Genomic DNA, 249,222 nt, shown 5'->3' with positions numbered 1-249,222 from the left:
TGCCTGACATATAGTAATAACTCAGTAAATATTGACTATTATTCTCAATTAGAAACTGTTGGGACTGTACCCGAATCCACAGCATCCCAGTATATCTCTATAGGAGAAAAGCTTATTGTTGTCATTTTAAGACCAGGTCCTGGACATTCGATCAGGGTTAGGGGTAGCAAATGAGACAACCAAAAAAGCAACGAGAAAGGAAGTGTATTTAACAGAAGGGGAGAGAGAGGGAAAGGAAGAGAAATAGAGATGTTACATAAAATGAAGAAGCCCAAATTCCCAAAGACATGTAGAAATCTAATGGTAGGAAAGACAACAAGCAAAACCAACCATTGGAACAGGAAATTAGTTCAGAGGAAATTAATTTTGTAAAACAGCCTCTCCAAGACTTCAATAAAATAATAGTAATGATAATGATTGTTGCCATCCTCTTCTTCCCCCTCATCAAATGAATAAAAAATGGAGAATAAAGGGGGTCCCTAGGGGTGCAGTTGGTTGAGGGTCAGACCCTTGGTTTTGGCCCAGGTCATGATCTCAGAGTCGTGAGACTGAGCCCCGCATCAGCCTCCGTGCTCAATGGAGTATGTTGGAGATTCTCTGCCCCTTTCCCTCTGCCACTTCGGCTGACCCCCTCAAATAAATAAACCTTTAAAACTGATTATGTAGCTATAAAGAAGAGTTATTCAAGTAACTTTTAAACATAATATTCTAAGTGTGTACCTTTAATGGGATATCTCCTAAGGATAAAAAGACCTGCAAAGAAGTCTTGAAATTTATCTAATGAGTTTGTTATGGGTAGTGTTATTGAGGAGGTAGTTATGAAACCATTGCGTATGTTGTAGTAAATATACTGTTTTTCAGCAAACAGGATTGTTACCATGGAAGAAGGGAGATGCAAATATGGAATGGGAGCCCATGATGTTTAAATTTTAATTAATTTTATATAAATTAAGACTTCATGATTTAAAGTATTTCTGTCCATTGAAGATGCCCAAAAACCAATGAGCACACCTGAAGCATACCATTTACACTCCGCTCTTTTTTTAAAAAAAGATTTTATTTATTTATTTGAGAGAGAGTGTGTGTGCAAGCACAAATGCGGGGATGGGCATTTTTTTTTAATGTTGAAATCATACTTATATTATTTTACACTACTTTCCCTCATTACATCCATGTCTTTGGCTCTCCAGGCCTTATGTGTCCATGAAATGGAAGCTTTTGCTTCCTTAAGAATGTCTTGTCTGTCCTGCTAATGTGATTATCTCTGAAAGTCTTCTCAGGCTATGTAATATCCATGCCACTTCTTTGCAGATGCTTGGGAAGTGGTGGTGGATCTAAAAACATTCAGTTAAGAATCAAGAAAAACATAAGGCTTCAGCCATGCAAGTTCTCTGACTCTTCTCCACGTTTCTGTTACCATCACAAAGTTAATTAGATGATTCTTTAATGCTCTATAGATACATTTTATTGCTAAAACGTAATTCTACCATTGCAATTTAAGTTTAAAAAAGTTACTTTTAAGCTAGAGGGCTCTGGGGGGTGGGGGATAGTGGCGTCAAGATTGCCTTGATTCGAAACTGAGATTAGCCATTCTCCAGTTATGCGTCCTGGTGAGTTTCATCATTGCCGGATGCAATATGGGGCTGGATCATGACCTGAGCCAGTACAAAGAGTTGGATGATCATCTGACTGAGCCACACAGGCATCCCTATAACCCACTCTTTTAAAAAAGGAAAAAAAAAAAAAAGGCCTTCTTGAAGAAATGGCAGATTTCTGGTCATAAATGATTGGGAATAGAAAGAGTACAAGAGGGCGCCTGGGTGGCTCAGTGGGTTAGGCCTCTGCCTTCCGCTCAGGTCATGATCTCAGGGTCCTGGGATCGAGTCCCGCATCGGGCTCGCTGCTCAGCAGGGAGCCTGCTTCCTCCTGTCTCTCTGCCTGCCTCTCTGCCTACTTGTGATCTCTGTCTGTCAAATAAATAAAATCTTAAAAAAAAAAAAAAGAAAGAAAGAGTACAAGATAGGTCCCTATACTTTTGTGCCAAAAACAGAAACGTGCTCAAAAACCCAATGGGTATACACTAAAAAGGCAGAAGACCCAGATGAAAGGGATCTCCCATTGGTCAAATGAGCAACATTTTGGACATCAAAAAGAATGACAATAATAATTTAAGATCCATTGAATAAAAATTAAAGAAGAAAAAGAAAGGAACCCATGGCCCCAAACTGGAACTTAAAAATGGTAGTGGTACACCTGGGCTGCTCATTCAGTTGAGCGTCTGCCTTCAGCTCAGGTCATAATCCCAGGGTCCTGGGATGGAGTCCCATGTCAGGCTCCTGCTTGGCGGGAAGCCTGCTGCTCCCTCTCCCACTGCCTCTCTCCCTGGCTTATACTCACTCTCTCTCATATAAATAAATAACATCTTTTTTAAAAATAATAAAGATAAATTAATAAATGCTTGGTAGTTATAGTGGGGGAGGAGGGATTCCACTTTAAAAGATGCCAGCTAATAATAGAGAAGGAATGACAGAATTGCAACTATAGATGAAATAACTGTTGCAGGCAAGAAGCACCAATGATACTGACATGGCCTGAAGCATCACCACACGTATTATGCATTAAGTTACAATAGGAGAAAAGCTCTTTTACAACAGAGAGATCTGATGAATACCCCCTTCACCAAGCTATCAAGCGTAAAATCACCAATAACAGAACTGACGGATATTATATGTTTCCTGATGATGCAATGGAAGACATGCTTCCCCATGCAGTATTTTTGCCCACTACGTTTAATTTAAATCTAAAATGAGGAAGCGATCAGTCAAATCCAGATTATAGGACAGTCGACATGACCACTAAAGACGAAAATGGTGGGTGGGCTATCTTAGATGAAAGGAGAACGCAATGGATCATCTTTGATCGGATCTTAGGTGGGCTGAAGAATAGCTAGAAAGGAAATTTTAGCTAGAAAGAAAATTTCAAGGACACTTGGGGAAATTTGACCACAGGCTATGTGTTAATGATAATATTGTATCAATATTACGTTCCTTGAGTATAATAAGGTTATAAGAATTCTCCTGGAACACTTAAAGTCCATAATATAAGTGTGAACTTACTATGGAATGATTCAGATCTCTGTGCATGCGTCTGAATATGGATTGAGAGAGACAGAGTATGAGATGAGCACAAACATGGCAAAAGGTTTAGCAAATTGGAGAATGTAGGTTGAAGAATAATGGGCTCTCATTGCACTATTCTTTTAACTTTTCTATAGGTCTGGTATTTTTTCAAAATAAAATGTTAGGAGAGAAATCAAGATTCACCAGTTATCAAAAGACACCATTAGGTGAGTAAAAAATGGCAATCTCAGAGTACAAAAAGATACATATCACCCATAAAATCAACAAAGTATTCATATCCAAAATATATAATAATCCCCTGCAAATCAAAGAAAAATGGGTAAGAGACTTAAAGGAATTTATAAAAGAGTATATGAAAATGGCTCATAAACACATTTAAAGGTTTGTCTCAATCTAACTAGGAATTAGGGAAGTAAAAATTAAAACCACAGAAGTATATTGCAACACAACCACCAGAATGGCTTAAACTTAAAAGGTTTACAATAACTAGTGTGGAAATGATGTGGAACAGTGGGGATTTTCATATACTAATGGGATATAAAAGAATAGAGCCGCTTTGGGAGACAATTTGGTATTATCTACCAGAATGCTTAAGATATGCTGAGCTGTTTCCCAGGTAAACACCTAACGGAATGCACGCTTACTTATGATAATAGACATGTGCATGAATGTTCACAGTGTCATTATTCATAATAGCCCTAAACTGCAACTCCTATGTCCAATATCACCATAATGGAGAAATTGTTATTATTCATATAATAGTCATATTGTGGAATACTATATAGCAATGAAAATAAACAAACTATAATGTCCTGCAACAATAGGGATAAATCTAACAGATATGAAATAAGTGAAAGATGCCAGAGACAAAATAATAGATATTTCATGATTATATTTATTTTTTTTAAACCCTCAAAAATAAGCAAATATGAACTACTGTGCTCAGGGATTCAAACTTAGGTAGTAAAAGTTTCAAGAAAAGCAAGAATATGATTTTTATTTAAAAAATGTTTTTGGGGGGATGCCTGGGAGGCTCAGTGGGTTAAAGCCTCTGCCTTCAGCTCAGGTCATGATCTCAGGGTCCTAGGATGGAGCCCCACATCGGGCTCTCTGCTCAGCGGGGAGCCTGCTTCCCGCCCTGCCCCCCCGCCTCTGCCTGCCTCTCTGCCTACTTGTGATCTCTGTCTGTCAAATAAATAAATAAATCTATAAAAAAATTAAAAATAGAAATGAAAAATGGTTTTTTTACTTATATGTGGAATCTAAAAAACAAAATAAATGAACAAATAGAAACATACTTATAAATACAGAGAGCAAACCAGTGGTTGCTAGAGGAGAGGGGTGTAGGGGACAGATAGGTGAAGTAGGTGAAGGGGATTGAGAGGTACAAACTTCCAGTTTTAAAATAAACAAGTCACAGATATGAAAAGACAGCATAAAGAATATAGTCAATAATATTGTAATAATGCTGTATGGTGACAGATGGTAACTACACTTACTGGAGTGAGCATTGTATAATGTATAAAATTGTCAAATCACTCTGTTCTGCACCTGAAACTAATATAACATTATATGTCAACTATAATTCAAAAATAAATATTTTTTAAATCAGTGGTTATCTTGAGTGGGAGTAATGACTAGGAAGGATCACAACAGGGACAGCTGGATGGTGGTGACACAAATATTTGCTTTGTGGTACATCATTGAGGTCTACATACTTGTTGATGCACTTCTCTGTGTGTGTTTAACAAAACAGATGTTTTTAAGGTTAAAAATAGAAAAAAATAGGAACTATAAGACAAATATAGGATTTTATGTAAAAGAAACAAGAAATACTATTTTTAGGGCACCTGGGTGGCTCAGTTGTTAAGCGTCTCCCTTCAGCTCAGGTCATGATTCCAGGGTCCTGGGATCAAGCCCTGCTTTGGGCTCTCGCTCAGTGGGAAGCCTGCTTCTCCCTCTCCCACTCCCCCTGCTTGTGTTCCCTCTCTCACGGTATCTTTCTCTGTCAAATATACAAATAAAAAATCTTGAAAATAGAAGAAGCTATATTTTTAAAAGATAATACAGAAAACAAAATTAGAAATTGAACAACTCAATAGATAGGTTTCAGAGTAGACTAGATGCTGCTGAAGAATGAATCAGTGAATTGGAGGACATACTGGCAAAAGTGACCCAGAATCTAGCACAGACACATGGAGAAGAAAATAAAAGAGAGACATTTAGAGACATGGATGAAAACCTCCAACATATGCTTAATGGGAATGCCAAAGGAATGTAGTGAATGGGCAAAAGGTCATAGTTGAAGTGATAGTGGCTGCAGATCTTTCAGAATTAAAGTGAACATGAATGCTCAGATTGGAAAAGTACACCAAGTCTTTCACAGGATAAAGAAAATCAATCCATTTCTAGATACACTGGAATAAAATAAAAGACCAAAGAAAACAAGAGAACTCTAAATCACTCAGAGAAAAAAAGATTACCTGCAAGAAAAAGACCACCAGACCAACAGCAGACTTGCCATCAGCAACAGTAGAGAAGACAATGCAATAATAGCTTGAAGTTTTGAAAGAAAGTAACTATCCGTCTAGAACTTTATACCCAGCTCCATTATTCAAGAGTAGAGTTGGGTCGCCTGGGTGGGTCAGTGGGTTAAGCCTCTGTCTTTGGCTCAGGTCATGATCTCAGGATCCTGGGATCGAGCCCCGCATCGGGTTCTCTGCTCCGCAGGTAGCCTGCTTCTTCCCGTCTCTCTGCCTACTTGTGATCTCTCTCTAAGTGTCAAATAAATAAAATCCTTTTTTTAAAAAAAGAGTGAGAGCAAAATGAAGACATTCCAGATAAGCTAAGAAATTTATTATTCATAAGCCCCCACTGAAATAAATACAATAATCTTCCTTCTTTCAGCAAGGAATGAAATAAACCCGGAAAGGAGGAGAAGAATGCAAGAAATGTATTAATCATGTACTCAGAATTAGTAAAACACTTGGTATCCTGAGTATCTTCTGTTGGCTCTCCAGATGCTCCCTACCTTCTTCTTCATTCTGTTAAATGTTTTGGAGGTCCAATAAACCCCCTTGTCCTATGGCTCGCAGTTGGGTTTTGCCAATGGGGAGCCCCGATAGGAAGCTGCAGAAAGAAAGGATGGTCAGGTCACAGTATATATTCTCCTGGTTCCTCCTGGCCGTGTGATTCTTGGCTGGGTGCATACCTTGAGGTCACTGCTTCTCTCAAGATAGTCCTGCATGCACAACGTTCTTTTCAGCTTTTCACAACTTCTCCCTCCCCACATCCTTTCAGGCCTAGGGGTGACTCAACTCTGGCTGTTACTGGCTCCAGCATATTTACTATTTCTTGTGGGTTTCTTAATCTCTACTCACAAATACTCATCCGAAGTAGTTGCTTTAAATCTGTTAAACTCTCCTCAAATATTCCTAATTTGAATGTGTAATTTGTTTTCTGGTAGGTGCCTGGGAAGGTGGTAAGTTTAAGGGAGTGTTGTCGGTGATAATAATCACCACTAAATCGAGGGAGTTAAAGCCCTGATGGAATGAGACCGTTAGACAGCACAGCACAAAAGATGAGCAGGCTGAGGTTGAAGGGCGGGGATGGAGTTTGATATCGTTATTTTCCTTAGAAGGAATATAGAGAATCGGTGCACTTTAAACTTTATTTTTTAGAAAAATAAAGAGGATAAATGCTTATTATTTTTAGAGTAAAAAAGTCTCTCCAGGTGTTGAGTTGTAGAACCTTATTCAATATTTTAGACTTCTTCATTTCTTATACTACTTAAATTCAATACATCCAACATTGAATATACTATTTTCTCTCCTTCCCTAAATTAATCCCTAAATCTGGACAGTTCTTGAGTCTTGGTCATCTTTGACTTCTCTCTCACGCCACCCACAGCCCTGCCAGGACAGAGGGTTTTACTTATTCAAGGTCCCTTGAACCCTACCCTTTGCTACCCTTATACAGCCACGGCTCGACTTCATTTCTCATGTTCAGACTCACCTCCTTTTTAGGCCTGACCCTGCTCCAGTCCCTGTTTCTGTCCTTCTCACCCACACCAGACAAACGACAGCACTACAAGGAAGAGGCTGAGATGACACAGAGGTAACGCCTCCTGGGAATACAACCCAACTATTGAGAAATAATCATATCTTAGCAACCAAACTGAGAATGCTTACATTAGAACTAACCCACCAGCTCCTTAATTCTAAAGAACCTAAGGTGGAATAGAGCTTCCCCTTCCCCAAAGACAACTCCTGGAGAGAAGTGGCTTTATTACAACTTCTTCTTTAAAATACCTGCTGCAGGGGCGCCTGGGTGGCTCAGTGGGTTAAGCCTCAGTATTTGGCTCCGGTCATAATCCCAGAGTCTTAGGATCGAGTCCCGCATTGAGCTCTCTGCTCAGCGGGAAGCCTGCTTCACTCTCTCTCTCTGCTTCTCTGCCTACTTGTGATCTCTGTCTGTCAAATAAATAAAATCTTTAAAAAATAAAAATAAAATACCTGCTGCAGAGTAGCTATTCAACAAATGTGTTGAGAAAATAAATGAGTGAATGAGTTATATTTTTTAAACTTGTTATGTTGACGCAAAGGTGCGCACAGGGTTTATATATAAATAAATTTACCATGGCATTATTTATCTATAAGTAAAAATTCAAAATTCTCTTGACACTCAACAATACACAGATACTTACATTACAGTTCATACATAAGTGCAGTTAAAATTAATTTTGTAAAATATTTAATGACATGACAAAATGTTCACATAGATTAAATTAAAAAAAGACAAGTTATAAAGTGTGTATAATACTGTTTTATATATATCCAACTATATATTTTATATATATACATATAACCAGACTATTCACACATGTCTATATACACACACACATACGAATGCACAGAAAAAACTGGAAGAACATACATCGAAGTGGTAACATATCCAGATGGTAGATTTATAAGGAATTTTTATTTTCTTCTAAGGACTTCTCTATAAGTTCCATGCAGTTTAAAATAAACATATGTTACTTTCGTCATCCAAAAAGTGTTACTTTTAAGTATGTTCTTTTAAAAATGTAATCTGATGATTCAGAAAATGGTTTATTAAAAGCAAGGAGGTTTATAGAAAAAAGCCTAATTCAAGTGACGTCATCAAAATTATTTTTAGCTTTGTCTATATGATGGGTGTTGTGAGGGTATTCGAGATAAAGGTAACATGATTGCTGACCTCAAAGAACTTAGAGTGAGAGTAAAGAACATATGACAGTTGTAAGATAAGACAATACACACAATATTATAGGCATGTACAATGTTCTAAAAACAGAGATGAGAGTATATAATTAAGTCTGTAAGAGAGAAGGTTTCTGAGAGAATGGGCTGATGAGTGTGGCTTTTCAGGATGAAAAAGGGTAGAGGGCATGATGTGGAGGGAGAAGGAACCTCTCAAACAAAGAAACAGGATATACAAAAAGCACTCAGCCATGAGACAAGGCATGAGACATCATGTCAAGGGATGTACACACAGAACCAGTCAAATAATGTAGTGATTTCAAATGACGGAAGTGTCATGTAGCTGCTAAAATTAAGATTTTTTTTTAAAGATTTTATTTATTTATGTGACAGACATCCCAAGTAGGCAGAGAAGCAGGCAGAGAGAGAGGAGGAAGCAGGCTGAGCAGAGAGCCCAATGTGGGGCTCGATCCCAGGACTCCGGGATCATGACCTGAGGTGAAGGCAGAGGCTTAACCCACTGAGCCACCCAGGTGCCCCTAAAATTAAGTGCACTTGTGAGTTCAATATTTGGTAGAAGTGTACAGAATGCAAATGAGGAAGAGAGGCCTTGTCACCATGCTGAGGCAACAGGGAGTCCTTGAAAGGCTTACATATCAGAGGGTCTGGGATCTGTGATTTAGAGGAACCACTCTGTTTGTAATGCAGAAGATGAGCCTGAGGAGGACAAGACTGCAGGCAGGGGGGAGAAATGATAGTTACCTGACCTGAGGTAGTAGCACAGGAGATGAAGAGACAAGAACAGATCACAAAGATACTCTGGAGGTTAAAATAGGCAGAACTTGGCAATGGATTAGAAGAGGTGAGAGAAGACACCAAGGAAAAGCAGGCACGTGGGATCTCTCCCGGGTTCAGAATTGAATACGGTAAATGGAAGAAACATTCGATATTGAAAATACAGAAAGAGGAACCCATGTGAGAGGACAGGGGATAATGGGAAGTTTTAAGAACATGATGGGTTTGAGATTTCTCTAGATATCCAAGGGTAAAACTTGGAAGCATTCGGATACACTCGAGTTTAAGGGGAACTGGAGATCTAGATTTTGTAGCTCAGAGGTGATGGTCAAAGCCATTCTTTTGCCTCAGAAGAGAAGAACAAGTGCAAATGGCCAAGAATCCTGAAGAAGATAAACATTTAACAAAATGAGCAGAAGAAGGTGAGAATATAGAGGAGGAGACCGAGTGAAAATAATGAAGTGGAAGGGTATGCTATAGAGCTAGCAAAGTGATTGAGAGCTTGGTCTTTGGACGATTATCATACGATCTCACTGATGTATCGAATTTAAGAAACAAGGCAGAGGATCATAGGGGAAGGGAGGGAAAAAGCGAAACAAGACAAAACCAGAGAGGGAGACAAACCATAAGAGACTCTTAATCTTGGGAAACAAACTGAGGGTTGCTGGAGGGGCGGGGGTGAGGAGATGGGGTGGCTGGGAGATGGACATGGGGAGGGTCCATGATGTGGGGAGCACTGGGTGTTGCACAAGATCAATGAGTCACAGACCTATACCCCTGAAACAGTTTCCTTATTCATGAAACTGGATACAGATAACATCTACGCATTTGTGAAAAAAAAAATCCTCAACAAGCTAGCAATAGGAAGTTACTTCCTCAATATGCTAAAAAGCATCTGTGAAACCTACAGCTAGAGTATTTAATAGTGAAAGACCAAGAGTTTTCCCCCTAAGATTGGGAGGAAGGCAAGGATATACATGCTCACCATCCCTATTCAACAACGTACTAACTATTCTAGCCAGGATAAGTAGGCAACAAAGGTATAAAAGGCATCCAGATTGGAAAGGAAGAAATAAACTATCTTATCCACAAATGACATGATCTTGTATACAGAAAATCTGAAGAAATCCACTAAAAAAAAAAAGCTAGAATTAATGAAGGAGTTCAGGAAATTCACAAAATCAATATCTGAAAATCAGCTGTACTTCTATACGCTAGCAATGAGCAATACAAAAATGAAATTTAAAAAATTATCACATTCACAATAAGATCAAAAAGTAAAATACTTAGGCATAAACTGAACGAAATGGGCGTAAGAGTTTTACAATGAAAACTATAAAACATTGCTAAAAGAAATTAAACAAGACTTAAACAAATAAAAAGACATTCCAGGTTCACAGATGAGAAGACTAAACATAATTAAGATGGACAGTCTCCCCTAATTGGTCTACAGATTCAACACAATCACTATCAAATTCCCTTCTGCCTTTTTTGTGGAAATTGGAAAGTTAATTGTAAAAGTTATATGGAAATGCAAAGAATCGCAAAATAATTCTAAAAAAGAAAGGATGGAGGACCTATACTTCCTGATTTCATAACTTACTACAAAGATAATCAAGACAGTGTAGTACTGTCATTAAGACAGACATACAGGTTGATGGAATATAATTGAAAGTCCACTAATAAACACTCACATTTATAGTCAATGGATTTCCTACAAAAGTACCAAGAAAATCCAGTGGGAAAGAGATTGTCTTTTCAAAAAATGGTGTTGGGGCAATTTGGATAACCCAAAGGACAAAAAAATTAATTTGGGCCCCTACCTCAGACCATACAAAAATTAGCTCAAACAGATCACTAACCTAAATGTTAGAACAAAAACTTAGGAGAAAATCTAAGAGTAAATTTTTGTGGTCTTACGTTGGGCAAAAAGCAAAAGCACAGGGAGAAATCAAAATGGCGAATTTAAAACTTCAGCACTTCAAAAGACACAATCAAGATAATGAAAAGATAAACATAGAAGAGAAGAATATATTTACAAGTCATAGAGATATATGCGACTTACCTCTTACAATTTAGTAAAAAGCACAAATAACTCAATTTAAAAATGGGCAAAGGAGGGGCGCCTGGGTGGCTCAGTGGGTTAAAGCCTCTGCCTTCAGCTCAGGTCGTGACCTCAGGGTCCTGGGATCGAGCCCCAAGTCAGGCTCTCTGCTCGGCAGGGAGCCTGCTTCTCTCTCTGCCTGGCTCTCTGCCTACTTATGATCTCTGTTTGTCAAATAAATAAAGAAAATCTTAAAAAAAAAAATGGGCAAAGGATCTGAACACACATTTCTCCAAAGAAGATATATTAATGACCAATAAGCACATAAAAAGGTATTCAACATCATTTGTCACCAGAAAATGTAAATCAAAACCACAATGAACTACTACTTCATATCCCCTAGAATAACTACAGTCAATAAGACAATTAACAAGTGTTGGTGAGGATGTGGGAAAATCCTCATACATTGCTGGTGGAAATGTAAAATGGTACGACCACTTTTTTTGAAAATAATATGACAGTTTCTTAAAAGGTTAAATATAGAATTACCATAAACCCAGAAATTTTACTTTGGTTATCTGCCAAGGGGAAATGAAAACATGGGTCTTCACAAAGATTTATACATAAATGTTCATAAAAGCACTATCCACAAGAGCTAAAAGGTGATAATAATTCAAATGCCCATCACCTGATGAATGGATAAACCAAGTGGTATTTCTATGCAATGTTAGAGTATCCAACAATACCAAAGAAGGAAGTACTGAGACATGCTGTCGTAAGCTCTATGAAAGAAGTAAAACACAAGAACACACATTGCATGATTCCATTTTTAACAAATGTCCAAGATAGGCAGATACATAGAGAAAGAAAGTAGGTTAGTGGCTGCCTAGGGCTGGGGGTGAGAATGAGGAGGGACTCCAGTAAGCATGAAGTTCTTTTGGGGTGATAGAAATGTTCTAAAATTAGATTTTGGTGGTGGTTGCAAAATTCTGTAAATATGCTAAAAATCATTGAATTGTACGCTTAAAATTGGTGAATTTTATGGTATTTAAATAATACTTTGATAAAGCTATTAATTTTTTAAAGTATTCCTTTAAGATTTTATTTATTTATTTGTGAGAGAGAGAGGGTGAGCTTGAATGGGGGGAGGGGCAGAAGGAGAAGAACAAGCAGACTCCTTGTTGAGCAGGGAGACCGATACAGGATACCCTTCCAGTTGATCAAAGGGTGCTAACATTCCCCCGCCAAAAAAACCCCAAAAAACCTCTAATCTGAATCCGATCAAGCCTCCAGAACGAACTAGTAATTTACAGTAAATACAAAGAACAGAGGAACATGTTAAACAATTCATGAGGCTATAGTTAGCAAAACCCAAAATGTGGGAAAACAGCCTTGTTCCTTCAATAAATAAATCTCAAGAGAGAAAAAAGAGAAGAAAGGGGAAATCAAAGGTCAAAAAAACTAAGAGACAAATCAAACAGTCATAAAGTAGGACTTCACTTGGATCTTGGTCCAAACAAACACACTGTAAAAAGAAAATATGAAATAACTGTAAATTTCAAGATAGCAATATTTGATGATATTGAAGAATAATTGTGTGGGTAGTTAGTGTGATAATGGTATCTGCTTATGTTCTTTTAAAGAGATCATATCTTTTACAGATATATACTGAATATTTATGGATGAAATTATATGTCTGGGATTTGCTTCAAAATAGTAAGGGATGGGGAGAAACGGTGGGAGTAGATGTGAAACAAGATTGGCTTTGAGTTAATAAATAGTTAATAAATAGTGCATTTGGAGATGGTACAGGAAAGCTCATTGTGCTATTTTCTTGACCTCTGCATATGATTAAAATTTTTTGCAATAGAAACTAAACTCTCCCAGGCACCCTCTATTATATTCCATTTCCCCTTCTTCATAGCACTTCTTACTCTCTGAAATTATCTTATTTGTTTATTGTCTGTTTCCTCCCCGCAAACAGGTAAGCTCCGTGAGATGAGGAAACTTGCTCATCTCGCTCATTTCTGTATTTCTGGTCTAGATTAGGTCCCCAGTCCCCACGTCTTAAACAAAATGAACAAATGAAGGAGTTGCCCTCTTTGCTCTGGGCTTCCTTCCCCGAACTACCCTTCTGCCTCTGCCCCTTCCAGCTTCTCCCCGAAGCCTTCAGAAAAGCCTCTGCACTGCAAAAACTTCCCTCCATTCTCAACTCTTCATTGACTGCCCGTTTCCTCGGTGGAAATGCGACACCGTGGTTTCTCCTGTGTACTCTGCCGTGCAGCCTGCTTGTTTCCTCCTGTGCTGCGTGACTCAGGGTCAGGCCCCGCACAGCCTTGTTTAAGCACTTTCTCCCCATCTCCAGCCCCACTGCCACCCACTCCCGCTGCAGGCAAGCCTCTACTCATCCAGCTGACCCTTAGTGTCATTGCTCTGGGAAATGTCCTTTGGGCCTCTGGCCATACTGCCGCTGTCCAGGGCGTAGGTGCCACCCCACTGAACGTCCTCACCTGTGAGAGCATTTTTCACACTACATCGCAGCTATCAGCTTCAGTTACATGTCTCATCCTTCATCCCCATGCCCGCCCCGGCCATAAGCTCTGTGGGTGAAGGAACTTCTCACAGTGCCTGCACATAATGGGCTGTCCGTAGACATGTATTAAATGAAGGAAGTCAGGAGACTCCAACAGTGAGAGAGACTAAACATGGAGAGACCCAACAGGAAGTCTCTGTCACAGAACCAGTGGGAAGTGGTAAGAGTCTAGATGGGGGGAGTATGGCAGAACCAGATGGAGACCTGGACACGATGCCGCATACTTAACGATAACACAATCTTTCTTGCCAGATCACCGCTCCTCCCTTCCGTTCACCTCATTGGCGCCACCAGCCCCCACCCCCACCACTGGAGACAGAAACCTGGGACACTTCTGCCCTCATCCCACTCCATCTAATCAGAGACCAAACCTCATATCCAACCTTCCTTCCTACCCCCACTGCTTCCGCTTTCGTTCAGACCGCCATCATCTCACATTCTGCTTGTTTCAAGTAAATCTTATGGGGCCATCCATCTTTAGGTCTGCCCGTCCTATATTGCTATGCCATCTTGCCTCCGCACGGCTAGAAGAGTGAACTTTAAAGTGCCAATCTGTGTGTTATTCCCATAACTGAACCCCTATGATGGCTCCTCATTGCCTTCATGGCTTTAGCCCAGGCTCCTCAGCATGGCGGCCAAGGATCGCACTCCGTGATCCATCAGCTTCCTGAGGCTCTTGCCCTGCCCCTTCTCTAGGGACACTTCCCTTACCCATAGTGTGTGCCATGCTCATCCTGGTGTCCCTCCCTGGGATGTGTTTTCTATCTGTGTACACTGCAAAAAAAAAACCCATCATCTTTCTTTTTTGGTTTTGTCTTATTTTGTTTTGACAGGAAGTAGGATTTATTGGTGAGCATGAATGGGAAGGGTGCAGTGCCGAGGTTCTCACGAGTGCAGAGCCTGCCATTTGTCCTAGGGACCATGATTTGGTGGGGGGGGGTGGGGGGATGCACAGAAGTCTCTCTTTAAAGAGTTTTATTTATTTATTTATTTATTTGTCGGAGATCACAAGTAGGCAGAGAGAGAGAGGGAGAAGCAAGCTCCCTGCTGAGCAGAGAGCCTGATGCAGGACTCAATCCCAGGGCCCGGAGATCATGACCTGAGCAGAAGGCAGAGGCTTAACCCACTGAGCCACCCAGGCGCCCCCCAAGGGACCATGATTAGGGACATATCTGACCAACAGCCATCTGTTATGAGCCACTTTTCAGCTCCCATGTCTTCAAATTCCTCCCCATTAAACTTAGTAAGGCCACTTCCTGGAAATGTGGATCTTCTGGAGGCCAGGGAACTTGACCTTGGCCCTGCATGGGGCCTCAATCCTATGCTCCTTGTTCTGCAGCTTGGTATGGATGGACACGGTGACTTGGCCAGTATGGACCCTGACCACTGTGCCCTGGGGCTTTCCAAAGGCACCCCACATACCTATCTGGAGCCTAGATTAGAGATAATATGAGGTCAGACATCAATGGCCACTGGGAAGGGCTGTCTCCAAGGTTCCTTAGGGCAATCCTTAGGGCAACAGGCTGCATATACTACCAAGGAGGTTCCTGTTTGCAGCCATTGTGCACTGGGCCCCCATGGGGAAAGAGCACAATCAGCTTAACTGGCTGCAGACTCATCATCTTTCAAGATCCAGTTCAAGCCTCTTCTACTTTTTTTTTTTTTTTTAAGATTTTATTTATTTATTTGACAGAGAGACAGCTAGAGAGGGAACACCAGCAGGGGGAGGGGGAGAGAGAGGGAGAAGCAGGCTCCCTGCTGAGAGCCCGACTCTCAATGGGACTCAATCCCAGGACCCTAGGACCATGACCTGAGCTGAATGCAGACACTGAACAACTGAGCCACCCAGGCGCTCCTTATGAGGTGCTTTTTAATGCCCCTATTGTCCCCACCACCCCTCAAGACACAGCAGTCCCCCAAGGAGCCTTCTGCCTTAGCACCTCACCCCATTTGGCACTGTACGCGTTTCCAAGGCTGTCTCACTCAGTTAAAGCTTGGGGTCCTCCAGAGCAGGGACCATATCTCAGTCAGTTTTGCAATCCCAGTGCCCAGCACAGAGCCTGGCACATAGGAGGCACTCAGTAACCAAGGAAAACTGACTGGAATCCTAGAAGCTCAAAGGGTACACCTGAGTGGTGGGGGGAATGATCCGCTGCCCTCTACTGGCAACATGAGGCATTGTCCTAACCACAGGCACCACCCCTAGGAGGAAGGGGAAGCTGCAAAAAAGGAGGATGGAGAATGGACTGGATTGAGGTCTTGGGGGGACACCTTTATCAGCTCCCACACAGTTCCCAAGACCATGAAAGCTAGGATGTAGAAGCCAAGTCAGTGCATCCAAAGGATGGCATATCCTTAGAGTGGGTCTGTCCCCCACACTAACTATAAATTCCCCAAATTATACCATATTTGTCTCCCACTCTGTCCTGTTGTCCTTGTGGTTGTTCCTATTCCTGCTGCTTTCATTCACTTTAGCAGGCGATCACTAATTTCTTCCTCCAACGTTATAACAGCGTGGTTTTTTTTTTTTTTTCTCTTGTGCACGGAAAGGCTGAATTTGACCACTAGTTTCTCTTGATTTTAACTCAGCTTCCCACTGGTAGGAGGTGGTCTCTAGTGTTCTGGGTGTCTCAGCTTTCTGCCAAAATCCAACCACCAGCTGGGATCCCACAGCCCTCACTCCCTCCACAGCTTCAATAAGCCATGTGACATCATGGCAGGGGAGGGTGGTTCTTGGCAAGGAGAATCATTACCTCACTCCTTTGGGGGCTGCAGGCTTATTGTCTGTATTTTGACATGTGGAAAACTGCCTAACACCTAACATGAGAAATGGACTTGGGAAGGAGCTTGGGGCTGGAGAGAGAAGTTTGAGAGTGACATGCCCCCAGGTAGGTAAAAACTCAGAGCAGCTAAGATAGTCCACCTGCAGAGAAAGTTCACCTATTACTTATTTAGAGGCCTTAACCTTTATTGTACAGGATACTCACTAAACATCTACTGTCTATTGAGCTATTGAGAGTACACACACACACACACACACACACACACAAAGAAAAAAGGGACTAGGGTCCAGAAGCCCAATTTTTGACAGTGAAAAATACTAGGGCTGCCTGAGAGGTTTGCCCTAAATTTAGAAATTCATACCACTAGAAAGGAAATGCCTTCTTCACTAAACAAATATTTTACTGCATACCCACTGGAATGGTTAGATCAATCAGTGTGGCACGGATGCAGAGCCGATGTAACTCTCCACATTGCTGGTGGAGATACAAATTGCTATACCCAGGGGCGCCTGGGTGGCCCAGTCATTAAACATCTGCCTTGGGCTCAGGTCATGATCCCAGGATTCTGCGATCAAGCCCTGCATCAGGCTCCCTGCTCAGCAGGAAGCCTGCTTCTCCCTCTCCCCCTGCTGGTGCTCCCTCTCTTGCAGTCTCTCTGTCAAATAAATAAATAGAATCTTTAAATATAAATAAATAAATTGGCATAGGCAATTTAGAAAACAGGTTAGCAGTTCTTTATAGTCAAACATATATAAGCCATCTAGCTAGCAGTCCTGCTCCTGGGTATATATACAAGAGAAATGAAAAAATATTTCCAAACAAAGAGCTGTACAAGAACATCCCAGCAACTTCATTCCTAGTAGCCACGAACTGGCAACAACCTAAATGTTCCTCAACCAGTGAACAGATCAACTGTGGTATACACGGAATACCATTTAGTAATTTTTGTTAAAAAAAAGAACAGATCACGATACATACAACAGCACAGGTAAATCTCAAAAGCATTATGCTAAGAGACAGAAGCCAGACATAAAAGACACCTACTGGGGTCACCTGGGTGGCTCAGTGGGTTAAAGCCTCTGCCTTGGGCTCAGGTCATGATCTTAGGGTCCTGGGATTGAGCCCTGCATTGGGCTCTCTGCTCAGCAGGGAGCCTGCTTCCTCCTCTCTCTCTGCCTGCCTCTGCATACTTGTGATCTCTGTCAAATAAATAAATAAAATCTTTATAAAAAAAAAAGATACCTACTGTATAATTCCTTTTTGTGAAATTCTTAAAAAGGCAAAACTATTGTCAGAGAAGGCAGATTAGTGGATGCTGAGAGCCTAGGAGGAGGACTGCTCGGGGCTCCCTCTAGAGGGGTATAAGTGAACTTTTGGGGATGATGGAAATATTCTATGTCTTGTCAGCCCAGCTGACACCTTCATTGTCGCATGGAGATGTATATTTATCAAACTTATTAAACTATGCACTTTAAATTGGTGAATTCAAGCACAAGTAAATTATACTTCAATAGAAGCCAGGGGTCCCTGGGGTGCTCAGTCAGTTAAGCAGCTGCCTTCAGCTCATGATCCCAGGACCCCGGGATTGAGCTCCACATCAGACTCCCTGTTCCAGTGGGAGTCTGCTTCTTCTCCTTCCTCTGACCTCCCCTCTACTCGTGCTTTCTCTCTCTCCACAATAAATAAAATCTTTTTAAAAATAGGACTGATATTGGGGCGCCTGGGTGGCTCAGTTGGTTAAGCGTTTGCCTTCAGCTCAGGTCATGATCTCAGGGTCCTGGGATCGAGCCTCACATCGGGCTCTCTGCTGAGCAGGGAGCCTGGTTCTCCCTCTCCCTCTGCCTGCTGCTCTGCCTACTTGTGCCCTCTCTCTACCTCTCTGAAATAAAATAAAAAGTCTTAAAAAAATAAAACTGATTTTAAAAATCAGTTGCATGGAAATAAAACCAGTTGCATGAGAGAAAGAAAAACAGAATAGAAATGGAGAAAACTTAAGTGTTTTCAAGCAGCTGCTGAGTGAACCAGGGAAAGGCACACCATCGAGGAGGACCTGGTGTTGGGGTTGGAAGAACCCACCAACAAGGAAGAGTGGGTTTGTTTGCCTTGATGTTCAGAAAGGGAAGGTGACAGATGTTAGAGACGTACTTCTTTGTTTCATGAGTAAGAAACAGAAAAGAAATAAAAAGCTAAGAACTGAGCAGAGAAGCAACTAAAAGAATACAAGTGTCTAAAAGACTGACAGAGGGGCACCTGGGTAGCTCAGTTGTTAAGCATCTGCCTTGGGCTCCGGTCATGATCCCATCATGATCCCAGGGTCCTGGGATCAAGCCCCACATCAGGCTCCCTGCTTGCTGCGAAAGCTGCTTCACCCTCTCTCCCTCCCCCTGCTTGTGTTTTCTCTCTCGCTGTGTCTCCCTCTGTCAAATGAATAAATAAAATATTTTTAAATTTTTTAAAAAGTAAATTTAAAAATAAAATAAAATAAAATACTGACAGAGTCCAGGAGCAGATAAGACATCTATCTACAGGAACTCTTCAAACATTACCTGCAAGGAGAGATGAAGCTCCAGCCATTCTTTCAAACCTCTCAGACACCTGCATTGTGAGAAGGGAGTAGATGGCCAGAAAGCAGATGAGCGGCTGCCAGGGGCTGGGGCTGGGGGCTGGGGAGCGTTGGGAAGTGATAGCTAGAGGGTACACGGTGTCTTTATTGGGGGGGATGAAAATGTTCTAAAATTGGTTGTACTGATGGTTGCACAACACTGTGAATATACTAAAAGCCTCTGAATTTGAGCACTTTAAAATGGTGAATTACATGGTGTTTGAATATTATCTCAATAGAGTTGTTACCAGAAGAAATCAATTGTATGTTTACAATGTGAATGTATTTAACACCCCTTATGCCATACACCTAAAAATGGTTAAAATTATAAATTTTGTTATCTATATTTTACAACAATTAAAATACATACAAACCAAAAAAAAAAATATATTGCATTAGAAATACAACAAACGATTAGAAAGTAAGCCTTTTTTTTTTTTAAGATTTTATTTATTTGACAGACAGAGATCACAAGTAGGCAGAGAGGCAGGCAGAGAGAGAGGAGGAAGTAGCCTCCCTGCTGAGCAGAGAGCCCGATGCGGGACTCCATCCCAGGACCCTGAGATCAGGACCTGAGCCAAAGGCAGAGGCTCAAACCACTGAGCCACCCAGGCGCCCTGAAAGTAAGCCTATAAAAATGGCATTTGCAACAGAACCAAAACCCAAAAAATGCCTAGGAATAAATCTAATAAAAGAAGTACAAGACCACTACACTGAAAATGTGGAACACAATACATTGCTGAAAAGATTAAAGAATATCCCCCCAAATGGCAGAATATATCATGTTCATGGATGAACAATTCAGTATTGGAAGATGTCAGTTCTCCCTAATCTGACTTTTTAAAAAAGATTTTATTTATTTATTTGACAGACAGAGATCACGGTAGGCAGAGAGAGAGGGGGAAGCAGGCTCCCTGCTGAGCAGAGAGCCCAATGCGGGGCTCCATCCCAGGACCCTGGGATCATGACCTGAGCCGAAGGCAGAGGCTTTAACCCACTGAGCCACCAGGCGCCCTCCCTAATCTGATTTATAAATTCAGGTGAATCTCAACGAAAATCTCAGCATTTTTTAAAGATATTGACAAGGTGATTATAAAATACATATGAAAAAAAAATAAAATACATATAAAAAAAATCAAAGAATGGAAAAACCAAGGCAATCAAAAAACAAGAATAAAACTGGGGGGGGTACTTTTGCTACCAGATATCAAAACTTATTTCAGAGTCAGAGTGACGAAGACAGGAAGGTATTGGCACAAGGATAGATTGACAGACCAAGGGAACAAAATAGAGTCCACAGACATCTACATATGGTCCTATGGGACAGGTGACAAAGGAGCTAGGAAGCTGCAGCAGTAATCAGGGCAGTGCGATATTAACAAAGGAATAAACAAATAGATCAATGAAAAACAGCAGGGAGCCCAGAAACAGATCCAAGGGAGTACAGCTGATCTTTCACAAAGGAGCAAAGTTGATACAATACAGCAAAGACAGGCTTTCGGCAAATGGTGCTAGAAGAACTGGACCCACGGGGGCACCTGGGTAGCTCAGTGGGTTAAAGCCTCTGCCTTCGGCTCAGGTCATGATCCCAGGGTCCTAGGATCGAGCCCCGCATCAGGCTCTCTGCTTAGCAGGGAGCCTGCTTCCTCCTCTCTCTCTCTGCCTGCTTCTCTGCCTACTTGTGATCTCTGTCAAATAAATAAATGAAATCTTTAAAAAAAAAAAAAAAAAAGAACTGGACCCACGTGCAAAAACATGAAAGCCAGACACAGACCTTCACCCCTTCACCAAACTAACTCGAACCAGATCACAGACCTTAATGAAAAGGCAGAACTACAAAACTCCTAGACGGTAACACAGGAGAAAACCTAGAAGACCTTGGGTATGGTGATGAGTTTTTGTACAACACCAAAGGCACAACCCATGAAAGAGACAATGGATAAACTGGACGTCATTACAATTAGAAACTTCCGCTCTGCAAAAATCTGTGTCAAGAGAATGGAAAGACAAATCACAGGCTGGGAGAAAAATATTTGCAAAACATACATCTGATACTGGACTGTTGTCCAAAATATGCAAAGAATTCTTAAGACTCAACAATAAGGGGCATCTAAGTGGCTCAGTCGGTTAAGCGTCTGCCTTTGGCTCAGGTCCTGATCTCAGGGTCCTGGGATCGAGCCCCATATCAGGCTCCCTATTCAGCGGGGCCCTCTCCCCAAACTTGTGCTCTCTCACTCTCTTTCAAATAAATAAATAAAATCTTAAAAAAAAAAATGACTCAACAATAAGGAAACAAATCTGATTTTAAAATGAGCCAAAAACCTGACAGACACCTAAGATACACAGATGGCAAATTAGCATATGAAAAGATGCTCCACATCCTAAGTCACAGGGAAAAGAAAATTAAAACAGCAAGATAGCACTACATACCTACTAGGATGGCCAAAACTCAGAACGCTGACAAAACCAGATGCTGATTCGGATATGGAGCAATAGGAAGAGAATTCCTATTTGTCGCTGGGGGGAATGCAAAACACCCACTTCGAAATTTAGTTTGGCAGTTTCTTACAAAACTAAACATACTCTTATCATACAGCAATGTACCCCAAGGAGTTTAAAACTGATGTCCATACAAAAACCTGCACATGGATGTTTATAACAGCTTTATTCCGTATTCAATAAATTGCATACTGTTATCCAATAACAATATCGTTGCCAAAACTTGGAAGCAGCCAAGAAGTCCTTCAAGAGTGAACAGATCAACAAGCTGTAGTACATCCATAGAAGGCAAAATTATTCAATACTAAAAAGAAATGAGCTGTCAGCCATGAAAAGACACGGAAGAAACTTAAATGCATATTACTGAGTGAAAGAAGCCAGTCTGAAAAGGCTACTGTATGATCCCAACTATATGACATTCTGGAAAAGGCAAAACTACAGAGACAGAAAAAAGATCAGTGCTTGCCAGGGGTTACCAGGGTAGAGAGGGATGGACAGGCAGAGCACAGAGGATTTTTAGGGCAGTAAAACTACCTGTAGGTTACTGTAATGGTGAATACACATCATTACAAATTTGTCCAAACCTGTGGAATGTACGAGTCCAAGAGTGAACCCTAGTGTAAACTATGAACTTGGATTGATAGTGACCTGTTGATGCAGGTTCATTGATTATAACAGATGTAGTCCTTTGGTGAGGGGTGTTGATAATGGAGAGAGGCTACAATAATGGGTGTGAAGGTGCGGGGTCTATGCAAAACCTCTGTGCCTTCTGCTCAGTTTTGCTTTGAACCTAAAGCCACCCTAAAAAGTAAAGTTTATTAAAGAAAATCACTAACCATAAAAAATACACTAATAGGGACGCCTGGGTGGCTCAGTGGGTTAAGCCGCTGCCTTCGGCTCAGGTCATGATCTCGGGGTCCTGGGATCGAGTCCCGCATCAGGCTCTCTGCTCAGCGGGGAGCCTGCTTCCCTCTCTCTCTCTGCCTGCCTCTCCATCTACTTGTGATTTCTCTCTGTCAAATAAATACATAAAATCTTTAAAAAAAATACACTAGTAAATTGAACTCCATTAAAATTAAAATGTTCACCAAAACATACCATTATGTGAGAGAAAAGGCATGCTACAGACCAAAAGAGTATTGTGATATCTGTCAAAGCAAATCTTACCTAGAATATAGAAAAGATACTCCAAAATTAATAGCAAAAAGATAGACAATGTAATCTCTTTAAATGAGCCAAAGATAAGAATAGATAAAATTTGAATGAGTTATCCTGATGGCCAAGAAGTATATGAAAAGTATTTGACTTCATTAATTACTAAGGGAACAAATTCCATAGCACTACACCCCCCAGATAAGCTAAATTTAAAAGGACTGATATACCATGTTTTGGCAGGAATGTGCTGGAAGTGGAATTCTCAGACACTACTGGTGGGAGTGTAACTTGATACCACGATTTCAGAAAATTGGCAGCATTACCAAAGCTAAGTATAAGAAAAACCCATGACCCAGCAATTCCATTTCTTAGGTACATATCCAACTGAAATGAGACTTGTGTCTCTAAAAGTCATGTATAAGAATGTTCATAGAACGGGGCACTTGGGTGGCTCAGTTAGTTTGACATCTGCCTCCGGCTTAGGTCATGATCCCAGGGTCCTGGGATGGAGTCCAGAGTCAGGTTCCCTGCTGACACCTTCTCTCTCTCCCTCTACCTGCCACTCCCCCTGCTTATGCCCTCTCTCAAATAAATTTTTTAAAAATCTTAAAAAAAAAAAAAGAATAGTCATAGGAGCTTTGTAATAATAGCTGAAACCTGGAAACAACCCCTGTATCATCAACAATGGAATGGATAAGAAAATTGTGATATAGCTATACAATCAAATATTATTTAACAATGAAAGTTAATGAACTCCTCCTACATACAATAAAATGGATTAATTTCTCAGACATAATGTGGAATGAAGGAAGTCAATCCAAAAAAAGTACATGCTATAGGATTTGTTTTGAATGATGTTCAAACACAGAGGGAAATAATTTATTGTGATAGAAGTCAGAGGAGTGGTTACTCCTGGAGATAATTATTGCCCCAGCAGGGGACATGAGGGAGGCTGGTGGGGTGCTGAAGTGTTCTACCTTGATGTGATAGCTAGTACATACATATACATGTAAGAATTCATTAAGGTATATATTTATAAGTAAATACATATTATTATCCATCTTTCGGAATGTCTGAGTGGCTCAGTCAGTTAAACACCTGCCTTCAGTTCAAGTTTATAATCCCAGGGTCTCGGGATGGAGTCCCACGTCAGGCTCCCTGTTCAGCGTGGAGCCTGCTTCTCCCTCTGCCCCTCCCCCTGCTTATGCGTGTGCGTGCTCTCTCTCTCTCTCTCTCTTTTTCTCGGAAAATAAATAAATAAAATCCTTTAAAAATAAATAAATATTATTATCCATCTTTCAAGATCTTTCTCAAGTTCTAGTTCATTCTGAGGACTGCCCAGCATACCCTACCCCTTAGCAGATCTGGGCATTTTGTACTCTGAATCAGTGCCACACTGGTCATCCCTTGGTGTTGTTCTAACTTCTCTGTGTAAGCACCTCAAGCGTAAGATAATTCTGTTGTAGACTCTAGGCACCCCGTAATCCCTACTGCTGAACTTGGAACCCAATGCGTTCTCAGGAAATCTCTTTACACCAACTGGCCATTTCGAGGAAGCTGTGGTGGCAAACATTAGTGGGAATCAGTGGGCTGAGGGATGTTCTCCATAACCCTATCTTTCTTTCCCATGGGAAAGAGGCTAGCTGGGATGTCAAGTAATTGATCAACAAAGGAGCAAACCAAGAACCCCTTTACAAAAGGACACCCTTCTCCCCAAAGGTGTATGAGGCTCTCTCTGTCTGGTCTACCCTAGACACTGTGTGAGTATTCCCACCCCTGGCTAAGGCTCCATGAGAAAATAACACCTGAGGTAGTAAGCCTGAGGAAACACCAGATAGTTCTCCAGCAGGTGGCTAGCTGGGGAGAGGGTAAAGGTCATCAAGTGCAAGGTTAAAGACAGAGACGCTCTGAGTACACATTTTGGATAACTGTTGAAGGAATAAATACTAAAGTCAGTATTTGACTAAACTAAAGCTATTACCAACATAGAATGAACTTCTGGAATAGAAGAATAAATCCAAACTCTCATACAAACTTTTTATTATTACAACTTAAACATTTAAAAATATTAGCAGACCCATTATAGAAGTATGACCCTGTACTGAACAAAAAATTATTTAATTTATCAGTAATGACAGCTGCTGCATTGCTCCTGTGGTCATTAGGTGCACATTTACAATCTTAAATATACATCTACTTTCAACCAAGGACCATGGAGGGCAAGATTTTATTTTTCTCAAACAACAATCCTCATTCTAGTTATGTAAATTAGACAGAATGACAACCTTCACAAACACCTAATCTTTAATCGCACTCAAGTTTGAGAAACTAGAAATAATGCCAAAGTAAGTATTTGGCTATATGATCCCCTGAAAAACAAGGCCAAAGCCATATTTCAGTGCATCCCTAGACAGAGAAGGATAAAGACTGGCTGCTTTTGGTCACCCTAGGAACAAAACAAAAAATATATATATTTATCTGTGGTGGGAAATTGGACTTTTCTTTTTAAAGATTTTATTTATTTGACAGAGATCACAAGTAGGCAGAGAGGCAGGCGGGCAGTGGGGCAAGGGGAGCAGGCTCCCTGCTAAGCAGAGAGCCTGGTGCAGGGCTTGATCCTGGGACCCTGAGATCGTGACCTGAGCCGAAGGCAGAGGCTTAAGCCACTGAGCCACCCAGGTGCCCCAGGAAATGAGACTTTGTTTCAAAAGAACAACTCTTTCACTTAGCAGGACAACCAATAAATATTCTGTCCTCCTGTCCCCAGAGAGATCAGATAATGGTGGAGCCCACAGAAACATGAAGACCAAATTCTTACCTTCACAGGGCTCCCAGGCTTTCTGGAATGACAAAATGTCAGCACACAAAGATACTGTGAGGTATAATAGACAGTCAGATTCATCATTGAGTGTTAAAGAGCAAAAAAATGTACAGATGTGATTTAACATCAGGAAAGATGCACTCCCCTCGAAATGACACCCCAAACCCTTGTCTAGACCAGCAGCTCTCCACTGAAGGGCCAAAGACAGGGTCCTCCGGGGCTTTTATTCCATATTCCAGCAATCAATGGGCTGAATAAATAAAACGTGGTACCCAGAGTAATTATCACTTACCTACTTACTATGTGCCATGCCCTGCTTTAAGTACTTCACACCTAATCATTCATATAATCCTCCAAGAAAACCCCTCTAAGGTAGGTGTAGCATAATTCCCATTTTTAGAGCTCAGGAAAACTTGCCCAAGGGCCCACAGAGTGTTCAACGCTGAAACTGAGAAATGTGAACCCAAGCCGGAGCTCAAGAGCTTAGCCTTTACACTATGCACTCCTGCATGCAAACCTCCCAAAAGTCTACTATTTTCAAGTGTATGAAAATGGACTGGGGGCACCTGGGTAGCTCAGAGGGTTAAGCGTCCAACTCTTGATCTCAGCTCAGGTCTTGAGCTCAGGGTCGTGAGTTCAAGTCCTGCGTTGGGCTCCGTATTAGGTGTGGAGTCTACCTAGAATAAAAACATAATAAAAATGGCTAGTAACTGCTAAAATAAGTAAGTAAATAAATGTATGTTTCAGGAACTATGCAGTACTTGTTTTAGTCAGTAGTATAGTTTGCATTTTCTCAGTCAAAAGACACCAAAAGTAGAAAGAAATTATGTAAGTGTCCTTAACACTTTTGGTATTACATTTTTAAAAATTTCAGTTTAGTTTCTGTAGTAGTTTTATACTAGTTTCAAGTGTACAGTATAATGATTCCATAATTCTCTGCATTACTCAGTGTTTATTAAGTGCCCTCTTAATCCTCTCCACCTAGTTCATCCATTCCTCATCCATCTCCCCTCTGGTAAGCATCAGTTCGTTCTCTAGAGTTAAGAGTCTTATTTTCTTTGTTTTGTTTTGTTTTGTTTTGCCTTTCTCTGACTGACTTACCTCACTTAGCATTACACTCTCTAGATCCATCCATGTTGTTGAAAATGACAAGATTTTGTTTTTTAATGGCTGAGTAATATTCTATTGTATAAATACACCACATCTTTATCCGTTCATCTATCAATGGACCCTTGGGGTACTTCCATAATTTAGCTATTGAAAATAATGCTGTGGGGCACCTTGGTGGCTCAGTTGATTGGGTGTCTGCCTTCAGCTCAGGTTATGATCCCAGGGTCCTGAGATCGAGACCCACGCCAGGCTTCCTCTCCCTCTGCTACTCCCCTGGCTTATGCTCTCCTGCTCTGTCAAATAAATAAAATCTTAAAATAAATAAATTAAATTAGATAAAAATTAAAATAAAATCTTTTAAAAAAAAGAAAAAGAAAATAATGCTGTAATAAATATACAGGTGCATATATCTTTATGAATTAGTGTTTTACTATTCTTTAAGCAAAACCCAGCAGGGTTTGCTATTACATTTTTGACACAATTCATAGCAGTAATGTTGTGATCCTTGGGCTAGGCGGCATATCCCAAGGTTCATCATGTAGGTATGTTACATACTGTGTGTATGTCCACATTTACAAGCACACACACATACTCATTCCAAATACTTTTTTAAATTTTTTATTTATTTTTTTAACCTTTCAGTGTTCCAGAATTCATTGTTTATGCACCACACCCAGTGCTCCATGCAATGCGTGCCCTCCACAACACCCACCACCAGGATCACCCAGCTCCCCCCACCCTCCCCCAAATACCTTTGAATGATTCAAATATATCTATTTTTTAAATGTTTAAGAGCATGGGTAGTCAAAGAAGCTCAAAACAACAACTTTAAAAGACAGGAGGGTCTTCATGTCTGAAGGATGGGCCCAGCATTAGGGGGATGAAGTAGATGAGCTCAAGAAGGCGAATTTTAGCAATAATAAAGCTTCTGACCACAGCATGAGTCATCTACAGAATAAGGGGATTAAAAAAAAAAAAGTTATATTCTCTTCTTGTAGCAAAAAGGAAAAAATAAATGGAAGGATTTTGAATGAGTGGAAATTAATACCAGTGGAAATAACTACAGTGTTAAACATCTTTTTTTTTTTTAAAAGATTTTATTTATTTATTTGACAGAGAGAGATCACAAGTAGGCAGAGAGGCAGGCAGAGAGAGAGAGAGAGAGAGGAGGAAGCAGGCTCCCTGCTGAGCAGAGAGCCCGATGTGGGACTCGATCCCAGGACTCTGAGATCATGACCTGAGCCGAGGGCAGCGGCTTAACCCACTGAGCCACCCAGACGCCCTAAACATCTTTAATGGGAATACTAATTTAAATAGCAAGGAACGGGTTCAATCAAGGGAGGGAAAGAACAAAATATCTGGGAACTTTCTGCATTAAGTATGTGTAAGTTTTACAATCAGAAAAATATAATGTAAAGAATGGGGGAGGGGAATCTAGAAACAAGGTTCTGGTCTGGGAATTCAAGAATCCAGTGCCTACTGCCCCTTCCCCCTCCCTTCCACCTCCCAGCCCCTCCTGTATTCATCCACTGAACCTGGTCAAAACTTTTTCACTGGAAACCTTTTCCTCCTGTCCTTCTTCTTTCCCTCCCGCCCTATCCTTCCCCACTCTAATAGACTTCTGTGTTCCTGGCACTCTGCCCCCACCTCCACCACATTAGAATAAGGATCATCGTTCAGTAACCACCAGCTTGAAAGCGGGTACTGTGCTAGATACCTGTGTTCCGTTCCTCTTTCCCCGCCATCACACCTCCTCTCATTGACAAATGTTACTAACTCCAGAACCTGCTCCAGATCAAAAGGTACCAGGGTGACCCAACTCGCAGTGGCACGTGGGACCGAGCTAAGGGTCACTAAAAGATGGAGACTTACGCTATTTGCTTCCAATAAAGAAAAAGACATAGAAAAGCAGTCCTCTCTAATGGTGAACTTTTCTTTTCCATCCCAACTCATTCCTCCAGATAATACCCAATGACCCTAGCATCAAAAGAAACTAACACATAGGCGCCTGGGTGGCTCAGTCGGTAAAGGGTTTGACTCTCGGGTTTCGGCTCAGGTCACCTTGAGATTCTCCCCCTTAAAATAAGTCAAGAAATAAAACCCAAGAAACCAACCAACCAACCAACCAACCAGCACACGCTGGGTTAGGGCCAAGTGCACAAAAATCAACAGCAAGGTAACTGAAGACCCATTCAGCCAGCACCTTATCCACCAGCCATCTCCTGGAGTTTTGGAAAACCTCCACATTGTTACTTCTTACTCTACCAAGGGATGCATGGAAAAGAAATGGGTTTATCCCTCCATACCCTCTGGGATATCCCCAGTCATCTAATGAGACGTGTGTTAGTTACGACTAATGTCATTTGCTGTAAATTGCTGGAGGAAATGGTTTTATTTCTTCCGCATCCCTTCCCATTAGGCTCCATCAGAAAGCACTATAATGAATGATCCAATTACATTAGGGTATTGCAATTCATTTATAATAGGGTAAATTATGTACCTAAACCGTACAGCTTGCGTACAACAGCAGCACAGTGCCAGGCACGTAGCGAGGACTCAAAATAAAAAATTACTGAAATACAAATTAATGCAGCCAGTAAGTATTTGATGCCACTCACCAGGCACTGTGTTAAACCGCGGGTTAAGCGCTGAGCAAAATCAATTCTCTAGATGGTTCTTTTTCGTCAAAGGCTATTTGTTTAGGTAACCAGGTGCTGCAGAGCCGACTTGCTGCCCAGATCCCCCGCACGCCACAGGCAGTCGAGAAACACTTGAGAACCAAATACTCCTTCCCGTGGGGTCTTTGGTAAAATGGGATGACTTTTCTCGTGACTTGAAACCATTTTACTCTTTAATATTAATCTAAACTGGTCGATTTATTACTGCCGGAGAAGGTCCCTTTAATATGCGCCCCATTTAAAGAGTCCTTAGCTCAGCGGGTCATTTCTTGCAAACCGGCTGCCTCTAGCATTTTAAAGAGCTAAAGGTGGCACGTGTTCCCGGCTCTGGGGAAATCAAGGTTGTTTCCCCCGATTCTGTGCATTACCGCTTTTCACTCATTTTCTCCCCACCTGACTCCCCTTCCCTCTCTCTCCCCAATTCGTTAAGTATATATACGCCAAGTACAGACGGGGAGGCCATGCGGTCTGCGCTTACGACCGGCTTTTATAAAAATGTGCGTCTCGGGTGCGGGGAGACGGACGCGCGGCCACTCACATCCGGCTAAGCAAACCACGCTGCAGCCTGCAATGTATAGGGCGGATCTGGGGCGGCTGGCCGGCTCGGTATTGGAGTGATGTAGGGGGATGGAGAAGGATCTGGAAGAATCCGGTTAGACCGGGCAACGGGCGGGGGAGGGCCCGGGAAGGGCCCCGGGGTGGCGGGGGGGGGGGGGCGGTGAGCAGGGGAAATCCCCAGAGTCCGAGGGTCCCAGGAGTAGGGGGAGGGAGGCCAGGCAGCCAGAAGGGGTAAGAACCCCCCAAAAAACAAAACAAACCAAAACACACACACACGTTCACAGAAGCACCCTTAGCACTAAAGCCCGAACGGGCTTAGCGGCCGCCGTCTCTAGAAAGTTCTCCGCCCCCTCCCCCTCCGTCCCTCGCTGCCGCTCCAGCTCCTCCCAGCCCCTCCCTCCGCGGCGGGGTGGGACCAATCGCTCCCCGCGGCCGCTCATTACCCACCTCCTGCCGCTCCCGCGCCCCATCGGCCGCGGGCTGCGAGCGCGCTGGGCGCCAGAGGTGTGCTCGAGCCTTCGACCGGTTCACAGCTGGGCGGCCGCCCCAGTGCCCTCCCGCCCGCACAGCCGTGCAGAGAGGCCCGGCCGAGAGGGCTTGGCTCGCGCCCAGTGCCTGGCTCCCGGAGTAAACGGCGCACCGAGCGGCGATGACCGCCGAGGAGATGAAGGCGGCCGAGAGCGGGGCGCAGTCGGCGCCGCTGCCCCTCGAGGGGGTGGACATCAGCCCCAAGCAAGACGAAGGCGTGCTGAAGGTAAGGGCGGCGGCGCAGGCGGCCGGCGGCCGGTTGCATCGTCCTCCTGGACCCGGCTGCGTCGTTCGGGGGTGGAAGGGCCGCCACACTTTCGCAGGGGGCGGCCTGGGTGCGCGGGCCTCCCCGCGGGCATTCTCCGGCCCCCTGGGGCACCCGCGGTCCGGCGGAGGCCCCGGCCCCCTAGCCCCTGCGGCGCCCGGGCCGGGGACTGCGGCGCCAACACCGGCGTGCGCGGTGCAGCGCGGAGGGAGGGGCGGGGCCGCGCCGCAGCACGCGAGCTGCAGCTAGGGGGCCCGGGCGGCGTGCACCCGGGCTGGAGCCGGCAGGGGCCCACTCCCGCCCCGACGCCGCCCCTCCCTCACGTCACCTCTCCCCGACCCCGCGACCCGGGACGGGCCGCCAGCGCCTTCCCCGCGGGCCGCAGCCGGGAAGTCCCTGGCGGCCTTCGCCGGCGGTGCGGCGAGCACTCGGCTTCCCCGGGCGGTTAAACATTAGCTAGGACCTGAAGCGGGCCACCAGTGATTTCCTGGCTCAGAGGCCTTTGTACGACTTGGCGCCCGGGGCCGGGACGCGAGAGAGGTTCTGGTGCCCTCCGTCCCCTTGGTGACCCTCTTCCTAAAGGCCGGGTGGACCCAGCTAGGTCACCCGCTCAGCCATGCTGGCCCCCCTTTCCCCGCCCCGGGAAAACCAGGGAGCGGTGCATGCCGGGACTTGTAGTTCCCCCTCCCCCTCATGAGTTGGGGCAAAGGGGTGTGGGGCCGGGAGGAGGTATTTTGCTGGGAGCCTCGCAAAAGCGAAGCGAAGGGGCAGGGCGTCTTGACCTGGTCGGGACGACTGATGGTGCTTCCGAGCAGGTTCTGCAGAGTGCAGGATGGCGAAATCCTAGGCTGGATTTCATGCCTCTTCCTCATCCAGTGTTCTTTCTACCCTGGCTCCCACTCCGTTCCACACGTGTGTGTGTGTGTGTGTGTGTGTGTGTGTGTGTGTGTGTGTGTGAGGCCTGGGCAGAGCTAGAGACCTCGGGGAGCCCATATCTGGTCCAGAAACCATCCTGGTTTTGTCCCAGATCTTAGCGTCTTTAGCTGTTCTTCAGGGGGCATGTGGCTTCTCCTAATCTCTCCAGCTCCCTGGAGATTTCTACAAGGTTATTATTCCCAGAAGGGTCCTTTCTTCTTTTATCTTCCACTCCTTCCCTTTTGCCTTTCTACTCCTCGAGTCCTCTGTTCATTCTGTCATGTAGGCTTTCCCTCAGAAGGTAACCACATATCTACCAGTTGACCCACAGAGTCTCCTTGTCACCTTTTATAAAGTTCAGAAGAGAAGCAGAGCTTGTTGAAATTCCTGAGAAATGCTCCAGCCCTCAAATAAAAGACTTCAGTAGCCTCCCAGTCAGAAATGTTCATGCCCCAAGCCAGAGTTTTAGGGCCTGAGTGAGCTCCCCTATGCTCATCAGTGACCTGGTACTTTCTGAACCTCTTTTGGGCTGTTGCTATTTCTGTTTTGTTACTCATATTCTTAATTCTTTTCTTATCCACAAACCAGATCCAGACCTAATGACCACCAGCATTTAGGAAGAATGAGGAAACTTAACATAACTGCTTCCCCCTTTGCTGCTGATGATAATCATCTTCAGCTTTCTGCCAATTTAATTCTCCAACCCTGATAGAGGTTATTATTACTGGTTTACAAATACAGTCTAGAGAGCTTGACTTGTGCGAGAACATACAGCAAAAACTTGAGCTTGGGTCTTTCGTCTCTAGCTTTTAAACCAAGTCCTGTTGCACCTCAAGAAAGATGGAAGAGAGCAGTCAGTGGGGGTGTCTGTTGGCATCTAGCCAAACCTCACATCGGAATCATTTTGAGGCTTGGTCCTTTTACTTCCAAGGAGGCAGAAGAGTCCCCCTGTTTCCATCAGAGATGTGCAAACAGCTTCGGGGCCTCTTTCTGCCCCCACACCTGGGTACCCTCATCTTCTCTGCCTTCCTCCCAGGTGATCAAGCGAGAGGGCACCGGCACAGAGACGCCCATGATTGGGGACCGTGTCTTTGTCCACTACACTGGCTGGCTGTTAGACGGCACCAAGTTTGACTCCAGTCTGGACCGCAAGGACAAATTCTCCTTTGACCTGGGCAAAGGTAGGTGCACTGTTAGTGGATTGGTAGCATCAGTCCTGAGGAGGGTGTAAGCCGTCACAAGCAGAAACCGTACTCTCAGAAGCGTGAGGAGCAGTCTGTTAGAATCCGTGAATTAACCCTCCGTTAGCTTTTTTTTCTTTTCCTTTTTGGAACCATAGTGATCTCTATCTCACCTTCCCTGATCACCTCTGAACACCTCAAATCTTCTTCGGGGGTGGATTATCTTGTTCCTAGAACTCCTGTGTTCCACGGTTGAGTCTTTTATAAAGAGGTCTGAGACCTGACAGTGCTTACTGCAACCAGGTCCTCTACCTCCCTGGTCTTGTTTCCTAAGAGTATGTAGCTTCCCCGTGAGTGTGGTCTGATGAAGGTCCCTGGATCTGCTCTCTGAGCCCAGGGTCTGATTGCTGTCAAGCAGGACTGGTTTGCTTTCTGTACCTACAGGGGAGGTCATCAAGGCTTGGGATATTGCTGTAGCAACCATGAAGGTGGGAGAGGTGTGCCACATCACCTGCAAACCAGAGTATGCCTACGGTTCGGCAGGCAGCCCTCCAAAAATCCCCCCCAATGCCACGCTTGTGTTTGAGGTGAGTGTCCAGGCACAGAGAGCAAGGCAAAGAGCCAGGCTGATCTCAGCCTGGGGCCTGGCTGCCCTCCAGCACTTCCTGCTGCTTAGAGACAATGTAGCCAAGGCTAAGGGCCTGGCCTTAGGGGAGGAAGGGACCTGGAGAGGGCAGCTGGCTCTGCTGTGCACAGAGCCTGCTGCTGCCAGAAAGCGGCTGCTGGCGGAGATTTCAGGGGAAAAGAGGTGGCCACAAACCCTTCCCCAGACTTGAAGCGGGGTAAGGGTTGAGGCCTGTTCTATTTCAAGAACTGCCCGGAGATGGGTTATAATTTTGACTGAGAGGAGTCAGAAGGTCAGAATCTGTATGGTTATAAATGACAGTATAGAACGTCAGTGCTTCAGCGATCGAAGGAGGAAAAAGAATGCCCCCCATGGGTTGAGTGGGTGAGGAAAGCCTTCACTGAGAGGGGGAACTTGACACCATTCAGGATCAGAGTGTCTGAGTCCTCCTGTAGTGGATGCTTGGAGAATATTGAAAGTTGCTGGGTCATTTCCACCGCCTACCAGATTGGCCTTGTGAGACGGCTGGGTTAGGCCTGGCTGGAGCATGTCCTTCCTGGGGGAGCAGGTAGTAAGAAGATTGATCTCCCGAGGTCAGCAGACTCTGTGACCTGCCCGCTGCTACCAAAGTTGAGACTAGAGCTCCCAGAACTTACCAGAAGTGCCACTTTGTCCAGTCTTGGTTTTGGCTGCCCTTGTGCTCAGGCCTGGTCTGGCGGTGACCAGGGACTCTTTGGCTGATGGGGTAATGCTGAAAGGCATCGTGTCATCTTGCGTCTCGTCCCACAGGTGGAGTTGTTTGAGTTTAGAGGAGAGGACCTGACAGAAGAAGAAGATGGGGGGATCATCCGGAGAATACGGACTCGGGGCGAAGGTTATGCCAGGCCCAACGAGGGTGCCATCGTGGAGGGTGAGACAGCACAGTTTGTTCTGATTCCGATTCTGGTACTTAGTCCCTTGGTGGCTTTGGGCAGATCACTTCCTTTTCTGACCTGAGTAGCTCATCTGAGAACTGAGGGATGGGACCGTACCTTCCTAACATGCCTCTAGTTCTGATAATACAACAAGGGCACCTCGGGCATGCAGTGATGAGGTCATGGAGGGAGGCTGCAATGGCCTCCTTCCTCAGCCCCTTGCCTACTCACATCCCTGGCATACTGCCTCCTTCTCGTGCCAGTTGCACTGGAAGGGTACTACAAGGACCAGATGTTTGACCGGCGGGAGCTCCGCTTTGAGGTTGGCGAGGGGGAGAGCCTGGACCTGCCTTGTGGGCTGGAGAAAGCCATTCAGCGCATGGAAAAAGGAGAACATTCCGTTGTGTACCTCAAGCCCAGGTAAGGAGTGGACACTTTGTAGAGCAGGTGGGTGACGCAAGGTCAGAGATCTACATGTCCACAGTGAGTTGTGTAACTAGGCACTTGACTCTGTTCCTCTGTGTGCGCTCACCCACCCCCACAGCCTCAGTGGCAGTCCCTGTGAGTCTGGCACACACGTGATCTCTGTGTTTGGGATGTGGTCACAACTGGCCACATCTGGAATCATAGCCTCATTTTTTCAGTTCTGGCCACTCCGGGTCTCCTCCTCTACCAGTGTCAAAATTGTTGTCTCCTACTAAACCTACTCCGTCATTCATGACATTGATTGAAACCCATCTGTTATGTGCCAGACGTGGGGCTGGAAATTCCGAGGTATTCAAAAGACATTATTCCCGCCTTCCAGGGACTTCAGTAATTAGTAAATTAGTCATCATTCCAGTGTTAGTATGAGTTAGAAGGATATGGAAGATGCTAAGAGACCAACTAATTGTGTGAAGAGGTCAGGGAAGATTTTGCCAAACAGGAAATATTTGAACCAAATCTCAGGGGATAGGGAGGTGCCTTGCAGGAAAAGGACAGGAAGACTTTTCAGCGTGGAGCAGGTTAAGCGTGGCCACAATGACCTAGTTTTGTGGGGTTTTTGTTTTGTTTTTTGCCCCCATAGCTATGCTTTTGGCAACGTGGGGAAGGAAAAGTTCCAGATCCCGCCGAATGCTGAGCTGAAATACGAAGTACACCTCAAGAGTTTCGAGAAGGTGAGTTTGCTCAAGGTCCTCGCCGTCCTGAAGTCAGGTCCCAGGACATAGCTCGGGGTAGCTGATGACTTTGTTTCTCCCTTGGGGTACGGCAGGCCAAGGAGTCTTGGGAGATGAACTCCGAGGAGAAGCTGGAGCAGAGCACCATAGTGAAAGAGCGGGGCACCGTGTACTTCAAGGTGAGCCGGCATCGGGGTCCTGAGGACACTCCCCAGGACAGCACGGGAAGCACCTACAGTCTTCACCCAGCATATGGGAGCTGGCTGGTCCTACCAGTGGTGGTGTGCAGGGGAGGCAGGCCTCCCTCACGCCCACGTGTCCCTGATAGCTACCGAGGATGACAGCCCAGTGCCTGAGCCTCCCTCCCTTTTAGGAAGGCAAGTACAAGCAAGCTTTACTGCAGTACAAGAAGATTGTCTCCTGGCTGGAATACGAGTCCAGTTTCTCTAACGAGGACGCCCAGAAGGCCCAGGCCCTTCGGCTGGCCTCCCACCTCAACCTGGCCATGTGTCACCTGAAACTACAGGCCTTCTCCGCGGCCATTGAGAGCTGTAACAAGGTGAGGCCCTTCCCAAGAGGGTTGGGGAGCAACATTCACAGGCTCGGCTGGGTAAGCTGCTGGCGGGTCTGAAACGGCCTGGGTGACTCAGTAGGGATAGGGTAGCAAGTGGGACCGGTGGGCCTGGAGGTGAAGGGCCCCAGAGGGAGGGGCTTCAAGAAGCCAGCACCTTGGCTTTCATGGTAGAAGGCAGCTGACATAGAGGTCGAGGAGCCACAGGCAGGGAAGAACAGCTACAGCAATTCCTTTGGTTCCTAGCCGGGCTCTCCTGAGTACCTGCTTTATTCTGGAGAGAATGGAAATGTTGTATTGGGTCTTCTTTTTCATCAAAAGCCCAGGACGAACAGTTCCTTCCTAGACCTTGGTCTTTTCCATGTCATGCCCCAAGACCCCTTCCTGAGGTGGAGCCGGCGGTGTGTGTTCTGCCTGATGCTCTGAGGACTGCCTCTGGAACCCTGTCTTGGCCAGAGAGGCCGCAGGGGCTCAGGTCTCTCTGTTGCTTCCTCTCTGTGTCCTTAGGCCCTGGAACTGGACAGCAACAACGAGAAGGGCCTTTTCCGCCGCGGAGAGGCCCACCTGGCGGTGAATGACTTTGACTTGGCACGGGCTGACTTCCAGAAGGTCCTGCAGCTCTACCCCAGCAACAAAGCTGCCAAGGCCCAGCTGGCCATCTGCCAGCAGCGGATCCGCAAGCAGCTTGCGCGGGAGAAGAAGCTCTATGCCAACATGTTTGAGAGGCTGGCCGAGGAGGAGAGCAAGGTAAGGCTCCAGAGGGGGACAGTAGGGACAGACTGGAGAAAAGGCGCTGCCTTGTCCCGGTGCCTGACCCAGCTGTTGTGGCTCCTCGCCTCCGGTTGTGCATGCCACATCTGGACACCCGGTGCTGCCCTTGTCCCTGGAGCAGTGACATGTATGTCCTGTTGGCAGAAACCGCCATGGTGTTGGGGGTGGGACACCCCCCTCGAGAGCCCTACAGGTGAGGAGTTCGTTGTGCTGAGTGTGCCTCCCAAACTCTGTTCTGTGTGCCTGTTCAAAACCCAAGTCTTTAAAAAAAAAATTCAGGTTTTATTTATTTTTATTTTTATTTATTTATTTATTTTTAAAGATTTTATTTGTTAATTTGACAGACAGAGATCACAAGCAGGCAGACAGGCAGGCAGAGAGAGGGAGAGGAGGAAGCAGGCTCCCTGCAGAGCAGAGAGCCCAATGCGGGACTCGATCCCAGGACCCTGAGATCATGACCTGAGCCGAAGGCAGCGGCTTAACCCACTGAGCCACCCAGGTGCCCCAAAAAATGCAGGTTTTAAAAGCCTATGTTTAAATAGGTAATACAATTACATCATACTGTTGAAACCTCAACAAAAGAATATGTAATAAGAAGCCTCTCTCCCACCACCCAGAAGTGGTTGGCTGTGTCCGGTGTTCAGATGATTCCAGTAAACGACGCACATGCACAAGTAGACAGTCTTCTTCCTCTTCCTTAATAAAAGGCAACATGTCCTGCCAGTTCTGTACATTATACTTTTTTTTCATATCATTCCTGCAAGAATGTCTTCCATCGACAGCTCTCAGTTCTTCACTGTGCTGCTGGAGTCCCATAGTAAAGCACATGGCCTACTGTATCCCAGCCCCTGTTAGTCTCCAGTGTTCAAGACCAGCACTGTTGAATAGAAACAACGCAAACTGTACAGTGATTTTCAGTTTTCTGAGTATCTGTGCTAAAACAACTAAGTGAACAAGTGAGGTTAATTTTAATACTTAGTTGATCCAAGGTGTCTAAATACTGCAACATGTAATGTTTTCAGATTGTTCCTCATCTTTCAGACCTAAGTTGGTCTCCAGAATTCTACCGTATTACTTTGTACTTAGAAAACATCTGTTTGGCCTAATTGTTAAGTGCTCAGGAGTCACATGTGGTCCTCGCTACCATGTTGGACGAGTGCGGTTCTAAGTAGAATCGCACTAAGGGATAGTGTAAGTGTCTCCTTGTGTGTGTGTGTCTTTAGGACACACCTGGAGAGGGAGTTGGCTGTGTCGGCGTTCCAGTGCGTATCTTTTCTTCAGGGGATGAGTGTGTGTGGTCCGGAGTTGACGTGGTATCCGCGTGGTACATGCACGCGGCTCGTCACCACCTTGGCTCTGTGCTGCCAAGTGGGAGTGGGGACGTGGAGCGAAAGTCCCCTTTCTCCTCAGAGACCTGGGCCAGATGAGACTGGAACTGAGCCCCTTCCTCTCCCTTCTCCCAGGCCAAGGCAGCAGAAGCCGCAGGAGACCATCCTGCTGATGCAGAGATGAAGGAGGAGCAGAAGAACGAAGTGGCGGGGAGCCAGCCTCAGGTGGAGACAGAAGCATAGCCTCTGCCCAGCCCTTCTGCCGCTGCTGCCTGCCTCCCTTGCTCCCTCCCCTCCTCCACCCTGTTAGTTTTGTAAAAACTGAAGAATTTTGAGTGAATTAGACCTTTATTTTTCTACCTGGTTAGACGGTGGCTTTGGGGGAAGGGGGAAAGGAGTAGGCTGGGGGATCGTTTTAGGTGGTGTCACCCCCTCGTCCCTTCCCCCATCCTCCATTACATGTGAACAAATGTCCATCCACACGCACACTCGTCAGAACGTTAATTTATTTTGCTGCTTCTGTTCGCTGTGTCTATTTTTCAAATGGTAGAAGGGAGTGAGTGGTAGGGATGCTACGTGGGCTCCGATGTGAAACCAGGGTGGAGAGGGTGATTCCCGGGCAGCCATTTCCTCATCCTTCCCTCCTGCCGGTCCGTTCCCAAACACGAGGCCTCCATGTGGGTGCTAGGGGCATGGGAAAAACCACTGCTGTGCCCGTTACTGCTCTCTGTTCCCATCCTCACCCTCGATGGTATAGCTGAGCTGTCTTCTGGTGTCCTGATGACCACCCCCTGTCCCCGCCCCCCACCAGTATTTCCCTTTGGATCAGTTTCCCTTCTCAGCCAGGTCGTGTCCCCAAACCCCTCAGCCTCTTCTCTGCACGTTGCTGAAGGTCCAGGCTTACCTCAAGTTCTGTGCTTGAGCAATAAAGTGGAACTCAAACCTGGGTATCAGGTAGCCCTTTCTGTTTGGCCTCGAGGGTGGGCATGGTGGCTTACACGTGGGGGACAAAACTGAGGGAGTGGCCTCCCCTCCTCCCCAGCCTTGGCTGGAGCGTGGTGGCTGATGAAGCCTGTGAGCTTGGCCAGCATGCAACACCCCCCCCCCCCCCCCCCGTGCCACACAGGCCTCAGCAGGGCGATGCCTTCAGCCTCCCACAGGTTCCCAGTGCCCCTCTGCAGCCAGGCAGCTTTTCATAGCTTTCCTTTTCTTCCTAAGACCAAGGAAGCGGCAAACACAAACATGTAAAATACTGGGACCACTTGTCTTTGGGATAGATTGGTCAACCACCTAAGACCACCTAACTGATCGAGTAGAGGCATGTAATCTAGCCAAAAGCATGAGCTTTCTTGGTTTCTTAAGGTAAAAATCCCCATGAGCAATCCTCCAGTTAGACACCTTTCACACAGTTACAGAAGAACCACCTCCAGGCCAGGGAACTCTGGCACTCACTCAGGCCTGCTTTTCAGCTTGCCTCAAGGCCTTCCTAGGGAAGAGCTTGTACTTCTGTGTGTTGACCTTTGGCTCCTATAGGCACTTCAGGGCCCTGGGAGAAGCCAAGGAGGTACAAGTCTCAAGTCTAGTGTTTTCTCTGGATGGTCAGAGCCGTAGGCCAGAGGCTCGCTCTGGGGCCTCCGCCGTCTTCCCTCCTGTGAAAGCTGTCCTTTCTTCCTGGTGGAAGAGGTAGTCTGCCAGCCCACGTCTCTGTACAGTTCCAGAAGACTTTTCTCCAGGCTTTTGCTGAGGAAGATGAATTTGTGTCAGAGTTGCACCTCGTCCTACAGCATGGCTGGTGCGTGAACCAGAACTAAGATTTGGTTCAGTCCATTGCCCACTCAGGCTCTTGAGCTCACACAGTCCTGCACATCTGGGTCTTGCTCGTACTTCAAAGATCTGCCTTGCCCCTGCAGCCAACGACAGCTGCTTACCTAGGATGTGAGCCTGGGATTCAACCAAGAGCCTTGTGTGAATTAACCTTAATACTTGGAACCGTCCTATGAAGGAGTTAACACCCCTACTTCGCAGATGAGTAGAACAAGGCTCAAGTTAAAGAGGGGTCTGCCTGGAATATGAGCAAGCTGGAACAAATCTAAACTTGCTGGGAGGCTCATGTGACCTTGGGCAAGCTGAGCATATTTCCTTAGCTGCAAGAACAGGGGAGCGGACAAAACACACTTCTAAGGTTCCTTCCAGCTTCTGTGGGATTCCAGGAATTTAAAACACACACTTCCATAGAATCCTGGAGCTGGATAAGCCTTGGTTGGTGTAACATTAAAGCCATACCGTCAAGATGTTTTATTTAAGGGGCCAGAAGTCTTCAGGATTAAAACCAGACATGTCACGTACTTCACTCTGCTCTGGACCATGCTCAAGTTCATAGCCTCGTCAGTTGAACATTTCCTCACCAACACTCAAAATCCTCCCGGGTTGAGAGAATGTGCTTGGATAAGGGAAACGGGTAGCAACCAATACACTGCTAGCTGTTACTGCAGATTTGGACATTTTCAGATTGGGTTCATCTTGTCCTAGTGCTGATCCTCATGACAAGTTCTATAAATTCCATCTCCCATCTCCGTTCTAGCAGCCCCTCCCCAAACATCACCAGATGCCTCCAGCCCGGTCTCCTGTCCAACGGCTTAAAACCCATTGATGACTTCCCATCCCAGAACCCATACTGAGGTCCACAAGACCCTGCGGGGCCGGGCCCTGCCTGCCTTCCACCAGCAGTGAAGGACTTGACCCCTCTCTGTACCAGCCACAATCATCAAGTTGGGGTGGGTGGCGGGGAGTGTGCATCTCCCTTCATTTAAGAGTGGAATCCCTCTTCTGTCTGCTGTGTTTCTTCCCTTTCCAAATATAGGGCATCTCAGAGCCTTAGGACATACTGAAGTTGAAATGAAAAGGGGTTAAGGGCAGTGCTGAATAAAGCCAAAGTCAAGAGATTCTACGTAAAAGAACTTGTCCTCTTTCTGGAAATCATTATTGCTGTTTTCTGGCTGTAGTTCCTCAGCTGCTTGCCAACCTCAGATAACTTGAACGCACTACCACTGACCTCAATCAAAATCTCACGATCATAATAAACCCTCGCTTAGCATGTAGTGAACAATACTAAGGATCCCAATTTGGGAGGCAAAGTAAGAATGAGTCACAAAGTGGTTCTGAGGAGGGACAATGAAGAAAAAACTCCTCTGGCTAGATGAGGGCGCTGGTCCTATCCTGTGCCCCGGCCCGCAAAGCTGTAGGTTCCAACTGTCATTAGTGCTTCACACATAAAATCATTTGTATTTTTTTAATTGAGGTGGAATTCGCATAAAATTAACCATTTTAATATGAACGACGCAGCAGGATTTAGTCCCATTATGTTGTCGTACGACCACCACCTCTATCGAGTTCTGAGCCATTTTCATCGTCCTTTGTTCCTCATGTTTGGACACCGGAGACAGTGGAGGACTAGCCTTCCCCTTCAGTTAACGAGCCAGTAAACAGCCAGCCATCCCGGGGCGCCTGGCTGCCTCAGTCAGTACAGCATGTGACTTGATCTCCGGGTTGTTGAGTTCAGCCCCAAGCTGGGTGTAGAGATTACTTAAAATCTTTTAAAACAAAAGAAAGCCAGATTAACAACCCGGACAGGCTCTAGGATCAAAGCTTCCCAGAGTGGGTAGTGCTTTGTGACATAGCCAGACGTGTGAGGAAGCCAGTGGGCCTCAAAAGGAGTGCTCTGAATAACAGCATTTCACTCAGAGCAGGGCTGCCCACAGTGTCATTCTGCCTAATTCCTGGGTTAAGGAAGTCTTAGAAACAAACAGGTTTCTGTACTTGGAGACTTCGTGGGACCTTTAGTATGCTAAGGTACACTGTAGCTTAGAGAGGAAAGGGGAATGAGGAAGTCTCAAACAACCCATTAGGAAGCTAGGCCCTGCACCGAAGATGGTGAGTGGCTCTGGGTCCCAGGTGTAGAAAGTCTTAAAGCTCTTGTTTCTTGCCTAGCCATCCTAGGCAGACAGAACTTGGACCCCTCTATCTACTCTTGGAGGAAGAAATGGACAAAGAATCTCCCTGGAAATGCTTCCCACTTAACACCTCCCTCCCTTTCCATAGCAGGTTTCAAATGAAGCTGTTGTTTGGCTGGTCTGTAAAGAATATGCCACCCAGGGGCGCCTGGGTGGCTCAGTGGGTTGAGCCTCTGCCTTTGGCTCAGGTCATGATCTCGGGGTCCTGGGATCGAGCACTGCATGGGGCTCTCTGCTCGGCAGGGAGCCTGCTTCCCCCTCTCTCTGCCTCCCTACTTGTGATCTCTCTCTCTGTGTGTGAAATAAATAAAATCTTTAAAAAAAAAAAAGAATCTGCGACTCACACAACTTTACCCATGTCATTTAACGAAGAAGATGGCCTGATGAGGCTGTTTTGGAGACTAAGCCAACACCCATGTTCAAAGAGTGCTTGGCTTAAAAAAGACAAGCTCTAGAGATGGTGTCAGTGGAGACCCACCAACCATTCCATTAGGAAGGGCCAAAAACAAGAGTGTTCTTGTGGAGCCTGGCATCTGTCCACACAGCTCTGGGATGCCTAGTGTGTTCCACTTACGAAGAATGTAACATAACACATAATGCAGTTAAAGTTAATTGATGCAAGGTGGGAAGAATAGAAAGATTGGATTCCTGTCGTATTTTTTGGCGCTCCCTTTCAAAATTTATTGGGTTCTCTTGACAAAACCCAAAAGGCATGGTATCCAAATTGTCATATGACATTATGTCATCATGACAGGACCTAGAGGACAAACATTAACAGGCAACCCCTGGCCCAGAAGAGTCAAGTACAAGAAACGCAACCACTGAAGAAGATCAAACTAAGGCACTGAAATTCTGGGCCAGGGTATGAGTTTAGAGAACTGGATCAGGTCAGGACACTTAGTGGCAGAAGACGGGTGGTCCTCGTCTATTTTGTCCTGGGTTATTTATGAATTCACTTATTTATTTTATAATTTCATTCAAAATGCTGGAAAAAGAGAAAACAACAGAGAAATAACATTGAAAAGAAACAGAATTCAGTAACAATTTGACTTTATATTTAAAGTATACATTTTTTTAAATATATTTATTTTTTTTGGCAGAGAGAGACATAGTGAGAGAGGGAACACAAGCAGGGGGAGTGGGAAAGGGAGATGTAGGCTTCCTTGCTGAGCAGGGAGCCTGATGCAGGGGCTCGATCCCAGGACCCTGGGACCACGACCCAAGCCAAAGGTAGATGCCTAATGACTAAGCCACACAGGTGTCTCTAGAGGTAAACATTTTTAAGTTGGCTTTTTTGTCTCCATCCCTTATTTGTGTCTCCATCCCTTAAAACCTATGCTGAAGCTCAAAGTGTGAGCTAGAATAGAGGACAAAAATGTGGTAGAGCAGGATAAGGTTGCATGCAACCCCTCCATGAGATCAGAGATAGAAAGCACCAGTATACCCGTATGACACTGAGCCTCTGAATAGGCCTGGCCTGGCCCACAGTATGCCACCAAAACCAGAAACTTGAGCGAACCCCAATATTTGTCTGGACAGCTTCCTGTTTACTGTTCTGTTTGCTGTTCCTTGTTCTCATCTTACCTGGCTGTCAGGTCCACTGGGACCTCTGGGATAAAATGTGCCCCCCACCACCCAACCCCCAAGCAAAAAGGTCCCAGCCTCCAGTGCCTTCTCCCATGTTCAGACAGAGAAAGCAGGACCCTTCCCTAGTCCAGCCTCCCCCGGGGGAGAGGTGGATATCCTTATTTTCACAATATGAACTCCTGAAAAACTGTGCATAAACTGGCCTCGACCTGCAGACCTAAACTTTAAAATGTATTGAACACGTAAAAAATTTTACAACTCTTCTGATGCCCTGATTGATGAGGCACCCCAAAGAAAGACTGGACTTGATTCAGTACGAAAAGTTTTCCTAAGAGGCCAACCACGAATGAGGGTGATGTCCCATTTATACTACAGAGTAAGGCCACTGAGGCAAGGAGGCAACGGCTTTGTCTGGAGTAGGAGGGCACAGGGCAGAGCAGATCCAAAATTTCAGCAACCCTGACCTCCAGCCTGAGGACTTTCCTAGGAACTGTGGCATAAATGGTAGAAAGGAGCTGGGGTTTTGGATCAAACAATCTTGGTTTGCGCCCCACCTCTACAAATTTCTATTTTGTTACTTAATCTTGCTGAACCTGTTTTTCTCATCCAAAACCCTTAATAATAATACAAGCACCCAGGGTTGTGCTGATTACATGAAATAGTATATACGAAATGTGCTTCGCTGCCAGTGGTTTTCAAACTACTGACCACAAAAGCCTACGCACACCATTTAAAAATCCTTTTTCACATAAGTCAGTATATAAAATATACATATACAAATATACACAATTGAAACAAAGATTTCACAGAAAGAATATTTACTACTCGAGAGTCACTTGATATTTTCTATTCATTCTAATTTGTTCTTCTAAATACCGGTTCAATTCACTATATTGTTTCCAGGTTTCCTAACCACTAACTATATCATTAAAAAACAAACAAACAAACAACAACAACAACAACAAAAACTGTTGGAAAGCATACAGTTGTCCGTAATTACGATTACTATGATTCTCTGGTTTAGTCTGATGGCTGGGAATCTTCATCGCTAGGGCAATAAAAGAAGAGGTCAAGGTTATCGGGTCAAGCCCGGGAGAGCCCGTTGCCTGGGGAACAGATCTGCCCCCGTCGGGGTAGGTCTACCCCTGCCCTGTGGAGCTCTGGAGGACAGGAGTGGCCCAGGCCCCTGTCACTCACAGCCGTAGCTGGGTAAGCCCGATCCCACGCCCAGAGGGCTCAGAAGACCCACCTCCTCTTTAAGATTAAGCGACGAAGGCCGCTATTGGAGGCTCGGGCGGTGACGTAACTTTCCGCGTTGGCCGGCCTTCCGCGCGGGCGGCTCTCGGAAGGGGTTCGGGGAACATTTAGCGGGGTTCCCCGGTCCCTCGGCCCTTGGAAGCGCGATGAGGTCGGTTAGCTACGTGCAGCGCGTCGCTCTGGAATTTAGTGGGAGCCTCTTCCCGCACGCGATCTGCCTCGGAGACGTCGATAACGACACGGTCAGTGCATGCGCACTGCGAGACGCGGCCGGGCTCTGCAGCTCCGTTCCGGGTGGGGCGGGCCAGGGAAGTAGAGGAGCCGCCCTGGGCGTGCGCGTGGCGCCTGCGCGGTGGGGCTGGGGCGGTGGAAGTCGGGGGCTAGGGGCGAGCTTCGGAGGGGGTTTCCTGCTGAACGTCGGGACCGAATTGCCCAGGTTCCCTGGTCTGGTGTTCTTTTAGGGGCATACATAACTGATGCTTTGCCTAAGCTAGTAACTTGTTCACAGTGGGAGCCTGGTAAGCTGGTGGCCAGAGGTCCTGGTTCATTGCTTCTGTCGTGATGCCTTCTCCAGGGACATCACCTCTCAAGTCATTTTACCTTCCGAAGCCTCAAAAATGAGCTTGCAGCGTGCCTTTTTCTGCTCTGACACGTGCCCCTTAGGCTGGGTTCCACAGTTGTGCTGTACTTTTCTGTCTCTGCGGGCCCCAGCCTGGCAGGGTTTCTCTAGCCTGCTCCGTAGAACACAAGGGCCTGGCAACTTGAAGGCGCTGCACCTTGGTTGAATTACAAAAGCAGTTTACATCTACTGTTTCGTCTCTCCCCAATCGATATTTTCCTCCTTGTTTAAGTGAGTTAATGCAGAAACGCAGCTTTTAGCGTTGTTAATATTTGCGTGTTTTTCCACAAATACTTATTCAGCTACCCATCGTGTGCCAAGGGCTGTGCTATATTCTGGGAATTCCAAAATGAACTAGACGGTCCCAGCCCTTAGGTGGGGTGATGGTCACAAGAATAACAAAATGTAAGGAGGGGCAGTGATTAAAAGATGTAGAGTTTTGGGGTGGAGCATCAAAGGAGTTGTTGCTGGTGTGAGACACTCTTTTTAACAGACTATGTTTTCATTCATTTTTTCATGTTTTTTTAAAATTTTATGTCTTTATTTGATAGAGAAATATCACGAGCAGGCCCTTCCCCGAGCAGAGAGCCCAGCTCGGGGCTCCATCCCAGGACCCCAAGACGAGGACCCGAACCGAAAGCAGAGACTCAACCCACTGAGCCACCCAGGCGCCCCCATTATTTCATACTTTTAATGCAAAGCACCGTATTGCCATCCTGTCCTATCCTCTGATCCATCTCCCTATTCTGCCTCCTTACTTATTCTCACCCCCCTAACTGTTCTGTGCTCTCTTTGGAAAAAAAAACAAGGCCTAAAACATGCGCCCCCCTTTGTGTTTTGATAGAGAAGATATTTTATGAGGCCTCTTTTGGCTCTCTTCCCTGGAGGAAGGAGTTATTCTCATAAATTTATATTGTTTTCTGGGCTTTCACATTTCTTCATATGCCAGGCATTACAATTTTATGAGAAAATCAAGAGAGACATTTTCAAATAATAAATTAACAGAGTGACTTTAGATGTGCATTATTTTCTGTGTTATCTGATTTTCCTCTTTGTTTAAAAGGGAAAAATACATGCCTTTTTTCATAGCTTCACAACATCAGCTTTTTTTGGAAATTGAACTTTTCTAAGTGGATTGCACTAATACACTTAGTTATGCAATATTAGATATATTGTACTACCGTTTTTTTGTGTTTTTGTTTTTTTTTTTAATCTGAGTTGTTAGCTTCATAAGGATAGGAGATTTTTTTTTTAACATATAATGTATTGTTTGCCCCAGGGGTACAAGTCTGGGAAACATCAGGTTTACACATTTCACAGCACTCACCATAGCACCTTCCCTCCCCAATGTCCATCCCCCAGCCACCCTAGGATGGGAAATTTTTTTTTCACTGCTATATTCCCAACACTTAGAATAGTGCCTGGCACATAGTAGGCACTCATCAAATGTTTGTTGAATAAATGAAGGCAGTTATGGAAAGCAAATGTGATTATGTCTCTGGAAGCAGTTTGAAGGGTTTTGCCGGTTATTGATAAATATAACTGAAAGAAGGGCAATAGTTGAGATAGTTGCCTAGTGATTGTATGTGGTACATTCAGCCTGCATGAGTGTGGATAGAAATTCTGTTACTGGTTCCCCAGGCTACCATTCGGAGATCTGGGGCAGGAAAACGACTTATTTCATCCTGATAAATCAATAGCCTAAAGTTCTTTGAAAACTAATTTATTTCCTGGTAAGTTGCGGGGAGGGGAAGGCAGAAATAGAATGCACACCCTCTTGGACTGCCCACAAAAGCCTGGCTACTGGAAGGCTGCAGGAGATCAAAGACCTTGCCGCCTCTCTCCTTGAGTATTTCTGGCGACGGCCCTCTTCATCTGGGGCGCGTTAGTGTCAGTAAGTGATCTCCAGAAGCCAGAGCCAGGATCAGCCACAGACAAGAGGAACTGCTGGGAAGCATTATAGCTCCGGGAAAGCAGATGGGCCACTTTAGAAATGTCCCCTTCCAGGAGACCAGCCATTACCTCATTGTCATTGCCTGTCATTGCCTGGCTGGGTCACATCTGTTTGCTCCCTCTACCTACTGCACCGCGTTGTAATTTTATTTCTGAGTCTGCCCTTGTGAAACGGTGAGGTGCGACAGGGAGTCTGCAGCATTTACCTTTGTACCCCTAACTCATTGTCTAGCTTTACCTGCGAACTCAAGGACTGGCTGAGCATTCTCTTTCATCCTGATTTTTCTTTGTTTCTTAAAAAAAAAACTTCTAAAAATTTATTTAGTTATTTATTTATTTTTAAAGATTTTATTTATTTATTTGAGAGAGAGAGAGTGAGCATGAGCTGGGGGCAGGGGGCAGGTGGCAGGGGAAGAAACAGACTTCCTACTGAGCAGTACAGATTCAATCCCAGGATCTACCATCCCACCCACCCCCGGCCCAGGGATCATGACTCAAGCCAAAGGCAGATGCTTAACCAACTGAGCCACCCAGGCACCTCCTCCAAAACCTTTTTTTTTTTAATTAGTCCATTAAGTAAACCTTTATTGAGGCCCTCTTACGGACGACAGCATTTGCTGCATGAATGAATTAAAAAGAATGGATTGTAGGGTCCCTGGCCTTGGAGGGATTTAACTAGAGGCTGAAAACCACCTGGTGTTAGTGCTCACACTATGCTAGTCACTGTTGTAAAGGCCTTGTGCTGTTAGCTCGATTCTCGCAACAACCTTATGCGGTAGATAGCCTTATGATCCTTGTTTTATAGATGAGAAACTTTAAGCATAGGCAGCGGGATTCAAATCCAGGTAGCCACACTGAGCCTCTGTGCCACGCAGCTGCTGTCCTGTGTGTCTGCGCCAAGTCCTCTGGGGCAGACGTAATGGAAACATGCGGTGGAGAGAGTTTAATGTAAAAAACACTTACTTTAGGGCGCCTGGGTGGCTCAGTGGGTTAAAGCCTCTGCCTTCAGCTCAGGTCATGATCTCAAGGTCCTGGGATCCAGTCCCGCATCGGGCTCTCTGCTCAGCAGGGAGCTTGCTTCCTCCTCTCTCTGCCTACTTGTGATCTGTCTCTGTCAAAGAAATAAATAAAATTAAAAAAAAAAAAACAAAAAAAACGCTTCTGTGATCATATGTTCCCACCAGAAACTCCCGTAACTATTAAAAAAAAAAAAATCAAAGATTCAAATCAAGTAAATCATTATTAATAAACACCAGTTCATTTTCAACTTTTCCTTACTGTTGATCTGTTATCTCTGTGTTGCCTTTAGAATGAAGCTCTTGAGAGTTTAAGGTTCACTCTGTTTTGAGAATAGGAAAGAGGCGTTGGCTGGCCCCGCCCCCCCCAAGGGAAAATCAGGAAGCTATTTGTGAAAAAGGGCTTTGGTGCTACCTTGCTCTCACTGATAGCCCCTCAAAAGGTAGCCAGCCTTCTGGCAACCTCTGGGAAAACTGAGTACCCAGATACAAATAGAGAAGAGGCTTGGTACCCGGCGCCCCCTCCTAAGTGCTCGGCTACCACTTGAGGGCGCCAGAGGCCCAGAGCGTGGAGGCTGAGGCCTGCAAACCCCTCAAGCTGTCCCCTCCAGCACTTCCACCCGCTCCACCTGCGCTCATACACACTGTGATCAGAAAGTCTTGCAAGAAGGAGGACCCCCAGAGCTGACCTTGTCGTCTCTTTTGGCGTGCGATTAAATACGTGGTCTGAAGTTCAGTTTTCCAAGAGTTAAATATCTTGGGTTGTTTTCGAAACATGTCCCATTGACAGTCAGGCACGCAGCCCCTGGGGCTGTTCTGTTGTCAGACTTCTGGATAGGAAGGGTCATAGATATCTTTCTCTCTCTCTTTTTTAAGATTTTATTTATTTATTTGACACAGAGATTACAAGTAGGTAGACAGGCAGACAGAGAGAAAGAGAGAGAAGCAGGCTCCCTGCTGAGCAGAGAGCCCAATGCGGGGCTCGATCCCAGGACCCTGAGATCATGACCTGAGCCAAAGACAGAGGCTTAACCCACTGAGCCACCCAGGTGCCCCAGGGTCATAGATTTCTATATTGCCCCATTCTGCTAACTTCCCCTGACACGCACCCACCCCTACAGGGAATTAAAGAAACTCTGGGAAACTGTGCTGTTGTTGGTTGCAGAGGACTTTTTTTTTTTTTTTAACTAAAAAGTTAGTGAAGATATAAATTGAGATCTTGTGACGTCCCTAGGAAGGGCCCCATAGAGAAAAGTTTGAAGTGGTTCCCTAAGATCCCATCCTAACTAACCCTGTCTTCTCTCCCTGTTTGAAGTTAAATGAGCTAGTGGTGGGGGACACCAGCGGGAAGCTGTTCGTGTATAAGAATGACGACAGCCGGCCGTGGCTCACCTGCTCCTGCCAGGGCATGGTCAGTGTTCAACTCCCTGGGGCTCGAGGGGCAGAGGGATCCTTCCTGTCAATGCTAAGCCCCACAGGAGTCCACCAGTGTGTCCCCAGTTCACCATCTCCTCAGCCCAGCTGCTCTTTCGGGGTTCATTCGATTCAGGGAGGGGAGCCACCAGGCGACACGCTCCCAGCTTCTGGGCTGGTTTTTATTTTCTGTCGTGGAGTTGCTTCCTTAGTACTCCAAAGCTGCCGAGGTCATCTGAGCTTATATAGTAGAAAACGGGGGGTAAGACTTTGAAGAAATCTAGAAATAAACTGGCTATCCTGATGTGAAGCTTCTGTTCAGCCCAGACCATCTTTACCACTTTAGGTCTTCCTGTTGGTGTCTGGGGTAGAACCAAACCCTTCGCGTAAGAACTCCCTTAGCGTGAGCGATCAGTGTAGGTCACTTGGCACAAGTTTTCAGCGAACACTGGGAGCAAACCTCTCCTTGTTTCCTGGAGTTTAAGGAGTACTGGCCTCCCTCAGTGTGTCTCCCCTTTTCTTTGCAGCTGACTTGCGTTGGGGTCGGAGATGTGTGTAATAAAGGAAAGGTAAGGACCCTAGGGGACGTTGGGACTTCGGTAGAACTCCAAGGCTTTACCTAGATTGACCCCCATCTCCTGGTGGAAACCAGTCGAGAGTTAAAGGCTTCAGCCCTCTCACTTCTGTGCTTTAGTGATGAGGCTCATGCCCCAACGTCCCTCCCCAGTTCATCCCTCCCGTGCCTCTGCTTCTCCCAGAACCTGGTAGTGGCGGTGAGTGCAGAAGGATGGTTTCACCTGTGTGACCTGACGCCTGCCAAGGCCCTGGATGCTTCTGGGCACCACGAGAGCCTGACAGCAGAGGAGCAACATCCAGTGTTCAAACAGCATATCCCTGCCAACACCAAGGTCATGCTGATCAGCGACATCGGTGGGCATGGCCGTCTGCAAGCAGCTGGGGGAATAGGAGTCAATGGGTAGTAGAGCCGATCTCAACGGATTCGGGGAGGTAGTTAGTGTTCATGTGTGCAGTTATTATGCATTTTATGTTGAGTTACTGAGCTCCCATTATAAACTAGGTGTTGTTCTAGGCAGTGGGACTGCAGCAGTGAAAAGAACAGACAGAAGTCACTGCCTTCTTGGACCCTTACTGGGAAAGGGTACAAGAGAAACAGTATAGAACATTGTAAGAAAATGAAGTCCAATATGAGAAGGTCGGATGTGCCGTGGAGAAAAGAAACCATGTAAGGGGGCTAGCAAGTGTCAGGGCAGAGAAGTGGAGGTACCAATTCTAAATGGAGCTGGTGGGGAAGCCATTGCTGGGAAGGTGGCATTTGGCCAGACACTGAAGGTGGCAAGGGAGTGAGCCCTACAGATATAGGGTTTGAGGTCCTGGCCGGAAGCTGCCCGGAAGGCCGTGGGAGGTACATGGCGTGATTCGGGACACTCGGGTTGTGTATCTGACAGAAGCAGCAGGAGGGAAGCCGTGATAGGACCCGTGGAGCAGTTGGGTCGGGGGGGTTAGTGTTCCATGCAAAAGGCAGGCAGGGGAGCAGGTGCAGACGCAGTGCTTGCGGGTTCACCTCGGGTATGGGGTTGTGGTGGGTGAAAGTGCCAATAGCAGTGGTGGCAGCGGAGGAGCAGGGAGGACCCGTGTGAAGGACGCGAGCTCGTGACTACACATTCAGCTCCAAACGCATCTGTCTTTCTGGATCTGCAGATGGAGACGGGTGTTGTGAGCTGGTGGTAGGTTACACAGACCGCGTGGTCCGGGCTTTCCGCTGGGAAGATCTGGGCGAGGGCACTGAGCATCCCATGGGACAGCTGGTGTCCCTCAAGAAATGGACGCTGGAGGGTCAGGTGAGAGGCTGAGTGTGGGGCTCAGGGGCCTCAGGGGGCAGGGAGGAGGCCCCCTCCAGGAAAGGGAGCACAGTCATGGGCCTGGGTTTAGGGTGGGAGAAAGAGAACATGTCCTTGTTGAGAGAAATCCGAAGAAGAGAGTTTCAGATCAGGGTGTGAGGGGCAAGTGACTAACCATTGGCAGAGACGGGGGAGCACTGGGTAACAAGGGTGCAGGTGGTGTGATGTGCTCTACGGCACGGCCGTACGACATATGCCCGTGGAGAGCAGGTGGGTTGTATGGAGAGAATGGAACCGAGCAGGAGCCCCGTGAACTTGCATTCTTCCTCCTGCTCCTGCCCTTGAAGCCCGGGGCAGTGTTTCCAGGGCCCCTACCCCACGCTCTCCCCTGTTCTCTGCAGGGTCCCACTTCTGCCCCAGCCCTCTGTCAGCCCCTGTTCCCTGGTGCAGGTGGACAGTCTCTCGGTGACTCCCGGGCCCCTGGGTGTGCCAGAACTGATGGTATCTCAGCCGGGCTGTGCTTACGCCATTCTGCTGTGTACCTGGAACAAGGACACCGGGCCCCCCCCAACCTCAGAGGGAGCCCTGGAGGGCAGTAGGTAAGGGTGCAGGCCTGTGGACGGCATGGGGTGCATGGAATCCAGAGGGGCTCCCGGATTCCCATGGCAGCAGATGGGTCTGTAGTTGACAGAGCTGCTTCAGCTGGGTCCCAGCAGGGCACCTCTTCCCCACTACAGAAGATTATTTGGGGACCCAGAGAATCCCAGGCTTTCACCTTGTAGCACCTGGAGGAGATTCCAAGATTCTAACTTGGCAGTTCTGTCTCTCTCTTTTCTTCTACTTGCCACACGGGCCAGACAAGGCTCAGCGATCGGTGTCCAGGCTGATTCACATCCTGGGAGCCTGTACAGAGATCGGGGCTAGAAAAGTACTGGAGAACTAGGCTCTCCTGATCCCCACTTAGTATCCCCCTCCACCCCACACAGGGACACCCTGGCTGCCCGAGATGTCATGTTGCACCAGACTTCTGGCCGCATCCACAACAAGAACGTCTCCACCCACCTCGTTGGCAACATCAAACGAGGTGAAGGTGGGCTGGGGGCTGGGGGCATGAGAGGGAGCCGAGGGGAGGGGCCAGCATCAGTCCTGGGAGAAGGGGGCTGCAGGGCCCTCCCTTTCTGCCTGCCTTGGACCGCCCCTCCCTCTGTACCCTCTGACCTTGCCTTGCCCTTCACCTTTTCTTCTTCCCGTCCTTCTGTCGCACCCACAGGCCACACCGCTGAGAGGGCTGGCTCTGGCCTCTTTGCCCTCTGCACTCTGGATGGTGAGTTCCTGCTTGGGTCGGGGGCTGCGTGCATGTGGGGTCTGCTCAGGGGTCCTTCATGCCCACCCTGGCCTGCCTGTCCTCCCCTCCTCCCCCCGCAGGGACCCTGAAGCTGATGGAGGAAGCAGACAAGCTGCTGTGGTCGGTGCAGGTGGATCACCAGCTCTTCGCCCTGGAGAAACTGGATGTCACGGTGAGAGGAGCAGCCTTACCTCCCTGACACGGAGAGATGAGATTTAAGCGAGACATCCTCCCTTCACAATTCCCCCTCCGTCTCTTCAGACGGACTCTAACTGCGTCTCCAGTGCATCTGTCTGCCCGTATCCCTCGACGCTCAGCCCCGTTCCCTTCCCGGCAGCACAGTGCCTGCACCAGTGGTTTGGCAGCAATAATGGGTCTAACGAGAAATAAGTTACTAGGGTCCAGAAGGGAGTTCTTCGCCCCCCACTCCTTCTATCATTTTTTTCTCATCTGTGTCTGAGCCCCTCTTTACTAGGGCTGCGGCCCCTGCAGCCTGCATACGGGGCCAGACTTGTGCACATGTGATGGTTAGGGGGAGAGGCCCAAGGCTTTAAAGCCGGGAGACCAGGCCGGGTTTGAGCCCTGATTCCATGCTGTCTCCCTTCCCTGCTGCATGACCTCGTGTGAGTGGCTTCACTTCCATCGACTGAAGCTTCCTCCGTAGGAGACTGGGAATACTGTTGCCCCCGTCGGCTGTGTGGCCATAGATGGGAGGAGCGAGGTCAGTAAGAAACTTAGGCTCGTTTTCTTCCCAGCTGGCTGTTCAGCACACAGGGCCAGGTGCGCTGCTCCTTCATTTTTCACCCAGGCCCCATCACGAGGGCTCTTGGCACAGCAGCTGCTGGTCACCCCTACAGCCTGGTCTCTGGCCTTTTGCAGGGCAATGGGCATGAGGAGGTGGTGGCCTGTGCCTGGGATGGACAGACATATATCATTGATCACAACCGCACCGTTGTCCGCTTCCAGGTGGACGAGAACATCCGAGCCTTCTGTGCAGGTGGGACCCTGGCCCATGGCCCCTCTCTTACCACACTTGTCCACCCTTGTGTCCACTGTCTCCGCTTCCCCTAACTTGAGTCTTCATAAACAGATGAGTTCTTTGGCACTTGTGTTAGAGGGTGACGGTGGGTACTAGGTTGCCATCTGTACAGGTTTTTTGTTTTGGGTTTTTTTTTTTTTTTAAGCGCAAGCAGAGTGGGGGCAGAGGGAGAAGCAGGCACCCCGCTGAGCGAGGAGCCCAATGCAGGACTCGATACTAGGACCCTGAGATTATGACCTGAGTCAAAGGCAGACGCTGAACCCACTGAGCCACCCAAGTACCCTTTACAGTTTTAAATAAGGAGTAAAGGAGAGTGACAGACCCATCTCTGATTATCTTCACGAATGTGCTGAGTTTGGAGCATCTGGGTGGCTCAGTCAGTTAAGCGTCTGCCTTATACTCAGGTCATGATCCCAGGGTCTTGAGATTGAGTCCCACGTTGGCTCCTTGTTCAGCAGGAAGTCTATTTTCTCTCTGCCTGCCACTCCCTGACTCATTCTCTCTTTCTCTTTCTCTCTCTCTCTCTCTCTCTCTCTCTCGTCAAATAAATAAAACTTTAAAAAAAAAGAAGGGCTAATTTAAAAAAGAATGGGCTGAGTTCTTATCTCTCTCTCTCTGTCAAATAAATAAAACCTTAAAAAAAAAAGAGAGACTAATTTAAAAAAGAATGGGCTGAGTTCTTATCACCTCTCCATCTGGGATGTGTGAACACACTGGAAAGTTCTTTCCCATCTGAGCGTGTCAGAACTTGGTAAGGAACTTTCTAGAGCATTGGTTCCAAATCAGAGACTTGAAAAGCAGTGCTGGCTCTTGCAGGGAACATGGGGATACCTTTGGTTGCTGAGGTGCTAAGAATTACACAGTGCTCTGGGGTTCATTCTCCAATGTCCTGAAAGGTTAAAATGCCTTTGAAGAAGGAACTGTGGCCATCTAAGAGAAGCCTGAGTTTCTGACTGTTTTTTGCTCATCTACCCCTTGGACTACCAAGACTCCCCTTCATTCCTCCAGGGCCATCACTCAGATGAGGACATCAGCAGCCATCACTTTTAGGGTGCTATTCTGCCTGGTGTTTTTCCATGTCTGAAATAGGCCACATATTTTACGTGGGTTTTTTTTGTTAAGATTTTATTTGTTTGACAGAGAGAGACACAGCGAGAGAGAGCACACAAGCAGGGGGAGAGGGAGAAGCAGGCTTCTCACTGAGCAGGGAACCCGATTCGGGGCTTGATCCCAGGACTCTGGGATCATGACCTGAACCGAAGGCAGCCGCTTAACTATTGAGCCACTCAGGTGCCCCCTATTTTACCTATTTTTCTGAGTTCCCACTACAGACAGAATAGAAAGAGGGCCTTCAGTTTTTGGCCTGCCGTCTATGGGAGGGTGGGAATGGCTGACTCCAAGGTCTGCGTGTCATAGGCTCTGCCCTTCCCCACTGGGACTGGAACCCCCTGACCTCCGTCCCACCCCCCACACCCCTCAGGCCTCTATGCCTGCAAGGAGGGCCGCAACAGCCCCTGCCTCGTGTACGTCACGTTCAACCAGAAGATCTACGTCTACTGGGAGGTGCAGCTTGAGCGGATGGAATCGACCAATCTGCTGAAACTGCTGGAGGCTGAGCCAGAGTTCCAGAGCCTCCTGCAGGAGCTGGGCGTGGGTGAGTCCCAGGAGGGCTCGCAGCTGGGGCAGCCCTATGCCAGGTGCCCAGGAGATCCCCAACCTCTGACCCACCCCTTTCCTATCCTCAGATCCTGACGATGTCCCAGCCGTCCGTGCCCTGCTTCACCAGACCCTCTACCATCCGGACCAGCCACCCCAGTGTGCTCCTGCAAGCTTCCACGATCCCACCTAGCCGGACTTGCCCTCTTAGCTGAAAAAGGAGCCTCCAGAAACCCCCCCCCCAGGTATCCATGGCGCTGGCAGAATAGGAAGCAAACATCACAGAGGGACATGGAAGGATGGCAGCCATCCTAGGGGGGCTGTGAACTGTAGCCTTCTTGGTCTTCTCAGTGAAAGAAGAGACGAGTTGGCCTTCTGTTCGTTTCTTCGTGTACCTTACCCATCACATCGGCAGGATTGTAGGAGCCCAACCTCATTCCACATATGAGGGACCTCCCCCTCCCCCCTGGAGCTCCCCATTCTCCTTGTGTGGCAAACAAGCATGTTTGTGAGCCAGGAGCACAGGTCTTTTACATGGCTCCAACGCTTGTAACGAAAGCAGGCTTTTGGGCCAGTGGAGCAATGAGTTAAGGGCCCTCCCCGTTCCAGGCTCCAACTCCCCTGGCACAGCTCTAAGTCATTGGTATCCATGGTGATTACAGGAATGGCCCAGTGTTTTGCTTTTGAAGACAGTCTTTCCAGACATTTTACACTCTGGTCTTCACTGTTCCCACAACCCTGAGATGATTTTCTTCTGTTTATCAAAGAAGCCAGGTTAGCACTTCCTCATTTTGCCATGTTCTTTAAGTATTGTGTGGTTTCGTAGGCCTTGGTCCCTTTTTCCCCCAAAATACTTTTGTCTATGAGACAACAGACATTCGAAATCTGGTGCAAGTTTAGGAGCCAGACCACAACCAGAATTGTATCTTGGGCCAATTTTACCCCTTCTGCTCTCGATTCTGCACACTCCCAAGCCGGTGTTTTTTCACATTACAGGTTGCCGTCCTGTGGTGGGTTGTGGTCAGCATTTTTTGGCTGAACGAAATAGGATAGAATAAAGTAGTGTGAGAAATGTCTGAGTATATTGCTCGCAGTAGGAGAAGTATTGTTTTGTTACAATTGTGTGTGTGCTCTGAGTACAATGTAAAATGCATTTCTGGCCATGAGTTGTGCCCCAAGGAGTTTGCAAGACCTTGCTCTCAATTATCTCCACCCCAGCCAGATGGATCGAGCTGGGGAAAGGCCCACATTCACATTGCCTTTCTCTAAGGAAATCAGGGCAGAGTTACCAGTGCAGACTCTGATCAATATGGAGGAAGTGCAGAGAAGGAGACCGGCATAGAGAAACAGGTGTTTATTCAAATGGACAAGCAGCTGAGCTGAAGGCCAGCCCCTGGGTCCGGGGTCTGCAATTATAGAAGCAGCAAGAGGCAGAAGGGAAAAAGCAGCGCCAGGAAAGCAGAGGTGATGGGGCGAGGCAGGAGGCACGAGGGGATCCTTATCACACATGTGCCCCCTCTGCTGCTTCTGAGGGCAGGGGACGTAGCTGGGAGAGGCAAGACCGGAGGTCAGAAGGCAGCTGGGTGGTAGCCTGCTTCTCTGATCTACCCCGGGCTCCAGATTGCGTTTCCACTCCAAGGACCCTGGTTTCCCAGCTGAGGTTAGTTAGACCACTCTCTTCCTCTACCCTGAATCCATGACCCGAGAGACGGAAACGAGCCCGAAAGGCACTCAGGGGTCTGGCTTCTTAAGGTCTGAGTTCCTCTCTTCACACTGAAAACCAAAAGCCTCCTTGTCTTTTCCCTTTGGGTCACAGCCTGGTGGTGGATAGAAAGCCACTGGTTCCAAAATCGGACAAGCTCAAGCCCAGGAGGCAGAGATGAGGGGAAGGGAGGTCTAATGAGGTGAACAGTTCCAGAAACAAGAAGGAATCCTGGTTAGGTGGAGGCTGAGGACTGAGCACCTGCCCTCCTTTCCACCTTGTGGGGCAGTTCCTGACAGGGCCCCTCCGCCCCACCCCCCAGAGTTCAGGGTCCCGAGGTGTAAAAAAGCGAGGGGAGGAGGAGAGCTGCCGGGGGAAGTAGTGGAGGTCCATCTGAGGTCTGGCACGGGGCGATTACTGACTTCAGACGTTGGCAACCCCAGAAAAGGTAACTAAGGAAGCCCGCAGCCTGGCCGTCCTCACCTGTGTACCGGAGTACTCACTGTGAGCAGTCATGTGCGGAATCTGAAAGGTGGGCGTCAGCAGGGACAGGGCCCCGGGTGAGGTGCGGCAATCTAGCTGGGAGAGTTAACGAGCCCCTGAAGCCGAGGTGGGCAGGATGCAGGAGTGAAGGCCACTGAGGGGTGGGAAGCGTGGACGGCGAGGGACAGGGGAAGGGTGGTGCAGGCCGCGGCCTTTGACTCGGGCCAGTTCCCACCACGCCACGCTTAACGTCCTTTTCTGTAGTCCTGACTTGGAGGAGAACAGGGAGAGAGAAGCCAGGCCCCTGAGCTCACAGGCCCTCTCTCTGGAAGACTCCTGGAGGATTGGGCAGAGGCTGAGAAGCAGAGAGGAATGTGGTTGGCGCAGCAGGGGGCAGAGTGGCGACAGGAGGGACAGACTCAGTTGTCCCCAGCTACTTGGCTGTAGTGATGCCCCATTCCTCCGTCCAGCAATTCCCCAAGGCAAGGTCCTTCCCCTTGGGGACAGACTGGTTCAGCAGTCACTGGCCAGGCTCTTGGTACAGAGGCAGGAAGGGCAGCTCTGGGAAGGGGGCTCTCAGACGTAGTACTCCACGATCCAGGTCTATGCAGCACTGTGGGGACAGGGAGGGGACACAAGCGTCTCGGGGCCCTCCCACTTCCCACAGCCTCCCCCTACTCCTTGCTCTTCCCCCTGGCTTCCTTTCACCTGGAGCCCTGGGCTGGGGGTGGGGGTTGGGTGGACAGTGGGATCTGGTTCTTATTTTTTGCTTGTGGGCAAATGAGAAACCTCTAAGGAAGCAAAGGTGAAATCACGACATCTCCAGGTCTTCCTTATCAGAAGCTGACCACACCTGTGCCTTTTAACCTCCTTTTCCCAGCCCTCTGGATCAGGCCCCCAAGTGCGGGTCAAGCGCTAGCATCCTCCTTACCTTGAGAGAAAGTAGAGTCTGTAGTCCAAGACAGAACTCGGGACTCTCCACGTCTGCCGGAATCGTTTAAAAACAGAAGAGGCTGGAGGGGCCCCCAGCGGTCCCGGTGCCCGCCTGTCAATGCTCCCTGCTTGCCTGCCCTCCCCCTCCCGCAGGTCTGAGGATCCAGACCCAGGGACTGGGGACACCCCGTAGGGTGCCAGCCTTTGCCCCAGCCAGGAGAGAAAGGTGGGAGAGGACGAAGAGGGCTGGGAATGAAGGGAGGACTCACCCACCACCTGGGCCGAGCAGGCCACTGTCTCCTGGCCCAGCTGTAGCTCTAGCTGCTCCACCTGGGTGGGGGGCCCAGGTGCCAGGCCCCCACCCGGGGCTTTGAGGACCTTCTTCCCTAACCTGTGATTAGGAAGAAAGTTTATGGCCCCCACAGCCCCCAGCCCCAGCCCGAGCTCCAGCCCCTTAGTCAGCTGATACCCCTCCCCACCACACTTGGGTTCTCATCCAATAACCTGGCCCCATGTGGGGTCGAAATCCTTGTCTTTGCTATCAGAGCCCCCCTCATTTTTTAACTACAGCTTTCTTGATACATACTAGATACACCCTAAAAGTCACACTTTCATAAATGCAGTGGGTTTTAGTGTATCATAGAGTCATATAACTACTACTATGTAATTTCAGAATATTTTCTGAATTTTTTCCGCCATCCATTCTTTCGGGCTGGGCCCTTACCCCAGGCGGCTGAGGCATCCAGCAGAGATCTGGTTGTGGTGGGTGCCTGTGTCCACGGCCACCCGAAGCTCCTGGTCTCGGCACTGAGAAAGAGGGTCATGGGAGACTCCGTGAGCCCCCCGGGAAAATGGATCGGGCTTGGACCCTTCACCTTTCCCAGCCTTGGATGATTCCCTCTCCGAAACGAGTGAAAGGAAAGAACCGAATCTTTCCAAGTGATTTCTATGGCACTTGTCCAGTTGAGGCCACACAAGCTCTTAGAGGAAGGAATCAAAAAAGGAAGTAGAGCTGCCCGTGGTGAGTCCATACTCTTGGGAATGACTTGGCCAGAAGTGGAGATCTGCTTGTGGAGAGGAATTCTTGGGAAGCTGAGGGCCTGGCTTAGAGAGGTCTGGATGAGGCATAGAGGAGGGGGTGAGACCAGGCCGCCGTGCGGGGAACTTCAGATGTGGGTAAGCGCCAAGCTCACCACGGAAATGAAGACTGGTTCGCTTTCTTCTGGAATATACAGACCTATTGGGTGACGACTGGATACCCCAAATGCACGTAATTTTCTCATCCCAGACGTCTGTTGAGCACCTGCTGTGTGTGAGATTTGTGGCTGGGAGGCACAGGGGTAAGTGCTGAGCTTGCGCGTAAGGGAAGTGTCAGTAACTAGTGCACACTAGCAAGTGTTAAGATCTATGAAAGGACTGGGTGTGAAGTGCCCTAGACAAGAGGGAGGAGAGGCTGTTTCCTCCTGGGGAAGTCAGAGAGGGTTTCAAGGAGGAGGGACCATATGAGGCTGTCACCTTGGAACACACGAGCTTTTTCTGAGTGTGTATGTTGGGGGTGGGTTTGCAGGCTGCCTACATGCACGGTGGTCCATGGACGTACAAGACATTGAAGAGCATTTACACATTCACATTCGAAGATTATATTTGATAAAGGGAAGGAGGAATGACCATGACAGGTGGAACAGCACGGAGAGAAGAGGCAGAGAGTAAAGAATCTACAGGATTCCATTTTTTGGTCCAAGCCGCGGGGAGAGGTGCCTTTTCTCCCTCCCTCCTTCTCCCACCGCCCAGGGGAGAAAGGGGGCTGGCAGAAGTGAGCCAGTCACAGGCAGGACTGTTCATGAAAGCCTGTGCCATGGTGGGTTGGGGGGGCCTTCTCACCTTGCAGTTGACCAGAAGAGCCGGAGTCTCTGTCTTGCTGGTCTTCCTCCTGCTCTCCTGGCCGTGAATCTGGGCCTGCACCAGGGGAGACTCCCCCTGAAGCCGACTCTGATTTCCTTCCACCAGGCGTCTCTGGATCACGCTATGCGGCTGCTGTCTCCGTCCCAAAATAAAGAAGGCAGATGGGTCTAAACCCGAGTATCCAGGCCACTCAGTTCTCCCACCTGGGAGTCATCACACAATGTCCCCCCTCCCAAGCCCACCCCAGTCCTGCATCTCACTAGAGTAAGGAACCGGCAGGAGCATACCCAAGGATCCCAGCAGTCAGAGCGTTATAGCAGACTCAACCCCAAGATCACATCATGCCAGTTTCAGGGGACCCCAGGGGATGACTCAGCAATGAAGAAATGGGGACAGGAGAACAGTCCATTTTAGATTAGACTGACCTATAGGTGACAGGACGTCTCAGAAACTACTGTGATTGGGGAGCTTTTATCGCTGGTCTAGAACACATTATTTTTTACTTTTTTTCTGTTACCCCTTTGACCTCACCCTTCCGTGTACAGCAGATCCCAGAGTTGGTGATGTGATGAAAAAAAATTCAGTAACAACAACAGAAAACAAAAGAAGTCACATCCTCAAAACTAGGATGCTTGAACTCTCCCCCACCTGAAACCACCTTTACTCTGTCTGGTCACCTCACTTTTTAAGTTCCAATAGCTTTGTCTTCTGTATTTATCCAGTCCACCCCTGCTTTGTCTTACTGGTTTTGTTCAAGCCTCACCCCAGCTGTCTGGGTCACCAGACCGCCTTCCCTAAATTCCCAAGAAACTGCCTCCAGTACTGTTTCCTCCCACATACACCTGCTCAAGGCCAGTGATGAATCTAAAACCCTCACGATTCAGAGTGTGGTTCTCAGATCGGTAGCCTTAATGTCCCTTGGAAGCGAGACCTACTGAATCAGAAGCTTCCTTTTAACAAGATGCCCTGATGATTTGTGCATATAAGTCGAAGTCTGAGGAGCTGCAAAGTGAAACAAAACTAACTCTGTTACTCCTGTTTAAAATCGATCAAAGCACAGCCACGTCTCGTCGTTTACGTGATAAAGCCCAAACTTTCTTTTTTTCTTTTTTAAAGATTTTATTTATTTGACAGAGATCACAAGTAGGCAGAGAGGCAGGCAGAGAGAGAGAGAGGGAAGCAGGCTCCCTGCTGAGCAGAGAGCCCGACGTGGGGCTCGATCCCAGGACCCTGAGATCATGACCTGAGCCGAAGGCAGAGGCTTAACCACTGAGCCACCCAGGCGCCCCAAGCCCAAACTTTCTAAGGTGATGCACAGCCCAGGGGACCTGGCCACTGCTTGGTCTTTAGCCTCATCCCCCACTCGGCACATCTGCTGCCCCCATGCCCCTGTTTGTACTGCTCACAGCATGCTGCTGTTTGCCTCCACACCTTGGCTCCTGCTCAGCACCCCCACACCCTGAGACTCCTCTTTGTCCTCTTTTTCTAAGCCAGCCTGGATAACTGGTTCCACATACTTTTTCAGAACTACTCTTTATTTGAGAGAGAGGTTTGTATCTAAGTCTGAAATTTCATACATATCCTGTAATTAATGTGCAGTTTGCCTCCTCCAGGAAGCCCTCTCTGACTTCTTTGTACTCTTTCTTTTTTTTTTTTTTTTAAAGATTTTATATATTTATTTGGCAGACAGAGAGTACAGGTAGGCAGAGAAGCAGGCAGAGAAAGAGGAAGCAGGCTCCCTGCCGAGCAGAGAGCCTGATGCTTTGCGGGGCTCCATCCCATGACCCTGGGATCATGACCTGAGCGGAAGGCAGAGGCTTTAACCCACTGAGCCACCCAGGCCCCCTTCTTTGAACTCTTCATTCTGCACACCGGACTCAGCCCAGCACCCCTTCTCTTAGCTCCCTTTGTCATGCTTCTCACAGATGGAATTTGTGGATTTTAATTCCCCCATTAGCCTGGAGAGCCTGTGAGGTCAGGTCTTTGTATCCCAAGGCTTAGCTTTACATATAGTAGACACTCAGTAAATGTTTGTTGAAGAATTACTGTTTCTGTCCAGACTGCACACGTGCTTCTCCACCTGCCCTCACTTCTTGGGAACCTGGGACTGTTTCTCTGCCCTTGGTTTAATGAGCCCCTTGAGGCCAGCTGCTCCTGCCAACAAGGCTGCCAGCAGGAGACCCAGCTCTGGGAAAAGGGCAGTGAACCCTGGGACTGGCCAGAAAGAGCAGCCTTGCCGTTCCCAGCTCTCCTCCCGCCTTTCCCACTAGGAGTACAGGCTTCAGGCTCCCCAGTGCTGTGCAGTTTGCTCCAGAGTTATCCTAGGGAGGGAGACCGTGGGGTCCTCCCAGGCTGCCATGTCTTCACTCCCAAAGCCACACAACGAAACTGCTTGAGATCAATCCGGGAGGTCCTGAGGCAGATCTCAGGACCCAGCCATTCTGGGATGGTAGTGTTAATAAAGCCTCTTCTCCAGGGCCAGAAATTTGTAGGATGGTCTCCAAACCATAGAGACTTTGAGGTCCTAGCCACCGGGAGCCAAAGGACCAGCTCCCACTTTGCCCTCTTTCTCCCTATTTCTCAGCTGTGCTCGCCATGTCCACGAGGAGGGAGCAGCTCTGAAGTTCCTGAACTGAGATCTTGGTCTGGTCACCTTTCCTCTCTGGGAGCTGCTGGGAATCACCTGGGAATCGGTTGGCCTCTCGGCTGGGTTCCTGGAGGGGGAACATTCGTCTAGGAGGAATCTGGTAGGGCTAGGTCAGGAAAGGGAGTGAGGGGCTACGTTAGCCTCCTGGCTAACGCTGGGCTGAGACCCCTGGGGTTGACTTTGTGCTCTCAGGTTGTAGGACTGGCCTCCTTTCAGATCCTCTGACGAGGAATTGGGTGAGGGTACAAGGGCTTGGAAGCCTTCCTTTCTTTGAGCTTATTTTCTCTCTCGAGCTAAATGGAGTAGGAGCTGGAGGAACAATACAAATTAGACCTTTGATAGCAATTTCTATTCTCCAGGCACTCTTCGAAGCTCGTTATATGCGACTCCCACAGCAACCCAATGAGGGAGATACTACTAATTTGGTTCTCATTTAGCAGATGAAGCAGCAAGCTCAGAGCCATTAAGCAACCTATCCAAAGTAGGAAGTGGTAGAGCCAGGATCTGAACCTGAGCAGCCTGCCTGGCTCCAAAGCCCACGGTCTTCACCACTGTCCCAGAGGGACATGAGTGTAGGCAGCTGTCCCCTGGCCCACTCACCTCCTCATTGTTACACACACACCCTCCACACGCCCCCTCCCCTCTGAAGGCCATAACTGCTGCATGGAGATGGAAGGAAAAGAGCCTGGAAGGGCCTGTTTCCCTACAAGGGAGTGAGGGGGTACTCAGGAGGCCAGTGGCCCAGCCAAGAGCCATACAAAACCCTGGGGCTTAGGAAAGGACAGAGGCCCTTACTGCTTCCATTGTGCAGGGAAAAGCCCAGTGAATGGCCAGAGCTGGTAGGAGAGAATCTGTTGTTTCGGGATAGGACAGAAACCACAGCCCTGAACCAGCCAGGCCTCCAGGCCTTTCCAGCAGCAAGTGAGTGCTCCAGAAGGCTCCTGTGTCCTTGCAAGCCTCTTTTCCTAAATAGCACAGCTCCTCATCACCCCAGGATAAATCTTGGACTATTTGGGAGAAGCTGAGCAATGCCAGCAGGGTCTCCCGGAGCCCCCAAGCCGTGGGAACATCCCCAGTGAAGAGTCTGAGAACGGTCAGAGTGGAGCCCCTCTAGCTGGGACTAGCTCTGCCCCATTCTCAGCAAGGGAGAGGGAATCTGAAGGCTTAGGGACTGTCCTTTCCAGCCCTCCACCCCCTTGCCCAGGACAGAGGGAGATGAAGAGGAAGGGTCGGGGGAGAGGGCTGCCTCACCAAGTCCTTGGAAGTGCCAAGCCTCTTGAGGCTGTCCAGGGGGAGCAGGTCGGCAGAGTCCTTGTGCAGGAACTGGGTGGCCTGTCTGAGCCGGCGCTGCTGGCTCAGGGGGGCTCGGTCCCCCAGCGCTGCCTCCTGTCCTCTCCTCCTGGAGTCTCCCTCCTCTCTCCTGGCCTCCTGCCTGGTGCTTATGGCCCCTGCGGGGCTCGGCGAGCTTGATGAGCAGGGTGGGGGCTGCTGAACCGTCCTTCCCTCCATCCCCTCTGCCTCCTGTGGCCCAGCCTCGCTTCCCGCCTGCCCCGGCTCCCGGGGCAGCAGCTCTCCTGAGAGGAGGGTCTCCCGGGGGCAGAGGAAATCAATAAATAATGGGCAGGAGCGGCGGCGCCAGACACCAATTTCCAGAGATTGCAGTAGAGGGAGTGAGGCTCCGGCTGGAAAAACCCAGCGCTCCCAGAGATGGGGGGGGGGGGGAGGTTTTGGCAGGGCCTGCAGGTGGCAGGCTCCACAGCACAGCCAACTCTGGGGTCCTGATGGAGTGTGTTTGTGTGTGTGTGTGCGCGCGCGTTCCTGCAAGCGCGAGGGGGTGTAAGAGTGTTGTAAACTGTCAGGGTGTCCGTGCCAGCTTGTCTGAAAACCAGTGCATGTGGGTGTGTGTGTGGGGGGGGGTCAGCCTGCATGCTTGGTGCGTGCGTGGGATGGAGGCACATGTGCCCACGTGCATGTGCCCTCCCCTCTCCTGGGGCTGCCCCACTGCTTTCTCCCCTGGGCTTCTTTGCCGTTTGGAAAGGGGGGGGGTGGGCCAATAACTAGGTTCAGAACAGAGAGGGGCAGCCTCAGAATGTCCTTCCCTCCTCTCCTCCCTGTCAACAGGAGAGGCTTCCCCTTTCTGGGTCTCAACCTCTCAGTGTAGCAGGTGTCCGACGTACTAGGGGTCTGGGTACTCTGGGGTCTGGATTCTGGGGGGCAGGGCTGGCAAGAGCTGCTCTGAATCTCCCCACAAGTGGGGCCCCAGCTTCTCCCCTCCTCTTTAGGCAAGGCTGATTGAGTCCTGGTTCTTTAAGAAGCATTGTAATTCAAACACTCAGAAAGTTGTCAGGGATAACCGATACCTTTTACTGGCCACCTTGGTGAAAAAATAACACCCCCGGCACCTGTCCTCCCCAGATGAACGCTCTTCCTCAGTCTGGTGTTTCACCAGTCCCAGCCTTGTCCTTTTTCTCTTTATGCACATGCGTATATATGTATCCTAACAAACACATCATTGAGCTTTGCCTGATCCATTGCGTATATCCTTCTGCAATTTCTTCTTTTTTTTTTACTCAATATTTATTCAGATTTATATTTACCTATTTATTTATATTTAAATTTATTAGAGGGATTCATCCATGAGATATGTATCGCCTTATTAATTCTCTTTAACTGCTGTATGTTATTCCTCTGTGAATACATCACGTTTAGGAAATTTAGGTTATTTTTTGTTAGATTTTGTTTTTGTTTTAAGTAGACTCCATGCCCAGCGTGAGGCTTGAACTCATGATCCTGAGATCAAGAGTCACGTGCTCTACTGACTGAGCCAGCCAGGTGCCCCTTAGGTCATTTTTCACTTACAAACAATGGTACTATGAATATATTTTTTCTTTATCACATTTATTCACGTTCACAATACTATGAACACTTTTACACATACCTCCTGGGAACAGGTGTGAACATTTCTCTAGAGTACATACCTGGGTGTGGAATGGCTGGGGCATCAGATACACAGCTTCTCCCCATTAGCATAGTGCCAACTTACCCTCCAGAGTATTTATATCAATGTGCACTCCAGTTATCAGTGTTCAGGGGTTCCTCGCCCTCCACTTCCTCCCCAGCCCTTGGAATCAAACCCTTTTCATCCCTGGCTCATCTGTCATCAGATTTTTCTCGCCAGCCTTTTATCTTCACCATCATCAAAATGCACTGGGTCAAACACCTGCTCACATGTGTTGGACACATACAGGATGGGAACTCCAATTGAGCCCTGCTCCCTAGGGGCTCAGTCTAACCCAGATATCACCAACACGTACACACACATTCAGACAGATGAGATTTCCAACGGCCTCCTGCAGACCTACCCTGTGTGAGGCATTCTCCCAGCCATGACAATTATATGAGGAAGAATTGCATTGTGATCCCTGTTTCTAGACAAGAGAAGTAGCTAAGTGTTATGAGTCAAATTGTGACCCCCACAAATTTGTACATGAAAGTCCCAACTCACAGCACTTCAGAATGTACCCTTACTAGGAGATAGGGTCTTTAAAGAGAGAATCAAGTTAACATGAGGTCACTAGGGTTGGCCCTAATCCAACATGACTGTGTCCTTACTGAAAGGAAAAATTTGGGCACAGAGGTGCATACAGGAAGAACGCCACATAAACGTGAAGGCTGAGAATGCATGCTGTATAAGCCAAAGGATGACAAAGATTGCCAGTATCCACCAGAAGCTGGGAGAAGGAGGGCCTGGCCAGATCCTTTTTCAGCATCTTCAGAAAGAACCAACTTTGCTGACACCTTGATCTTGGACTTCCAGCCTCCAGAACTGTGAGACAATACATTCCCGTGGTTCAAGCCATCTGGTTAGTGGTACTTATTATGGCAGTCCTGGGAAGCTAATGTACTGAAACTTAGAAATCTCACCTAACGGTCAGTTACTGTATGGCAGAGCCAGGAATCAGACCGTTGTGTTCTGTCTCCCAAGTCTTGCTCAAGGTCCATCATGCAACTGTATACACTGATAGATCAGTGAGTGGCCTCCATGCTACAGCACAGGATGGGCCCGGTACTGAAAGGTATCTCCTTCCAGTATCAACTTTGTTTTTGGCAGTTTGTTCCTTAGGTTTGAAAATACTTCAACAGCTTCAAGAGGTTGTGATTAATTCATTTTTTAGAAGAATAATGCTATTAAGGAACAAGAATGAGATGATTCCCAAGCACTTAGCAAAGTTGCCTCGGGCCAGCCACAACGTGGATGAGATGCTTCCAAACTCTTTGGTCCACTTCCATCTGCAGACAGAACCCCAGGGAAGCATGAACATACTTTGGTGTAGAACAGGGACTTGGAAGTTTGCAGTTTGGATGGGGTGAGGTTGTGGACTGCATCACCTCATCTCCAGCTGCTCTGACAAGGCCTTTGTTGCCTGACACTGGGGAAGCACTGGTGCTCAGGGAATGCCATTCTCTGGAATGGAGCTGCAAAATAGTCAAGTTGGTCTCTGGGTTCTGTGACCCAAACTAATGCTCTCTATTCACTATCTATCTCACCATCTTGGAGTGGGACTAAGGAAAAGGTCTTTTGCCTTTTTATGATCCTTGGTTTCTTCCCTTGCAAATTTGTTCTTTCCCCAAATTGTAGGGAGAATGGGAATGTTCTGGCAATGCAAAACTGTGAGTTCTTCTTTCTCGGGAGTTAAAGAACTCCCCTTGATAAGAAGATGTGCCCCATGCAGTCTATTCATTCAGTGCAATCCGTATCAAAACACCAGTAGTGTTTTTCACAGAACTAGAACAAACAATCCTAAAATTGGTGTGGAACCACAGAAGAAGCTGAGTAACCAAAGCAAGCTTAAAAAGAAAGGCAAACCTGGAGGCATCACAATTCTAGATTTCAAGTTATATACAAAGCTGTAGTAACCAAAACAATATGATGCTGGCCCAAAAACAGGCACGTAAATCAATGGAACAGGAGAAAGAGTCCAGGAATAAACCCATGCTTATATAGTCAGTTAATCTACGACAAAGGAAACAAGAACAATGGGTAAAAGTCAATCTCTTAAACAAATGGTGTTGGGAAAACTGGACAGCAACATGCAAAAGAATGAAATTGGACCACTTTCTTTTATCAGACACAAACATAAACTCAAAATGGATTAAAAACATAAATGTAAGACCTGAAACCATAAAAATTCTAGAAGAAAATATAGGCAGTAAACTCATGGACATTGACCTTAGCAACACTTTTGTGGATCTGACTCCAAAGGCAAGGGAAACAAAAGCAAAAATAAATAATTGTGACTACAGCAAAATAAAGAGCTTCCACATAGGGACGCCTGGGTGGCGCAGTTGGTTAAATGACTGCCTCTGGCTCAGGGCGTGATCCTGGAGTCCCAGGATCGAGTCCCACATCAGGTTCCCAGCTCCATGGGGAGTCTGCTTCTCCCTCTGACCTTCTCCTCGCTCATGCTCTCTCTCACTGTCTCTCTCTCTCAAATAAATAAAATAAAATCTTAAAAAAAAAAAAAAGAGCTTCCACACAGCAAAGGAAACCATCAGAAAACAAAAAGGCAATCTACTGAATGGGAGGAGATATTTTTAAGTGATGTATCTGGTAAGGGGCTAATATTCAGAATATATAAAGAACTCATACAACTCAATACCAAAACCCCCCCAATAATCTGATTTGAACAGAGAACCTGAATAGGCATTTTCCCAAAGAAGACATACAAGGCATACATGGCCAACAGACACACGAAAAGATGCTCAACATCACTCATCATCAGGGAAACACAAATCAAAATCACAATGAGATACTACCTCAGACCAGTGAGAACAGAGTGCTGGTGAGGTGCTGGCAAGGATGCGGAGAAAGGGGAACCCTCTTGCACTGTTGGTGGGAACGCAAACTGGTGCAGCCACTCTGGAAACAGCATGGAGATTCCTCAGAAAACTAAAGCTGGAGCTATCCGATGATCCAGTAATTCTACTTTTAGGTATTTACCTACAGAAAATGAAAACACTAATTTGAAAAGATATATATGCCCTTCTGTATATTTCAGCTCCAGTTACAATAGCCAAATAATGGAAGGGACCCAAGTGTCCATCCATAAATGAATAAAGAAGATGTAGTGTACACACGTGCGCATGCACACGCACACACACACAGTGGAATAGTACTCAGCCATACAAAGGGTGAACTCTTGCCATGTGCAACAACATGGATGGACCTGGAAGGTATCCTGCTAAGTGAAATAATTCGGATGGAGAAAGACAAATGCCACATGATTTCACTTATAGGGGGAATCTAAAAAAATGAATAAACAAAAAGCAGAAACAGATCCATAAGCACAGAGAAAAAACTGATGGTTGCAGGAGGGGAGGTAGAGGGGACTAAGAGGTACAAGCTTCTAGCTATAAAATAAATAAGTCATGGGGCACCTGGGTGGCTCAGTGGGTTAAATCCTCTGCCTTCGGCTCAAGTCATGATCCCAGGGTCCTGAGATCGAGCCCCGCATTGGGCTCTCTGCTCAGCGGGGCGCCTGCTTCCACCTCTCTCTCTCTGCCTGCCTCTCAGCCTACTTGTGATCTCTGTCTGTCAAATAAATAAAATCTTTTAAAAATGTAAATAAATAAGTAAGTCATGAAGGTGAAAACTACAGCCTAGGGAATATAATCATTAATATTGTAATAACTTTGTAGGGTGACTGATGGTGACTACACTTATCATGACAAGAACTGCCTAATGTATATAATTGTCAAGTCACTATACAATACACCTGGAACTAATATCATATGTTAAATATATTTTGACTTAAAAGAAGAAAATCTAGGCTTGTCTAACTCTAAAACAAAACAAAACAAAACAAAAAAGATGGAGAAATGCCAGGGAATGTTCTGAGGCCAGTTTGTATCCTCAGCTGGGTGGTCTGTGTCTTTGCCAATAACTTACCTCACTTCCCTCCCCTGGTCATTTTTTTTTTAAGTTTATTTATTTTTAGGACTCTCTATACCCAATGTGGGGCCCAACCCCAGGATCAAGAATCATGTACTCTTCTGATTAACCAGCCAGACATCCATCCCTGGTCATTTTTAAACCTGAATTTTACAGAACTCAACAAACTAATTCATTAACAAGGAGTAACTGCATTGAACTCTAACGATGAGACACGGGAGAAAACTTCCAGGAGCACTACTGAGGAAGATTAAACCAGTCTTCCACTGTCAGGAATAGAAATGGAGATTTTCCCTTCCAAGACACTTGGGAAATATCTCTCATTTTTTTCATCTTGTGGTTCCCATAGATGTTGAAGTGAATGGATCCAAATTCAGAAATTTCATGAGAAAAAAATGGAAGCATGAGATTCGGCTGCCTCACTGCATTGGTTCTCTTCTAAGTTATAGCAAGTTTTCCTTTCATTCAGTCAAAAAAGGATTTATTGAGCACTTACTATGTGTCAGACACTGGGGTAGGCTCTGGGCGTGCAACGGTGAACGGGATGAAAGACCCACTCTCATGAAGTTCACATTCTAAGGAGGAAAGCAGACCGTGAACAACTACATTTATAATGTCAGGTAGTGGTAAGTGCTGAAGAAAAATAAAGCAGGATGAGAAGAGAGAGAGCCGTGGGGGTCAGGTGGTGGGTAGATGATGCCAGTGCTTGTCCCCACACATACCCAGATGGGGTAGAGCTGCACCTCTCCATCCCCTCTGTCTGGCTGGTGACCAGCTCCTCAGGTGACCAGTCACTTAGACCAGGAAGACGCGCTGGGCTAAACAGTGTTGTCTCCTGCTATAGAGAGAATGGAGTTACCTCATCTACTCCAGGATGGAACCCTCTTCCTGGCTCTCCTTGGCACAGTGCTCCTCCCACCTGGGTTAATAAGCCACCAAACGCTGAGTCTGACAGACCTGAGAGGGTCGGGACTCCCTCTACTGGAAGAGTACACAGAACACTTGCTGTGAGTTCTAGAACAGCCAGAGGACTATGGTTTTTGTATTTCTAGTGACGAGGAAGGCGGAGATGGGCCTGAGCATAAGGTTTTCTTGATCTTCATGCTCACCAGCCCTGGATCTTGTAGAGAACTTTCTGCCTTTAGATGAAACCAGACCATACGTTATACTTGCCATTAGGTATCCGACAGTCATTAGCGAGTCTAGATTTGTGCTGGTCAGGAAAGCAGTCACCAGCTACAGATGGCTATTGGCCATTTGGGACGCGGCTAAAGAGACCTCTGTCGTACATGTAAACTGTATACCAGGGTTTGAAAACAATACAAGAAACGATGTGAAATACTTCCATTTTTTGTACAAAGTTGACATTATTTTAAGTTGATAATATTTTGGATCTATTCTATTAAATAAAATATGTCATAAAGATGGGTATTTGGGGGCCACCTGGGTGGCTCAGTGGGTTAAGCCTCTGCCGTCGGCTCAGGTCATGATCTCAGGGTCCTGGGATCGAGCCCCGCATCGGGCTCCTTGCTCAGTGGGGAGTCTGCTTCTCTCTCTCTGCCTGCCACTCCCCCTGCTTGTGCTTTCTCTCTCTGACAAATAAATCAATAAAATCTTTTTTAAAAAACGAACTTCACAGTTTTTTACTTTTTATTATTTTTAAATTTCTAAATTTTTTTATTTCTTTATTTGAGAGAGAGACAGAGAGTGAGAGTGCAGGGTGGTGAGGAGAAGCAGAGGGAGAGAGAGAGTTTCAAGAAGACCCTCAGCCGATCTTGGGCCACGAGCAGGTCTCAATCGCATGACCCTGAGATCACAACCTGAACCAAAGCGTCAGAAGTTCAACCAACTGAGCCACCCAGGCACCCCAACTTTTTACCTTTTTAATATGACAACTAACAGGTTTAAAGTGGTATACGGGCCTATTATATTTCTACTGGATGACACTGGCCTAAATAGATTCACAACTTGTTTCCTTGAACCTGATATAATCAATGTCAGCAGCTCTAGCCTGTTTCAGGAAGTTCTTCTTTATATCTACTCTAAAGCCCTGTAGCTGTTATTCAGAAGCCCTGTCCAAGCCTCAGTGGAGATGGCCATGAACTGGTTCCCACCATTCCCGCCATCCTTGTGATAAGCTTTCATGCCTCGAAATACACGTCTTCTTTTTAACCTTTTTTCTACAGGGCTGAGTAATGCCGATTCTGATCTCTGACGGCAGGGATGGGGAGGAGAGCTCCTTTGGCAGAGTGGAATCACCCAGACATTGCAATGCCACATAAGGAAATTCCCAGAATATTCTTCATAGAATGGGTTATTCAGAGCTAGACAAACAGCTCCCTTGAGCCCATGGAAGGTGAAGGGCAGCCAGTTCTATTTCGGGCTTTCTCCTCTGGCCCTGTCAGATCTGCTGAGCACAGGAATGAAGTTGTTTTCCAGAATTCTCCTGTCCGGCAAGGGTCCCAGGAAGTCTGTGCCAATTTTGAAATTTATCACCCTACCTCTGCTCCAAAAATTACCAGACTCTGGCAACGTTTTCTATTTGACACGTGGATGATCTTTTCCTATTTTACGGATGGTAAGACCAAGGCACAGAAAATTCTGAAACAAGATGGAACACAGTGTTTTGAACTCAGACAAAGCTTGGTCAAGTATTCCAACTCAGTCATTAGCGGGTGACTCTGAGTGACGTGTTTTAAGTTTTGGAATCTACTGCCTCTCCTGGGAAACTGGGAAGACATGTAATTTGTACAATTTCTGTGAAATTTAAATGAGAGGCAGAATAGCAAACTGGTTAAGAGCTCCCTGTGCCTCAGTTTACTCCTCTCTAAAGTGGAGATTCTAGGGCGCCTGGGTGGCTCAGTGGGTTGAGCCGCTGCCTTCGGCTCAGGTCATGATCTCAGGGTCCTGGGATCGAGTCCCGCATCGGGCTCTCTGCTCGGCGGGGAGCCTGCTTCCTCCTCTCTCTCTGTCTGCCTCTCTGCCTACTTGTAATCTCTCTCTGTCAAATAAATAAATAAAATCTTTTAAAAAAAATAAAGTGGAGATTCTAGTGGGACCTATCTCCTAGTGTTGTGAGATTTAAATGGGGTGATTCTTGGAATGTTCTCAAAACATTGCCTAGCACGTAATGAGAGCTGAGTAAATATTTGCTGTTATTTGGGAACTGTACGTGCAAATACACACAAGTGTGCTTGCACACACACATGCACACTCCTAGATGCCTCTCCCCTTTGCTCCCATTTTATAGTTGGACTGGTTATCTCTGATTTTGTTTCTCACACTATTTTTAATTACTTGTCCACCTTCCCACCAGCTCCTAGGCTTTCTGAAGGTGGGTCTTTTTTTTTTTTTTCCCTGTCTTTTCTCTCTCTTCTTACCCAAAATTAGTTGAACGAATGGGTCAGCAGGACTCCCGTGGATGCAGGAGGAGACATGTCAATATTAACCCATCTACCTAGGTGATGAGACCCTAGAACAACCTATTGAGTTCCCCACCTGAACTTGACAGCAGACTCCGACCGACGCCCTGAGCGCTCACTCCAGACCTCAGTCTACTCACTCCCCTTTCCTACTTGCCAATTCCTCTCACCTGCTGGGCTCCGTGTCCAAATGCCCTCAGAGGATCTGACAAGGCTGCCCTGTGCCTCCACCCATGCTCAACCTCGTTGCTTCAGGGAATCCTGCTTTGCCTTTCCTCTGGCTTCAGCACTTCTCCTCCTCCCTCCTGTGTTTACCTGCTTTCCTTCCTGCTTCCGTTTTCCACCATTTTCCTCTCTCTCCTCCCCGAGGCTTTGGGCCGGCTCTCAGCTCCCCTGGCCATGACCTCCAGAGAAGTCATGGTCTATTCACCAGGAACCATGTATGATAGCTTGGGTCCACATTCAGTGAACATCCAGGCAGAATGGTGGTGGACGAAGGGGAACCACCCGGCGAAACCTTGACCTTTGGCCTGGAACGAGGGCAAGATACAACAGCGTGGAGGCCTGTGTGAGGTTCTGTCCTGAGACCTGCAGAGACTGTCGCTTGAGATTACCATGAGAGGGGGGATTCTATGAATGGCCACGAAACCACTAATTATGATAATAAATTGGAAGAAGCAACTGTTTGTGTTGTAAATAAGTAAATGTGCGTGGTTCAGTGGACAGTACAGGCAGGAGAGGGCTTGCAGGAGGAAGAGAAACAAAAAGATGAAGGGTTTGGAGCAAGTGAGTCAGTGACAAGTAGAAACGAAAAGGACAGAGGGTCCTAAGGAAGGTAGGAAGTGAGCCTGGGGAAGAAGGGAAGTCTGATTTGTCACCTCCGGGAGCAGCAAGTTGTGGTGAAAGAGTAGATCTTTAAGGCAGGCCCAGGGGAGAGGAATCCTCCATTCCACCCCAACAAGGGCTTTCGAGAACTCCATACTCACTAGTGTATATGGGGGCTGGGTGGGGAAGGTGGTGTTCTTGGGTGCGAGCAGGCTGAGCTGGGGATCACCTTGGAAGAGTCCCCAAGCCCAGGAGGGGGTCTGGATACCATCTCTGTCCCTCAGGTCTCCACAGCCCAGTGCAGCTCAGGAATTTTGGGGGTCTTGCTTCTGCATCTCAGACTGGCCTGTGGACCAGAAGACCTCTGATGATGCTGTAGTCCGCAAGAAGGAGATTGCTCTCCAGAGAACAGAGCAGAAAGGTGGTGGGCCGGGTGGAAATCCTTCCGATGGGAGGCTACCAGCTTCTGGACGGGTCTGGATCTGCCAAGGCAGGAGTCTGTGTAAGTTCCCCTTATCTTTCTGCCTTCCAGTAACTTCCAGGCCAGCAGGGGAGGAGACTTTCTCTGAACAATCCCAGTGGCCTCCTTTTTTCCATTTCCCAACTCTTCATATTAATCATCCAGCTTTCCCCCCTGCCTCTTTGTGACTGAATAATATCCCCCCCACCCCCACCCCCACTGTCTGTAGTCTATGAATAACTACTGGCTGATGGCTTCATTTACAGAGCGCCTATGCTCCGTACAATAGGACACTTCCCGGGTACTTCACTTACATTATTTTCTTTATTCCACCCATTTCTACCCTAGTGGCTCCCACCACACCGATGAGGAAGCTGAAAGGCAGAGAGAACCGATGCCCTTCCCAAAGGTTGTATAGCTGGTTAGCGGCCAAACCAGGGCTAGAACCCCTCGTGGGGTTTCAGCTCCCAGGTACCTAGGGGGCTGGAGAAAAGTGGGCAAGAGGGCAGTGGCCAGAAGCCCAGGAGAAGCCACAGTGAAGAAGATCACCAACTTGGGGTGATCTCAGGGTGATCACAGTGAAGAAGGGGCACACGGAGGCCTGCATCACACGCATTCTCCCCTTCCAGCCACCTCCCTGCTGCCCCTTCTCCTGGGCCACCCACACCCAATCTTCACCCCAGCTTGGGGGGCAGCCCTTTTCTGACCAACAGGATTTGCCTTCCTGCACTTCAGGCCCCTTATCTCTGACCTCCCACGACCAAAGCTGGGCCAGCTGGGGTCACCTGCCACGCAGGCCCAAGGCTCTTACATCATGCTCTGAGGTGACCGCCATTTTACCTTGAATCTCTACTTTGCCCTACTCCTATCCCTCCGCAGAGCGCTGGCCAGCCTTCCTCAGCCCTGACTTTTCAATCTTTTAGTACCAACCTTGGCCTGACCTCCGCTCCCAGCCCCTGTGTGGGAACCACAATCCGGCAGAGTTGCTTCTGGTCTTTGTTCAGACATCCTATGGTCTAGGGAGGTGGGGAATCGAGGTTATTTTGCCTCAGAAGCTTCCTGTACCCCTGAACAATCCCAGTTGTGTTGCAAATGGGTTATGGGAGTCAAGGTAAGTTCTTAAGCTACATTGCTTCCTATGCCTCGTTTCCCACCCCAACAAGTACATGCGCACGCGTGCGTGCACACACACACACACACACACACACACACATTCTTCCTCCCCACTCCTCACTCTGTCCCTAAAAACTTGATCTCCCTCTGCTGTCCCTGCTCTACCTGACTCAATCCTCCCTTTCGCTATGAGAGAGTCCTCCAAGGAAGACAGAGATTAATTTAGGGTTTCAGTAGAGTTTCCACGAGCCTGGGGGACAGAGGTGGCTTGCAGTCGGAGGGATGGTCGTGAGGCTCTGCGCCAGTTCTCCAGCCACCCCAAAGGCTTCTTGCTGAAGGTACATTGGTAGAGAACACTGTTGCCCCGCATGGTCCTCGCCCCGCTGGAGGCTCTTTAGATCTGTCCGGGTCTTCTCTTCGTCTTCCTTGCTTCTTTCCTGGTTTTATCAGGTGGTGCCTTGGAGAGATGACAGAGGGGCAAGGCAATCCGGTTCTCTATCAGGGTTTGATACTTCCTCACAAGGTCCTGGCTCAGGGGCGCACTGGGCAGGAAGGCCAGTTTTAGCGCTTTTTCCTGGTAATGAGGCAGAGGGTTCGGGCAGGGCCAGCCCCTGGCAAGATCACTGGGAAGTGGGTTGGGCAGGAGCTGGAGGCCTCGGGGTTCAAACCTTCCACCAGCTGAGATGTGCCGGTACCTGTCGGGGGAAAGGGGTGTGCAGAGAACAGAGAGGTCAAAGAAGAGGGGCAGGCATTGGTGGGAGGAGTAAGAAGGGAAACACGATGCTCTTCTCATAGCTTAATAAAAGCTTATGTTCACAATGCTACAAAGGTAAGCCCTCCCAATTTATAATTCTTCGTGATCTTCTCAAAAGAAAATTTTTTGAAAAGCCTTCGTATTAAACACCAAACAGTGCTTAAAAGTTCTATAGACTTGGGGCACCTGGCTGGCTGTCAGTAGAGCATCCCACTCTTGATCTCGGGGTGGCGAATTCAAGCCTCATGTTGGGTGTAGAGATAACTTTAAAAAAATTCCGTAGGCTTTTTAAAAAATCAGAATTATTTCAAATTACGATAATGATGAAATGCCAACCAAGCAAGGTCCCAAACTAATGTTGTTCGAAATAAGAAAGGACCATCACTGGGATCCTGCTGTTTTATTTTATTTTTTTTTTTAGAGAGAGAGTGAGAATGAGTGCAAGCGAGGGGAGGGTCACAGGGAGGGGGAGAGGATCCCAAGCAGACTCCCCTTCCTGCTCAGTGTGAAGCCCAGTGTGGGGCCGGATCTCACAAGCCCGAGATCATGACCTGAGTGAAAACCAAGAGTCAGACATTAACTGACTGAACCACCCAGGTGCCCCAAGTAGTGGGAACCTGTATATTCTGATTATGGTAAAGGCTGACCAGCTGTCGTCATTCACGTCAGCGCCGTAAGAAAATAACGCGTTTATGCCCTGCAAGCATATTTGTCATGCACATCTTGAGACTGAGGTATAAAGCCATGTTTAGCTAACATTTTTCTATTCCTCTAACATAAGCTAGGGAGTGAGCTGGTGGGAGGGAATCCCCTCTGTCTCTCTGTCTCTTTTTCTCTCTCTCTTTTTTTTTTTTTAAGATTTTATTTATTTATTTGACAGGCAGAGATCACAAGTAGGCAGAGAGGCGGGCAGACAGAGAGGAGGAAGCAGGCTCCCTGCTGAGCAGAGAGCCCGATGTGGGGCTCCATCCCAGAACCCTGGGATCATGACCTGAGCCGAAGGCAGAGGCTTTAACCCACTGAGCCACCCAGGCGCCCCTGTCTCTCTTTCTTATTGGATATTGGTCATTGGTCTATGCCAGAGAGCATGCACACCGTGTGAGTGTTTGGCATCAGAATGGTGAAATTATGTTGCTTAGATGGTCAATCTCCTATTCCTCTTCTTTTGAATTTATTTTTCAGAGAGGGAGAGAGGGTGAGCATAAAGCAGAGAGAGCGGCAGGCAGAGACGGAGAAGCAGACTCCCCACTGAGTCTAAGGGTCTGCCTTAGGCTCAGGTCATGATCTCAGGGTCCTAGAATCGAGTCCCGCACCAGGCTCCCAGCTCAGCGGGGAGTCTGCTTCTCTCCCCACCCTGCTCCCACTAGTGCTCTCTCTGTCTCTCTTCCTCAAATAAATAAAATCTTTAAAAATAAAATAAAATAAAATAGGGGCGCCTGGGTGGCTCAGTGGGTTAAGCTGCTGCCTTCGGCTCAGGTCATGATCTCAGGGTCCTGGGATTGAGTCCCGCATTGGGCTCTCTGCTCAGCAGGGAGCCTGCTTCCCTATCTCTCTCTCTCTGCCTGCCTCTCCATCTACTTGTGATTTCTCTCTGTCAAATTAATAAATAAAACCTTTAAAAATAATAAAATAGAATAGGGACGCCTGGGTGGCTCAGTTGGTTAAGCAGCTGCCTTCGGCTCAGGTCATGATCTCAGCGTCCTGGGATCGAGTCCCACATCGGGCTCCTTGCTCGGCAGGGAGCCTGCTTCTCCCTCTGCCTCTGCCTGTGCTCGCTCTCTCTCCCTCTCTCTCTGACAAATAAATAAATAAAATAGAATAAAATAAACAACAGCGGTTGAATGGTGGCAAATTTCCTGTGCTTCAACATACTTTGCAGCTCATCCAGCAGATGCTTGCTGTCTTTGGTTTACAGCAGACATACTCAGGCCTGGCTGCACATTAGACTTACTCCCAGGGAGCTTTTAAAAAATCCCTGTGCTCAGGCTGCCCCTCCACCCAGGCCAAGTAAGTTAGGATCTCACGGGCGGGGTTCCAATAGCAACAATTTTCTTTAAGAGGCCCAGGTGATTGTAATGTGCTATCAGAATTGAGAACGACTGGGTTTATGTATCAATGTTCTATTTCTCAGCAATGTTGTGGGCGTCTTAAAGCTTAGACCTGTCTGAAGTCTTTTCTGGGTCTCTCATGCTCAAAATGTGCCCTCTTGCTGATCTAGAGACTTTTTTTTTTTTTAAAGATTTATTTGAGAGAGAGTAAGAGAGAGCAAGCATGAACAGGGAGAGGGGCAGAGAGGAAGAGAGAATCCACAACCAGATGTCATGCTGAGCACAGAGCCTGACATGCGGCTGGACATGGGGCTTGGCCCAGGACCCTGAGATCACGACAGAGCTGAAACCCAGAATTGGCCATTTAACTGACCCAGCCAGCCAGGCACCCCGCATCTAGTGACATTTTATTTTATTTTTAAAAAGATTTTATTTATTTATTCGTCAGAGAGAGAGAGAGAGAGCACAAGCAGGCAAAATGGCAGGCAGAAGCAGAAAGGGAAGTAAGCTCCCCCCTGAGCAAGGAGCCCGATGTGGGACTCGATTCCAGGACCCTGGGATCATGACCTGAAGTGAACGCAGCAGCTTAACCAACTGAGCCACCCAGGCGTCCCTCTAGTGACATTTTAAAATGTATTTTAACCCCTTACAGAACAGCTCAAAAGGAAAAACAGGACGGGATGGGCCCTTGCTCTCACCATTGTGTCTTGTTTCCACCTGGTGAACTTGTACACATTCTTCAAGTTTCAGCTCAAGGACCATGTCCTCCGTGAACAGCAAAACCTTGTCTGGGTCTCCTTCCTTCCTGGCTCCAGGGACTGGGCCTCCAGCAGCAAACAGAGGGAAACAAGGATCCTCCTCTCACGGGGATGATGGACTAATGACACGACTTACTGAGCCCCCCTCTCTATGCCAGACACCATGCCTTTGCATCTTCCAACAACCCTGCAAGGTACCAGGTACATCTCCAGTACATACTGGGGAAAGTGAGGCACAGAGAAAGTCAAGGTGGTGTGGCGAGTTTGTGATTGAGCTGAGTAGATTGCTACCTAGATCTGGGTGGCTTCTAAGTCCTCACACACACTCACTGAATGCCCGGCATTGCACTCAGCTCTCTTTGTGGATAACTGTGTTTCTCTTACGCCGTCTTTATGAAATGTTATGTCACATCAGAAGTAGCGGTGAACATGTCCCATTCCCCAGTCGGGCCAGAGCGCAAGTGGTTGGGAATGCAGATCTGGCTCTGAGCTGTCTAGGTTTGAATCCCAGCTCCCCCACTTTACTAGCTGTATGAACTTGGGTGAGATAAGTGACTTCCGTGTAAGATGCCCAATCTGTAAAATGGGGTTGTTAGTAATAGCTTCGATTCGGGGTCGTGGGAGGTTATAAATAGTATAGCTCAACTTATTACAACACCTGGCACTGTCATTTCACTGAAATGTATTTTTATTGTTAGTTTTGTGGGGAGTGATCTAAGTCTCAGCACCTTTGTATGTCCTAGTGTTAGTTAGCACATACTAGCAATCAACAGTCCGTCCCGCAAGGGCTGTGGACAGAAGCCAAAATGGTTGACATTTTTTGAAAGGATTAAAAATCTCCACAGCCTCCCCTCCAACCCCTCACTGCTTTTGTTAATGCCCTTGGGATTGGAATTTGAGATACTCTATCCTTATTCCCCGCCCTCTTTCCTGCCTTATCCCCTTGGGGACTCTGTACAGGAGATAATGGTGCTGAGTTCCTAGTTCCCACGGTGGGCAGGGGGGGTGGGGGAGAGCTGCCGGGCACTCCATTAACCCCTTCCGCACTCCTGTCTCCGCTCGGACCAGTCAACCCTCCATGCCCTTCTTTGTACCTTTCTGAGGGCTTCCTGCCCGTCCAGCCTTCTCCTGGTACCTGCACAAAGCCTTCCTGCCGGGACGCTCCAGCCCACAGCGACCCCTCCCTCCTCTGCATTTCTGTAATAACATCTTGTTTTTTGTGTAGTACTTTCATAGCTCCATTAACCCATTTTATCTTCTCCCATCGAGGCAGATGTGGTGTTTACGGCCCCCATTTTATCAGTGATGGAATTGGGTCCGGAAAAACTAAACACATTGCTAAGTCCGGACTTCAGTCCAAGACTCTGACTCCAGCTCTCAGCTCTTTCCACTAGTAACTGATATTCTTACAATGCTCGCTGTCTCTGTCACACGTTGGACATGTGGCATGCGTGGGCTTGCGTGGTCGTCTGCCTTTCCTAGCCTGTGGGTAGGTATCTGCCTTTCCTAAGCTCCCTGGATGACATTTGTCTGTATCCCCAGGGCCTCACAGGGGTTAAGCACCTGGGTGTACTCGGTGCATTCTAGTGAAATGGCTAAGCAACCTCCCCTAGCTGTCCTTCCCTTGCCTCCGCACCTTCCAGCTACATTCAGAATGGATGACCCAAGGCGGGAGGGCTAGAGTACTGAGGTAGACATCAGAGACAGGGACCAGAGAGAGAGAGGGTCACCTGAACATGAGTAGGTTGGGTGAGGCCACTCTCTCCGCCGCCCACCCTCCCCACACGGCCCAGGAAGGGGCTCCTCTTACTTCTTGAACTTCTTTGGGGGCAGGATGTTGCCGTTGGTGTCCAGTGGGGGTGCCCTGACTTCACTCCTCAGCTTGAGTCTCTCCAGCTCTCTCAATTCCTGTACCGTCCTGACAATCACCTGGTTCTTCCTGTTCTCATCCACGAAGATAGGGGTACAGTGGATGAAGGTCAGGAAGCTGTTCTGGCCCATCCAGGTGGGTGGGGGGATGGGGGGCTCTGCTGGGGGGCAGCCGTGGGCCCTGGAGTCCGTCAGCCAGCGCCACACGTTGCTATCATAGGGCCTGTCGGGCCTGGTGGGAAAGGTGGCAGGCAAACGGCCCACATCGAGCCATGTGTGAAAGCCCCACGTGTGCTGTGGGGCGTCCTTCCAGGGGTAGATGAGTCGGCGACGCACCTCAGACTTGATTTCCGTGCAGGGCGGCGGCCTCAGCGCCAGCCGGTGCTGGGCCTGCTGGGTGAAGCCGGGACACCCCCAGGACTTGTTGGGGATGAGGAACTCACGTTGAGCCCACGTTTGGGGGGGCAGGAGGGGCTCGCTGGCATGGGCCATCTAGGGAGAGACAAAAGGGAGTCTGGGGGACTACTCTGCTTCTCTCTCCCAGGAGCGGCCGCAGAGACAAGAGGCCGGATTCTCATCAGGAGCCTGGTGGTCTGGCCAAAAACTGTCTCCATTCCTGCCCTACCCCAGAAGTTCTGTCTGCTCTGTAGGAGTCCCCTGGGTTTCTTATCATCTGCTCTCCCTCCCACCCTCTCTCCTCAGCTTCTGTCTGTGCCCTTCACTCTTTACTTTACCCGTCCTCTCCACTCTGCCTGCCCGCACCCCCCCCCCCCAGCCCCTGCCTGGGACTTGTGCTCCTAACAGGATACACCAGGCCTGAGGAAACTGTGAGGGGGAAATGCCCCTTACCAAGCAACACGGAGAAGGGAAATCTTTCTCCAGAGAATGCAGCCCAGAGGCTCTTCTCTCCCAGACTTGTCCTGTTACTTGTCTGTTGTGGGTGCATTTCCCTCACTTCTCATCCATACACAGGCACGTATGGAAAACATCTAGAAGGCTGGTTCCTTCCCTTTCCTGTGTCCCACCTCCCGTGAAATGAACACAGTAGCAGGTGTGTCCGGACACTGTGCTAAACACACCCACAACTCAATTAACCCTCATGATCCTAGAGCAAGTGTCGTTAACTGTCCCATTTCAAGGAGGAAAGAAGCAAGACACAATGTATGTAAGTAACTCACCCAAGGTTGCCAGGTCGGTGAGTGGCAGAGCTGGGACTTGAGCCATCGGCCTGCACTACTCAAAATGCCTCTCCCTCCTTTCCACCCTAGGACTTTATTAATTCCCAAAACTCACCTGTCTCTTGGGCCCACTCCGCTGTCATTTCTCCATGACCACCCCAGGAGGTGGGGCTGGGAGATGTGATAACCAAGCATCTCCTTTTCTCTGGGCTGAGCTCTGTGTTCACAATACCATATGGCTAAAAGAAGATGGTAGGAGAGCTCTGGGCCAGATCTACTGACCAAAAGAAAGTATGGCCCACCCCAGGGGGACAGCCCTCAGCCAAGCAGGGTGTAAACAGAGAAGCTGTGGAGATGGGGCCCCACCTCCTACCTGCAAGAAAGGTTTTTGGACATGGGGTGGATCTTTCTGCCCTCTGGGTTGTCTTTGTGGGCTACTGGCCATTCCTCTTGTGGGGCCGATTGCCAGGAGGAGCCGCTTTGTAAGGAAGACTTTTCCCAGCAGCATTGTTTGCTATTGGGGTTGCTATGGTGATGCTTCCTGGGTGATGACACAGGAGGATGACTTATCCCTCCACCCCCCCGTGGGAGGGACTCATCAGTCCCTTGGGCCCTGGCTACTTTCAGGTGAGACAGGCAGGCGGATAGGACTCCTACATTTTTAGCAAAAGATGGTGACCAGAGGAGCTTCTGGGGAGGGACTTGTCTAGGCGGGCAGGAAGAGAAAAGCAGGGCAGACTGGCTCCCACGCCCTGGATTGGGGTAGAAGTGGTCCTAAGGCACCTATATCTCTGCCCATTCTTCCCTACTGCTCCGGGAGGGGAGGACCCTGCCCCTCTGTAGGCCTTTCCTTACAGGGAATGCTAAAGGGCCAAATTAACCATCAGGTTCAGAGGTGCTGAAGAGGCTGGCCATGCAGGACCAGTCGGGGAAATCTGCCAGGTTCTGTGCTAGGAAGGGTGTGTGCCTGGGCAGGGAGTGCCCTGTGTGGGGCAGGCAGTGCTCTCCTCCTCGCACTTCGTGCTGGCTGTGGGCCTTACCTCTTCCCTGTCACCACCATCTCCATCGTCTCCCACGGTCTCCTCCAACCCCTCCCTACGCTTCAGGGACCAGACACTGACACACCACAGAAACCACACTTCCACCCTGGATTTTATTGACAGTCATGGTAGTGTTCTTGAGCTGGCTCACATGCATGAGGTCAGCTGGGGCCTAGGGTGACTCGTAGCAAAGCCGAGGTGTGAGCTAAGGAAGTTAGGCAGGGCAGGGCCCTTTCAGTCTTCTCAAGCCTTGGGCCAAGTTCTTGGCAATGGCTAGTCTCTCTGGCATGATTAGGGACATTATCAGAGAAACGTCTCATGGGAGCACATCTGGGCACCCATTCTTTGCTTCAGATGCATCCACTCCCCCACCCCCAATTCAACTCCTGGCCCAACAAGAGACCTTTTTATCAGGATTTCTTCTTGCAGGAAAGCGGACTTGGAAACATGGGAAGGTGGGAGGGATGGGCAATAAGAGAGACCCTAGGGAGCAGATCTGCTTGTCTGGGTGCCTACAGTAAGGGTCCTTAAGGCAGGTCTCCTGGGCCTGGAAGAAACCGTGCATGGCATGTCCTCCCTTCTCTAGGAATTAAAAGCAAGGAACAGAAGCAAACTGAAATCCTTTGTCATCCCACCCACCTTCTGGCAGTCTCTAGATAATGATCTAAGGAAATAAGCTTACATTTATAATTAGAGGATAATTTGGAGAATATATACTATTTACAAGGGCCACGCTGCAAGGAGCAGGGAAGGTAGGAGACGGCTGGGCTCAGGTGTAAACAGTCTGGGGGGTTTCCTAATCTTTTTTCACCCTTGTTTTTGCTCTTCCCACCCTTCAGCTCCTAGCAGGGGGAGTGAGGAACTGGATTCTCTGGGGGAGCATTGGTGGCACAGTGACCAGTCACCAGGGCCTAGCTGCTTACAGAGGGCTCAGTAGTGGCCATGGTGTGACCAGGCAAAGTGGAATTAGAGGAGTGGATGGTTCCTGCCTGTTATTCTCACTCCAGATGAGGCTTGGATGGCCCAGCCACACGAGCTCCTGGAAGTGTGGACAGCTTGGGCAGCAAGGGTAAGGCCAGGCCTCTACCGCAGCTCAGGAATGAACTGAGCCCAGTTGATGCTGTCAGGGCCCAGAGGATCTTCCTCCAGGCCAGGAAAGCTGATGTCCAGCAGGATCTTGCTGAGGCTGTCATTCATTGTGTCCAGAACCAGGCCTTCTGTCAGAGAACGGTTGGCTACAAGGCTGGTCACCTCTGGCCCAGGGGAGTCTGGCTTGGGGACTTCCATATCTGAGGGAGAAGAGGTGCTGAAGGGGTCAACAGTGAGGTCAAAGGGCTCCGAATTGAGGAGCTCTCGGGGTGAGTCAAAGAGGGGGATACTTTTCAGCGGGGTGGTGCTAAAATCCGTCAGCCCCAGGGAATCAGGCAGGGGGCAAAAGGCAGCCTGGGTGGCTTGTACTGGGCTGAAGTCTAGCCCCCCTACTTTGGCTGGGGGTGTGAGCCTCCAGGATTCAGGGGTCACGGGGAGGACAGATTTGCTCGGGGTAGAGGAGATGGGCAGCATCTCCTTAATGGGTGTCTTAAAAGGTCCTCCCTCCTCCTGGGAGTAGCCAAGCTGGGAGGCAGGCTCAGAGGACTCTGCAGGCAAAGGGAGCTCTGTGGCTCGCTGGGAAGCCCCAGGGCCCTCAAAGAGCAGCTCGGGCTCATCCAGACAAGGAGGCAGAAGGTGCTGTTTCCTTCGAGACCGGCTCATCTCCCTCCCCTCCCTTCGTTTAATCACGAGCATTTCCGAGACACACCGGGCTGGGGACTTGAGCCCACTGTAGGACTTCTTGGACCTTGGAGTGGGAGAGTGGGACGAACCCTCCCAGGAGTGAGATGATTCCTCTTTGACAGACGGGTATGGTGAGGGCCACTCCTCCAAGGGTGGGCTCTCTACTTTGATGGGTCTCCCCAAGGGCAGCATTTCCTCCCCAGGCTGGGGTTCTTCCTCCTTGATGGACTGAATTGGAAGCAGAGGAGACAGCCCTTCTCCAAGCAGGAGCTTGTCCTCTTGCACAGGCCCTGTGGTGGGCAAAGGGGCCACCCCTTCCTCGGCTAGCAGCACCTGAAAGGAAAGCAGGTGTATGGTGAGAGGGAGCTCTCCAGGCTTTGACACTCACCCCAGTCACCAGGCGGGACACAAGATCATGACTAAAATAAGCCATATGCTGGTACTGGTCCTCTTTTTGGTCTTTTTAAAGTCTTACAAATTATGAAATATGAGAATATATGATGAAGGGCATAGTTCAATTCTGGGGGTCAAAGGTAGAATGTTGTTTAAATATGGCGTTGGTACAATTAGTATGCAGCTGAAAGACCATAAAATTGGATGCCTGTTCCATACCATATACAAAGACTTCAACAGAAAAATTAAAACCATACGAATCCTGAAAGAGAATCTAGGAGACTACATGTACAATCTGAGGGTGGGGGGCGCACTTCTTAAGCAAGACTGGAAACCCAGAAGCTGTAAAAGAGAAGAGAGACATAGTTGACTATATAAAAACTTAAAATCTTTTACTGTGGCAAGAGATTCCATAAACCAAGAGATAAACAACGAAAGTTAAAAAAAAAACAAAAAACAAAAAAACACCCAACTTCAGCACCAAGGACAGAGGTTAATATTTTAATAACAAAGAACTTTCACACATTATTATCAAAATCCCCTAGAAAAATGGGCCATGCCTCAACATAACAACCTCATGGTGAACCATTCAAAGTGACCCAACATAACGAGAAGGTACTGGCACTTACTGATAAGCAAAGAGAGATAAAATGAGACAAGGAGATAACATTTACACATAGCAAATGGGCAAATATGTAAGACTATTAATATCAATTGCTGACAAAGATACAGTTCTTGTCACATATTGCTGGTAGAAATGTAAATTGCCGTATATTTTTTTGGAAACCATATCTAGTAAGATTTAATAAAATGGAAAACACCTTTCCCCTAAGCAATCTCTTGTCTGCTTTTCTAGCCCACAGAAATAAAAGCACTTGTAAGAAACGTACCTGCAAAGACATTTATTGCTGTGTTGTTCATAGGGCAAAAAAGCCAGAAGCAAAATGTACCCATAAAAGTGGAATGCTGGAAAATTTATGGCCTAGGCACACGGTGGATTATTATGTGACTATTAAGAATCATTGAATTAGAGCCAATGTCAAGTAACTTGGAAGACTCTCCCTGTGGCAGGAAAGTGTAGCGTGATCCCATTTTGAAGGTTCTGGGTGTCGTATGTACATACATAAAGTGGTTATGGCTGTGTGTGTACCTATAGCACGCGAAGAGCGAGGATATATGACAAAAGCACACTATGCGGTCAGCAGCGGGTACCACAAGCAGCAGGGGGATATGAGTGAAGGTTGGGGAGGGGAGGCAGAAAGAAGAAAAGGGAAAAAAAAAAGACTGTAAATAAAACAAAAACAGTATATGGGCTATAGTCACATGGATACATCTAGGTAAAATTACATATGGTGGTATGTATAATTTTATGTATATTTAAAAAATATTTTTTCAATTAAAAAAAAATAAAGCAAACCCAAGTCTCTCTAAACTCTAGAGCCCATGCTCTTTCCATCTCAGAGAAGGAGGCAAGGGGGCCCTTTTCTCTGCTTTGTTACCAGTCGGCTTTCGCTCACAAACCCTTCTCTACAGAGTCCAAACTTGGTAGCTCATCACGAGATGGTCTTCACTTAACTCTCCTCACTTTCTCCCCCAAATAGGTCACTGATGCTCAACCAAGGGGTGCTATCCCCACCCTCTCATCCTCTAGGGGACATGTGGCAATGTCTGGACATGTTTTAATTGTCACACTAGGGGAGGCTCCTGGCACGTAGTGGGGAGAGACAAGGGATGCTGCTAAAAGATCCCTCAGTGGGTAGGACCTTATTTGTCCATCCCCAACAAAGAATTATCCAGCCCTGAATGTCAACAGTATGGAGGCTGAGAACCTCTGGAGCTAGACTGACCCAATCGCTCTACCGTTACTAGGTATAAACTGGCATCTCCTGCCTCCACGGCACTGCCCATCAGAATGCTATTGCCACACCTGTTTGCTTACCCAAAGGTAGTTCTAATAAACTCATCAGGTGTCTATGGGCTTCTGACATCACTTACACCGTAATCCAAGTTCTTCTTTAGCTCTTACAATGCTCTTGAATTTTCCTTTGTCATACAAAGGAAACGCCTTGTTCTACCCAACTAGATTTATAAGCTTCTCCCGGAACACTTAGCAGAGTGCTTGCATACTATAGGTTCAACACTTTTAATGGACTGGAGTGTCTCCTTAGAGCAAAACGGAAGCCACTCACCTTGGGGGCGATACGGACTCGCTTGCTGTGGCGGGCAAGCTCCGAGCTCATGAGGGAAGCTGCTAGGGGCAGTGGCACCTTGACTGAGGGCTGCAGCACCAGTGACTGGTTCACTGGGAACTGGATGGGTACCAGGTACGAGCTGACCCGTGGAAGCAGCGGCTTCATCTTCCGCCCTAGGAGGACACGGGAGAGATCAGGAGCAGGGGTCCAGGAATACCGCCCTTCTCAATCCCGGGAGCTCACTCTCCTTCTCTGGACTCAGCGCCCTTTGAGCTTGGCCACAGACTCCCGCAGCCTGGTTGTCTTTAAAATACGCCCCCAGAGCAAGGACTAGCCTGATGCCCACTGTCCCATACTAACGTGCGCCCAGTGGGAGTTCAGTTTTGATGGTCACGTTCCGGCGGAGTTCAGGATTGGGTCGTTTCTGCTGCTGCTTGTGGCAGAGAGGGAGAGAAAGAAACCTGGGTTAATGAGGCAGGGGGAGAGGGCAGGAGAACCCGCCAGCTGCTCCGGTACTGTGCACTGAGCTAACCGACAGCCCAGAAAGAAAAGGCCGATCTGGGTGGATGCAAGTGAGCACTGTCTCCAGAGCCTGGTTAGTGGGAACAGGTGGATGGCACACAGACCTACCATGGCAGAACGGTCCTACCAACTCATCCATGTATCCTCGCCACCCCCAGGGGATGCTAAAGCATGGAGCTCTACTAGTGGCAGAGAAAAGCCAGGTAGGAAAGGAAGAGGGATAACTGCTGCCTGCCAGGCCTACACCATGCACTTGAGATTGCCGTCTTGCACAAAGCCTGTGGCACGTCCTCTTGCCACACCGTGCTCTGCTCCATGACCTTCATTGTGCCCACTGCTGGGGGGAGGAGAAGTGGGCAGGAGCTGGGAGGAACAGGGGGATGAGGTGGTGGCCGTCAATTTCCTTACTCCCAGGAGCTCAGGGTGCTCTGTGTTTAGGGCTGGCAGTCACACAAGCCACATAGGCTCCCTTCCCCTGTCCACTAAAGCCATGCTGCGCGGTGAAAGGAAAACAAGGCCAAGCCCCGAGCCGGGAGGAGAAGAATCTTACTGATTCCAAGTGCTCAGGCGATTGTGGAGACCCTGGGTCCAGTGGCTGGTGGCGGTCAGGCATTGTGGGAGAGAAATGAGATGAAGTTACCACCAGCGTGGTCAGTCTGCCCAGGTTGGGAAAAACAGCTAGTCCTGTTGGATGCTGAGGGTCCCAGGGGACAATGTGCCAGCCCAGGGGAACAGGGATAGCTTGCAAGCTGCCTTGTGGGGACTCTGAAATCCCCAAACAATCACTTCTGAAAAGGTGTTCTGGTGGCTGGTTTCTGGTCTCCAGGCTGAAGAAGGGCTCTTTCAATGCAAGGTTTCTAGACTTTCTCTGTAGGAATCACCTGAAAGGCTTGATAAAAATGCATATACCTGGTCCCATCCCAGACCCACTGAGTCAGAAGCCCCACGATCAGGGCCTGGGACACTCTGTTTTAACAAGCAAGCTCGGGCAATTCTTACCACAAAGCAGTTTGGGAAACACTGCCGGGGGAAGTCATCTATTTGGATCAGAGCAGCCCTCCCCAAGGCCTGGTATAGTCTAGAAGTGTGTCATTTGGTGTATGTCAACTGTATTTAATTCGGCTAGTTTTATGTAGTTCGTCTCTGGGCTGTCTGGCTTCTAAGTCTGCCCTGGCCAGGTAAGGGCATCACAAGGACAACTTGTTTCCTTTTGAGATGGATACTAGGATGACCAATTCTGGCCCTATTTAGATGGAACCAGGATACTCACCTTAAACACCTGGTCCAACGTCAAGTAACGATTGGCACTGGGGTGGATAGTCCAGAAGGAGACCTTGCCATTGGCAGACGTCTCCCGAACAAACATGTCGTGGAGAGAAAGGTTGTGGCGGATGGAGTTCTGCAAGGACAGAAAGACAACTACTAGTCAGCTACTTTAGCTTCAGAGTCGTCCCCGAGGGGACATCAGCCTCAGGCCTCCCCCGTTGTAGCCAGCAGTGTCCTCCTCGTCCTCACGGTCTTGCCTGGTGGACCTCTCTCCCTGCTGTTCCACACCGAGGAGCTGCCAAGCTGGGCCATCAAGCCATCAATCCAATGGCTGATGGTAAAAGAAAAGACCGGATGGGTATCAGACCCGGAGGCAGCAAAGCAATCAGTGGCAAGCGAAGTGAAAAAACTAAGAAACCAGGAAATTTCATTGATGTGTGAAGAGTTCTACCACAGAGGAAACAAAACAAAACAAAAGAAAACCCTTGCTTGGAGCTGGGTTTTCTGTCTGTCAGAAGCCCGACACTGTGGCCCTGTCAGTTAGTATGAGTGACAGCGACTCCAAGGGACCTCAGTGTCCCCACAGGTACAATGAAGAGAGAATCTCTGCCTCCTGGAGAGGACATGTGACATTAGAGGAGGTGAATCTTGGGTCATGGACAGCATTTTTTTTTTCATTAAGGTCTTTTCGTAAAGCTACTTAGTCACTCCCGCTGAGAAACATACACTTGTTTACAGTTCCAGCTTTCTCGGCATTGAACTGTTCCTCAGAGCACTGGACACAAGGCCGCACATCTGTGTGGACAAACTGTTGGGCCAGAGGGACCTCGGCAGTCGTCACTATGGGTTATGTACCTTCCAGCCTGGCTTGGCGATGTGCTTGAAATAGGGGAAGTGGTCCTCGATCCAAGTATAGATGTCTTTCAAGGTCATGCGCTTCCTCTCGGTGCTATTGATGGCGAACTGTATCATGGCCATGTAAGAGTATGGTGGCCGCTCAGACACAGAGTCCTGCCAGGATGTGGATGCTCCCGGGGGCTCCTCGACCTGTGGGTTATGGGATGCCAAAGACAAGGAGAAAAAGAAATGACATGGAAGAGTTCATAAGAGCTTCCCGGGGCCCCCTCAAAGAACACCCCCTAGAGAAACCTTTTAACTGACGGAATTGTGCTAGAAACCTACTCATCTGAGACAACTATTCCATAGAATAAAATTTTAGGATCAGGAAGTTTAGCAATGATCTAGTCCAGTCCCTGGACAATGTGGAGCCACTTCTGTGTCATTGTTCATTTTGTTGAATATGTTGTCCCATAATAAGTGGAGGTCCAGTCTGCTAGTGGAAACCTCTCAGGAAAGTTTGGGTGTACATGAGGAATTTTTTTTTAAGATTTTATTCATTTATTTGACAGAGAGAGACAGTGAGAGGGAACACAAGCAGGGGGAGCGGGAGAGAGAGAAACAGACTTCCCACCGGGCAGGGAGTTAGACACAGGGCTTGATCCCAGGACCCCAGGATCATGACCGAACCAAAGGCAGATGCCTAACAACTGAGCCACCCAGGTGCCCGTACATCAGGATTCTTCAAGCATTGATTTTATCCTAAAATCATGCTCATTTTTCAGACCTGGGAGTCAAGAGACCAACATCTTCATCTGCTCTCTACTACCAACGGGATGTGAATAAACCCATGTCTTTTGGGGGTTTGTATGAGATATTTTTAGGAATATAGGACGGACAAATGTCTGCAAAGCATACATTTGGCTAAGTCTTGGGCAAAGAGCTGATCAGTCACAGTTGAAAAAAACTGAGCTCTGGGCTGCCTGGGTGGTCCGGTCAGTTGAGCCTCTGACACTTGGTTTCAGCTTAGGTCATGATCTCAGGGTCATGGGATCGAGTTCCGGGTTGGGCTTGGCACTCAGCTTGGAGATGGCTTGAGATTGTCTCTCTTCCTCTGCCCCACCGCCCCTCCGCTCACCTAATCTCTCACTCTCTCTGGAATAAATAGATGAATAAATCTTTTTCAAAAAAATAGGGGCGCCTGGGTGGCTCAGTGGGTTAAGCCTCTGCCTTCGCCTCACATCATGATCTCAGGGTCCTGGGATCGAGCCCTGCATCAGGCTCTCTGCTCAGCAGGTAGCCTGTTATCCAACACCTCTCTCTGCCTGCCTCTATGCCTACTTGTGATTTCGCTCTCCATCAAATAAAAAAATAAATAAATCTTAAAAAAAAAATCTTAAAAAAATATAATTTAAAACCTGAGCTCTAACTTTAGAAAGTGCACAAGTTTTAAGTTTTACTTATGCACACATTCATGTAAATTGTCACTTTTAAAGGTTGCGGAATGATAGATTTAAGGGTGTATGCAGCAATATGGTAAAAAATACCACCAGGCCGCATAGTTGGGTCAAATTGAATCTGCTTGCCAGACTATTTAAAATGCACATCTAACAACTTTATTTGCTATTAATGTATCTTTTAATAGAACTATCTTCTTTTTTTAAAGATTTTTATTTTTTTGACATAGACACAGTGAGACAGGGAACACAAGCGGGGTAGTAGGAGAGGGTGAACAGGCTTCCCGTGGAGCAGCTAGCCCGATGTGGGGCTCGATCCCAGGACCCTGAGATCATGACCTGAGCTGAAGGCAATGCTTGACTTAGCCATCCAGGTGTCCCTAATAGGACTGTCTTGTTAAAAATCCTCTATTCCTTCCATATTGTTGGGCTGCCTCTTTAAAGCTCAATTTTTCCCAACTAAGGAAAGATTTCAACTTCATCATTTCCCAAGTATCTACCCAGTACCTGCTAAGCACAGAGACTAAACTTAGTGCTCATGGAATACACAGTGAGCCAGGAATAGCCGCCCTCAAGGAAATGTCACAGATGGGGCCAAAAAGATGCCAGGCACAAAGGTAGCTCAAATGTTACGCAGAATAGCGCTAAGCAAAGGGCTAATACCAGAGCTTGGAAATTCTGCTCTACATTTCACTTGATCCATTTCCCTTCTTAGAAGTGCCCTGCCCTGTCCCCGACTTCCCTAGTGAGAAGTCACCTTTACCTGATTCTGTTCCAGGTGACAATTCTCCTTTTCCTCCATCTCTTGCTTGATGCTGCTGGAACCCAGCCCGTCAGAACTCATCTTTCCAAGCCACTGGATGTTGGTCAAGCTGTTGTCGAGAATGCAGCCTGCTGCCTCGCCACCAGCTAGAGAGTAAACAACCCAAGGTGCCACTTAGCTGCCTGATCCCTGTGCCTGGCAGGCCCATCAAAATTGGTGGGTAGGGAGCATCTCTCCAAACCTCTACCCATAGGGACAGGGAACACATGCTATATCAATTGTGGTCCTCAGGTACTCTGCCCCATTACAGAACTCAGGAGAAATTCAGGAGCCACATTGAGCCTGAGAGATCAGTCAAGGCAACTTTACCAAAGCGTTAGTATTTGTGCAAACAAAGTCACTTTTCCTCCTCATGCTTCCATTTTCTCCTTTATTAAAATGGAGAAAGATTCCTATTTCCTTATATGGTCAACGGGGAAGAGAACAGCAAAAAAACAAAAAAACAAAAAACAAATCCTTTCCTAATATAAAGAAAAATAAGAGAAATGCTAAATTATAATTTGGGCACTTTCAACGGTGCCCAAAGGATCTGGGTCAAGGATTTGGGATGAAGAAAGACAAGACTTTCCCCTGGTTCAGGCTAGGTGCCTGTCTGTTAAGTACCAATGTGACAGACTGCAGTCCTTGCTACCAGAGAGGAAAGGCTGGGCTCCTCACCCCTTTGCCTTGCAGACCACATACCACAGCTCTCCCATTTCTGCCCGGGAAGGGCTCCAGGTGGTCTAGGAAGATTCACATCCCTAGGTGCAGGCTTTGGTCCCAGGGTCTCGGTGACCACTTCTGTCCTCTTGGGATCATTGCTGGTTTGGGCTTGAGGCTGGGGTCCTGGAGAGTGAGTGGGGGCTCCCCCACAGCTGATGAGGATGAACTTGTTGGGCCCACTGCTGCCACTCTCTTTTCCTTTGGCGGTCAATGCTGTGATGATGCTCTGGATATTGGCATTGTTAGGGACGGCCACTACTTGGGTGTTGGGCATGGTGGGGTGGTTAATGATCTTGATCCCAGCTGGAAACTTGCAGGAGTTGGACTCTGCCGCCTCCTTGGAGGCCTGTGCTTGACCAGGCTCTTGTTGGGCAGGAGGCCTCTTAGGTTCCTCTCCTGATGTTTCACCTGGGGCATTTTGAACAGGAAGGGGCAGCCTCCGTCTTTTGAGAATCAGTGGCCGACGGGGGCTGGTTTTCATTATGAATCTGTGCTTTCACTCTCCATTGAGAATCACAAGCACGGGCCCTGGAAAGTGCAAGGAACAGCAGGATGTCAGAAGTCTGTTAGGCTGAGAAGGAGGTACTGCTAGAGAGAGGTGTTCCTCTTTCCATGACCAAAAGCATGAGCCCACGGGCCCAGGTTAATGATCCCTGGGCCTCTGTAAAGACCTCAGACAATAAGGAGATGAGTTCTACGACAAAAGAAAGCTAAAACTGAAGAATTTCAAAAGGGGAAAGCAGGGTTGAACGAAAGTCAAAATGACCAAAGGTCTTCCCGAAGCTTAAGAATGTCTGGCTACAGGGGCGCCTGGGTGGCTCAGTTGGTTGGGCAGCTGCCTTCGGCTCGGGTCATCATCCTGGAGTCCTGGGATCGAGTCCCACATCAGACTCGCAGTTCTATGGGGAGTCTGCTTCTCCCTCTGACCTTCTCCTTGCTCATGCTCTCTCTCGCTGTCTCTCTCTCTCTCAAATAAATAAATAAAAATAAAATATTTAAAAAAAAAGAATGTCTGGCTACAGAAATGAATGGGACAGTTACAAAAATGTGGAAATTTTTATGATTATTTATTATAGTACAGATCACTTTCAGTGACTCTAGGGACAGGGATGCTGGAATAGGAGGACATTTGGCAATTTGAGGACCAAACTCTAATCCCATAATGTATTTTAGGATTGATAAAGCCTGTATATTTTTATATCATCTCAGTCTATAAATAAAAGGATAAGTGTCCATAGGATCAGAGGAGAAAGGCAGAGTGCACTACTGCTCCCTTGCCATCGTCTCCCACTTCCCAAGACCTCAGAAGAAAACAGAAACTGCTCTATTCAATGAGGCCCATGGTGCTATTCATCTCACAGGCTATTATTCTTGCTGGTAAAAGCAAGAGTACACTTTTCTTTCACAATTTGCAAAATATTTCTATAGTGACATTTTAGTACTTGCATGTGCTTATTCATATTTTAACTTTCTAAGCATGTCACCCAACTGCTTGATCTCTCTTCCAGAACCAAGACTACATTCCCTATCTCTCGGCCAACAGAATGTGCTGTCATCAATATGCCAAGTTGGCTTTGTCATGTTAAGGAAAATAGTTTTCTCTTTAAAAAAAAAATGTGTTGGGGCTCCTGGGTGGCTCAGTGGGTTAAAGCCTCTGCCTTCGGCTCAGGTCATGATCCCAGGGTCCTGGGATCGAGCCCCGCATCGGGCTCTCTGCTCCGCAGGGAGTCTGCTTCCCTCTCTCTCTCTACCTGCCTCTCTGCCTACTTGTGATCTCTGTCTGTCAAATAAAATTAAAAAAATAATTAATTAAAAATTAAAAAAATAAAAATTAAAAAATTTAAAAAATGTGTTTATTGGGCGCCTGGGTGGCTCAGTCACTTAAGCGTCTGCCTTCAGCTCAGGTTATGATCCAGGCGTCCTGGGATCAAGCCCCACGTTGGGCTCCCTGCTCAGCGGGGAGTCTGCTTCTCCCTCTACTCCTCACCCTGCTCTCCTGCTCTCTCTCTCAAATAAATAAAATCTTAAAAAAATTTTTTTGTGTTTGTTGATTTTAATAGACACACGGAATACTCCGCCATCCTGTAAAATCATGTAATCCTCTTTAAAGGTACTTTGACAGAAAAATGGGCTGTGTTAGGAAATCCAGTATCTCCCTAAAAATGTCTGTAACAACCTAATGACATTTGCCACCTGCTTTGAGTTCACAGGCTCTCTCCACTCGCCCCCTCCCTTTCCTTTATAACTAGGTTTCCTCTACTTTCAAATCTCAGTTTTATTTCTACCTCCTGTCTCTTTGGGTCTGCCTCCCTTCCTCCCTTGCCCACCAATGAGGAAATACTATTATTACTTCCCCATCCCCAAAAGGTATCTTCCGGGTCTGAGGCTTAATTTTGTTTTCAACTCTCTGACCAGTCTCTTCCTTTCATGGCCAACTCTTTAATCTAAGCTAGGGGACTTCCAGAGTGACCACTCTGACACCACTGCCCATCCTGACCAGGGAAACCTTACAGGTTCTCAGGAACCGGGAGAAGGGCCCTGGAAAAGGATGGGGTGGAGGCAGTGCTGCTCAGTGGTGAGAGCGCTTGGGAGGGGCGGAGGGTGTGGACAGTTTTGTCTTTGACTTAATGCAGAATAAGCTCAATCTTCACGCCAGCCAGGGCCGGCCTAGAAAAGTAGGCCTGCAGCAGCAGCAGCCCCGAGGTTATGGGCAGGGTGCAGAGGTCAAACTTCCAGGGAAGGCCAAGAGGTGGTGTGAGGAAGAAGCGAGGACAAGGCCAGGAGGTTGGAGGCAGAAAAAGTTTGCACCCTCTCCCAGCCCTCCTTTCCGTGGGGCCCCAAACCTCCATTCCGGTCCCGCGCCCTGCCACTAGACCCCCTGACCTCGGCGCCCGAGCCCGGGCTCCCTTGCCTCTGCCCGGGCCCCGGCTCCGACTCCATTCCTCCGCGCCCCCCCACCCCCCCGCCCCGCTCACCTCCCGTCTGCAGCCGCCGCCGCTGCTGCTGGGCTGTGGCTCCGAGGGCGGGCTCCGGGCTCCTCCAACCTGGGGGCCGAGCCAGGGGCCCGGACAGGGACTCGCGCCAGGCCGGCCGGGTCCCCGGCGGTGCGGGAGGGGTGGGGAATCCCGGGGGATCCCGGGAGGGGAGGGGTCCCGGGCCAGGAGGCCGGGGGTGGGGTCGGGCACCGGAGTTTTCAGTTTGTTCCGCTGTTTGAAATTGGCGCCGGCGGAGCGTTGCGGTCACGTGACGGAGCGTCGCCAATCGGCGGCCGTCCTTGTCTCAGCGTTCCGGGCTCGAAAGCCGCGGCGGCCCAGGGGAGCGGCTGCCGGGACGCCGCCGGGCGGGTAAGGCGGGCAGGCGGCCGGCTCGTGGGGAGGGGGGCGGCCGGGGGCGGCCTGGAGGGCGCAGGAGGGGCCCCCGCGGCGGGGGGCGGCCGGGCCGGCGGGGGCGGCGGGGAGACGGCGCTGCCCGGGCCGGCGCCCTCGGCCTGCGCTCCCTCGCGCGTTCCCGGTCGCTGTCCTGCGCCCGCCCCCCGGCGCCGCTCTTCCCGCCTCTCTCGCGGTCCTCCGGCCTTTTCAAAGCCTCCCGGGTTTGGCTTCCCTTCCTAGGGGAAAACGACTCCTTGCCCTGCCGATGAACAATCGTCTGGCCGCCTCGACTAGTCAACCGGCGTGTCATGTTGTTTAAGCTTCCTCCATCTTAAAGAAAACTCCACACCATGATAATACTTGATTAACTTGGTCGACACATTTTGTTGAGCACCTACTATGTGCCAGGCCCAGCTAGGATAACAGTGGTAGTAGGGGAGGTTCTTTCCTTACCCCGTATACAGTCTGACGGGAAGAGAGGAGACAATAGCCATTTCTGAAGAATCGAATAAGCAAGAGGAGAATTATAGCTGTGAAGGGATAAATTAGAGAGGTCATTGATAACTGAGTATCTACGATAAGATTTTGCCTTAGATAGGTCAGGAAAGGCTTTTCTGGACAAAAGTTTGTTCTGAGGTCTGATGCCTTTGTGCAAAGAAGGGAGTGAACCCCGCAAAGCAAAGGGAAGATGGTGTGCAAAGGCTGTGTGGCAGGAAGAAAATTGGGGGTGTACAAAGAATAGCGCAGGAGCTAGGGCTGAGAGACCTGAACAGAGTGTGGTGTGAGACGAAGCTGGAGCTAGAGGAAATAGGATCTTAGCCATAACTGAGGGAGTTTGGGCCTTATCCAGAAATCAGAAATTTTAAGCTGTGAGTCAAGATCAGATTTGAATTTTTTTTGGATTTTTAAAAAATTTTTTATTTTTTATAAACATATATTTTTATCCCCAGGGGTACAGGTCTGTGAATCGCCGTCAGATTTGCATTTTTAAAAGCTTCCCCTGCAGGGGGTGCTGGAGTGGATTAGGGTAGACCCGTTTAGGCTACTGCAGTACTCCAGATCAGGACTGTTGGAACTTCAAAGGTGGTGGGGAGAGAAAGAGCAATGAGTGAGGGGCAAAGGGGGCATTATTGAAGACATGCTTAAGAGGTAAGATTGTCAGGGCTTGATGATGTTGGATGGGGACAGAGGTGGGACAAGTCAAGGTTTCTGGCTGTGTAACTAGATGAATGATAATACCATACCCCGAGCAAGGGCCTTGGAAGATAATCACCTGTGGAGCGGGTGCAGGGGAGATGATAATGAATTCAGTTTTAAATATATTGAGTTAAGGGGCACCTGGGTGGGTCAGTGGGTTAAGCCTCTGCCTTCGGCTCAGGTTGTGATCTCAGGGTCCTGGAATTGAGCCCCGCATGGGGCCCTCTGCTCAGCAGGGAGCCTGTTCCCACCCCCTCTTACCCCCCCCCCCCGCCTGTCTCTCTGCCTACTTGTGATCTCCGTCTGTCAAATAAAGAAATAAAATCTTTAAATTTGTTGAGTTTGAGGGCACCTGGGTGGCTTAGTTAAGTGTCTGCCTTCGGCTTGGGTCTTGATCCTGGGGTACAGGATCGATCCCTTCATCTGACTCCCTGCTCAGCAGGGAGCCTGCAACCTCTCCCAATGCTTGTGTGCTTTCTCTCTCTCTGTCAAATAAGTAAAAAAATAAAATCTTAAAAAGGAAAAAAAAGATATTTAGAGTCAACTGGAAAATTTAAAATATATAAATAAGTTGAATTTCAGCTGTATTTGAGACAGCTAGTTGGTGACAAGTAGGCAGTGGGTATGTGGGTACTGAGTGTAGAGAATTCTAAGCTGAGCGTATAAATACTTAAGTCATCCACTTGTAGTTGTGAGCCGATAATTGCCCACGGAAGGTGTATAAAGTAAGAAGAGCTCCAAAACACAGCCAGACGGAAAGGTTTTAGAGAGCAAACAGGACTGACCTGCGACTGCAGCATGAAGAGAATGGATGCAGATATATATAGGTTTGTATGTTCGGTATCTGGAAAGTGAGAGTATTTTCTTTGGTGTCTCTTGCATTCTCTGTGGAGTAGGAAGTAAGGTCATTTGTTAAGAGGGATGGGGAGTTTTAAGGTTTTAAGAAAGTGGAAATATCTTAAGATAATCTGCAGATAATGAGTTGATGAAGGAAACATAGTAGGATTACTGCCGAGCAATGTCAGGTCTACTGGAGGCTGGCTAATGTCAGCACTTTGACTGGAGTCATTGCTATTGCTGTCCTCTCTCCACGGGACTCCTGCAGCAGCCCTTTAACTGGGCACCCTGCTTCCTTTCTCCACGCCTGCTCTCCCAACCCACCTGTTCTTACAGACTGTCTGAAGCTATCATTGTAAAATATAAATGTCGCCTCCCTGTCCAGAGCCTTGCCTTGGCTTCCTGTCACACCAAGAATAACTAAGTCCAGAGTCCTTCACCTTGCCTATGAAGCCCTGTGTCACTTGAACTGGTTCTCATCTTCTCTCCTTTCTTCATTTCAGGTCTTTGCACAAATATCACTTTTTCAGTCGCCCTCCTGACAACCCTGTCTAAAAGAACACTGAGTTGGGTCAACCCCTTATCCTGTTTGGTTTTTCTCCATAGACACTTCCCAGCTAGGATGTAAGCACCATGAGGGCAGGGATTTCATTTTGTTTTCTGGTTTATATTTCCAACCCAGGAACAGGGCCTAGAACTGTCGGCACTCAGTAAGTGTTGGTTGAATGGCTGAATGAACAAACAAACAGCTGGGTGTATTACCTGTGTTCTCCCTAAAAATGTTAGTTCCTGAGTTTTTTCCTTTCTTTTTCCTTTACCTGTATGTCCACTGCCTAGTGACATAAGTAACATAAGATTATGTTACTTTTTATTGTTGACTGACTGAATGAGTCATGAATTTGTGGTGGGACCCATCTGCCCTGTTGGGGGACTTTGCTAGATGCTCAGCTGCCCTCCCATGCAACTCTCTGTTGCACGCAGACTTCTCTCCCACGCTTCCACTGATGAAGCTCTTACTAAAGTCGATCTGGTTACTAGATTTGGCCACTTTTTTCAGACTTTTTATTCATAGGCCTGTTGATCCTGCTTCTGTGTCTAGCCCCCATTTCCACTGACATAGCCTAGATTCAGGCCTGATCATTTCTCACTTAAGTAACCTCCTAAAACCTGAACCCCTACTTCCACAGTACTCCCTCTCCTTCCACACTGTTGCCAGGATGACCTGTCTAAAAGACAAAAACAACTAATTATGATATTTATGAAACAATTGAAAATTTGAACAGGTCTAGGTATTTAATAATACATTTTTTAATTTGTCAGAGAGAGCACAAGCAGGGGGAGTGGCAGGCAGAGGAAGAAGCAGGCTCCCCGCTGAGCAAAGAGCCCTATGCGGGACTCGATCCCAGGACCCTGGGGTCATGACCTGAGCCAAAGGTAGAAGCTTAACCCACTGAGCTACCCAGGCATCCCTGGATATTTGATAATATTAAGGAATAAATATATACATATACATATACATATATATATATATATATATATAATTAATGGAGATGATATAATGGTTGGCAAATCATCTTCCTAATACAGGAGTAGGGGAAGTGTATGAAGGGTGTGATGGATCCAGGTGGCTATGGGTTGATGATCGTTGCAGCTGGGTGATGGGTACATGGAGGCTCATATTATTCATCCTCCTTTTGTGTATGTTCAAAATTATCTGAAGAGAAAATTGAAAAAAAAAACAATCCAAGTGTGATCACATCGTTCTGCTTGAAAATCTTCAGCGACTACTTAGGCTAGAGTCCAAACACGTATGGCACACCTGCTTTTTCTTTTTCTTTTCTTTTCTCTTTTTTTTTATTTTTAAGATTTTATTTATTCACTTGAGAGAGAGAGAGACAAGGAGAGCACACAAGCAGGGGGAGAGGCAGAGGCAGAAGGAGAAACAGGGTCCCCTCTGAGAGCCTGATGTGGGGTTCGATCCCAGGACCTGGAGATCATGACCTGAGCCGAAGACAGCCACCTAACCATCTGAGCAGCACCCCTGCCCCCCACACCTGCTTCTTCTGACTTGACCCTGACACGGGTCCAGCCTCTGAGGTCTTGCATCTGACTTTGCATATGCTGTGTCCTGCTTCATGGAGTCTATGATACCTTGAATTCACGGTCTTATCTCCGGGCCTCTGTATGTGCTGTTCCTCAGCCTGGAGGCTTTCCCTAGCCCTTCTGTACTAGGTCACATATTACCCTCTGTAGAAGGCCTCCCCTGCAGTATGTGGAAGCATTCTTTATCATAATCTTCTGTCTCTCTCTCTGCTAGCCTCTCATTTCTTTGAAGACAGACACAATCTTACCTTTGTGTCCCTACAAGCACTTGGCACTTGATAAATGATCGTAGAATCAACGGTTATGCATCTTTAAATCCCCAACACCCAGCATGGCATCCAACACACGCTCCATCAGTGTGCACTGAATGAACGTTGTTGAACGGGAACTCCTGTGTTTTTACTCTGGTGGTCGTAGGGATAGGAAGCTGTGCTCCCTGCAGTGTGGAGGTAGGGGTGGTAGTTGATAGTAGAACTGGTTGACAGAGGATGAGCAAGAGCTGGGGACGTAACCCTCAGAATTGTCTCCCACCTTTTGTTTTTTTCCCCTCTGCAGGCATGGGTTGGAATCGGAGCCTGAACTCCGACCTGACTACAACCAACATCATGCGGTTACTAACTGCTCTTCATTCACCTATTGATGCCTCCCAGAAAAAAACGCTGCCAGCGTTCCCAGAAAGGCCAGCTGCTATTCCAAGAACCACCACTGGAGGGCCCCAAACACCACTATGGCTCTCCCCAGCTTACCATCACCCACACGAGACAGGTGCCCAGCAAGCCCATTGACCATAACACCATCACTTCCTGGGTAGGCCATGGGATTCTTACTTTGACTTTTGCTTGGTTAGGCTTTTCAGAATGCTGCCACTTCTGCCCCCTTAAGCCAGGGCCTCCAAAGTTTCCTGGGGGCTGGGATAAGGAGGCAATGTATTCTTTTTGTTATCAGCCATCTTTGTATATTTTCTTTTTGATTTTCTTTTCTTTTTAAAGATTTTGTTTATTTATTTGACAGAGAGAGAGATCACAAGTAGGCAGAGAGGCAGGCAGAGAGAGGGAATAGGGGAAGCAGGGTCCCCACTAAGCAGAGAGACTGACAAAGGGCTTGATCCCAGGACCCTACGACCATGACCTGAGCCGAAGGCAGAGGCTCAATCCACTGAGCCACCCCCGTGCCCTGTATATTTTCTAAGTTCAAGGTGAGGCAAAAGCTGGTTGGAGTAGGAGTCTTTCCCTCCACATCCTTCTTAAAGAGTTCAGTATAAAAGTTTCATTACCTAGTCAGTCACTGAAGCAGCCAGATAAATGGCAGAATGAGTAAAAAATGAGATTGTTCCTCAAGCTTCACTTGAGAGGTAAACTATTTAACTAGGTATGGTATTTACAGTTTAATAGAGTGAACCTGGGAAAAAACCCCACAGAAATGACATGTCATATTTTGACATATTTCAAGGCTCTAGGAAGAGAATACAGCTACTGTCAGGGCAGTAGTATAGCCAGAGGGCCAGACAAAAGCATAAACTTCACTTAAGAGTGCTTAATAAATATAGCTTATTCAGGATTGCTTGGAAGAAACAAATACTTGCTTCAGAATTGTAGAAGAAACTGAAATGTTAGAATCCCATGGGTGAGGAGTGAACATTTAGAGAACTCTTCATGTGTTGGGTGTTTTTTTTTAAAGAAGAGTTGTGTGGGGTTTTTTTTTTTTTAAGTTTATTTTTTTTAAGTTTATGCAGAGAAGCAGGCAGAGAGAGAAGGGGAAGCAGGCTCTCCACTGAGAGGAGAGCCTGATGGGGGCTTAATCCTAGGACACTGAAATCATGACCTGTGCCGAAGGCCGAGCCTTAACCCACTGAGCCACCGAGGCACCCCCATGTGTCAGGTCTTAATGCTAGCTGCTTCCCATACATGATCTCATTCCCTATTCTTGAACTCAGCATTCACTCCACTGGGGGCCTTCTTCGCGCCAAGCACTCTGCCAGGTTCTGGGCATCAAAGGTGAGGAAGATTGCTGGTCTCTACCCTCAAAGTTTAAAGATTGTTAAACAAGTTGTGGTGCGATAAAGTAAAGGAGGCATTGTCCCTTTTCTTAAACACAAGGAAGCGGAAAGCCTGAGAGATCGAATTACTTGCCCAAAGCTCATATCCCTTTATTTTAGTATCCTTTTAGAGGGATATTTTGTTCTGAGGCCATTACTATAGTGGGCCCCCATTTAGAATTCTGGTCCTTTGGTATAGTTTCCACCCTCAGGTTCCTACTTGATAGCTGGCTTGCCTCACTTCTTTTTGGTTTTTGTTTTTGATCCTTAAGGTATCACCTCAGTTTGATACGACAGCAGAAGGCTGGTTCCCAGTGAACCAGAAGCGTCATCATCGAAACCAGGCAAGACATTCAAGTCGAAAATCCACCACCTCCAAGTTCCCACATCTAACATTTGAGAGTCCGCTGTCTTCCTCCGGTTCAGCCGCACTTGGGATGCCCTTGGCCAGGGAATGCCCTGGTCAGTCAGAAAAGCGCATTTTTGGAAGGTCCTTAGTTCCAATGCTCAGTCCTCAAAGCTGTGGGGAAGTGTCAGCACACGTGCTTCAAAACTTACCTTACGTATTCATTCCACCTGATATCCAGACCCCAGAGTCATCGTTTGTGAAGGAGGGGCCCGTTTCCCCCGATCAGAGGGAACGTAGCCTTCTGAGTGGCTCCTTCAACACTAGTACTCCCAAGAGCCCAGAGGCTGGGCCTGTTCTAGTTAAAGACACCCCTGAAGAGAAGTATGGGATCAAGGTCACATGGAGGAGACGACGCCACTTGTTTACTTACCTCAGGGAGAGAGGGAAGCTGAACAAAAACCAGTTCCTTGTGAAGAACTCACTGGATTCCTCAGACTCCAGCAGTCTTGAGAAATTTTCATGAAGTTGCTAAAGTACTTTTCTGGCTCGCAGGAGAGTACATTAGGAGAATAAAACGGAAATAAAACCAATAACCTCAATAGAAAAAAGATGTCTTAACCAGAATTTTGGAGTCATAAGGGAATTCAATTCCCAGATTTGCTTTTTAAAATATCTTTCCCTAGAAAGTTTTTAGTGTCAGAAACAGTTCATATTTTTCTTACATTAACTGTTTAAAATTTTAAAGTATCTTGTAACTATTTAAAATGTATGTAAATAAATGGTTGCAGAAAGGTTTTAGAGACCCCAGCTTTTGATTACCAATCACTCAGCAATACTGCCTTCTCCACAAAAGGTCTGTCTTCATTGTTTTTTAAAAACCACTAATTAATCCTCTAATCACCTCATTCAAACTAATTCATTCCGCATTTTTGAATACAATCTCTGTGTCAGGCTCAGCAGCGGCTTCCTTTATGATATGATGGGCAGGGAAACATTAAAGCAAACTCTGCGACTTTGTAGCTGAGCTGTCTCCTCTGCAACCTTGCTCCTCTGCTCAAAGGCGAAGGTGAGAAAAGGCAGCAAGCCCTAACTGAATACAATGGGGTCAGGGGTCATAAAGGGGATGTAGATAAGTTGCTTAGGTTTGCTATATTTTGGTTTTTTTATTTGCATCCAAACTAATCTGTAAATATCAAATAGGGTGGGAAAATGATTTCTTGAAATGTATGTAATTAAATATGGAAACTTCTCAGAGAAGACAACTTACTGTGGCTAGAGCACGTCCACCCAGTCCGTTGCCCTTTCACCAATACAGATAACATCTTTTTCAACTGCATCTGTTCAGCTTTAAGCACCTACTCTGTCTGGTTTAGCAGGAGCTAAACAAGCAGGGATTATTCTGTTTATTTCACAGATGGGACTCTGAAGCCCCCATAATCAACTGTGTTTAGGGTCCCCCAGAGAGCAGAGGCTGACACATCAAAGGGATGCTCTGCTCTCCCAGCTTGTGCCAACTTCTGTGCCTCTTATAAAGGCAAACCAGTGTGGAAACCGCTGACCTCCGAATGCTATAAAGACAGCATGCAGTAACTTGTGCCAGGGTGTTTTGTAGGGCTTACGATAATACGTGTACGTTGGTGGTGAGAAAGGAAGTGGCGACAAGATTTCTTGGAAATGAGAGTACATATTTGGATAGGGAATCTCGTGGGATATGGATGTTTGAAGATCATCCACAGAGTGGTAAACGGGAAAGGTTCTTAAAATCTGTAGAATTGATCCAGCAATGCTGTAAAAGCTTGGGCTGGAGTAGGGAAGGCGGAAGGAATTTTGTGCAGTTGGAATGCCATACCAGATAGCTATGAAAGATGCATTCAACGGCAATGACTGCTGGAGAGGGTGCAAGTGTGCTTCCCGGAAGGCTCTGGTGTCGGGAGGGCCCGGACTGTGAGGGCACCAGCAGAGGTCTATGAGTGAGTTCTAACATTACAGACCTCCAGAAAGCGCTGTGGGTGGTCTCGGTACAAACGGCGGCTACTCGGGGAGGCCGCTCAGTGGGTGGCGGTTAGGGGGATGGGCCGCTCCTCCGACAAAATGACTTCCCCTCCGCTGGGAGCCACCGCGACTGACGCGAACACATCCCTCCGCCCTCCACCCCATCCCATCCGGGAGAAGCGCTCGGGGGACCCAGTTTTACCCAGCGCGTCACCCGAGTTCGGGCGCAGGCGCCTTTAACTCCCGGCGCCTCCGCCCCCTAGAAACCCTCCCGCAGCGCCGGGCGGCAGCAATAGCCAATGAGATACGAGCGGTGCGCACGAAGACCAATAGGCGGAGGCAACAGTGCGTGGTGCGGTTGCCAGGGGGCGGGGCCCGGCTTCCTGCCAGGCTTGCCACCCTAGCAGGGGCGTCGGGGGTTCTGGACTTGGTTGCCACTTCCTGAGCCGCGGGGATGGAGGCGTCGCGCTGCCGGCTCGGACCCCGCGGGGACAGGTCCGAGAGGGGTGGTGGCTGGTCTCGTCTCGAGCGGGGCGGAAGGACTGAGTGAGACCATGGCGGTCCTCTCTGGGAGCTCTGAAGAGAGGGTGGTGGTCTCGGGTCGGGGAGGGAGGGACGGATTTGGCAGCAGGAGGCGTTTTGGGCCCCCAGCTCCGCGGTGGAGGGATCCCTTTTTCCCGGTGAGCGGTAGGAGGCAGAGGCTCTGCAGCCCGCACCGAGAGCGGGGACTTTGTGTTCAGGTCCCTGCTTGGGAAACTCTTGGAGTTTTCGTTATGAGCTGGTCTTGCTCTCTGTGGGCCTCGCTTACTCGAAATGCGTTAGCCCTGCTCCTCACGCACTGCCCGGCGGGATCATAACTGAGGTGGATGAAGTCCTTCCCGGGGGTGTTGAGGCGGAAGGTTGTGGGTGGTATTTAATCGTTTGCTCTAATGCCATTGCTTTTGGCAGGCGGTGCTGAATTCTGGAACGGAGTCCGAGGGCTGAAAGTGCGAAACTAATCTTTCGCTTCTATCTGCTTCATAGTAATTGTCTTTTATTTAGGATTGTTCGTCTTATTTGCAGTGTACCATACCCTTGTTTGCGCCCCTCTTTCCTGCCTCCGCCAGAGGGAGAGCCTGGGAAATAAAACAATCCGAAATCTCAGTCTGTCAATTTCTTGTTAGCTAGGTTAATGGAAAGTTAAGGGGGAGCGGCATGATTCATTGGCTTCAAACTTCGGCATTGTCGGAGAATTGAACTCATACACGCCAACAGTATTCCCCGCTTTTTATGCCATTATCATGGCAAATAAAGATGTAGCATGTAAGGATTTAGTCTGATATTTAGATTAGTAGATATTTAGACGATTCTAAACCATTTAAAAACGTCACAAGGAGGTGTTGGGCATAGAGAACCCTTGTTTTTCCCTTTCATCAGATTTTATTTATGTGATAGCTGCTATCTGAAAGATTTGTTCACTGCACTTTCTTTTTCTCAACTTGAGAGAAAATAACCCACGTTTACCAGTATAACCATGGAAATGCTAGGAAGACGAAGATAAAATTCAGCGTTTTTGTTGAATTCAGATGCTGTATGTTCAGTGTGGTCATTCAGTAAATTAATTGAATGAATTTATGGCAATAAATTTCTTGGGTACCAGGTATTTGATATATGACTCGTGATTTTTGGGGGGTGGGGTGAGGAGTTGACTTTGAAACTGAGACCAGGAGGCAAAGTGGCTTTTAATCTATTGGATCTGAAGTTTAAAAGGATGATTTTAAAGTTTCCCCCTCTTTTTCTTTGCAAAGAAAACAGCTCTTTAGTTTAAAAATTAACATCAAAGGAGACCGTGAGTCACTTAATGTTTCTACTGCCCTAGGTAATATTAAGTGCAGTTTCTATGACTGTTTAACTCAGTTGTTGCTGAGGAGTGGAAATGTCTCTTCTATTTTGGCTTCAGGTTGCGTGTTTAATGTTTTTGGTGAAATACATTGATACAAAAAAAATACATTGATACAGTTTTTGGTATTAATACCTTTCGATGTGAAGTATAATATCTGACTTTTAAGTTTCCTGTGATTTTTTTTTCCTTTAAATTTTACCATGTTTCCTTTGATTGTTTACAATGAGGAAGATTTCAGTAAAGTGGAAAAATTACTAACAAAGTTCAATTATTTTTCCTATTTCTGAAATAGTGGGTGAAAATTGGGGATGGAATTTGAAACATCACTCTCAGGACCTTTGTTGAAGCTAGGCATTTTGTATTATAGATTCCCTGGAGATGACCATGCCTGGCTAGTGCTAGAACTTGAGCTTTCTCTGGCCTTTGTCCCTGATAGAGAATTGAAGGTATGGTGAGAGATTTCTCCATGTGATGTGACCTTGTGACCCAGTTGACTAAGAATGTTCTAGCCTGTGGTTTATCCATGCTTTCTCATTAGGAATAAAAACAGTCATAGTAGCTGGAGGTTATATATTGTCCAGGCTTGTTATTCTCTCTCACGTTCTCTCTTTTTGAAGATTTATTTATTTTAGAGAGTGTATGTGCACGCAAGAGTGAGTGAGCACGGGGAGGGGCAGAGGGAGAGAATCCTGAAGTAGACTTCCCACTGAGTTGGATCCCTGGACTGAGACTACGTGACCTGAGTCAAAATCCAAGGGTCAGCCACTTTACCTTCTGCACCAGCCAGGTGTGCCCCTTTCTCTTTTTTGAATGGTTCATCAGGTCAGCTAATTGTTGGCAAATAGACCTACCCAGTGCTTAAATATACTCAGAATAACTAATCCATGACTGCAGTATGTTTGGCGGATATTAAAAGCTCCTAATAACATCAGACTTGCATGTATTTCTCCAAATGCAGACCTAGAAAAGAGAGACTAATCCTCTGCAGTAAATTTTATTTTTTCTGAGACCTTTCTGTTCCAAGCAGACAGACTCAGACATTTTTTGGAATAGTTTTCATTTCTGACTTCACTTATTCTTTCCTATGGAAACTCTGCTGTTTTTCCTGCATCTGTGCCCATTGAAAGAAAATGCTAACATTTGTTCTTACTAAGGGGAAATATATGCTTGAATTACTCAGAGGCAGAGTTGAAGTTGCCTTGCTTCTCCATATTTGAGGACTCTGGGACAAGAAGGGGCCTTGATCATTCCTTTCGTTCTCCTGTTTGAGAAGAGTGGAATTATTATGGCTTCTTTCAAACTAGAATTTCCTGTGCTCTGCTTTTGCTTTATCTCCTCCGAATCCATTCACTAGAAATAAGCTCTTTGTTCTGCTAAATCTATTCTGCCGCATCAGATGTCCTTACTGTCAGAAATAATGAAGGCTGCAAAATTTTCCTGGCCTGCTTGAGGGAAGACGCCATGGCCACATGCTGATTGATGTGCTGTCTTTATTTACTCATTTTAATACCTGTCATGAGGGCTTGATAATGAGGATTGCCATCTCTGTCTCGCTGCCTTAGAACTTCTGCAAAAACATAAATGATGAGTACTGTGTCATGTGAGTCACAGAACCCCTGGAAGACCATGGTTCTGAAGGGGGTTATAGTAATACTTTTATTGTTTATAAGATGGCATTTGCTGTTTTACCACATGGCATTGTGGGAGACACTGGAAACTTCTACTGGGTTCCTGAGTTCTATTCCCAGCTTTTTTACTCTCTGGCAGTGTGATTTGAGCAGCTCATATACTTTTTTTTTTTGAAGATATTATTTATTATTTATTTGACAGACAGAGATCACAAGTAGGCAGAGGCAGGCGGAGAGAGAAAGAGAGAGGAGGAAGCAGGCTCCCTGCTGGGCAGAGAGCCCAATGCGGGGCTCTATTCCAGGACTCCGGGATCATGACCTGAGCCGAAGGCAGAGGCTTTAACCCACTGAGCCACCCAGGCGCCCCAGCTCCTCTACTTTTTTGGCTTTAGTTTTCTCCTCTGGAAAATAAAGGTTTCTTTGGATTCCCTCAGAGATTTATAACAAATTTATAAAATGACATATATATTTTAAAATAATGCATGGCTCAAATTTCAAAAGATACAAAATAATATTCAGTGAAAAATATGTCTTGCTGTCTCCATTCACCGTGTTCATTCATTGATGGACATCCTAGGGGACCTTCCAAAGATATTGTGTTAAATCTATAAATATTCCTTTCCCACTCCTAAAGTTGATGATTTTAAATTTTAGGGTAAAATAGGACACTTTAAACCCTACTGTCTACTTTCATCATTGACGAGGTGTTTTTAGAACACAAACTATAGTTCCTGCAAAAATTTTCCTGTGGTAATTAAAGTATAGAAAATAAGACCGTAAGAAGAAAACAAGTATTATTTTTCAGACAGACTCCTAGAAGAATAAATCTTGGTATTCAGTGTTTCAGGAAAAAACTTCAGTACATCTGTAGTTTGCCTTTGATTTTAGGTTTTAGAATGCAACCAATTTTTTTTTTAAGATTTTGTTTATTTATTTGACAGAGATCACAAGTAGGCAGAGAGGCAGGCAGAGGGCAGGGGGTGGAAGCAGGCTCCCGCTGAGCAGGGAGCCCCTTGGAGGGCTCCATCTCAGGATCCTGAGATCATGACCAGAACCTTAACCCACTGAGCCACCCAGGTGCCTCTAGAATGCAACCAATTTAATAGATAATTGACTTGTTTCACTATTGAAACAGTGTAGGGGGCCTGGGTGGCTCAGTCATTAGCGTCTGCCTTTGGCTCATGTCTTTATCCTGGGGTCCTGGGATTGAGCCCCGCATCGGGCTCCCTGCTCAGTGGGTGGAGGGGGGGTGCTGGTTCTCCCTCTCCCACTCCCCCTGCTTGTGTTCCCTCTCTCGCTCTGTCTCTCTCTGTCAAATAAATAAATAAAAATCTTTAAAAAAAAAAAAAAAGGAACAGTATAATTTTGTTATGGTAATGCCGTATGAACTTAGATAAGGTAGAGAGGAGTTTTTGTTTTTGTTTTTGTTTTGGCTGAGTAAAGGTCTTAAGCTGTGCTGTTTTAAAAGGGAAAATCTAAAAAAAAAAAAAATGAAAGGCAAAATCTGAGGGGCGCCTGGGTGGGTCAGTGGGTTGGGCCTCTGCCTTTGGCTCAGGTCATGATCTCAGGGTCCTGGGAACGAGACCCATGTTGGGCTCTCTGCTCCGCGGGGAGCCTGCTTCCCCACCCTCTCCACCCCACCTCTCTGCCCGCTTGTGATCTCTCTCTCTCTCTTCCTCTCTGTCAAATAAATAAATACATACATCTTTAAAAAAAAAAGAAAAGGGAATATCTGCCCAGATAAAATATTCGGTAATAAGGCTTACGTTTGAGTATCCTTTGCTGCCCTCATAGCATGTCACTAATTTGATCTCTCTTGAGCTTCATATATCCGAAGAAAGCAGGGCTGGTATTGTGATTTTCATATTATAGATGGGGAAGTTAAGAATGAGAAGGATATGATATACCTAAGGTCACATGACAAGTAAGTGAGGCAGTCAAAAGTAAAATTCAGAAGTAAAATCCAGGCTTTTGATTTCTAGTCTCCGCTTCCGCCCCCCATCCCCTGACCATGTATTATCGAAATATCTATTCCAAATATTCTGGATGCCATTTTTACAAATAAATGATGACAGTGGGTACTGATTACATTCTAATTGTTTTCAGCATGAGCATTTGAAGAAATCAGACATTTTAGTGAGGTATTAATTTCATCCAATGGAAAGGGAGTGGAAATATTTCCTTGGTATTGTTAGGCAAACAAATGCACTTTCATCTTTATCCAAGAACTAGAAGGAGAGTAAGAAATATTCCTGAAGAGAGAAATGTAACCCTGAGGAAAGGAGAATCAGGCAAAAGGCAGAATGAACTTAGATTCTGAGTAACGTTCATTTTACATCCAGAAGAAATGAATTCTTTGACTTCTGACTCAAATTATACATTTAAAATAACCTTTCTGTTTGGTTCACTCAAAAGAATGTTTTTGCTTTTACTCTGTGGAACAAGCAAATGAAGAGGGTTTCACTCTAATTTTTCTTGCTCCATTATTTGGGGCCAAATGAATGATTCAATCAGTTACCAACTTTTCCTTCTCATTGCCTCTCTCCCCGCAAACAATTTCTCCTTCTTTCTGAAGAAAAGAAATAGGCCCACTAAATGGGCCTCTTGGGAAATGGATTTTCATTCCCTGGCTTCAATTAAGTTAGTTGCAGATTGTGGCAGTCATTCAAATAGAAAAGGGCTGAGCCTAGAATACTAACATTTGTCCTCAGATGAAGAAGGATAGGTTTCAAAGGAGTCTTTTCTGGCAGTTCTAATTTGATCTTCCTATGCCTTTTCCCAGGAGCAGCGTTCTGAGCTAGCCAGAGGTGTTCTCGGCGTCTCAGTGCATGTGAAAACATAGCCTTCTAGGACTGACATTTGGGACTGGGACAAAATAACTCTGTTTGTCAGTTGACTTAGAGGAAATTACTTTAGTAATAGCTATTGCCCTACTTATGACACCAGAATCAGTCCAGACGGTGAAACCTGATGACTCCTTTTCACTATATACAACTAACCAACTCCTCTCATGGGTTTCTTCAGAATCCACTCACTGGCTTAGAAATTCTGCTACCTAAAAATACCAAATGAATGGGCATCCTGACTGAAAAGATTCTTGGAAGACTTGTTGAAATACCATAGTAGTGCAGTTCCAGACTGCTGACTGCTGGAGTGTGTGTGGTCAGTGGTGCAGGTTAGCATGCTAAGTTGTTCCACTTTTTGGCTATTTTTAATAATGCTGTTGCAGACATTAGTATCCAGGTCGTTGTGTGCACATATATTTTCATTTCTTTTACATATATACCTAAGTGGAGTTACTGGGTCATATGGTCACTCTTGTATCTTACAACTTGAGGAACAGCAGGCTTGTTTTCCAAAATGGCTGCAACGTTTTACATTCCCTGCAGCCAGGCACTGGGCTTCCTTTCTCTACCTCCTCACCATTACTTGTTATTGTCTGTCTTTTTGATCATAGTCTCAATGTGAATGTGATGTGAAATAGCATCTCACTGTGCTTTGATTTGCACTCCCTTAATGATGAATAATTGAGCTTTGTTATATGCTTATTGATTATTCCTATATCTTTAGAGAAATATCCATTCATTTACTTTGCATTGTAATTGTTTTGGATTGTCTTTTTATTACTTAGTTGTAAGAGTTCTTTATAAGTCTTCTGGTACAATTCCCTATCAGAGAAATGATTTATAGATACTGTCTCTGTCAGGAGGTTGCCTTTGCACTTTCTCGATGGTGCCTTTTGAAGTGCAGATGTATTTTATTTTGATATAGTCCAATTTATTAGTTTTTCTTTTTATCTCTTTTGTTTCTGGTGTTGCACCTAAGCAATCATTGCCTAATCCAGGTTTATAAAATTTGGTCAGATGTGTTTTTCTAAGGTTTTTAAGCCTTATATTTAGGTCTTTGATTCATTTTGTGTATGCTGTGAGGTAGGGGTCCAAATTCATCCTTTTTGCATGTGGATATCCAGAACCATTTGTTGATAAAACTATTTTGAACCTATTTTTAAAACTGAAGTGTAATAGACTACTTTCCAACTTAGTACCTCTAGATCTACCTTATTCTTTTGAATAACCACAAAGTATTATTTTCATAAATATATCTTATTAATTGCTCACCTGTTGACCAACCTTAATATTATCTTAGGGGGGTTCTATTAAAAACAATGAAAAATAGCATCTGTGTTACATGATGTATTTGGCCTAGTCTTTTGTAAACTTTGTATGTTAGGGGATGCAGAGTTTAATTTTAGTAGAGGCTGCTAAATTTCCCTCCAAAAAGGTTATGAACTATTTCTTCAACAGACTATGAATGCTCATTTTTTTAATTTTAAAAGATTTTATTTATTTGACAGAGATGACAAGTAGGCAGAGAGACAGGCAGAGAGAGAGAGAGAGAAAGGAGAGCAAGCAGGCTCCCCACTGAGCAGACAGTCTGATGCGGGGCTCGATTCCAGGACCCTGGAATCGTGACCTGAGCTGAAGGCAGAGGCTTAACCGACTAAACCACCCAGGCACCCCTGAATGCTCTTTTTTTTTTTTTTAAAGATTTTATTTATTTATTTGACAGAGAGAGATCACAAGTAGGCAGAGAGGCAGGCAGAGAGAGAGAGAGAGAGAGAGAGGAGGAAGCAGGCTCCCTGCTGAGCAGAGAGCCCAATGCGGGACTTGATCCCAGGACCCTGAGATCATGACCTGAGCCGAAGGTAGCGGCTTAACCCACTGAGCCACCCAGGCGCCCCTGAATGCTCATTTTAAAGTGGAGCAGTTACTATTCTTTCTTGTTGCTTAGTCCCTTATGTATACAGATTGATTACATAGTAGGCACTCAGTAAATATTTACAGGTGATAAAGATGAGGGTAAAATTGAGGATCTGCCTGCAGTTTGGATCAGGGTCCCTTTAAGCTGGTCTTTGAGACAAAGAATATAAAGCCAACTAATGCAAAATCCAACAACTAAAAATCTACACATTAAAGTAGGAACAAAGGTAGCCAAGATTACGGAGGTACTATTATGTTCTTTACAGATGAAACAAAGCATATTGTTTGTGGAGCCCAAAATGTTTACTGGCAGTTGGGATAGGGAATTGCCACAAAAACTGTTCCAGAAGTATATAATAAAAGAAATTTTGATTGACAGGTATAAGAGTTGTAGTTAGCAACATATAACTGAATATGTGATGGGAAGATGTGTCACCTTGGAGGTGCTAAGATTATTAATCATTGTTTGTCTCTCCAATGTGGTTTGGTAAGAGAATTATCAGTGTAAGTTCAAACTTAAGAATCTATTTAAAAATCACTGCTTCCAGCTTTTCCGATATGGAGTAATGATCTCAGATAGATTAATCTTGGCCAACAGAACTGAAGGTCGGTTATGCGATATAAATGATACTATGGTATAGTGTGAAATGCTGTCCCGTGTAAGCTCATAGCTGACACAGAAAATAAAGGAGAAAACCAAAGAACAGAGGAGAAGTCTTCATCATCTTTTGTAATGTGTATGCCAATAGGGTGGATACTATTTTATTAAATCCATGAAAGGTACATCCATAGTTTTAAACTAAAAATAAAGTTTTTTCTTTAAAAAATGATTTTAGGTTTATAGTAACTTCTGTTTAAATTATTTCTCATAGTTAGGCAGTGATGTTTTATCTGTGTCTTCATTATTTTCCATAGCCATACAGCTATAAAATGGGGACAAGTACTATCTAATTTTTACCTACTTTGGAAAGTCCAAAAGTAAGGGATGATGAATTAAAATATTTCTTTAAGGCATAAGTCAAAGGACTTTTTTTTTTTTACCCAACTTTAAAGTTCATTTGTTTTTCAGACATTTGTTTCACATCTTCCCTGTTCTAGGCATCACGTGCCAGGAGCAGTGGTGAGTAATGTTAGAAAGTACTGATGTTTGTTAAGCTTCTCTTGTAATTTGGTTTTTTTTTTGAGTGTTAGACGTTTGTCTCAAGAGTCATAAAAGAAATGACGATGCATGTCACTTGGCTTAGCAGAGGCACTGTTTTGGCAACTGCTCTGCTGTAGTGAAAGCAAGAGAAGCCCCAGAGAAGCCTAGAGTACATCTCTTGACACCACAGCTATGGCAGAAATGCCCTATACAAGACACCGATGTGGATACATTTAGCTTCATTACCCACAGGCTTGCACTTGAACCAGAGGTATGTACATGGTCCCTTAATAGAAGTTGCTCCTGTGGGTTTTCCCGGGATTCATGTTACTAACTGGGATAATGGCATCAGTTTTGATTTCTAGTTGAAAAACAATCATCAGACGTTCTCAGGGTTGTGAACTCAAGACCTACATTAGGCATCCAGCTTACTTTAAAAAAAAAAAAATTTAGGGCCGCCTGGCTGGGTCAAGTTGGTAGAGCATGCGACTCTTGATCTCGGGGTTGTGAGTTAGAGCCCCACATTGGGTGTAGAGATTACTTAAAATTAAAAGGGGTGCCTGGGTGGCTCAGTTGAGTGTCTGCCTTTGTCTCAGATCATGATCTCAGGGTCCTGGGATGGAGTCTTGGGTCCGGGCTCCCTGCTTGGTGGGGAATCTGCTGCTCCCTCTCCTTCTGCCTCTCTCCCTTGCTTGTGCTCACCCACTGTCTCTTCTTTCTCTCTCAAATAAGTAAAACCTTTTAAAAATTCTAAAAAGAAAAATAAAATTGACAGTTTTTCCCCCTTATTTTATTTTTTTTTAAAGATGTTATTTATTTATTTGACAGACAGACATCACAAGTAGTCAGAGAGGCAGGCAGAGAGAGAGAGGGGGAAGCAGCCTCCCTGCTGAGCAGAGGCCCTATATGGGGCTTGATCCCAGGATCCTGAGATCATGACCTGAGCCGAAGGCAGAGGCTTTAACCCACTGAGCCACCCAGGCACTCCTCCCCTCATTTTAAAATGCAGCCATTTAAGAGCCTTCACGTGCTTGCGTCGGCAGCCCATATACTAAGCCTTCAAGCATATTTTGAGTGAGCACATGTAGCAGTTAGTGGAGATCAGATAAGTGTACTTATAACAGACATTGGGTTGATTAATACATGGCTCCTATATTGATTTCAACCATTTATAGTTTCAACTTGTTTTATTCTTAGTTACAGTTTTTAAATTTTTTAAAAAGATTTTATTTATTTATTTGACAGACAGAGATCACAAGTACGCAGAGAGGCAGGCAGAGAGAGGGGGGAAGCAGGCTCCCTGCTGAGCAGGGAGCCCAATGTGGGGCTCGATCCCAGGACCCTGAGATCATGACCTGAGCCGAAGGCAGAGACCTAACCCACTGAGCCACCCAGGCACCCCCATCTTTAGTTACATTTAATAGGCTAAGAAGTTGACTTTTAATATGTGTATTTTATGTCTTTACATGGTACTGTTCTGAAAAAAACTCAGCTTTTCCTTTCTAAATAGGGGAAAACCCAGTCCTCTCCTACTGTGTTTCTTTCCTGCTATGTGTTTCTTGTGTGTCTCCTTAACTTCTTGCACAGAACACTTCATTTCTGACATTTCCGGTCCCCAAATGTGTAGGGTTTTGTCCTCACAACAAGCAATTCTCTGTGACACCAGCTGGGTGTCCCACAATTCAACTCAATTCTGATACCACACTAGTATGGGATCCCACAGGTTAAGGGATGGGTCCCACAAGACTGCTTCTCCCCTGCTACCCCCATTCTTCAGACATCATTCACAAGCCTGGTTATCACCTGTGCTTCTGACCAACTGGCTGTAGATAGTAGGTTCACAGATCCCCTTCTCGGGTTCAAGAGCAACTCACAGAACTCACGGGAACACTTAGCGTTTACCAGCTTATTAAGGGATATGATAAAGGATGTGGGAGAACAGCCAGATAAAGAGATACATAGGGCAGGCCTAGGAGGGTCCCAAGCACAGGAACTTCTGTCCACTGGAGTTGGGGTGTGTCACCCTCCTAGTATGGGTGTGTCCGTCAACCTGGAAGCTCTCCGAGCTCTATTTGTGGGATTTAATGGAGGCTTCATCAGATAGGCATTATCAGTCATTTTCAGCCTCCCTTTTTTCTTTCTTTCTTTCTTTTTTAAAAATAAGATGTATTTATTTGACAGAGAGAGAAACAGTGAGAAAGGGCACACAAGCAGGTCCTGGGAGTGGGAGAGGGAGAAGCAGGCTTCCCGCCGAGCAGGGAACTCCATGCAGGGCTCCATGCGGGGCTCGATCCCAGAACCCTGGGATCATGACCTGAACCGAAGGCAGATGCTTAATGACTCAGCCACCCAGGCACCCCATCAGCCTCCCTTTTCAAGAGAATGGGGCACAGGGCTGAAAATTCCAGGCATCTTATCATGGTTTGATCTTTCAGGTGACCAGCCCTTCCACAGGTACAAAATTCAAAAGGATTGAAACAGTCCGTAATGAAAAATAATATTGCTTCTGGTTCCCCTACCTATTTAGTTTTTCTCCCTGAAGGCAACACTGATATCCTCCCAAAGATACTCTGCATTGTAGATGAAAGATACGTATATATTTTTTCCTTTCATAAATGGTAGTAAATACTTCCCAGTTCCTGCACCTTGCCTTTTTCAGTTGGTAAAACATCTTGGAAATTGTTCCAAATCAGTATCTCTATATTTCTATATTCATGTGTTAGTGATTTTTTTTTAACAGCTGCAGGGTATTCCAATGTGTGGATATGGTATCAGTCCCTCTTGGTGAACATTAGAGTGTGCTATCTTGGTATTATAAACAGTGTTACAGAGTCATGTAAAGTTTATAATCATATGGGGCGCCTGGGTGGCTCGGTCAAGAGACGACTATTGATTTCAGGTCATGCTTTCAGGGTTATGAGATTGAACCCTGTCCTCTATGTCAGGCTCTATGGCAGCCTGAGTTGGGTTCCCCACTGACTGTGAAGCCTTCTTAAGATTCTCTCTCACCATGGGGCACCTGAGTGGCTCAGTGGGTTAAAGCCTCTTCCCTCGGCTAAGATAATGGTCCCAGGGTCCTGGGATCGAGCCCCACATTGGGCTCTCTGCTTGGCGGGGAGTCTGCTTCCCCCTCGCCCCTCTGTCTGCCTCTCTGCCGACTTGTGATCTCTGTCAAATAAATAAATAAAAATCTTAAAAAAAAAAGGATTCTCTCTCATCCTTTCTCAAAAAACAAAATAAGTTCATACTCATACTGGACAGTTGGCTAAAGTTGGGAAATTGTAAGTTTAAAAATTGCTTAAAGAGTTTCTCTAAGAATGTAAGTTGCTTTCATTAGTGATCGGAAATTTTATATTTCATACCAGTGTATTTTTAACATTTCAAAAACTAATGTTAGAGTAAATATGTGATGATTATACAGGACTGAACTTACTTGTTGAGAATAAAGATGTAACAAAACCATGGGAGCTATTGGAAGGTTTGAGTGGAGAGAGTGGAACTTGTGTTTGTTACTTTTTTTTTTCTTACTTCATCGATACTATTTCTGATAATTCCTTATGGAAGTTTCACTGTAGAAATCACTGCCTCGTCTTTGATGAAAGATGCTGTGGAAGGCCGCACATCTTATTTGTAGCTGCTTGAATGTATTGGGTACCCATTATTATTTTATAAGTAGTAAACCATTTTATTTTGACACAGAGATTTAGTTAACATTTATTAATGTGTCATTAATTAAATATAAGCTACTTGGGCAGTAACTGTATCTCTCTTACACAGCACATAGAAAAGGTAGAGATTCAGAAAACAATACAGATTGAATGCATGCTTACTATATACCTGACATTTTTCTAATCATCTTCTTAATTTGTTCAAATGTTATATAGTCATATGAAATTATTTATGCTGTGCGTGGTGGGCAGAGGTTAAATACCTTGTCTGAGAGAGAAAGTAAAGGATCCAGGTTATTAAAAAGCCAGGGAACCTGGATCCAGAGCCTGTCCTTGAAATTATTCCTCTGTAAGGTTGATTGACTTTACTTTCATTCTTAGATGTTTTATGAGATCATTATTAGGATCCCTTTTGTTAGGGAAGGAAAATGTAGAAAAGTAGGATTGTTTGCCCAGGGTATGTTTGTGGAAGGCCTAAAGTTAGAGCTCTCGGTTTAAGGGTATAGATAGGCAAAGACGCTAGGGAAGAGAGGATAGATTTTATCTCCTGGACTTGGAATGGCCTGGCTATTGAGCAATCATTGGTTTTTACCATGGTTAAGACGGCAATTCGTATGTTTTATAAGTAAACTCTTCTTGTCCTTTCTACTTACTTTATCTGTCAACATAGTGGCTTTTTTATCTGTACATAACAAAACAATTCACAAGGAAGGGAGTGTTGTTTTAAAAATAAAATAGAATTGAAGCAGCAGGAAACAGGAGTGATTATTCTCTCTGCTCTGTAGGGAGGGATTGTGTTATGTGTCCGCGTCAGTGCCTGAAGTCGCAGGAGTCATGAACCGTACAGTCTGCTTCACTTACTGCATTTCACTGGTTTTTGCTCGACTCCGCGTCGTGCAGGTCGGGGTTGCTGCGCCAGGCGCTTGCAGAACCACGACTTCCCAGCATCTTGCTCAACTCTGCGATTCACTGGTTTTTAAATTCAATTTTAGGATTCTTGTAAATACATGGTGGTCTTGCAATGCCCTTTCTTTTTGATATTTTGTCATCTGACATCCATAGGAAGGGGTGAAATTCAGAATGATGTTCTTTGAAAGAACTGATCAGAAGGAAAGAGAAGGAAGTCTCAAGAAACAAAGACCAGGCCCTGTATTTGGGGGGAAAAAGGAATCTCTTCATTGGTGTTAGTAAAGTTCTGATATTTATTGTAGTAAATCTTTGCTGAACAACTCCAGGGATGTGAGTCAAGTGGGGACTTGGGGGTAGAAACATGTGGGGAAGGAATGCTTCCCTTTTCCCTTTTCATTGACTTTTCTGGTCTCTGATTCATCTGCATCTTTTCAGCATTATCAATTCACACCTATAATCACATTTATAAATATTTATCATGTGCATATAAAATAATGAAATAGCTTCTATGTAGTTAAATGAAGTTATTCTGATTTCTTTATGACAGATGCTTTGTGACAAATCTCACAGGTACACATGCCAAAATTTCTTGGCAGTGGGAAATGAGGAAGTGAAGAATTGCACAATATGACAAAATATTATGACTCAGTAATTGGGAGTAAATGTATTAAAATTTCAGGTGCATTCCCTTGAAAGGCATATCGGAAATTAAGGCTTTTCACAGGCATTCTAGAGGAAACATTTTTAAAGGCAGTTGTATTTTGAAAGGTCTTTAAAAATATGGAATACGAAACATTACTTTGCACTGGTTGGTGGTATAGTTGAAGGGTATGCTAAGAAAGGCAGTGTCTTTTCTCCTACATAAAGTTACCTGTTTGTGGAGTGTTTATATGCATTCATATTTTTTTCTTAGATCCCAACTGTTTGTCCTTTCTAAAAGAAAGTTTGAATTAGAGTTGGCCATTGTAACTAACCTATCGATTTGTGTCAGTATCAGCTTGAGGTGTCTTAGTATTCTTGGTCCCAAGTAAAATATAAAGCACAATATCCTTCATATAGTGATTGAGAGTATAAACTTTGCAACTAGATTTCCTGGGTTTGGATCCTAGCTCTACCATTCACTGATTGTGTGACCATATAACTTAGCTGTTCCTCAGTTTCCCCAACTGTAAAAAAAAAAGTTGAATTACTTTACTTCAACTTCCTGAACTCAGATTTCAGATCTCTCAGAGCCAATTAGAAATCCCAGGAGAGTTTGATTACTTCTTCTTATATCAGTGTCTACAGCAGTCTCTTAGTTTATGGCCATGGAGACAGGGCCATCCAAAATAAGTAAGATGTATAGATATGGTCCAGACTTTCCATCTTCTCAGAGATAGGGGATTATTTGGGGCAAGGCAAAAGCTTAAAAACACAGTATTGATACTGTCTTTTTTTAATGAATAGATTTTATTTTTTAGAGCAGTTTTAGGTTTATAGAAAAATAAATGTAAGTGCAGAGAGTTCCCATATTGTCCCTCATCCACCCCTCCCCACCTTGTCCCCTATTACCAACATTTTGCATTAGTGTGGTACATTTGTTACAATTGATGAGCCAGTATTAATATGTTATTATTAATTAAAGTCTGTACTTTACATTAGGATCACTCTTTGTACATATATTCTGTGGGTTTTGACAAATATATAGTGACATGTATTTACCGTTACAGTATTATACACAACATGTGTCATTGCCATAAAAATCTCCTGCGCTCTACTTACTTGTTTCTCCATAGATTTTTTGTTGTTGTTTATTTTTTTTTAATCCAAGTATAATTAACATAACAGTGTTTTGTTAGTTTCGGGTGTACGATATAATGCTTCAACAATTTCGTACATTTCTCTGTGCTCATCAAGATAAATATACTTAATCCCCTTTATCTATTTCACCCGACCCCCCCATCCACCTCCCGGATGGCAACCACCGGTTGGTTCACTGTATTTAAGAGTCTGCTTTTTCGTTTCCTTTTTTGTAGTTCATTTGTTTTGAGTCTTAACTTCCACATATGAATGAAATCATATGGTATTTGTTTTTCTTGAACTGACTTACTTAACTTAGCATCAGACCCTCTAGGTCTGTTTTTACTATCTCTGTAGTGTTGCCTTTTCCAGGATGTCGTATGGCTGGAATCATACAGTATGTACAGTATATACAGCTTTTTTAGATTGGTTTCTTTCACTTATCAGTATACCTTTAAGGTTCCTCCATTTCTTGTGTGTGTGTGTGTGTGTGTATAGCTCTTTTCCTTCATCACCGAATAATGTTTCATGGTATGGACGTACCACGGTTTATGTATCCATTCACCCATTGAAGGACATCTTGGTTGCTTCCGGCTTTTGGCATTAAGAATAAAGCTGCTGTAACCACAATGAAAATATTCATGTGCAAGTTTCTGTGTGGACAAAAGTTTTCAGCTCTTTGGGTAAATACTAAGGAGCACAACTGCCAGGTCGTATGATGAGTGTAGGTTTACTTTTGTAAGAAACTGCCAAACTTTCTTCCATAGTTGATGTGCCATTTTTTGCATTTCCTCCAGCAATAAATGAGATTTCTTATTGCTCCGCATCTTTGCCAGCATGTGGTGTTGTCAGTGTTTGGGATTTTAGCCATCTAATAGGTATGCAGTGGTAACTCATTTTTTTTCTTTTTTAATTTGCCATTCTGTAATGGCATATGATGTAGATCATCTTTTCATGTGCTTATTTGCCATCTGTGTATCTTCTTTGGTGAGAAGTTTGTTTAGATCATTTGCCCATTTTTTAATTGGCTTGTTTTATTATGGTTGAGTTTTAAGAGTTCTTTGTATATTTTTGATAGGATTCCTTTATCAGATTTATGTTTTGTAAATACTTTCTCTCAGTTGACATTGTTTTTCACCTTCCCTGGCCTCAGCTTTTCTTTTATTTTTAAAAGATTTTATTTATTTATTTATTTATTTATTTATTTGAGAGAGAGAGAGAAGAGAGCACAAGCAGGGGGAGAGGGAGAGAGAGAAGCAGGCTCCTGGCTTAGCAGGGAGGCCAATGTGGGGCTTGATCCCTGGCATTATGACCTGAGTTCAAGGCAGATAGATGCTTAACTGACTGAGCCAGTTGTCCTGGTTTCTGCTTTTCTACAGTAATTTCCTAGTTGGCAGAGCTGCACATGCTTTGTACTTTTTGGTCAGTGAGGTTCAATGTCACCAACTGGTGACACTTACGTAAGCTTTCCAGCAAGATTCTCACATATGTATCATGGAATAGGAAATTTTAACCTTGCTTTTTCTAATATTCTCACCCCCCCTTATAAAGATGTCTTTATAAGGATACAAATAGTTCCCCAATTTATAGCTGTACTGATGTTCCAAATGTTGGTATGAATTGGTTGGTTGGCATTTAGGATGTTTTCCCAAAGAAAAATCTTTGCCTTGTTCCTGATTGTAGAGGAAATACTTTCAGTCTATCACCGTTGTGTATTATGTTTGCTGTAGGCTTTTCATATATGACTTTTATTATGTGGAGGTAGTTTCCTTCTATTTCTATTCTGTTGAGGGCTTTTATCTTGAAAGGATCTTGAATCTTGTACAGTGCTTTTTCTACATCAAATGTTTTTGTTTTTGTTTCTTTATTTTGTTGATGTGTGCCTGTTTTTGAGAAGCAGGGTGACAGAGGGAAAGAACAGGGACTTTGGTGTCTTACATATAAAAATGTGGCTTTGTTTTTTTTTAATTTATGTGAACTTAAGCTTGGTTTAGTAAATTACCTAAACTCCTGGAGCCACCCTTTTTCATCTATAAAATAACTAAAATAATAGCAACCTGGGGCGCCTGGGTGGCTCAGTGGGTTAAGCCTCTGCCTTCAGCTCAGGTCATGATCTAAGGGTCCTGGGATTGAGCCCCACATCGGGCTCTCTGCTCAGCAGGAGCCTGCTTCCCCCCCTCTCTCTGCCTGCCTCTCTGCCTACTTGTGATCTCTGTCTGTCAAATAAATAAATAAAATATTTTTTAAGATAGCAACCTTACATGGTTCAAATGAACAGTAAGTAGATTTATATGTATAAAGGCCTAAGCACTCTCCCTAGCAAATAGAACCTTTTTCTTTCCTTTTATCTCAATGACATGTGTTTATTATTATTGTATTTCTGTTGTTGTTAGGCTTTGCATTCATATTAATATTATTGGTTGGGTTCATATTAATATTACAGTTTTTTTTTATTTTTAAGGCGAATTGTAAGGAAACTTGCAGTAGACTTAAAAAAGAACAAGATAGATAAATTTAAAGCTATTTTAAAAGACAAAGGTAAAATATCTGTGGTGTTAGAATACATATGATCAAGGGATAACTAAATTATGATAATTTATTCAGAATATGACTCCAGTATATCAAACAAGCAAAGGATTTAGATTATTGAAGAGAGACTTTGGACATTAAATTGTTTTTTATACCCTTGAGCAGGTTTATCTAAATGTGGACTACCAAGAGAGAGAATTTCCACTTTATGTATGGTCAGCACTGATCATACTGCTGGTGGAAGTATGAATTGATGTAGTTTGTTTGGGAAGTTAGTTTGGCAATAAAACTAGTCATACCCTTCGCCCAGTCTTCTTCCAAAAAGGATTTAGATCTACCCTTAGTAATCCTATTTCTGGGACTCTGTCTCAAGAAGAAGCCTTGAAATGCAGACACAAGCTTTATTTAAGTTTATTTAATTATTATTGAGGTATTACCTCTGTACAGTAAGTGTACAGTGTGATGACTATTTTATATATGTATATATCCCTATGATATAGCTATAGAACATTTCTATCACCCAGAAAGTTTCCTTGTGCCTCTTTCCAATTTTATCTTTCCTCTACCCTCCGCCCCACAATGGTAACCATTTTTTTAATTTCTATCATCAGAAATGCTTTTGTTGGTTCTTGAACTAATACAAGTGAAACCATACAGTATATACTGTTTCATGCAAGGCTGTTTTCATTTTTTTTTTTTAAGATTTTATTTACTTGAGAGAGAGAGAGAGACAGAGATAGCAAGAGCCAGCACAAGCAGGGAGGAAAGGGAGAGGCAGGCTCCCTGTTCAATCTCAGGACCCTGGGATCATGACCTGAGCCAAAGCCTGACGCTTAACCAACCGAGCCACCTAGAGGACCTGTAAGGCTGTTTTCAATCAGCATAATGTTTTTGAGATTTAACCATATCGTTGTGTTTGTTACCAGTTCTTTTTATTGCTGAATAATATTCCACTGAATGAATATACCACAGTTTGTTTTTTTGTTCTTCTGTTCGTAGACATGTGATTTGAGTTTTTGGCTTTAAGAACATTCTTGTACAACTTTTTGTAGGTATATGTGCTAATTTCTTCTGATATAAATCTTATTGTTATTAAATTAGCAACAACTATGAGGGGTACAGAGCGTGAGAGCTGTGGTGTACAGCCATGGTGCCCTGGTGCACCCTGCCCGCTCTGGCCTTGGAGGGCGGGGTGGAGGGCAGGGGTGGACGGCAGGCCCGGTCTGACCATTGGCGAGCTGCCTGTGCCCTCTCTGCTCCACGTGCATAAATTCATACACAGACATGAATGGATAACAAGAGAAAATGATTTTGGAACTATGGACATCAGAAATTTTACACAGGAACCTTTGGGAGATGTTGTGATGTAGTTTACTGTAGTCTGTCGAAAGTTGGGACAGAATTGAGCAAATAATGTGAGTTTGGTGCTTTGAAAAGTATGAAAGCTGCTAGTGAGCTCTGTTCTTTATCAGGAGAAATAACTGAAATTGATAAAGCCTTCCAGAAAATCCAGGACTTGGCAACAAATCATGTTGTGAACATGGTTGGATGATCAAGATAAACTCAGTAATCCTTCAGAACTGGATGAATTAATGAGTGAAGAAGCATCTGAAAAATTCATAAAATCTACTGAGGAGTGAAAATGGAACCCCTAAATAAAATACTATGAAATAAAAAAATAAATGAATATGCAACAGCATAAATATCCAACAATAGGGGAATAAATTGGTATAGATAAAATATTATGCAGCCACTAAAAATTGTGCTTATAAAAACAAAGGAAGGGGCACCTGGGTGGCTCAGTGGGTTAAAGCGTCTGCCTTCGGCTCATGTCATGATCTCAGGGTCCTGGGATGGAGCCCCACATCGGGCTCTCTGCTTAGCAGGGAGCCTGCTTCCTCCTTTCTCTCTGCCTGCCTCTCTGCCTACTTGTGATCTCTTTCTGTCAAATAAATAAATAAAATCTTAAAAAAAAAAAGGAAAAGTTTACGATATATGACTTGGAAAAAATAATGCATTATTACTATGTAGTTTAATTTATTTTTTAATTATCCTATGATGGAAGTAAGTTACTTTCCTAATAGAAAAAAATACACTTTAAAAATCTGAGTGAGGGGACGCCTGGGTGGCTCAGTTGGTTGGGCAGCTGCCTTCGGCTCAGGTCATGGTCCCAGCATCCTGGGATTGAGTCCCGCATCGGGCTCCTTGCTCGGCGGGGAGCCTGCTTCTCCCTCTGCCTCTGCCTGCCATTCTGTCTGCCTGTGCTCGCTCTCTCTCCCTCTCTCTCTCTGATAAATAAATAAAATCTTTAAAAAAAAAAATCTGAGTGAGGATCCTCGTGCTTTAGATTCTGTGAACTTTGATTATGTAGACAGTAGAGGGTAGTCAATTGAACTTCTTTTGTATCTTTCTTGTACGACTTAGCTTGTATGACTTTTATTTGAATTACAGATGTTTCCCAGTTGTGGATCAATTAGGTAAATCAGATGGAATAGTCGTTCGTTATGTGGTAAAAGATTCATTTCCATTAGTAATTAAAAGCATTGGTGGTTCAGTGGTAGAATTCTCGCCTGCCATTAGTAATTAAAAACATGCAAGTAAACAACTTTAAGTTACTTTTTAAAAAAATATTTACTTATTTTATTTTGGAAAGAGAGAAAGGGAGTGAGCACAAGCAAGAGGGGCAGCGGGAGAGGGAGAGCGAATTCTAGCAGACTCCATACCCAGCGCGGAGTACAACGCGGGCTAGATCTTGCTTGAGATCAGGATGGTGAGATCAGAACCTGAGCGGAAGTGAAGAGTTGGTACTTAACTGACTGTGCCGCCCAGGCGCCCCTTAAATTACTTTAATATATCATTAACCTAACAGAGATAACATCCCAAATTGGCCAGAGCATAGAGAAATAGGTTTTTAACTTGCTGGTAGCAATGTAAGTTTATAAAGTTCTATTTTGGGGAAAAACAATTTAGAAGAATTATAGGTAAGGACTCAAAATTGTATAGTTTATAACTTTTGACTTGAAAATTCCACTTTGAAGAATTCATTGCTGTTCTGTAGTGACACAAAGAACTGCATTCAGCAGAGGGAACAAATCCATCTTACCAGTGGGGTAGGACACTTTTACCATAAAGATATGATGTGTATATGAATTTTGTCAATAAAAGTGGACATATACATAGAAAAAAATAATTGAAAAAAAACCCAAAATGAATTTTCAGAGTGATCACCAGCAAATCTGTGCATGTGTTGAATTTATAGTGCACTTAAAAAAGTCAATTTTACTGTATGATGATTTAAAAAATTAGTACAGACAAACTCAGTTTGAGGAAAAGAAAAAAGTAGATGAAGGTACTGATAAGAATTAGAAATTGATTGTGATGTGAGAGTTTGTAGTACATTGGTACTTTCTCTGTAAAGTTTTTTTTTTTAAGATTTTATTTATTTGGCACAGAGAGAGAGATCACAAGTAGGCAGGCAGGCAGGCAGAGAGAGAGGGGGAAGCAGGGTCCCCACTGAGCAGAGAGCATGATGCAGGGCTTGATCCCAGCACCCGGAGATCATGACTTGAGCCGAAGGCAGAGGCTTAACCCACTGAGCCACGCAGGCACCCACTATAAAGTTTTTTTAAAAATACTTTAAGAGATCACCTATAAATACATTTGTATTATGTATGTATTATGTGTGTTTGTATTATGTGTGTGTTTGTGTGCTAAATCACATTGATTTAAAGTTCTTACTCTTTGCCAGTTTTTGAATGACTGCTCTAATGGGGGATAGGAAACTGACATAAGCATACTATCAGGATATTCAGGGTAAGTATATTTAAAAATGTTCAGAGCACTGTTGAAGTAGAACAGAGGAAATTATTATGGAGAAATTGAGGACTTTTGCATAGAAAAGGTGAGAATTGAACTTAGGGGTGTGTGGTTCTGTTTTAGGTTTTGTTTTTTAGATTTCAGGGGCTGTTCATTCAATGTTAGGTCATTTATTCCCATAGAGAGGATTCTTTTTACAGTGACATTTTAAAAGAGATGTTTTATTTATCACAAATTTACTGTGAACCTGTACCAAGATATTTATTTATTTAATCAATATATATGTTTTATTTAAAGAGCATTATTCCATAGCACTTTTATAGGCTGTGGAACACAGCTAAAGTGAGAGCTCAGTATAATAAGTAATGCTTACCACAAGATTCCCAAGTCAAGAAGGGAAGCATGGACTAGGCCCTCTTACTAAGGCAGGGATATACTTAAAACTTTTTTTATCCAGAAAACGGTTCCTCTCTCTTCGTGTTTTAAAAAATAGTTTTCCTCCCTGTTCTTCAGTTTGGATAATTTCTACTGATATATCATGTTTTTCCTTTTTCTTTGGAAAAAACAAATTTCTTTAGAATCATTTTTAAAATATATATATATTTTTTTAAGTTTTTTTTTTTTAAGATTTTATTTATTTATTTGACAGAGAGAAATCACAAGTAGATGGAGAGGCAGGGAGAGAGAGAGAGAGGGAAGCAGGCTCCCTGCCGAGCAGAGAGCCCGATGCGGGACTCGATCCCAGGACCCTGAGATTATGACCCGAGCTGAAGGCAGCGGCTTAACCCACTGAGCCACCCAGGCGCCCCTAAAATATATTTTTAAAAGATTTTATTTGTGTATTTGACAGAGAGAGAGAGAGAGAGAGTACAAGTAGTGGGAGAGGGAGAAGCAGGCTTCCGACTGAGCAGGGAGCTTAATGTGGGACTTGATCCCATGACCCCAGGATCATGATCTGAGCCAAAGGCAGATGCCTAACCGACTGAGCCACCTAGGCACCCCAGAATAATTTTTTATTGTGTTCTGAACATTATGCACAGCACATTGTAAAGACTCTAGATTCTGTTATTTTTCCATGAAGACTGTTCATTTTTTTCAGTTGGTTTGTTTAAAGGTAGATCACTTATTTGAACTGCAGACTGGGCTGGAAGGCAGCCCTGAGATCTCAGTTTGGTTCTTAGTCTTACCAGGATTGGTTGGAGTCGGCCCCATGCATGCTTTGTTTGGGGTCAACTAGATATTAGGGCTAAATTTAGTGTGCCTGCCAAAGATAAAGATTTGGGGTTCTCAGTCATGGTGATAGATAGTTGACATAGGGTATGACCTGTAGATCAGCACGTAATCCCAAATGCAATAATGGTCAACAGGAGAGGTCGGAAAGTAAAGGGGTATAAGTATCGTGATGGCTGGGACTAATTCCTTGTTCATTCCTGTATCCTTAATGCCTACCTCAGTGCCTGGTATGTAGGGCATGCTTAAGAGTTGCTGACTGAATTTAGTGAAAGGAACAGTTAGGTAAGAGTAGAACAAAGGGGATTTCAAGAAAACAAGAGAGGAGAAAATTTCAGTTAGGAACTGGTGGTTATTTTTGTTAAATATTTCAAGCAAGTCAAGCAGGAATGAAAGGTGAAAACAAGCTATTATTTTTGGCAATGGGAGGAAGAGTTTCAGGGGAATGAGGGAATAGAGCCAGACTGCAATGAGTTGAGAAGTGAATTATAGTTGGAATAGTGACAGGAAGTGTTGGTTATCCTGAAGTTATTTGATGATGATGGGAAGTAGAGAGGGATTCATAACTTTATAGATAGATAAGGTCTGGGAAGGCAGCTTTTTAAAGAATAATTGTGAGCCGAGGAAAGAAGCTACTAGAGATGGAGAAGCTGGAGAGGGAGGAGCAGTATTCATTGTAATTCTAGGGAAATGGGCCAGAATCAGTTCTCCAGTATCAGAGTTTACTTTATGGGGAGGAACGTCTTCTGTGATAGGAAGAGAGAGGAAGCACGTGTATTTTTATGAGTACGGTTGGAGAGGAGAATGGGAAAAGGCCTCTGTGTGGCCCTTGGGCCCTCTTGAGAGAGGAGTAACAGAGTAGCTAAAACCTAATACATATGATGTGTTTTATTCTCCAACTTACATGCTTTTTTAAAAAAATTTTAAAGTTTATTTATTTAAGTAATCTCTACAACCCGATATGGGGCTTGAACTCACGACCCAAAGATCAAGAGTCACATGCTCTTCCAACTGGGCCCGCAGGGGCCCGTCCAACTTGCATGCTTGTTTATTGTGCATATTTTTGAGGCAAGCCTGATCTTAGATCTTTAATTCCAAATACTTATAAAAGGCCTGAAAAATGTGTGTGGGAACACATAGCAGTTAGATTTAACATTGAATATGTTGGAGACTTTTCATCATTATAGTTTGTAAAAGCTTAATATATATAGTTTGCGTTGGTGTAACATTATGTTGACACTCATGCTGTAGTCGGAACTGGACTGAATTATTGTTTGACTCCCTTTGTAGGTGGATTTAAAAAACACTTTTATTGAGGTGTAATTGACATACATCAAACCTCACATTTAAAGTGTACATGTATGGGGCGCCTGGGTCGCTCAGTGGGTTAAAGCCTCTGTCTTTGGCTCAGGTCATGATCCTAGGACCCTGGGATCAAGCCCCCCATCAGTTTCTCTGCTCGGCAGGGAGCCTGCTCTGCCCCCGCCCACACACCCCTGCCTGCCTCTCTGCCTACTTGTGATCTTTGTCTGTCAAATAAACAAATAAAATTTTAAACAGTACATGTTGATGAGTTTTGACCCCTGTATACCCCTGTGATACCATTGCTACAGTCAAGATAATGATCCCCCAAAGTTTCCTTTTGCCCCTTTATAATCCATCCTTCCTTCTCAATGTCAGATACCCCCTGCTTTTTGTCACTGTTGATCAGTTTGTGTCTTCTAGAATTTTACGTGTCATCCTACAGTGTGGGCTCTTTCTTGTCCTTAGCAGGATGGTGTTGGTATTCATCGATTTTTGTCATGTGTATCAGTAGTTTTCTCCTGTTTAGGGCCAGATAGTATCTCTTAGAAAATTTATCTGTTCATCCAATGATGGACATATGGGTCACTTTCACATTTTGGCTAATACAAATAAAACTGCTTAAAAAATTTAAAAATAAAGCTGCTTTGAACATCCATAGATACTTTTTTCTTTTCTTTCCTTTTTTTTTTTTTTTTTTTTTTGTGTGTGTGTGTGTGTGTGTGGACATATGCTTTCATGTCTCAGGTGAATTTCGGAGTGGAGTGCTTGGATCAAATAGTGGGTATATGTTTGACAGTTTTTCAAAAGTAGCTGAAAGGGGTTGCACATTTTGCACGCACCTGCCGGTTGATCAGCCACATGAGTTCAAGTTGCTCTACATCCTCACCAACACTGGTGGTCAGTCTTTAAATTCTAGCCTTTCTGGTGGTTATGTATTGACATTTCATTGTGGTTTTAATATGAGCTGAAGGCAGACGCTTAACCAGCTGAGCCACCCAGACGCCCCTTTTGTCTTTTTGATACTAGCTGTTCTGACAGGTGTGAGGCGATATCTCACTGTGGTGGTGATTTGCATTTTTCTCATGATCAGTGATATTGAGCACTTTTTCATGTACCTGTTGGCCATCTGTCTGTCTTTGGAAAAATGTCTGTTTCCTTTGCTGTGTGGAAACTTTTTACTTTGATGTAGTCTCACTAAAGCGTTTATTTTTATGAAGTCCAGTTTGTTGATTTTATTGATTTTTAGTATGTATATTTAAGTAAAAGACATAACCAAACCTACAGTTTTTCTCACAGAAGTGGGAGTGGGAAAAATAGAGCCTAGGTGGCTCAGTCATTAAGCATCTGCCTTTGGCTCAGGTCATGATCCCAGGGTCCCTGGGATAGAGCCCCACGTCAGGCTTGCTGCTCAGAGGGGAGTCTGCTTTTCCCTCTCCCTCTACCCCTCCCCCAACTTATTCTCGCTTGCTCTCAAACAAATAAATAAAAATCTTTAAAAAAATTAAAATAGAGCTTCTATATGATCCAGTAATTCTATTCCTGGGTATTTATCAAATACTTAAGTCAAATCTTTGATTAAGTATGAATTATGACGATGTAAGAATTAAAAAATGACATTGCTTTATGTAATTACTTGTCTTCAGTTATTCAACCTTTTCCCCTCCATCTTTACTGTAATATCACCTTTTTAATAATTCATTATCACACATAATACATGTATTTCTGATTGAGTTGGACCAGAGTTTCATAAATTTTTTTTTTATTTAAAAGATTTTATTTATTTATTTGGCAGAGAGAGATCACAAGCAGGCAGAGAGGCAGGCAGAGAGAGAGAGAAGGAAGCAGGCTCCCAGCTGAGCAGAGAGCCCGATGCGGGGCTCGATTCCAGGACCCTGGGATCATGACCTGAGCCGAAGGCAGCGGCTTAACCCACTGAGCCACCCAGGCGCCCCTCATAAATTGTTTTTATTGTAACTTCATGCAGGCAGCTAATGACTAAAGATTTACAGTTAGGAATTTCTCAAACTAAAATAAATGAATTGCCTTCCAAGTTGTCCCCTTTATCAATCCACATTGGCATTTATTGCATTTATTTAAATAAAATAGAGGAAGCCTTTCTTTCTCTCTTCTTAACTAATTCCTGAGACTAAAAAGTATCATTTGTGATGTTATGAAGCCATAATATAATCAGTAAAGGAAGTGCTCACTCAAGTTACTATGAGAAAAGCCATGAGCTGCTCACAGCCTTCAGTTATGCAAGTCTTAGCAGGCTGCATTCCTGGCAGGGATGGTGTTTACTCCCTCCAGTACCACAGAAGGAGGCTGTTTCGCTTCCTGTATCACTGGCCAAATTGCAGCTAAGTGCTGATTACAGCATCCTTATTATCTGGCTCCATGTAGGAGGCAGCAAGAAGCCTCCCCTGACTGGATAGCAGCAATTGATTTTTGTGTTAGAAAAATTTATTCCTTTTTTTTTTTTTTTTTGGCATGCTAAGAGAAATTGACAAGAATGTTAAAAATGTAGAGTAATCATAGACTCTAGTAGGTCATCAATACGTTATTAAATGCTTCATACTTGGGGCACCCTGCAGGGCTCAGTCAGTTAAGCATCTGCCTTCCACTCAGGTCATGATCCCAGAGTCCTGGGATGGAGCCCTGCATTGGGCTTCTTGCTCAGCAGGGAGCCTGCTTCTTCTCCCTCTACCTGCTGTTCCCCCTGCCTGTGCGTGTGCTCGCTCGCTCGCTCGCTCTCTCTGTCAGATAAATAAATAAAATCTTCAAAACAAAATGCTTCAAACTACTTGGCAACATGGTTTGTTGTGTACAACTCTAGACTAGCAATTCAGTGAATAATGTTTTAAAGTAAGCTCTAAGTGTCTTAGGCATTTGTCTTGGGTAAATTTCATTATTGTTCCATATCATCTCCTTAGAAATTCCACACATATTGTGTGTGCAAATTAGGCACTAGATTAAAGGGCATGTGGATTTTTTTAAATTTTTTTTTAAAGATTTTATTTATTTATTTGAGAGAGAGAGACAGTGAGAGAGAGCATGAGCGAGGAGAAGGTCAGAGAGCAAAGCAGACTCCCCATGGAGCTGGGAGCCCGATGTGGGACTCGATCCCGGGACTCCAGCATCACGCCCTGAGCCGAAGGCAGTCGTCCAACCAACTGAGCCACCCAGGCGTCCCGGGCATGTGGATTTTTAAGTGTGCTGTGAAATGCACATTACACAAAATGTCTGATTCCTTGTTTTTTTCCCTCTAATTTCTTATTTTGAAAAAAGTTTAATATGCTGAAATCTAGAAAGAAAAGAATATTGATAACCTATGCCCTTCACCTAGAGTCACTGCTTACTAATGTTATTTTTTAGTATGTCACTTTAAACAATCTTTTACATTAGATGTACAAAGAAGTTGTAAAAATGTAAGAGAATTCCTTGACCAAGTTTCCCCTGATGTTAATATCTTACATAATCATAGTAAGTTACCAAAACCAGGACGTTAATATTGATTCAGTACCATTAACTCATCCACCGGTCTTTTTGGGGTTTTGCCAGTTTTCTCACTAATGTCTCTTTATAGTTTGGTATCCAAATCCAGAATCCTGTAGTCTCCTTAATTGTCAGATCTCTTTAGTATTCTCCAACCTTCTCCAACCTGCGTTGTGTCTCAGTCTTTCTTTGTCTTTCCTGAACCTGAGGCTTTTTTAAAAAATCAAAGTATAGTTGACACACAGTCTTCCGTTAGTTTCAGGCATACAATATAGTGATTCAACAACTCTGTGCTCTGCTCACCAGAAGCATAGCTCCCGTCTGTCACCATACAAGGCTGTTTCAGTACCATTGACTCCATTCCCTATGCTGGACCTTTCATCACTTTGACTTACTCATCCCCTAACTGGAATCTGTAACTCCCACTCCCCTTCATCCCTTTTGATCTTCACCCTTTTGAAGAGTACTGGCCATTTATTTTGTTGGCAGGTTTCTCAGATTGGGTTCCTCTGCTCTTTGCTCTTGATTAAATTGAGGTTGTACATTTTTGGCAAGAACTACCAACATGATTCTGTGCCTTTCTTGCCACATCATATCAGGAGGAACATTGTGTTGTTCTGTCTTCTTACTGGTGATGTTAATCTTAATTCCTTAGGTAAGGTCCTGTCTTCCAGGTTTCTCCACTGTGACGTTTCTAATGTTTCCCATTGGAATCAGTAATTATCTTATGGGCAGATACTTTGAGACTATGCAGATATCCTGTTTCTCATCGTATTTTCACCCACTAATTTTAGCAGCCATTGATGATTCTTGCCTGTAGTAATTATTACTGTGGTGTTTGACTTTGGTGACTTTCTATTTCCATCATTCCTTTTATCTTTTTTAATTGGATTTTTTTTTCTGTAAGGAAGAGGTGTACCTTCTTCTTGGTTTATTCATTCATTCATTCATTTTATTTATCTGTATCATTATAGACTCATGGATACTCAGAGACTTGTGGCTCCCCTATCCATACTACCCAGTTCCTGTTCCCTCATTACTTCTACCTTATTCGCTCTCCTACAAGACCACAATACTATTATCACATGTGGGACACTTCACGTGAATATACTGATAATCCTGGTCTGATGTGCCATTCATAGTCAGATATCCCCAGTGCACCCACAGTAGTCTTCACTGTATGTTTTGATCTGTAATTCAAAGATTCTGTATTATATTTTCTTGCCAGAAATCTCTTAAATCTCCACCACTCTAACCTAGAGCTGTTTTTATTGTCTCTCTCGGTAAGGATGCTTTTGAAGAATCGTGAGAGTTGTCTTGCAGAATTTCCCTCCACTTCATTTGTTTCCTCTTGAATAGATTTAGAACAAACATTGATGGCAGGAATGTTGCATATATTATATTGTATGTATTCTTCTCAGTACATCATATCAGGTGTGTCAGTGTGTGAATGTGTCCCCTCATAGTTGCTGTATCCCTTCATTTGGTTAAGGTGATACCTGCCAGATTTCCTCATTGTAATGTTACCTTTTGCTCTTTGTAATTAATATAATCTGTGGGGAAGATACTTGAGATTGTGTTGACTACCCTGCTTCACTCAGTGGTAATAGAATCCAACAATGTTTCTTGCAAGAGTCAATTATTAATATGGTGGTTATAAAGTCATGATAGTCTGCTTCTATTATTCATTCTATATTTATTAGTTGGCATTATTCTGTAACAAAGATCTTTGTTATACCATTCATTTATTTAGAATTAGTTTAGACTCATGGACTTTTTTATATATAAAAAATTTTGTATATATAACTTTTTATTATATAAAGCTGTATAATAACAGCTTTATTAAAGGTAATTCATATACCATACGATACACCCCTTTAAAACAGACACACTTGGGTGCCTGGGTGGCTCAGTGGGTTAAAGCCTCTGCCTTCGACTCAGGTCATGATCTCAGAGTCCTGGGATCGAGCCCCACATTGGGCTCTCTCCTTAGCAGGGAGCCTCCTTCCTCCTCTTTCTCTCTGCCTGCCTCTCTGCCTACTTGTGATCTCTGTCAAATAAATAAAATCTAAAAAAAAAATAAAAGAGATACACCTCACTGGTTATTAATATATTCACTAAAGTGTGCAGCCATTACCACAGTTAACTTTAGGACATTTTCATCACTTTAAAAAGATATTCCATGCCCTTTAGCTATAATCCCCCAACTTTCATCCCCCCCAAGACTATAAGCAATCACTAATCTACATTCTGCCTTTATAAATTTGCCTGTTCTGGACATTTCAAAAAACCAAATCGTATAGGGGCACCTGGATGGCTCAGCTGGCTAAGCATCTGCCTTCAGCTCGGGTCATGATCCCAGAACCCATTTCCCTCCCTCTGCCTGCCCCTCCCCTTGCTCATTCTCTCATTCTCTCTCTCTCTCTCACTCTCTCTCTCTCTCTCTGTCAAATAAATAAAATCTTGAAAAAAAAATGGAATCATACAATATGTGTGGTCTTTTGTTGATTGGCTTCCGTCATGTAGCATAATGTTTTCCAGGTTCTCCCATGTTTCAGTAGCTACTCCTTTTTATGGCTGAATAATACCCCATTGTATAGATAAACCAGATTTTGTTTACCTGTTCATTAGTTGATGGACACTTGAGATGTTTCCACTTTTGGGCTCTTGTGAATATTGCTGCTATAAAAATTTGTATGCAAACAACAATGTAAATGTACTTAATACCACTGAACTAAAAAATGGTTAAAATGTAACATATTATGGTACCTGTTTTTACCACAATAAAAAATTGAAGAAAAAAATTTATGAAATGTCCGTGTGATAGACTATAATATAGCGGCTTAATATTATATTTCAAAAACCTAAAACATAAAAGATGCTTATGATATAATCTTAAGTTAAAATGGTACAAAAAGATGTTTGTTTCCTTGTTAGCAGGGATTGTATCTCAAGATGGTAGGATTATGAAGAGACTTTCATTTTCTTTATAAATTTTTTCAAAATATACAAAATGAGTATGCATTGTTTTTATAATCAATGAAGAAAAACACTAGCAAGAGAAAAAAATCATACAAAAAGGGTTTGGCACCAATCAATAACACATATATTATCTCAAAAATCCTTTCAATTAAAGAAATAATAGGGTGAATAGGTGAAGAACATTCACAGATACAAAATCCTGTTATAAAATAAGGCACGAGGATAAAAAGTATAGCAAAGGGAATATAGCCAGTAATATTGTAATAATGTTTTATGGTGATGGGTATGGTGACTATCCTTACTGTGGTGAGCCTTGCATTATATATGTTAAATATATATTATGCTACATATTATATATATGATGCTCCTATACATAATGGAGACTAGTAGTTCAAGAGAATGATATTCTTTGGGCATAATTATGTGCCACACTTGAATGTTGGGTCTGTTTTTCTAGCATGTATGTTTAGGACTTTCCTGTTTATGTCAAGTAAGTGGGAAATTTTCCATGAGAAAAATGGGAGGAAACATAGTAATTCCATTTCTTTTACTCTGTAGGGATTCTTTCTGTTTTGTGTTGATTTACTAACCAGGCTCGCTTAGGCTGGCTATTCAACAACTTTGTTTGAAAGAAAGGAGAGAGTACTAAAGGAGGAAATGCAAATTTAGTAAGATCATTTTCCAGGTTAGACTAGAAATTCTAGTTTAGATTAATATAAATATATAAAATATATTATTTCTGCTAAATTATAATTGAAAGGAAGAGCTCAAAGAAAGTGTAGCTTTGATGTATAGTAGGTATCTACCTGTTACAATGATGTAGCATCTTTTTAGTGCCTCTCTTGTTCAGGTCAGAACAAAACCTGTTTATTTAATTGTCTGTTCAGCTTGCCCAGGCTTGATGAAAGGAATTAAGTGGTGCCAAGATAGGCATTGAAGCTACACCTGGTTTCCTCAGTATTAGAGGCCTCAAGAGAAATGTTTGAGGACTTCAGTTGTGTGTCAGAATTTACCATGATTGAGGTTTTTAACATTGTGTGTGTGTGTGTGTGTGTATGGGCTAAGGCGGTGGGATAGGATGATTTCTTTTCCATGCCAGGGGATTTTGCAATTGTGATGTAGTATTGAGAGCAGAGTGAGGTAGAGGAAAAACAAAATTCATAGCAGTAACTGTTGAAAATACTAGTATATAAGTGCATTTTTATTCTACCTTACCCTGTATATTCCTGTATGTTCCTGTATATTCATATCTTTTCCTATACATATGTATATTATAATTTTTGTCCTGGTCATTTTCTTTAAAAAGAAAAAGGTTATTTTATTTTATATTTATTTTAGGAAGAGAGTACAGGGGGAGGGGCAAAGGGAGGGGGAGAGAGAATCTGCAGGAAGATTCCCCACTGAGTGCAGAGCCCTGATGCAGGCTAACAGGTTCTCACGACCCATGAGATCTTGACCTGAACCCAAACAAAGAGTCAGATGTTCAAGCAACTGAGTCACCCAGGCTCCCCATCTTAGTTGTTTTATGTAGAATTTTTTCAAATTTTTGCTGATATCCACTGAATACTAATAATATTCTAGCACTATATTCATAAAGCTAGGATTTTAAAATATGTGAATGAGGATTAAAAACACTAAGGAAAACAGGAACATATCTAGGAGAAAGGTTAGGAGCCCACAGAGTCAAGGCATGGTTATATCATATCTGTCATTTTTATTTGTTTATTTTTCCCTTTTATTTTTTTTTAAGTAGGTTACACACCCAGAGCAGAGCCCAATATAGGGCTCAAACTCATGACCCTGAGATCAAGACCTGAGCTGAGGGGTGCCTGGGTGGCTCAGATGGTTAAGTGTCTGCCTTTGGCTCAGGTCATCATCTTCAGGTCCTGGGATTGAGCCCCACATTGGGCTCTTGGCTCTCCCTCTTCCCCCCATTCATGCTCTCTCTCTCAAATGAATAAATAAAATCTAAAAAAAAAAAAAAAAAAAAAGACCAAGCTGAGCTCAAGAGTCTAATGCTTAACTGATTGAGCCACCCAGGCACCCCTGTTTGTCCGTCTGTTGAACTGGGAAAAGGAGATGATTTATTTTGAATACCTAGCTTTTTTTTTTAAGCATATAGTTTATAAGGAAATTAATAGAGGGGAACTGTCAGAGAACCAGAATGTCATCTGTATTTTTGTCTAAGGGGTTATTAAATCTGTTTACAGGTTAGTAGGCAGGAGGAGCCTTGGAGATAGTATGTATCTAAGTTGCTACACATTATGAAAATGCACCTTCTAAAAATATGTGAAGGGAGTGGTAAACCATTAAGCCACGGATAGACACTTTGGTATTTTTTACCTCAAATGCAGAAAAAGCCATGCTTCCTTTTGTAGCCATGGAATCTGTCTTCTTAAAAAGGACCTAGTGTTTATAGTTTTTCTGACAGTAAGCTCCCAGTAAAAATTTGTAATACAAATCATAGTTATTACAAATAATAATAATTGAGAAACATTTCTGCCTTGTTTCATACTTTACTCTTTCCAAGAATGCTGAGTCACAAAATAAAATCTTAAATTAGAAATTTTTCAAAAAATAGAACTAGCTTCTGAGAGAGTTTTTGAAAAGTTCAAAAGGATTTGGAGACAGTAATTTGATTCTATTTTTGTTGTCATTGTTTTCTTCCATCAAACAAATCTGTCTCCTGGTGGTATTAAGTCTTGTCTGTTCATCCATACTTAGAGGGTCTTGCGTGACTGGCATCATGTTTTATTAATGGGAAACTTGAAAAGTAAAGTATATGACTTTCCTAGATCTTAAGGGAATCAGTGAGCTGTAGTAAGATACTATACATAGTTGTTGGGGTAGGGGAGATTTTTACCCTGTCCATCTTGGTTCTGCCGGCTGATCTCATAATTAAATTGACATAATTTAACAGGATTAACAGGAAAAAAAATTTATTTTGTAGGTATGGAGCTCTTGTAGATGGGCCTAAGAAATAACCAAAGCGGGTGGTTTATGTACCTTTTAGAAACAGAAACAATAAATTTATGAAGAACTGACAAGACAAAGAAACTTAGTCTTGGGTACTAATGGGTCAGTGTACACTGACTTCTGGGCTTCGAATTCTCTCTCTCTGGTGATAAGGATGTTTCTTTACCTCCTGGTGCAGGGAGGGCACCTGTCACATGGGAAATTTATTTCCTTCTTTCAAGGGGACAGAGAGGAGGGTCAGAATGTGCTTGGGACTGGTTGTTTCTCAAGTAAACTTTCTTTCAGAATTATCAGTGTACCACTTTGACATATCTGGGAGCAGCTCTGAGCCCCATTGTAGTTCTCATTCTCTCTTTCCTAGAACTAGCTGCAAAAAAGGAGACAAATGTATTTCAATTTTATGTGGACTTTAAACTCTGGAAAGAGACCTGGATTACGGTCTCTTTCTGCTGTTTAACCTTATGCATGACCCTCCAAGTCTGTTTCTCCAGCTTCAAAGTGTGAAAAATAATAGTACCCAATCCAGAGGGTAGTTTTGAGGAATTAATAAAATAATGCATATAAGATACTTCACTGTGTCTGGCCTATAGTAAGTACTCAACATATGGTTTTAAAAAAAATTCCTGCATGCATGGGGGTCTGTGTCCTACATCCTTTTATTTATTTATTTATTTATTTATGGTTGTTTTTAAAGATCTATTTAATTATTTGGGAGGGGGTTGGGGTTGGGAGAGGTGGGGAGAGAATCTTGAGTAGGCCCCATGGCCAGTGTGGAGCCCACGTGGGGCTTGATTTCACCAACCTGAGATCATAACTGAGCTGAAATCATGACTTAACTGACTGAGCCACCCACGTGCCACACACATCTTTTTTTTTTTTAACTCTTTGGGTACTTCAGTCTCCTGAGGTCCTCTGTGGAGTAAGTGTGGCATTAAGGATGGCAAGTCCTCCTGCAGTCAGTGTGGGTAACATCTAGACATGATGCTGTCCCTAACGTAGAATCAGTTGGTTTCAAACAGCCCAAAGGAGTTGATACTTGGAAACGATGAAATTCACATAATCTTAACAGGATTTTCTCTTTACATGCTTCTTTTCTTTCTTTATTTTTTCTTTTTTTTTTTTTTAACAGTGCCTTTGAAGATGAGACCATGAAGCTTCGACAGCTGAAACTAGATAATCAGGTGAGTAAATCAGGAGTCTCCCTCCTGTTTTGAAACATGTGGCCAGTTGTACTGACTGTGATGCTGATAGTCTGGACTCTGAAGTCTTGGCAGGGTCCTGGAATGGGGGCAGGCAAGGAAAAGGCTTTGATGTTACTAAGTGGTGTCTGGAGGTGATATTTGCTAAACCAAGGCCCTGGGCTCTGGCAAGACCAAAGTGCTTCCAGGAGCACAGCCATAAAACTGGCCTTGGATTTCTAATCACTGAAAATTCCTTGGCACCTTTCCTAAGAATCAGAAGAATGTTAACATTGTATTTTATGTAGTAATGGTCCTGCTGCCTTGCATACCTCTCTGCACTGTAATTTCAGTTAAGTACAAGATTTTTTTTTTTATTCTAAAATACAGATCTGAACATGCTGCTAGGCTGCTTAGAGACCTCAAGTGTTGATAGCACAATTTTCTTCACAACACTGGTCCCAGTTTTCTGCTACACATTAATTCCGTTTTTCAGTGATTTGGTTTATGTTTGTTTCCTCCACTAGGCTAAGCTCCTTGAAAACAGGAGCCAAGTTTGTTTATAATAACCATTATATCAGAAGTTCCTAGCACAGGGCTGGGCGTGTACTAATCCTTCCCTAAGTATTTGAACGAAGGAAGAAATAAATGAACAGTTGTATGTCATTATTTGCTGTGATCGTCATTGTTGGTCAGCTTAGAACCTCTACATCTCTTGCTTGCTTATTTGCAGTTTCATGTGCATGTTACCTAATTCAGGACGTTCTACGGCTCGAGTCTGTCTACGTAGGATCAAAGTGTCTAGACCCTGTAGGTGCCTAAACATACCTCTAAAGTTTTGTCTTATTTATGCTAATGTTGGAATGACTAATGGGACTTGTAGTGTAATAAGTTGCTTTAAAGGTGGGAGAGAGGTGTGTGCCTGGCAGGCAGGGTCGTACAGGGACACCCCCTTAGGGCGAGGCCGTGGCAGGTTGGAATGCCATGCCCGCCCTGGGAAGGCTTTGGCGCTCGCGCTCATCTGTGGCCGCCCCCGCATGGCACCTTTGAAGTCTTCCATGATGATGGCGCTAATGTGGGGACTGTCACTGCGTTCCACTGCCACTCGTCACCAGCTGGTGGGGTTCAGCCTCCTCACCTGCGCCTAGAAGGGGAGTGTTGAGTACAGGTCTCCCCTGAGTGCAAGTCTGTGCCACCAGAGGACACCTCCGGCTTCTAGGTGGCTGTGATGGCCTCCATCGTCCTGCTCAGGTCCCTGGCCCGCTTCATGTGTTTGTGGAGAGGAGCAGCTGCTTAGGCGTGGCTCCAGCTGCCTAGCTCTGTTGACTGAAAGGTCTAAGTAACAGTACCAGAGGGCGCCTGGGTAGCTCAGTGGGTTAAGCCGCTGCCTTCGGCTCAGGTCATGATCTCGGGGTACTGGGATCGAGTCCCGCATCGGGCTCTCTGCTCAGCGGGGAGCCTGCTTCCCTCTCTCTCTCTCTGCCTGCCTCTCCGTCTACCTGTGATTTCTCTCTGTCAAATAAATAAATAAAATCTTTAAAAAAAAAAAAAAAAACCAGTACCAGAGGCCATGGCCAGTCTGGAGCCCTCTGGAGCCGCCCGGCTGGGCATATGACAATCACAGCTTCTCCCCCCCACCCACCTCTCTGCGAGGGACTCAGAGGAGTGGCCAGTATGGACAGAGACCTGTGAGCCCAGCCCTCTGGGCCCTAGCCGCCCCAGGCTCTGCCTGCATCCAGTGACACATACACGTAAGGCCTTGCCTGTCCCATGAGCCGCTGCAGAAATGCCCGCACAGTCCGGTGTGCAAAGCCCACTCTTCATGCCTGGAGGACCAGGAGTCCCCACCAGCCTGGCACCTGCATCTTGGTGTGTGAAGAAATCCACTTAGGGATCCCCAGGGTGCTTGGGCTCCAAAGGCTGGAGACCCTGGCATGGGTGACCTGTCCCAGGGGAGCCTGGCCATACTGCTTTTATAGACAGACTTCCTTGAAACCACTGCCGAGGGTAACGTAGCAGCTGTAGCCTCCCTCCTCCTGGCTTCCTTTAAAGAGACTGAGGGAGGGGCACTTGGGTAGCTCAGTTGGTTGAGCATCCAACTCTTGATTTCAGTTCAGGTCATGATCTCAGGGTTGCGAGATCGAGCCCCGCGTCAGGCTCCATGCTCAGCGGGGAGTCTGCTTGAGATTCTCTCTCTGCCTCTTCCCCTGCTGCACTGTCTCTCTAAAAATAAATAAAATAAATAAAATCTTTAAAAAGAGACTGAGGGACAATAAATAAAATAAATAAAATCTTTAAAAAGAGACTGAGGGACAGTTTTTCATAGCCTTGCAGGAAAATGGCAACAGTCTTCTTAGCAATTATAGGTCTCACTGTTCTCCACAGGATGGGCTGCCTGTAAGCAGAAAGCCATCTAGCGTTCCGCACACATTCTCTGTAAAGTTGTCAGCTGGAAGGTGTGAAGTAAACAATCCTTTCTAACACTGGAAAAAAATAAAGGTGGCTCAGATATTTGGTAATTTTTATTCTTTTTAATTAGCGTGCTACATGCGATATGTTTACGGTATATGTGTTGGGATTCTGTAGGCCTTTTTTGGCACAGATTTTTAAAACTTGTGTTTTTTTATGGGCAATAAAAGCATATGGTAAGGATTCCAATAATACTCGAAAGATATTTTATGAGAAGTCTCTCTTCCTCTTCTTGGCTTGTTCTTTACTGGAGACTCACTAACTCCCCCCCACCCCCTCACCCCCGCCAAGGTTTTATTTATTTATTTGTCAGAGAGAGAGAGAGCAAGTGAGCTAGAGAGAGAGCGAGCACAAGCAGGGGGAATGGCAGGCAGAGAGAGAAGCAGGCTTCCCACTGAGCATGGAACCCAGTGAGGGACTCAATCCCAGAACCCACCCAGGTGCTGCAGATTTTTTTTTTTTTTTTTGAGGGAAGGAGTATAGGGCAGAGGAAGAGGGAGAGAGAGAATCTTAAGCAGGCTCCAGGCTCCATGCCCAGTGCAGAGCCCGATGTGGGGCTCGATCCCATGACCCTGAGATTATGACCTATGTGGAAATCAGGAGCCAGACACTTAACTGACTGAGCCACCCAGGCACCCCCAGAGACTGTCACTAACATCTAATATACTCTTGCAGAGACAGTTAATGAATATACAGATATAAAATTTTATAGAAATTTTTTTTAATTAAAAAAATCTAGGGCACCTGGGTGGCTCAGTGGGTTAAAGCCTCTGCCTGCAGCTCAGGTCATGATCTCAGGGTCCTGGGATCGAGTCCCGCATCGGGCTCTCTGCTCTGCAGAGCAGAGAGCAGAGAGCCTGCTTCCTCCTCCTCTCTCTCTCTCTCTCTCTCTGCCTGCCTCTCTGCCTGCTTGTGATCTCTGTCTGTCAAATAAATAAATAAAATAAAATAATAAAAAAAAATTTAAAAATCTAGGGGGGCACCTGGGTGGCTCAGTGGGTTAAAGCCTCTGCCTTCGGCTCAGGTCATGATCCCGGGGTCCTGGGATCAAGCCCCGCATCGGGCTCTCAGCTCAGCAGGGAGCCTGCTTCCTCCTCTCTCTCTGTGCCTGCCTCTCTGCCTACTTGTGATCTCTGTCTGTCAAATAAATAAATAAAATAAAATCTTTAAAAAAAAAAATCTGGGGACCTGTTGTGTAAATGCGGGTATTAAATAGCCTGTGAGAATACTGTGAGGGTCTGAAGCACTGTCTCTGCCTTGAGAAGGAGGTTGCTCAGCAGGGGATAACGAAATTTCCACAAACACAAACTGAGCATTCAAATGGCCTGGAAAAAAGGCAGCACTACAGGATGAAGGAAAGGTTGGGCTGGGAACCGGAAGACTCTGGTTCCCGTTCTAACTCTGCCATTAATTAGCTGGGTGATTTTAGGTAAGATTCTTAAACTCTGTGGGTCCCAGTATTTCATGTGTAAAGTGAGGTCAGATAACAGAAAGTGAGGATCTGAGAGTATGGACATTAGACCTGAGATGAGGTACACTGAGGAAGGCTGGGTTGCTGCTCAGTCTGGGCCTCAGAGGCCCGTAGGATCTTGGTGGAAGTCTGTCTCTCAGTCCAGAACATGCCACCCTACCCAAGACCATGCACTCCATATCCATGACTGGCTTAATCTAGCAGTGATTGTCAGGCGAGGTGGGAGAGGCTAGGGAACTTTACTCTCCCCACCTCTGCCTGAAGTATACAGTAGATTAACCTCGTAGGAATCCTGTTTTGGGAATGTCCCCAAGTTGAGAGTCATTGGTCATGAACTTTGTAGGCTGAGAAGTGGTTTGCTAAAAGCAGCCAAAGTTCATAAGTCTCACAAGGATTGGTTCATACTAACCAATATCATAAGTGATGAATCTAAACCTGGGGATTAATTTACTAATTTCTAATGAACCAGAATCAGCTGATCACCACAATCCTATCATATAAGTGTGTGGGAAGTTTACAATTAGAAAAGAGGTGTGATGACTTTGAAATCCGAGTGAGTGCAGTTTGTAAAATGATATTTATGGCAAATATCATTGTGTGATCATATAATTAATTCATCGCTACTAAAGGGATACACCTGGCAACAAATGAGATCGGTGACTGTCTGGTTAGGCCACTCCCTGCCTTGGGTGGCCCTAGACACACAAGGTAACTCTTGCTCTAGGTTTTATCTTACCTTATTTCCACACAGACATTTCCCTTCTCTTAACTCACTCATTGTCCAGGTTTCAGTAGTACTGAATAGGTTAGTTTCTTTCTTATCTGTCTTTTTTTCCCCTGAGACTATAATCTTAGGATTTAATATTTTAAAAATCCTAGATTTACAGATAATTTACATAGGACTACATTTGTCCTGTGTTTTTGTTCTAGGTTTTTGAACAGCTTTACTGAGCTCTAATTCACTGACTGTAAATATACACCCAGTTAAAGTGCACAAATGATTTTGAGACCTTGTATCAAATGGAACCATATGCCACGTGGTCGTTGGTGTCCAGTTTCTTGACTTAGGAAGAGGTTCGTCCATGTTGTTGCCTCTGTCAGTACTTCCGGTCTTCTTATTGTTGAGTGATATTCCCCGTCGTGGCTACACCACATGTTGTTTATCCATTCATCAGTTGACCGACACTGGGGTTGTTTTCACCCTTCGGCTACTGCTGGTAGTGCTGCTCTGAGCATTCATGTACAAGCTTCTCTGCGGACATGCTTTCATTTCTCTTGGCTGGTATATCTAAGTATAGGTACCCCAAAGCCGACCTAATATACCTCGGGTCATAGGAGCAGAGTTCCTGGGTCGTCTGGTAACATCTTAAGGAGCTGCCAGACTGTTTTCCAATGTCCCTGAACCATTGTACACATTCCCACCAGCCATGTCCTTGGCCTTGTTTCTATACATCATTGTCAACACTTACTATTATTGTCTGTCTTTGACTGTCGCTATTTTAGTGGGTACAAAGTGGTATCTGACTGTGATCTTGATTTGCATTTCCCTGATGACTAATGATATGGAGCTTTAAAATGTGCTTAGTGGCTCTTTGTATGTTCTCTTTGGAGGCATGGAGAAATGGAGAAAACCCATTTTTAGATTGGGTTATTGTCTTTTCATTGTTCAGCTGTAAGAGTTCTTTATATAGTCTAGACCCAGTCTCCTTATCAGAAATATTATTTGTAGGGGTGCCTGGGTGGCTCAGTCGTTAAGTGTCTGCCTTCGGCTTGGGTCATGATCCCAGGGTCCTGGGATCCAGCCTGGCATTGGGTTCTTTGCTCTGCAGGAAGCCTGCTTCCTCCCTTCCCACTCCCCTGCTCTTGTTCCTTCTCTCACTGTCTCTCTCTGTGTCAAATAAAAAATATATATATATATATATTATTTGTAAATATTTTCTTCAATTCTGTGGGTTGTCTTTTTACTTTCTTGATGGTACCATTTTCAACATAGAGTTTTAATAATTTTTTTTTTTTGTCTCTTGCACTTTCGGTATCATATCTAAGAAATCATTGCTTCCCAAGGTTATAAAGACTTGCTTCTGTGTCATCTAAGAGTCTTTTGATTCTTCTAAGAGTCTTCCACTTCCTATGAGTTCTTTCGAGTTAACTTTTATATATAGTGTGAGGTTCCAACTTCAGTCTTCTGTGTGTGGATATCCAGTTGTCCCCGCACCATTTATTGAGAAGATTCTCTCACTGCATATATTTTGCTTTTGTTTTTACTAGCTTCGTTAGGGTACTCGTTTTTTCGGGGCACTTGGTCACCTTAGCTGGCTACAGGTCGTGAAGATTTTTAGACTCCTCCGGTGATGGGCCTTAGACCCAAATGCCCATTAGGTGGAGAACCTTTGTGCCATCTGGTGGACAATGGATTAAAATACAACATACTCCTTTGGGGTCAGGTTGCCCATCTATTTGTACCTAATTTGTACCTATTTGTACCATCTATTTGTACTGTATTCTAAGAGAGGTTGTCGTTGGTGTGTTGAATTGATATTTTAAAAAGCGTGATTTAAAAATTTTAGCCTCGTCGCCTTATGATCTCACTTTGTGTGCCAGAAAGATTTGGTGTTTTTAGCCAAACTCTTAGATTGCTGGCAGCCACTCTGATCTTGCTGGTTCTACCTTGTGGTCAGCCAGGTCTATCCCACGAGCGTCAGACTGTAACCTACCCATTGGCTCTAGGGAGTCTTTCTGGAAAATTGAGAAATCAGTGATGTCAGGCTCTCATGAATTTGAGGCTTGCCTGTGCTTTATTATTTTATAAAACGAAGCTCTTTGTGGGAATCCCTGCCCCCCCTATCTAATCTCCTTTATTTCCTCACTTATTTTGGAATTAGCATTCAGTATTTTGCTCCCAGGGAATGATAATAGGATTTACCACCACATTCTGGAGAAGATGGATTCTTTGAGTTACTGTTCAGTTTCCGAGGGAATTGGGAAATTTAAAGGCTTATGTGCCACTTAAAAACAGCCCCGAAAGCAACATATTTCGATTGCATTTAGGGCATCAAACAGTCACCTGTGGCTCTCTTCCTGACAGCCGTCCTTCCTTTAACGTTGTTTATGCAGCCTCACTGACAGCTTTTTTAGGGAAGGTAAAATGTGAATGAAAGTGAATTGACATGGTTGCATCTTAGCTCAATTAACACCTCCCTCCTCCCTCATTCAAACTATGTGAGAAAATGCTGAATCAGGGGACACGGTTCACCACGATGGCAATTTGGTAGTTACTTTATTTTTTTTTCATGTTTACAAACTTGGACAACAGCAGGATATATTTAGTGCTGTAATGCAGCCCTCTAGCCCTGGGCTTCACAACTCAGATCTGTGGTTGGTTGGTGGTTGTTTTCCCTCAAACTGTTGACCTAAATGAGTCTGATCAGTGTTGATGTTGATAGAGAAAGGCTTTGCCAGATGCAGTCACAGGATCACTGTGGCTGAGAGTCTGTCTAGTCTGCCCTTTGCAGGTCTAAAAACTTGGTTTTGTCAGTGAACCCAAGTGTAACCAGGTCCTCGCACAAACTCACGCTAGTCAAATTCACAATGATCAGTTATGAAACCAGACACTAATTTATTAATTTACAATGAGAACTCCAGCTTTTCCAGAATACATCCATCTCTGCTGGTCATGGTTCTCTGTTCCCGGAAATAGGATACCTAAGAAGTTAATTGACAATTAGAAGGCTGATTAATAAGCAGGGAACCTGAGGAAATGAAATTATCCTGAGGGATATTTCATCAAGGCCACAAAGAAGTCTTATATAGTTTCCTGTCCACAAAGAGAATAAGCTCTCCCAGTAAATAGAATTGTCTTCTAGATTCAGCATTTATGTTTTTGGACAGGTTGGATAAACTCTGCCAAATTCTTGTTCTTTGGCTTCCCTTTTCTGGACTAAAACCCCTTCCCCTCCCTCCCCTCCCCTCCCCTCCCCTCCCTTTTTTCTTTTCTTTCTTTCTTAGATGGAGGGAGGGAGTATGAGTGGGGAGAGGGGCAGAAGGAGAGAGAATCTTAAGCAGACATCCCCCCCCAACCCCGGCTGAATGTGAAGCCTGACACTGGCCTCCATCTCATGACCTTGAGATCGTGGCCTGAGCTGAAATCAAGAGGTGGGCACTTAACTGTGGCACCCAGGCGATCCAGATGTCCCCTTGTTCACAGAACATTGTTCTTTATATACGTTAAAAAAATGGGTTAGCTGTGGCCTGTGTTTTTGCTTCTTCATTTGTTGCCGGTTATGAGACTGTCGGAGGCTAGGTAACTGGCCACACTGAGCAGATGTGGTTCTCATGTCTCCTTGTTTCGTATTTCCCATCTCTTCAGCATATCCCCTATGCAAAACTTCACAGTTGCTAGAAGAACCGTATCAGCAAGCTCTGTGGGGAGAAGCTCATTGTAACCAAATATGTATTTTGTGTTCCATCTATATGTTAAGGTCCATCTATTCATATTAATTCACGAGTTTCAAAATAATCTCAGAAACTTCAATTACTGGGGCACCTGGGTGGCTGGCTTAGGCTCTGGTCATGATCCAAGGGTCCTGGGATCAAGCCCCACATCAGGCTACCCACTCTGCGGAGAAGCCTACTTCTCCCTTTCCCATACCCCCCACTTGTGTTCCCTCTCTCACTGTGTCTCTGTCAAATAAATAAAATCTTAAAAAAAAAAAAAGAAAGAAACCTCAATTATTCCTTCCCAGATCGCTCTAACCTTTATTCTTTCTTTCCCTTCCTTCCTTCCTTTCTCCCTCCCTCCCTCTTTCCCTTTCTTTCGTTTTTAGATTTTATTTATTTATTTGACAGAGAGAGAGAGAGAGAGACAGCAAGACAGGGAACACCAGCAGGGGGAGTGGGAGAGGGAGAAGCAGGCTTCTCGTTGAGCAAGGAGCCTGATATGGGGCTGGATCCCAGGACTCTGAGCGGAAGTCAGATGCCTAACGACCGAACCACCCAGGTGCCCCCACCTGTATTCTTTCTTGACAGGATAGTCCATTTGGGCACATTATTAGCTTCCTAGTCTTTTTTCTTATTCACAAGGCTGGGCAAAGAATAGTTCTGTTTCTTCTATGTCCTCTGAATTTATCCACAAGCTTTCACCAGTCCCATTGTGGAAATATGTATTTTCTTTCCTACTGATAGTCTTACCCCGTGTAGGGACTCTTCTTTCTAGTAGCACGTTTTAAAAGCCGTATCAATGAAAAAAAGTAAATAGTTTTTTCCTAAGGAACAATAAATAGGTTATAATATTTTTGGTTTGGAATCATGGCTTAATTTTTTAGCTTGGGGCTTGGCATTTTCCTATTCTGAAATATCCCAGATCCATAATTAATTTCCAGGTATTATAAGCTCTTATTTGCCAAAGCATAAAAATAATATTTGTGCTTGTACCTTCCTTTTCATCTTGCTGGATTTTTTTTTTCATAGTCTCTCATGCTTTTTTTCCTGACTTTCTTTGATACCATATTCTTGATGTCACTTTTAGCCACAGTGCTGATTACTTTCTATTTGGAATGTTCCAACTGTAATTTTTTTCCCCTTTTTATGCTTGGCCCAGATTTGTTAGATTTCTAATTATGTAAAAATGAGCAAGAAAACAAAACTTACTGCTCTCTAGCTGATTAAAATAGGAAAATAATTTGAGATTTAGAGGATAATACATTTTATTTTTTTCTTTCAATTATAAAAGTAAGAAAGTTTATGGGGCACCTGGGTGGCTCAGTGGGTTAAAGCCTCTGCCTTCGGCTCAGGTCATGATCCCAGAGTCCTGGGATCGAGCCCCACATGGGGCTCTCTGCTCAGCGGGGAGCCTGCTTCCTCCTCTCTGTCTCTGCCTGCCTCTCCGCCTACTTGTGATCTCTGTCTGTCAAATACATAAATAGATAAATCTTAAAAAAAAAATAAGAAAGTTTAGAAAAAACATAGAAAACTAGAAAAAGGAGAAAAATCCATATTCTGCCACCCAAAGTAATCACCATTCATGTATTTCTTCATCTTTTCCCTTATGCATAACTGTTTATGTATTTTAAGCTTGTGACCATGCTTGGATAATTATATAATTACTGTGAATATTTTATTTTATTTTTAAGATTTTATTTATTTGAGAGAGAGAATGAGAAAGAGAGAGCATGGGAGCGGGAGAGTCAAAGGGAGCAGCAGACTCCCCACTGAGCAGGGAGCCCTATGTGGGACTCAGTCCTGGGTCTCCAGGATCATGACCCGAGCTGAAGGCAGTTGCTTAACCAACTGAGCCACTCAGGCACCGTACTATAAATGTTTTAAGTAAACTTGGATCGTGGGCTCAGCTTGGCTAAATGCAAAAATGCATTTGTATCATTTAAAATAGACCTTTAAAGGTGTTTGGTAAATATTTATTAAATGAAATGAGTGAATTTTGTCCCTTTCTGTGCCTCAATTTTCTCATGTCTCAAGCAGGATAAATTAGTTTACAAGAGGTTTGTGAGAATTAGTCAAAAACAATAAATATTCAAAGCAGCTAGGTCTTGTTGTAACTCTCCTAGCTATAGTATTACTTTTTTTTTTTTTTTTTCCTAGAGAGCACTGCTAGAGAAGAAGCAGAGAAAAAAGCGCCTTGAGCCACTCATGGTACAGCCAAATCCAGAAGCAAGGCTTCGTCGATCAAAGCCAAGAGGTAGCGAGGAGCAAACTCCTTTGGTGGAACCTCATACCCCACAGAACGATGTCATCTTACATGGTGTGTGTTAGGCAGCATCTCTTCCCACTAGGGCACAGTTTTCATAAAGCTAGGAGAAGGCACAAAGATTCTCAGGTGGACCAAAGGGACAATATTAGCACCATTACTAGGTACCTTCAAAAATTTTCATAATCACATTCTGGGTCTTAGAGTGAAAATAAAAGCAGTGGTTTAATTAGTGGAAGATACCCTGATGTTTGTACTTATCCTAGAGCTATTGTTTTCATTGCCAAATGGTTTAGTCCAGAATGGTCTGTTTGAGGAACTTACGGTCTTGAATGTCATGTCATGTCATGGCAGAAGTTAGCCATGACGCCAGGAGTAGTAGAGAGCACCCAGTCTTCCAATAACTAGGACTCAACGGACCGCGTGCAGTGGTAAGCTGTTGACTTGGACAGGATCTGAACTTTGGCAGACCTACTTTGTTTTCACGGTCTTAGTCTTTAGTAAAAGGCGAAAGATTTATGCGATCTGAAGAGAAACCAGAGTAGTCTTTAGTTTCTAAAGCATGACATCAGGTACATTTTATTTAGTAACAGTCAGAACATGTTAATAAAATGACCACCAGTCTGAGTTATTTTATTAACAAACATCCACATGGATATTAAGGAAAGAGAAGTGAAATGCTTGGATGGTTCTTAATTCTGATCACATACACCAGAACAACCCACCAAATAACAGAAAATACTTTCCTCTTTTCTCTTCTCTTTTGGACCCTAGGCATTGATGGTCCAGCTGCCTTCTTGAAGCCAGATGCTCAAGATTTGGAAACCAAACTTCACGTTCTCTCAGTAGGCTCCTCTGCCACAGAAGAAGATACTGAAGAAAGTGTTGATGGAGAAAGCACTTTGGAGACTGTGTCTAAGCCAGATCTCCAGGAGATTCTCCAAAAACATGGTAAGGATTGGTAACGAAGGTAAGGCAGTTAATCATCTTAGCCACGTATAATCTCTTCCTTTCCTTGCTTTCATCGTCGGTTCAATCTAGATGGTGGTGGTTCAAAATTGCTTGGAATGTGGCTTATGGCTTTACAGAGGTGACAATATTAGACATCTTTGACATCTGAGAATTGATTATTGTCAACCACAATAATATTTACCCTCTTGCCTGAGAAAAACAAGATAATTACATATAAATTATCAGCAGCATTAGCTACTACATGTGACTATTTCTTTTTGACATCTTATTTTTAGTTCCCACTCCCTTCTTTTGACAAAGTTGCCACTCAACACCCCTACTCGGCCTCCATGTCACAGATTTATTGATCTAGTGATGGCTGACAAGGAATACAAATGGGATCAAAATATACTTAAGTTAATACTTTCCTCACTAGCGCCTACTTTCTGCCAGTTGGAGTTAACACTTCCACAAATATTCCTGTACACCCTAGAGAGCTCTTGTAGTTTTCTTTCCTTCTTAGAAAAATGATTTTCTATGGGAAGAAATTAAGTGTCCCCTTTTCAGGTGAGAAGACAGAAACCCGGTCATGAGTAAGTATTTATTGTGTGCCTCCTTAGTCATAGGTAGGCATTATAGGCCTGGGATGTGTGAATCAGGAGGTTCTACCACAGAATGGTAGACCAGATGTACATTCAAACACAGTCACATATTCATTCATTTAGAAAATATGTGTTGATTATATACTAAATACTGGACATTGTTATAGGCACATAGGCTACAACAGTACACAAGGGGTCCTGCCCTCCTGAAGTGTTTATTCTAATTGAGCCATCATGTACTTAAATAGCCAAGAGAGCATTGAGAGGGGTACCAACCCAGAGCTGAAGGTTTGGAAAGCTTTCCAGGGAGAGTGATGTCTAAGCTACAGCCTGATGCAGGAGATAGAGCTGGCCAGTCCAGAATGGCTGGCCAGCACAGTATGAGCAGATAAGGTGGGAAGAGGGACTAGCGAGGTGAGCCTGGAGGGGTGAGTGGGCTCTGATTATATAGGCCAGTATAGGCCATATTAGGAACTTGGACTTTATTTGAAAAATAACTAAAACCTATCAGGGAATTTGATATGAGGAATATTATCACCCAATTTGGGCTTAATGGGAAAACTAAGAAGAATTACGCTGCACCATAAGGAATTAATTGAAGGTGGGGGCGAGGCAAGTGTAGAAGCAGGAAGACTTATGGAGGAGATGGTTTGGCTGGTGGCCTGACCTGGAGTTATAATGTAGTATATGCAAGAGTAAAAACCAGGGAGAAATAGAATTACATTGCTGGGGCAATGAGAAGGGACAAGAAAGGCATCAAAAGAGAGTAATTAAGCTGAGCCAGGATGGATGTGTGGCCTCCTGTTTACTGGAACATCTGTCAAAGCAGCTGCAGACTGACATTTTGAATGTCTCTTGTATGTCAGGCACTTTCCATACATTATCTCAATTAATTTAAAATTTATAGAGGCACTAGGCTGGCTCAGTTGGAAGAGCGTTTGACTCTTGATCTTGGGATCATGAATTCAAGCCCCACATTGGATACAGAGACTACTAAAAAAATAAACTTAGTTATTTATAACAGTACTTTGCAGCATTTGTACATGTTAGTCTCTCCATTTACATGTAAGAAAATTGTATATATTACATTTTTAATTATACATAGCCTCTCAGACAGGCTAGATAATTTGTCCATGGTCACATTGCTGGTAAGGTGACACACTTCAGTGGAAGAAAGAACATGTGCAAAGGTATTGGGTATAAAATCATGATATGTTATGAAAACCAGAACAGATGGCAGGAGCACAGGGTGTGGCAGCAGCCATGGTAAAGGGGGTCAGAACATAGCTCTGAAACCCGGGTTCTTGCTGGGTTCTGAATCTCAACTCTGCCTCATCTGGCTGGGAAAGGGGGAGTACAGCTTTCCTTTCCTCTGCCTCTGTTTCCCTGTCTATAATAGGAATGTGATTGTGGCATTTCCCTATTATTTTACTACCACTATTGTTATGACAAAAGAAAGTGATTGATGTGGAGGAGTCAGAGCAAAGACAACCTTCATTTAATCAGAAGCTAAATTATCCCAAGTCATCTAGCTATGTAGTGGCAAACCGAGATTTTCTGATTCTTAGTCTAGTTCTTTATCCCTTACTGTAGATACCGAGTTCTCCCCTTCCACACTGCCCTATGAAGTGATGGCTATGGTTGGTTTTTTTTTTTTTCCTGAGGACTGGCCTTTCTGAGAAACCAGGTGGTTTAATGCCTTTTTACATCCCAACAAGTTGCATCTTGACCATAAAACCCATTAAGCACTTTTTAAAAAAAAAGATTTTATTTTCTTGGAGAGAGACAGAGAGAAAGAGAGAACGTGAGTAAACATGAGCAGGGGGAAGTCTAGAGGGAGAGGCATACTCCCCACTGAGCAGGGAGCCTGATGCAGGACTCGATCCCAGGATCCTGGGATCATGACCTGAGCTGAAGGCAGGCACTTAACTGAGGCACCCCATTAAGCACTTTCTTGACTAAGATCTAGGATGTGTCAGTTTGGCAGATTATATCCCTTTAGTAGGTCCAGTTTGTTTTTTCTACAAGTTTGGGAGAAATCTTTGAACTCCATTGTAAAACATATATTCATATAAGCTGAATTTTTGGCATAAAAGTGGCATTTGCAAAGATAGTACCAAGTGAAAATATCCATGATTGTGAGGTTTTATGCTTTTTTGCTACAAAAGAAAAAAAGATTAACATTTTAGAAAACAAAGAAAATACGTCCTTCACAAACCAAAGAATTTTTTAAATAGTAGCTTTATAGGCGTATAATCAACATACCATACTATTCACCCATTTAAAGTGAACAGTGATTATAGGAGGGGAAGATGGCAACAGAGTAGGAAGACCTTGGGTTCACCTCACCCCACGAATACAACTAGATAACTATCAAATCATCCTCAATACCCCAGAAGCTGATCTGAGGACTGGCAGAACATATTCCACAACTAAAGGTAGAGAAAAGGCCATAACTGAAGAAGGTAGAAATGTGGAGACATGGTTTGGGAGTTCCTCATGGCTGCTGTGGTGAGGAGGGAGCTGCATTCATGGAGAAGGGCAAGAGACAGATTAAAACATAGGGAAGTGCAGGGGTAAACAAATCCCCATAGCAGTTGGTTTGGAAAGCAAAAGGTGCTGAATTTCATGAGTTCCTGCAACCAGTAAGGCTTAAAGCCTGGAGTTCTAAAGGTCAGTGGGCTTGGTTCAGGGAGAGCCTGGAGGGCACTGTGCTGCTCTTGGAGGAAAGGCGGGCAAACAACCCATGGACATACAGAGTGGAAACAGCAATCTCAAGAGTGCCAGAGCACACAACGAGGAAGTTATTTGTTCATCTTCGAGCATTTCCCAGAGAGACAGTGTTGGTGGAGACACCCCTTCAGGAGATACTGGCAGGCACCATTTCCCTCCTCTGCCCCTTAGTATAAGCACACAGCCACCTGTGGGAACCAGTGCAGCACTGACACTTGCTACCTAACTTGCTTACACCAAGCCCTGCCTACCCTCACTGGGTGGGCCTACTCCTCCCCAGTCATGCATGCCTAGTCCCTTTGGAGGCTGCTGCCCTCCTCCAGATGACCAGGGCAATACTTATATCAGACAAAATAGACTTTAAAACATATATTGTTAACAAGAGACAAAGAAGGACACATAAAGGGGACAATCCAACAAGATGATATAACAATTCTAAATATTTATGCTCCCCACCTGGGAGCACCCAAATACATAAAAACGTTAAAAGCAAACATAAAAGAACTAATTGAAAATAATACAATAATGGTAGGGAACTTTAACACCCTACTACATCAATGGACAGATCATCCAAACACAAAATCAAGAAGGAAGCAGTGGCTTTGAATGAGACCGTGGACCAGATAAAATTCAGAATATTCTGTCCTAAAACAGCAGAATACACATTCTTTTCAAATGCACATGGAACATTCTCCAGACTAGATCATATATGAGGCCACAAAACAAGCCTCAATAAATTCATAAAAATCAAAGTCATACTGTGCATCTTTTCTGACCACAACACTATGAAACTAGAAGTCAGCCACAAGAAAAAAAATCTCTGGGTTTTTTTCCTCTGGAAAAGACCATGCATACATGGAAGTTAAATAACATGTTTCTAAATAATGAATGGATCAACCAGGAAATGTAAGAAGAGATTAAAAAGTGCATGGAAATAAAATGGAAAAGAAAACACAGTGTTCAAAACCTTTGGGATACAGCCAAAGCTATTCTAAGTGGCAAGTTTATAGCAATAGCCTACTTCAAGAAGCAAGAAAAACCTCAAATACACAACCTGACCTTATACCTAAAGAAGCTAGAAAAAGAATAGCCATATAAAACCCCTAAAACTAGCAGGAGGAAGGAAATAATAAAGATGAGAGCAGAAATAAATGATAAAGGAACTAGAAAAAACAATAGAAGAGCTCAATGAAACCAGGAGCTGGTTCTTTGAAAAAAAAAAAAAAAATCAATAAAATTGATGAACCTGTAGCCAGACTTGTCGAGAAAAAAAGAAAAAGGGTTCAAATAAATAAAATCACAAATGAGAGGAGAAATAGCAACCAACACCACAGAAAAACAGCTAAAAGGGAATATTATGAAAAACTGCATACCAACAAATTGCAACCTGAAAGAAATGGATAAATTCCTAGGAACATGTAACTTACCAAAACTGAAACAGGAAGAAATAGAACATTGAGCACACCAATTACCAGCAAATAAGTAACCAAAAAAATCAGTAATCAGAATCGATAGCCCAAGAACTCCCAACAAACAAAAATCCAGGACTAGATGGTTTCACAGTGTTCTACCAAATACTTGAAGAAGAGCTAATACCTATTCTTCTCAACTATTCCAAAAAATAGAAGAGGAAGGAAAACATCTAAATTCATTCCGAAAGACCAGCATTACCCTGATATCAAAACTAGATAAAGATGCCACCAAAAAAACCCAAAAAACAAAAAACAAAAAAAAACCCTACAGGACAATTATCTCTGATGAACATAGATGCAAAGATCCTAAAAAATAAAATAAAATAAAAAAAATACTAGCAAACTGAATTCAGCAATACATTTAAATAATTATTCACCATGCTCAAGTGGGATTTATTCCTAGGTTGCAAGGGTGGTTCAGTATTTGCAAATCAACCCACATAATATATCACATCAATAAAAGAAAGGCTAAAAAACCATATGGTTGTTTTAATAGAGGCAGAAATAGCATTTGATGAAGTTCAGCATCCATTTATGATAAAACAAAACAAAACCCTCAACAAAGTGGGTCCAGAGGGAACATACCTCAACATAATAAGGGCCATGTAGGAAAAACCCCTGTGGAGCTAATATCATCCTTAATGGGGAAAAACAAAGAGATTTTCCCTTAAGGGAAATCTTTTTTCCCTTAAGAAAAAAGAACAAGGATGTCCACTGTCACCCCTTTTATTCAACATAGTACTGGATGTCCTAGCCACAGCAATCAGATGACAGAAAAAAATAGAAGGCATCCAAATTGGTAAGGAAGAAGTAAAACTACTCTGTTTGCAAATGATATGATACTATATATAGGAAATCTAGGGGCATCTGGGTGGCTCAGTTGTTGAGCGTCTGCCTTCACCTCAGGTCATGATCCCAGGGTCCCAGAACTGAGCCCCTCATTGTGCTCCCTGCTCGGCAGGAAGCCTGCTTCTCCCTCTCCCATTCCCCTTGCTTGTGTTCCCTCTCTCACTGTGTCTCTCTCTGTCATGTAAAAATATAAAATCTTTAAAAAAGAAAAAACCCAAGGACTCCACCAAAAATCTGCTAGAACAGATAAATGAATTCAGTAAAGTTGTAGGATACAAAATTAATGTACAGAAATCTGTTGCATTTCTGTACACCAGCAATGAAGCAGCAGAAAGAGAAATTAAGAAAGCAATCTCATTTACAGTTGCACCAAAAATAATAAGATACCTCGGAACACACCTAACCAAAGATCTGTACTCTGAAAACTGTAAAACACTGATGACAGAAATTGAAGATGATAAAAAGAAATGGAAAGACATTCCATACTCATGGATTGGAAGAACAAATATTGTAAGAATGTCTATACTACCAAAGCAATCTACACATTTAATGCAATCCCTATCAAAATACCAACAGCATTTTTCATAGAGCTGGAACAAACAGCCCTAAGCTTTGTATGGAACCACAGAAGGCCCTGAATAGCCATAGCAATCTTGAAAAAGAAAAGCAAAGCTGAAGGCATCACAATTCTGGACTTCAAGTTATATTACAAAGCGGTAGTAATCAAAAGGGTATGTACTGGCAAAAAAAAAAAAAAAAAAAAGACACATGGATCAATGGAACCAAATAGAAAAATCCAGAAATGAATCCACAATTATATGGTCAATTAATCTTTGACAAAGCAGGAAAGAATATCCAGTGGGAAAGAGTGTCTCTTCAACAAATGGTGTTGGGAAAACTGGACAGCAACATGGAAAATAATGAAAATGGACCACTTTCTTACACCAATCACAAAAGTAAGTTCAAAATGGATTAAGGACCTAAGTGTGAGACCTGACACCATAAACATCCCAGAAAAGAACACAGACAGCAGTAAGTTCTCGGATACCAAATGTAGGAACATTTTTCTAGATAAGTGCCCTGAGGCAATGGAAACAAAAGCAAAAATAAACTGTTGGGACTATATCAAAATTAAACGCTCTGTACAGCAAAGGAAATTATTATTTTTTAAAAAGATTTTATTTATTTACTTGACAGAGAGAGCACAGGTAGGCGGGGGGGGGGGGGAGCAGGCCTCCCACTGAGCAGAGAGCCTGATGGGGGGCTCCATCCCAGGACCCTGAGATCATGACCTAAACCTAAGGCAGAGGCTTAACCTATTGAGCCACCCAGGTGCCCCAGTTCAGTGATTTAAAATCTATTCATTGACATCTGCAACCATCCTTACGATCAGTTTTAGAAAATTTTCATGACTCCCAAAAGAAATCTCATACCCATTAGCAGTCACTTCCGATTTCCTCCGACCCCTTCAGCCCAGGCAACTACCAGTTTACTTTCCGTCTCTGGATTTGCCTATTCTGAATATTTCATGTGGTCCTTTGTGAGTGTCTCCTTTCACTTAGCATAATGTTTTCAAGGTTCGTCCATATTGTAGCACTTCATTCCTTTTTACTGCCAAATTAACATTCTATTGATGGATATGCTGCTGTGTTTCTGTCATCAGTTGATGGCCCTTTGGGTTGTTTCCCCTTCATGCTATTATGAATAATGTTGCTATGAACATTTCTGTATAAGCTTTTGTGTGGACATATATTTTCTTTTTTAAAAAATATTTATTTATTTGACAGAGAGAGATCACAAGTAGGCAGAGAGGCAGGCAGAGAGAGAGGAGGAAGCAGGCTCCCTGCTGAGCAGAGAGCCTGATGTGGGCTTGATCCCAGGACCCTGGGATCATGACCTGAGCTGAAGGCAGAGGCTTTAACCCAATGAGCCACCCAGGCTCCCCTGGGTGGGATCCTTTCACTTGAGATTAATTTTTTAACTGGCCTTTGTCTTATCCGTGGGTGTCCCTGAGCAAAGCTAATATCCGTGTATTTCTGAACTGTGTAAAAATAGGTCATAGTTGTCCCTTCTCTGAGATGGCTGACTGTGGGAAGGAAATGGTTTGGAGGGAAAAAAACCACACTGCTTGTTGCTAAGTCTACTTGTAAATTCATGATTTAGATATGGGGGACAACTTTATCCTATAAAGAGAAAAGGAATTTAGTTTTGCTGTTAGGCAAATGATTCTTCCCTAGCCTGATATTACCAAATGTAAATTTGAGTACCGTACTTCTCTTACAACACACAAGATACTTTATTTTATGTCTCTGTTCTAGCCCTAGATATGTTTCATAAACAAGAACAAAAGAAGAAAGACTAAAACAAACAAAAAAACAAGAAAGACTACCACAGACTCCTCCTCAAACTCACATAAATGTGAGGATAAAATGAGAAAATAGTTTTTAATCAGTTTTTAATTTTTTATAAAAGGTGCTTCATAAATCCAAGGTAATAGCATTTTCAACATTCCCAACTCTAGTTAACTAGCCTAGAGATGAACAAAATGCTGGAAAACAAAAAAGTAACTGATATAGAGAACAATAGATTATTGAATTTTTTAAGTTACAGTGAACTATACATAAAACTTACTGTTTTAGCCATTCTTAAATGTACAGTTCAGTGACATTAAGTACATTCATGTTGTTATGCAACTCTCACCACACAATACATCTCCAGAACTTTTTCATCTTCCCATAATAAATCTCTGTATCGCTAAATAATAGCTCCCCATTCTTCTGTCCCCTGCTTCCCTGGTAACCACTATTCTACAAAATTTCTGTCTCTGTGAATTTGACTACTCTAGATTTCTCATATAAGTGGAATCATACAATATTTGTACTTTTTTAAAAATATATTTGCTCTTTTGCAACTGGCTTATTTCACTTAGCATAAGGTCCTTCAAGGTTCATCCATGTTGTAGCCTGTGTCAGAATCCCATTTCTTTTTAAAGCTGGTATGTATATACCACCATTTGCTTATCTGTTCATCAGTTGATGGCTATTTGGGTCATTTTCACCTTTTGGATATTGTGAATACTGCTGCTGTGAACATTGGTACATAGGTATCTGTTTGGGTATGCTTTAAGTTCTCTTGGTATATACCCAGAAGTGGAATTGTGAGATCATGTGGTAATTCTATATTTAAATATTTTGGGAACCACCATACTGTGTTCCACAGTGCTTGCACCATTTTACATTGTCACCAGCAATGCACAGGTTGCATTGAGGAAGGGTTCCAATTTCTCCACATCCTCGCCAATACTTATTTTCATTTTTTTGATAATAGACATCCCAGAGCTTAGGAAATGGTATCTCATTGTGATTTTGACTTGCATTTCCCTAAAGATGAGTGCTGTTGAGCATCTTTTCATGCACTTATTGGCCATTTATATGTCTTCTTTGAAGAAATGTCTGTTCATGTCCTTTACCCATTTCTGGGTAAACAGTTATTTGTTTTGTTGTTTATTTTGTTGTTGTTGAGTGTGTTTTAGGAGTGCTTTTCTATTCTGGATATTAAGCCTTTATGGAAAGGGAAAACAAGGGATAGATCTAAGTGAGAATATGAAGAAAGAATTGTCTTAAGTCAGAATAGCTGGATTGTTTTAAGCAAGAAAGTTGAAATTATATTTGGTTCAACAATTTATTTTTTTAAACCAGTGTTGGCAGTTTTTGACAGTTCTTCCTTTCTGCCAGGTATCTCAGGTAGTTTGAACTTTGATGAAGAGGAGACCGATGGGGAGGAAGAAGGGAAAAAATTATGTCATTCACCATATTCGGAGGCAGAGAGACCCAATTCTGCATCCAGCCAGAAATCAACTACAGTACGTAGTTCAGAAATTTCTTCCGAGGCAACTAATTTAACTATTTCCCAAATGTATCTCTAGTATTTAAACATAGTTACTGAATGAGGGTTCCTTCAAAGATTGAAGCTCTAATTTAGACTTGAAGTTCATGACCTCCCTAATTTCTTGTGTCTCAAGCCAGCTCTTGTGAAGTCATATCCCATTTTTGTACTTAGCTCCTTCATTACTCCCAATAGTCACATACTTATTTAACTTCACAGAGTTCCCCCTTATTTCTTCAGAAAACTAGATACACTGGGGTGTATCATGAAATTATTTTGCCCATTAATTGTTCCTGGAAGAGAATAAGTTGTTTTGTGATCCCACCTCCTCTTGCTCATGTGTATGGCTCTTCTTCTAGGATACAGGAGCTTCGGGAACTGCAGCCCAACAAATGGATAACCAGCTGGGGGAAGTGGAGAACTTAGAGGACTTTGCATATAGTCCTGCCCCTCGGGGTATTACAGTCAAGTGTCGGATAACCAGGGATAAAAAAGGAATGGATCGGGGTCTCTTCCCCACTTACTATATGCACTTGGAAAAGGACGAAAATCGGAAGGTATGAGAAATAACTCTTAAGACAGATGTTGAGAAAGAGAGGAAGAATGTTGTGGGAATGGATTGTTGAAGGGTCATAGGATAGGAGAATAGCACTGGTTTCAGATCAAGTAAGCAACTCCCAGTTGCTGTGTTCTATCTTCAAAGACCTCAGAGTCTCAGAGGTAAAATCTGCCCCACCCCAAAGAAAAAGAGTTTTATCCAGAATATAAGAAAATGGAAGAGAATATCTGAATGTAATTATTTGCCTCTCTATCCTATTTTTTGGTGGGGGGAAGGTGTTACTGTGTGCTCTTTGGTTTTTATTTTAATTATGGTAGGAATATGACACTGTGTGAGTTTTAGGGAATAGGAGGAACTGGAAATAGAGAAGGACATGCAACCGGAATGCCTTATTTCTCTCTAGAAATTCTAATTTACTTCATTTCAAACACAAATTTGAGGCAATTTAATACTTGCCAACGAACACTGTATTTTGTTTTGTTAACGGGTCTAAGTGGATGATTTAAGAACATGAAAATGAGATGATGATTGATACCATTGTTATTATAACTGCTAATTTATTAAGTGTTTATGATGTAGCAGGCATGTGCTAAATGCTTCGTGTATATATTATCTTCTATAATCCTTACCACAACCTTGTAAGATAGGCTTTCTTACCCCTGCTTTATAGATAAGTAAGTGGGACTTAGGGAATGTCCTGTTTCCCCTATAGTTGGAAAGACCCTTCCTCACCAAATTGGATGAAGGTTTTTTGAAAAAGCCACTGGAGGTTTTGGGGATAAAGCTGCACATAGTTGCAGTAGCCCCCCGCCCCCAATTTTTTGCTTTCTGTGCTTTTAGTCACCTGTAGTCACTGACATCTGGAAGCAGATGGGACCTTCTTCTGATATAGGTTCAGCAGGTCGAGAGTAGCCTAATGACCCCTGTCTTCAGTCTCATCACATAGGCATTTTATCATCTCACATTGGCACAAGAAGAAGGGGAGTACAGTACATTGAGATATTTTGAGATGGAAAGACCACATTCATAGAACTTTTATTATAGTATATTGTTAGAATTATTCTGTTATTGTTGCTAATCTCTTGCTATACCTTATGCATAAATTAAACTTTGTCATATGTACATACAGAAAAAAACTTTGTAGTGTTCAGTAGGCATCCACTGGGGGTTGGTGGATAAAGTGGTCTATTGTATGTGGAGAATCCAGCTAATTTTGGAAAGTTGTACAGTAGGGAAATCCTGATAGTGAATTCTGAGAGGCATTATAAGGGTGAGAAAAGGAAATAAAGCCCCCAAGGTTGGTCTCCAAGAAAACACCAAATGGCAGATGACACTGGTGCCTCCAGAGGCACTGGGATGGGAGGCCACACGGCCTCCGCAGCCATCAAGGCCAAGGAGCTCATGGCAGCAAGACCAAGGATGAAGAATGGATGCCTCTACCAGCCTAGGTTGTCTGGTCAAGCACATGAAGTTCAGGTCCCTGGAGGAGACCTATCTCTTCCATCTGCCCATCAAGAAATCAGATCATTGAGGTTTTCCTGGGATCATCCTTCAAGGATGTGGTTTTGAAGATCATGCCCATGCAAAAGCAGACCCATCCTGGCAGGCAGACCAGGTTCAAGGCATCTGTTGCCATCAGGGATTACAGCAGACACATCGGTCGGTGTTTAATGTTCCAATGAGGTAGCCCCTGACATCTTTGGGACCATCATTCTGGCCAAGTTCTCTAGCCCCAGTGCAGCAAGGCCTCTGGGAGAATGAGATCAGCAAGCCCCACACCATTCCGTGTAAGGTGACTGGACGCGGCAGCTCTGTGCTGGCGTCCCACCCGCAGCTCTGGGGCCCTGGCATCATGTGGGCTGCTCTACCTCCATGGAGGGCTGCCTAGCCACCCTGAGCAACTTTGCCAATGCCACTTTGGATGCATCTGCAAGACCGAAAGCTGTCTGATCCTGAGCTCTGGAAAGAAACCATGTTCATGTTCACCAAGGCCCACTCTCAGAAATTCACTGACCGTCTTGTAAAGACCCACACCAGAGGTTCTGTGCAGAAGACCCAGGCTCCAGCTGTGGCCACCACATAGTTTGTACAGAAGAAAAATGAAGGCGAATTAAGCCTGTTAAAAATAAAAAAACCCGAAAGAGTGACCGCTTGGTACCTGATAGGCACTTGCTAAACATTTGTTAAGCGAGTAGTAAGATGGTGGTGGTTCTCTCAATATTCTTGAGTGACACCTTTTTCTTTTTCCAGATATTTCTTCTTGCAGGTAGAAAGCGGAAAAAGAGCAAAACATCCAACTACCTTATCTCCACTGATCCAACAGATTTATCTCGTGAAGGGGAAAGTTACATTGGCAAACTCAGGTGAGAGCAGCTTTGTATCCCACCTGCCCTTTCTGATATTTTTATTCCTGGAATTTCAGAGGAATCTGTATCTTCTTTACAGTGAGCATGTACTGATTGTGTACTCTCAAGAAAAAAAGAGAAGTTAATAGAAAATCTAAGTCCCTTCCTTATTTTAATGAGAAGTCTTTGAAACAGTGGTGAATATTTGGAGAACAGGCAAATGGGCCTCCATTCTGTTCCATACCTGTACTAGATTTGTATTTGTGTGGGGAACAGAAATATAGATCATTAATGGTAACTTCTTCCTCTTGATTCTAGATCCAACCTCATGGGGACCAAGTTTACAGTTTATGACCATGGCGTCAGCCCGACCAAGGCCCAAGGTCTGGTAGAAAAGACCTATATCCGGCAGGAGCTGGCAGCCATCTGTTATGTACGTGCCATCCTCATAATGCATCTTTTCCTGAGTCTTTTTCCTAATTTCCTGGGTGTCCTGCTGGCACTTTAAAAGTAACCAACACCAGGGACGCCTGGGTGGCTCAGTTGGTTGGACGACTGCCTTCGGCTCAGGGCGTGATCCTGGAGTCCCGGGATCGAGTCCCACATCGGGCTCCCAGCTCCATGGGGAGTCTGCTTCGCTCTCTGACCTTCTCCTCGCTCATGCTCTCTCTTACTGTCTCTCTCTCTCAAATAAATAAATAAAATCTTTAAAAAAAAAAAAAAAGTAACCAACACTGAACTCTTCCCTCCCAAGCTTGTTTCTATTTCTGTGACCCTCCTTTTCTGTTGCTGGTTGCATTTTTCTCTGTATATTCAAGTTTTAATTATTACAAATTGCCAAGTTTGGTTCTGGCCAGAGATTACAACAAAGCAGACTGATTTTTTTTTTTTTAAGATTTTTAAAATTTATTTGAGAGAGAGCATGAGCTTGGAGAAGGGTAGAGGGAGAGAGGAGAGAAGTGGGCTCCCTGCTCACCATGCAGGGCTTGATCCCAGGACTCTGGGATCATGACCTGAGCTGAAGGCAGATGCTTAACTGACTGAGCCACCCAGGTGCCCCCCTTTTTTAATTGAGGTGTAATTGGCATTTCAGTTTCAGATGTACAATGTAATGATTTTATTTTTTAATTTAAAATATTTATTTTAATTTTTAAAAAAAGATGTTATGTATTTATTTAGTTGACACAGAGAGAGAGAGAGCATGCACAAGCAGGGGGAGTGGCAGGCAGAGGGAGAGGGAGAAGCAGAGCCCAATCCTAGGACCCCAGGATCATGACCTGAACCAAAGGCAGATGGTTAACTGACTGAGTCACCCAGACACCCCCAGATTTACTTATTTGAGCAGGAGAGCATGCACATATGTGCATGTACACACGTGAGTGGGGCGAGGGGCAGAGGGAGAGAATCCCCAAGGAGACTCTGTGCTTCGTTGGAGCCCGATGCTAGGCTCCATCTCAGGACCCGTGACATCATGACCTGAGCCAAAACCAAAAAAAAGTTAACCAAGCTTAACCAACTGAGCCACTTCAGTGCTCTAATGAAATGACGTTATAGATGTATGTATTGCAAAATGATTATCCCGGTCAGTCTAGTTAACATCCATCAGCATACATGGTTACAATTTTTTTCTTGTGTTGAGAACTTTTAAGATCTACTCTCTTAGCAACTCTCCTATATATAGTACTGTATCATTATTATTTTTATTTGCATAGCTGACACACAATGTTACATTAGTTTCAGGTATATGGCTTAGGGATTTGACAGGTTTATCCATTATGCTGTGTTAATTGGGGGAATAGCTTCTATCTGACTGTATTCCTTATGCTGACTTGGGCATTTGAATTTCTTACCTCCTGGTATAGGCCCTATGTAATTTAATTTAATTTAATTTAAGCTAATGTAAATTAAGCTATAATTCTCACTGTATATCATATAATGCCATGCCCTCATTGGGAAATACATATTTATTGATGATGACAAAATTGGGCAGTTTGCTCATAATTGTCAGATTTCACTTTTAAGACTAAAGAATAGGGGCACCTGGGTGGTTCAGTGGGTTAAGCCTCTGCCTTCGACTCAGGTCATGATCTCAGGGTCCTGGGATTGAGCCCCGCATCAGGCTCCCTGCTCAGCAGGGAACCTGCTTCCTCACCTCTCTCTGCCTGCCTCTCTGCCTACTTGTGATCTCTCTCTGTCAAATAAATAAATAAATAAAATCTTTTAAAAAATTAAAAAATAAAAAAGACTAAAGAATAAGAATAAAGTTTCAAGCCAGTAGTATCTCTTTTAAATTCAAGTGTTCACATTAGGTGTAAAAGGAGGTTCCGTATTACTTTTCTTTTTTTGATTCCCTCTCTCTCTTGGTTTACCTAAAGAAATCAAATTGGTTTTGACGTCATTATTGGATATTTTACATGCCCAAGAAAATCTTGTGTTAAGCATGTGGTCTCTTTGATAAAACAAGAGCTTGGTTTGGTGACTATTACATGCCTGCACTGATGTGTTTGTCCTGTGTTTTACTCCATTTTTCATTAAATCTGTACAGTTTCCTGTACAGAAAAAAAAAAAAAAGAATGTGGTCTCTTTTTCCTTTCTGTTCCTAAGTCCCTGCCTTATTCTCCTATCTTCCAGGAAACAAATGTACTTGGATTTAAAGGTCCTAGGAAAATGTCTGTGATTGTTCCAGGGATGAATATGAATCATGCAAGGATCCCATTTAGGCCACGAAATGTAAGTAAGAACGGATTTAATCAGCAAGGGAGTCTGAAGGACAAAATTATAGTACGAACAAGATCAATACAAAAAAAGTATTGATTCTCGGAGAACCCCCAAGTTTGAGTAGGGCTTGTACCCTTCTTTAGGAGAGAGATCACTCCAGAACAGCAGGGTAAGTACAATTGCAGAGTATTTGCTAAAGTGGTTGATCCGAAATCGCTTAGCCTGCAAAGAGAAATGCTAGATAATCCATCAGAATTTAAAAATCTGCTTAACTTTTGGCTTTCTTTGTTTCTGCTGTACCCTTTCTGAAACAGAGAAAATACTCCCCTTTTCCACCTTCTACCTCACAGAGTTGAGAGTGAATGATTTCCTATGGTTCTCAGGACAAAGCAGTGATTTTCTCTTCAAACAGGACCACGAGAGCTTGCTTTCCAAATGGCAAAACAAAACCATGGAAAACTTGATTGAACTGCACAACAAGGCCCCAGTCTGGAACGATGACACACAGTCCTACGTCCTGAACTTCCATGGCCGTGTCACTCAGGCATCAGTGAAGAACTTCCAGATAGTCCACGAGAATGACCGTAAGCCTGCAGGAAGGGTTGGGCAGGAGTAGGAGGAAAGATGTTCTTACACAGCAGGGAAATGAGCGCTTCCTATCATTGACAGGAAGTCCTATTCAGGGGAGAATTATTTTAAAAAGAAATGGTTTCTTTGGAAAGACTCAAGTGCAGTTTTATTTATTTATTTATATTTTTAGAAAACTTATTTATTTATTGGGGGGGCAGAGGGAGAGAATCCCAAGTGGGATCATGACCTGAGCTGAAATCAAGAGTCAGACGCTCAACCTGCTGAGCCACCCAGGCGCCCCTAAGGAGGCAGTTTTATTTTTGTATTTATTTTTTAATTTTTAAAAAAGGATTTTATTTATTTGACAGAGAGAGACACAGCGAGAGGGGGAACACAAGCAGGGGGAGTGGGAGAGGCGGAAGCAGGCTTCCTGCTAAGCAGGGAGCCTGATGCGGGGCTCGATCCCAGGATCCTGGGACCATGACCTGAACCAAAGACACTCACTTAATGACTGAGCCACCCAGGTGGTCCTAAAGTGGCAGTTTTAAAGTGAAACTTCTGAGCCCCTGTTTGGGAACCAGAAGCAATGGCTCTCAGTAAAGCTTCCTTGGCACCTCTAGCCCTTAGAGTTTGTGCTGTTCCCTCCTGGTCCTCTCATGCTAGTCTAGGAGTCCTCTCCTGCTCCCTGAGAGGAATAGTAATGGAAACTTGGCTGCTGGTTAGCAGATGCTCACTCTTGCCCAGTGCCTCTTGCCATCCTCTTCAAGGTTTCCCAGTGTAAAGGGACCCAGTGACCTATTTGCAGGACTTTTCTCTGTATCGTCAGTAGGCTTTCTCCTAGTCCAGCCCCATTCTCTTCTAACATCCTAATTTCTTTCTGTTTTTTTTCTAGCTGACTACATAGTCATGCAATTTGGACGCGTGGCAGATGACGTGTTCACCCTGGACTACAACTACCCGCTGTGTGCCCTTCAAGCCTTTGCCATTGGGCTTTCTAGCTTTGACAGCAAGCTGGCCTGTGAATGAGGAAACAGCAGGCGCCTAGCTTTCTCACTCAGAGCTTTCAGGAGCCGATACTTGCCTCTTTTGCTTTTGCCCCAGGCCATGAAGAGCACCAGCCCGCCCCTTTGGGAGTAATCCCCGAATGTATGTATATGTGTCTATGTGCGTGTGTACATGTGTATATGTGTATATGCACACACGCACATACATACACACTCAACTTCTCTGGGATCCACAGACCAGGTCAGGGGTCACGGATTCACCTGGGTGAGGGGTGGTTCAGAGCACAGAAGTTTCCTGTCCAGAGCACATTGGTAACTCCCGAGGGGACTGGCCAGCACATTCTGTGCCTCCGCGGTCAGATTTCCTACGCTTGGGAACTTGCAGATAGAATCAGGTTCTAATGATTACTTCCCGGGGTCTTTTTTTGGGGAAGACCTTTCCAGAGTGGGATACTTGCCTAAATTGCCTTTAGTCTTCAGGTCTGCAGACTTTTTCTATAAACGGCCAGAGTCCCTTACAGCTGCTCAGCCATGGCCAGTTCAGAAACCAGGGAGTGTGGCCGTGTTCCACTGAAACCTGGTTTACAAAAACAGGCAGCACGCTAGATTTGGGATATTGCTGTACGTGATGGGCCTCAGCATCTTCCAGAATGAGCCCGTGGCTGTGACATCATATGAGTGGAACATATGAGTGGAACATGGATATCTCTAGGGAGCAGTAGTCCCACAGACTGGGGATCCAAAAGGTACTCAGCTTCATCCATGTAGCTTTTACATTGTTTTTTATTTTTTATTTTATTTTTTAATTTTTTTTTAAGTAAGCTTAAACTCACGACCCTGAGATCAGAAGTTACACGCTCTACTGACGGATTCAGCCAGGTACCCCTCAAAATTTTTTTATTTTATTTTATTTTTTTCAAGTAAGCTTTATAGCCAACATGGGGCTTTTAAAAATTTTTACTTTTATTTCACTTTTTTTTTTTTCTTTTTAAGTAAGCTTTGCTTTTAGCTTGTTTTGGTGATGATGGCTTCTAGAGCTTCGTTTACCTTCAGAACTGGGAAAACCCCACATGAGTGACCATTTTGAGTGCACATAGGTAGCTTCATTCTGCTGTCCTACCCGAAGTACCCATGGGGGAGGACCACATCAGCCACTTTAGCACCCCACGCGAAGACCTTCACGCTCACTTGGAAACAAATCTAGTATTGTATCGTTATAAGAGCAAGCGTAGTATTAGAGCGAGCTTGCTTTCCTCCTGGGGCTTGGACGGTACTGACGTCACAGTCCCCCGCTGTCCCCCTTCCCTCTGAGCAGGCTGGCTGGCAGCCATCTCAGTCAAAACGGCTCTGGCCAAATTTTGTGATGTGAGAAATGTATTGTCTTCATTTCAGTTTAGGCAGACAGCATAAACTCTGGGGGTGACTTAGTCTCATTAAGACCGAGAGTAATTCGACAGTTGCCTTCATCTTCAATCCAGGAGCGCCTCCTACAGCCATAGGGCTGTGGAGCCATGAGTATAGAGGGACACACACACCCATAGACCATGTAAGAGGTAAGAACATTATGTATGGAAACTTACTACTGACCAGCTAGCTGAACAAGCTCCGCGGACCTTGTTAGGCAGAGCTCTGGGTCTTTCTTCTTAACACAAATATCAGCTCCCTAAAGCCTGGCTCATTGGTACAGATCACGCTCCTGTCACTTTTCCTCACAGATCATAAGAGTTTTGCCAAGTCTTTCAGATTATTAGCACCTCCCAACAAATCCTAGGACTCTGCTTGCCACCAGCTCACCGGTCTCAGAATGCATCTGACTCCAGACAATCCAAGAGCTTTGTGAGTTCTACGTTCAGCATTGTTCTGCCCCCAAGCCTTTGTGCGCCTGAGCTTTTTGCCAGCATGGGGCAAGGAATCAGCCACTGTTGTTCCATTATGTTTCCCTTCCGTGGACTTCCTTTGTGTCCCTGCTTCCTGTCGTTCCTTGCTCCACATCAAATAGCGACGAAGGAAAGAGAGCTGGGAGATGAAAAGACTCTTCACTCGTCCCCCACAGGCGAGGCCTATCTGTTGTTTTGACGTGATTGGTTTCCATCTCAGGCGCGCTTCCTATCAAGTGCCTCATTCATAGAAGTGCCCTAATGCCCGGCAGACCTCTGGCACCACCGTCCTGACGTACTGTCTGAGCCGCCCTTGTTGAAAACGGAAAGCTGTTCACTTCTCTCCAGTTGCAGTAGATGACCGCGTCTGGGGATACGGAGCCTGACGGGATGGCTGGATCTAATCCTGCTTCCTCCTGCTCTGTCTGGCTCTAAGACATCCATCCATACCCCAGCTTCAGGTACTCTCTGCTTGAGTGTGCAGGCGATTGGTTTTACAGAAATCATATTTATACCTTTTGTATGCTACAGAAATAAAAAATAATTTATATAAAAATGTGAATGTCACCAGTCTTCTGTGCGAAGTCCCATCCCTTATGGAGTTCCCATTCTGGAATGTTCCGGAATAACCATTTTCATCCTGTGAATCAGGATGCTGTCATCCCAGGATAGCAGGAGTCTGCAGACTCAGAAGTCGGTCTCATCATGTTCGTGACACCAGGGATTTTCTAGATAGATGATGGAGCCAAGAACCGAGCAAAGGGAGGGGGCCACAGAAGGGTGGGGTTTATACTATTCTAGATACCTGCACCCGTCAGCCTCCTGGATCTTCTTTGTTGGCATCGGTTACTGATTCAATATCTAAAACTGAAGTAGACCCTGTCTCTTGCCTCTGAGCGTTCACATTTCAGAGCTACCTTACAGAGAGAGACAAGTAGAAAAAAATTACGTGTTCACAAATCCTTACTAGGCCTTCCTGCTCTTATCAGTGTCACAGTGAAAATGAGTCACATGGAAGGAAGCAGGAAGAGCGTAAAAGTCAGGATGAGAGCTGGAGTCAGAGTTAAATTCTTACGGCTTGGTTTTTCTTTCTCACATGGTGCTTTTTGGCTATGGTGCACAGCTGGCTAAACGGATAGTTTATGACACAATTCTTTGTATACTTTTCAGTGACCAGGAGTAATATCAATGCTTCAGTGGTCATTGACATGAACGATATCAGCAAGTGGTTTTTAAAAATCTAAAACAGGCCTACAAAAGGTTCTTTTTGATCCAGAAGTTTAGCAGATCACACAGCTAGCATCAATCCAGTTCCTTTAAACAACATTATAGGTACAGAAATAAAGCAACAGTTTGAGCCAAAACCCAGGGTTTGACCCCTTTTATGCTGGTGATTTGCCATGTGCCTCTTTCCTCCTCTCTATATGGAGAGGTCTTGAACCATATGATCTTCAATTCTTGCACACAGTTCTTCCAACTCATGCTGACAACAATGTGGAATTCCTCTACTTGCATTTGGAACTGAACTCTCTGGTTATCTTCTGGACAGCATCATGCTGTCCATAGCTGAAGATATTGCTGGCAGGGCTGCCAGAGACCCTAAGAAAGTATCACGGGTGCTGACGCTAGGGAACTGGAGAGGGCAAATTCCGAGTATGTCTTTGGTGGGGGATTCTGGAATGCCAGGAGTGCACAGAGTGGGAGAGTACTCACGCCACATGCTTAATGGCTGCTTCCTTCCAGTCTGTAGCCTGTTTTAATTTTCCCCATGCGAACCTCAGCTAGGGGCTTGCCAAGGACTGGCCAGGTCCTGTCCCACCCCTCAGACACATTTCTTGACCACTTGGTCGTTTTGCCTTCTCTCCCCACTTTGATTGCCTAGTTGTCATAGTCGATATATGTTCCTTAAAAGTCTCACAGACTCTTATCTGCAAAAAGCCAGGGATCCCTGCAGTAAATGAAGGATTTGCCATTGGTCCTCAGAATTTAGGGAAGCCTTTATTAAACCACACATGGATTCGTGGTGCCACCTACCAACCAAGGATGAGCATTACAAGTGCATTAAAATGAAAAGCGCAGGTTCTGTAAACCAGAGGAGGAAGTCACAAAGGGCTCAGGGACTTCAACAACTGGACCAGGTTATATTTACAAAGCACCCTTGTGCTTCGGTGTGACTCTCCTGAAGGTCCTAGAATAGTAATATTTCTGGAGTTTGGAAGCCAGTAGAGGTATTCCAGGTAAAATGCCGGCATTTGGTATAGGATTATGGCAAATACCAATATCACTTTTATTAACATCCTTTTAAAATGGAGCAACCTGGGTGCCTGGGTGGCTCAGTCGTTAAGCATCTGCCTTTGGCTCAGGTCATGATCCAGGGTCCTGGGCTCAAGCCCCACATGGGCTCCCTGATCAGCGGGAAGCCTGCTTCTCCCTCTCCACTCTCCCTGCTTATGTTCCCTCTCTCGCTATGTCTCTCTGTGTCAAATAAATAAATAAGATCTTTTTTTAAAAAATGGAGCAACACGTTTTAGGTGACATTTTTATCCCTTCAGTTATAGAAAGTGGTTTATATGCACTCATAAAGAAATTCTAGATGGTTTTCCAGGGGCTATGAGAGGAAAGAAAAACAGAATAGTTTAACTGGGAAACTAAACATTCAGGTTCGAGTCTCAGCCCTGACCCCACCTCACCTTCCTTACTTTGTACCCATCTCTCTATTTCTACATGAAGGAACAGCCTAGGTAAAAAATGCCCCTGATGTTATGGAAACTTTGGAAATATTTCAAATGTGAAATGGGCCTCCATGATTTTTTCTGGCTCTGCTTAGTCTTTTGGTCCATCAGGCCCAAGCTCCTTTCATGAGGTTCTAGAGCTATGGCCCAGGAGTCTGGAGGGCAAGAAAAGAGAGAAGGCCCCACGAAGGGCAAAGCTGGTGGGGGCTAAGGTGGGAGTGGGAGTTGGAGTTTACCTGGTCTATTACCACCATTTATTACACATTTTAGTTTAATATGGTGGTTCTCAAGCCTCAGAGTTTTAACAACTGGTTAGGTACTATCTACCCAGATTTTGTCCCTTAGTATGATTTCCAAAGATTCAAAAAGGATCCAGTGGTTCTTTTTGTAATCTCGGGGCAGGCAGGCTAAAGAGGAAGAACGACCTGAGAGGAGAGTGGCAGGCAGAGGAGGGCTAGGAATTAGACTGAAATTTTAAAAATGGGGCAAATATGTAATTTCTAGGGTATAAATGCACATCAGGACACACTATATCCGCATAGAAATTTGACCTTAAAAAATATGTCCTTTCTTTGCCTTGAGTCAATTTTATGCTATTCTGTATCAGGTATACAGAGATACAAATTCTAAATATTAATAATTTCATATGGTCTAAAAGAAATTTAAGGGGGCGCCTGGGTGGCTCAGTTGGCTAAGTGTCTGCCTTCGGCTCAGGTCATGATCTTGGGATCCTGGGATCGAGCCCCACATCGGGCTCTCTGCTCAGTGCGGCATCCACTCTCCTTCCGGTACTCCCTCTCTCTCAAATAAATAAATAAAACCTTAAAAAAATTTTTTTTAAAAACTACAATAAAAGCCTATTCCCATATCTGTCCCCTTCTTTTTCCCTTGCCCTGTTTTCCTCCTGTAGTTAACTCTTTTTAGTTTCTTTCTAGTGTTTCATTATGCAGAAATAAATGCATTTGTAATTCCCCAAACTTTGTGCACAAAATATATATAGCATACTATGTACTCAGTCCAATAGCTTGCTTACTATACCCTCTATACTAATCCCCTCTCAGTAAACGCAGGCTTTCCTCATCCTTGTTTAGGCGCCACAGTATTTCACTGTGGGACGTACCATAGTGTTTTTTAACTAATCTCCTCTGTATGGATAATTTGCGCATTAAGGAATTTTATCAGGGGAGAAGGGGGAAAAGAAGAAATTCTATCAGTGTCTTTTGAATATATGCAATGTTCTGGGGACCGTGTTACCTATTTTAATCCTCTTCTTTTTCCTTCTTCATACTCAGTCACTGCCACAATGTGACACCTTTACGCTGGGCACTCCCACAGCCCTGAATCCTTCCCTTGGCTCTGCAAGTGTTTCCCCCCTCCCCACCCACCCTGGCTGCTGAGCGGCTCTCAGAGGATGGTCCTCCGCTGAGGCTGCAACGTCCAACACTGTAGCCACTAGTTGTGTGCAGTTGTTTACATTTAAATCAAAATAAAATTCCATTCTTCTGTCCGGCTAGCTGTGTTTCAAGTTCTCAGTAGCCACATGTGGCTGGACGGCGCAGATAAAGAACGTTCCACGTGGAAGTTGTTCCTTGCCCAGCTCCCTCATTTGACTGTTAGTCTCTCCTGGGGCAGGGATGGGGATTTTTCTCTGTTTCTCCTTTGTGCCTCCCTAGCACAGTGCCAAGGACATCATCTGTGTTCAATGAATGCGGAGTGGGAAGATGAGTGAGAGGATGCTGGGCTCATGGTCTAAGTGTGCCCAAGGTTACAATCGGCATGTGCCTGAGCTGTCATTTGAACCCAGACCTTCTGCGTTAATTTTCAAATGATTGCCTCAATAGCTACTGAAAATAACACTTGTAACTGAATAAGAATGGAGAAAGCTTTTCCTTCCTTTTGATTTTTTTTTTTTTTTCTGGAAGTCTTAGATAGCTGATCCTAAAGACCCCCTGGGAACCTCAGAGAAACTCTCACGTGAGAACTGGGTGGGGAAGGCCCCAACCTCCGGCCTCTGGAAAGGAATGGTTTGTTTTGTTTTGGGCTGTAAATACACTGCATGAGTTTGCAAGGGCTGGGCTGGCATAGCAAACTACCACGGACTGGGTGGCTTAAACGGAAGTTGACTTCTCACAGTTTGCGGGGCTAGAAGACAGAGACCAAGGGGTTGGCATGTTTGGTCTCTCCTGAGGCCTCTCTGCTTGGCTTGCAGATGGCGACCTTCTTCCTGTGTCTGCACATGGCCCCCCTCTGTGGTGGCCTGTGTCCTTCCTGACCTCTCTCCTTATAAGGGCATGGGTCAACTGAGATGTGAGCCCACCCTAAAGACCCCCTTTTAACTTAATCACCTCTGTAAAGACATTATCTCCAGATCCACTCCTACTCCAAAGTACTGAGGATGAGGACTTCAATGTGTGAATTTGGGGGAGACACAATTCAGTCCCTTGCCTCTCCAGTTCCCTAAATAGACCGCGAGTCCATCCTTCCACATTTTTCTGTGACAAAGAGATAACAGAACTTATATTCTGCTTATCAAATTACAGGCTACTTTCATTCAATAGAGAAAGAAAGATGGCAAACACCTTTGGTAAATGTCTGCTTTGTTCTTCAGAACACAAGATGCACTTCGGTTGATATGGAGTGAGAAGTCTTCTTAGGGAAAAGCAAACAGAAGTCTGGAGAGGTTGAAAAAGGAGAAGGAGGGGCGCGTGGGTGGCTCAGTGGGTTGGGCCTCTGCCTTTGGCTGGGGTCGTGATCTCAGGGTCCTGGGATAGAGTCCTACCTCGGGCTCTCTGCTTGGCGGGGAGCCTGCTTCCTCCTCTCTCTCTCTGCCTGCCTCTCTACTTGTGATCTCTCTCTGTCAAATAAATAAATAAAATCTTAAAAAAAAAAAAAAAGGAGAAGGAACTCAAGTTCCAGGGACCCCAACCACAAGAGGAGTCAGGCACATTAACAGCGTTGCAGGTGGGCGGGGGGCCTGCTGTGGAGATATTTGGAAAGAGTATAGGTGGCTTTTACCTAGCAGCTAGGGAGCCATCTTCTCCTTGTCACTGTGTTCTTAGGCCATCAAATCCAGTTGTGGGTGGTTTTTAAAGAAAGGTGTGATAAAATTAGGGAAAGGTTCTAGTCACATTATTCCCCCCTCCCCATCGTAAAAGTACCAGTTTGTTGCCTATAGAAGGCAGAAGACTGAAATACAAAAGACTAAAGAAGGAAATAATAACACCCGAAAGGAAGGTAACATTGTATATCAACTCTACTTCAGCAAAAAAATAGAGTGAAAATGAGAGGGCGCCTGGGTGGCTCATTCTGTGAGCGTCTGACTCTTGGTTTCCAATCAGGTAATGATCTCAGGGTGGGGAGACTGAACCCTGAGTCTGGCTCTGAGCTTAGTGGGGCAGTCTGCTTGAGAATCTCTTTCCCTCTCCCTCCCCCCTAATGCTCCCTCTTCTTGCTTCGGCACACATTCTTTCTCTCTGATACATAAAATCTTTTTAAAAAAGGAATGAAAATCGGGGCATCTGGGTGGCTCAGTGGGTTAAAGCCTCTGCCTTAGGCTCAGGTCATGGTCTCAGGGTCCTGGGATGGAACCCCACATCGGGCTCTCTGCTCAGCAGGGGGCCTGCTTCCCTTCCTCTCTCTCTGCCTGCCTCTCTGCCTACTTGTGATCTCTGTCAAATAAAAAATAAATAAAATCTTTTAAAAAAAAGAATGAAAATGAGAAAACAAAAATCCAATTAATCTTCAACCTGTCAGAGATAATCACTCTAAAATACTTCCCAATGTATTTTATTTTAAAAAAGATTTTATTTATTTATTTGACAGAGAAAGACACAGTGAGAGAGAGAGCACAAGCAGGGGGACTAGGAGAGGGAAAGCGGGCTCCATCCCAGGACACTGGGATCATGACCTAAGCCAAAGGCAGATGCTTAATGCTTAATGACCGAGCAACCCAGGCACCCTCGATTTATTTTTCAGAAACAGGATTATCCCACATACTGCTCTTAGAATCTATATTTCCATTTATATCGTGAACAATGTCTACTTTGTTTCTGGTTTACTTTGAAAAGTCTTGTTATTAATAACTGAAAAGAATTCCATCACATAGATGTGGTTGAACTTGTTTAAAACATATAGGTAATTTGTTTAACCATGACCATGCAGTTTTGAAAAACAAAATTTATTAAAGGAGTGGAAATAATACCAAATGACATCTGATAAAAATAATATAAATTTTTACTGTAATTTTGGAGTGTAGACAATTCAAATATCCTCGACACATGAAGCCCAGCTCTGACGGCAGCCCTGCCCTCCTCCTGCACCATTCAGCATGAAGCCTGGGTGAGATGCAGTTGTAGGACAGGGTGGCGTGGTCTGGTTCACTAAGAAGTGAAGTGAGTTGTGGATTATAAGGTGTCATTTGAGGGGAGCCATATGTATCTCTTCCAGCTTGATTCAGACAGATGCAATAATTCCACCAGCAAATTCATTCCTGAGGGTCACTGAAATCTTAAGAAAGGTTTTACCCTAGTAGGGGCAGGGCATGTGTATTAAGATAAGTCAGTCTTGAAACTTCAGAGTTTCCAAGTCTGAGAACTTTAGCCAAAGGGACCACGACAGCCTAGGAAATGAGATTCCTGAAGGTGTAGGACTTTCTAGAAGCCTGTAAGGGTATGGACCAGGAGACCAAGCTCCTGAAGGCACACTATTCTAACCTGGGTCATTTAGGGTCTCAGAGACCAAGATTTGAAGAGAATAAGCCAATCTGACCTCTGGATTTCCTCCCGCCAATCTGGGCTAGCCGTGACACTCCAAGGTTGCTTTATCGTCTCCCGTTTGGACTCTGCCTTGCCTTCCTCGAAACCTCTGAACCTTGGCTGAACTCAGTTCCCAACTAACCTGTTTCTCCTGGTATTTGAATTTTTACCTCCGTGAATGGCACCACCAATCGTTCAGCTGTGAAAGCTTAGTGAGTTTGGTTTCCTCTCTCATCCTCACAGACAACCTAGTTAGCAATTCTTGTTGATTTTGCCTGTGGGCTCTTTCTGAGACCCTTCCCTCACGGTCAAGCTCAGGAGCACAGCCTGAGCTTAGGGCACCCTGACTCTCCAATCCACAGACACCATGGCCAGAGGGGTCTTCTAACGCTCCTACCGATTATGCCACACCTGCGTCAAAATGGCATTCCCAATGCCCAAACTCTTGAGCACGGGATTCAATGGTCCCCACAACCTGGCACCCACTTATTGCAATCTATTCTTCCAGCTCACCAGTTTACAGGACTTTTCCTGAACACCCTGTGTGTACACACTGCTCTATTTTTGTGGCTCTTCTGCCCTCTTAAGTTCTTGTTTATCCTTCAAGAGCTGGCAAATGTCGCCTCTGTAACTGGGAATTCGTTGTTCCTTCCCTTGGGTTCCCTTTGAGCTCAGTATGACTGTCCTCGCACCTAGACTGCGAACTTCTTGAGGGTGGGGACCTATCCCTTGCACTTAGCATGGTGCTCAAAGTCAAAGAGACACTCAGCAAATAATTATTGCATTAGATAGCCAGTGTTTACAGTCTGTACTTCCTTAGGTGCCTATATACTGCCCTGCAGTCTTTTCATGTCTGTGAGGTGTGACCGAGCCCTGATGTGACTCATTATTGACTAAACATACCAGAATTTATGTAATCAAACCTGAGCTGCTTCCTTCAAAATATTCACCTTACGAGATGGGATTCTTCATCCAGCGATGCTGTCATCCCTCCAAACACCTTTGGAGCACTTCTCTCTTGGAAACAATTTTGCCATCTATAGTACTCTCTTTTCAATCTCCTCTGTGGTGGTTTTTTGGGTTTCTATTTATTCAGCATTGATTAAGTGCTTATCTATCCTGGGCACCAAGCTGGTGGGGGTGAAAGATAAGATTAATCAGACACTGACTCTGTCTTCAAAGAAGTTTCTGTTCGCTTACGGAGATAAGATCTGGATTACCACCGTGATGCAAGGTGAAGTGATAATGTTCCCTCAGGGTTGGATCTGATTTTTGGAAAAAGCCAAAAGTCCTTTGGTTTCAGCCTCCCAGCAAAGGGAAAGACAGAGAAGTCTGCGATAACACGCTGCTTTGAGCCAGTGTGTTCTCAGCACTTCGAGAAGGAGCCCAGCGCGTTTCCAGCACCCTTCTGCCCAACTAGACTAAACTGACTGGCACGTTCGTTTCAAACCCAGATCCCCACCTTGTGGCAATGCTCTTCTACGTACGGAGTGTTCCCAGCTAAAGCTGAGCTCTTTGAGGTCTTATTTTAATTTTTGTTTTCACAGCATCTGGGTGACATCAAATATATGTCGGATAAATAGTCATTGAGTTACTGAGCCCAAGAGGTGTCTCCCCGTGCCACACGGACTTCACACCGAGGGTCCTCTCCCCATGAGCTTTACACTCGTGGTAGGGACAGACGATAACGACCGAAAGGACCAACGCCGGGGAGGGCACGCGTGGGGGCACTGGCGGCGGATCTGGGACCAGAGCCCGGGAGTTCCTGCTTCCTGGTTCCCCGGAGCGAGTGTCCTTTGGTGGGAGCCGCGGGGAAGGGAGCAGCCCTTCCTGCGCGTTGGGCGCCCGCCCCTTCCCCGGCCTCCCAGGGACTTGTGCGGAGCAGCGGCGGCCGGGGACGCCGAGCGTGGCAGGGCCACTCACAGGAGCCCCCCCTCTCCCGCAACCCGGTTATGAGGAAGGCTTTCAGCTCCTGGGAAAGGCAGTCGGAGACTGGGCCAGGACAGGCCGGAACCCGGGGGCTCCAGGACGAGGAAGAGAGTCGCGGCCGGGGGATCCAAGGGAAAGTCCGGGTACCGGGGAGCCGCGGAGGCAGCGTCCAAGCCGAGGGGTCCGAGCCGCCCGGCCGCGGTCCCGCCGCGCCGCCGCGCGCGCGCCTCCCCTCCCCCGCCGGCCCCGCCCCCGCCCCCGCCTGGCCGCCCCCTCCCCCAGCAGCCCAGTCTCCTCCCCGAGGGGCCCGGGGCAGGGCAGCCCCTCCCTCCGGCTCCCTCCCTCCCTCAGCGAGGCACATCTCATACCAGCCCTCATTCCGCACATTCCGGGCGTCCTCCTTTCAAACTCCAGGCCAGGGGGCGGGCAGGGCCCGAGCTCCCGGCTCCCGCCGCCCGCGGCCGCGTCCCCCAGGTGAGTGGCGCCCGCCCCGCCGCGCGCGCCGCCCCCCCGCCGCGCGCCGGCCCCTGGGCCGCGTGCGCCGCGGCTCTTTTCTTCCCCGGTCGCCCTTCCCGCCCCGGACCTCTCGGCCCGGCCGGCGCCCCCGCTGCCCTCCCTTCCGCCGCTGGCCCCCGAGCTGCCTTCCTCTAGCCGGTTGACTCACTCCTCCAGGAATAGGGAGCTCCCGTGCTTTCCCGTCAGTCCCATTCTGGGAAAACTCCTCCCTCGGCGCGCTCCGCTCCGCTCGGCTTGGCGCGCCAGCCCCCGGCGGGAGGGCTCCGGCCGCCCGCCCTCTCTCCCTTCTCCCCGCCGGGCTGGTGGTCCCCCGGGCCGCCGCGGGGCTCGGCGCGCTGCCCTCTATCGTCCCGCAGTGCCGTCGCCGCCCCCGGCAGCTCAGCGGAGCCGCGGCGACGAGTTGGCGCGCGCGGGGGACCCCGCGGAGCGGGCTTAGCGCCTCCGCCCCACCTTCCCGCACCCTGGGACCGGTAAGGCTGCGGCGCGGGCGCTCGAGGACCTGGCCGGAGTGCTGGCATCGGGCGGGGCGTGGGGAGCTCGCCCGGCACGTGGAGGCGGCGCGGACCTCGGGCTAGGGCCGGCCCGAGGGTGGTGGACGAGAGGGGCTTCGCGCGAGGGGGTCCCGGAAGCCGAAGGCCCCCAGCACCCTTGCCTCGTTTCTGCCGGGCTTTTTTCTGACTTGGGAGAGCGAGTCCTGAAGGTAGTGGGTGGGCTGGTGTGAATGCCGAGGCTTTGCGCAAGTGGAGGAGAGCCCTCCGGAGGGTCCCCTGCTCCCCGGGGCTGGAGAATCCTGTTGTACTCCACGGTGGGGACCAGCCCGAGGGAGGAGAGCTCCCAGACCCGGCGCGCGCCTTTCCCAGGGACACAGGCTCCCTGCACATGTGTGGAAAGGGGATTCCGGTCACACACAGTGGTTGTCTGATGCGTTCATGTGACCGCCCGACAGTCCCCTCTCCCGAGCTTTGGGTGTATGTGTCGGTGCCAGTAGGCGTATTTGTTTGTGTTGAACGTGAGTGTGTTTCCACTCGAGAAGAGTGCTGTCTGAAAGTCTGAGTGCCTCTAAGTTCCTGTGCAGTGCCACGTCTGTATGTACGTGTATTTCTCCGGAGGATGTTGGTTCTGCAGGACTGTTTTTCCTGCCTGCATGACCATGGGCAAGAGACCGTGTCTCTGTTGTATGTGTGCAGGGATAATTGCCCTGTGGTTGCTGGAGTGTGTGGTCCCCAGGCTCCATTCGCCCTGGACTGGACAGAGCTGGAAGGAAGCTGTCCACACCTGCCTCCTCCAGGCAGCTGTCTTTCTGAGGGCAAGTGGGTTCTGTTCTTGCCTGAAACAATCCAAAGAGCAAGGTGGGAGAAGACTAAAGGAAACTGAGATCATTGTCTAGCGGTGATGGGATGGACTGTTGATAGAAGTGGAGATGTTTCCAGAACTGTCTTGAATCTTGAGAGGTGTGTGGCCAGCGCTTTTCAAGTTGGCCCTGAGGACAAAGAGAATGGGTGTATACCAGCCTGAACTTATTTTCTGCTGGTCACTGTCCTTGGAGCTAGCTACCCAACAGTCAAATGGGAGAATCCTAATTCTTTACACTTTGCGGTGGGAAAGGAGTAACTGCGCGCATGCTTTAGTGCCGGGCAGGGGAGGGAAGGGAAGGGCTGCCTCTCATTTGCTAGTGGACCTGCGGGAAGACACTTCTGGGTGTCTTTGGTGTCCCCATCTCTTCCTTTCTGTTTTGCTTTTCTGTTGTTGTTGGTCTTTCTCCATTTGGGTTTTTTTTTTTTTTTTTTTTTATCATTTGAAATTAGTTTAGAGGCAGAAACTGGGCAGGGAGGGAGTCTGTCCGGCTCTCTGGCTGTCCCGAAGATTGGCAGAAGTGACATAGTATGTGATGGTGTTGGTAGGGGGGCACTGGCAGATCGGGTACAGAGTTCTTTCTTCATTCCCACAACAAGGTGATGGGTAATGTCGAGGACTCTTGGAAGGAAAAAACACAACACTCTCAGAGGGGTGGTGGCTGGTAGCTGCTCCTTCATGCTCCCCCCCACCAGCAGGGGGGGCGGTACAGATGATTCAGTGAGAGTCACCTCACCTGCTTAGACCAGGTGTGCACCTAGAGCTTTGAAGGCATCGGGTCTCAGGGCAGCATTGATGGGATAGAAAAGATACAGATTTGGGGCTGGACATACTGGGGTGCAAATCCCGACAGTCAGGTGACAATTGTTAAGGCCCTCAGGCTAGTTTCCTGATGAGTAATATGGGAAGGGAGTAATTAAAATCCATCTCAAGCATTTGTTGTGAAAATTGGGTGTTTGCCAACTACCCAGCACACAGTATGGCCCATTCTAGACTCAGTAGCCGGTATTTCCTAAGCATATTTCGGCATGGAACCTCTTTTTTTCCTAAGAACTTCTCTGAACACCCTTTGACAAACCCTGACCTGTTCATTTGTGTTTACTTAGCAAACAGGAATCGAGCCTTTGCCATAGGCCAGACCCTGTATGATATTCTTCATCCTTAGGAACCAAGGTAGCTGGTGGCCCAGGTGGAGGTGGAGGCAGGGCTTTGTCCTGGGGAGCACAGGGTCTGCAACTCCTTTGCTCTAACTCCAGTTTTGCCTTGTCCCCCGCAGGGTGAACCTGCTGAATGTTATTGGACACTATGATGTTAGCATCTAACTCCCTCATTTTAAAAGACAAGGAAACTCCTGGGTGGCTCAGGCAGTTAAGTATCTGCCTTGGGCTCAGGTCATGATCCCAGGGTCCTGGGATGGAGTCCTGCTTCTCCCTCTGCCTGCCGCTCCCCCTGCTTGTGCGTTCTCTCTCTCTCTCTCTCTCTCTCTCTCACTCTGACAAATAAATAAAAATCTTTGAAGACAGGGAAACTAGCAGGTCAGTAACTTGCTTAAGAAAGCACAACCAGTGAATGACAGAGCTGGGACTAGAGTCCATTCTGTTCTCACTTCACATTCTGTCTTCTCCTCTGTGGATCCTAATGCTCAGACCCCCACCCCCCGCCCCCTGCCAGCCCCTTTCATCTGATAGGTGTGGGGGCTAGAGCTGTCTGGCTTGGTCTCCCGTCTTGTGGCTCAGATGGGAGGCAGAAATACTCCCTTTTGTCTCAGCAGAAAGCACAGAACTATAGAATCTGAGAATGCCGACTTGGGAAGGGGTCCTCTGGGGATACTTAAATGCACCCTCCGTTTGCCTCACTGGTTTGTACATTACTTGGCCAGGTGGAGAAGGGTTTCCCTATCTTTCTAGATCTCCCGGGATGCAAATGTCGCAACCTCCCTCGACTTCCATTCTGGAGTCTTGCACTGGTGACCAGCACAGAGTGGTACCTGTTGCCTAATCAGCGGCTCCTCTCCTCCTTCTCCGTGCAAGTGGAGGACAGGGGTCACCAGCTTTGCTTCATGGCCTTTCCTGTAGTTGAGGTCAGTCTGGGGGCAGTGGGAAATTCAGGGCTTGTGAGGGTGGCTTTACCTTGCTTGTCTGGCTTTGCCCCCCATGACCCTTTGTTGGCAGGGGTTGGGAAGACAGCTCCCTTTTAAAGCTCTGAAATTGGAGCTGAACAGCTGCTCTCTGGTGCCCCCCTCCTTCCCCCCCAGGGGTTTAGCCAGCTCAGGGGCCCAGGTGGAGGTGGGGGCAGGGCTTTGTCCCTGGGCAGTGCGGTCTCCAACTCTGTGTTCTAATTCCAGCTTTGCCTTGACCTCTTCTGAAATGACAGTTCTCCCCTTGCTTTTGGTTTTTCTATTTAGATATTAAGGGGATTCTAATCACCTCCTGGGTGATAGGGTCCTGGAGCCTTCAGCTGATAGCAACTGGATCTTTGGGAACATTTCCACTGGAATTCCAGTCCCTAAGATGGGTGCCCACATCCTCCTGTCTTTAACACAGGCAGGCCTCTGTTAAGGCAGGAGGACTGGCCAGCTCCATCACTGTGCTGAGGGTGGGCGGGCCCCCATGGGTGGGGACCTGGCTTCCTTTGACCCAAACTTCACGGGAACAATAGACTTCAGAGGAGTCACCAGAGGCAGGAAATGGGAGCTGTGCTAAGGCAGGGTGACCCTCCTGTGAGATGAGATTGCATATCCGGGCCGAAAGGAAAGGCAGGGTGTTGGGGGCAGTGCAAAGGGCACTGGGAGGGCTGATGACACATAGGGTGGGCCTCTCCTTCCCAGGGGGGCCTTTACTTAGAGTGAAACCAGAGCTGCTTAGAGCCCAGTATTTGGCAGAGCCGTCTGCTTTATGCCTTACCAGCAAAGGTACTGTGGTGTCTGCCAGCGTCCGCGTATACCAGGCTCACTCCTGCCAGAACCACGAAGTCCCCTGCCCTTCAAGCCCTCGAGAGGTCTTCATGAATTGTCCTGGCTGGGATAAAAGGCTAGTTTTGTTTCTTCCTGGCTGATCTCCATCTTGGCTTTGAGCCTTGAGTAATAGTTGCCGAGGGAGGCAATTTGTTCAGTAGGCAGAGCTCTGGGTAGGGAGACAACAGGCCTGGGTCAACTGGACAAGAACGTAAAGGGATTTTTTTTTTTTTTTTTTTTTTTTTAGCTACAGTCAGAGCACAAGATAACCAGGACAGGCAGGGGGAGATTCCTGCTTGAAACATGTGGTGGATGATTCTGGGAGGCAGAGCACACTTCTGTTGCCTTTCTCTCTGTGAAGGAAGAGCGAGCAGACTTGGTGAGAGGGCTCAGGAGAAGGAGCGGGCTTTGGGAGAAGGGAGACACTGCACCAACTTGCCTTTTGTGAGTCCCAGTGGCTGGGTTCTTACACATCAGGTTGGGGGGTCCTGTTAGCCGCTGCAGGCGTTAAGCAGAGACACCCTCTAGCATCTGGGGAGGGGCCCTGTGAAATCGGAGGGGGAGGTGGCAGGGGCACAATGATAACTGCTGTTACCATTTTTCCTTCATGTGGCCAAGAACTGGAAATGGCAGGCTGGTAAGCTTCTTATTGACGAAGGGACTCCAAAATGGCATTGAGAGAACTGCTCACCGACACGGTCACCCCACCAAGTTTTGGAAGCGTCATCTAGTTGAGGTTGGCGGAATGCTTAGAAAGGACATGGAGTCTCGTGATTTTTCTTGGGTCCAAGAGAAATGAATAGGTTTGGGCTGCTGCAGCAGGGATGTGGATTTATAGCGGGTGGAAGGGCCACCCTGGCTGCGCATACTGAGCTCAAGTCGCTGTTGTGGGGGGGGTGAGGAGGGAAGTGGAGGTCTCCAGTGATAGGCCATGAGGCTCTCATTTTGGCTTTGTCCTCTGTCAGTTCTGTGGGTGTCTAGGACAGCAAGCAAGCAAGGAGGACAGAGCCAGTCATCTTAATTGTCTAAATGCTGAGATTAAGCAGAAACAGGAGATGAAAAACCATTTTTTTCTGTTAAGATTAATACATGCTCATTGTAGAAAACTTTTGTACATTAAAGAAGGAAAAAAGGTACGTAATGCCACAACTCAAGGGTGAGCATGGTTAATATTTTGGCATATATCCCTCCAAATTTGTGTTTATGCAAATAAATTGATATATATTATATAATTGGAATGCTACTCTATCCTGTTTTTTTCCTCCTGAATACTATATAGTAAGTAATATCCCGTATCATAAAAAATAATTTAAAGGCATAATTATAAGGATCTTATATGAATACACCTTAATTTCTTTAACTGCACACTACCAAATTTTTTTTTTTTTTAAAGATTTTATTTATTCATTTTGACAGAGAGAAATTACAAGTAGACAGAGAGGCAGGCAGAGAGAGAGAGGGAAGCAGGCTCCCTGCTGAGCAGAGAGCCCGATGCGGGACTCGATCCCAGGACCCCGAGATCATGACCTGAGCCGAAGGCAGCGGCTTAACCCACTGAGCCACCCAGGCGCCCCCCAAATTTTTTTTTTTAAGAATTGAATTGCTTTTTAATTTTTAAATTTTTAAAAATTTTTAAGTATACGCAGGGAGTGTGGCAGAGGGAGAGGGAGAAACAGGCTCCCCACTGAGCAGGGAACCCCATTTGGGGCTCAATCCCAGGAACCTGAGATCATGACCTGAACCGAAGGTGAACGTTTAACCGACTGAGCCATGCAGGCACCCCCCCCCGCTTTTTTAAAAGATTTTATTTATTTATATGGCAGCGCACAAATGGGTAGCAGCAGGCAGAGAGAAAAGTGGGCTCCTCGCTGAAAAAGGAGCCTGATGCAGGACTCGATCTCAGGATCCTGAGATCATGATCTGAGCCAAAGGGGAACGCTTAACCGACTGAACCATCCAGGCATCCCATATCAAATGTTTTTGTAAGTTGTGTTCAATTTTTAGCCATTAAAAAATTACTTGACATTGAGTAATGTTAAATCTATATAGTTCTCTCAAAATGAACTAAAAAAGATTTAAATATAAAATCCTGCATTTAAGTATGTACAGAATAGGAACTTACTATCAATTCTTGGGGAGAAAAACTTGGGACTTTGGCTAATGAAGGAAGGGGAAACGAGCATTTATTAAGTGCGTATCAGGTGCCAGTTCTAGACATTTCTGCCTGTATCACCGTGTTTAATTTTCATGGCAGCCCCATGAGATAGGGTTTGCTGGTTTGATTTTGTTTTGTTTTTTAACCTCTACAGAAGAGGAGGAAAATTACACAGAGATTAATTCTGGGGTTGGAGTTTGAACCCAGGTCAAACTGACTCTTCCCACTGCCCTGTTAAACCCGGGGCCTGTGTGGGCCAGTGGGGTGGTGGGGTCTGCGTCAAGAACCCTAGTCTGGGAAACTCTGGGGTGCTGTGGCCACATTGGGAGTCACGTCTGGTTTTGGGGGTGAGTACATCCTGACCTGTTAAGTACTGAGCTTGTGGATACTGTCAGTGTCTTAGTAGAGGGGCGATGGGGGGGGGTGGAACCTGTCCTGCCCTCAGGGTGCTGTCATATCTCAGGGCCAGAGGGAAGGCCCTCCTTGCAGCAAGGCTGTTCAGGTCTGTATGACTGTTTCACTCCGTGGCACAGCATGGCCCACATGGGAATTCATGATGCAGGATGATATACATAGAGCTTGCTGGAGCTGCTTTGGAGGAGAGGTTTCCCTAGTGAGTGGGAAATGGTGCCTCAAGGGCTTCTGCTGCCTCCATGTGGCCCTGGGCAGCAGGTGGGGCTTGCCCTAGGCTATGAGGGAGGGATTTTCCCACCTTGTGCTTTTGGGATTCCTGCTGGGAGGAGGTAAAGATAAACTCTCTGGAGCTGGAGGCAAGGCTGAGAGACTGTGGGGTGGGTAGTGGCCCTGTCTGAGGAGCTGGAGGAGACAGCGTGGGGAGCTGTGGGAGCCCCTGCCTGGCTCCCATCACGCACCAGCTGAATGAGCAGGTGTGAGGCTGGGACAGGGGAAGGTGGGTACTGGCCACAAGCACACACTCCAGAGCCATACTGCCCAATAGAAATATAGTGTAGGGGCGCCTGGATGGCTTGGAAGGTTGAGCATCTGCTTTGGCTCCCGTCATGATCTCCAGGTCTCGGAATCGAGTCCCGAGTCGGACTGCTGGTTTAGTGGGGTGTTTGCTTCTCCCTCTCCCACTGCCTCTCCCCCTGCTCATGCTTTATCTGTCTCAGATGAATAAATCTTCAAAAAAAGGAAAAAAGGGGCGCTTGGGTGGCTCAGTGGGTTAAGCTTCTGCCTTTGGCTCAGGTCATGATCCCAGGGTCCTAGGATTGAGCCCCACATCGGGCTCTCTGCTCAGAGGGAGTCTGCTTCCCCTCCCCCTCTCTACCTGCCTCTCTGCCTACTTGTGATCTCTCTCTCTCTCTCAAATAAATAAATAAAATCTTAAAAAAAAAAAAAAAAGGAAAAAAGAAATATAATGTAAGCCAGATAAGTAATTTTAAGTTCTCTAGGAGCCACTTTTAAGAAGTAAAAGGAGGGATGCCTGGGTGCTTCAGTCATTTAAGCAACTGCCTTTGGCAGGTCATGATCGCAAGGTCCTGGGATCAAACCCCTGCTCAGCAGAGAGCCTGCTTCTCCCTCTCCCTCTGCTGCTCCCCAGGCTTGTGCTCACTCACACTCTCTCTGATAAGTAAATAAATAAAATCTTTTAAAAAAATGTTCTCCACTATTAAAAATAAATGGGTTCCATACTTTAAAAAAAATTAAAAAATGTAAAAAGAAGGGATGCCTGGGTGGCTTAGTCTGTTAAGCATCTGCCCTCAGCTGAGGTCATGATCCCAGGGTCCTGGGATGGAGTCCTGCTTCTCCCTCTGCCTGCCACTCCCCCTGCTACTGCTCTCTCTCTCTCTCTGTCAACTAAAGAAAGAAAATCTTAAAAAAAAAAAGAAATTGGTAAAATGAATTTTTTAAAAAAAGATTTTATTTATTTATTTGACAGAGAGAGATCACAAGTAGATGGAGAGGCAGGCAGAGAGAGAGAGGGAAGCAGGCTCCCTGCTGAGCAGAGAGCCCGATGCGGGACTCCATCCCAGGACCCTGAGATCATGACCTGAGCCGAAGGCAGAGGCTTAAACCACTGAGCCACCCAGGCGCCCCGGTAAAATGAATTTTGATAACATATCAAACAACTGTCTTAAATATTGTTGTTTAAATGTGCTATTGATAGTAAAAAAAAATTAATGAGATAGTTTGTATTTTTTTCGTACAAAGTGTTGGGAATCAGGTGTGCGTTTTACACTTAACAACATATCTCAGTTTGGACCAGCTGCTTTTCAAGGGCTCAGTGGCCATATGTGGGTGGTGGCTAGTGTTTGGGCAGTACAGATTTACAGCCAGCCTGCCTCGGTTTGAATCCCTTTTCTGCCAGTTATCAAGCTATGGGGCCTTGGGCAAGTTCTCATCCACACTGTGTCTTACTCTCCCCCTCTGCCAGTAATTATTATAGAACCAACTTCATATGGTTAATGTGAAGATTAAATTAGTTAATATTTGTAATAAGCTTAGTTTTTTACCTGGCACATACTAAACACTATCTGTGTAAGTGTCCATCAAATAAATGACCCATAAATGGTCCTTAAACTCTTGACGGGCTAAGTTTGTAAGAGGAAGAGGCCAGGGATATGCTGGGAAGAAAGTCCTGGAGTGTCCCTGTGTTAGGTAGGCCGTGCCTCTCGCCCGTAGTTCTATGTAATGAAATTGCCTTCAGATCAAATGGACCTAATCTACTGTTGCTGAAAAGGAGGCCCGCCTTCTGGAAGTGAGAAGAAATGTCAGCATCCCTATGATAAGACATGTTCCAATCCAGCAATAGGTGTGTCCTACTTGAGGCTTGGAACTGTGCTGGGTGGCACGGAAGAGACAAAAGCATCCTCCGAAATGCTCCATCGTAAACTGCATGATGTCATGTTGGAATGGGGGTGAGGTCACTTCCAGCACTTGGAGGTTTAAGCAATAGTCGCGTTGCTTATGCAAGAGAGGAAGCAGAGCTCTATCAGTGGCTTCTGATACCCTCCTCAGAGCTCTGCCAGCCCCAGCACTGCCAGCATGCCTATGTTGGCATCGGCCCCCTCTGCCTGTACCTGCCCTCAGCCACTCCACAGGGGTCACAGAGCACCCACTGTGTGCCTGGCACTGTGCCAGGTGGCAGCGGTAGAAGCGTGGAACAGAAGACCTGGTCCCTGTCCTCCAGGGGCTTGCAGTCCAGCAGGGGAGACAGTCTGAGACACTGAAGACCTGCGAGAGTAAAGAAGGGCCGGTTAGGCGCCCGAACTAGTGCTGAGGGGATGTCTGGAGAAAGTGATTCATTTGATGGGGCTGGGAGGGGTCAGGGAAGGCTTCTCAGAGGAGGAGGCACTTGAGCTGGCTTTGAAGGATGGGTAGGGTTTCGACAGCTCTGCGTGTGCGTGTGCGTGAGCGGGAGCAAGAGGTGGCGGGGGGAGAAACAGAAAGAGATACAGGTGAGAAGATAAGAAAAATGGTGATTTCAGAGTCATGGACATAAAATTAGGGGAAGGGAGATAACTAAGCTTTAGAAGTGAAGTAGATTTGAGCCAGGTCCTCTGGGCAAAATGAGGAGGACTTTTTAAAAAAAACTTATCCTTAAATTCACATAGAGTAAAATTTACTCTTTCTGGTGTACAGTTCTGTGGGTTTTGACAAATGCAAAGTGTTGGGTATCCCCCAGCACAGTCAAGATACAGAATGGCTCCCTCTCCCCCAAAGAGTCCCTCATGCTGACACCCCTTTGTTATCTGTCCGTCTGTCCCCGTCCCCCTGTGCCCACCCCATGCCCGTCCCCTGACAACACAGATCTATCCACTCCTGTCATTGTGCCTTTTCAAGAATATCACGTGGACTCATACAGTGTGTAGCTGTGGTGTCTCCATGTTTCACTCAGCGCAGTGCCTTGGTTCATCCAATTCTGGGCATCAGGGTCTTGTTCCTTTTTTTATTAACATGTAATGTATTATTTGCTTCAAGGGTACAGGTCTGTGAATTGTCAGGGTTACACAGTTCCCAGTGCTCACCATAGCATAGCACACACCCTCCCCAATGTCCATCACCCTCCCCAATGTCCATCACCCAGCCACCCCATCCCTCCCCGCCACTCCCCAGCAGCCCTCAGTTTGCTTCCTGAGATTAAGAGTAGTTTGTTCCTTTTTATTGCTGCATAGTAGTCCATCATGCAGAGATCCTGCCGTGTGCTTACCCCATCACTGGTGGAAGGCCTTTAGGCTGTCTCCAGCCTTTGTTGATTTTGAATAAAGCTGCTGTGAACATTGGTGTATGGGTCTCTGTGTGAATACAGGCTTTCATTTCTCTTGGATAAAGAGCAAGGAGTGGGATTGTGGGGTCACATGGTGGTATATGTATGGTGGGTTAAGACGTACGTGCCTAGCTTTCTGCGCAAGCGTGCCGCTCTGCATTTCTACCAACCACGCAGGAGAGCTCTGGGGCTCTGTATCTTCAGCAGTGCTTGGTATTGCCTGCTTTCTTCTTGCTTCTGTCTTTGACATTCTAGTAGGGGGTGTAGTGGCATCTCATTGTGGTTTTAGTTGAACATTTTTATGTGTGTGCTTATTTGCCATTTTTACAACTTCTTTGCTGACATGCCTATCCATATCTTTCACCTGTTTTTTTCTTTTGATGGTTGTATTTTGAGAATTCTTTAGTATTCTGGATACAAGTCCCTTGTTGGACGTGCAATTTACACATTTTTGGAGAAAATTCATTTAAGTAGGAAATCTCCACAAGAAGACAGTGGGTGTGAGGGACTCAGAGCAAGGGAAGGGTTTGGTGTCCTGAGCCTTGGCCTTTCTTCCAGGGGTGGGGAACACCTGAGGAATGACCTTTGTGAAAGTAGAGAGGAGGAGGAGGGAACAGGGTCTTCTATGAAGTTCTTTTCCTGGCTGAGCACCTGCCCTTGAGTATGCTTCCGAATAGGAGGTACAGGTGGTTTCTTGCTTTGCTAAGTACCTGGTTTTCTGCTCACGGCCCCTGGCTCAAGCTGGGCTAGCCCCATCCAGAACTTGTGGATGCTTGTGCCCAGTCTGGGATCCAGCCATTCACGAGGCCTCGTTACCAAACTGGATGACCGAGTATTCTGGAATGGGAGGTGGGGTGATTATTGGGCCCTCAGAGTAAGCCACTGGGTAGGCGTGTGGCTGGTGCAAGAGAGAATCCATGTGGTGAGATTTCTGGGTCAGGGTGGGTCCTCTGTGTTGGTGACCTCAGCCTAGGGTCTGAGGGCTCTGGGCCATTAGAATCGCCAGAGCATTGCAATCTGCGTCTCTGTCCCTGTTCAGGCAGGAGGGCGCCACGGCAGAGGAACCTTCTATGAATGGTGACCCAGGGTAGAATAGGTGCTGCGTCCTGCCTCTTGTCCAAGTCCAGGCCAGCCTGTTCCCTGCACGGGTGACTTGGCAGCTGTCCACATGCTGGAGCCTCCATTCTTGCCAGGGGCAGGCCTTTTCCAGAGACAACAGGCCTGAGAGTGGAGAGAGGCCTGCAGGAGCCCTGTAGGTTCCCTGCAGCTCCCTGGTGCTCTGGACCTGGAGGGCTGTTCCCCAGAGCTGAGAGCTCCTGCCTGGCTTCTGCCTGAACACGGTGTGACCCCAGAGGCCCCTCCTCCCTGGTGCCTCATGCTGCATGGGGGTCCAGTGTGGGCACACCCTTGGGTCCTGGCAGGGTGGGGTAGGGTCAGGGGTCTGTGGGAGCTGCTGACTGGGCTGGGGAAGGCAAGTCTTTGTTGAGAGCACACTGGGCTCCTGGGAGTAATCGGTTCAGGCAGTGTCCGGAGGGCATCACTGTTGGATGGGACTCAATGGCAAGGCCCGTTAGGCAAAGATGCCCGAGTTCTGGGATCTACTTTGAGATCTGAATTTTCACAGGACAGGCCCACTTAAAGTGAAGTCAAGTAGTTTGGTTCAGTACTTTTGCCTCTCTAGAACTTCCGTGTGACCATTGCTTTGTTTTAGAATCCGGAAGAAAGGCCCCAGGGAGAAAAAAGTGCAAGTCTCACAATCCCCATCTTAAGAACAAACAAAAACTAATAGCCTCACCCATCTCATGCCTTTATTATTATTATTATTACTATTATTACCTTTAAAGCAGCGTTGGATTTACAGAAGAATTCAACAGGAAATACGGAGTGTCTTCCCTTTGCCTGCTTGCTTACTCCTCTTGTTGACGTCTTGCCCTGGTGCAGTGTCGTAGCCATGCTGGTGAGCCAGTACGGATCCGTGGCTTGTAACTGGAGTCCCCGGTTTACATTTGAGTTCACTCTTCAGGTGTGCCTTCTGCGCGTTTTGACAAATGTGCATGTCATGTATGCACTCTAACAGTATTGTATTGAACAGTTTCACTGCCCTAAAAGCCCCGCACTCCATGTACGCCTCCATGATCTTCTCCTGTGTCTGTGCTGCTGCCTTTTCCAGAATATTCCGTGGTTGTGGTCATACAGCGTGTAGGCAGCCTTGCAGGTTGGCATGCACTTAGCGAGATCCCTGTAAGAGTTCTCCGTGTCTGTTAGACACTTGATAGCTCATTTCTTTTTATTTCTGAACAATACTCCACTTTCCTACCTTTTCTTTGTGTGAGTGGGGGCGCTGAGGTCCCGACGGGGGAAGTGAGTCCGTGGCCAGGCTGAGCCTGGAGCCAGGTTTGCCTTCCTTCGAGACCCTGTTTGCAGGGGCTTCTGTGCAGCAGGCACTGTGCCCAAAGCCCCTTCACCACTTCCTTGGCCCCTTGAGTGGCTCCGGGGCCAGCCCTGGGTGGGGTGGTGAGAGGAGGTGGTGGACACCCACCTGCTGTGACGCACTTCCTGGATATATTAGGGCCAGGCCCACTGACACCCACATCTCTGGGTGCTTGCAAGTGGTGGCTAGGGCAGAGCCCAGGTCTAGCTCCTGGGAAGCTGGATCCCTGTCCTCATTTACCCTGCTGCCCTCCCGGGGTTGGGGGTCCTGGGGAATGGGTGGAGGGCTTGGGGCTGTATCATTCTGTATCCTCTTCAACTCTGAGTTACCGACTGCCCCTCCCTGCTGAGGCTCCTCCCACCGCCCGCTCCTGTGCCCCTCCTTCCTCCTGCCCCTTTCCTCTCCACTGCTCCCCGGAGGGAATCCTCCCTTCCTCCCTTCCTCCCTTAACCCCTCCATCATTCTGCCAAAAACCACGAATGTTTGAGGAGCCCTCCTGAGAGCCAGCTGCTGTGCCTGCACGTGGGAGACAGGATTGAACCGAGTCCTCACAACAGTCCCATGAGGCATTACTACCTCTGGAATGTATTTGTGGGGACAGGCCCGGAGAGGTCAATAGCTTACCCAGGGACACTGGCCAGTTGGAAGCCCAGCCAGGATCTGAGCCGGCCTCTGACTCCTGAGCCCAGGCGGGCACCTCTGCCCCACATCACCCCTCTCCTGGCCTGGCAGGTTGGCTCTCTGTGGCGGGTTCCTCACGACACACTGGTGGGGTGGTGGGGTCCTCCTTTGCCTTTTCTCTCACCCCTCCCCACCCCTGTCCTGTCAAGAACAAGGTGTGGTAAGTGTCTTCACCCTGCAGGGTCAGTGAGGAGGTGGGTGGTGCGGACCCATGCGCTGTGGTCTGAGTTCCTGACCTGTCTTGCCTCTGCCCTTCATCTCTGCAGGCCAGTCTTCTCCTGGTTTGAGAGATCAGAAGCTTGGGGGAGGTTAGACACATTCCTGACCAGCCACACAGCTGCTAAGAGGTAGAGCGCCCTTCAGGTCACATGACCGAAGCTTTTTCCCAGTGGACGGGGCCCGTGGTGTGCTTTCCCCGGAGCCTCGTGTGTGAGCAGAGGAAGAGGCCCTGCTAGGGCGGCTACTCTGGGTGGGATTGGGACAGCTGGGCTTTGTGTGGTTCTTTTATTTTTTATAATGAAAATAAGATGTGTTCTGTATAGTTACTATATACATGTATTTCTTCAGGCCTCCAGCAAGCCCTGGCCAGCCATCTGGAGTCCCATGGGGCCAGTTTTGTTCAGCTGAGTACAAGGCTCAGCTCAGCCCACGAGGTCCATTTCTCCACTGGGTGTTTTCTCCTTTGCTCCCTCTTTCCTCTCATTCCTGAGGACTTGCTGCCTGTGACCCAAATGCTGCTTTCTTGGCTTTTCATTTCTAGCTATAAGTAGGTCATTTACCTGTGTCTCCTGTTTTGGGCCCAGATCCGTCAGTCCCCTTCACTGCCCACATCATTCACCCGCTCTATCTCCTGATGTGCTTAAAAAAAAAAAAAAAAAAGCATGAAGTAATTGGATGCATAAAATATCTGTCATTTTGTGACCGGCTTATTTCACGTAATGTAGTGTTTTCTAGGTTCACCCGTGTTGCAGTGTTGCAGCATGTGTCAGAACTTCATTCGTTTGTTTTGAGGCTGAGTAATATTCCACTGTATGCATTTGCCACATTTTGTGTGCCTGTTCACCAGCTGATGGCCATTTGGGCTGGTCCCACCTTTTAACATTTCTGTCTCCGTTAGCTGTTGAGTTCCCAGTGCCTTGAGCTCTGGTCTGTGCACATCCTGCCCCACCCCCAAGGTATTCATCGACAATTGTCAAATGTGTTACCCTCCCGGGTGCTTGATTCTTCAGACTCATGCTGTTGTGTCCTGTCGCCGAGAGCATCCTGGGTGAGCGGGCGCTAGACCACGCGCCTCGGGGACGGGGGTGAGGTCCCTGGGAGCCTCTAGCGCAGTTTTCAGCTGATTCATTCACAAACTTCGTTTTAGTGTTTCAGTTCAGAGACACCTCATTTCTTTCGTAGATGTTACTGACGGATTACCGTTGACCTCACAGCCCACAGCACTGTAAGTCGTGCGGGCTGGAGCTCCTCTGTCTCCCGAGGGCACGCCGTGGCCTTCTCGAGCTCCGCGACACGGGCCAGCACCACACCCCTGTGCCTGGGGGCCGTCTTCCACTGCACGTTTGGGGACAGAGGGCACAGAAGGCACAGACGTGCCAACCAGGTGGCACGGAAGAGATGGTGCAGAGGCCCCTCGTTTATAGCGTGAGCGTGGGATCCTGAAGGTAGAGTGCAGCCTTGCTCCATGTCCCGGGAGGGCCTGCTGCGGCCGCTCACACCCTCAGGGTCGGTGTGGGGGGCAGCGCACGCGTGTCTGCGCGTGACCACGGGAGCGCCGCGGGTGTGGCTCTCGGGCTTCCCAGTGTCTCTTGGCCCGTGTGCACACACAGGATCTGTGACTGCTCCATGAACTAGGATAGACTGTCCTTGCCTCTTCTTGGGGAACGCTGGACACCCACCCTCACGAGGCTGAAGGGTGCTGAGAGCAGGACTGTGTCATTTGTGACCTTGTACCCGATGCCTGGCATATAGCAGGTGCTCAGTAGACGGCTGTGAGTGCATGAATGGAAGACTCCGAGGGCTAAAGCCGTAATGGGTTGAGGCAGGAAAATAGGCAGGAGGGGTCTTCGTGGCTGGGAAACCTGCTTATCCACATATGTGGGGCGCCTGCTGCGCTCCTCCCTGGGAAGCAGCTCTCTCTTCCAGAGGCATCCAGACGATGGCTGTGGCAGCTGCAGTTGTGGAGCAAAAAAGTACAGGACTGAGGCTGTGTTCCGGTGCCCGTTTGAACTAGCAGTGGGGCCTTTTGGCAAGTTGTTTTACCTCTCAGGACTGTAAGCTGGAGGGCAACTTTCTCCTCTGGGGTTTTCCTCATTCACACAAACCTTGGGATGCCCGTGTCTCCCAGCTGGGACCTTCGCCAGAGGCTGTGGGGGCAATGGCATCTGTGTGCCTCAAGCTCCGCTTCGCTGGTCTGTCCTGGGGCTGGAACCCAACCCTGTTACCCTTCCCATTTAGCTGAAATCCTGCATGCTATGGAATCAGACCACTTCCCCCTGCGATCTGATTGTCCACAGAACAGTGTGGACATTGTGCTGTGTTTCTGTGGTCCACAGAACCGTTGGCAAGGAGGTCCAGGCAGCACTGTAGTGGGCGAGGGTGGCTTGCTGAGGGGAAGGGACTGAACCTCGCCCCTTCAGGTTTTGGAGCTTGGGCGCAGGGCTGCACCTGGGGTACCCCCAGTGTCATCATCTGCAGTGAGTGTGGGGAGAGTAGAGGAGATCTTGTCAGGGTCTCAGCTCAGCGCCAAGTGCCGAGTGGGTATGTGAAATGGTACCTCCATTTAGTCTTATGTCTAAATGGTATCTCCATTAAGTCTTACGTCTTAATGTGAGAACAGTTCTGTCTTTGGTGAGCAGAGTGTCTGTGCCACAGTGTCCTGATACTTCCCTGACAGCTGGGCCTCCCTCCCATGAGTGCTGGACCCCCTGAACTTGTCCAGCAGGTCATCTGCTCAGTACACAGGGGCCGTGTGCTGGGGGAAGAGGCGGTACTCTGTGTTGGGGAGGTGGGCCTTCCCCCCACCCCATGACCCAGCCTTTGCCTGGAGGAGGGGTTCTCCTCTCTTCTTCTTTCTGTGTCCTGGCCTTCTCCATTACAACAAGGCAGCCAGTCTTCCAGGCACCTTGGGGGATGTAAATTGGACCCGATCCTCAGACATCCCTGGCTATTGATGGCAAGAAGACATCAGCTTAGAATGGAGGACGGAGAGCTCTGCGGCGGCCCAGTGAGCAGTTCAGGCAGTACATGGTAGAGAACTAAGGCCTCTGTGGCCCGGGCCAGGGAGCCCATGTGGGTGCAGGTAGACCCCAGTTTGAGCTGCATGCTGTGTTCCTGATCCAGTGATCCACTCAAACTGTGCGCTTAGCTTCCTGTCTCCCATCTAAAGTCTAAACCCCTGAGGGCCCGAACCCCTTTCCCCAGAGTATAGTCCAAAAATAGCTACTCAGATGGTTTTTTTTTTTTTTTTAGTATAGTTTTTCTTTTTTTACATTTCAGCTTTACTGGGGTCAATGAAATGAAATGAAAATTGTAAGATATCTTCAGTATGCATTGTGGTGATTTGGTACCCGTACACATGGTGAAAGGGTCCCCCCAGCTAGTTAATGAACACATCTGCCTTTTCATGTCTTTCTTTTTTTTTTCTTTTTTTCAAGATTTTATTTATTTGACAGACAGAGATCACAGGTAGGTAGAGTGGGGAACAGGCTCCCTGCTGAGCAGAGAACCCGATGTGGGGATCGATCCCAGGACCCTGGGATCATGACCTGAGCCAAAGGCAGAGGCTTTAACCCACTGAGCCACCCAGGCGCCCCCATGTCTTTCGTTTGGTGAGAACATTTAAGTCCTACTCTCGGTAGCTTTCAGTTACACAGTACAGCGTCACCAGCTCTAGTCGCCGTGTCCTACGGCACATCCTCGGGCCTTGCTCAGCTTGCGGTTGAATGACCTCCCCCCGGTTCTCCCACCCCCATCAGATGTTTGTTAATGGACTGGTGTCGGGAAGGAGGTCCACCCTAAGCAGGAAAACAGTGTGTGTAAACTCGGGCTTCAGGGGCTGCTGACGAGTCCAAGGGGGCTGGAGGGGAGAGTGGGAATGAGTCTGGGGTCCACTGTTCCTGATTTTCCCTCCTGCTCTTACTAAGAAATGAGGTCAGGGCAGTGAAGCCTTCGAGATACCCCAGCCCCCCAAATCGGGGAGTTTGCACAGAGATCTGTTCTTGCACTTGTGCTTCAGCGTGCGTAGTACCTTTCGGCACTTACCTGGGTGGGCCCAGTCTCCAGAGTCTAGTCCAGTGCGAAGGCCAAGGTAATGATGGGAGGGGCCGTTTTCGTCTCCACTCGATAATGTGTGGATACCGGAGAGCCACGTTCCATCCAGTGGAGATGGTCTGTGGCCGCAGCTTTGCTGGACTGGGCAAAGCACCTGGGGTGTGGAGCCATGACTCCACCGGCCTTGGTAACCAAGCCTTGCGGATACGTCTGCCAGCAGGAAGGACCTCGTGTTCCAGGATTGAGGCAGAAGGCACCCGCTCCCACCCTGAATTACTTGAGTTACTCCCCATGCCTCCTCTGCCTTTATCTCTGAGACTCCTGTAGTGGAAGATTAGAATGGATCCCCTGGAAGGAAATCCCGTTTTCTCTTTCCTCCCAGCTTCCCAGTTAAGGAGCTGTTGGGATGAAGGTGGTTGTTCTTTCCGAGGGCCCCAGGGGGGAAGCATCAGATGCTGAGGCATCACAGGTCATGAGGAGCCTGAGATAGTTGGAACCTTTACTTGGATCCCATAGCTCTTGGAATGTGAGCTGGGAGAGGAGGGACAGAGAGAACCATTGCTACCTATAACTGGACAGGAGAGTCAGGCCCCTTTTGAACCATCTCTCCCTAACACTGGATGACACCAGCCGAGTCTGAGAAACCTTCTGAGTTTCAGTTCATCATTTCTGATTTGGGGTCGGGAGCACAGGAAGGAGGTTATAACATGGGTTGACCCTCAACAAGTTAAAAGATTTTGTGGTAAAAGGAAATGAGTGGTAGATTCCTGATGGAGGAAAGGGAATCAGTGGGATAACTGATCGTATGTAAAGTAGGATAACATCTATCTAGATTCGCGACATCGAGCCAGGAGAGTTGGGGCAGGTGCTGATGTGTGAGAAATAATCGTATGCTCAGGTAGCTCCGGGGCGGGGAAGCAGGTGAACACAGACCAGCCACTGTGCTGTGCAGACTTGCATCTTGGGGATTCTGTGGCTGACGGGAGAAGGGTTGGTGATCACTGGTGGCCCTGGAAGGGTCCTGAAGGGGTGAGCTTTGGGAGCAGGACATGGAAGTCTTGACGATGCAACTCTGGACTAGGCAGGGGACAGGACTAGAGGGGATGAGGTCTGGGTCTGCTGCTTCCTCAGGGCAAGTCATTTGCCCTCCCTGAGCCTTGGTTTCTCCATTTTATAAACTGGGGGTCATGGTTCCCTTCCCGTCCTAAAAGTGTTTTGAGGAGTTTATTGTTCTTCTTATTAAAAACTTCTTATTAACCTGGCGATTCACAGACCTGTACCCCTGGGGATAAAAATATATGTTTATAAAAAATTAAAAAAATTAAAAAAAAATCCAAACTTCTTATTAAAATAAATAAATAAATAAAAGCCTGTAAGTTCTAATTATTCTGAAAATTCCTGAGTAACTGGCATCTGGGGACGCCAGGGTGGAGCCGAGTGTGGTTTGAGCCTGGAGTTTGCTTTGGGTGGGCCATCTGGTGGGCTTTGGGTGGGGCTGGGGGGCAGAACCAGAGGCCTCCAAGCCAGGCCCCGGAAGCCAAGCCGGAGATTATTTTTATTCCTCTGTTCATGGCACGTGGCCCAGGCTTAACTATGCCATCTGTCTTCCCCTCCCGCTCTCGTCCTGGCAGGCCCACGGGGGTCATTGTGGAGGGCTTGGGGAAGTAGGAGGAGTGGGCATCCTTCTCTGGGCTGGTGTTGGCTTACCCTCCATTCTGCTAGCTGCAGGCCTAGGCTGTGTGGGAGGTGTGCTTCGGGGAGGCAGCTGCCAGGCCTGGGGCCGTGGGTGGTGAGGCTGGGAGAGGCCAGCCAGTGAGAGCTCTGGCCTGGGGGCAGCAGGGCCACACAGGGCTGGGAGCAACTCCACTTCAATAGCAAATCCTGTGGCCTGGGGTCTTGAGTGACCTCCTGCCCTCCTTCCCTGGAATGCACCCAGTTTTGGGAACACGAAGTACAGGTCCTCAGAGACCTCATGGGTCTGACATGAATCTGTGGTTCTCCCCGGGTCTGGTGTTCCGCTGGGTTGCCCTGGGCCTGGCTTCTACAGGGACTGAAGGTGCTTCCTTCAGCCAGCTGGTCTAGCTCAGCTCGGGTGAAGGAAGGGCCCAGACACTCTAGTATTCAGAAGGGTTCATGTGGTATCAGGGACATTGGGCCTCCCTCCTTTCCTTCCCTCCTTTCTGGCCTCCCTGTCACCCTCTGCCTGGCTGGGGGGTATTCATCTGGGTTCAGTGCCAGGTCTCAGAAAAGAATCTGGGCTATAGCCAGGACATACAAGACCTTAAGTATTAATATTTTTAATTAACATTAGTCAGTACTAGACACTAAGGCTTAAGATATATGTGCCTGTTAGGTCCATTTAGGACTTTAGACCTTTCCCGTGAGGCATTATTTGTAGGTAATGATGGTGACAGTACAGCTCATACTGAGCACTGACTGTGTTAGTTAACATCTGACCTTGTCGACCAGCACATGGGACATCTTGCCTTGGCAGATCAGTTCTCCAGCCTTCTTTGAACAAAGCCCCAGGTGAAAGTCTATGTGGTATGGGCAAAAGCTACTGAGAGCTCCCAGAGGAAGTGGAGGGTCTGGACAGGGAGTGTGAGCAACAGACACCATAGGACAGAAAGGACCTGAGATCCCAAACTAAGAAATGGACCAATTGGCCATGGTCACTGCTGCTTGTCATGTTGGAACCAGAATCAGTCTCTTGACTCCCAGACATCACACTTTCATTTTACAAACCTCCAAAAACTCAAGCTCTCTCTCTGGTGTGCCAAAGTCCAGACATTTACTGATATTTTCTTTGGTTTCCTGACACTAAACATGGAACAGTTCATTCTCCCCATGGAGAGATCATTATTTCACAAAGGACACTTAGCAGATATCCCCTCATTTGTTCCCCAGCTTTGTGCAGTGCACTGAGGACTTTGTAGAGAAAGACAATCGTGAAATCTGAGGTACGGTGAAGGATGCCAGTCATCCCTTGGAGCTGGCGGGGGTCAGATCTGGAAAGCATGGGGAGCTGCTGGAGGTCAGAGGAGGGGGTCTAATCCAGACTGGAGGTCTGGGTCATCTTCTAGAGGAAGTGATGTGGCTGGACCTTCAGGATGAGTAGGAGTTTGGTGAAAGAAGGACGGGGAGGAAGGCTGCAGGCGGCACTTCCGGGTGTGGAGAATGAGCTTAGCATGTCAGGGGTATCGTTTGGATAATGGAGTTTGGGGGTGGGGGGGTACAACCAAGGGAGTATAAGAGGACGGTGCAGTTGCCTGGCAGTGTGGCAGGAGAGCAGGAATCAGCCTTACAGAATCCTGTCATGGGGCATGTCATTTTATCTAAGGCCAAGGAAGGATTTAAGTGGAGGAATCCCTAGATCCATTTGGATTCTAGAAAACTCACTGTGGCTGCAGTGAGAGATCACGCAGTCTGCATGGGGTTGGCACAGTCACGGGGGAAGCACTAGCAAAAGCTTGGGTTAGGGCTCTGAAATGGAAAAGACAGGGTTTCAGGAAGACCTTCTGGAGAGAGGATGTGGTTGTTAATTATTTATGGGAGATAAGAGGGAGAAGTCAAAATACATGCTTAGGTTTCTGGCCTTTGGGTGGTTGGTGGTGTCATTTCAGGACTCAGTGTCCTGCTGAAAATTTGATTTTGGACATGTTGAATTTGAGGAGCTTTTGAGAAGTCTGATTGGAGCTGCCTGGTAAGCAGTTGCCATATGTAGCTAAACTCAAGAAGGACATACAGATTTGGTAGTCAAAAATACACAGTGGGGGTGTAAGCCATGGGTGGGGAACCCCCAGGGGTTATGTATGGAGGTTTAAAAGGAGGTCAGGACAGAGCCCTGAAGAAAGCACTTAGGGAATGGTCTGGCCAAAGAGAAGGAAGGAAAAGTAAAGACAGTGGATTAAGACAATTTGAGAGTGGTCTTTGTTCTTCATAATTTAGAAATCAGCTTGTTAAGTTCTGCGGAAGACCTTGTGGAATTTTTAATCATAATTTCATTGAATTTGTGATTTTTTTGGTAGAGATTCAACATCTTTATGATATTTTCCCATCCATGAACACAATTTCCTCTCCTTCTATTTAGATGTTTTATGTCTTTCAAAACAGTTACCGTTTTCTTTGTAAAGTCCTCATTTATTGTTAATCAGGAGGTAAATAATGACTTTGTTTCTAAATGCAATATTTTAAAACTCTGTATTGTCTAATACCTTTTTTTTTTTTTTTAAAGATTTTTCTTTATTTATCTGACAGAAATCACAAGTAGGCAGAGAGGCAGGCAGAGAGAGAGGAGGAAGCAGGCTCCCCGCAGAACAGAGAGCCCGATGCGGGGCTCGATCCCAGGACCCTGCGATCACGACCTGAGCCGAAGGCAGAGGCTTAACCCGCTGAGCCACCCAGGCACCCCTAATACCTTATTTCTGGTATAAGAGAATGTAATTGTAATTTGTTAAATCCTTTCAGTCTTGTATCATAATGCCTTATAATGACAGTTTACTTCTTTTCTTGGAATCTTCTCATCTCTTTTTCTTATCCTGCTGTGTTGGCTAGGACTATGTTGGCTAGGTTCTTTTTTTTTTTTTTTTTAAAGATTTAATTTATTTATTTGACAGAGAGAAATCACAACTAGATGGAGAGGCAGGCAGAGAGAAAGGGAAGCAGGCTCCCTGCTGAGCAGAGAGCCCGATGCGGGACTCGATCCCAGGACCCTGAGATCATGACCTGAGCCGAAGGCAGCGGCTTAACCCACTGAGCCACCCAGGCGCCCCCGGCTAGGTTCTTGGTAGAAGCAGACTTTACAGTGTGAATATGAATGTTGAAAGTGGCATTCTTTATTTTATTTCTGACTTTAAAGGTAATGCTTCCAGTGTTTAATCAGTCAGTAAGAGTTGCACAGGTAAAAGTTCTGGTCACCATTTCCAACGTAGGTGTGAGTGTGGTGGGCTGGGGGAACGACAGTCGCACACTAACCGGTGAGTCTCCAGCACCAGCCTGGTGTCCTGCAGTTCAGTCCACTTCTGACACTGTCTACATGGAGGTAGTCCTATCCCACAGGTTAAGAACTTAGTTCCACAAGACTGTCCACCAACCCCAGATACCAATGGCAAGATTGGGGGTTCCAGTGACGCCTCCTTGGCTTCGATTGACTTTCTAGAGTGGCTCATAGAATTCGGAGAAACACTTTTACTTGCTGGATTATTGGTAGATTTTGAAATGATTATTTTATCTCAGCAACAGCCAGATAGAGGCATAGGGCAAGGTTAGGGAATGGGTGTGGAACTTCCAAGCCCCCTATAAGTATGTACCATTCTTCCCACATCTCCATGTGTTCACCGGCTCACCAGCTCTCTGAGCCCTCTCCTTTTGGGTGTTTATGGGTTTCATTACATAGGCACAATTGATTAAGTCCCTGGCCACTGGCAATTAGTTTAACCTCTAGTCCCTCTCCCTTCCCTGGACTTTTTGGGAGGGGAGCTGGTGGTATGGGGCTAAAGGTTCCAACCCTCTGATTACAGGGTTGGTTCTCCTGGCCACCAGCCCTCATCCTTAGCTGCATTCCAAAAGTCACCACATTCACATAATAAGACACATTTATTGCTCTTATCACTTACGAAATTCCAAGGGTCTTAGGAACTCTGTGCTAGAAACCGGGGCAAAGACCAAATACAAATTTATTATAAATCACAACACCACAGTGGATTTTGGGAAGACATCTTCTGTCACATTAAGAAAGTTTGTTTCTAGAGTTTGCTAAGCGTTTTTATTGCGACGGGTCTTGGGTTTTAGCAAATGCCTCTTCCCACGTTATAGTTCAGAAACATGGTTTTCCTTCCATGTGCATGTATGTACATGTGGGTGTTGCATGACCAGACTTAGTCATGGTCATTGTTAATTGTTTTTATAGAGTTAATTTTTATTTAAAGATTTTATCTATTTATTTGACAGAGAGAGCAGGAGCACACAAGCAGGGGGAGCGGCAGAGCAAGAGGGAGAAGCAGGCTCCCCACAGAGCAGGGCGCCCAGTGCCCGGGGCTTGATCTCAGGACCCTGGGATCATGACCCAGGCCAAAGGCAGACGCTTAACCAACTGAGCCACCCAGGCGCCCAAGAGTTAATATTGTTTAGATTCACTTTTATTTTTACCACTACTTTGTTCACCCCTCTTCCATGTGTGTAATGTCTTCTTTTTCTAGAAGTTCCTTTTAAAAAAAACCCTCCTTTCCTGTTTTTTTCTTTTTTAGTGAGAGTGTGTTAGTCTGAAAGTGCCTTTATTTAATGTTTACTCTTGAGTGATATTTTGGCTCGGCTTTTAATTTTAGGTTAACAATTACATTTCTCTCAACAGTTTGGAGACATAACCTTGGGTCCTCTAATGCTACTGTTGAGAAGTCCACTATCCATATATATGTTAATGTCATAGTTCTTCCTTTTTGGTAATTTGTCTTTTTTTACTCTTGATGCTTTTAAGATCTGTTCTTTGATTTTGGTATTCTGCAGTGTCCTTTCAGTATGTGTTGACTTTACTTGAATTTTTCTGCATTAGGATTCAATATAGCTCCTTAATTGGAGATTCATGTATTTCATTATTTTGGGAAAGTTTCCTTGCCATTATCTTTTCACATGTTCTTCATTTTGTGTATTCTGTCTTTCAGGAATGCTAATTGAAGGTATGTTGAACTGCCTTATTTTATTGTCCTTGCTCTTTATCATTTAAAAAAATATATTTCTGAGTAATAGCTTCATATCCATCCTCCAGGTTGTTAATTCATCCTTTAGCTCTATGTAATGTGCTATTTATCTTAGTAAAACCATTGAGTTTTAACTCCAGTAACTAAAATGTTCATTTTTAAATGTCCTATTTGGTTCTTTTTCCAGTCTGCTTTGTGTTTTTTGATAGTGTCTAATTCTTTCTCATGTTTCCAATTCTTTGTTTAAGAGAGTAATTATTTTAAATACCATTCTATAATAATTTTTATCTGATAGTTCAGTTATCTCTAGTTCTTGGGGCTATAGTCCTGTTGAATATTGATCATAGTAGATTGTTTCCTCTTTCTTAAATGTTGCAACTTTGGATTTTGAGATCATTTTTTAGCAAGGCTTTCTCTTTGGGAATGCTCTGTAATATGGGTGAGAACTGTCAGGGATTTTTCAACCATGGACCACTATTTATCGTTACAAATTGGCTGGGAATTCCTGCATAAGGTAAAATTCAAATCTCAAATCCACTTAAGGTCAAGGCAGTCTTTAAGTTACAAATATTTAGGAAAGACAGTTTTCTTTTTCCCTCCCTTCCTTTCTTTCTTTCGCTCTCTCTCTCTCTTTCTTTCTAAGAATTTTATTTATTTGACAGAGCACCAGCAGGCAGAGTAGCAGGTAGAGGGAGGGAGAAGCCAGCTCCCACCTGAGCAAGGACCCAGATATAGGGCTTGATCCCAGGATTCTGGGATCATGATCTGAGCCAAAGGCAGTTGCTTAACCAGCTGAGCCACCCAGTTGTCCCCTTCTTTTTCTTTTTCTTTTCATTTTCTTTTCTTTTCTTTCCTTCTTTTTCCTTTCCTTTTCTTTCTCTTCCCCACCCCTCTTCCCCTCTCTTCTCTTTTTTACCTAGGACTTAGGCCAAGACAGATAATTTTCCTCGTCATATTTTGTCAGTATTCTTTCTTTTCTGTGAGGATTGAGGTATAATTCCAAGTTCCAACTCCCCATATCTGTCAGGTCTAAGCTGTCATCTGCGAGGCTATTAAAACCTAGCGGCCTCCCAGAGCTTTTGTAGTAATGGCTCATTTACAGATTCCTTTACTTGGAGTTCTTTCATTTGGGGGCTTCTAGGTGTTTCCTTTCTTTTGAAGACAACTGTACATTTAAAAGTATTATATTTGTTAAATTTTATTTATCATTTCTAAATTTCTTTTAGAGAGTGAGAGTTTTCAAGTCATCTACTCTGTTGCCATTAAAGTTTTTTTTTTTTAAAGATTTTATGTATTTTAGAGAGAGAAAGATAGCAATAGTTCTCACCTCTAGGATGCTCTGAGAGAAGACTTCCAGAGCATTCTTCACTTTCTTTTCCTTCCCTGTACATGAAGCCCCACATACCCCACAGTTCTTCACAAAGAAGTGGGTATGAGTGTCAGTCTAGTCAATGTCCTCAGTGAAGGAAAAGGAGGAGCTGAGTGAGGGGTGGGGTGGGGGTACAACCTCGGAGGGAGGAGAGGTTGCAAAGAACTTGGCCAGCCTGCGGGCACTTAGTCTCCCAGCCTGTATTCGGGCTGGTGGCAAAGGACAGCACTGTGTTGTCAGCTTCTAGAGACACCAGCAAATCACCCTTGCTGTAGCCCCCATATGTGAGAATCTCCTAGGGCTAAAATCTTCCCTTTATTTATTTATTTATCTATCTATCTATCTATCTATCTATCTATCTGTTTATTTTTAAAGATTTTATTTATTTATTTGACAGAGAGAGACAAAACAAGAGAGGGAACACAATCCTGGGGAGTGGGAGAGGGAGAATCAGGCCTCCTGCTGAGCAGAGAGCCTGATGCAGGGCTTGGTCCCTGGACCCTGGGATCATGACCTGAGCTGAAGGCTGCCGCTTAAAGACTGAGCCACCCAGGCTTCCCTAAAATCTTCCTTTTAAAAGAGCCCAAGCTGAGGATAGAATAGGAGTATGGTAACCTGTATTTTATTTTGTATCCTTTTTTTTTTTTAATACAAGATTTTAATTATAGTAAAAAACATACATGATTTGTCATCTTAATCATTTTTGAGTGTATTAGTTCGGTTATATTGAAAGTTAATTTTCACGTTGTTGTGCAGCAGATCTCCAGAACTTTCTCATCTTGCAAAACTGAAACTGTATACCCATTAAGCAACAATTCCCACTTCTTCCTCTCCCTGGGTACCAGCATTTTACTTTCTGTCTGTGATTTTGACTATTAGATACGTCTTATAAGTGGAGTCATACAGGGCGCCTGGGTAGCTCAGACGGTTAAGCGTCTGTCTTTGGCTCAGGTCATGATCTCGGGGTCCTGGGATCAAGTCCCGTATGGGGCTTCCTGCTCTGCAGGGAGTCTGCTTCTCTCCCTCTGCCTCCTGTTCCCCCTGCTTGTGCGCTCTCTCTCTCTGTGTCAAATAAATAAACAAAATCCTTGATTAAAAAAAAAGTGGAGTCATACATCATCTATCTTTCTGTGGTTGGCTTTTTTCACTCAGGGAACATTCGCAAGGTCCATCCATGTTGTAACATATGACAGACTGTTAATTCCTTTTTAAGGCTGAATGATACTCCCTTTTGGGTATATACCACGTTTGGTTTATCCATTCATCTGTCTTATTGTGAATAAGGCTGCTGTGAACACGGGTGTACAAATATCTCTACAGGACCCTGCTGTCAGTTTCTTTGGGTATTTACCCAGAAGTGGAATTGTTGGCTTGCTTGGTGGTTTTATGGTTAATTCTTTGAGGAACCTCCATACTGTTTTCTGTAGTGGTTACATCTTACATTTCTACAAACAGTGCACAATAATTTGCATCCTATTTGCCCCTTGTCGATTTGATGTCAGAACGTCTCTTGGTCCTTGGTCTTTGTCTCCTACCTCTCAGTCCTGTCTTTGGATTCTTAGAGCTATGCTCCGAGAGTGCCTAGGCCACAGGGTGGGAAGCTGGGATCTACACAGGGGGAACAGCCTGCTCGAGATTCTAGGCCTCCTGAATTCTCCCAGACCTTTCACTTCACTCTTTTCCTCTTGGTTCCTGGCCTTTTCCCTCCAAGCTCCTGTGCTGTTGAGGGCTGAACAAGGAAGAGCAACTGATTCTTGGGCTTGGCATTTCCCGGGGTGCCCTGTCCCATGGCCGTATAGTTCTTCCTCTGATGCTGTGGTTTCTGCCCAAACAGGTCCAACGGGCGCTCCTCCAAGCGGAGCCTTGGAGGGCAAGGCCGGCACCATTACCTCCAACGAGTGGAGCCCTCCTAACTCCCCTGAGGGGAGCAACGTCTCTGGGGGCAGTCAGGCGTTGGACAAGCCCATCGACAATGACGCGGAGGGAGTGTGGAGCCCCGACATCGAGCAGAGCTTCCAGGAGGCCCTGGCCATCTACCCACCTTGTGGCCGGCGTAAGATCATCCTGTCAGACGAGGGCAAGATGTACGGTAAGGAGCCTGTTGGGGCGGGGTGGCAGGACCCTGCCCTCACGGTTCAGTTCTGGAAGTAGGGCCTAGGCACGGGGGGACACAGGACCCTTGGGCTTCTCTAAGTAATGGAAGGGGAGTGCCCCATTGAGGAACTTAAGGCAGACACTGCTTCCTTCTGTCTGGGCTTCCCAAGGGGTGGGAAGGTATGTGAGGAGAAGCCTTTGGGTGAGAGGCTGTGGTAGTAGAAGACTTGGGAAAGGGAAGAACACCCCCCAACCCATCTCCCCAGAGCGGACTGGGAAAATCCGATAAGCTGCCCCTCAGGCAAATGCCCCCTCATTCTCAGCTCCCCACTCTTGGCTGTGAAGGGAGGTTAGGAAGGTGGCTCCAGGACTCATTTATTCCCTCATTCATGCACACACGTAGCCGTGAACCTTGTGTGCCAGGCCTCGGTGGGGAGGGTCTGGCCCCTGCTCACAACATGGTGAGGGGTGGGGGAGGTGAATGCACACAGAGCTGGGCTACAAGGCAGATGTGGGGTGTCCCAGGAGAGAGGCAGGCAGGGTACTCTAGACCTTCACTCAGGAAAGGTTCCCTCCAGCTCAGAGTCATCTGGAAAGGCTTGGTCTTTAGGAGGGGCTGAGAATATGGAACATACAGAGATCCTTCATGTCTAGTAGCCGAAGAACAAAGCAGTCTGCCTGGGGGTGTGCTGACCTTTGGATGGAGGAGAGGGTACGTGGGAAAGTAGAACAAAACCAAAAACCGAATAGCTGTCAGAAGACCCCAGTCAGGCCTCCATTCCCAGGACTCCCAACTTGAAACACGGGGCTAAGGAAGGCACTGGGAGGGGTTCTGTAACCGGTGGGTCCTCTGACAACAGGGGGCCTTGCCTTGGCTCCCAACAAGATGGCTCAAGGCCAGGCACCCACCCCCAGGGCTTTCCACTGAGGTTCTCTCTCCCCCATGCAGCACTGGTTCCCCCTCGGTCCCCCAAGACAGAGACTTTGTCAGCTGTCTGAAGTGCGCTGTGTAAGGGGCTCGTGGGGGCTGTGGCCGTCTTCGTCTCCGAGGGCTGCTATAAGAAATGACCACAAGGGGCGCCTGGGTGGCTCAGTGGGTTAAGCCTCTGCCTTCGGCTCAGGTCATGATCCCAGGGTGCTGGGATCGAGCCCCACATCGGGCTCTCTGGTCAGCGAGGAGCCTGCTTCCTCCTCTCTCTCTGCCTGCCTCTCTGCCTACTTGTGATCTCTCTCTCTGTCCAATAAATAAATAAAAATCTTTAAATTAAAAAAAAAAAAAAGAAATGACCACAAATGGGTGGCTTAGCACAGCAGAAACATATTTTCTATTTCAAGAGAAGTCTCAGGTTAAGGTGTCTGTAAGGCTGGTTTCTTTTGGGGGCTCTGAGGGAGGGTCTGTTCCAGTCTCTTATCTTCTGGTGGTTGCTCACAAGCCAGAGTGGGAAGCTGGGGTCACATGGGGCTTGCAGCTGGATCACTCCTGTCTGGACTCTGTTTTCACATGGCCGTCGTCCATGTGTGTCCTTGCCTCTTATAAGGGGACTCGTCACACCTAATCCAGTGTGACCTCATCTTAGTACAACTATAAAGACCCTGTTTCCAAATAAGGGCACTTCTGGGGTTCTGGGTGAACAGGAGCTCTGGGCGGACACTCTTCAGCTTAGTTCAGTGAGAGCAAACACGTGTCCAATTTGTTACCATCTTGGGGCACCACGGGGCTCTCACAGCCCCTGGTGCTCATCCTTCAGCTGCAGCCTTCCCTACAAAGCCAGCGGTTCCTCTTTTACTTGCTGGGGAGACAGGGTCTGTGCTGGCTGGACCCTGGGTCTCGTCCTCAGGCTCTGGTTGTAACTGTGCCTCTCTCCTCACCAGCCCCACTGCTGTGGCTTTGCTGGGTCTGCACAGAGTCTCTCTGATTTCTGTGGGCATCCGTGCCCTGTGTCGCCCCCCCCCCCATACCACCCTTGCTCTAACCACTTCCTGCTCTGGTGTTTGCTTCTTACTTCTGGCCCCTGTGGAAGCTTCGTGGAGAAGACTGCTGATGTGTATGAGGCACCTGGTTGGGGTGCCAGGTGTGGGATCAAGTGCTTTACATAGGTTATTGCCCTGGAGCTGGAGAGGAATGGAGAGTCGGTGTCTTTGGCTCTTTCTACTACTCTGGTGGAGAATGGGATGGGTCCTGATGCAGAGCTGAGGTGTGAAGGTGAGAAGGGGCGGGGAGGGCAGGTGTGGACAAAACGTTTAGCTGGAGAGCTGTCTGGGTCTCTTGTTGGGAAGCAGCATACATCCTGGTGCTTTAAGGAGCAACTTTTCCGGCAAACACAAGGGGCCAAGAGGCGTTCAGCAGGAGGAGAGAGTGGAGGGTGCTGCGGTATCCGGGGGGCCAGGGAGATGGCAGAACGTGGCAGATTCAGCAGACATTTGTTGGATTGCCGCTGGGGACCAGACTCTGAAGGCTGAGATGTTTCTTTGTGTGTGTGTGTGGTAAAATATACTTTACATAAAATTTACCCTTTTCACCATTTTTAAGTGTACAGTTGAGTCACATAAAGGACAGTCACGTTGTGGTGAAGCCACCAGCACCGTCCTTCTCCAGAACTTCTGCGTCTTCCTGAGGCCCCCATACCCACGCGACACCAACTCCCATTCCATCCTCCGCCCAGCCCTGACAGCCACCACTCAGCTTTCTGTCTCTGTGGATGTGACTGCCGTAGGGACCTCCCAGAAGTGGAATCAGACAGCGTCTGCCCCTTTGTGACAGGCTTCGTTCACTTAGCATCGTGTCCTTGAGGGCCCTCCCTGTTGTAGCCCGAGTCAGAACTTCCTAACGTCGCGTGGTATGATAGACCACATTGTGTTTCTCTCGTCGCCTGGCGGTGGACATTTGCGGGGTGCATAGTTTTAGTTACTTGTTATGGGTACATATTTCTCTCCCCACTTCACGTGTAAAGGAATTGGGTTAAGAGACTTTGTTGTCAGCCGGTGGACGATTGTGACTGAGCCAGTTTGGGAAGTGCAAGCCTGCAGACCTCTGAAGTTCTCTCTGGCCCAAGGGGAGCTGTTGATGGCGGGGGGAGCAGGATGAAAACGGTGTTTGGCAAACTGTCCTGGCTATGTTGTTGTCCCGTTTGTGGCTCTCCGCCTGTGCAGAGACACAGGGAGGGGCAGAGGGTGGGGGGATCACACAGGGGCGGACCTGGAGGAAGAGAGGGGAGGGGGGCAGGGGCCAGGAGCCTCTTAATTATGCCAAAGAAGACAGGAGCTGTCAGTGGCCTCTGATGTCCTCTAGCTCTTCGATCTTTTCAAGGGTTGGGGCTAGGGTTAGGTTAGGGTTAGGATTCGTGTTTTATATGCTTAGAGAAGCCGAGAGTTTCTCCCAGATTCTCTCAGGTGGTAAGTGGGAGAGCAAAGGCTAGAAGCAGTTCCCTGCCCCTAGGTACAGTGCTCCCCCATCACCTCGAGTGGCCTTTGTGCGCTCCGTGAAGCCTGGAGCCTCTCCTGCTCCCCCCTGCCCCCGCCTGCAGCTTGGCCTGGCTTGGCCCGGGCTCCAGGTGGGTCAGGCTCCGGGCAGGGCCACTGGAGGCTGCTTCTCAGTGTCCGATGACTCACCCAGCCCCCAGGGCACCTGTCCTTCGTGAGCACAGATCCTGCTGGGGTCCAGACACTGGCTTATCCCCATCTCCTCTTACCAGGCGCGGGGGCTGAGCCAGGGCAGGACCGCGCAGGGAGTTGGTGAAGGGGCCCTCGGTAGGGGCTGCCGTCCAGCTGGGAGGTATATATAGCTCTGAGCTCAGCCCGGTGTGTGGGATGGGACCCCGGGGAAGTGGAGGAAGAGGGACAAGCTGCCACGCTGACTCAGACCTTGTCTCGCTCTGGCTCTTCTCCTCGATCTTCTCCTCTTCCCTCGGGGGACCCACTCTTGCCACCCTTCAGTGCCCTAGCTGCATCCTGCACCCCCAAGAGCCCGGTCTGTACACACCCCACTTCCTGCAGCCAGTGGCCATTGGTCCTCTTGTAGGTGGGCCAGCCCAGCGGGACACAGGGTGGGAGCTGAGAACAAGCAGGCAGGAAGAGGCCTCGGGCAGGGAGAAGAGCCAGCCGATGTCGGGTGCCCCGAGGAGGCGTCTAGACCTCAATACAGGATAGGGATTCAGCCTGCTCCCAGCTCTGGCCCCAGGACAGCCAGCGCAGGACAGGCTGAGGAGGGCCAGCAGACATGCAGATAATATGCGGAGCTGCAGGACAGATTAGCGCCTGTTATTTCTGAGCCGAGCCTCCCACGCTTGTGGATGGGCTCCCGCAACCAGGGCTGCTGGCCGGCTACTGCCTACGGCTGCCTTCAGTTTTGCCCCGTCACTCTGTGACCCTCGCCCTGGCACTGCCACGCTGGTCGCTCTGACCACCTTTGGCCAGCCTGGCCTCTGGCCCCGTGGGCAGGTGGTGGAGAGGTGAGCGTAGGGCAACTTCTCACCCCCATCTGCCCGCACACTCTGTCTTTCCCTCCCCTCACAGCTCCTTCTTGCCTTCTCTGTTCTGCCTGCAAGAGGGCTGGCTGGCTCTGTGTTCTCTGCATGCTTCCGTTCTGCCCACCATGCTCCTGAGTCTCCCAGCTCTCCTGGTGTCCCCCCTTTCTCTGCATCTCCTTTCCTTGCATCCTCCATTGTCTCCCTGGGTGCCTTGTGGCCCAGGCTTCTAGTTGCCATTAGCAATCCGGCAGCTCTTACAAGCGAGCTCCTCCACTGCCCTTTGCTCTCTTGCCCTGTGGTTTCTAGATCCTTCCATGCCCCCGCTTTGGCTCATACACTAACTTCAAACTTCTGAAGGCCTGATGGCATGACTCTCAGTTCACACCTGGTCTGTGCCAGGAGCTGGTGTGGCCTTGGGCTGGTGGTCTAACCTTTTTCAGCTTCAGTTCCTCATTTGTAAAACTAGGGGCAATGATAATAATGCCGCCTTTCTGTCTGGTTTTGGTTCCATTCATTTATTTCTTTTATTGTGGGAAGATAGACACCAAGGAAAATTTACCACTGTAACCCTTTTAAGTCACAGTTCAGTGGCGTAAAATTCATCTTGTGGCACCTGTCATCGCTACCCTCCATCTCCAGAACATTCTCATCCACCCCAAACTGAAACTCTGTGGCCCTTAGACACTAACTCCTGTGCACTCTGCTGTCCCCCAGCCCCTGGGAAGCTCTCTTCTGTGTTGTGTCTATACGGATTTGCCTCTTCGTGGTAGCTCGTGGAGGTAGAGCCAGTCATACAGTGTTTGTGTTAGCACAGTGTTCTCAAGGTTCACCTGTATTGCGGCCCGGGTCAGGACTCCGTTATTTTTTATAGCCGCATAATACTCCTTTGCACAGCTACACCGTGTTTTGTGTATCCGTTGAGCTCTTGGTGGACACTTGGTTGTCTCCTCCTCTCCCCTGTTGTGGCTAGTGCTGCCATGAACACACATGTATGGGTATCTGAGTCCCTCCTTTTCAATTCTTTTGCGAAAATACCTACAGATGGAATTTACGGATCATGGGGTAATTGCACTTCACTTTTTTTTTTTTTTAAAGATTTTATTTATTTGACAGAGAGAAATCACAAGTAGGCAGAGAGGCAGGCAGAGAGAGAGAGAGGGAAGCAGGCTCCCTGCTGAGCAGAGAGCCTGATGCGGGGCTCGATCCCAGGACTCTGAGATCATGACCTGAGCCGAAGGCAGCGGCTTAACCCACTGAGCCACCCAGGCGCCCCTGCACTTCACTTTTTGAGGAAGCGGCAGACCATCTTCCAGCAGCTGCGCCATGTTCTGCCAACAGACTGCAAGGGTCGCGGGGTCTTCGCTTCTTTGCCAGCAGTTGTTGCTTCTCGTGGTTGGTGGGTTTGTGCTTGAATTGTCATCCTTATGGATGTGAAGTGGTAGCTTGTGGTTCTGATTTTCATTTCCCTAATAATTAGTGATGTTGAGCATCTTCTCAGCACTGCCACAGGGATGAGAGCACGTGGGGGCACGCCTGGTGTTCAGCAGTGGGGTGTGGAGCTGAATGGGACATGTCCTCTGTCCTCAAGAGCTGGAATTTTAGGGAGAGAGGAAGGCAGGAGCTCCAGTGACTTTCAGCCAAAGAGTTCGAGAAAGGCACAGACCCCTGTGCACCGGGACTTGGAGGTGGGAGTGAGCACACCCACTTGGGTGGGGATCAGGGACCACATCTTGGGGCGGTGGCCTTCAAGGTGGGGTGGGATTTCACCAGAAGCCTCAGAGCGGGGCAGGGACAACAGTGATACGAGCTCAGATGTCAGGCCTAATCTCTGCCTTCTGAGGCTGCGGGCAGAAGTTTCTTATCCACAAATAGCCTCCTCCTCCGCTGCAGGTGTTTATAGCTTCAGCTGGTCCCTGGACAGAGAGGCCCCCAGGCCATCAGGATTAGGGCTGGTCCTAGAGGACTGGAGGGCTTACTCCCGTGAGAGGCCTCTAGGAAGCCAAAACCCGGTGTGTGCATGTCCGTCTTCTTTTCAGTGGGGGGCTCTGCCCTCAGGTTCTCAGCTTTCTCCACCTTTTTTTTTTTTAAGCTTTTATTTGACAGAGAGAGCAGGCAGAGAGGCAGGCTGAGAGAGAGGGGGAAGCAGGCTCCCTGCTGAGCAGAGAGACGGATGTGGGGCTCAATCCCAGGGCCCTGAGATGATGACCTGAGCTGAAGGCAGAGGCTTAACCCACTGAGCCACCCAGGTGCGTGCGTCTTCCACTTTTGAGGACTCCTAGCCTTCGTGGTAACAGGGCCTTACGAGCAACAAAGCAGTAGCGACTGGCTTTGCTGACCTTCCGCTAGGCAGTAGGTGCTTTACGTCCTCGATGCTGTTTAGTGTACTTATGGCCCCGGGGAGAGCTGGTGTGGACAGGGGAGGCAATATAGGCAGAACGAGATGCAGCAGTGGCCCGTCCCAGACCGGCGTGTGCGGGTAGGATAACGATGTCAGCGGTAGTTGTGGCCAGCGAGAAGCCTGGGCTGGCTGATGGGCACGTGTGACGTCGAGGGTGGGGTTAGGAGGAAGTGGTGGTGGTCGTGTGAGCCCTGAGGGCGCCACCCCAGCCTGTGGTGAGGCCAAGGCTCCCCTTTGTCCCTCGGCTGTCCTTGCCTATGGTGGGGTGGGGCCGTGGGTGTGAGTTGAGGCTGTTAGACACATGTCCTCTGACAGATGGGCCACGGTCTGGCGGGGGCGTCCTTTCCAGCCACACCCAGGCCCTCTCTAGGGTTGGCCGAGGCCACCTGCCACTCTGTAATGCCCAGCTGCCTCCCACCACCCCAGCACGCGGTCTCCGCCCTGGAGGGGAGAAGACTGGCCTGACTTCGAGCAGCAGATGACAGAGCTGGGACAAGGATGTGGGTCTCTTTCCCTACCCCTGATTCATCTGGACTTTGCACTCATTTCTTAACTGCCCTTGCTCCCTGCTGGCCTGCCGTGTGGTTTCAGGGCTCTGCCTCTTAGCATATGCTCCCTGCTTCTCTTCACTTCTCCCTTCGACTGTGGCGTTCTGATATCTACACCATCCACGGCGTGTTGGTGTCTGTCAGCTGGGGGAAGCACAGTCCGTGAGTGAAAACACTGGGCAGGCTCCTGGGGTCCCAATAGTCGGCTCTTCCTCTAGGACCTGGGTCTGGGCGAGGGGAGTCGGACATAGCCAAGGGCTTGCTTCCTGCAGAGAGCCAGGTGGGGATCGGTCCCGAGGGAGGAGACCCGTGATGTCTTGCGGAGGCAGCTCCCAGCCCTGCCTACGGAGGCGGCCATCCTAGCACCGTTGTGAAGCCTTAGAAGTGTCTGTTCTCGAGGCACCTGGGACACTTAATAAACCATGTGACTTTTAATGAATCACTTCTCCTCTCTGGGCCACAGTTACTTCTTCCCTAGGCAACATCAGACCTGGGGGCACCAGGTCTGGCCCTTGCTTCTGAGAGAGGATAGCCCTCACTTCCATGTTAAGTAGAAGACATGCTGTGCAGTCCTGAAGAGACAAGCTCTGGAACCAGACTGGATGGGTTTCAGTCTCTACCACTTGTTGTGACCTGAACGGCTTCCCGAACCTCCATGTGCTTCGATTTCCCTGTGTGTAGAAGGCGATGGCAGTAGCAGTGGCACAGAGTGGCTGTGAGGATTGAAAAGGGGGACGCAGATTCGACTATCCCAGTGAACAGTGTATTTGCACAGGTCCTTTTGCACGAAAGGGCTCAGTAAATGTTCACGACTGTCGTCTTGTTACGAGAGCGAGAGAAGCGGTAGCAACTCCCCACATAAGTGTAAATAAAGCCTGGATTAGAGGCCACCTGGCCCCGTGGCAGCAGTGTGACCGGGTGGCCTCCGGAGCACCCCGCTGGCAGGAAGGAAGCTGGTTGGCCCCTCTTGGCTTGACACACCCACAGAGAACCCGCACTTCACTCCTGCCTCCCGGTGCTCTCCACCCTGGCATCACCTCTGATCAGCAGAACAGAACTGGGTCGAATAACGGCCTGAGATGAGCTGGTGTGGGGGGGTGCTGTTCCAGAGATGGGGGTGCTGTTCCAGAGATGGGGGTGCTGTTCCAGAGATGGGGTGCTGTTCCAGAGATGGGGGCGCTGTTCCAGAGATGGGGTGCTGTTCCAGAGATGGGGTGCTGTTCCAGAGATGGGGGCGCTGTTCCAGAGATGGGGTGCTGTTCCAGAGATGGGGGTGCTGTTCCAGAGATGGGGTGTTGTTCCAGAGATGGGGTGCTGTTCCAGAGATGGGGTGCTGTTCCAGAGATGGGGGTGCTGTTCCAGAGATGGGGTGCTGTTCCAGAGATGGGGTGCTGTTCCAGAGATGGGGGTGCTGTTCCAGAGATGGGGTGCTGTTCCAGAGATGGGGGTGCTGTTCCAGAGATGGGGTGCTGTTCCAGAGATGGGGGCGCTGTTCCAGAGATGGGGTGCTGTTCCAGAGATGGGGTGCTGTTCCAGAGATGGGGGTGCTGTTCCAGAGATGGGGTGCTGTTCCAGAGTGGAGGGTGCTGTTCCAGAGAAAGGGAAGGGAAGATGCCCAACTTGGAAAAACACTAACAACTGAGTTGGGTTTGGCTCCTGTGGCTCCCAAAAACGGCCCGTGGAGCGGCAAAACTCCTGAGCCCAGTAGCAGAGGGCAGAGGGTGCTGTGGCACTAGGAGGGGGCTGTGTCTCCATGACCTGGGGCTCCTGGCATCTCTGATGTCTGGAGTAGTCATCTCAGCCCCTGCTGGGCACTAGCCTCCCTCAGTGCTGCTGCTTCTGTGCTGTGGAGAAAGGGCCGCTGTGCACGGGCTCAGAGGGCAGTGCTGGTAACCGAGCATCTTCTTGGTGTCCTGCACTCGTGGTGCCGCCGGCCCAGGTATTTCTGCCAGATCTGCGGGTGGGTGCTCGGGGTCGGATCTTCCGGCTTCAGTGTCCTTGGCTGGTACCAAGAGCGGTTGCCCACCTTCCTACAGGCCCGAGGGAGGTCCGTGAGTTTGGGCTTCAGGACCATCCGTTGCACGTCCCCCTTCCAAGCCCCTAGTCTGCTTATTTGTAAAGCAGTTTCATTGGAGTTTAATTGCCATACGGTGAACTGTACGTATTTGAAGAGGACAGTTTGGCTAAGTTTTGACAGATGTACACACACCTATGAAGCCAGTAGCTACCGTCAAGAGAGTAAACATGTTCATCTTCACCTGAAATGATCTTTACTTCACTTTGCATTTATTTTTAAAATTTTTTTATTTTTTAAAAAGATTTTATTTATTTATTTGACAGAGATCACAAGTAGGCAGAGAGGCAGGCAGAGAGAGAGGAGGAAGCAGGCTCCCTGCTGAGCAGAGAGCCCGATGTGGGGCTCGATCCCAGGACCCTGAGATCATGACCTGAGCCGAAGGCAGAGGCTTAACCCACTGAGCCACCCAGGCACCCCTCACTTTGCATTTATATGTTAAATTCTTTTTCTCAAAGAGAGCCTTCCAAGTTTTAGATGCTTCAGGCTTCGTAGAAATCGGGATTTGCTCCTGCAAATCAAATCAAATCAAATCAGGCTGGGAAGCACTTTAACAGCTATGTTGGACTAGTTGGAAGTAAAAAGCGATTGTTTTTATTTAATGTGTACCTTCCCTGTCGGAGGCCAACATGCCTGTGGGACGTCTGTCAGCATCTTCTCACCTTTCCCTCATCCTTCATTTCACATGTATTTACTGGGAGCCCACTACAGAAGACGGCAGGTGGCGTTCTAGGTGTTGGGTGTGGACAAGTGAATAAACAGACAAAACCCCCTCTTCTCAGAAGCTTTTCTTCCGTTGGAGGTGAGGGTGGGGGGTGGTGCTCCGAGTGAGCAAGCAGATCGTGCGGTGTGTCAGAAGGTGCTGGGGAGAACAGCAAAGATGTGAGGCCGTCGCAGGGGGGTGGGTGGGGGCTGACATCAGCCATCAGCCGAGAGTTCGGGAAGCTGTCTCTAAGACAGAGGCACCTGAGCAAAGAAGGCCTCCAGGGTGGGAAAGGGAGGGAGTGGGCCGTGTGCAGCAGGGCTGAGAACAAGGCACATGGAGGCCCTCAGTTGGGGCCTCAGGTGGGAGTGGGCCAGGCATGTCTCAGGAGCGACCAGGAGACCCAGTGGAAGATGCTGCATGGTCAGAGTGGCCAGGCTGGGGATGGAGTGAACAGGCTCCGGGGGCTTCTAGGCCATTGCAGGGGCTTGCACACTTGTAATCTGAGTGAGATGGGAAGCCATTGGAGGCTGTTTGAGCCACGGGGTTGCTATGGCTGCTCTGTTAAGAATAGGCTGAGGGTTGGGGCGCCTGGGTGGCTCAGTGGGTTAAAGCCTCTGCCTTCGGCTCAGCGGGGAGCCTGCTTCCCACCCCCCTCTCTGCCTGCCTCTCTGCCTACTTATAATCTGTCAAATAAATAAATCTTAAAAAAAAAAATAAGAAGAATAGGCTGAGGGCACAGGGTCCAGGTAGAAGGCCACAGAGGATGGGAGCTTGGACCATGGAGGGTGAGGTGGTGGGAAGTGGCTAGATGCCAGATATACATTTGACCTCCTTTGAACAATGTGGGCGTTAGAGGGGCCAACCTACCCCACCCCCACCCCCAGCACAGACACAGTGCACAATCCACATATAACTTGATTCTCCCAGAGCTTGACTACTAATAGCCTACTGCTGCTGACCAGAGTCTTTCCAGTAATACAAACAGTCGATTCCCCTGCCTTTCCCAGCAGCAGCCCCTGCGTTCTCCCGCTCACCCTTCCCTGCAGCACGCCCTCCTGCTCTGTGATCAGTCTCCTGGTCTCAGGAACCTTCCCTCCTCCCTTGCTCTTCTCCTTGCTCCCAGGCTGGGCCCCGAACTCGACTACTCGCACGGGCCTCTTCCTTTAACAGGAAAGGAAACTGAGCTGCAGAGAACTCTCAGTGAGCTCAGGTTAAGGTCTGCTTCCGAAGTCTGTAAACGTTTGCTTAGAATCGTCTGGAGGAGGAACCTTAAAAGGGCCTGGTTTAAGAAGGGAAGTCTGGGTGAAGGTCCAGGAGGAATGGGACGTGCCAAGATCCCGTATCTTGTTTTTGGAGCCACTGGGCTACACCCAGCTCCCAACTCCCAGTTCTGGCGATGACTTAGACCCTCTGGCCAGTGATCAGAGCATTTCCTAACTGCAGGGTGAGTGTCTCTCGTTAGACATGGTGTGGGACTGCTCAGCCGTCTTTGGACATTCGTTTAAAGGAGCCCATGGAATACCTCTCCGTGGAGAGCTTTGAGAAGCGACACGCCCCCAGCTCCCTGTTTTAGGTGCAGACCAGCCCACAGGTGATAGCCTCAGGGTCTGGTCCTCCCCCACCCCTTCCCCTGACACAGACTGTCCAGTGCTCCCAGGCCAGCTAGTCTTCCTGGCAGACAAGTCCTCCCGAGGGTGGCCTCTTAGTTCAGTTTTGGCAGTGGGGAAAGGTCATCTGGGGGGCCAGCTTGGCCTTGGCTGTGCTCTCCAGTTACAGCGGGGTGGCGGACAGCCCACTTGTCTCACCCCTGCCCCCCCGCACCTCCTGACTCATAGCCACAGCCCTCCAGGCTCAGCAAGGGCCGGCAGGACGGGGCAGGCTGGTGGCTGTGCTGCTGGCCCCAGAGCTTGCCCCAGAGCGGGCCCAGAGAGGTGACAGCTCCTACTCAAACCCCCTTGCCCTCCCTCTCCCTAGCCCAATGCCCTTCTTTATAGTCTAATCCTACCCAGTGGTCAAGGTCCAGCAGAAGGCTCACCTGACCACCCAGCCTGAGCTGACCCCTGTGCTCTGAGCACACTGTGTTCAGTGGCCCGCACTGTCTGTGGCCCACACTGGGGTTACAGCATGGGCACACGTCTCTTCTTAGCTGTGTGGTAGTTGCTTTGAAAACAGAACCGCCTTTCATAATTGCATTTACAATAGTAGGGGACATGGGTGGCTCCTTACAGTTTTTCAGGGTCCCTTAGACACAGCCTCAGCCTCTAGGAGACGGCTCCCTTGGCAAACACTCAGTACGACCTGGTGACTGGTCTGTTCAGAGCCATGCAGCTGGAGGTGTGGGCTGCCCCGGTCTTCCTGATCTGAGTTAAGGGCCTCAGGCCTCCTCCGTGAGGATGCTCAGGGTCTCAGCACTTAGGTCTTTCATCCCCCCTGCTGCCCACAGACAAGGCAAGACCTCTCGTGAGGTACTGCTCATCTCTGGAGATGGTGGAAGCTGTGTGGGCAGGGGCCTGCATGGGCGAGTGTCAAGGTCCAGGCACTTCCCTGCAGCCTCCCAAGTGTGCAGAAGACCCCAGGAGGAAGCAGGACAGATTGGCAGCTGTCCCACGTTGTAGAGTGGGGGGAGGAGGTGGCCTCTGAGAGGGCTCCTCAAGTTCATATGGGGCTCACAGCCCTGTCATCTCCTTGCTCTCAGGTTACCAGTCCCCCAGCAAGGCCTGTTGCTGCTGGGAGATCCCTGGGATCCAAGGAGGGCGGGAGGGAAACTGCAGAGTCCTCACCCCAAATCCCCACTCAAGGTGGGAGAGGGTGAGGGAAGGGATCCCCAGATCCTCTCGTGTTTCTGCCTTTTGTCCTTCGCCCGCTGAGAGGCTGTTGGTGTCTCTGTAGGTCGGAATGAGCTGATAGCCCGCTACATCAAGCTCCGGACAGGGAAGACCCGCACCAGGAAGCAGGTGGGCCCTCGGGGATGAGTGTGGGTCCCAGGGGCAGGTACCCCAGTCCCAGCCTGCTCCCATGGTGGGCCAGGCCCTCTGCAGGACCAAGGGTGGCTTCTCGGTGGGGCTGGCTCAGAGGAGTTATCTCTTTCTGGTGGGCCACAGACCATTCACTTTCCCCGCAGTCCCTGCTGCCATCGGCTGGGAGAAAGTGCCCCCCTCCTGTCCCCAGGACACTGGAAGAACAGAGAGCGAAGGACTGGCGCTGTACTTTGATTTATTGCCAGACTCTGGGTTAGCTGGATGTGCGGGTCTGAGGACCCATCACTGACTGCCCCTTTCACTCACTCATTCCACAGATGTGGCTTGAGGATGGTGCAGGGCTGAGGGTCAAGGAGCCAGCATGGGGAGCACAGGCCTCCTGGGAGATAGGGACAGGAGCCTTCTCTTCTTGCTACAGGTCTCCAGCCACATCCAGGTGCTGGCTCGTCGCAAAGCCCGCGAGATCCAGGCCAAGCTAAAGGTAAGGCAAACCAGCAGCAGTGGGAAGGACCGAGGGCATAGGCGGGGCCAGCTTCCTAGAAGTTAGGGCTCTTTTTCCCTTTGGGTTCAGGGGCTGGCTGTTGGTGTGCAGAGCCAGCGTGCTTCTTGGTGTTGAGAAGAGTGGGGTTCGGGCTGTAACTGCTCTTGTCTGCACTGGGAATGACAGTTGAGCTGTGTGTGTGTGTGACCCCAGGCCCTGCAGTATCCCCCTTCCCGGCCCATTTACTCCCCAGGTCACAGCAGGATTGCCCTCCACTCCCCATTCCTTGAGGACCTCGTGGAGGCTGACCCCTTAGTGCCATTCCCTGAGCCTGCGGGGTGGGCGTGGTCAAGCTTGGGAGGCCCTGCTGTGGGGGTGGGGCAGCTGTTCCCCGGGAGCTGGGGGGAGTGCCCCCCCCCCCCCCCGCACTCCACTTGCAGATGGTTGGTTCTCTCCCCTTTCCAGATCAGCCTCACCTGACAGTCCCCAGTCCCCAGTTCCCAGAGCAGTCCCCAGCAGGGGACTGCTCCGGGGAGGCCCCGCTGCTGACAGGACACCCCATCGGGTAGTCTGTTCCCCACAGGACTCAGGCCTCCTGGATGCCCGAGTCAGGGGACCCTTTCAGGGACTTCCAGGTGGGAGTGAGCTTGCTGTCCTACAGGGGTTTGTAGTGGAGCTTGCCCAGCTACCAGGTAGGAAGAGCTGACTTTTAGGGGTGTCAGACTGAAACCAGCAGTTAACATACTTTTTTTTCAGCCCTTTTTGTTTTTTCCTCCAAACAGAATATCACACCAGTACGTAATCACAGGAGCTGCCCTGGTCAAAGCTAGGTTGGTGAGGAATAGGCCAGAGACCCCTTGCTTCTATCCACCTCTCAGGCCCCGTGGCTCTTGAACCCCAAAGTAGCTCAGAGCCCAATTAAAAACCTGCACTAGATGAGCTTGCAGGTCCCTGCGGCTTTGGTTGTCGGTGATCCTGACACTGGAGCCTCCGAACGAGTGGTGGGAACTCCCAGGAAGCCGTGCTCCACGGCCCACTTGGCCCAGCTGTCCCCCGCCCCCACAGCTGCAGCCCAGCACCATGCTCCTTTGTCCCCTGGACAGCTGGCTGGGCCTCAGCTGTCGCTCCCTCCCTCTCAGGCCGAGCACACATACTCCTGGAGACCCCCCCCCCCCGGGGTCTGGAGTCCAACTTGCTCACTTCCCCTCTCTGGTCTGCCTCTGACTTGCTGGGACCCTGGCAGAGAGCCAGATGGAGAAGAGACTTTCCAGTGTTCTGTTTACAGCCATCAAGGGAAACTTTTAATTCCCTTGGGGACCATCCGTATGGCCCCCATTTGCTTCAAGGAATTGCTACCTTTGTCTATAGGCTCTAACTTAGAGGCTGGGGAGAGCTCTGCTAGACCACTGGACGGACATTGAGGGAAACCATGAGCCCCTTAAATAACACGCAGATCTTTGTGTGCATGCGTTTTCTTGGAGAGGGTGGTCTGAGGATTTTTTCGTATTCTCAGAGGGGTCTGGGACCCAGCATAATTTGTCTCCCTGGGCAGACTTCTTATTTGGTAGAAATCCCCCAGGACTCGGGATCGGGTGTACCTGGCTCTTCCCTTGTGCCACGGGGGCGTGGTGAGTCACTGGCCCTCCTCCAGCTCTATTCAGTTTAAGATGTAAAATGACAAGGGGAAGCAAGGTGGTGTCTGAGGTCCCCTCCGGTCCCCAAATTCAGTGTCTCCCTGGCCTTGTAACCTGGTCACTGATGTCACGCCCCATAGCATCTTTCCCACTTCGCCCTGATTCCTGTTCCACCCTGGTGACAACGTGCTTTCCTGAGCCCCAGTCGCCTGTTTAGATCAGCTATCCGGGAAGGGACGTAAGTTGCTGACATCGAGCGGATGGAGCTCTCTGGCCTCACGGGGCAGTTGTTAACCACAGAGGTCCACGGGCTTTCTGAGTGTTCAGCCTCCTGCATCACACGTGTCCTCCTGGAGGGAGAGGCCTGGGCCGGCTGGCCTGGTGCATTTGGCTTTTCTCTCCTGAACTTGGTGCACGTGTCTTCGGGAAGAGGCCCCCTTATGCTGAGAGCTCCCTCTTTGGTTGTCGAGAGCCTCTGAGAACAAAGCCCAGGTTTGCCCCGAAAGGACAATGGCTTGAAGATGAGCCCTCCTCTCAGAACGGTCTCCTGTGCCTTCTGTGCTGTGTGTACCCTTCTTTCCCCCATCCCCTGTCCTGGGCCTGCAGAGGCCAACCTGGACCAAGCTCTCGGGCTAGCCACCACCACGGTCAGTGCCCTAAATTCTCAGAGCCTCTGTTTTCTTCCTCTTAAAATGGGGATCCTGCTGGTCTTGCCAGCCTCACAGGAGTGCTCTGATGTTCAGAATCAAAGTGAAGTCGTGTTCTTGACCTTCTCTGGGCCATCTTGTGCCACATGAGTGCACATGGTCCTGGCGAAGCTGAGCGGCAGGGCCTCTGCAGTTCTGGCTCCACAGTCTGAGGTGCTGGGATGCTGGTCCCCTCACGGTGGTGCATGCTCCACAGGGCTGTTGTGGGGGCCGAGGGAAACTGTCGTGGGGGAGTGTCGGGAGTGGCAAGGGCCTGTGTCAGTTCTCCCTTGTCTGGGACTTGGAAGGAACAGATCTGGGTCTACCATCTTAATTATCAGATAATGGCTAATTTATTTTTCCCATTTAAATATATTCATCATAAAGACAGAGTTGACATAATCCAGTCTCTTGGCCTCAGCTAAGATACACATACTTGCCATCCTAGTCTATATGTTGGACAAAAACACAGTTCCCATTAGGCTTTTTGAAGTACAGAAAACTGAATACAGAAATACTAAAATACGTGTCATCATTTTGAAGACCTGTGGGATTGGGGCGCTCTGACCCGGAGCTGCTGGCTTACACACGCATACACGTTACTACTGTGACTGTTCTCGTCCGTGTCACACTTGCTTACAGATGCTCTCCTTTGCACATGTTAGTTCAGAGCCTCTGCAGTGCGAACCTGTTCTTTGGTGTCTTTGGACCAATGGAGGGGAAGTAACGGGTGTTGACACCTGCCACGTAAAAGGCGGGGGTGCCTTGGGTGTCCACAGTGCAAGGGGAGACCCATGGGGCAGGACTGGGACAGGTGGGACCAGAGGAGTCCGTCCCATGCCTGCAGATAGCCCATGTGGCCGCAGAGGAGGACTTCTGTCTGTTTGAGGAGGGCTCTGACATATTTATGTAGTATCATCTTCTGTGAGCCAGGTCCTATGCCAGCTGCCGGGGCGTGGAGGCAAACAAGGACTAAAAGGCTTCTCAGAATGTCCCCGTGAAGACACGGTCTGGCAGGTGGTTTCCCAAGGCCTTAAACTCTAATGAAGTAGACTGGACAAGTATTTCGCTCCATGGCAGAGGAGGAAACTGATCAGAGGAAAAAAATGACCTGTGCTCTGTCACAGACCAAGTTCATAGCGCAGCAGGGGCGTGAGCCTGGTCCCCCGGGGCCTTGTCCGGGGCTCTGGCCACTGGCGCTGGGACAGCTTCCCCGAGCACAAGCCCCTACCCCGCCTCGCCCACACCTGCCGTAGTGACCACTGCTGAGGCCCTCCCTTCCAATGTCTCCCCAGGACCAGGCAGCTAAGGACAAGGCCCTGCAGAGCATGGCTCCCATGTCGCCCGCCCAGGCCATCTCCGCCACAGCCTTCCACAGTAAAATGGCCCTCGCCCGGGGCCCAGGCCACCCAGCAGTCTCAGGGGTAAGTGGGGCTGCCTGGAGCCAGAGGCCGAGCCTGCCCCTTCTTCTCACTCCTTCCCATCCTGAGGAGCTGGAGGCACTGGCCAGGCCCCATTTCTCTTGAGTCCTCCCAGGCCTGAAGAACCAGGAGGAAGGAGGGACCAAGGACTGAGGGGCCACGCTGAGGCATGGCTCTGCTGGTATTGGCACTGGCCTCTCGGGGGCCTTGCCGGTGACGCAGCAGGCCTTCCACAGGGGCAGGGCTGCCCCCAGTAGCCAGCCAACTGGGTGGCTCTACAGAGTTGGCCTGATTGACGGATGCGAGCTGAAGCCCAAGGCTTTGGTGCGGCACCAGCGCAGCCCTGAGCAGCCCTCCACCGCTCAGCCCGCCCCACGCCCCACAGGCACTCTGCACCGCTCTCCTGCCACTCAGAGCTGATGCTCGGGAACAGACCCTTGTTTGGATTTTAAATGTCTTGACTGGGGCTAGCTTGGTGACACGTTCAGAATGGTCTAGAAAGGTTCCTCCTTTCCAGGGCTGTGTCCTCACTGGGTTTTCTTGGCTGCAGGGACTAAATCAGTCTTCAGAATGCACCCATAACAGCACCCTCGGCGTGTGGGGCCGGGACCAGGACGGCCCCTTGCTCAGTGAGCCTCTCGTCCGGCGGTGTTCAGAGTGTGTTCCAGAGACCGCTAGTCCCTCAGGATATTGCCTAGATAACGACACAAAGTTATCATGTATGAGGAAGTTTGGGACACTTAGAACTAAATAGGTTTCTGAAACCTGGGACTGTTCGGGCCTGATGTGCCACTACGCACTGTGGGCTTCTAAGGGAGGAATAGCCTGCCGTGACGGCCAACCTGGGCTTTCACCAAGGAGCACCTTCTCAGCAGAGCAGGTCCAGAGACTAGAGCTCCTCGAAACACTTGTGCGGGACAGCCGTGCTAACTCTCTCCTTACCACCCACTGGGTCCAGGCCCCCAGCCCCGCCTTCCAGCTGAGGCCTGCCTGGCCTCCCCGCACCGCGGCCCACGTGCCTGGTCCTGTGCTGACTCTGCGCTTTTTGCCTCCTCAGTTTTGGCAAGGAGCTTTGCCGGGCCAAGCCGGAACATCCCACGAGTGAGTATGGCCTGCTGCCGGTTGCTCTCTGAGCTGAACCCGAGCGCATAAACGTGTGCTGTGGAGCCTGGCCCCCAGTCTGGGACAGGACCGCAGGCTGGCCTCAGCCTTTGAGCGGGGGCTCGAGCTTTGAAATCAGGGTCTCCCGCTCGCAGGCAACAGCCCAGTCTGCAGCATGGACAGAGCTTGGGACCCCGAGGGAAGGAGGCCAGAGAGCTGCCCTCTGGCTGGCCAGGGAGGGAGGGAGGACGAGAGGGAGGGGTGGATTTTCCCAGTAGACATGCTGCTTCTGTGGGTCATCCATGAGACCATGAGTCCACGAGACGGACTTGGCAGGGGAGGGAGCAGGTGGCCAGGACCCACCAAGGCCACTGATGGCCAGACCACCAGGGCCAGACCCACAGAGCGTGCTGGACACTGCCAGAGGCTCCTGGGCTGCCGCCTGCCCTAAGGCTTACACCTGCTCTCTCCTGTCTCCCACAGTGTGAAACCTTTCTCTCAGCAAACCTACACTGTCCAGCCTTCGCTGCCTCTGCCAGGTGGGTCGGCAGTGCACGGCTCCCTGGCATCTTGCACGCCTGCAGCTCCTGCCCCCCCCAAGGTCCCAGGCCCCCTGACAACTGGACAGCTTATGATTTGTTTAGATGCGCATGCTCAGAACAGACATCCCAGTGTCCTGGCTCTGCCCCTTGCCTTTCCCCTACCACGCACACCTCTGTGCTACACCAAGCCCCTTGTGCCACTTGGGCTGCCTGACCTGCTCCCCAGCTTGGGCTCAGGGCCTTCAGGGGTGCACGACATCCAAAGGGGAGTGCCTGTGCCCCAGGGCCACTGTTCTACCTGGTTCCCTGTATACTGCAGGAGTGCCCCGGACAGCTTGGGTCTTGGAATGGCTCCCTTCTTGGTGACACTGTAGTCTTCTCCTTCAAAATGGGAGATCCGAGGAGAGCATGGCTTTCCAGCCTGGAGCTGCTGGCTAGCAGAGGGAGCCCTCCTGAGCAGAGCTGTGGAGCATGGGTGTCCCTCCTCCCTGTTCAGGGGACACTTCTTTCTCATGAGGGTCCCTCACCTCCTTCCTTCTCTGCAGGACAAGGCAGGATCCTCACCCTTAGCCACCTTTTCTGGCCGAGGGAGTGACTCTGCTGACCTTCTAGCCTTGGGCTTGTCCTGTCCTGAGAGCAGGGTGCTCCCCTCTTGGGGTTCTGATCGCTGCTTTCTCCCAGCCCCAAGTAACCCGCCCTCCTGTCTGTCCCCTCCTCTCCCTGGCCTCAGTCTCGGTTCAGGCCCTCCTCTTGCCTGCATGACTGCAGTAGCCTGCTAACCTGCGTCCCGTTTTATCCCGCCTCCTCTCTTCACCCCGTGATTCACCTCCGTGACCACCCTGTGGTTCCTAGGCTTAATATCTTTTCCTGGCTTCCGGGTGCCTTCTGGGTACGATCTAAAGTCTGTAGTAGGACTTGCATGGCTCTCCTTGGTGACTCAGCTTCTCTCCTTTCCCTCCTGCCCTCCGTGCCTCCACCTGCCCTGCCTCTGGGCTGTGGCTCAGGCTCCCCGTCCTGCTAGTTCTCTGCCCTGCCCCTGCCCAGCTTAGGCGCCCTGAGCACTCTGCGCCCCCATCTAGCCCTTGATGATTTTTATTGCCAGTATCGGGTTGGGGGGCCTAGTGTCTGTGAGCGACTGCTCTGCGCTTCCACGGGGCCCGTTGTGGCCGGCACACGGCACATCCTCCGTGAGCAGTGCCACACCGATGAGCGAGCCGTTCAGCTGGGGCATTAGGCATGGCTAACGTGTCCAGCACGGCCCTCTGCCCACCCCTTGTTTCTTCTCCGAGTCCTTTCTCGAGTGCCCCTGACTTACTTACCCACCTCAGCACGCGGGCCTCCCGCCTCCCTCTCCCGTCCTGGAGTTCGGCCTCTGCTTTCTCCCACCCCGTCGGGTGCCCCAGCTGGGGGTTTTGCTCCTTTGTGTGCCTCCTGTGTCCCTGACTCTTCCCTCCACCACACTGCTTTTGTTCGGGCCTTCTTCATTTTTCCCCAGAAAATGTCCCCAGGACCGTGCTTCTGACAGCCTCACCCCTGCCTAGTCCTTCCAGAAATGGGCGTCCGTTCATTTCACTGCCCCGCCTCCAATCCTGTCGCTCCCAAACTCTCAGGCTCAGATTCATGCCGTTTAGCTTGGCCCCTGGGCCCATCTCTTCACCTTCGTTTCCTGCGACGTGCACAAACCCACCTGCTCTCCGGTTCCCCCCAAGGACCTAGCTTCCAAACCCGCTGAGCTTCTCACAGCCCTCTCCCTTTGCCTCTGCTCCGAGTGCTTTTCCCTGTCTTCACCTCCTGCCTCCTGCATGTACTGGCTACTTCCTTCAGGCATCGCCGTCTTTGGAGAAGCCTTTGCTCTTCACGCCCGAGTGCGTACCTTGTCAGTTCTTACCACGTGCCTTACTTCCTTTATTAGCAAACCTGTATGGAGTGCCTGTTCTGAGCCGGGCGCTGTTGTAGGGGCTGGAGAGACAGCAGTGAACAGATCAGGAAGCTTCCTGCCCCCACGGGGCTTCAGCATTGTAGGGGTGGTTGGGTCTGGTTGTCTCGGACTGGACCACAAGCTCCCCGGCGCAAACCCGGCAGTGCTGCTCAGGAAGCCCTTGGTCCCCCATCCAATGTCCATTTCCCTCCAGTGCAGTTCTTCCCAGGGGCCCAAGGGTACAGCTTGTACAAGTGCCGCCCTCCACCAGCCCTGCTAGGAGGCCTATTTAGGGAAGGCAAGAGAGCTCCTGGTCAGCTCGGGGCCTCACTGCTGGGCCCGGGATCCTCGCAGAGGCTGTCGGCAGGGAGGCCGTGTGTGGACCGCTCCCCATGTGCCTCTCCCCCTGCGTGCAGGGTTTGAATCTCCTGCAGGACCCACCCCGTCGCCCTCAGCGCCCCCGGCACCCCCATGGCAGGGCCGCAGTGTGGCCAGCTCCAAGCTCTGGATGTTGGAGTTCTCTGCCTTCCTGGAGCAGCAGCAGGACCCTGATACGGTAGGTGCTGGCCCGGGTCTGGCCGGCTCTCTTACCCACTCCTGTTCCTGGAGGCGCCTGTGTCTTCAGCTCTTTCCCCACCTGCTTCTGGCTTCCTGCTCTGGCCTTCTGCCCCACTCCACTTCTGGGTTTCCCTTAGTTCCCCTACTCCTTCCCAGTCTTCCCTTCCACTGGCCCTCCCTTCCCCTTTTCCTTCCTTCATCCACCCCTCCCTCTTCTTTGCTCACTCCGGCCCCTCTCTTCCCCTCCTCCCCTGGCATGGTTGATGATCCCGCCCCAAAGCCCTCCCTGGGGTCCTCTGTCCATCCCAGTTCTCTTGGCTCTCCCTCTGCTGCTCCCTCCCTGACCTGCACTCTTCTCTCCATGCCCTCTGCCCTGCCCCTCAGCCCCCCTGCTCCATCCTTGCCCCTGTGGCTCTGAGGAGCCTCCTATGTCCAGCCCACATCCTTGGGCGCCACCCCCACCCTGTCCCCTTCGTGTCCGTGTCCTGGGTGACCAGCGTCTTCTGGAAAGGTCAGAGGAGGAGGAGCTGAAGGAGGCGGGGCACCCGGGGGACTTCACAGACCATTTCACTCTGATGTTTTCAAACTTGTGTTTTCAGCAGAGGAACCATTAATCAAACGCTTATTCAGAAGCCCCGTGTGTACAACAAAAGAAGTAGACTTTCTTTGGGTGTAGTCCGGTGCCTGTGAGGGGCCCAGGGGTAGTCCAGCCCACGTGAAAACACCTGATCTAGGCCGGTGGTCTGACATGGCAGTTAAGAGAGGTCCAGAGGTAGGAAGTGATTTGCCGAGGGCATCCAGTGGCCAGCCAGGACTGAAACGGAGCCCTGTTTATTAGCAGCAACTAGGCCCACTAGGTGCAGGCACAGCTCCAGAGGCTTTATACCCATTAACTTGGCTTTACATTGGGTCCTTTTACTATCTCCATTTTACCAGTTGGGAAACTGAGGCCCAGAGAGCTGAAGTCACTTGCTCCAGGTCGCGTGGCTCTGATCCCAGCTCTGATCTTCTCTGGCTGCCTGCTACCCCGTACCTGTCCCTCAATCCAGCTGTTCTCTCCACAGTACAACAAGCACTTGTTCGTGCACATCGGCCAGTCCAGCCCAAGCTACAGTGACCCCTACCTCGAAGCCGTGGACATCCGCCAGATCTATGACAAATTCCCGGAGAAAAAGGGGGGACTCAAGGAGCTCTTTGAACGGGGGCCTTCCAATGCCTTTTTTCTTGTGAAATTCTGGGTAAGCCCTTCGATAAGCTCTTCCTTCCAGTCCCAGCATGTTGATGATAAGGAGGAGGAAAGAGAAGAAGTGGGTATTGGGTGCCCTTTCCACTAGTGCAAGGGGCGGTCTGAGCACACAGCGGCCACAGGGTGGTGGGAGGCTGAACCCAGGAGCCACAGGGATTGCCGGAGAGCCAAGCTAGCAGGAGAAGGCCCTGTCCTGAGAGGTGATGACAGCCTCAAGGGGACTACTAGAACAAGACCTCAGGGGACACTGAAGGAGGAGTCGGCAAAGAGCCTACATGGACTCTTGGAATGCCAAGTCCTGAGTTCGCTTTGGGGCCACAGCAGGGCCACTGTTGGGTTGGGCAGTGTCTGCAGAAGTAGGCTGTAGGTTTAGGATAGCTCACCCCAAGAGAGACACCCACCCAGCTTCCCAAACATAGGCTTAGCCTCTGTAGCTTTCCCTACAGGGAGGAGAGCTCTCTGCTTTTGAATCATCTCCTCTGAGCCCACTAAGCTGTAGTGCCTGCTCTGGGATCTTACCTCCCAGGGGCCCAGGGCACACAGAAAAGGGGTGCAGGGAAGAGTGTCTGACAAGTGCACACTTAGCCCGTGATGGGGAAGTGCAGCAGATCCTTCTGGAGCCTGGTTTTGCTTTTCTCCTGTGCAGAATCTATGGTTTTCCAGATCTCGTATTTCTCTCTTTTTGGTGCCCCTGCTTATTTTTCTGGAAAGCATTCTCTGGTACTTCCCTAAGGAAAAATGTGGTATAGATAAATGTTCAAGTCTTTGCCTGTTGTTCTGTACTTGGTTGATAGTTTGACTGGGTATAGGATCTAAGTCATTAATCATTTTTCTAGAAATGACTTTCAAGAATCATTTTTCAATACACTGCTCCATTGTCTTCAAACACGAGTAGTGTGGTCACTTTCTGATTCTCTGTCCTTTGTTATGTCACTTGGGTTTTGTTTTAGTTTTTGTTTTTTATCTCTGAAAATTTTGCATTTCCTTTTTATGCCTTAACACTCTTAAGTTTCACATAGATGAGCTTTGGGATATGTATGTTTTTACTTTCTGATTTTTTAAGCCAGGCCCTTTGAATTGTGAGATTTTGTTTCTCAAATTTGGGGAAATTTACTTATATGATTTCTTTCCCTTTGTTGGCTCTGTGTTCTTATCCAAGAACCCATATTAGTCTTATTTTGGATATCCTGGACTTACTCTCTATGATTTTTACAATTTCTTTGTTGATTTTCCAACTCATTTTCTTGGATATTTCCTTAACTGTATCTTCTAATTCTTCTGAGTTGGTTAAGTGTATCTGAGTACATATTACATAGAACCCAGTATAGCAGTGGCATAAATAAGTAATTTATTTTTCTTCCATGTAAAGTAAGTCTGGAGATAGACTGTCCAGGGCTGGTCCGGCAACTCCTTGAAATCACTAGAGATCCTCTATGGAGCTTTCTTGGAAGTCACACACAACACTTAATTATTCTGTGTGGTTGTACTCTTAGTTGAGTAAACTGTCATTCTGAATAAAATTAGGGTTCTATGATGATAGAAGAAAATGGATGAGTCTTTGAGTTGTTATTGTGTTCATAGTTCAGTTGATGGCATTTTTCTTAGTGGTTCAGAAGGTCATGGTGCATTGTATAATTAGTGCTTGATTAGATTAATGGAATATGGTGGCATTCTCTGCCCCACCTTCTACTGAATGTCTAATTTTGACCATGATATTTTTAATTTCTTCTTTTTTTTAAGACTTTATTTATTTATTTACATAGAGAGACACAGTGAGAGAAGGAACAGAAGCAGGGGGAGTGGGAGAGGGAGAAGCAGGCTTCCCGAAGAGCAGGGAGCCTAATGTGGGCTCGATCCCAGGACCCTGGGATCATGACCCGAGCCGAAGGCAGAGGCTTTAACCCACTGAGCCACCCAGGTGCCCCCCAATATTTTTAATTTTTAAGAGTTCCTTCTTGTTCTTTGATGGCATCCTGATCTTATTTCATGACTACAACTTTTTTTTTATCTCCCTGGGATACAAAGTAAGACCCATGTGTTTATGTTTCTTCTGTTCCCTTCTTTGTATTTATTTCCTTTTCATCCTTTTTTCTATGTGTTTTGATGTCTGACAATGTCTGTAATTCTTGGTTCATATATAATTCACCTATCGTATAATTCATCGACTTAAAGTATGTAATTCAATGTTATTTACGGCTTTCCTAATACTTTGTTTTATGGGTATACCAAGTTTTGTTTATCCATTCATCAGTTGGTGGACCTTTGGGTTGTTTCCACCTTGTCTGAATAATGCTACTGTGGACTTCACACCCAAGTTTTTCTGTGGCTATAGGTTTTCATGTCTTTCGGGGAGACACTTGGTTCTTGAATTGCTCTGTCATATGGCAACAACGCTTTGCCTTTTTTGAGGAGCTTCCAGACTGTTCTCTGAAGTGGCTGTGCCATAGTACATTCTCACCAGTGGTTTTATGAGGGTCCCTGGTTCTCCACATCCCTGCTGACACTTGATTATTTTCTGTGATTATACCCTTCCCAGTGGGTGTGAAGTGGGATTCCTTGTGGTTTTGATTTGCATTTCCTTGTGCTTATTGGTCACCTGTCTGTCCTCTTTGAGGAATGTCTGTTGAGTTCCTTTTCTGATTTTTAAGTTGGGTTGTCTTTTATTATGGAGTTTGAGCTTATATATTATAGAGAAGTCCCTTATTAGGTGTGTTTTGGAGATACTGTCTCCTAGGCCATCAGCTCTTTTCACATTCTTAATAGTGTCCTTTGAAGCAGAGAAGGTTTCATTTTGGGGAAGTCTGATGGAGTCTTTCCTTTGTTGTTTGTGCCATGTCCATATTTAGTGATTGGGAGCTCTGTGTACAGGGTAGGACTTGTCACCTGGTGGGTCACCTGGTGGGCCGCACTTTAAGGTGCTTGGGGTTGAGGAGTCATCTGGTTTTTTTTGAGGGAACCAATAAATGTCAGTATGTTTATTAGACCTTTCCCCCCCTCCTTGGGGTTGTTCAGTTTCTCCAGAGAATTCTCCTTGAATGATGCCCCCAGAAGGGGATATACTTGGTCCCTGCAGCCAAGGTGTGGGACAGTGGTGAGGGCTGGGGATCCAAGCATTTCTTACGCAGCTTTCACTCAATTCTCTCTCCCCCCTCTGACCTGCTCCCTGAAACCTGATGCCCTCCTGTAAAATTTCTAATGATTATTTCTTGGTCTTCTGCCGAAGGGTGGGAGAGGTGGGCCTGGAGGCCTCACCACTCTTGGTACGGCCTTTCAGTCAGTGTCTTGTGCGAAGAAGCCCGTGCCTTCCCTGCCTGCACTGTCCTGGCCTCTCCAGGCCCGAGCCCCTCAGGGCTTGCTCAACCACGGCTGCTCACTTTTTACTCTAAGACCTCTGAAGGTGCTTTGAGGCTGTGATTCCACTTGCTTCCTTTACCCGTAGAGTTCCTTCTAGCTCTGGTCAGCCTTTAGCCTTCTTAAATTTGTGGAACTCTCTTGCTGGTATGGTTTCGCCTCTGTTTGCTTCGTGTTTATGGCACAACACATTAAAAAAAGTTCCTTGCTATTGTTTCTAGTTGGTTCCCTGGAAGGGAAAAAATGAACTTGTATGGTCCGTCTCCCATTTTAACCAGATGTCCTGGAAAGCAGCTTTAACTAGAGTGTCACCTCTCGCAGATTGGTAGTCCTTGTTTGGCATGCTGGTTTGAGAAGATCTAGAGGGAGAAGGTTCCAGATTGACTAGTGATGACCACCATGGGTGTAGCAATGGGGTAGATAGTGGCACTTGGCGACATCTTTACCATCCCTTCTCTTCAGGTAATGAGGAATCACAGAAGGTTTCCCAGTGAGGAAGGACATGGCCAGAGTTGTCCTGAGCTGGATCAGTCAACCGTCCAGACTGGAAGTGAGGAGGAGGCTGCTCTAGTTTAGGTCAGGCAGGACCTCAGCCAGACAGGCTGGCCTTAAGAGTGTGATGTATGGGGCAGGATGTCTTTCTCCCTTTTTCCAGGAGGAGCTTAACCCCACTTCACTTCCCCATTTCCTCTCTCTACTGTCCCTTTTGGCCCTGGCCCTGAAGTTGGAAGTAAGAGGCTTTGCTATGGGCCGCTGTCAGCAGCGTCTCTGTGTAGCAGGCGCAGTAGCTCCCGTTCCCTGCTATGTGTCTGAGGGGGCTCCTGGCGTTTTTTTTTTGGGGGGGGGGAAGCCCGCACACTCTCTTGAGTGCTCCTTCCCCCAGGCCCCGCCAGTCCCGGCTTAGCCTTGGCTTGGAAGAAGGACCTTGGGGGAGGTGATTAGTGACTCCTTCTAGGCAGTGGCTCAGCTACCCTGAGGTTGTCATTTCAGAAGGAAGGCCTGGTTGGCAGGAGGCATTTGTGGGAACAGTACCTGGGGGGCGGGGGGATGGGGAATTTGGGGCCTTTTTCACTAGCTCCTGCCTTCTTTTAGTTAGTAGTAATATTCTGTATTCTTCTAGCCACCATCCAAATGAGGACCATCCTAGGCCTCCCCTTTCACAAAAGAGGGGGACACTGAGGAATGGAGTAAGCAAGGGCCTGGCTTTGAGACGTCCAGCCAGGGTAAGCCTCTTTCCTGTGGTCGTTCTTGTGACATACACATGACCTAGGTCAGGGCATTCAGTGGAAGCTTACACCAGGCACTGTCCATCACTTTACATGTATCAGCATGTTTCATGCTTGCCGTGACACTGAAGGCAGGTTCAGTTGATGACCTCATTCTCTAGAGGGGAAACTGAGGCACAGAGCGGTGAAATGACTTGCCAGGGTCAGCCAATTCATAGCAGCTTAACAGATTCACACTCAGTGTGTGTCTAGGGTGTGTGCTTGGAACCAGGACATGGAACTGCCCAACCTTACAGAGTGGCTGTGGGGTAACCCTACGTGGGGTCCTGCTTCTGCTAGAGAAGGCTGTGGATTGCCTATAAGAGGCTCCACAAGGCCCTGAGGAGCAGCAGATAGTGGCGGTGCAGAGATAGCAGACTGAACTGTGCATCCTGGATAGAGTTGGGCAGTTGGGCTTCTTGGGTTCTCTGGAGCCCAGACTTCCCTTCCAGAAAATGAGGACTGGGGCGCCTGGGTGGCTCAGTGGGGTAAAGCCTCTGCCTTCAGCTCAGGTCATGGTCCCAGGGTCCTAGGATCGAGCCCCGCATCGGGCTCTCCGCTCAGCAGGGAGCCTGCTTCCCCCTCCCTCTCTCTCTGCCTGCCTCTCTGCCTACTTGTGATCTCTGTCTGTCAAATAAATAAATAAAATCTTAAAAAAAAAAAAAAGAAAAAGAAAATGAGGACTGTCCTGCCTGCAGGTGAGAGTGGGCAAGTAGGGGGAAGGAATTAGAATGTTCTCTCCAGCCTTGCTTGTGGCCCACATCCCTTCCTTCCTTCTGATGCTTTCATTTATCATTTGGTGATAGGGATGGATGGAAGAAGGAAGGGAGGGGACAGTTGGTGCTGAGGAAATTGGTCAGGCCAGTTCTCTGTGTGGTCCCTGCACTCTGCGCGTGGGCTGTACCTGTGGCCCCTGCTGTGTGGACCCAACATGGCCCTTGTCTTCCAGGAACTCACATTCCAAGTGGGAGGATCTGGAGCAGATCACATGTTCTTGGGCAATAACTAGTGTACAGATACAGGGGAGTGTGGTGGGCTATAAGTGGGGCCCTCCTGGTGTGTCCTGGGGGAGCAGAGGGGCAGCAGTGGGCTCCAGCTGGGATGTAGAGGCTCTTGTCTCTGCTCTGCAGCTCAAGAGCCGTGGCCTGAGTATATCTCCACTTCTCTGGGCCCGTTTCTCCATCTGAACCATCAGCAGTTTTGTTCTTAATGGTCTGCAGGAGGCTGTGTGAGGGACCCAAGGTGCCCTGCCCTTTGCTTGAGCCTCTAGAGCCAGTCCCTCTCTGAAGAGCAGACACTTGGTCAGGGAAAGGATAGGTGAAACCAGAGATGGGGGCCTGCCAGTGGCCAGGGCTCCAGGGCAGTCATCTGGTCCCTCCTGTATGGGGTGGGCAGAGGCACCAGGGTTGTACAAATTCTGTGATGGGGGAAAAGGAAATGCTCCTGTTTGCTAAGCATGAGCCTTTTGGTCAGCTCTGGGGTCCTCACAACCATCTGGAACCCTCCGCTCCTGCCCCTGGCCTGGCCACTCCCTCCCCTGGGAGGCAGGGCGGCACTCCCTTAGAAAGGAAACAAAGCAGCCTCCTCTGAAGCCTTCCCTTCTAGATGCTGGGGAGTTGACCAGGGCCTTCTTGGAGTGGGAGGAGGACTTTGATGTCCCTAACCCAGCCTCCTAGCCCATCCCCATTGGAAGTTACTCTTCCTTTGATGGGGCCGTGGTGGTATTTCCTAGGCTGCTGCCTGGGGGACAGATCATTTCCAGCTGGAGCTGGCGTGGGGTGCAGGAGGGTTGAGTTGTGAGACTATGCTCTGTTGGGTGGGACATGCAGGGGCTGGCGCGGGGACTGAGAAGCTGAAGTCTCTTCTTCCTTCCCCACAACACGTGGGACCAGCTGGGGCCACCTCTTTCCTTAGGGCAGGAGAGAGGGGGCTCGGGGACACTGAGGGCTGTTAACACCAGTCTGCAAGTTGAAAAATGCCGGGCAGAGGTGAACTGAGGCCTCGGAGGGAGGAGAGTACATCAGACCGGCCCCCATCCCAGCCTGCTGCTCCCTTTGGGCCCTGACATTTCTCCCAGGCACATGCCAGCACATGACAATGAATCTGAGCCCCTCCGGCCCCCTCTCCTGGGCTGCGGCTGTCTCGGCTCATCTGTCCGTCACCCGATCCCCCACACCTGTTCCAGGCCCCGCCTGGGCTGCCCACCCACACCACAGCTATGAATAGGGCGAAGGGAGGAGAGTGTGGGGGCACTCGGAGGGCAGGAGGGCGAGTGGGGGGGCAGCCTTCCTCTTCTGCTGAGAAAGAGAAAACCAGCACGGTAGAGTGAGGGGGTGCAGGGGTGGACAAGAAGTGTGCGAAGTGTGCGATGTGTGGGGCAGTCCTCCGGAGGATAAGGCAGTGAGGCCAAGAGGAGGTGGGGGGCAGGGCTTGTCTGTGTCACCGCCCACATCTGCTGGCTCCGGGGCCGTGGCCACAGGGCCGGCCCCAGGATGCACAGCAGGAGCTTGCTTTCTTTCCCACTACCTCCTCTCTTCCTCTCTCTGTACCACTCACAGCATCGCACTCATGCTCCTTGCTATCCCACCAGTTATGAATTCCCTGACAGCAGAGACAACGTTCAGCCTCTCTGGACCCCACTCCCCTTGACTGTGCTGGGCTGGGGCGGGAGACATGGGTGACTGAGGGATGGAAGGCCCAGGTGAGTGGGAGGCTAGGACCAAGACCTGCGTCTGCTGGGGCGAAGGTTATGGTGGGGCAGGGATGCGGGGCTCACGGCCCATCTCACTTAGCGCCACCCAGCGGTGAGAGGCTGAACAGCCACAGGCGGCAGCCGTGGCGGGGGCGGGGTACCGGGTTGGGAGGAGGGCCCCGCCCCAGGCCTGGCCGGAGCCCCTGGAGAGCTGAGTCCTTGCTGGCAGGGTGCTTACCGTCTGGAAGGGGCCGAGGCCATCTGAACAGATTCTGGCAGCACAAGGTGGTGAAGGGCATGGCATGTCCAGGGCGGTGCGGGGGCGCTAGGCAGCTGTGACCTTTGTGCGCTGGGAAGAACCTGGGAGGGATTGGGCCGGTCTTGCCCAGCCCTGGTGCACAGCATTCTTTTTGGTGGCATACAAACAAATATTTCTCCTTTAATAGTTATGCAGTAATTATCACTGAAAAAAATAGAGTTCCTGACTGATTTCCTGGACTTAGCATGGACGTAAGGAATGAGTGGATTTAAGAGAAAACAGTGGGGACAGAGCAGGGCCCTGGTAGGTGCTACACAAGCCTGTCGTTCATCAAGAGGACCCCGGCGGTGGCTGTGGTTCGAGCGCCATCATTCTGTGCCCTGGCCTTGCCCCTTGGCTGGCACCCACCCTTGTGTTCGGGTGCCTGCCCTTCATAGGCAGCCAACCTTCCTGCCAGCTCTTTTTCACGCTCCTGCCCTGTGCTTCTGGCTGCAGCATACTTTGAGCAAACTGTTCCTTTTTAAAGAAGTCTGACAAACTTGGTTTCCTAGGAGGAGCATGTGACTTAGCGGGGAAAATAGGAGACGGAGAGCTGGGTTTTGGTCCCAGTTCACCACGTACTTCACTGGAAGGCCTTTTTGGGTCCCAGCGGCCCTCAATTCCCAACCCAGCGAGGACCGCCCCTGCCCCACCCCCAGCCAGGACTCAGGGGCACCCCTTGCTTGCCCAGCTCCATCCCCACCCCAGGGCCGAGATGCTGCTATTTATTTCAGAGGCTGAGCCTTGAATGTAGCTGGAATTCCTTGTTCTCCTTTCTTCCTAGTGGCCTCATTAAAACCATTGCAGAGTGCACTAAACCTGTGCCATTCTATTCAGCGTGAAAGCAGCCTATTTTCTTTTTCTCATCATGAAAGTTAACATATCCTCATTGTGTTCCATAACCTGCCTTTTATTTTTTTCACTCAGCAATTGTCTTCATTTCGCCACAGTAAACACAGGCCCTCCTCAGTAAACTCAACAGGAAACTCGGGCCCTTGTGGCGACCCAATACTTTCATTGTGCTGTAAGACGTTGAACCAGTCCCCAGCAGTCCAGAGAATGTTCTTCCTCTCGGAAAACTTCTTTCCCCAAAGGAGAGAAACATAATAACTGAGCATCCCCTAATGGCTGGTAACAGAACTGCCTGGTGCCCAACTCTGAATAGTGCCAGAACCTTCCGCGGTTCTGGGGAGCCCCTGAGTTTTGCTCAGAGGAGGCCTTGGTGTCAGATTCTTCAGCCTCATCCGGAGCTTCTACGTCGTGGGGCTGCCGTGCTCTGGGTCCAGCCTGGCGGTGCTCAGGCTGCTTGTGTGGGTGGGAGGAGAGAATGCACCCTCAGACGAAGCCTTTTTAGATCTGTGTGTTTGTTCTGAGTTCTGAATTGCTCTGCTAGCAAGCCCTGGCTCAGATGAGATGATTCACTGGGGAGCCCCTAACTTGGGGGATGGGGACCCCTAACTGGCTTAGGGCTTCAGAAGCACAGTGTCTGCCCGAGAGCTGCCAAGGCGTGGACTTGTCTCATCTGAGCTCTCCCTCCGTCCCTGTAACTCTGTCGGACGCAGTAAGCGTGGGAGTGGGAGCTTGAAGACCTGCGTCTCGTCACTTGTCAGCTCTGTGGGGCTGGGCCAGGCCTGTGGTCAGGGAGCCTCACTGGTCATGCTGAAGCCAAGATCCTGCTTCTATCCCACTTGCAGGGGATGTGTGTGAAACTGGGAGTCTTACCCCCTGTGGGCCAAGAGAAAAATTTCAAATCAACCCAACACCCAGCAGGAGGCACTTGAGGCTCTGCTGTCAGCAGAGGAAGAAAAGATGTGTGTTGGGGAACAGCAGGAAGCTGATCTAGGGGACCAGGGGCTCCCAGACCAGGCTGGGGAGCAAGCATCAGGTTCTTTGATGGCAAAGGGTCAGTGAAAGGGTTTTAACCATGGAGGGGTGCAGTTAGACTCATCTTTTGAAGAGAATTCTCAGAGAACGTAGAGAATGAACCGAAGGGAGGAAGACCAGCAGTGGAGGGGGGTTCATCTGGAGGCTGCAGCAGAGATGTGAAAAGTCAGGGGTGGCTGGACTCAGTACTGCCATAGACATGGGTGAGAGGCCGGCCCCCAGAGCCGTTTCCAAAAGAGCACTGGCAGGGTCCAGTGACCAGCTGGACTGGAGGATGAGACGGAGAGGAGTCCCAGCACCCCCTCCTACTCTCCCCTCCGCCAGTCTCCCATTCTGGCTTTCTGTTCCCACGCTTACTGCACTATCAAAATTGACTCTGGAAAGGATCTGACAAATTCATACTAAAATAGAAATGACTGATATAGATTCAGTTGTTTGCAGTTTAACAAGAGCAAAGCCTTAGACTATAAAACCATAAAACCTGAAGTCCTAAAGACAAAGTTGGGGGCCCTACTGCTGGATGTTTTGGTGCCTAAATGGGTAGCGGAGGCCTACGACTAACGCAGATGACAGTGTTCTCTTTTTCCATTGTTTAGGTAACACACCCTGACTTTACGCCAGGCCTGGCTATGGAGAAGGGTGGAAGCTTTCCAAGATCCTACTCTCCCAGTTCTTTTCAGGCCTTTCTGATGTCTTGCTGGCCCTAGAACCTGGACGGTGGCCCCAGAGTTCTCCGTAGGTCTATTCCTAGCAGGGCCTCTGTTGACTCACCAGTCCACTGTGAGCCTTCCCTGTGTCTTCCTCCAGGCAGACCTCAACACCAACATCGAGGATGAAGGCAGCTCCTTCTACGGGGTCTCCAGCCAGTACGAGAGTCCGGAGAACATGATAATCACTTGTTCCACCAAGGTCTGCTCTTTTGGCAAGCAGGTGGTAGAGAAAGTGGAGGTAGGAGCCCCCCACCCCCACCCCGCGTGTTTGTTAAGGCAGGCCCACCCCTGCCTCAGGCTGCCCTTCATCCTATCCCCACCACTTTGCCCACGTCTGAGTCCGTGAGCTATTCCCCTCACACGCCCGCCAGTTATCGGTAACCCAGCTCATGTCCAACCCAACCCGATGCCAGGCTGGCACCAGGGCAGAGAGCACACCCAGCCCCGGGCTTCTCAGCCCCTGCCACCCCTGCGGTCACCTGGGGACCGTGGAAACACACCAGTGCCTAAAACCCTTTCTGCACCAATAGTGGTTTATAAAATGCTTTTTGAGTTTTTTTTTTTTTAAGAGATTTTATCCATTCATTTGACAGAGAGATCACAAGCAGGCAGAGAGGCAGGCAGAGAGAGAGGGGGAAGCAGGCTCCCCGCCAAGCAGAGAGCCCGATGAGGGGCTTGATCCCGGGACTCCGGGATCATGACCTGAGCTGAAGACAGTCTCCCAACCCAGTGAGCCACCCAGGTGCCTGCCCCTTGAGTTATTTTTAATTAAATGTTTATTTTGAGAGAATTAGAGCTCCACATGCTGTGCCATTGTACTCCGTGTCCCTTCACCCGGCAGCGTCCTGTCTAGCTAGAGTATTATATTGGCACCCGGGAGATCAACATCGGGACAGCCCTGCAGTGTGGCTCAGACGTACCCTGCTCCCGCGCCCTTGTCGTGCCTATTAGTGTGTGTCCATATGCTGGCAGGACTGAGTCACTGCTCTGTCCCATCTTGCCTAGTGCCACTGCGTTTATGTCCTTGAGCTCCCTCCTCCTCGGCCTGGTCTGCCTGTCACTGACGGAGGAGGTGGACAGTGAGTGGGTCACGGAGCTTCCCCAGAGAGCTGGGCCGGGGCAGGAAGTGGTCAAGAGAGATTCTAAGCCCCCGCTGCCCCCTGGGTCCTGCAGACAGAGTACGCCCGCTATGAGAACGGCCACTACTCCTACCGCATTCATCGGTCCCCGCTCTGCGAGTACATGATCAACTTCATCCACAAGCTGAAGCACCTGCCCGAGAAGTACATGATGAACAGCGTGCTGGAGAACTTCACCATCCTCCAGGTGCGTGGCGGGGGGCAGGTGCGCTGCAGGTGTGTGGCAGGAAGGGATCAGTGGGTCGAGACAACGTTGTGCTCCTGTTTGGGGCTTTAACTCTCATCTTTCTCGTCCCCTGCAGGTGGTCACCAACAGAGACACGCAGGAGACACTGCTGTGCGTCGCGTATGTCTTCGAGGTGTCAGCCAGCGAGCACGGGGCTCAGCACCACATCTACCGGCTGGTGAAGGAATAAGAGACTCAGGGAGCAGGGAGGGGGGAAGAGACGTCGTGTGTGCAGGGATGTGGGGAGGGGATCTGCAGAGGCCCGAAGTGCCAGGAGAGCGGAGAGGTCCCGACTCTTCCTGTCCAGGAACAAACTGTGCCTGAACCTGCAATGCCCAACCCCAAATAAACCCAAGATGGTGTGTATTTTCCCAGGACCTGATCTGGCTGTCTGAGCCTCGGGAGGGACTGTGGGAGAAGGGGAGCAGACTGGGAAGCAGGCCAGAAGCAGCCCCACAGGTGCCCCATGGACTCGGCCAGGAATGTCGCCAGATGCAGAGCTCCCGATGGGATGGATCCCCTGCTGCCGTTCGAGCCCTGCACTGTGCTGCCGGCCGCGCAGGGGGTCGGGGCTTGGGTTCAGGGCTCTGTGCTGGGCATCCCCGCGTATGCCCCTGCAGGGACTGGTGCACGGTGTTGCGGCCACCACTGGTGCCCTGTCTGCAGGACAGCCAACAGGGAGGCTTGGTCCAGTCCAGGGCTCAGGTTTTAGGTGTGGAGGTGACAGTTATTGGAAAGGCCGGGAGGGGATGTAGCCAGAACTCTAGAAGTTTTCATGCATCCCCAGTGAGAGTGGGTTCCATAACCCAGAGCTTGAGACCAGGAGGGCGGGGGTGGCGGCGCTGAGGCCAGCCTGTGGAGTTTAGGTGGTGCGGCTGGTGTCACGCAGCACTGTTTGTGGGGGTGAAGGCCGAGAAGGTGGGTCATAGGTCTGTAGTGGACCGGTGGTCTCTAAGACCACCCAGTTTTCGTGTTCTGTGAGTCCTACCTTGGGCTCCCTGCCAGCTGGGGTGTCTGCTGGGTGGTGACTGCCTCTGAGCCAGCCCAGGCTTTGCGCTCCCTCCCGGGACAGTGGTAGTTTCTGTGTGCCCTGTGGGTGGAGGAGGGCTGTGGAGCCCACCCTGGGCCTCGGGAGAACCAGTGAAGGGTTCCCTGGTTTCTCTCTTCAGAGAACTGTACAGGCTTAGGGTTTTGGTGGTCCTGGCTTCAGTCCCGGGATTTTTAGCTGTCTGACCTGTCTGAGCCTTGGGGTCCTTTGCTCTCCGTAAAGGGGAGGGCAATGGGGCAATAGCAGCGACCTTAGAAGGCCTTAGTGAGAAGGAGAGCGGACGTCTGTAAGTGCCTGGTGCAAGATGCACTAAATGAATGTAATTGTTTTATCCTCCCCTCCCTCAGGGAGGCCTGGGTCTGGTTCTTTGCTGCCATCTAGTGGCCCTCTTATCACCCTTAGTGGGAACCACAATTCCAGAAGCCTGGAGCAGAAGGGAATGGAGGTTCAACCGGCAGGTGTTTACTTTGTGCCCAGCACTCAGGGAGCTATTATGGGAGTACAGAAGTGACTAAGACAGCATCTAGGAGGTGTCACGGAATGGTGGTTAGGATTGAGGGCTTGAGTCAGACAGCTAGGGTCAAAATCCTGGCACTCAGTCGCTGAGTAGCTTTGTGGCTTTGGGGCAAGTTACTTAATTTCACTGTGCCTCAGTTTCCCCATCTGTAAAATGGGTATTATAAGAGTACCTACCTCGGATACGTAGAGTGCCTAGAATGTGCCGAGCACATAAATGTGTTCGAGAAATATACATTATTATTAATAGCCGGAGCTTGCAGTCTGAAGAGTTGGACTGGAGAGCTCCTAAGCGGGGCTGGCTGTGCCTCACCGAAGCTGGAGTTCAGAGCTGCCAGAGAGCAGGGGTTGGGAGACCCAGGGAAGAGGTTGCGGTGGAGAGGGGCTGCCCCTTAGAGGATGGGCAGTGCTTAGATAAGCAGGTGGGACGAAGGCTGGCCAGCATTCCAGATGGGGAAAGGAAGCCAGCTATCTGGTGTCCTGCCCTCACAGCCGGGGGCTGCCTCTTCTCCCCAGAAAACAACTTTAACCAAACGCCTCTGGACTGCTGCTAGACCTCGTGCCAAGTTGCGTGACTCCACTGTATGTGGGGGTCGGCTCTCATAAAAGACGTGCTGTGGGGCGGGGGTCATGGGGTCCGGGAGGCCCTGAGCAGACAGCATGTGCTCACATGTCCATGGCGGGTTTGTGTGAGGCTCTCCCGCCCCTTCCCGGTCACTGTCACAACCCTCACCCTGCGCCTTTCCCCTCGGGCTGTTTGGATAAGGAGAACTCATGACGCCTCCCCTTCTGGCTTGACTGGACCTTCAGGCAGATGCTCACAAGGATGCGTGAGCAGCCTCTTGGCCGTGGCACATATGCAGGGGGTCAGGAGATGAGCCTTTGGATCACGGTGACAGCGAGGCAGGGCAGATGCCCGGGCCAGGTGTGAGCTGGGCATGCTCCCTTCTCTTCAGGAGCTGACCTCAGTTGCCTCGTGGAAAGTCACGTACTTAGAGCTGTAGGTTCCAGACCTTTCAGCCATGGGGAATGCAGGTGTAGATGCCTCTCCCCCTGGTACGGTGCGGGCTGTGGCCCTGGGGGCCAGTGGGAGCCCTGACCTGGCCCACCACTCTCCCAGGCTTGTCTGGCACTTCCCTGCGCCCTCTGAATCAGGCATCCTTCCCTGCCTTTAGGCCTTGGCCCTGCAGCTTCCCCTGGCCAGTTGTGCCCTGGCCTCTCCTCCTCCTGGAGAACTCCTACTCGTACTTCAGGGGCCGGCACGCGGTCACCCCCTTTCATGCGGAAGGGTGAGTCACACCTGCCCTTGTGTGGCAGAGCCTTCTGTTTCTGACCCAGAACACAGGGACTGCTGTCGTCCCTTCTCATCCTCAGTCAGGGGCGCTGTGCCGTCCCCATGGGACAGGTGCAGGAGGCAGGGCACAGAGCCGTGACCTCACTTCCCTGGAGTGTTCATGTGTTCACTCACTCAGTTAGCAGCTGTTTGCTTCTGCTCCATGCCGGGTGCTGGGATCACTGACCCAGGCAGACAGGGTCCACTGAGGAAGAAAACGAAGTGAGCAAGTAATGGGACGTATAGCCTGACACATGCTTTCAAGGCAGAGAAGGGTGCTGACGTGAGAGTCCCTGGGGAAGCCTTGCGGCCTGGGGAAGGTGAGGGGAAGGCATTGTGAGGAGAGGCAGGGAGGTATGGTGTGGGGCAGGTGCAGAAAGAGAGAGCTGTATGGGCTAAGCTACAGGGGCGACGGGCTAGATCAGGCCCCGGGCCAGCCGTCCAGACCCCCGGGGGCGAGGGGGAAGGAGACGCAAGCCAGCTCCCTCTCCCAGCCCACCACCCTCTAGCTTGGCAAGGTCTTTGGATTTTATTCCATGCGAAGGGAGGTCCTAGAAGTGTTTGAAGCAAGGGAGTAAGTCTTTTTGATCTTTAATCTTCGATTTTTTTTTTAAGAAACCGACGCCAGGGCTGGTGAGGCCCACAGAGAAGCATGTGTAATTGTCTGCTCCTGGGTCTGTCTTTCCTCCCAGACTCTGTCTGTGGGTGGAGACTGTAGCTTCCTCCGTCTGTTACTTTCTGTAAACCAAACACCAGGTCTGGACCACAGCAGGTGCTCAGTAAACATCCGCCGAAGGAGGGCTCGTGTACCAGGCAGTGCGATTCCTGCTGTTTGCACCCCGGCAGGTAAGGGCCCTGAGCCCTCGAGGGTGGAGTCCTTGGCCCTCCTGACCTGTCTAGAGCTAGCCGGGTGCATGGCTGGGCTGGGGACATGGAAACAGACCTCTGGTCTGCCGGTGACCGAGCACACTGCCTCAGTGGCCACCAGTGACTTCCGTGGAGTGGGGTGAGCGCCCCCACAGAGGGGCTTAGGGTGCGTATGTGTGCATGGGTGCGTGTGTAGACACCCACTCTGCCCTTCAGGACTAAAGCTGGTGGAGCAAGGATCGGGGGGCAGCCGTGGCTTGGGACACTCAGACTGTGCCACCTGCATCCTCTCCCCAGCTGTGGGCTTTGGGGGACAGTGGGCAGGGCATACTGACGGGGCTGGAGGTAGGAGGCAGGCAGCTCTTGTTGGCCTGCGGTGCCGGGCCTGGTGCGGGGCTCTGTGGGGTGTGCAGCGCTCCCCGGTCCAGACCTGCACGGTGTGAGGTAGAGCGGCAATGGGTTTTAGCTCGGGGGCGGGGGTAGCCCGCAGTTGCCATGTCCCAGCCCCTCTTCTGTTACCTGGTGTATCAGCTCCAGAAGTGAAAATAAGAAGCTGTGCCCCAAAGACTTAAATCGAGACGGGTGTCATTCTCAAGAAGCCAGAGTGGCTGCTGCCACATTCCGCAGCCTCGAGCAGTTAGCCCCCGCTCCCAGACCCTCGTAGCCCCGCTTGTTAGATGGGACTCACATGGCTTTGACTTGGGGCTGCTGTTGGACAGAGGTGACAGCCTGAGCTCACGGTGGGCACCCAGGAAGTGGTGGTGACTTAGGTGTGTTAGGACCTGCCCTGACCTCTGCTCTTTCCACCCCGAACACGCGCACACGCACACACACACACACCCACATGCACACGCATGCGCACATACGTTCACAGAAAACGCCCAAATGTGTCAGCCTGGGCCCACGAGGTGGCCTGGCTCTCAGGGTCGTGGGAACTGTCCAGCACAGAGACCACGCATAGACTTTTGTCCTTGGGTCTCAGAAATGGGGAGTGTTCTTACCCGAGGAAATAAGTCTGTGGCACGTGAGGGGGAAGAGGCCCCGGGGAAGGGGCCTCCTCGACAGGGAGCGCGCAACCAATGGTGGGCCAGGCCACCCTGAGTAAGAGGCCGTCTGCGATTGGGCTCGGTTTACTTCCTGGGAGAGGACGGGGGAGGTGCCCCCGTGCTGCTGTACGGGTCTGGAGCCCAGTTGGCTGGAATGGTAATGTCTTTTTATTTTTAAGCTCGTGGATGTCTAATATTCAACTTTAAGTTTTTGTATTTTTGCTATGTAACCCTTGTCCCCCCAAATCTTCAGTAAAGTCTGCTACCTACACAGAGGCCTTTGTGTGAGTGGTTTGTTTTTCTGGGACTGAAAGAGTCCCTCTGTGACCAGAGCCCAAAGCAGCCACCGCGGCTGGCTGGAGCCAGGGGGGCAGTGGCCACTGAACCACGTCTGTGGGGGCAGCGACTCGGAGCCCCCTGGGCCACCTCCCGGCCAGCCCAGTCCCTCCTGAGAGGAGAGAGAGCCCTGGGGGGTGCCTGCAGAAGTGGGGG

At 47.2% G+C, this 249,222-nt stretch overlaps 8 protein-coding genes, 1 long non-coding RNA gene, 1 other non-coding gene and 1 pseudogene across 22 annotated transcripts; 6 read left to right on the top strand and 5 right to left on the bottom strand.

The window, feature by feature from the left end:
* Positions 1-15,292: 15,292 nt before the first annotated feature.
* LOC122892835 lies at positions 15,293-15,425 on the bottom strand. Its single transcript, XR_006381508.1, has one exon. It is a non-coding gene; the product is annotated as a small nucleolar RNA SNORA70 (small nucleolar RNA).
* Positions 15,426-30,481: 15,056 nt separating this feature from the next.
* On the top strand, positions 30,482-39,221 carry FKBP4 (FKBP prolyl isomerase 4). The gene is made up of 10 exons (XM_044229031.1): positions 30,482-30,772; positions 32,763-32,907; positions 33,352-33,494; positions 34,322-34,442; positions 34,710-34,866; positions 35,513-35,603; positions 35,699-35,782; positions 35,977-36,162; positions 36,682-36,921; positions 38,409-39,221. Exons 1-10 carry the CDS (start codon positions 30,668-30,670, stop codon positions 38,514-38,516), a joined length of 1,380 nt encoding a protein of 459 aa, XP_044084966.1. The 5' UTR covers positions 30,482-30,667; the 3' UTR covers positions 38,517-39,221.
* Positions 39,222-45,157: 5,936 nt separating this feature from the next.
* ITFG2 (integrin alpha FG-GAP repeat containing 2) lies at positions 45,158-57,109 on the top strand. 2 transcript variants are annotated; one of them, XM_044229033.1, is made up of 12 exons: positions 45,158-45,369; positions 50,031-50,126; positions 50,656-50,697; positions 50,887-51,058; positions 51,848-51,987; positions 52,438-52,586; positions 52,974-53,071; positions 53,258-53,311; positions 53,413-53,504; positions 54,212-54,329; positions 55,852-56,025; positions 56,117-57,109. In XM_044229033.1, the coding sequence occupies exons 1-12, from the start codon at positions 45,274-45,276 to the stop codon at positions 56,218-56,220; spliced, it is 1,335 nt and encodes a 444-aa protein (XP_044084968.1). In that variant the 5' UTR covers positions 45,158-45,273; the 3' UTR covers positions 56,221-57,109. The 2 variants fall into 2 exon arrangements, with proteins under 2 accessions (XP_044084968.1, XP_044084967.1); XM_044229032.1 differs by having other exon boundaries at positions 52,974-53,077.
* Positions 57,110-57,385: 276 nt separating this feature from the next.
* NRIP2 (nuclear receptor interacting protein 2) lies at positions 57,386-65,229 on the bottom strand. Its single transcript, XM_044226995.1, has 6 exons — positions 64,946-65,229; positions 61,027-61,179; positions 59,870-59,952; positions 59,415-59,536; positions 59,144-59,196; positions 57,386-58,825 (listed from the first exon to the last, which is right to left on the bottom strand). Exons 1-6 carry the CDS (start codon positions 65,201-65,203, stop codon positions 58,733-58,735), a joined length of 762 nt encoding a protein of 253 aa, XP_044082930.1. The 5' UTR covers positions 65,204-65,229; the 3' UTR covers positions 57,386-58,732.
* Positions 65,230-76,860: 11,631 nt separating this feature from the next.
* TEX52 (testis expressed 52) lies at positions 76,861-83,518 on the bottom strand. Its single transcript, XM_044228630.1, has 3 exons — positions 83,447-83,518; positions 81,837-82,387; positions 76,861-77,161 (listed from the first exon to the last, which is right to left on the bottom strand). The coding sequence occupies exons 1-3, from the start codon at positions 83,516-83,518 to the stop codon at positions 76,861-76,863; spliced, it is 924 nt and encodes a 307-aa protein (XP_044084565.1).
* Positions 83,519-84,207: 689 nt separating this feature from the next.
* FOXM1 (forkhead box M1) lies at positions 84,208-97,205 on the bottom strand. Of its 6 annotated transcripts, none has more exons than XM_044227261.1 (9): positions 97,054-97,205; positions 94,034-94,606; positions 93,317-93,462; positions 91,115-91,306; positions 90,264-90,392; positions 89,544-89,588; positions 88,832-88,904; positions 88,469-88,644; positions 84,208-86,219 (listed from the first exon to the last, which is right to left on the bottom strand). In XM_044227261.1, the coding sequence occupies exons 2-9, from the start codon at positions 94,557-94,559 to the stop codon at positions 85,197-85,199; spliced, it is 2,310 nt and encodes a 769-aa protein (XP_044083196.1). In that variant the 5' UTR covers positions 94,560-94,606; positions 97,054-97,205; the 3' UTR covers positions 84,208-85,196. The 6 variants fall into 6 exon arrangements, with proteins under 6 accessions (XP_044083196.1, XP_044083197.1, XP_044083198.1 ...); XM_044227262.1 differs by having other exon boundaries at positions 88,832-88,901; XM_044227263.1 differs by having other exon boundaries at positions 94,058-94,606.
* A 148-nt stretch (positions 97,206-97,353) lies between these two features.
* On the top strand, positions 97,354-104,991 carry RHNO1 (RAD9-HUS1-RAD1 interacting nuclear orphan 1). 2 transcript variants are annotated; one of them, XM_044228210.1, is made up of 3 exons: positions 97,354-97,422; positions 102,139-102,348; positions 103,891-104,991. In XM_044228210.1, exons 2-3 carry the CDS (start codon positions 102,223-102,225, stop codon positions 104,488-104,490), a joined length of 726 nt encoding a protein of 241 aa, XP_044084145.1. In that variant the 5' UTR covers positions 97,354-97,422; positions 102,139-102,222; the 3' UTR covers positions 104,491-104,991. The 2 variants fall into 2 exon arrangements, with proteins under 2 accessions (XP_044084145.1, XP_044084144.1); XM_044228209.1 differs by having other exon boundaries at positions 102,139-102,390.
* A 928-nt stretch (positions 104,992-105,919) lies between these two features.
* On the top strand, positions 105,920-171,995 carry TULP3 (TUB like protein 3). Of its 4 annotated transcripts, none has more exons than XM_044226692.1 (11): positions 105,920-105,937; positions 141,186-141,237; positions 151,769-151,928; positions 152,649-152,825; positions 162,216-162,343; positions 162,726-162,923; positions 165,176-165,288; positions 165,589-165,703; positions 167,902-168,000; positions 168,401-168,572; positions 169,451-171,995. In XM_044226692.1, exons 2-11 carry the CDS (start codon positions 141,205-141,207, stop codon positions 169,582-169,584), a joined length of 1,329 nt encoding a protein of 442 aa, XP_044082627.1. In that variant the 5' UTR covers positions 105,920-105,937; positions 141,186-141,204; the 3' UTR covers positions 169,585-171,995. The 4 variants fall into 4 exon arrangements, with proteins under 4 accessions (XP_044082627.1, XP_044082625.1, XP_044082626.1 ...); XM_044226690.1 differs by lacking the exon at positions 105,920-105,937 and adding an exon at positions 106,356-106,454; XM_044226691.1 differs by lacking the exon at positions 105,920-105,937 and adding an exon at positions 115,489-115,641 and having other exon boundaries at positions 151,769-151,865.
* LOC122891199 lies at positions 149,373-181,591 on the bottom strand. 2 transcript variants are annotated; one of them, XR_006381256.1, is made up of 4 exons: positions 181,519-181,591; positions 179,876-180,056; positions 152,199-152,399; positions 149,373-149,593 (listed from the first exon to the last, which is right to left on the bottom strand). It is a non-coding gene; the product is annotated as an uncharacterized LOC122891199 (long non-coding RNA). The 2 variants fall into 2 exon arrangements; XR_006381255.1 differs by lacking the exon at positions 181,519-181,591 and having other exon boundaries at positions 179,876-180,730.
* LOC122891198 lies at positions 164,080-165,123 on the top strand (annotated as a pseudogene).
* A 3,923-nt stretch (positions 181,592-185,514) lies between the features above and the next one.
* On the top strand, positions 185,515-249,001 carry TEAD4 (TEA domain transcription factor 4). 2 transcript variants are annotated; one of them, XM_044226686.1, is made up of 12 exons: positions 185,521-186,055; positions 209,339-209,593; positions 222,680-222,744; positions 223,187-223,249; positions 226,865-226,993; positions 228,048-228,091; positions 228,575-228,630; positions 230,968-231,107; positions 232,174-232,347; positions 242,653-242,793; positions 243,729-243,881; positions 243,997-249,001. In XM_044226686.1, exons 1-12 carry the CDS (start codon positions 185,980-185,982, stop codon positions 244,108-244,110), a joined length of 1,410 nt encoding a protein of 469 aa, XP_044082621.1. In that variant the 5' UTR covers positions 185,521-185,979; the 3' UTR covers positions 244,111-249,001. The 2 variants fall into 2 exon arrangements, with proteins under 2 accessions (XP_044082623.1, XP_044082621.1); XM_044226688.1 differs by lacking the exon at positions 226,865-226,993 and having other exon boundaries at positions 185,515-186,055.
* Positions 249,002-249,222: the final 221 nt, after the last annotated feature.

Source organism: Neovison vison, chromosome 12, assembly GCF_020171115.1.
Source record: "Neovison vison isolate M4711 chromosome 12, ASM_NN_V1, whole genome shotgun sequence".
Lineage (NCBI taxonomy): Eukaryota > Metazoa > Chordata > Mammalia > Carnivora > Mustelidae > Neogale > Neogale vison.
Note: the sequence above shows the minus strand (reverse complement) of the source record. Positions and strands in the feature narration are given on the sequence as shown.

Bases quoted from the DNA above. Each gene is read 5' to 3' on its own strand.
- FKBP4 (XM_044229031.1), top strand. From the start codon at position 30,668: ATGACCGCCGAGGAGATGAAGGCGGCCGAGAGCGGGGCGCAGTCGGCG. The intron at 33,495-34,321 runs GTGAGTGTCCAG...CTCGTCCCACAG, and splicing joins ATGCCACGCTTGTGTTTGAG to GTGGAGTTGTTTGAGTTTAG. The intron at 36,922-38,408 runs GTAAGGCTCCAG...CCCTTCTCCCAG, and splicing joins TGGCCGAGGAGGAGAGCAAG to GCCAAGGCAGCAGAAGCCGC.
- RHNO1 (XM_044228209.1), top strand. From the start codon at position 102,223: ATGCCTCCCAGAAAAAAACGCTGCCAGCGTTCCCAGAAAGGCCAGCTG. The intron at 102,391-103,890 runs GTAGGCCATGGG...TTGATCCTTAAG, and splicing joins ATAACACCATCACTTCCTGG to GTATCACCTCAGTTTGATAC.
- TULP3 (XM_044226689.1), top strand. From the start codon at position 115,592: ATGTGGATACATTTAGCTTCATTACCCACAGGCTTGCACTTGAACCAG. The intron at 115,642-141,185 runs GTATGTACATGG...TTTTTTTAACAG, and splicing joins GGCTTGCACTTGAACCAGAG to TGCCTTTGAAGATGAGACCA. The intron at 151,929-152,648 runs GTGTGTGTTAGG...TTTGGACCCTAG, and splicing joins GAACGATGTCATCTTACATG to GCATTGATGGTCCAGCTGCC.
- TEX52 (XM_044228630.1), bottom strand. From the start codon at position 83,518: ATGGCCAGTAGCCCACAAAGACAACCCAGAGGGCAGAAAGATCCACCC. The intron at 82,388-83,446 runs GTAGGAGGTGGG...GTCTCTCCCTAG, and splicing joins TCCAAAAACCTTTCTTGCAG to ATGGCCCATGCCAGCGAGCC. The intron at 77,162-81,836 runs GTAAGAGGAGCC...TTCCCCCGACAG, and splicing joins CCCCCAAAGAAGTTCAAGAA to GTACCGGCACATCTCAGCTG.
- ITFG2 (XM_044229032.1), top strand. From the start codon at position 45,274: ATGAGGTCGGTTAGCTACGTGCAGCGCGTCGCTCTGGAATTTAGTGGG. The intron at 45,370-50,030 runs GTCAGTGCATGC...CCCTGTTTGAAG, and splicing joins GAGACGTCGATAACGACACG to TTAAATGAGCTAGTGGTGGG. The intron at 54,330-55,851 runs GTGGGACCCTGG...CACACCCCTCAG, and splicing joins CATCCGAGCCTTCTGTGCAG to GCCTCTATGCCTGCAAGGAG.
- NRIP2 (XM_044226995.1), bottom strand. From the start codon at position 65,203: ATGGAGGGAAGGACGGTTCAGCAGCCCCCACCCTGCTCATCAAGCTCG. The intron at 59,953-61,026 runs GTGAGAAGGCCC...CCTCTTTCTCAG, and splicing joins CTCTTCTGGTCAACTGCAAG to TGCCGAGACCAGGAGCTTCG. The intron at 58,826-59,143 runs GTAAGGAGGATG...CTGTCCCCACAG, and splicing joins AGACTCTACTTTCTCTCAAG to TGCTGCATAGACCTGGATCG.
- TEAD4 (XM_044226686.1), top strand. From the start codon at position 185,980: ATGTGGTGGATGATTCTGGGAGGCAGAGCACACTTCTGTTGCCTTTCT. The intron at 186,056-209,338 runs GTGAGAGGGCTC...CTGCCCAAACAG, and splicing joins AGGAAGAGCGAGCAGACTTG to GTCCAACGGGCGCTCCTCCA. The intron at 226,994-228,047 runs GTAAGTGGGGCT...TTGCCTCCTCAG, and splicing joins GCCACCCAGCAGTCTCAGGG to TTTTGGCAAGGAGCTTTGCC.
- FOXM1 (XM_044227261.1), bottom strand. From the start codon at position 94,559: ATGAAAACCAGCCCCCGTCGGCCACTGATTCTCAAAAGACGGAGGCTG. The intron at 91,307-93,316 runs GTAAAGGTGACT...CATAACCCACAG, and splicing joins GTCACCTGGAACAGAATCAG to GTCGAGGAGCCCCCGGGAGC. The intron at 86,220-88,468 runs GTGAGTGGCTTC...CTTTCCTTTCAG, and splicing joins GAGTCCGTATCGCCCCCAAG to GTGCTGCTAGCCGAGGAAGG.